Below are 227,118 nucleotides of genomic sequence, written 5' to 3' on the forward strand. Positions count from 1 at the left end.
TTCTTTTTTCTTTTTCAGGATCTACATAGGAAAACGATTGGCGGCTTCAACAACTAGCACGCTGTGACTTCTACTATGGCACAATGCACCCATTCGCGCACGGTCTGACCAATTAGGTCACAGTCCGCCCTCTCCACTGCAATCGTTTGCCTCCTTCCTTCTTCGTCACTGGGGCAATCTTAGGACCCCGCACTGTCTGTCCCTCTGTCTCCATGTTCATCTGTCTTTCTGTCAGTCTGTGCGTGTCGTAGGGCCTGGGGAGCGGATGGATGCCGACCAATGAGTCAGACTGAGGTCACTTTTACTCTCCCGGAGAGTAACACTGATCTCAACCAGCTAGAGTGAAATCAAAGAGGAGAGATTGCTCCGATACAAGAGAAAGGAAAGAGAGAGAGTTTCACTCAGCTCTCACAATAAATCCTTTGTATAGGAGGAGATAAAAACGGTTCGTTGGGAACAGTGTGTTCGGCAAAATGAAAAAAATTATATGTGGTAGCCTTTTTGCCCCAACCTTTGAAAAAGCAAAATGTCTGTCATTTGTCAAAAGTAATGACCCTCTGTACGACTGAGCAGCTAAAAGTGGTACTCGGGGTTTTTGTTCTGCCCTGATGGTGAATCTAATGTAGAGTTTTAGTTGGCTGAGTGAATGTAGGAACGGCTCTGGTTGTGGTTTTTGTCCCATAAACCGATTAAATATTTGACCTCCAACAAAGACAATCTCGATTCCCATTAAACTTCACCCCTCAAAAAACGTAATATGCCTCTTGGGTCTTTTATTTTCTCTTCCAGCCTCATCCAAGCGGCGTTTGTCCTACACATGCTCGTCTCGTTTAATAAATTCAGGAGAAGTGAAACATTTCCAGCCAGCAAAGCACAAAGATTTGCTGAAGTCGGCTTGGACCTGTAACTTACACTGTTGTATTTTTAGGCTTTGGGGTAAGGTTGCCTGGAGATTATTTGTAGGTATTTGTATAAAACAACAAGGAAAGACAACCCACTGTGTTGCTAACTGCCTGCAAATGAACCAAAGCATCTGCTTGAAATTTACTCCCTTTTCCATCTGAGGTAAATCACTGAAAATCACTGTGCTGATTTGTCCTGATAATCACTCTGCTGTAGTTCACTTGTGATTTTTTTCTTTTACTTCCAGAGATGACTCTTACAAAAATGTTATGACATCACGCCAGCTTTTGTTTCTTTCCATCTGCCTTTGTCATACCTTACCTCATATAGGTCTTTCCTCTTCCTTTAAACAAGCTACTCTGACCATTCAACAATTTGATGTTTTATTGCTTTCCCGTAAAAACCAGAGAGCCGTTTCCGCTTAACATCTCGTGAAAATAGCTGGCCTGGATTGTGAACGGTGAGACTGAGAAGCACAGTTTTTCGCTGCGTTGCCTCGGACGTCACAGAGCCCATTTGTTGTCCGGCCTGACCAAGCCCAATGTGTTTATCAGCCATTAGCGGAGTGTTTGATGTGAGGGGTCCTGCTGAGCTCATTAAGCTACTTGTAGACACACCGAGCTGACGATGCAACAACAAGAGCACAAAAGCACCTGGTTCCCATTCACAGACATACTCACCAAGCACACCCCCATGCACACATGCAATACATGCCTAGTTACTAGTGCATGTTTGGGCATCACTTTAACACAACAAAGAACACAAGGAGATACTTTGTCAGCAATGATTACAAGTGCTTACTTGGTGGTTACTAGTGAATAGGTATAATTTATCTTTGTGGTTTACAGATTTTCTTTCAGCTTTACATTTGATCTATTGTATAAACTGGATTAATGCATTGTTTGTATTCAGTTATAGATTTTTCTTTTGCTCACTTTCACTTTACGTCTTGATTACGTTTTTAAGATCACATTTTCGTCAACAAATCTGTCCACCATGGCTTTTAAAAATGAACCAAAAATGAACACAGCGTAACCTTTTCAGATCAAGAAGATCTTTAGTAACTTTAGTATTTTTTTTCTCACCCGACATTAGTAATGTGTCTCGCTTTCTATAGCTTCTGTGCTAGTAGCTAACATTAGCTTATGATACATGTTCTTAAAAGGAAAAGAGGAACAATAAATGCAATGTGAGTTTACTTTACAGATCCTTACAGTAAAAAAAAGAAAAAAGGAACAGACTGAGAAAGTACATGCACTGCCCGGTAAACTTGATAATACTTTGAGGGAAAAAGACTACAAGGAGAGATGATAGCATCCTTAAGCTAACGTTACTAGTTGTTGAAGGGAAAGAGTGAACAGACTGAGAAACTAAATGCATATAGTTATCGGATGTATCTGGGTCTTTTAAAAGGTGAAACAGAACAGATTGATAATATCTAAGAATTGTTATAGTAGCTTACTGTTGCTTGTAAGTTTCAAAGGAGCAGATTTAACGACTGAATGCATCCTCATTCCCACTGATAAGAAGGTAAGAAGTGGCTACAAAACAGAAAAAAAAACATAAAGACCGTTAGAAGAAGGTAGACTTTGAACTGATTTTCTGGCCGCTACCTGTGACCATGGCAACTGTACACAAAGGGTAACACTGTAGACTTGAGGTTTGTTTACTATAACCACACAAAAAACTTTTCCATCAAAAAAAAAAGCTAAAGGAACTAAATCCAAATAATCTGGATGTTCTGTTGGCTTGTTTAGAATTTACTCACTTGTTTCCTGCACTGTCATGGCCGTGTTCCCACATCTTAGCGATTGCTTTGGTGAGAACATAACCGAGTGAAATTACAGGAAAAGCTATGAAAATAGACCAGAATGATCCTTTAAGCTGTGAATGTTAGCCTGTGGATTGTCCCTGATTCAGCCCCCGCCCCTAGAACCATTCATCCTCAGCTTGGGGCAAACAGGCAGTCACAGCTGGGACGGACTGTTGTAAATCATCATGTTCTTACACGGTTATATCCCCTGTTTGCTGTGAACCTCTGTGACTTTTCCTAACAGGGGACTGTGTTAAGATCTGTTTACTCTGTAATGTCCTGTTGAAAAGAAGGGGACATTTAGTACTGTGAACAAACAGCCTTTAAAGTCCCATGTGATTTCCCCCAGTGTTAAGAGCTCCGATAAATGGTGAAAAGGAGTCTGAGAATTTGGTGTTGCAAAAAAAAAAAAAAAAAAAATCCTCTTGTCATGCGTTGTCTCCTGTATCTTTTGGAGGTGGAGGAGACAGAAGCTGAGACACAATGTGGAAGAAATCTGTTCATTTCCTGGGCTGAACTGTAGAGATCAGACATCTGTCTCTCTGGGAAAAGCATTATCTTCCCGCTCCTATACTGCAAGGCAGGAAATATAGAGTCCAGTTTCAAAGGATTTGGATGCAACAAAGAAATTCAGTGAAACTGGCACCAAATCTGTGTTTCAACATTCATACAAGGTCACTTATTCGAAGCCTCCATCTCAAGAAACTTCACTTTACCACATGTGGCCCACTTCCCCCTCGTGAACCGCTTATTATAAGGAATTGTAGATTTTAATTCTACATAACTGAATGACGCACTCCCTCTCGAATATCAGACAAACACACAGCTTACCAAACCAGCACACTCCTACGCTAAGTTTTTCATCCTAGTCTGTGGGTTTTAATAGTTACGCTTAGGCACAATAAATACATTCATCTTTTACATTTGAAATGTGGTTCAATAAATACAGTTTGAAGGGGGAGGATGCCGTGTTTCCTATGATGTGATCTGAAATTCAGATAGATCCCAGCCCGAAACACTGTCTGACAAAGTTATTTATATGTTTGTAACTCTCGGGCCACCTTTACAATTTGACTTTGTAGAACAGATGACCCTGTGTGCTCTCCCACTATGCGCTATTTCCCACCGTATGGCAGACCTTTCCAGCCTAGACACGCTTGCTCTCAATGTGCCAGAACTATGAAGGATTAATGAGAGCACCTGGAGTAAGACTCAATGGAGAACAATGGCGTGCTGTTCGCTCTGTGTAAACAAGCGGCTCAGTATAGTGGAGGTGTGTTTTGTCCTCACATCCTGAAGGAGTTGTTTGATGATGTTTTGTTATAAAGAAGCTTTTCTGAACATGATGAAGGGAGTAAAAATAGTTTTGTTTTTCTTTTCCTTAAAAGTACATTTAAGTTAGAGGAGAAAGAACAAGAACAAAGCTGCTAGTATGCTTCATTAGAACTGCCCGTCAGATAAACAAATAGTTTCTAGATTCCCACTCCAGCTGAACACACACACCTTTCAAACTTCATAACTTTGTCTTGCTGTGTCCAAAAACTTCTGTGACTTTCCAACTCTGACAATCCAACATTAGCACCCACTTCACTGAAGGAACCTCAAGGTTTAAATGTATACTTCTTGCTATCTTGCTATATTTCCGTGGCTTTTAATATGATAAACCATGGCTACCCCCCCGCTACGGTGGTTGCAACACCAGAGTTCACAAAAGATGTGAACATAATACAGTCTGAAAAAGCTCTTACAAAGTCCTTTCTTGTCTTACCTGGCCTCGAAGAGTCTATTGCCATGCAACGAGGCTGGACCAATTACAATGCATGCATCTTATTTGAGCATTTTAGCAAACCTGTTTTCTTAAATAAAATTTAACATTTACAAATTAAAGGTCACATATCATACTCCTATTCAACAAGTTTAAATAAGTCTCTGAGCACCCCAAAACATGTCTGTGAAGTTTCTCGCTCAAAATCCATTCTGATCCTGTATTTTATCATGCCTATAAACCCCTCTAATTCAGCTCAGCTCAGAACAGGCTGTTTCTGTGTCTGTAGCTTTAAAATGTAAATGAGCTGTGTCTGACCACGCGCCTCTCGAAAGTAATGTTGCTTCTGCTTTCTTGAACAGTGACCGATTGTGTTACGGTGAGAAGGCAGACCCAGAGGGCAGAACAATTAGTTGGAGTGTCACCCACCTGGGGGAGGGGTTAGCGCCCTTTGTGATGTCATCTCCAAACATCCTGTTTGAGCACACATTTTCTGAAAAGTGGAGCAGGCAAAAGACTTTGCTCCTGATTGTGGGTTTTGTAGACAGGCTAGGGGCACATATTGACTTTGGCCAATAACACACAACCATTTCTCCCAAAGGGCTGTGGGTGGAAAAATGTACTTGTGTCAATGGTTTAGGAGGGGTCCAGAACATGTTGGCTCAGTCCCAACGGCAGCCTGCACCATCAGGAATAAGTTGGTGACAATGGGTAATATAGATATGAATGCTTTGAATCCTTACAAGACTAGAAAGGTGCAATAGAAATGCAGTCCATTTACCATCGACCAAAGTGTTGTCAGAATTTAAATTTCGGCCAGACAATGGCGCAAGACCAAAAGTTACAGATCATCAAAGTTATCAAAATTCATCGTTAAGGGGACACAGATGTCTGTACCAAAATAAGAGTGAATCCATCTAAAAGTTTCCAGAACTTTTACACAAAACCTCATTCTCATTCATCAGAGGGCCATTAGGGCTGATCCTCTGGGATACAGTTCAAGGCAATCTACAGTTATTGAAATATTTTAGTCAGAAGTGGTGTCCTAACATTACAATCTCTAGAGCTATGCAGCTTACGTGGCTAAAGAAAAGAAGGTCCAAATAACTGGTGGAGGTAGAATTTGAGTTGTTGGTGTGAGAGACAAATAGAACTGCGTGGTCGACTTGGTCTCAAGTATCTACAGTGATAATTTACAGCGCTCCCCATCTACAGTGTAGGTGTAGCTGAGACACGTACTGAGACAGAGTGAGTGAGCATGAACCTATCCAGCTGGTGTGAGTGACTGAAGGAGCAGCTGGATAGTCTGAGAGTGAACTCAAAGTTTACATATGGCAAAACCATCAAACGCAACTTCCATCAGCGGCTTTGTAGGGGCCGTCATGAAGTAGGCTTGCATAATACCGGGAAAATCAGTGAGACACTGAAAACACATTGTTGTTTTCGAAACATTATGTTCCCCCACTGAACTAAGGCTATTCTGAGAAGATCTTTGTGCACCGATCATCAATCTTCTAGCGTGATAGCAATGTTTTTCCAAGAATTCAGGTTTATGTTACATTGTCCACATAGATTTAAAATGAACACAACGTCTGCCCTAATAATAAGGATGCAGGCTCAGTGACACACACACACATTTCGACCTCATCCCAATGCTTTTGGCCTACTGGTACCTATCTAACCTACTTACTACTCAACAGTATTGCCAGCTTCAACATACCAATGCTCGTACATTTTAGCTGAAGGTATTGACAATGCTGATACTATCTAACCTACCACAAGGCCCGTAATGGTCGCCACAACAAAACCGTGAACATAGATGGGCAGCAAGAGCCAACACACGCTCTGGTGTCCACCCTCCTCCTTGCCAGCTCTCACAGCCCATAACACCATAATAATACCCGCATCACTTCTTTGTGCTACTGCATCCTTATGAAAAATCCCAAACAAGCTATCAAACTATTCCTGCTGCCAAAATTACAGAAAAGGTAATAACAGAGAGAAGAGTCTGAGGCAGATGTGAGAAAGAGGACAGGGAAGGCAGAGCCAGGGTGAGAGGCTTGTTTAGGCTGGAGCTCACCCCCGCTGGGTTAGGCTGTATAATAATAACATTACTGAGTGATTTTACGCAGGGATGTGAAGTATTCTGTCAGGTCAGTAGAATTTAAACACAAATTTCATGTTCTTTATGTTTCCTGCAATCTTTGGAAGTAAGACACAATCTCTTTTTTAATGTTTTCAACACAACTCAAACTTATAGTTCAAACAAATAATGACTTTACGCATACATTTGCTTCGAAAACCTCACAGCAAAAGACTCAATTACAATCTATAATTGTGATGAGCAGTGTCTCATTTCTGAAAGAATTCTATTCCATCTCGCTCAGAATAATCTTTTGATTAATTTTGTATCTCTAACATTTTATGTTTAAATTGCACTCATGGCCTCCATACTGATTGAGATGATTCCAGGAAACTCAAAAAATAGATCCACCATGACACACCAATTTGGCTCTAGAGTTTGCAGTCTAAATAAGCTTCAGGATGTGGGTCTGTTTAATAAACCTCTGCTTTGAGTTCAGAGTCACAGTCTGTCTAATTCCCAAAATTCAGGCAATTTAATGCTATAATTTGAGGCTTGGAGTTCGTCCCCTTTATAAGACAGAGTAGAGGTTTTTGATAAATGCTGCAGATTTAATGAGGTGTTGGATGAGACCCCTCTGACTTGCTGACTGGCTGCTGTTACATAACTTCATCAGGTAAGACAGTGCATAGCTTGTAGGACGTCGCATCCCACGGTGTAATGAGCACTTCAGCACACAGCGCAGGAGTGAGGAGACTTATGGTCACCACCGGCTGTGGTTTACCATGTTGTAAAAGTCTGTGTTCATTCCTCCGAAAACAAGGAGACTGAAGCAAGTTGCTGTGAAAGAAGTTTTTGTGAAGAGGAACTTTTATGTGGTGAATGTTGTTGTTGTTGTCTGTGATAATGTAGTTCATTAGTCATAAAAACGGTTTCCTCATACAGTCAATATAAATATTTTTCGATAGCACCAGAAAATGTCCCACTGAAGAGATAAATTATACTTATGTGTGCCCCATAAGTACAGAAGATGAAAAGAGCCGTGCATGAATATTATTAAAACATGTTTTTTCCTCAAGATCACAAATTTATTTTTATGCTATTTCAAAAGAATTGCACAATGATTCCCTGAATTAACTATGCCTGGTGTGATTAGAAAACTAAAGGTTGTTATCTCTTGTTACCTGTGTTTATTAGAACTACTAGGATTGCCACATCTGCAAGCAAAGATGGCATATATACTGTATGTATGTGCCTATGATATATTCCTTTGTGCATTTTTTTATATTTCATATACTTGGAAGCCCAATTACCTTGAGATCACAGGTAATATTTTGAGTTATCACGCAATCCTCTTAAGGACTGCCACAACAGCATACAAAGAGAGTCGGGGAGAAATAGATTCACTGAAGTATCGGCCGATTAAAAATTAGTTTTCTCGCCCTGTGCGATAATTGTGATGTCATATCTGTAAAAAAAAATTGCTGGTGTGAGCCGAGAGCAGCTGAAAACAAGGGAGCGGACAATGCATGCCTTGATTTCTCACAAGACTCGAGTCTTCAGGTTATTAATAAAGCTATAACTCTGTCTCACCTCTGTGAGCATGTCAGATAGCTAAATAATTAGCTTATGAGCTTAAATAATGAACATTCAGTTGTTTTTTTTTATGGAAAGACTTCAAAACATCAGCCACAACCCACAAAAAGTGGATAACATATTTTGGGTCAGGTGATCCTGGATTCATGTTTGCACGCGAAGCGTTAGCCCACCTAGACCGTTAAGCGCTAGCCCACTAGGCTTTAGCCTGCTAAGGGTTAGCCCGCTGCTCAAGGTAACAATTTGTTTACTAGGTGCGCACGGGACTTGTCGCCCTGTAACCTGGTAACCACCCTGGATGGATCATAGAAAACCAGACGATGAAAAGGCAGAAACTGACAGACATGTGACATGCGTTGTTTTATGAAATATCACTAATGATATTCTACTCTCTCCTTCGCTCCTTGTTTTTGCTTGGAAAAGAAAAGAAAATCCCAATAATCAATAACATCAGTCAAAATATTTGTTGCTAAAATATTTGTATGCTTGGATTACAGTTAAACATCTTTTGATTTGCTGTTTATGTACCACATGTTTCCTATCATTTACCTTTAATCACGGTAGTTTTAGCCCAGTTTGTGTTGTTTTCGTTTTTGGTTCAATGGTTTTAAAAAGAGGCTAATTGTCAGACCTCCCTGATGAGAACATAAAGCCCTTTTTGTAATGCTTTATTGCATGAAACCACAGCTTCAGGTCATTGGTAACAGTACATTTTTGTTCTATTTGTGGTTACAGCTATGCTATAATCATTTGTGTCTGCTGGCAACTAGACATGTGGAGAGAAGCAGAGTTACGAGTGTGAATATCAGAGTCTCTGGATACTGTCTTATTGGTATCACGATCAAAAATAGTCAGGGGATGGTGTCAGACACATTAGGGGTTTGGTTTTATCTCCCAGCCAGAGGCAGCCATCACTGTCTGACCTCATCAACCGCACCATGATGTGACTCAAGCCCAGATCCTGCAGCAGACTTTATGTGGTCTGTTGAGCTCTGTACCACAGCTGCAGACCATGAATGGAGGTCTGTGGAGGTTTTTTTGTGATCCAGAACCCACACGCCTGTAAAGACTCATTCTGAAAAACCAATCAGAGGGAAGATAAAACTCTGGGTGTCCTGTTGGAGCCCTGATCACTACACAACAACAGACTGGAGCAGGGTTATAGAGGCTAACCGCAACGAAGCACCTGAGGTAGAAGTATGGAAACTGTGACTCATTTGCCTTGTCTTGTTGCCATAGATGCATGTTTATCCTTTTAAGTAAGACCATCAACTTGGAGCTATTGAGACTCTTCTTTCAATGAACTAACCAAGGATTCAAACGTCTTTATTGCAGAATAAGTATTTTTTCTTTCAATGGTGGTCATTCAGTCATGGAATAAGGCTCAGTTGGCTTCAATAATGAGGCACAAGAGGCAGAGAAAAAGGGAAAAACAAACATCATTAAGACCTGAGCCTTCCGTCTCATCTCACCAAATGTGCCGAGTCGCTTGGTGCCAGACATGCTGACGACCTGAAGGCCATTTGAGCTGGCAGCCTGTCTGAAGCTCTACTTGACGGTTAACGCGGCTTGTTAAGTCGCAAGCTCCGGAGCGCTCATTTCCTGAATTTGACCGGAGGATGGGGGGGTGGGGGGGGGGGAGTAAGGGCATTAGAAAAGGTGTCACATATTATCCCTGGAAGGAAAGTGAAAAAAACACCTTGTGTTTCAGAGAAAGTGTGGAAAAAAAATACTCCAAGTGTGCTCGCAGGAGGCCGGAAACACTTTTTTCTTTCTTCAGAAATTCAAGTCAAGCATGAACGCATGAGTCAAAAATACTCAGGGTTTAAGCTGAGTTGAAACATGATTTTAAACATGGTTCTGAAGCTGCTTGTGTACTGTTAATTTGTGTTGGAGCGTGTGGGAATTGGTAGCAGCATGAAAGAGCCAATGCAAAGAGTTCTCCCAGGTCACTCCTTCTCTGCATGGGGCCGTCTGAGGAAGGTTTTAAAAGCAGGTTCTGGCCCTCATGCTCCTCCCTTAGAAAGACTCCTGCAATCCTCACATTCACACACCATTTCACACACACACACACACACACACACACACTCTTAGACACACATAAACTGACAGCAGCTTCCCTGAGGCTTACCATGATAGTCTTTTCTCACTTCTGATTCAAAAAGAAAGGCAGGAACACGAACGCACCACTCACAGCAGGGGCTGACATACGGGAAACTGCCATTGTGTCACCGACTAACAAGTCACTACGGTGAAAGCGCTGATCTGGGACCAGTTGGAAGGACAAAATGGGTCTTTGGACAGCCCTGATTCTGGCCTGGCAGCTGCTATCAAAACTTTGCTTACACGTGGAAGCCCAGGCATTGGGTAAGTGTTACTTTGAGTGTTTTAATTACCGGTAGCTTTTAATATTAATTATTTACGTTATGGAAAATTTAAAAAACTGCGTCACATTGAGGATGCAACAGCTGTGTTTGTACAAAAATTCGAGGTGAAATTTTAAGGCACACAGAAAGAACGATGTCTTTGATTTTATTCGAATGGTGTATTTTTCTGACTTTCTGGCTGTGATGTAATCCTCCGTTTTTATTATGTGTCAAAAAAGATTTAATGGCTCCACCACCGGGTATTTCAACACACCATGTATGAGTTCAATGCATAATGGATAAAGCAGAGACCGTGAAAGAGAATATCATATGCGGACCCGAAGAACACAGAGGATTAGACATAGTGTGTGATATTCACTGAGGTACGAGTAAAATGCTAAATATCCCCGCCAGTTGTAGAAGAGATGAGGCAGTTAAACCCAAGAAGACAAAGACAATTAATAAAGTAGACAAGAGTTTAAACCCACAATCTTTCTGCTGAAGTGAAGTCACCCTGCTTCTCATACCTCTCCAGCCATATCTGCTTGATTACTCCAGCTCAGAGGGTTCAACTTTCTGGCTCAAAATGAATTTAAACAAAGTCTCAGCTGGGTCACACACATGGGAATAATCAGAGATGATCTGGGCCCAAGATTGAACTTCAAGTTACACATACTCTCTTCCTTCTCTCTCTCTCTCTGACAGTCACACATAAACTTGTTCAAGGTCACGCACAATCCAGAGCTGCAGCAGACTTGCAGAAGTATTGATGTTTGTATTTTATCAGCATCTAACATCCAGTGATGGATGGCATAGCTTTCATGCACCCATTAATCCCTGCAATCTTTTGGCACTATACTCCTGATGTTATGTATAAAACAAGTCCAGATTAATGGGGTTCATCATCTATCATTTCTTTGCAAATGGCTCATTGTCTCCATGACTGTGTTCAAAGGGGAGGGGAGACCAGTTTAAAGCTGCGGTAAGTAAGATTTTAGTAGCACAAAACAGCCATTAGACTTCTGCAATGGGTTATTGATCAATATTAATGTCTCAAGGATGACTTCACCGGGAGTTGAGATTACTGGAATTTGAATTTCACTTGGCAAAAAAGGACTCCCGGTCCAGGGACAAAGCACATATTTAACGCCACTCTAATCGATAATTCTGTAATAACAATGTATCATAAATGTGAAAATGTGAAAGAAGTCATCTGTATTGATGACCCTTAAGAGAGAATTATCTCCTGAACCTGCGTCTCCCCTCAGCTTTATTGAGTTTTATAGCAAGTGTTAACTCATTCTTTAGCAATCAGACCCGCGACATTACTGTTTGGGTTCTCTCTCAAAGCGCCAGTTGCTGTAATGGCTTGTTTGTCTGCTAAAGTCGGCAGCTGCTTTCTATGAGTATTCTGTAATATTCTGATTCTGATACCTAGAGCTGAGAATTTATACTAATACACTAACTCTTCTGATAACAATGTGGTAAAATAAATGAAGCCTAAGTATATTGATGGATACTGCTAACACTGTATTGACATACAATTTTTTTTTTTTAAAGAAGATCCCTGATTTTAACATGTAACTGCCTAAATAGGTGATTTTACAAGTTTTATTATCTCAACATTAAATATGAAAGATTTACTTTAAGGAGAACTGGTGGATTAGTGGTTACTTCATGTACCCCATGTACAGAGGCCTACAGTCCTTAAAACGGTTCAAATCCAACCTGTGGCTCCTTTTCCGCATGTCATTCACCACTGATTTCCGACTATCTACTGTCCTGTCTTTGAATAAAGGCATAAAAAAAGCCCCAAAATTTTACACAGCAAAAGTTGGCTAGCTTGGATAGCTTGGGTAACGTACATCCTCTGCTAGCGTCACAGTGTTGTTGTTTGCTATCAAAGCTACGATCAGCTTCCATAATAAATAGTGACGATGTTTGGGCTACTCTTTAGAAGAATAATTTAAATGTTTAATTAGTTTAGAGAATTCTGGAGTAACAAATTAAAGTGAATCAGTGCATTCACTTGCATGGTGGTAGACACCCAATCTCAACACACTAACTTGCACACATATCACATTGTATAATATCAGGGAAACTCTAGCTTTAAAAGAGTGAAAATTTGACTTAAAGCGTCAGGGGTGTCTGAAAATTACTCCAAATAAAATCTGAATGTCTTTGTAACTGTAATATTTAAATAAAAATCAGTTTCAAAACAATTTCTCTACACTGGCTAACAACTTAATATTACCTATTAAAAACATGTTATAGCTTCCCCTCAACAGCTCCAAGAATAAACACACACACTATTCTAAAACACACTATTATAAATGGTGAAATATAGTGTTCTGCTCTCTGCTTTCCTTTGGCAGGTTACTCATGGTTGTTGCAAAACTGTGCCTTCAGTGCTTATGTTCATTACATGCTGATGTTGATGATGTTATTCCTCCATCATTACTGACGGCTGACTGGGCACCTCTAACCAAAACACTGCAATACATCACAGCGTTCAACAAATGTGAAGAATTTGTAAGCAGTAAAATAAACACTGCTGTGACTTCTGCTCTTCCTAGCGATTTGAAACTGATGTATTTGTTTGCTGGTGTTAAGGAGAGGACAAGACATTGGATTACTTTATGGCTTTCTGCTGAACTAGTTTTATGAAGCTTGAAATTTGAGGTTAATCAAGGGGTGAAATGAGGCACTTTCTCAGGATCTCTGGTGTAAGACGACCCTTACCCCCTCTGAGCCCTCTGTCGAGAAGATTTATGAACAGCAGCAGGACTGTGTGCTTAAGAGCAAGTGTTCATCTTTGTGTGTGTGTGTGTGTGTGTGTGTGTGTGTGTTTATCAGTAACACAAAAAGAATAAAGCATCCATTGAGGTTTATTTCTTCTCTTGCTGTGTGTACATTTTTGGACTTTTGTCAAATTATTGGACCACGTGTCAAAAACACATATATCTGTGTAAGACTCACCGGGAGATCTTGGCATCCATGAGTAAAAAAAAAAAAAAAGAAGACTTTTTGTACTTTTGATTTCCTTTCGAACGCAATCTTGGCGACACCATGTGAAAAGGCCTTTTCACTGGCTTAGTCATATTTAACTGCACACATTTTCAAATCCCCCATGTTATCCTAAAATGCAGCATGTGCCGGACAAAAAAGATGAGGGACCCGTGGCCAGAAGGTAGACATAAAAGAAAAAAAATGGGGGAGATCTCATCTGGGGATCAAGCTTCGCAATCTTGGCTGACAGCGGCCAATTTCTGCAAGCATTTGGGAGCAATTTTGCTCCCTCACGACAGTGGACTGCTTTCAGGCTACTTGTGCATTCATGATGTGAGCAGATGGCAGACTAGAGATTCCCTGCACATCCTCTCGAAGTCTTTCCAGCTCCCAAGTCACTTTATTAAAAAAGAGAATCTAACCGTAAGTGTACGGTGTCTCTCTGGCATATCACTCTCACTAAGGAGCCTGTCAGTAGTTATGTCTAAATTCTGCCTGTATGATCAAACTGTGGGGGGATATTAGAGCTTTATCATCTCAAGAGCTTCATGTTTGTGCCTTCAAATAAATACTAACGCATGCAACTTAAAACTACTGCGTTTGCTTCATTATTGTTGGGATTTTTTTAGCCTAATCTCCCTGCCAAGTTTTGTGCTGCAAGAGCGACAAACACTGGGTCAACGTTGTCATCTTGCACTCGTTAACTCAGTGTGTGTTTACTTTGGGACTGAAGCACATGGCTGCAGGTTGTAAATATTCATCTCTCACCATCCACTCCATTGCTCATGTGCTGTACCATTTCTCATTTTCCCAAATCTATCAACAGTCTATGATCTGCTCACCTCGCCCGATTGCCTGCCAGACCTGCTGCAGGGGGGTCTGGCAGAGCAAGGCGTGAACGAGGCTTTCATCCTCGCCTCCTTCAAGTTGCAGCCCAAGACCGGAACCACCGTGTTTGGCCTGTACAACCCCAGGGACAACAGCAAGTACTTTGAGTTCACCGTGATGGGGAAGCTCAACAGAGGTAGGAGAACATGAAAGGGGCTCTGGCGCAGTTTAAAGCTGCCCTCATCAATATTTCTGTAATAACATTTGATTAAAAGACTGGGTTTAAAAAAAGGGGTCAACATGCATTACCTCCCAAAGAATCCCCCTTCCCCTTAATTAAATGGAGGGGTTTTTTTTTTGGTGTATTTTAGCTCATTGTTTTGATTTCACAGCCTTCAACCTTAAAGTCTTTATTCACTCTCAACACTTTCATAAACTTTAACAACACACAGCTGTTTTAAAGCTTTCACAAACTGTCTTAAAATCCAACCACACTTACGACTTACTTTTAAAATACTGTAAAGACAAACACCTTTTAATTGAACACGTGCGAACATCTCAACGCCTAACCCTCTCTGCAATGGCTTCTGTGTTGTGCTTTCTTCTTGTTTTAATTATTTCCTATAATTTTCTTTTAATTTCCTGTTTTCTGAGCCGGTCAACTCCTCTCAGTGTTAACTATGTAGTCAAATGGGTTCAACATGTTCCACATTCTGTCTTACAGGCTTTATGTGACAATATAAATGTCTCTTTTGAAATAGGTTCCTTGTATGCTTAATTTACTAAAACATTGTTCTCCTTACAAGACTTCAAAAGATGCCAGAGTTAAGGAGTGTCAGTGTGATAAGGACACCTTGCTGAAAAGCCGAGCTAATGTCCAGTGCTTTGAACATTTTACATGTCATTTTTATTGTATTTGGTTGAATGTTTCCTGACATTGCTATTTATCTTAAAGCCCCATTGCACTAAAGTACAGCCCCACAGATCCGTCCGTTAGGCAGACTCTTAGTCTTGTTGTAATTCAGATGAATAAACCTTTTACAGTAAACGCCTCCTCTTAATCCTCTCGCCTCTATTATCTCCTCTTTGCTACCATCTCTTTCTCCTTACTTTCTCTGTCCCCTCAAAGCTGTGTTACGCTACCTGCGGAGTGACAAGAGGATGAGCTCAGTAACCTTCAACAACCTGGTGCTGGCAGACGGCCAACAGCACCGACTGCTGTTCCACCTGAAGGGGCTGCAGCAGCAGGGGCCGGGCGGGGTGGAGCTGCATCTGGACTGCAGGCTGGTGGAGACAGTCAGGGATCTCCCAGCTGCCTTCCAGGGTTTACCAGCAGGCTACGGTACTGTGGAGTTGAAGATCATGCAGGCCAGAGACCAGGTAAACCAACTTAAGAGAGTGTTTGTACAATAACCAGCCTCTCCAGAGAGTCTGGATTGCAGCAATGGATTCAAAATCAACCAAACTCTGTATATTTGGCTCGGCTTTAAGAATTTAACCAATAACCCTTGTTGCCTATTAATTCCAATATGTGTGCCATATATTTTTTTATATTTTCTTTTCTGTATACAAGAGAAACATTTTTGCTATACTGCCAACAGCTACACTGTTCAAAGACGCGCCAGTGTCTCATTTTCAAAAGCGTCTTAATTTGGCAAAGAAATAAAGTCTTTCAGTGATTGGATAAAGAATTCACTTTGAATCACTAAGAATTAATCAAATTCTCAATGCCTTCTTGTAATTATTTGTCCATTCTCTTCCCATGAGGCCTTTGGTTGAGTCAGTAAGCCAATCAGATGCTATGTCCTGATTCTGATTTGTGTCTGTGTCAGCATTAAATTAAATAATGAATGTTGCTGTCTCAATAATGGATACTGATGTTTCCAACTGGCTTAGTCATCCACTTGTTTCCATTCTAACAGGAGAGTTTGGACGAGCTCAAGCTGGTGGTCGGGGACTCATTTGAGAACGTTGCTTCGATACAAGACTGCCATTTCCAACAAAGAGACTCCGTCCAGAGTCTGGGTAAGAGTCCTTCAGTGGAACTAAACACCCACAGGGATAGACAAATGTTTCCAAGGAAAACAATCCTGGCAGTGAGAAAACAACAGTCAGTGTTTGCCAGAGTGACTTGAGAGTATGCTCAGAGAATCCCCCACCTCTGCTTCAGTCATACAAAATAAGGGTTCCTTTCTCTTAGGGGTCAACACGAAGCAGCTGTCCAATCAAATGCTGGAGTTAACGAAGGTGATAAATGAGCTGAAAGACGTCCTCATTCAGCAGGTAACTACCCCTAACGGTCCCTCTGAGGCCTTGCGTCTTCCCTTTCTGACCTCCCTGACAGCTTGCCTGACTGCAAATAAACTTGTCCATGTTTGACCTCTTTCAGGTCAAAGAGACCTCCTTTCTCAGAAACACCATTTCAGAGTGTCAGGCCTGCGGTAAGATTATGTCCATGAGCAGTCACGTCATGCAACAGGAAATGTGATGCTTTACGGCTATTTTAGGTTTAATTGAATGCCCTTTCTTCTGTTATTTAAAGGTCTGGGTGGCACTGAGGTGGTGAAACCAAGGTGTGCCCCAGGTGTGTGTTTCCGTAATGATATGTGTATAGAGACAACGGACGGTGTGGAGTGTGGACCCTGTCCTGATGGATACACTGGGGATGGTTTCAACTGTGATGATGTGGACGAGGTAAGGCTTGCTGTGTGTGTGTGTGTGTGTGTGTGTGTGGATTTGTTCTTCCGTACCTTATCTCTTCTGAAAATCCACATTAGTTAAAGAGAGATAGTGGGGACATTTTTGTGTTATTCTAGGGCTCAAAGTTTGGTAATTGGGTGAAGAATATCGGTATGTTTGAGCTAAAAGTTGGCTTTTATAGATATAATGAGCACGTACTGTTTTATCATCATCTTGTACTCATTAGGCAAAACAGCATGTTAATATTCTGGATTTGGATCTAAATGAAAAACTTGAAACTAACAGCTTGTTAAATCCACCCGAGCCTCCTGTGTAAACAGAGAGGATTGCCTCAAGGGGGTCCTTAAGCTGTCGCAGACACCTTGCATGCGTTTGGCTTTCAAACATGTGGTAAAGAGGTGTGTCTTTACAGTATTTTTTTTCCCCTTCACAATATGGCCCTTTACTAATGTAGCAGTATATAAATTGATTTTGTTGTGGGTCCATTGGCCAACATATGGTCCACTCCTAAATATGATGCCAAAGAGTCAATATACAGCCATTTAATTGGAGGTTGCATAATGTGCAAATTTGTTTATTCCCCAAGAGGTAAGTCTGGGCCTGAGGCTGTTTCTCTCTTGAGAAAAAACTTTGTTATAATTCCACACAGAAATTCTGCCGCTGTGTAGTCAAACCAGTAAACTGGGACTGCCGTTTATATGCTATTTGAATCTTGAATCCAGGTGACAGGAAATACGTTGCCAAGGAGAAGGAATAATATGGATATTCTTTCAGGCCAAGAATCACATCGACTGTGATCTTTACATGCAATGAATTGAAAAAAGGGCCAGGTTGATTTCATCAGACTGTTTTAACAAGATGTTTAGCGTGGGATAGTGATACTGAGTGATACAGGGAGTTCACCAAACTACAGGTGTAAGATTTCACAAGGCTTTTTATCATTAAAAATAAACTCTTGAGATCATAATAAAGGCTCAAAGGGTCCGTGGTACTTCAGAGAAGCTAGAAAAAAATAACAGGGTTTTCTGAACGTGAGCTAAAAGCAAAGGTAAAGTTAAATATGGTTAATGAGGTCCTCATGAGGACAGAAGTACAAAGATGTGTGTTTATGCGTTCACCTGTCTGTCTCTGCCTGTTTGCTGTGACCCCTCTTCTAAGCACTAACCCCTTCAGCATTCTCTCTTTCGCATGAGTAAAAATGTCATCAGGCCTGAAGAGCCTTAAACAGAGACCATGTGCTTTTATCTGCAGTGCCAGTTTAACCCCTGCTTCCCCGGAGTGAAGTGTGTAAACACTGCCCCGGGGTACCGCTGTGACGTCTGTCCGCTGGGCTACACCGGACTGGCAGTGGAGGGTGTCGGCATATTGTTCGCCCAGACCAACAAACAGGTGAGTGGATTAAAAAAAAAACAGAGGACCCACAAACTTCAAACTTAAAGCCCGTGGTTAAACATTAAACTAGGAATGAAATAGTCCATTTTAATATAATAGCCTATAAATGGTGTAATTATTTACTTAAGCATGTAGTATCTACAAGGTTATGAAAAAATTGTTCTGCTGCCTTTTAAACACGATTTATAATAACGCAATAAAAAAACTGTCACAGATTATCTATGATATGTATTTTAGGAGTGGGAATTGCTGTGATATTTACAGTATCTTATGCCATACATGGCCCATAATAACAATACCACGATACAGCGATCTGCAACAATTGATGTGCATGACAATTATATAATGATAAATGATGTTTAATCTATTGATGAATATAAAGTGCCTCTAAAAAGATAAAATGCAGGATTCATGTATTTGGGGTCTGTTTAATTTGGTCACGCTTCATTCTTTAGCCTTTTTCACCACTGTTGGACGTTATCTTGCCATCAACTTCTTCTTAGCTAATTAACTTCCGTTCACATTATCTCCATTCATGTCATGAGCTCCATGTGAGGAATCATGAAGTAGTTGTCAAATCTGGATAATTAGCACCAGCGATTTGATAATAATACCACACAAGCCAGGAGGACAATATATTGCCATATGGATAATTTGTGACCTCTATTACAATGTTATAGTGAAACTTGTGCTTCACTGCAGCATTTTAGTGCTGTAGCTTGTAATATAAGAGCTAGCTTCAAACCATTTTAAACCCAGTGGTTTTCCCCTCTAAAGAGTCACAAAATACAAAACGAAGTTCTGACACCCAATCCATCAATGTATCCATCCATCCACCCATTTGTCTTTCTTTGAACATTTTAAAATAAAATCATGTAAGAGGTCTGTCATGAGAAGAAAGTGTTGGACATATTCACAAATGTTAAATAAGTCTGGCACTCCTGAGTTCATATTCAAATAATGAAAGCCGTTCTCAGAAGCTACAGACAGTGTGACACAGCAGTAGGCTTTAGAAAATAGGCAGCAAGCTCCAACATCAGATTCATACAGCTTGTAGTTTAACTGAATACATGGATGTTTTGCCCGTGATTTAGTAGTCAAACATACCATGTGTACATAATGTGAATAGCCATCCAGCTCATTTTATACTAATGTTTCACATCAGGGCAAGCAGTCTTGGTTGTTTACCAAAATGCCAAAAACAGCAATGAAATCCATTCATGATTTGATAAACCGTTGTGATTTGCCAAACCCAAATCAGGTCAGAAGAAAATCTGTCTGAAGAGGAGGGGAAGGAAACGGATGAGAAATAACATTTTTGTTTTTACAGGGCAATGTTTAGCATCCACATGTTTAATCATTGGCAATTTGTTGTATTTTTTTAAGCTAATCACGTTTTTTTTAGTATTTTCAAAGTAAAAGTTATCAGTAATAGATGGATACATTTAGTATAAAATCTCCCTATACAATGACATGTAGTTGAGGTACAAGTGCCTGGAATATGTAATTTATTATGAAAAACAAGTCTATTTTTTTTTTTTACATAAAATATGGTAACATTGAAATTACAAGAACGAAACTAAGGAAACTTGATATTAAAACTATGAAGATCAAAGATTTAATAATTACATTTTATCATGTTGCCAAATTCAGGTCTGTGACGATGTCGATGAATGCAAAGCACCCAACAACGGAGGCTGCACCGCGAACTCCATCTGTCACAACTCTGTGGTAAGACTGCAGTTAAACCGAACAATTCTGGAAACTACAAAGGGCACGTGTAGGACAATTATTTTATTTATGTGGCTTACAAATCACTGTCCAAAGAAGAACCAGGTGTGTTCATTCCTGCACAGGGCTCTTACCACTGCGGCAGCTGTAAGACAGGTTTCACAGGAGATCAGCTGAAGGGCTGCAAGCCAGAGCTCAGCTGTGGGAACAGCCTGACCAACCCCTGTGATATCAACGCACTGTGTGCTGTAGAGAGGGACGGATCCATCTTTTGTCAGGTAGTTGTTCATACTTTTTACACTCACATGCATTTATCTACAACCCGCATAAAAGAAATATGCCACATAGTCACAACTCCATAAAGTTCGGATATTCTAAAGAGTGTCTTTTGTCTTTTCAGTGTGGAATCGGCTGGGCAGGTAACGGTTACCTGTGTGGAAAAGATACTGACATTGATGGATACCCCGATGATAAACTTAAGTGTAAAGATGCAAGCTGTAAAAAGGTAACAAACATGCATATTGTACGCAAACAGAACTATGCTGTTACAAGCAGGCCCTTTTTTTTTTTTTTTTTTACATCATTTAACGGCAGCATCTCTTTACAGGATAACTGCATCTTTGTTCCTAACTCTGGTCAAGAGGACGCCGACAGGGACGGTAAAGGTGACGCCTGTGACGAAGACGCAGATGGTGATGGCATACTGAACGAGCAGGTTGGTGTAATATATTTTGCATTTGTTGATCACCATCTACAGTATGTTGCAACCAAGAAATGTTAGAGCTTTATTAAGCTATTAAAAATCTCAGAATTTCAAGCCGTATATTGTAATCTCCTTTTGGCAAGTATTCATTCTTGATGAGCAGGTTACTGTTCTTATTTATGCTTTTCTGATATAGTTTTGAAAAAGAAAAGTTAGGTTAGTAAAAAGACAAACTTGTCATTTAGAGAACCATATATGGCTTTTTTTAGCTGACGTAAACAAGAGGATCACAACATGATTTGCCCATCTTAAAATGAAATTATCAAGATTATTCCAGATATAAGTAAAGGCATAGTTTAAAGAAGCAATGTGTAACTCTGACACCTAGTGTTTAAAATGGGTACTGCCGTCCAAATTGAACACATCTAAGAGACCTGTCTCTTCTCGCCCCCCTCCTCCCTAATGGTTGACGTGCGCCAAGTTTGCCATGTGGTAAACACAGAAGCTTCAGTGTTTAGCCACCTCTGGATCGTTGTTCTAACCTCTTTCCATTTTTCAAAAGCATCTCCAATTTTTATCCTAATTTTACCACGTTTCTGGTCGTGGAGCTTGTAAGAGGCTTTTTAGGTCGAGTAGAATCGGTTATATCTGAACCAGTTTCGAATCGAGAAAAAGCTGTATGTAGTCTGTTTCAGGTTAAACTGACATAACCACTCGAACGAAGCAATGCATGTCCCAAATTTAACCTGCAAGGAGGACCAAAGGCTGGCGTTACAAGCATTGCTAACGTTAACCACACTCAGCTAAACGACTTAACATGTTTTACCCACTGACGATGTGATCTCTTGTTTACGATGTTAAATAAATTGTACCCAATTTTGGCTGTTTTGTGAGTGTTTTCCTTCAGACTGGTCAACTAGTCTGAATTTAAATTAGCATTTAACCGAATATGAAATGAACAGCTAGGAAAATCCCTAGTGACAACACTTCAGGAAGCCATTGCATCTGGAAATTCTCCTTAGGTTTTTCAGAGATACACACCAGTATCTCAAAACAACCAAATGTACTAGGTTACAACTCATTTTGTTTTGTTGGACAAAAACACAAATTTAAAGACATGAAAATAGTTTGACACCCAACCTCAAGTTAAAAAAAAACTGGTTTAATACACTTTGGATTTATTATGCAATGAAACCATGATATAATGAGTTAATTATTAAGCTTTGTTTTATGTGCAGGCTGGCTTAACTTTATTTGAGCAATGCCAAGTCCCCTATTTTCAGTCTTTGTTCTGAGCTACGCTAACTGGCTGCTGGCTCCCACTTCATATTTGCTCTTCAGAGAGGAGGGTCATTAAACTTTCTCATTCGACTCCCCTTACGATGTTTCACTAACCCGTTAGAAAATGAATTTATCCTCAGAACAGTTCTCTCTATTGATTGTCATCTAATTGTTTAAGCTTTCTGCTTGCAAGGACATTTGCATAGATACTCCAAAAGATGTATTCACAAGCTTGTTCTGAAGCACAAATACACTCAGAGATATTTATGGCTCTGAACGAGGCCTGTTTGTTCTCTGTGTGACTCAGGACAACTGCTGGTTGAAGCCCAATGTGGATCAGAGGAACAGTGACAAGGACAGCCACGGCGATGCCTGTGATAACTGTCGCATGGTGGAGAACCCTGACCAGAGGGACACCGACAGTGACGGCAAAGGGGACGCCTGCGATGACGACATGGACGGAGACGGTATGGAGAGAAATTACATCATTAACACTGACGTTAGTGCTTATATAACCAGCATCACTGAAGGCATTGACTGTTAGAATTTATTAGTGTGTTCTTTCTTCACATTTCTTACATTGATTAAATAATACATGAAACTCTCTCATGCAGTCATAGTTTACAGTATATTACACATCCCTCTAATCATGTTGTGGCAGTATATCACAGTGTAGTAGTATGGAAGCTTTTAAGGGCTAGCTGAGGCATGAGTAACAGCACTGCAGAAAATAAAGAAATAAGTTGAGGCCAACAGCAGTCTGACCTCAGAGCGAACACAAGCTTTGATCATCCAGCAGCATGATTACACCTCAAAAAAGCCCCACAGGAGAGAAGATAGCTTTTCCTTATCGCTGCCGCTTGACCTTTAAGCATTTGTGGTGCTGCTGCTGCCTCCATGCGATGAATGAAAAAAGCACCTGAACACAAACTGGTGTTCACCACATAGGAAGTACAACAGTGCAACCAAGTGGTGAGTTTACAAATAGCAAGTCAGGTAATAATTCATTCGCTCAAAGTGAGGTTATAACATCTCCATTTATCCAAACACTCCTCAGTGAAACATACTTGACTCAGTGCGAGTGTTTGTCAAGAAAATTATAGAAAGTGAGACAATTTTGCTACTAAAATAAATCATTTTGATTGATTTAACCCATGTTGTCATGATATCACTTTGGCAACAACTGTACTTATATACATAAATATACAGTTACATGGTTTCTTTTGTAAATGTTGGCAGATAATCATTATTTTCATTATGAACAGTCTGAGATTATTCACTCCATTATTATAAAATGAGAGAAAACACTAGTGAAAACTGTCCCATCACCATTTTCTAAAGCTCAACGTGGTATCTCCAAATAATATTAAATATATATCTGACCAAAAGCCACAAAATATAAGATTATTTTACCATCATACAAGAAATACACTTCGTAAAAAAACAGCACAATTAAGAAAATGGAACTGTAAGATATTTGGTACTTCTCAAAACTATTACAGATATTTGAATTTGAAAATAATCACTTTCTGATCTTTAAATTTCTCTTCTATCTCTTGTGTGAGCCACTGATCCAAAATAAATGGAAAGGGATTATACAACAATAGGTAATCTCTATATTCACTGCTGAAAAAGACTCAGTCTGAGTACTAAATAACACTAACAGTCTCCTCCTGCTGATTGGCGAGCAGGCCTCAAGAACTTTCTGGACAACTGCCAGAGGGTCAAAAACAGAGACCAGCTGGACCGGGATGGCGATGGAGTTGGAGATGCCTGCGACAGCTGCCCTGACATCCCCAACCCAAACCAGGTCAGTCCGAGCCAGAGACATGGATCACTGTGGTGAAAATGAATTTAGTAAATTTCCTCAAGGACTGAGCACCTGTGATCACACTGGTCATTCTACTGTTGAACATGCAACAAGTCATTTTTCATTTGGTTTTCTAAACTTCAACCTGAGTCGTGATTTTAGGGAACTCTTTGCTCTCGTTTCAGTCCGATATTGACAATGACCTGGTAGGAGACTCTTGTGACACAAATCAAGACAGGTAAAAACAAGCCATTTTTGAACAATCACCTCCGACTCCTGTGACTATGGCTTTTATTTACATTGCGTAATCGGTTCACTTCCCCTGCAGTGATGGTGACGGCCACCAGGATACCAAAGATAACTGCCCGCACGTAATTAATAGCTCCCAGTTGGACACGGACAAGGACGGAATGGGTGACGAGTGTGATGATGATGATGACAACGATGGGATCCCTGATACCCTGCCACCGGGACCAGACAACTGCAGACTTGTACCAAACACAGACCAGACTGATGACAACGGTGAGTATTAGTTTCAGCAACATAAAACATAAGCAAAGTTTAGATGTAATTTCTCTGTCTGAACACTGGTCCAGTGTGTTTAAATACAGTCCATTATTTTATGCGCATGTCCATATTCTCCCTGCACTGTTCCTGGCTGACCTTTACAAGCAATTCAAGGGCCAAGTGGGGCTTGTAGCTGTTTTTTTGTTGGTTTCAGTGAGACAGTGTTGTAAAATAGAGATCCACCTTTAGGGTGATCCAACAATGTTCTTCTTTTTTGGGCTTCAATAAGTACCACCGCAGAAATGGTCATTTTGACCACATAAAGTTGAAGGTGGAGTCAGTTGAAATGTTCGTTAAACACAAGAGTCAAACTTGGCCCTTCCTCCTGGGCTCCTCGCCACCAGAAGCGCACACCCACTACAGGAATTTAGTACGTTTACTACCTGTAGCTACACTGCAAGCTACCTGACCATAGACCTATTACATTTGTTGTAATGGGAAAGCCTATCATTTAGCACCCTAGCAAAAGTTTTATATATCTTTTTGGAGCTAAAAACTAACCACTAATTGTGTGACCTTTCGGATGTTGTAACTGTAGTTCATAGACTCAAAATGTCCTTATTTCCTCCCTTTTAATAATCCAACTCATAAGACAGATAAAGAACTACATTTTTTGAAATGGCGAAAACGTCATAGCAATTTCTGATTAAAAAACAAACATGGCTTCAGATGAGAAACTTCAGTGCAATCCATCAAAATGCAACCAACAGCCGTGTTCTTTAGTTAAAATGTGAATAGCCCCCTAAGAAAGGCTTTGTTTTCTTTTACACTTTGGCAGCATACTTTGGATGATTTGTATTCAGACATTGCAGCTCTGCAGCTTCTCAAAAGGATGCATCAATTTCCTTTGGAGGTTTGCCTTTATGACATTTTTGTTAAAGCCAGTTTCAAATCTCAAAGTCGTGACGAGGCAGAAAGCACATTGGATTTAAAAAGAATGAAAGGAACGATCGCTTTGCATACTGATGTAACATACCCGTAGTCATGATATAAAAATCAACTGCCTTTAAGACTTTAATTTTAAAAGAGCCTAAATTCTAAATCTGAAGTCTCTGGTGTGTTTCAGATGATGGAGTTGGAGATGTGTGTGAGTCTGACTTTGACCAGGACAAGGTGATTGACAGGATTGACAACTGTCCTGAGAATGCTGAGGTTACCTTGACTGACTTCAGGGCGTATCAGACAGTGGTGCTCGACCCCGAGGGTGACGCTCAAATTGACCCCAACTGGGTTGTTTTGAACCAGGTATGATTATTCACCATATCATCACGTACATTAGCCAAACATCAAAGCAGCAATAGCAGACATAACAATGGATCAAGTGGCACCATAAATTGAGGGAAGAATCATTTGTAGTGATAAAACTGCTGGAAATTATTGTCCGAATCTGTATGCTTGACTTAATAGAGCTTTAAAATGAGTTTCTGCTCAATGTTTAGCTGCCATGCCCCAAACTTTGCTTCAGCCTCATAGCTCTAATAGCATTTGTGCAGGCGGCTGCTTTTACCTAAAAGCTATACACTCATACTCACACTGTACATGACAAAATGTACAAAGTAGCTAACGGCTCAAATATTTCCCTAAGGATTTGGTAGAAACCAAAAACAGAGATAAAATGGGAATGCACTTTCGACTTTGCCAGTTCATTATAAAAAACAATGCCAAAGTAACGGCTCTTCAACTGTAGATGTGTAAAGCCAATGTTTGCTAGCAGTTCAATAAGGGTATCAAAGTACTCCCCTTCTCATTATCTGCTTTATATCTTTCTCAAACAGGGAATGGAAATTGTTCAGACCATGAATAGTGACCCAGGACTCGCTGTTGGTAAGCAAATCACCTTGGTTAAATGTCAGTCACTAATACAAAAAGTTCCCCCAAAAACAGTCTGGACCTAATATGCTAGTAAACAGATAACACTTCCTGTTGTCAGGTTACACTGCTTTCAGCGGAGTGGACTTCGAGGGCACATTTCACGTGAATACAGTCACTGATGACGACTATGCCGGTTTCATCTTCGGCTACCAGGACTCATCATCCTTCTACGTGGTGATGTGGAAGCAGACTGAACAGACTTACTGGCAGGCGACACCGTTCAGAGCTGTTGCCGAGCCTGGCATCCAGCTTAAGGTGAGGAAACAAGTCATGTCAAGTCAATACCAAGCAGCAGATGCATACACATGTATTTCCATATTACTGCCTTTCTGCTGTCCATCTGCTTTCACAACCTACATCCTTCTCTGTCTGTGTTCATCAGGCTGTAAAGTCTAGATCAGGCCCGGGGGAGCACTTGAGAAACTCTCTGTGGCACACAGGCGACACCAACGATCAGGTGCGTCTGCTGTGGAAAGACCCCAGAAATGTAGGCTGGAAGGACAAGGTGTCCTACAGATGGTACCTGCAGCACCGCCCACAGGTTGGATACATCAGGTACGACAAAGCACTTATTATTATTATTATTATTATTATTATTATTATTATTATTATTATTATTATATATTATTGTTAATTTTCTACTTGTCCATGAAATACATGTTTTACATTTTTGGAAGTTGACTTCTTCACTTTCTACTGTAGCTTAGCCTAAAGACTGGAAACAGCTGCACACAGCTAGCATTGCTCTCACTGAAGGTAAAAATCAATAACGTAAAATTTTGGATTTATCAGGCATCATGGTTAACATTACTTTTATAGTAATTCCCTAAATCACAGTTTTTTGCCTCGTGACCTAATTTTTAAAAGAGCTGTTAGTTGTTTCATCTCATTTCCTCTCATTTTGCTAAGCTACACTAAATGGCAGGTACAGGTACATTTTTACTAGAGGTGGGGGAAAAATCGATACAGCAAAGTATCGCGATATTTTGTGGTCTGTGGTCCTCCAAGCAGGCGGCTCGGGTTCAAATCCAGCCTGTGGCTCCTTTCCCGCATGTCACACCCCACTCTCTCTCCCTGATTTCCAACTATATCCACTGTCCTATCTCTCCATTAAAGGCACAAAAAGTCCAAAATATACATCTTTAAAAAAAAATAAAAAAAATACTGCAATTGTACAGTCATCCTGACTCGTCCGTATGTTTATGATCAGCTAAGTTCAATCAGACTGAAATACTAACAGTTCAGATTGTGAGGTGCATGCAGCCTTTTACATGGTCGCAATTCTCAGCATATCGCAAAATGTTTCAAATCGCAACAATATCGTATCGTGACTCAGGTATCGTGATAATATCGTATCGTGACTCAGGTATCGTGATAATATTGTATCGTGACTCAGGTATCATGATAATATTGTATCGTGACTCAGGTATCATGATAATATCGTATCGTGACTCAGGTATCGTGATAATATCGTATCGTGACTCAGGTATCGTGATAATATCGTATCGTGACTCAGGTATCGTGATAATATTGTATCGTGGGGCCTCTGGTGATTCCTACCCCTAATTTTTACCAACATGAGACTCAATCGCCTCATCTCATCTTCTGCTGTGCAAATACATTAAGAGTGCTCTTTCCAAAATGTCACAAGTGGAACACAAAACATAGGTGACATCAATATTAAAACGTCCCTCCTTGTGTTTTGTTCAGGGCACGGTTTTATGAGGGAACTGAACTAGTGGCTGACTCTGGAGTGATAATTGACACAACCATGAGAGGAGGACGACTCGGCGTGTTCTGTTTCTCCCAAGAAAACATCATCTGGTCTAATTTGAAATACCGCTGCAATGGTAAGAAAGGCTTTGATCTAAATCCCACTAATTCATACGTTTTTATCCTTGTAATGACTGTGATGCCACGCAAGGGGACATTTGGCTCATCTTTAGCTACTCTCATCAAGAGTTCATCAACACAAGTACTTTTCATCTTCCTTTTGTATATTCTGAGTCATCATATCTTGTTTTTCTTCCACAGACACAATCCCAGAGGACTTCCAGGAGTTCAGTAATTAGTGCTCTGTCAGCTCACTCTTAAATGGAGACAAGATGATGACACCAGATCTTAAAAGAATGCTGTGTGTATGTGTGTGTGTGTGTGTGTGTGTGTGTGTGTGTGTGTGTGTGTGTGTGTGTGTGTGTGTATGTGTGTGTGTGTGTGTGTGTGTGTGTGTGTGTGTCTGTGTGTGTGAATGCCTGTTTGTGCGTCTGTTTATCTTTGTATTAATGTGTACAGATTCTGTGCAAATATGTCCACAACTTTTGTACTGTATGTGTCTATTATAATGTCTGTGTCGTTTCCCCAAATAATGCAACGCCACATGAAGAGCAACTGACACAAGGGATAACATAAAACATAACATATGGCTAATAATGGACGTGTAATGCTAATTTAGTGACTTTCATTCCGCAGAGTTGTATCACACAAAGCACCTACCTATTCAAATACATCATGATTTTTTTTTTTTTTTCATTAAAATGATTAAAAGAAAAAGCATTTTTCTCCTACATATTGAGGCTTTTTCCTTTAGATAAGTGCCATAAACATGTTCAAACAACTAGAAGAGAAAACAGAACCTGCCTGAAACAACATTTAACTAATGTGTCTACATTCTGATCATGCACAGGCTGTATTTGTTGACAATGACATTGTCATTTGACTCCTTTTTTGGGAGACAATGAAAAGACTGTGCCATGTCTCTAACTGTAGATGATTAACTTAAAACTCATTGTAACCTTGTTTTCTCTCTCCATACCTTGTCCTTTGAATATTGATCGTTTCATATCAGTGTATTCATGAACCAGATCAAAATAAAGGACTTTACAAAGTGGAATTCATGACATTGATTATTCAGGTGAGACTTTTGGGATTCATTTTATTTTTCCTCTAAAATGTTTTGATATGATCATTACATAATCCACTGATTGCTTGAATACTCAAATATCCTTCCTTCCGTGAGAAATTGGCACATTTTCCTTTCACTCATAGGCTGCCCTAGAAAGAAATGCCTGAGCAGGAAATATTTTCCTAATACGCACATTCCTCTACCAGATTAGCTGAGATGAATACAGAGACGTTGGTCTTTGCTCCGGGCATGCTCCTCCGGAAAAAAGACAATGAGGGGTGTTTTTTTGAGGGTGTTTTAAGTGGAGGTTTCGTAACATCATGTAGATGGCTTCATATCTGGATGTTTGATAAAGTACGCACGCTTTCTTTCACTTGAAAGAGTTGTCATTGATCCCCAACGAAGAGAGGTAAGATAAAAACCCTCTTCAATATTTATTCTGTAAGAAGTTGAATGATGCACTTCTAAATGCAAAGACAGATGGTTTAATATACCAACAAGTGTTATTGTATTCGTCAGACATATCACGATGTGACTGGTAGACTCTGTAAGAGCAAAGTATTTATTCCACTTTGTATAAGTATATTAATGAATTAAACAGTCTAAAATTTGACAAAGTCTTAGCTTTAACACATTCTTACAGATTTGTCCTTGCCTCTGCTTTGGCCCTCGTAGTCATTCCTTGTAAATTAAATGTGTTTTATATTTTCATGTATTTTAAGCCTTGAATCCAGTGTTTGCCTGGGTTTTGTAACACTCGACTTGCACAGACAATTATCGACAACACTGTGTGAATAACGAAACTCCCAGGGGCCTCCTTAAAAAGCTCAAAGTAAACAAAACAACAATCGAATGATCCAGATTTTCAAAGCCATAACAATATGACTGTTTAAAGATAACAACATACGGTTTTGAAGTAGCTCTAAACACATGTTAGATGCCAGTTTAAATAAGAGGTTATTCATGGTTTTATACTTGTTCACACCTTCAATCCCCAAAAGTTTCTGCAGAGTTGAGTTCAGTCTCTTTTATTTCAGTTGATTCTTAAGAAGTATTGTCGCACAGAGGAAACGAGGCTACCGACAGATCTGGGAGATCAAGAGGTTCAGCGCTCACTGAACAACATAAACACAGCCAGGCTTTCATGCAGAGAAACTGGGGCTGGGGATGTTGACGGTAACAGTGGGACGCTCTTTGGGAAATCTGCTTTGATCGCTGCTACAAAAAAATAAATGAAAAATAAAGACAGAAATAGAAAATGATGAGGCAAACTGACGTTAGGGTTTAGATTTTTTAGCTCACATTGATGGAATTGTTTCCACCTCAGGGAGCAAAGGGAATCAGGTTCACCTATTGAATTTGTGTGCATTAAGGTTACTTTAATTTAAGAGATAAATAATGTCACTGGCTGTCTCTTCATACCTCCTCTCAATCAATCAATTGTAAAGCTTTTATTTACCATACAGACCACACACAAACAGAACGTGTGACTCATACCTTTGTTAGCAGCATTCAATCTAGCTATCTGCACCTCTCTGACCTTCACTTCCTTCCTTCCTTCACTTCTTACCAGAATGCACAAAGAAATCTATAAAGGTAAGAAACCAAACAGTGGTCCTACATGACCCAGCAACTGGGAGGGCAAGGGTCACAGAGGCTCAGTGCGTTCGACAGACACTTAACACTATGCAATGCCACATGCTGATATGTTATCAGATGTGATTTTCCTATGTTTGTCAAGTTAGCTTAGCATGTCCCCATGCTAACATGTAATAAACACACATCTGATGGGAAGGCTGATAGGTATGTCAGTTTTGCGGGAATTCAGATACAAATCAAATCAACAAAAAAAAACTACTACTTGAAGAAAAAATTAATGGGATGTAGAAGTTGTAAAAAATCCCTTTCATCCTTAAGGGAAGACGTTTAACAAAATAAAATCGCATGGCATCTACACAACATTTAAAGAGACATTTGACTCAAAATCTACCAATACCAGTTGATCACTAAAGATATGAATCAGTGTTTCACCACACATAGACGATACCTTGGCGCGCAGCCACAAATATATTTTCAATCGTTTTTTATTAATTCATTTATAAACTCACTGCCACATGCACAAGAGCGAGAGAGCGAGAGAGACGGCGAGAGATACTGCGAGAGAGCTAGATAAAGAGAGGGGTCCGCTGTCCGTATGTCCCTCCCATAAAGACGCCGACTGAGGTGCAATATTCATATCAAAACTGACGCGTCTACTCCATGGTTTAAATATTTGGATGCTGCCATGCACTCGTAGTTTACGATGATTACTGTGATACACATCAACATCAATGAGCCTCCTCTTGCACAATCACCTGAGCTAATTTTAACTAGTCGTATTTGAAACTGCTGGGTGTCATGTGGATTAGGCCTACCTCACACAGCCCCAAGAAATTCTACCTCAATTCATTTTATATTACTTATGTGTATCCGAGAGTGCAACATGACCATGATGATGATTAAAACGAATTAACAGTTGTTGTTTTAATTATAATTTTTCAGAGCCAAGTGTTAGATTTAGTTAGGCTTTTGTAATTCCCATTATGGAAGTAATCTGCTAACAAGTTACATATTAGTAATTAGGGTGTGAGGAATTTTACACAATTTAACTGAGGTTTCAGACTGATTAAGAAATAATGCCCCTCATGCCTTTGATTATAAATGTTTCAAAATGTAGAAAATGGCATCATTCTTCCATTTTTCTCCAAAGAAGGCCCCACTCTTGTTTGATGTTGCACGCTTGTACAATAAAAGGGACTAACAGGCAGACATCTGGGCCAACTGAATTACACGTGTATCACACTCATCTGTGTCGCTCGTACTGTGATTGTCACTCGTACTGGAGATATTCTGCACACTCAAACAGTTTATATTAAAGCAGGCTACAGGTGGTTTTAGTGAACTGGCCAACAGGTGCAGCACTTCAAAGACTATCAGTTGACTTGCTAAACTTCGACATAACCTGACTTATTTGCAGTAACAGAAGTCTGTTTCTCTCACACATTGAACATCTGTACCGCTTCGTTTCTAAATTGTTACTTCACTTGCTCACCTACAGAAACCCAAGTATATACATAAATTTAGCAAGACTTCATATTAATGGACCTGTAAACTGAATTAATCATGGCATCAAAGACCCCTATGCTGCCCCAAAGCTTCCCCAAAATCTGCCTGTGTGAGACCTAAGGCTCAAATATACTTGCTTTTGAACTACACAACATGCTGCGTTGTGTACGCGTAGGCTGTGTGGCTTTACTCATTCATGACCACAAACAAACCTACCAAACCTTTACAGGTGCCTTTGTACATGAATATATTTCACTATATGACTGAACAAGGTAATATACAAATCAAAAATAAAACACGAGAATGGGGAGAATAGTGTCCATGAACATGTTTGACATTACTACGGCCCTGGCCAAAGGTATGTAGAAATGGTCCCAAACTGACTTAATTACCGTAAAATCCGGTGCAACCAATATACTAGTATAAAATACTGAAACACACACCGTCATTACCGCGGGTGACGCAGCCCCTATCACTGCGACCTGATGCGATTAAAAACCCATCCCCATTCATTGTGTATTGAAAGCTTTTCTCCCTCACGAGGTCATAATCATGCATTTACAGAAAACAGTGGTATATTGTTCTGTAAATAAACCTTGTGGAGTGCACTTTTGATTGAAAGACTCCTATATTAAACTCCTGAAGAGTGACCAGCGGAGTCGGGCCCTTTTTCAAACCAAACCCTACACCCTCCCCCTCTGTGACGTAGTGCACTCCGTCAGAAGTGACACTCTCAGCTGAATGAAGTCCCCTTCATCAAGGTGTAGGGTAGAAATACAGCGGCAGGCTTTGGGAAAAACTTCCCTCTCTCAGGTGGAAACGGGAACTGTGTGTTACCATGGTTACTCAGCGGTATCTTGCAGGAACGGCTTTTTTTTGTAGCTAATGCATTGTGTAAAAATATTTATGTAGCCTAGATTATTCTTATTCTTCTTTAGTTATATTAGTGTAGACTTTTTAAGAAAACTATTAGATTGAGCCTACATTGTTTATTGTAATTTATAATTTCAGCTAAGTTACTGTAATTTCATAGAACAGGGTGTCCTAAATTAATGCAAAGACAAGGATAATATCGTTGAACATCAGAGCAGCAAAAAGTGTATTTTTTTGTTGTTGAACTGAGATTTCACAAAGACATCAGAAGTAGAAAAATAAGAAATAAATATTAACAGCGAAATGTTGTCTGCAACATGATTTAATATTCTTTTGTTTTTGCAACAGTCCCTGTAAATATAAAACACATACATTTGATCCTCGGTAAATTACACATTTGAAGTTGTTAACGTCTGTGTGAGGCTATTAAATGTCTGTCTTAGTCGGAGCAGTGTTTGAACTCACAGGTTGCTTCATCCATGACTACCGGACACATTAGGTGTTGCACGTGATCCGAATGTCGGCATCGGTGGTGCAGACTCGCTGGTGAAGGGTTTTTACGACCCACTACCACTTCCCGCTAATTGGTTTGGGACGGACTTAATAAAGTGGGTAGGGAGAGGGTGTAGTGGCTGGTTTGAAAAAGGGCCTGTGCCTCACGACTTTCCCTGCAGGCTGGGAGAACAACTACCGTACTGTAGCTAGTAGGAGCGCAAACTCCCGAAAGTGAAAACAGACAGAACTAGAAGAGCGACACAGCTGCACAGAAACTGCACGTTGTAGACATCGCTGAACACAATATAAATCGTCACGCAGGAAGACACTTTAAACGTTTTTCTCTCTCTAAGAGACCTTCAAAACAGGGTGCGTCTTATATTCCGGATTTTACGGCAGTTGCCTGTTGAATACTTAATATCTATTTTGCTTAATTTGTTGACAACACCTGACCAATTCTGAAGACAATATGGACAACAACAGCCAGCCTTCACATGATGAAGGTCGAGTTCGCTCCTGTTTCTTCAGCGCTGTTGGGCTGTTCACCGGAGACATGAGACTCTGCAGAGAATGGGTGAAAAGTATGTTTTTTTTTTTCCATCTTCAAAGTCACATGCCCATTGTTATTTAATGAATTATAATGTACCAGTGATTTTGTCAGTCTAAAGTTAACGTTGACAGCCTATCAGAATGAATTCCTTTTCCATATACTGCAGGACAGGTTTTGGTTATCCAACTGACGGACTGGATTTTCCGAGGGGTGGCCCAGGTCATGTTTGTTAACAACCCTCTCAGTGGAGTCCTCATCACATGCAGCCTTTTCCTGCAGAACCCCTGGTGGGCCCTGAATGGTCTTCTGGGGACCCTTATCTCCACTGTATCCGCAATGTTGCTAGGACAAAACAGGTCTGACGGCATCTCCTTATCCTTACTTGACTTAATCAAAGAAAATGAAAACATTTTCCTCCTACTATAAGCCATTATCGCCGCCTCTTCCACTTGTATTCCCTGGGGCTTCACTTTCCTTAGATGTCCAACTGTGCAATTTTCAGTTCGCCTCTCATATAGACTAATTGTGTTTTGCACTCACGTTGACTACATCTGTCACACTCGCATCAGGGAAGCCATATCAGCGGGTTTGCATGGCTACAACGGAACATTGGTCGGCATGCTGATGGCTGTTTTCTCCGCCAAAGAAAGTTGGTACTGGTGGCTGTTACTGCCAAATATGTTTATGTCCATGTTGTGGTAAGTGTTAGCTTCATTTTCATCTAATTGATTAAATGGCACACACTTAGTAAGCGACAAAGGCAACAGCATGTCGCAATTCACAAGTTACGAGCAAATGAACACAACAATTAGTCCATTTTGTTCTGAACTTTTTGGTAGAAAATGACAAACAAAAAAAGACCATTGTGCAGAGCGTCCTTGAGCTACAACATCGGAAAAAATCCAAAGGTTGACTGGTGTGTGCGGCAGTAGCTCAGTCTGTAGGGACTTGGGTTGAGAACCGGAGGGTCGCCGGTTCAAGTCCCAGTGCAGACCAAATATGGACGTTGGTCTGGTAGCTGGAGAGGTGCCAGATCACCTCCTGAGCACTGCCAAGGTGTCCTTGAGCAAGGCACTGAACCCCCTCCCCACCATCAGCTCAGGAGCGCCCACTGTGGGCTGCTCCGTCACTCTGACATCTCTCCATTAGTGCATGTCCATAGCATCCTGTTTCTGCATGTGTGTGTTCATGACTTACAGAGTGTAAAAACAGAAATTTCCCCTTGTGGGGATCAATAAAGTAAATCTTTCTTAAATCTTATATTAAACTAAGCCTGGATGATGGCTTGAGCAAAAAGTAAATATACGTGAACGGTGGAGATAATGCACAACCATACAATTTCTCAGCTTCCCCCTTCCCTTAATTCGAAACAAAAATCAACCCAGGCAGGGTCACAATGTCTACATGTAATGGTCTGCCTTTCCGTCCAATCAACATGCCATTTCCTCTTCCTGTTTACAGCCCGGTGGTCTCCAGTGCCTTGTCCTCAGTCGCCAGCAAATGGGACCTCCCAATATTCACCCTTCCTTTTAATATTTTGGTGTGTCTACACATTGCAGCAACAGGAGCCAATCACCCCTTCTTCCCAGAGGTACGACGCAGCCCTGCTATACATTTAAGAGTGCAGTGGCAAATGAAGCTCACGTCACTGCAATTTCAGGTGGATATCAAGCCAAATCACCTCCATGACTCCATCCAAAGCCTCAATATCTCTCAGGTAGAACAGGAATTGGAAATCTCAACACAATCTAAATCATTATGCTGGCTATATTGCACATATGCTTCCTCCATAACCAATTGTTTGAAACATAAGTCAAATGTAGGCTTTCTATTTGCAGCTCTTCCTGTCAGTGCCAGTCGGTGTTGGCCAGGTGTACGGCTGCGACAGTCCTTGGACAGGAGGGCTCATCCTTCTGGCCCTGCTGCTTTCCTCACCAACTATCTGTTTCCACGCCATGTTGGGCTCAGCTGCTGGCATCCTGTCTGGTATAGAGACTCTCTCATTTGCATAGAGATGTGCATAATTTCTGCTGCGGTTTGAGTGGCAATGTTGGCTCTTTAAATAGAACCATGGCATTGTTGCGAATAACCCACCTCATTTCTCTTTTTTACATAACGCTGTATAGCCTGTGTATGTTGATTTTTTAAGAACCTGACATTTTTGCATTTGTCTCCTTCTAAATAACAAATTCAAATCCTGAGCTCGTCTCTCGTGTGTGGTACAGGACTTGCTCTGGCCGCTCCTCACAAGGACATTTTCTCAGGGTTGTGGGGATATAACAGTGCTCTATCCTGCATTGCCATTGGAGGTGTATTCTATGTCTTAACATGGCAAACCCATCTACTAGCTGTAATATGTGGTGAGATTTACAAACATCATGAACACTATCCTGCTTTACTTAAACTGTTTTTATTAAAAATCCAAAAAAAAATGTTTCTCCCAAGCTCTTTTCTGTGCATTCATGACTGCTGCGACCTCGAACCTGATGTCCATGGTACGTCAGAAACTTTGCCCCGGACTCAAACTCAAAAAACATCATCTGACGACCCAGATGTCCCTCAAATCTTGTGTCACACTCTCCTCTCCTTTGACATCCCCTTTCAGCTCGCATTACCGGCCTGCACGTGGCCTTTCTGCCTGTCAACTCTCATCTTCCTCCTCATTTCCTCTGAGATCCAAGACATCTGCAGACTGCCTCTGTCTGTGGTCTCCTACCCCGAGGAAAATCGGCGCTACCGGAGACAATTAAAGGCCTTGGAGAAAGCTCAGCACTGTCAGCAGAGCAGCAGCCAAAAAGAGGCCCAGCAGAGGGAGAACAGTGGGCCAAATGTCCACTTGGTGGTGGAGATGGGCTGCAGTGAGTGAATCTATGTCTTGCCAGGCTCCTAGTCCTAACCTTTGTGGCAGTTAAATTGTCAGAAATTAAGGAACAATATGGGTATATACATATTTTGGCATTTCCTATCTTGCATAATACTTGTTATATAAAATAGCTGGCATTGCATCGACTAAATGGAATTTATTTTCTTATGCAACACGGCTTGTCATACCAGCAGAGGGCAGCACTATCCAAGAAAAGATTCGCTGTTGTATCATATAAATCTATTAATACTGAGGAAACAACATCAATTTTGAATGCAGGGATACATTTATGTAAACTATCATTGTAAGCAATAATATAAATCATTTTGCATGGAGTCTTGTGATGTAACAGGAAACAGAACTCACTTGAGCTTTAGTGGTTTCTGTGAGATACAGACAATGAGCCTTAGAGGAGATTTTAGGAAGCGCTCCCCCAGCAAAAACACCCTCTTCTCTGCCAGGCATAATCCATCAATGCCTTCTGCGCTCAAATCTGTCCTATTGTTTCCTCTAAAATTTCTTATCTCCATTTTGACTTCTCGCTGTGCCTCTTCCCCAGTTTGACATGCTTTTCTAACCCCCCTTTGTAGCGCCTCTACCTCTTCTTCTTCCTCTTTCTTTATCAGTATTCATCACCTCTTTCTTTGAGCAAACCCTTTCTCCTTTTTCTCTTAAGCGAGCAGATTCTGACCTCTGTGAAAAGAAGCTACTAGGACGTCAGCTCATACAAAAAAAAAACATATACAACCCTGCCTGGGTCTGTCTGCATTTATATTAACATTTGGAAAATAGTGTGTCATTATTGCCATCTGCCTGTCTGGTTATGTGGAGCACAGGCACAAGGCTGCAGTCTAGCCAGTGCTACACATAACAGTCACACTCCCAGACATGTGTGGGTGCTGCAGTACATCGGGGGAGAAGGTGTGAGACGAGGGTAGGGAAAGGAGTTGAAAATGAGACAACTCATCTTCTTGCCTGGTGATAAAATATGACTTGTTATGACAGATTCTTGAAGTGTAATGTGCCTTTTTTGTCTGACAATTCAACCCCAAAAATCCAAATCATTTTTACTTAATAGTCTAAAAGCAGAACAGAGGAAACTCTCCTCAATTCTACATTATTGTTTTCTATTATCAAATCTAACCCGGAGGTTAAAGTGACCGTACACGGTGGGTTCATTCGTTGACCTTTGAAGGACAGGATAAGTGCGGGTAGAGGGATGGTGCGAGCTGAGGTGGTGTCACTTCCCCTGTGTCAGTGCCGTGCGCCCACAGCAGTGTGATTCACCTTCCTAAGTCCACTGCAGGAGGTGCCCACTGTTCCCACAAAACATTAGCAGGGTGGAAAGAGGGATGGGGCTGAACCTTTGAGGGACAAAGCCTTGCCACACAGTCACACAAACCTTCATGCATGCAGAGAAAAAACATGTCCCTGTACAGACTGTTTGTCCACTTCTGTGTCTGTCAGTGAAGAATAGCAAGTCCTATATAACAATATTGGCTGGGGTATTTTATAACCGCTGATGATTATGGATCTGTATCAAGACAAAGATATCAGCAGCACTAACAATGGGGAAAAGGGAAAAGGGAACTGTATTCAGAATGATCCAATGGTGTTGATGTTGATGGATCTGTCATTTATCCACAAAGTTAAAAGAGATGGATCAGATTTGACACAGTGTCATTACATAAAAGGATACTGTTGGCATTGGATTTCTGTTATATATTCCTAAATATGTTTGATCCATTTTGCATAAGCATGACAAATTTGGCTAAGGGCATCAATGGGTTTTTTAGAAAAGATCTGAGGCATTAAGCATACAAATGTACACAAAGGACCATGTTATGTAAGATTCTGTGACTGGTTTGTCAGAGACTCTTACATAACAATGTTAGTAAGAAGCCTAATCTGTTGCAGATTCATGAATGGGTTTATATGGGCTACAATTGGCTATCACCGATCGCCTATTCACCTCCCTCCAACAATCACCATAGATGCTTCAACTTGATACGCTTTCTAACTGTGCATGCTTACATTTGAAGTATTGCATTAAAAGGCTTGAGTGTAATGGCCATGCATATAGAGTAAACCATTGAAATCAGCAGTCAGATGAAACTCAGGCAAGCAATCTGCTACCCTTAAATGTGCTGGTGTTTAGTGGTGGGGGAAAAAAAAGTGCTTTGGGGATTTATTTTAGATTCAGAAGGGAAAAGTTGCCAACAGGAAATGTGCAAAATGTGAAAAACAGCAGATAGACATAGATAATGTAAGTTATAGCTAATATGCACACTTTCAAATCATCGTCAAATGCATACTCTCATACAAAGTGTGCAGAGGCTGGCTGACTTTTAGCAGTTGTCTATGGTTCAGTTCCTCGTCAAACCCTCAATCAATGTCATTGTTAACATGTAAATCATTGGTTAAAGACCTTCCATCCACCTTCCATTGCACAGTATTAGATATCTGTTCATTATATTCTTTGCTTGAATATTACTACTTTATAAACCTGACCTATAGTGTACACACTTTACTGTTAGGTCACAGCTGTACACATAATATGTCACAATTTCTGTAACTCCTATTTCTACCTGCAATGTTGTTCATATTTCAGTGTACTCATAATAAATTCTAACTGAATTTGACCAGTTTTTAATTTGTGTATTGGTTAGATGTTGTACAGTATTTCATTTTGCACCTCTTAACCTCTGTTCAATTAAAATAAAGTCGAACCTAAATGACATTACAGGAGTTTATGTTTCTGCATTTTTTTCCATTCAAATTAAAGAAATCTGATTTTACGGTCTGCTTTTAATGATGTAGATTTGTTGAGTGTAGTTAGTTATTCATTTAATTTACAGCTTATGTAGATAGCTAACGTGTAGAGATTCAAACTGCAGATGTTACAGTTACAGTACAGGTGGAACATAATGTCAACTTTGAGATGGCACTGGAGGAAAGGTCAGAGCATCAGCAATTTTTTTTTGTCTGAAAAAGAATGTCTGGACCAAATGTAGTTAAACATCCAACCCTTCACACAGCAGCAAATGCCATTCACCTGTATCTCAGGATTTATCAACATTACAGGGACATCCGCAGCCAACCGCATTTACCTGCTTATTACAGCCACGTTAAAGGAACTTCAAAATTAACAGCAAAATTAGGAATAATTCCCCTGAATCTCAATATCTCAATTAACGTACCTGTATCACGTGAAGCCCTCCTGTTGCACACCTATCAAAACTTTTTCCTCCTCCTCTTCATCAGGTGCTTGCGGTCCGACATCTTACAAAACGAGCCTCGAATTGTATTTAATTTTCATATTTACCTTGTCACTTTCCTGGCTCTTATAATATTCAGTTCAGTTCATAGTGTGTCCGTCAAACTCGTCAAACTAACTTTTAGTTTAACTTGTTTCCCCGCTTGACCTATGACATCATCTGGACGGATCCACTTACACGGGGTGGGATAGGGGGGTTCAAAAGGTCTGCCTCCCTGCACCTTCTTACAGGTAAGGCAGCCTGTTGACATTGCGGGAATGTAGGCATTTTCAACAGGCAAAAAAAAAAAAGAGCTGAAAACCCATAGAAAAGTACACCGATGACAAGTCATAATTTGTAGATACAGAGTTGGAAATATGAGTGTAAAAAATAATAATATAAGTGATAGTGCCACAATGATTTGATCATAATTCAGTGTCAGTAAAAATCCCACAACAGTGACTGCATATCTTGCAGTTTTGACATTCTATATCATTATTACTAATTTGAACACATTTCTATGACTTTATTTTGATGTCTCTTATAACAATGGCTTATATTACGTAGCTAATCCTATCTAAACTACTTTATAAAAATGAAAACTTTTAAAACCTTCCTTTCCATTTTCAACAATTAATGCCATATGTATGACTTTTATTGTCATGATTTTGACATTCTACCTTAATTTTTCCTCATGATTAAGACTGCCAATAATTTTAGAATTATGTGCATGCCTCTCATGAGGTACACATTATCCGCTCATTTTTTGCTTTTATTGTCAAAAACAGGCTTCTAAAATACAAAATGACAGGCCAAAAGGAAAAACCAACGGGCTGAAATTGCTGCAGATGTCCCTAAAATTCTTTAAGTTTTAAAAGGTGACTTGGAGTGGTCTAGACTGAAGACCCTTGTTCTCTTGAGAAGATGATAACAGACAGGGTCCTCGAGGTCTTTACTGAGGTAATCTGCTTCTTAGTTACGTGCTTATTTCTATATCTTTTACATAAGAGTTGGCAAGCATGTTTGCATTTATTGATTGATGTTTACACAACATCCCTACACATGGTTGAAGTGGTTGAATAATATGGAGATGGATTGCAATAGGGTAGAATACACTAAAGATATGATTGGCTATGTATTACAGCAGACCAAAAAGGAGCCTTTTCCTGTCTCATTTTATTAGCCTATATTTGATTACCAAACACATTTTACTCATACAGCTTAAGTGAGAACAAACAAAACAAAGCTATTACAGATTTTAGTTTCATCTTTTAGCAAAAGAACAAACAACACCACAAAAACACTGAAGGCAACATGTAAGCTCGCCACCTTCCCGCCCCCTGACAGCTTGGTCCTTTAATTAGAGTTATCATCTCTGAGACTGACAGTTAACTTTGTCTGTGTTTCTGTGAGAGCGACACAGCTTGAATGTGTGAACACCTTGTCCATACAGAGTCAGACTGTTCCCGTGGGCAGGAAGAATGCGCGCTGTGTATAAGAGCCTGCTCTGATTCACCCTCTCCTGCTCAATCTGTGAATAGTATGTAAGAGCTTGCGATCTGGCGCATGACGCTCCGGGCTCGACATGTTTCAAACCAAATATGTCTGCTGTTTCCTGTAAGACGAAAGGAGAATCCACAGGAAACTCCATCCCTCATTGGTTGTGCAAAGAAGCACAGCAGAGGAAGTGTTTCCATGTATGTGCACCCTGTGACACTGGTTTCCGCACGGCTCCACTGCCAGCTACACAGTCGATGCTGTGGAGGAATCTGGTACTATGATCTGGAAATAGATATAGTGACTATATAGTGATTTTTCAATGGGAGTAAAAGCAGCTTCTGAACGGATGACTTGCTTGGTTTCATTTTCAAAAAACAGTGACCTTCATGTGGTGATCATTTTTATATGAATATGTGGGTTTGTTGGATATTCCTAGATGTTTTATTAACTCCAAACAAGCACTCATAATGTTACCCTGTTGCCCCTTATGGGTAAGGAAATGCACATGTGATTATTGGGTGGAGGAGGGGGTCAGAAAAGACGGAGGGTTCTCTTTCTGATACCGAAGAGAGAGGTATTTTGTCAGAGACTATTTAACCTTTCAATGTCTGCTTTTTCCTTCCTGTTTCAATGCATGACTAGAAATAGAGCCGTGCTGTTGTATGCCTCCGCAATACAGTCAAGTTGCAGTTTTTAACCGTGACTGTTGCTCTTGCCAGGACAGTGGAAATATATTTTGTGTTGGAATTCTTTAAAAGATCACATTGCTAAGCAGTAGGTCTACATTCATCTATTTTTGGCAGATTTGGATAATCAGGACCGGATTTTGGTATCGGATGTGTTCTGGTACTAATGGTATCATTCTTCAGAATTTCAGCATGCTTTGGCTGTACCCAGAACAGTCTGTGTGTAGAGAAAATGAGGCAGAATGCAATAATCCTTACTTCAATCTAGACACCCATCAATAGTCATTTAACAACAGTTTGTCTTTAATTGATGTCTTTAAATTTGAGAAATAAAAGCAAAAAGATGCAGCTTCTCATTTGTAACTCTAATCCTTCTTCTCAAGTTGCTAGTCGGCAACACAACAATAAAAAAGGATTTCATAGCTGGAAGTCCTGTAACCCTAAATGCTGGCTACACCAGAAGCCCCCCAAAAGTGTTCATCTCTCTTAGAGTCTACATTATTGTTAGATGATGCCTGATTGGTTCTGAGATTGGGCCTAAATTACTGCAGGAGAAGTTGCACCACAATCCACAGGTAGGACATTACCCCAAAGACCCTCTCACTTTCTCATGGGTTTCTGTGAATGACTGAGTGTGTGGCAAAACCACAATGATCAGGTGTGGGAGGTGAGATTGTCAAACAATTGTTTGCATTCTGTGAATGAATCAAACCAGCTGTAAAAAGCTGTAAAAAACATTTAAAAATGTTTCCTTTTGGCATTTCTGAGATTTCACGATCAGGAAGATGGAACTGGCATGACCTTGACCTTTGATCAACAACATCGTATAAGATCATACTTGAGTTTAAGCGGACATCTGTGCCAAATTTCAAGAGGTGTTACAGATCGCTTTTCGTGAACAAGAATGGGACGGGAATGGCAGCAAGAAAAGTGTGGTCCAAAAAAAGTCACAGTTTACTTGACATCAGAGCATAGTAAGAAATATCATCATGTTATCAAATATACGTATGTGGGAAATTGCGTAGAAACATAAAAGGTGAACTATTGAATTATGGCCAAAATCATCCTTTGGGAAATGGTGACCTTTGAAAAAAAAATTGGTTCGTTCAGTCCAAAGGGACATTGGAGCCGCATTTAAAGAAACTCTCTACGGGTAAACTTAAAATATGTTGTTCAGAATGAGACAAACAGATAACCTAAGTTGAAGTCGAAGATAGGTTGATGGGTGGATGCCTGGATGTTTACACCTAAAACCGCTTGGTTCAAGTTTACATGTTTTCTCTTCCAGGAAAAAAAATCGGCATCAGATTTTGATTAATCATTCCAAAGAAGTTGATTTATCCTCGTGTTTTTACATATCTTGATTAATATCTGAAAAATGTTACAGGGAATATGCACATCGTGGTGTTTAAAATCTACATAGAGCACAAACATCTAACAAACTATCAGTATGTTACATAACTTCTATTAGTGCAATAATTCAAGTTGAGAACAACAGCAGACAGGATTGTGTTTATTCTTCATCACATTCATGCATTCATTTATTAGCAATCAGTCAAAAACCGATTATCTGGAATTATCAGCTGACAGGTAGATCATTATTTAAGCTTTATGCAAACGCTGATTCCACCCCTAATGTTTGATTAGTCTCTGGAAAAAGTATTGCATCCCTTCCATTCTTAACTTGAAAACAGAGCTAAATGATAATGGGTAAGGGATTTTATTTCTTCACAGTAAAATAATATATAATAATAATCTGTTATTGCTCTGGTCTATGCTGTAATAGTTGTTGTACAGTCACTGTTGGGAACTTAGAATCACTGTCAAAAAATTTTGATTCCTGTTCTGGCAGCCTGTATCCTTCACTGAGCGCTTCTGAGGTGATATCAGACATTTTCTCCAGAGGAAAATCATTTAACACTTCCCAAACAACACATGATTTTTTTTTTTTTTACACGTTCACTTACATAACTTAAGGGCAAGTTGCCCTCTCCTTCACACAGATGTTTGCTGTTGGTTATAAAGTGGCTCATTTGCATTGCTTTGTAATTACCGTCAGTGGCACAATGTGAAGTTTCTGTGCAGAACTGCAGAGGCGGATGCATTTAAATGAACACCTGCACAGTCTAATGTAGGCAGGAATCATTAAAATAAATACTGCATCTGTAAAGCCTGGTGACCTTTGCTGTGAAAAATCCATTACCAGAACGAACAAGGTAATTTCAGCTTCAGGAGACAAACCACGACACATTTAGAGTGCAGGTCAGTGGCTGTTTAAAAGGTTGGAATTTCTCCTACTTTCTTTTTATACTCTTTTCAGTTTTCACACATTTTCTCCACATCCACTAGTTACTTTTCAAGAGTATGAGTTGATGTGTTATTCCGTGGTGAAAGCAAGTGAGACAATCAGGGATAAGATTCACTATTTCTTTATTATTTTTAATGTCACGATTGTCGGAAAACGAGTAGAGGTGGACCCAAGTGCAGAATGAACTAAAAGCCTTTAATAAACAAAAACTTACTTCCAAGATTCAACAAAAAACACAGGGATCAAAAACAGGGAGCCACAGAGGAGCACGAGCAAAAACAGACATACCAACGAACGCCATTGAAACAACAATGACCTGACACAGGAGGGAAGAAACACAGAGACTAAATAGACAAGGGAGTAATCAAACACAGGTGAGACTAATAACACAGGTGAAGACAATCAGGGCAATCAATGAAGGGAGAAACACTGAGGACAATACAAAATAAATCATGAAACACTAAAGACACACAAGAACTCAAGAGTCAAACAAAACACACTAGAACACAGAGACACACGAGGATAAGAAATGACAAAATAAAACAGAAAACACTGGAGACAAAACTAGGAAACCATGAACACTAGGAAACATTAACACACAAGGGAAACAAGCAACACTGGGATAAAACAGGGAAACTCAAATTCAAAACCAAATCATGACATTTAATGCCTGTTACAGACGGCACCAGGTCCATTTCTGAGAAGACAATAATACCTTGTTTACATTTAGTTCAAGACAGATTTACTCTTTGTTGTATGTTTGAATGTTTAAGACGGCAGGATACGATTTAAGTTCAGACAACATAACTTATGCATGTACGGGACAAGATGAGGCTTATCCATTTCTGTCACTGGGGTCACTAAGATTAACACACACACAAATTCCACCATGTAGCTTCAAAAAAAGTTTCATATTTCATTTCTATGTATTTCACACACATATAGTTATATAGTTGTACATTTCAGGTCACCATTTAAAATAAAAAATATTTTAAGATGATGAAACATACAGCATTGTTAAGATACAATCAGTGCCCCCCCCCCCCCCCCCCCCCCCCCCCCAACCATTTGAGTTGTGATTCCTTACAGGAAACATTTTAAATCCTAGACTTATAATGGTTTCATATTTAATAACTTGTATTTGTAATATGTTTAAAAAGTTACAATTTCAGATGAGTGTCCAACAAGGATTCTGCCTCTTAAAGGAAGTCTTTCCTTGAAACTTTAAATGTTGCTTCGTGCTGTTCTCATGGTGGATTGATGCTGGGTCTTTGTAACTAATATAACAAAGAGCAGGGTTTGGACCTGCTCTTTTTTTGTGTGTCTTGAGATAATATTTGTGATAAATTTGCGCAATACAAATACAGATTGATGGATGGATTGATTGAATAGTTACCAGGGCTATTTTGCATTAAGAGGAGGCTACTTTAGCTTTAAATACTTGAAGTACATCTTCTTGAAAGTCCTTCTGTTTTCACCTGAGTAAGATTTCAAATGCATTACTACTCACATTAATTTGGGCAAAGAGAAAGAGGATATACTGACACCGTTGCTGGTGCTATCTTTAGATGCATTCAACTGTGCAGACTGTGTTATGCAAACACTTATTGATCATTTAAGTCTTCACAGCTCCTTCACATCTCGCAGTTTACATTGGCACTTGGGTGCCACTGCTGAATCATTGCCGAAAATAGCTCTCCTTAAGTGACCCTGTGGATGCATTCAAATAAAAAGAGGTAGTTTAAGTCCATGCATCCTCTCATCCACAGCAGAGTTTTTGTAACCTTAATATTTAAACCTTGTGGGCCCACGTCATGTCCTTAAGATGAACAGACAGTCACTTAAGGGACATGGGCTCCATCACTGCACAAGTGTCTGCCTGGAGGTTGTCTGGGCAGCCAGCTGAATCTTTTTTTTTTTCTAACATGTCTGGTTGTTCTGTTCTGTCTGTCTGTGAAAAAGAAGAAGAAAAAAAAACTCTCTGCTTCTGTGTCGTGACTGTCTGCTTAGCTCTGCCTTCAAGAACTCCGGAAACCTGCCCCGAGATGGAGAAGAAGGCTGCAACATCCGCGTGATCATCGCCGGAGCACCAATGGCCTCGCGCGGAGAACAAGTGAGGACACCGGTATCCCCTGCCGCGCGTGAGGAAATGGGCGGGCCCGGGGAAAGCTCTGTCACGCCGCGTGGGTGGGTGAGCGGATAGTAGAGGAGCTGCAGCGCCGGTATATAAGAGAGAGCAGAGGAGAGCTCAGGCAAGACGGACGAAGAGCCCGGCGCAATATAGCAAAGAGACTTCAGCACCAGCGCGACTGGACAGCGACACTTAGCCCATAACTAAACAACAAACTCGAACTTGAAGCAGCAAACATGGTTCTCATCTGGACTCAATTCGGTGTGAAGCACAAAAATGTCAATGTCAAGTGCAAAGTGCGAGTTATGCACCGAGGTGACAGCTCTGGATCTTCTTCATCAGCGGTAAGTACAAGTTTTATTTCATCTTTTAACCTGATTTTTTATTTTTTATTTTTTATTTTTACAAACGTTTAAATACTAATCGAATAGTCAAAGACATAAAGTTGAATTAATTTTCCAGAATACGTTGTATACAACTAAATACAAATACATGTTTGTTATATAATTAAACTGGCAGACCTGAAGCAGTGTTTATTATTCATTATTGGCTGATTTCTCCAGCTATGTGTTCATTCACATGCAAGATAGGCGCTCAGCCAATCGCTGCAGAGAATCTCAGTCGTTGGGGGAAGTCTTTTTTCCCCCTCTCACGATTCCCCAACACACCACTTCACCCTCTCACATCAGCTTATAAAATGCAATGCATGATCTGCAGCAGCACAGAGATAAGGGTGTTTTCCCAGAGTGTCCCTGCTGGAGGGCTGAATTTGTGCATATTAATAGCAACTGAGCAAAGTGTGAAAAGGATGCCCAGTATATGAACCATGCACTGTATTTCATGTGCTTAAGGGGATTCATATAATTATAGGATTTTAAATTATTCATAAGCAGCCATTTTGCACTGAGGATGTCTATGCAACTTGCTGATGTTAGATTTTTTTGGTGTTTTTTTTTTATGAATGCATACATGAAAAGCAAAAATGTTCTAATGCCTTTTTTGTTCTTTCTTCCAACAGGAAGGTACCAAGTCAGAGCAGGACACGCCCTGCCTGTCAATAAAACCAACAGGCAAAGACTTCTACAAAGTCCTGGGCGTCTCCCCTGATTCCAACGAAGATGAGATCAAGAAGGCCTACAGGAAGATGGCCCTCAAGTTCCACCCCGACAAGAACAGCGACGCCGACGCAGAGGACAAGTTCAAAGAGATTGCAGAGGCCTATGAGATCCTCACTGACCCCAAGAAGAGAAGCATCTACGACCAGTTTGGAGAAGAAGGTGAGAAAATGTTCATTTCAACAAGTTAAACAGCTCAAATAGTTGCTGCCAGAAGGATAATTACTAAAGCAAAGGCTGGTACATTAATTATTCATGTATTCATCAAGGCAAAATAATGATGTGCAGAGGGAGGATCACGACTAAAACACTTTCATTCCTATTAAATCAGCTATGTTTGGCATAAACAGCTGTGAGGCTGATGAATTATTCAGGGAGCAATGAAAGAGTTTTCCTCAAAACTCCTTAGACTGATTTTAATACAACTTTCTAGAAAGAGTGGAATAAAGCAGTTTTTAAAGATGTTGTCTCAACTTGGTTTTCTTTCTCTTTCTCTCTATAGGCCTTAAAAGCAGGATGTCAATGTCAGGCCAAGGCAACGTTTTCCGCAATAACTTCCATGGTGACCCCCATGCCACCTTCTCCTCCTTCTTCCACGGCTCCGACCACTTTGACATCTTCTTCGGCCCAGACGGTGAGGGCGAGGACGATCTCTTCAACCCCTTCAGACGCTTCCCCTTCACCCACGTGGGCGGGTCCGCCGGCTGTGAGGGCGGGCTTAGAAGAGGCCAGCGGCGGCTGCAGGGGCAAGAGGTGGTCCATGACCTGCTGGTGACCCTGGAGGAGGTGATGCAGGGCTGCACCAAGCACGTGAAGATCAACCGGCGCCGCCTCAACCCGGATGGGCGTAGCATGCGATCTGAGGACAAGGTGCTGAACGTGGTGGTGAAGAAAGGCTGGAAGGCGGGGACCAAGATCACATTCCCCAGGGAGGGAGACGAGACGCCAAACAGCACCCCAGCAGACATCACCTTCATCCTCAGGGACAAGGAGCACACACAGTACAAGAGGGAGGGCTCCAACATTGTCTTCACCGCAAAGATCACCCTCAAAGAGGTGAGTTTGATTCATTGACATCAAGGTTAAGGGTCAATTGGGTTTAAGAGTTTGAGCCACAGAGTCCTGACAACATGAATGATTTATTTTGAAACATGGGGCTGCTCTATAAGTAGAAATACTATGTAATTTATCAGCTGCTAACACCAACTCACAAAAAGGCTTGAGTCCAACCACCCCTTTCCATCTTTTACATAACCGCGGAATGATGCATTCACTGTGAAACCGAAGAAAATCGATTTCAGAAAGGCGTCAATAAGACATAGCCAAAAAGAAGCCAAGTATCAGAGGGGGTTTCTGTCTTTGAATGCAGTCCTAGGACAGATTGCAGTGTTCAGTTTGGGGTATAGGAGCCCAGAGTTTTCCATTGGCTAACAGACCCCCACTAACAGAACAGCAGCAGCAGCCTGCCAACACCTCGGTTACCTCATCAGCCCCTGCAGAGGGCGATGGAGCAGGAGCTAAATTTAGCCTCAGCTCCGACTGCCCCCACGAATCACACTTCACTCTCCACCACTATATGTGCTGCAGACTCCTCTGCCTTAACAAGGCAGGCAGAGAGGCAGTTTTTTGGCTCACTATGTCTCTGGCTCTCACTTCAACCAACCCACACACAGATTAGCAGGGCAGCAGTCACAGAGGCTGGCATTTCAAAGAGCTCCTCCATCTTCCTGTGGCTCTTTTCAGTCATTGAAGCACTTCACTCCCACACACATGCAGAAAATAGGCCAGCGATTCTAACATCTGTAACACCGGTTTGTTACACAACACAGAACAATGGCTGTGCTTTTTTAGAGGCAGACGCTCCATATTTATCAGTTATGTAACTTGACACACAAGACCTGGCATTTAATTGATTTTTTTCATTGTTCCAAAGTTGTGCTTCTGCCCAGTCAGACCACTCAGGAGGCATTATGAAACTACTTCTAAATATAACACGTCCACATAAACTAAATTTCTCCTCCTTTTTCTCCCCAGGCTCTCTGCGGCTGCACAGTTAACGTCCCAACAATCGACAACCGAATGATGCCTCTTCCATGCAGCGATGTGATCAAACCCGGTGCGGTGCGGCGGCTCAGGGGGGAAGGTCTACCCCTGCCCAAGAGCCCTTCCCAGCGAGGCGACTTGGTGGTGGAGTTCCAGGTGCTCTTTCCTGACAGGATCCCACCACAGTCCCGTGAGATCATCAAGCACAGCCTAGGCCAGTGCTAGCCCGCTATATCTACTAATGCAGCTTCACCATGCGTGTATGTTGTTATCAATTCACAAACACAGCCTTGCCCAAGGTGCTAAAATCGCAACCACTCACAACCTCTTATTGTGTTTGGATAAGGCAGGCAGCGCTCTGGTGAGTTGTAGCTTATATAGGTGGTGACTCTCAGCAGGCACGATGCACAACTACTACGATGCCGAATGAGAGGAGAGAGGTCAGAACAATGAATGGGGTCTTTGGTATCTGAGGGCGTCCATTGACTCTACAGCCTTTCACTTGAATGAAAAGCTTACATGTACTGTTATACTTGCAACCCTATAGCAGGATATCAGTGTGCTATTCAAGTCTGTATAGACTTCCTTAAACCTGAACGGTATCAAAAAATGTGAAAAAAAACCCTTTTTATTATATATAGTTATATGGTGTTCATATGACTGATCTTTTGCATTGATTTATTACAATAGCAAAATGTACTTGTGTGCAAAGACCTACTTTGTGTACAAAATGCAAACAAATTGTCTCTAAGAGAGATTCATCTGTCAAATGTTCTATTGAATTATTTGAAATGTTTGTATATACTCTGCAGCATTGATGTGCTATTATTACTACCTGATAGAGACATGTTTGAAAGCATGGAAATAAAGAAAGAAAATGAAATTTAACTCGGGATCTTCACTGTTTATTTCAAGCAGAAACATTCATATTTTGCAAAAGATAAGAAGACAAAAGTCTTCAAAAAGAATAAATAAGTGGACTGGGAGTTGAACAAAGATAACTCCCAGTTTGCTTATGGGGTATCTAAAAAGGATCGGTCCAAGCAATGAACCCTGTGGAACTCTTTGACTAACTTTAAACTTAGTGCTGTGCTCTTTGTGCAAACCTTACAATTCGACCACTTAAGTTAAAGTACCCTGTAAAGTAAAATCAGCAATACATCTCCAAGCACGCTAAATATGTTGCAAGAAGATAGCTTTAATCACAAACTGTATAGGTGGAATACAAAAGTAAAGTATAAAAGGTGGACGTTCTCAGTAAACGATGTAAAAATACTACATAAGTCCTCAAATAAGTACTCAAGTAGAGTTCCACCAGCAAAGAAAGATGGACAACATAAAACTATGTGGGTTTACCACATAACTCTAACTATATAAGTGGACTCACGAGTCCTCTTAAAATACAAAAATCCACAGCAAACCATACATGTGAACTATAAGTCCTACATAAACTATATTCAAAAGTCCTCAGCAAACTCTATTAGTGGAATACAAACGTTCAGAAAACCGTATGGACGGACTAACTTGCAAAAATATCGAACATTGCAGTCCAACAAAAAAAAAAAAATCTAACTTCAGAGCATGAAATCATCACTGCAGATAGCTGCAGTGATGCAGAATTCTGGCCACCTACTGCCATCTAGCGGTCATTGCATGCGGTGACTTTTTACACTTAATAAGACGCACCTGTTGATCTGTAATCCACGCTGCTGCCTTTCGACGTCGTCTCACGGCAAGCCTTTGCTTTGCAAACACTGACAGTCTGCAATGATGAAGTCAAGGGTGTTAAAAGAAAACACACTGATTTGGAGACTGTTTACATTGGAGAAGCAGACTGGCATGTTGATTTTGGATGGGGGGGAAATAAGCTACTGTCAAACACATAGGCCTAGTCCACATTGATTGACACAGCAGCCCACCTGTGTATGCAGACACAACGTGAAATCTCAATTGAGATCAGCAATTCTCCAAAAAGCCTTTTTTATATCCTCTATGGGATGAAATGTCGCAGATAAGTCAGACAACAGCAACAGATCTACCTGAGGGTTACCCTGTGACAAACCTAACTTTAGTGGTCCTTTTGCTCATACCCTTTGTGGTCATTTTGCTGCTGCTGAATTGCCTGTTTCTGGGCTACAAGTTTCTGATCCTGTCAAAGAAGAACAGCAGATACATGCGAGAGGACACAGAGCAGATGCTTTTACAGTCCACCCTGCAAAGAGTCAGGAGACTATCCGATTCGGGTTTCCCCCCGCTGCACGACGGGAGGAGAGCGTACATGTCTCTATCGGAGCCCGTCTTGCCACATCCCGTCACCTCATCCCGGGCTTCTTCCAGGGAGAGGGCCAGCAGGCAGGATCACAGGATCCGGCTTCTGAGGCCAGACGGTGCCACCGGTTCAGGGTCCCTGAGGGCGCCGAGCACCATCCGGGCCACTTCCTCCGCGTCTGGGTTCACCCCAAGACTGAACCTGGCCTCTGGCTCAACGCGGACTTGCAGCGTCAGTAAAGCTGGCTGGTGCAAAAGTGCTCCAGTGTTGCCGCAGTCCAGCGGTTCAGAGGCTGAGACCAGAGTGAACCTGGTTCCGCCAAACTCTCCAATGGTGAGTAAGTTAGACATTTTGAAGTTTTTGCTAGTTGGATATCCACTCAGTAACTTCAACAGGAACGGCCGAAAATAACCTAAATATGAGCCACTCTTTAGGCTTACTAACGGATTGTAACAAAGACAAAACTCTAGGCCAGTGATACTGATATAAGATAAAGTCAACCGCATGGCCGGATAAACATATTCTGGGGTCAGAGGGCAAAAATAGTTCTGCTGTCCCAGGGCAACTGTAAGCTTTGCCTGGTACCAAATCCTATTGTATAATGCTGAATAGTCAACAGAAGCAAAACAGTTGTTGTATTTTTAAATGTTAAAGCAAGAATACTGATGATGATTTTCATTTTTTTTTTTGCCTAAATATACACAAATGTGGTGGTCAAAATAGAAATGTTGTATCTTGAAGAGGTATTAACACTTACTCTAGTAAATCTAAAGAAATTACAGTGTGAATTTTCATTAATCATCTCAGCTTTCACTTACGCTCTCTGACATCTCTGTTGCAGAAGTCTCTCCTCACTGTTTTTGGGTCTCCAGAGACCGCAACCTTAATGTCAACCGAAGAACCTAAATCCACTTTGAGGCATAAAGTCAGGTCACAGTCAGTCAATTTGAGGTCTTTCATGTTTTGCTTTGTTCGCAGCAGGAGACAATAAATGGAGGTCACGTTCAACGCAGCAGCACTTACGACAGGCTGACGGGTCTGAGCCCGGGTGTTGCGGTTCACGTGTTTGACAAAGTGGACATGGAGTGCGAGTTCATCAGCGTGCCTTTAGAGACGTCCTGTGTGAACACGTCTGCAGTGGGTCCTGGACTGGACAGCGACTTTGGTGCCAGTGCAGGTAGGTATGCTTCAGTCTGCAGCAGCTGCACTGTAGTCAATGTGGCCGTCATTAACGAATAATGTTTTACTGCTGCAGCAAACTGACAAAATGTAAAAGAAAGAGGGGGAACAGTATGATGGAGCTTGTACATCAGTGTTGATAATTCCACACAGATTTAAGCCAGTGAAGAACTAGGAGGTAGAAGGTAGTTCAACCAGTTTATAGTGACATCTTATTAAGCATTGATAAAAAAAAATGACTGCTTCAAGACTGTAACTTGTATTTTATATATTTTTTTAAAACGAGTTTAGTCTTAGTTTGTGGTTAACAAGGTGAGCCCTAGTTTCAAGTTACACTCCAGCTTATTGTCACTAACAGACTATGTATATTCAATGTATAACTCCTGATTTGGATGTACTTTTTAATGATGAGGCTACTGTAAATCATGTATGCTACTTGTTTGTTGGTAAACACATGAAATGGTACCCAGAATAATCAGGATAACTGATCAAATTGTTCTTACAGCGAGTCAAAACATTTTGTCATCTGTGATATAAATGCATGCTATGCAAAAGTATAAGTCACTCTACAGTATTTCCCTGGAAACGTGTCTACTTTGCATTGTTGGCTGCAAAAGCTTAAAATACTAACAGCTAGGTCAAGTTTAGTTTATTTGAATCAGGGACAGTGTACAAAGAAAACATTAGTCTCAGAAGAGAAGAGGTGCTTTGTAACAGATTTAGCTAACTAGCTTTTTCCATCTGTTGTCCCCTGTGCAGGTGATAGCAAGAATAAAATACTAATCACACATTTCATAAGAGAGAAGAAAGACATAAAGGAACCACTTTCACTCACAGAGCAATTCAAGTCCCACTCTGCTTAGATATTTGATCTTCAGCGTGCAGATCGATTTATGCAAGAGTGATGTGGAAATCCGAATCCTTCAGTTCATACAGTGTTGAATTCAGTTTCACAGGCAGCTTGTCCAGCAGTTAGATATATTTAAATAATCAATTATGTGGTTGTATGTTAATTTGAAGATATTTTAACTAGTCTATTAAATGTAGTGATAAACAGGATTTTTCTTTTTAGGATGTAATGAAGTGTCTCAAGGGGATCTTTGAAACATTCGTGATTTCTTTCCAGGAGTGTCCCTACGGATTCTGTCTGCAGACAGTGACGGCCTGTCTAACGGGGTTCTGGCCTCAGCCTTGGAGTGGGATTATTACGACCCGTGCTACGTCAAACAGAATAATCTACCCAAACACAAACACCACAGACCTGCGATGCACACTAAACAGTACTGGGTGTGAGCCGTCGCAGCTGTCGGTGTTTGAAGTACTTTTAATGTTTATTTTATATCTTATTTATTCAATTTAAATAACATGTATGTTTTATTTTATTGAATGTTAATTTATTTCTTTGTCTCACTGATAATCACTGACCTGACACACTTTAAATTTTTTTTATTATTTTATTATTATTAAAACACTCTGCCACTGACTTTGTTCAATCAGTTAAATATTTGCGATTCCCCCTCACTTTAGTTCTTGTTATATTTGGTATGCACTTCGTCACTCCTGTTGTTGTTAGTCACCGTTATACAAACAGGGATGATGACTCATTCCTTGATTTCATGAACACACATTCACCAGAGTTGTGTCACTGATATTTTTGGTTTTGAATCACGTTGAACAATAAAGATTTATTGAAAGTGTAGAAGTGCTTGATCATACTAAGTTTATCATTTTCAATGGCAGGAAAATATTTGCATGGTTGGATATCAAGACACCTTCAGCCATGTGTTATTCTTCACCAGCAGGGGGCTCTGTGTGGTTGGTGCTAGTGTTCTGATAGTCTTTGCTGTAGACTTCTATAAAGGGTCAGCAGTTACCCAGACTTTTTGCACACTGTGGGATATGAAGAAGGAGTTATAAATAAAAACCAGAAGCAGGAAGCACTGCTGCTCCAGGATGGTATATTAGAGATGTGTGTGGCCAAAGGTTTACAAAAAAGACATTACATGACAACAGGTCCCTCAATCATTACAACCCTCGAAGTGAAACTGAGTATATTATCAGAATTGATTGCTGAGGTATTTAACCGAGGTATGTGATCTGTTGGAACTGCAAATTATATCATGGTGTGTTGGGCCATTGTTGTATACTGTATTTTTCAAAGAAAGTGTCGTGACAGCAGTTCACACACAAGAGGCAATACATTACATTTGTTTCATTACTTTATTCTCTGTAAGGAGATATCTGTACATTTAAGATCCAAGTGCCATTTGAGTTCCTCTTACAGTTCATAGAAAGTTCGACTGACGCTGCACTATGCAAACATGAAAACAACCACACCTAAATAGCTTTACTTTACTCAAAGCTGGAGAGGAAAGTCAACACAATCTGCTTGAGTTTAGCATCAGACGCCTCCGAGATTTTGCCATCAGCCCTGTAATCAAGAAGAGGTTGTTGAAAGCACATAAAAACAGAATATAAGTCCAACTGCTGTTGCTCAGAGGCTTTTAGACGGGAGATGGGACTGATCTTATAACGTTATCAGCTCCGATATTGAAGTAATTTACATATCGGATACACGACTGATTGCGCCGATCCATGTCAATGATCAAGCAATAATATGGTTGGGCACTCAAAAGTACATTTCTTACACTTCACACATTTATTTTGAAAAACCTGACAGCTGTTGCTGCTTCCTGTTTGTATGTCAAGCCAGCATAATGCAATGCTGGGTTTACTACAGCTTTGTGTAGCCTTACACATACTACCAACAATAACAATATTAGTTATGATGTAAAAATATCGGTACATATGTATCAGAAAAAAATCTCTATTTCAGACTCACCTAATAGCAGCCAGCAGGTCTTGGTGCTGGCTCAGGATGTGTTGCAGGAATGCCTTCTCGAACTTTGTGATCTTGCTTGGCTCCATTTTGTCCAGGTGTCCCCTCACACCAGCGTAGATAACCGTTACCTGTTCCTCAATGGCCATGGGACCTAAAGGATGACGGTATAGATTCAAGCAATGCACAAGACAAACTGCAGAGTGGATACAGGTTTTTAAAAAGAAGAATTGTAGACACTCACAGTACTGTCCCTGTTTGAGGAGCTCAGTGAGACGAACACCGCGGTTCAGCAGCTGCTGAGTAGCAGCGTCCAGATCTGAACCGAACTGAGCGAAGGCAGCCACCTCACGGTACTGAGCCAGCTCCAGCTTCATGGTACCAGCGACCTGGTGATGCACACGAGTCAATAAGTCTCAATCAAGTTCATTCACAGTGATAAAAGAGAGCGTGATGGGTGATTATGTGGAAAGCTAACCTGCTTCATGGCCTTGGTCTGGGCAGCAGATCCGACACGTGACACAGACAGACCCACGTTGATGGCTGGACGGATACCTTTGTAGAAGAGCTCGGTCTCCAAGAAGATCTGTTTGAGAAAAGAGGACTTAGTGACGTGCTTAGGATGTTGATTTTTAAATAAAGGAAATCACCTTCCCACCTGTCCGTCTGTGATGGAGATAACGTTGGTGGGAATGTAGGCTGACACGTCTCCAGCCTGCGTCTCGATAACGGGAAGAGCTGTGAGGGAGCCGCCGCCAAAGTTGTCGTTCATCTTGGCAGCTCTCTCCAGCAGACGGGAATGCAAGTAGAAGACATCTCCTGGGTAAGCTTCACGGCCGGGAGGACGACGGAGCAGCAGGGACATCTGACGGTAGGCGACAGCCTGTGTGGGGAGAAAACGAGCTTTGGCTTGAACTGCAAACTTAGTGTAATACAAAAAATGAAGGCTGTAATAAACTCACACTTGTGTTAGTTGGATCAGGATTGGCTGTTTTCGTAATTACTTCCCTGATTTTTCAGCACTACAACAGTCACATGTTTTTGTTTAGGACGCAGGTTAATCAGAAGTAATTCACAGTCTTTCATAAGCACTGGCTTAGCCTGTCTGTATTATATTACATGCACACTACTTTCTTAGCATTACACAAGTCACATCAGCAGCATCTTTTATCTCAATAAAAGAACCCCCTAATTAGCCCGTCTGTTTGTTTGGAGAGTGAGAAACCTCTGCAGATGGTTTGGCTCTCAAGAAATACCTTGTGAAAGATGAACACCTAAGAAGTACTGCATCAAAAACAAGTTGAGCACCTAAAAAAAAAGACATCAAATCATTTTCTTCCCCCCCATCAATAATGTAGCTTAAATATGGATGTGCATGATAAGTCATTAAACGCTGTCACCCTCTTAGCTGGCACCAGAATAACTGGTGGGTATAACTATTCATTGATTTTTTTTTGATGATGTTGGCCCGCTGTGCAGTTTATATGTTGTGTCTAAGCTGTAACACAGCCACCTGCCACCAGTGGGGGCTGTAGCTCCGGTTAATGGGCCAGCTCTCCCCACTCTACTGCCTGTATGGTATCTCGCAGGAGCAGCACAGGTAAACTGGCATATAACAACACAACCAGAGCAAAGTGTAACCACATCTAGTACAGGCATGTGGAAGTTAACCTGCTAAGAGGAAAAATGGCTCATTTTAATTTACGTTTAATCGAGGGGGGAAATAAGTTGCTAAGACCATCCCTGGCTTAAAAAAAAGTACTAGAGTAAATAAGTAAAAGACAGGCAAAATGCAGTTTTGTTTCCTCTCGTCTAATGACTTTCAGGGGAGCCCTATTAAAATTATTTACAGCATTTATATTGTTTGTTAGTGTAATTCTCCTCCAACAATGAAATGATTCAAAAATGACCTGTTTGGAGAGATCGTCGTAGATGATGAGGGCGTGCTTGCCGTTGTCTCGGAAGTATTCTCCCATGGAGCAGCCGGAGTATGGAGCCAGGTACTGCAGCGGCGCAGCGTCGGAGGCGGTGGCAGAGACCACGATGGTGTACTTCATGGCATCAGCGTCGGTCAGCCTCTTCACCAGCTGAGCCACGGTGGATCTCTTCTGGCCGATGGCGACATAGATGCAGTACAGCTTCTTCTTCTCCTCAGTGCCTTCGTTGAAGCGCTTCTGGTTGATGATTGTGTCGATGGCGATGGCGGTTTTGCTGAATGACAAATTCAAAGACTTAGAAACAGATCCGGCTGATGTCAATGTTATGCTTTAGAGCTAAATGATCTCCAGTTTAATTCATGAAAACATTTACTGCATCGCTTTTGAAGGTTACTTTCTATGGAGTGACTTTTTTTCCCTCCCAGGCTTCAAATCATCGATCAGAATGTTTAAAACAACTACAATAACTAAAAAAGCATATAAAACATTGATATCACACTTTAGCAGTTATCATGGTTTCATGCAATATTTATTATTCATCCTACCCCTTGTCAGTTTTTGCACTCCAACTGCAGTAACAGCTTTTCAAAGGCACCAGGAATAACATCAAATGCCACCGTGTTCAACTATTCACTTTGAGCAGAGTCCTCTCACCCAGTCTGTCTGTCCCCGATGATGAGCTCTCGCTGCCCACGACCAATGGGGACCAAACTGTCCACGGCTTTGATGCCGGTCTGCATCGGCTCCCTCACAGAGATGCGGGGGATGATGCCAGGGGCCTTCAGACCCACACGCCTGCGGATCTGGGAGCCGAGAGGGCCCTGTGAGGGATCAAAGAGAACAGGAGTTCGATGAAGCATTTGGCTAATAAGATATTCAATTAAAAAAAGCACAAGACTGTAAAACCCCTTCTACATTACATTACTATGAATACCTCAAGGACAACTCTATGAAATAAGTCATCCAATTACTTAATAGCCAAGACTATTCAATAGTTTGCCTGTAGGAGACTCTTAGAAGGTCAACACTTCAAAAACAAACAGTTTGATTGTGAATATCAGGATTATTTTTTGTAAAACACTTTGTGTTGCACTGAAGGCAGGCAGGACTTCCGCAACAACAAAAACAGTTTACTATTACATTTATTATCATATACCTTTCCATCGATAGCGTTTCCCAGAGCATCGACTACCCGGCCCAGAAGCTCTTCACCGACGGGAACGTCCACGATGGCACCCGTTCTCTTGACAATGTCACCTTCCTTGATCAGCTTGTCGTTACCGAACACCACAACACCAACGTTGTCAGGCTCCAAGTTCAGAGACATGCCCTGGTGAAGAGAAACGGAAAACAAGGATGACGACCATTTCCCCCTCAAGTTTACAAAGTACTCATAACACAGATGCCACCTGTTTACTTCTAATCACCAAGCATACATTTAAATCAACATGAGTATTCTGTACGATATCCTTTTAGAAATCATCAAACTAAAAATAAAATAAGCAGACACATTTATTCTTCTGGCAAAGACTTAAAAAAAATACATTTACAAATGGCCACTACATAGTAGAAGTAAATTACTTTTAGGAGACACTAAGTTGCAATGGCTCTGTCCTGCTTTAATAAAGGGGTCAGGAGATAGAGAGTTTTACAGTATTTCATTTGACAACAATTTATTTAGAGGCAGGTTAATTAAATACAATCACTAGTGTTGGAATATTTTTTTCTCAAACATTTAAGCAGTAGAATTAACCTTTTTTTTTTTAAAGGGTCAGTGTCTATTTTCACATCACCATGCAGCAACATTTGGGTTCTAGTTTACAGCTACTTTTTCCTTTCTTTCTTTTGTTTCCACTGCTTATGTACCTGCTTACTGTTGTGGTAAATAGTTGGGTTTTTTTTAAGTAAATACAGGCACAAACTTTGGATAACATAGAACACTTATAGAGCTTAAGCAACATTTGTTAAGTAAGTTTATGTGTTTGCTGTGAATCTGTACGTCAGATAGTTGTCTATCTGCAATGACAGACTGACCAAAGCTCTGAGTGGAGGGCACTCTGACCAATCAGTCGTCTTAAGTGTTTGAAACTCCTTTTAAACTTCATATGGGGTGATACCTAAAAACTATACTATTCAGAACTTCTTCCAATGGAAAACTAAAAAAAAAAGAACAGTTACACGAAACTTGAGTATGGTCAAGAAGAGCTGCACCAAGCTGTAGAAATGAGTCATCCGATTACCTTCAGGCCAGAGGAGAACTCCACCATCTCCTCGGCTTGGACGTTCCTCAGACCGTACACTCTGGCAATACCGTCACCAATAGACAGCACACGACCAGTCTCCTCCAGGTCGGCAGCGGTGTCTGCGCCCATGATCTTTTCCTCCAGAATAGACGACACCTCGGCTGTGCCTTTAACGCATTCGATTGGTTAATTAATAAATGTCCAGTAATAAACAAGTTTGGAAACCTTGCACGACGACATAACCATTTCACCACACCGACCTGTTTTCTGCAGCCATGGCCGGGCGGTGTGAAGATTCTTGGCTCCTACACAAGCTGCTGCAACATTCTTTGACACCTTTAAGACAACGGGAACAATTACAGAAATCGGTTTCATTGCGGCAAAATAAATCCACAAAAGCAAAAAAAAAAAAAAAAGAATAGGTTTTTATGCATTTGTTTTAAGCACACCAGGTTAAAACAAATTAAATGAAACAGTCCAACATCTCATGGAAGGACGTGTTTATTCAACTGAGTGTTTAATGAGGTGATAGTGTGCAGCAGGTGTTTTTATCACAAACATTACGACATAATAATGCATCGAAGATTTAAAGTAAGAGTAGTAGAAAGTTAGACAAGTTACTAGAACATACAATGGCAAGTCATATCACACTTTCTTGGATGAAATATTAGAACATAAGAGATGCAAACTGAGACCATCTCAATTGTAGAGTTGATAAAAGATATTTCTACATAAATGGCAGTAAATTATCATCTTGAAATTATATTTAGCTGTTCATTAAAAATAAAGGGAAGTTCATCGAGTCTGCAGACAGTCCCTTTTGCAGACAAAAACAGTTACTATTTACAACACTTTAGAAATATTCTAACTCTGTCATCATTTATACATCCACATAATTAAAATGTTAAGCCTTGAAAATCCATTTAGAGGCCAAGGTGCCATGTAATGTGGGAGAAATCTGACCTTCAATGTCAATTACCAGCGTCATTCTTAAACGTTAGCTGAGTCATTGACATGGCATGAACAACACAATAAAGAGTGCATGGATTCATTTAATCGTCCAGACACCCTTGGTAAAGTCTGAAAGAGTAAGTGGGCGGCTTGTCCCTATCTGTGAGCTCAGCTGGAAATGTTATCAGAGGAAACTAGCCATGTGAAGGGCCCAGTGTCCTACGATGCAAAGACGTGCACACGCACAGTGCCGCCGTGGTTTTTTTCTTTTCAACAAGGACTTTAAGTAAAAAGTCAACAACAAAATGTTACATGACGAAAAGAGAAGCTTACAAATCCAGCCCGTCGAGGCAGACTGCGGGCAAGAGCCGCAGCGACGCGAACTGACAGCATGTTGGTATCCTTGTAAGTGTGTCCGGCTGCAGAGCACAGAGAGAAGGATGGCGGACACAGCGACGATATGTAGAAAGGTCACAGTGACCCGGAAGTACTTCAAAATAAACGTCTCTTGTTTTTCCTCTTTTTTTTTTAAATTCATTTGAATTCGTAATGATTATTTTTTAACATATTGTGTTTTCAGTGACAACTATGCTGATGTACTATATATTTCTTTCTTTTTTTATTGATTAAATTTATTTCAGACATATCAAATAAAATCAAACATATCAAAAATACAAAACAAAATGAAAAGCGTGAAAATACAATAAACAAAAAACAATGTTCAAATTATTTCACAAAAAAAGAAAAAGAAAATTACATATATTCAATTGATATGCCTGAAAAGGAGTAGGAAGAAGTATAAAACTTATTTAATCCTACCCCTTTTCCACAGCTCAATAATTAATATTTATTAAATTAAATTCCTGTGTTCCTTATAAGCTCTCTATATATACAATCTATCTATATACAATTTGCTATACTATTATTATTATTTATATATATTTTTTTCTTCTTAAAGCTCTCCCTCATCCCTGTACCTTTTGAAAATCATTGCTTTGTACATGTCATTTCATTGGGCTCATCAATTGTGACACTTTTTAAAAAATAAATATGCAGGAATGACACAACATATATCCAATGCAATAAATATCCTGGGAACCAAAGCAGTATCACTAAATATTTACAGTCTATGTAAATAAACCCTATTCCAACCAAATGTTGTGTTTTTACTTTAAATTAAATGAAAACGAAAAAAGGGAACATTGTGCAGAATGTAGATGAATTGTATCAATGTTTAAGAAAAATGTAGTAACTTCAAAACTTTAATTAACTTCTCACTCATTCATTGCAATTAGAAGTTCCCTTGATCGTGTAGTCCTAAAGAAGGGCAACACAATTTCGTTTTGACACATTCAGTAACTCTCAAGCTTATGGAACTTTATATAAATTAATTTGTTCTTAAATCAACCTATTTATTAAAAAAACCTCATTATTGCCACAAGCAGGTTAATCTTACCATTAAATATTGTAGTTCCAGTACTACCTTTGTATTATCCTAAGTAAAATATAATAATAACAAAAAAAACGTCAATACACATAAGATTCCAGCATTCAGAGTTTTGTGATAAATTATGGTACAGGAGTATTGAAGCAATACATACTTTAAGTATAAATGATAAAAGCATGAAAATAACCTGTTACTGTAGGCCTACAGCATATTATGCTATTACTGTTATTACTGATATATAAACATATTTTAGTGTTATTTGTTTTCAATTTCAACTATTCATAGAACTATCGAACAAAGCATGGGATTGTAAAATAAGATAAGATAAGATAAGATAATCCTTTATTTATCCCACAATGGGGAAATTTACATTGCTACAGCAGCAAAGAGCAAAGATTGCAGACAAAAATTGAACACAGTACAATTTAAATGAAAAAAAAGGAAAATTAAGAATGTACAAAAAATAAATAGATACTAAAAAATAGATTTAAAAAATAATCTATAGGCCTATTGAATGAATTGCTGATAAGGTACAAACTATTTATTTATTTAACATACATTTATCCATATCAACGATGTGTGACAGCTGTCAGATAATTCAGATGAAACAAACTTAGAACTCAGTCTCTTTCAAAGTAGTTGATTACATACCGGTATACTTAGTTAGCCTACTTTCCATTACAAACAGCCCTCTTGCCTTATACATTACTTACTTACTTACTTACTTACTTACTTATACAATACTTATACTGTATTGAAAAATTTCTTTATGTCTTTATTTCGAATGATTAAAAAAATAGATGAAAATGAATAAACAAATGGAAAAAAATCTGTATAAAATAAAATAAAAATGTCAATATAATACACATTTGACTCGGTCGAAAAGGGATAGGAAGAAGCCTAGGCCAAGTCCTACCCCCATTCTTCACCATTAACAAATGCAAAATCCAATAAAATAAACTAAACGGACAATACAAAAAAAATACTCCAATCGAGCTATTAAGAAAAGTTAGTTTTATACTTCTTCCTACTCCTTTTCAGGCATATCAATTGAATATATGTAATTTTCTTTTTCTTTTTTTGTGAAATAATTTGAACATTGTTTTTTGTTTATTGTATTTTCATGCTTTTCATTTTGTTTTGTATTTTTGATATGTTTGATTTTATTTGATATGTCTGAAATAAATTGAATCAATTCAATTCAATTCAAAAATAATAATAAAGTAATATATTGATAATATTGGGGATAATGATAACCCTACCTCTACTTTTGCCCTGTATCTTCATGCTGTAGTATTAAAGTTGGGCCACCGGGGGCGCTAGACCGGGTAAGAAGAGACCGGAAGTGGCGCATGTAGCTTTGTGAGAGACGGACGGCTGATGGAGACATTTTAAAATAAATACATAGCTAGCTGCTAACAGGCTAACAGGGCTCGGGGAAAGGTGCGAGCACACTGCGCCAAAAAACACCTTTCAAGTTTTAAAGAAGTGAAGTGTATTTATCAGTGCGTTGTTTATGCATCGTTACTCAGTAAGACTGCACATTTTTGAAGATGTCGAAAAGTCTGACGGTGGGAAAAGAGAAATATAACTAACGCCTTGGTAAGTTGAAACTAACGCCAGCCGTTTTGAATGCTAAGTTGGCTACAGAGATAACGCGAGCTGATAGCTAGCTTCTGACATTATCCTGCTTGTTACGCCTCTGGGTGGCTAGATACCACTTCCATTTTTAGGATCCTGCGAGGCAGCTGCCCTGCAACGCGAACATTTTTGCATGACTTGTCGTCTTCTTCTCGCCAAGTTTATTGCAGAGTTGTGAGGTTATGAACGAGGTTAGCGCTACTACGCAGCTAAAAGTAGTGTCTGAGTGACGAGCCTGCTTTAGCCCCGGCTAGCTGAAGTTACAACCAACTTAAAGTGTTTAGTCCACGAATAAATGCTCTATATTATAAACACTAATTTTCCTAAAAATAAGCCTCAAATACGTTTCTAGTCAGTGTTTTTATGCAAGGTTAAGAAGGAGGGAAAGGTAGCATGGGGATGCCACTAGTGTAGTGTTTGCAGAGATCTTTTTATTTATCTTAAGAGAATAATATTTATTAATGTCTAGGGCTATATTTTATAATCTTTACCAAGTACATTAAGCCATTGTAACTGCCTTATATTTGATACTAACTCACATTGAAAGTTCACATCCCAGTTGCAAAATCCAGAAGGGCAGCCAAATTTAAAAACGAATCTTATTGTTATGAAATTGCCTTGTGTCAATATGCCCCGTAGGTTAAATGGCTTTCTCAGACTGTCCAATTTAACACTGTAAATTGATGGTAGTGATTTGTCTTTTCTTCTTCTAGGTAAGCTCCTGTCCAGGCACATTGGTCCATGTTTGTTGGACCTTTGGGCTCTGGGCTCAACTAGCATGAAGATGGCTGATTCAGAAAAGGCAGAGGAATTTGTTGATGCCGAGTGCCCCCTAGAGTGCCTTGATGAAGCACAATCAGCCACAGCTTCTGTTCAGGGAGAGCAGGACGAGCACCTGAAAACAGAGACCACCACCAGTACCAGCTCACCGCCAAGGGAAAAGGAGGGAGACAGCCCATTGAATACAGAGGGTGAGCAGAGTCTCCTCTCCATGCCATGCCTGATGAAGGAACTCCGCAGAGACTCGCCAGAGTCCCAGACTGCCTCCACAGGGAGTGACAAGCCTGTATCACGTCATATCTATGAGAGTGACTCCTCAAATCCCTGCATGCTATCCCCCTCATCCAGCGGCCACCTAGCTGACTCAGACACGCTCTCCTCAGGGGAAGAAGGTGCCGCTCCTCCTGCAGGAGAAGATGCCAACATGGAGGCGTCAAATGATCCAGGGCAGGCAGCAGGAAGGCAAGCGTCTGCCACGTCTACAGGGGGGAGGAAGTCCCGGCGATCACGCTCGGAGAGTGAGATGCCTCCTAATGCAATGGCCGCAAAGAAAAACCGCTGCCAGCCCACCACAGCTGCCGCGGGAGGTCAGGAAAAACAAACCAACGGCAAGCTGGGAAAAGTGAAAGGTCACCGGAGCCAGAAACACAAGGAGCGGATGCGTTTGCTGAGGCAAAAACGAGAAGCAGCAGCGCGGAAGAAGTATAACCTGCTGCAGGACAGCAGTACAAGTGACAGCGAGCTCACATGTGACTCCAGCACTAGCTCCTCTGAGGATGACGATGATGACACTTCAGGAGGCAGCAAGACAATCAAGACAGATATTTCAGGTAACATCCAATGTTTTCTGCACATGCTTTTAGAATAGTATCAATGCTACTGTCCAGGGTTACAGTAAAAACAACTTGGTTATCCCATGTTAAGCATTGTATCCGATAATAGAAAAAACATTTAGTGTGTGACAATCAAAATGACTTTATTTAAAAATGGCTTTTCTTTAAATTTAAAAGCAAAAGGACCACATGACAGAGCTTTGCAAACCCTTTTTGTAATAATCAATTAGAAAAAGTCCTTCTTTGTGTTTGTTTTATCAGTGACCTTTTTGTGTTTTTTTTCTCACTCATCATCTGTCCTCATTCACCCTGTCTCTAGATTTTTTAACTCTTCATTTTAGAGGAGTCTATATCCTGTCACTTGTAGTAAAACAATATTTGATTTGTTAGAACTTTATCCCATTGTCTGCATGCTGTGGAGCTCTAGTGGACATTCTTCAACTCATTGAACGACAGATAAACCAAGTTCTGGTAATCTAACCTGAGTTATGTGTTCTCGGTTCAACAAGTGAGCCAGTTATATCCTCTGACATTTTTCCCTAAATAGACAATGGTGTGTGCTGGCAGAAGCTGCAAGACTCATTAAGTGTATTCCGCTTTTCTTTCTTTGCCTGCAGCTTTTGAATATATTCTTTAGGACTATCATACACTTCACTCTGCCCACACAGGAGGCGAGGAAGATTTTAGAAAACTTAACACAGGTGGTTGTATTTTCTATAACGAGTTACGCAGCACCCTTTGAGGAATCTGATAGCGCTGTGTCTCGACTAGAACCTACCGGATTGTTGCATACAGCTTTGACCAAAGATAGCTGCAAACTAAATTCTGGCACATGGTGTCTCTACAGAAGAATAAACATAAACAGTATTGTTGGCACAGCGGCCCTCCTTTTTTCACTAAGTTAATCGTGTCTTTCCTGATCTCTTGTGTGAGTTGAGTTCTCCATAAGTTGTGACTAGCAATTTGTAGCTAAAAGAGGGGATGTCTGCTTCTGCTGTTGGATAAATTACTTTTTAAATTCTTAACAGATCTCTTCACTGTGTTTGAATGTCATGAAAAGAAGCTACATTGGTTCTAGTAGGCAGTATTAATTAAGATATTTATGTTGTTTGTGTTTTTTGATAATTAAGTTTGTTTTGAGAGTGCTACTTGTTTTTCTAGTATTTTTTTTGTTCAGGTGCACTATAAAGGTCTTATACAACGTGCATTCTTTTGGCTTAAACTAAAAGATTTTTGAAGTTGCAGTAGACAGAGTAAGACGTATCTGTAGCCATTTATCATAGTGTATATTTTTTTTGCCACATATGGATGCATTCACCTCCTTGAGCCTCAAGTTACACATTTTCCTAACCACAATCACTCAGCTACCAGAAACATCCAATTTTCTTCTTTAGGGCTCTGTACCACATGAAATGTTTTCAACCATTTTTACATCGTGCACACAGATATGAGTACTACAGCTGCATGATGTAGTCCATCAGCATGTAAACAGTCGATCTGCACGTAACCAAAAACAAACTCATTTTCTCTTTAATGCAAAAGTCCAACTCCAAAGCATGAACGTGCTACTGTATTTTCTTATGGCTTGGCCTCAATGTCTTTAAAGCTGGCTTCAGACGTGCATCGGAGAGATCCAGAGTGGGCGCCCAGATTCATGGGCTGCTGGACAGCGGTACGTGGGACAGAAACGGCATCGGCAGTGTCCTGGAGGAGGCCATGACGCGCTTTGCTGTGATGCAGCGCCAGACTGAGGAGCGCTTCCGCATCTGGATGGAAAAGCTTGCACATCTTGACTCCGACGACTCATCCAAACGTTCAAGTGATGCCCACGAGGGTCAGCAGCAGGGTGGACGCCCATCCCCACCCAGTTCCTATTTGCCATCATCGGAGTCTGCAGAGACTATGGCTGCCTACATGTTGGCACGAGAGAATAACACTCTCACCCCCACTCCCATAAACAACAACATTCTACCTGAAGTGACCACTCAGAATGGAAATCTAGGTGTTCCAGACCCCGGTCTCCTGAATGTTTAGATTACATCTACACCACTCCTCGCTGTTTTGGACTTTAATCTTACCAAGTGTAGAACTAGTTGTAGGGATCATGGAAAAGGGTATTATAGATAATTGTTGTGAGGTCACTAAGCAAATACACCCTAACCAGCAGCTGGGCCGGAGCTGCTCATTTGATCTGGACTCTCTGCAGACTTGAGACTTGGTGCATCTGCTGACACTGAATCACTGTGAGACTCTCTGAATAATTCAACTCACCTGTTTGATTTCTGCTGAATCTGTGACACGGACACAGGCCAAATCTCTATAGACTCTTGAGTCAGGGCTCTTATTCTACTGCTTAATGTATGGCTTGTTAGGTTTTTATGGAGCAGTTGTGCACACATACACACACGTACACTGAGAAGCTGATTACGTCATTCACATAGACTGTGCTTTACAACACCTGGCAGCCATCACAACAGTGATAAAGTGGGGTGCTGCTGCTTAATAGCATGTGCCTTGTCATTCTGACGTCATGCTGGGAATGATAAATAGAGCATCATAGTATTCATCATACTATTTCTTTAAAAAATTAGGTTTCACTATCTACATAGCCCTTCATTTTCCTGAACTATGTTTGCACTTTGCTTAAAAGTGGTTCAGGACTTAAAAAATGTTGGCAACCTTTATTTTGGTGGCATAGCTTTACTAACATCAAAACATTTTAAACATAGATTTGCCTATAAATATAAAGACAAAATGCTTACCACTAAATGTCTTGATTTGAAAATATTTAGATATGTTTTTTAATGTTTGCCTTTCTGTTACATTTGCTGCTATCGCTGCGTTTGTGCAGTAACAAGAAACTAGTGAGGGAGAAGTGACTCCTAATGGTTATTTGTAGTAGCGTATAGATTATGGATTTCAGATATGGCATGGGTTCCAGTGTTGTGGCTATCAGCTACAATGTTCAGAACCTCCAATTTTTACTCGTATAATATTCGTTACTACTTTATTTCGTTACTACTATATTCACTGGTCTGCCGGCTTGGCCTGTGTCTGCAGCTTGACTTTAAACTGAAAAACCCAGGCATCAAACTAACAAATACACCGCGGTGATAACAGCTGTGGTATGGTGCATGGCAATGTTTACTGACTTCCTAAACCTGACTGATCTGAGTGATCATGTGGCCTTCTCTGGTTCAGATCCTATGGTCTTTTGAGGTGGAAACACTCCTCCTCAACCCCTTCCTCAAACTACTTTTACTGATGTGGATGGCTAGTCTCACTACACCGCTAACAACATCCAGACATAATGAAGGATTCATTGGCCTAATCATGTTTCTGATATGAAATACCATAAATATATTTCATATCGTGTAAGGATGTTGAAAAAAGAAGTGTTACATTTTCAGTATGTGTATATGTAGCCCTATGACTGTCAGTTTTACACAACTGAAGGCTGAAAGTTCCCCCACCTGTTTGCATGTGATTATATTAGTATATAGAATGTACAAGGCCAAATTAGTTTCATCAGCAGCATGTGTGCAAGGTGTACCTTTGCTTATGCTGATACATGGTGACTGACCGGACATTTGATCTGTTTAATTGCCTTTTTTGGCCTTCTGTCTTGTTTCAAGTTGTTATATTAATTTGTTTTTGTTTGATTCTGCTTAAATACTAGGGCTGCCCCCTAAAAGTTGATGACTATAATCATAAGTCAAGAAGACTCAGGTTGACTCTTGATTTGTCAGTTGGATCACTGAATCACTCTGCCATATTTCACTGAAAAGTAAAAAAAAAAAAAAAAAAAACAGCACGACGGCCTGTACATTTCAAAAAATCGTTATAGTTCTTAAAGTGCAGGTAAATTATCTAAACACACCTGGTAATTCAAAAAGGTGTAAATACTGAGTAAAGAACTATCGCTCTACAATTCCAAGCTGAGAAGCTTGCAAACATATTCAATGATTGTTCCAGTGGTGTGGTCATTGTTAACAATATACATCACAAATATTAAAGATGGTCTACGTCAGGGACGGACTTAAAGCACTGGAAAGGTAGTCTTCTGGAAATTTTTAAATGTAAGAGAAAGATGCCTCTTACAGGTAAAACATGAGTCTCATCTAGGCTTATACACAAGGTTGGTGTGGTGCATCACAATAAAAAGGATAAATAGTCAAACTTTTTTTTTACCAGCCAAATCAGATTCGACTGACTAAATTCTGAGTGGGGTACAGCCCTTATAATTACTTTGCTCACTGGCCAACTGGCATCAGCGGAGATGCGACATGCAGAAATGCCTTGCAAGTGACAAACACCAATGCTTCATCTTTGCCATTAAACTTTAATTTTGAATCAACTGTTCTGTCGACATGTTAAAGTGAGCCCTCACAATCACACACTGTGTGCATTAGAAATAACACTAAGGACAGTCAATTGTTTACCAAAGAACTATCCTGGTTTACATGAGTCCTTTTCTATCTCTAATACATGGCCTTTAAATCCCTTTCTCTGGTAACCCTGGTACCTTCCTATTGCAGCCCGACCAGCTATTCATAGGCAGCGTTCTGTTATAGTACATGCTGTCCAGACCAACCCTCTCTCACAAACAACACAGTATACACACACATACCCAAAGACACGTCTGGGTAGCTGTGTTAGTGTGTGTCTCTCCCAGGGACTCCTTTTACAGGGTAGAAGAAAGATACATGTTTCAGCTCTTCCACTTCTGTTGTTTTGGCCTTTTTACTTATGTGACAAAATTTATTTGACAGATTAAGATAATTTTGAAGTGTTTTGTAATGATTGTATTCTAGTGTAGTTTTTATGTGAATGGCTGTTATTTTAAAAGCAATAAATGGAGAGAAAAAAAACTGTTGCACAAAGTTTATTGATACAAACACTCTAATATTAGAAAAGACTCACTAGTTAAGCATCCTAAATATTTCTTCAACTGTTCATGTTTTATTGCTGAATGGATGAGCCAAAATGAATGAGCCAAACTGTTGGTATATATCTGGGGCAATAGGGTATGTTTCCATGTTCTTTTTCATATAGGAGCTGCAGCTAGCTGGGCTATGGATTCAAACAGTCCTACTCCTCCCAGGCATGATTTGAATAATAAAGTGTTTTCTTTGTTTCCTGCAGACGGGCCTCCAGTAGTGGGTCACTATGATATTTCAGACACTGATTCTAACCAGGAGAGTATGAGTGTGGAGACAATCCGGCCCACGGTGATAAAGCATGAGCTAAAAACACACAGAGGCCAGGATATGGCAGCTCACTCTGGGTGTATAAGAGCTCTGAGCTCTATCTCAGGTCAGTTACAAACCCGGTAAATCCAAACTGATCATTTCCTCTCAGTGAAGACAGAACATTTAGAGGCATTGGTGTCACCAATAAGCAACGTGCTATGTGGGGAGACGGTCTTAATAATCTCAGCAAGACGCCTTTCTGAAGCCTTCTTCTTGCTACTGGCTTGGTGCTTTAAAAAAAGTCTTATTCCGCCTTCCTTCTTCCAAAACAACAAATTGACCTTTCTGACTGACTAGCTTGCAGTGTCAAAACTCGAATTTAAAGTCCACAATGTTATGTTTTGTCCAATGTGTCACTCCCTGCCATGTCTGCTAGGCTAAGTGTCAGATTCATCATTGTTTTCTTCTTTTCCATGTCAAGGCAGCTGCAGTCTTTATGTGTCAGCGAGGCCTGAAGCTCTCTACTGGTTGGGTGCCCCTCACAATGTGTGACTGTTCCTCTTTTGATTTGTTTCAGGCCACGTGGAGGCAGAGCTGTCGCACAAGGAGGGTTCCATACACAACAAGGGCCAGATTAACATCGCTTCCTCTGACAGTGAAGTGGAAATTGTCGGAGTGCAGGAGAAAGCACGGTAAACACTGTCTTTAGGGGTACTTTCAAAAATATAACTTTTATTGAAAGTGAAATGTCTCCTCCGGTTTAACGAAAAACTGTCTGCTTTCTTTATGAATTTGTTTCTAAATGTAGATGTGCTCATCCATGCGGAGGTGTGATAAAGAGTCTCTCCTCCTGGAAAGACAACTCAGTGGAGCAGTTAAACAGCACAAATCAAGCCCAACTCTGGACTACTGTTTCCCCTCAGCCCAACTGGGTGTCTCCTCCTGAGGTGGTGGACCTCACACTGGATGAGGATGCAGGACACAAATACCTACTTTAAACAAGTTGTACACTGAAGACTCCTTGTTTCTTCCTCTCGGTCCTCCTCATCCCTCTTGCCTTGCCTCCATGTTACGACTGAAATCCTTCCTCTTGTCGCAGCCTCGCCTGTAATCGCTCATGGACTCCTGCTCCAGGGCTTTTTTTTTTTTTTTTATACATACCTTTAAACAATCATGTGTATCAGAGCCATTCTACTGACATGATTACCTGATCTTAGCTTGGATTTAGTTTTAATTAAATGGCACATCACTTCAAGTGCAGGTGGAAAAGTATGTAACAGTGATTTATCTGTTAATGATAGCAATATTTTTCATTTAATACCTCATTTACCCCTTAAAAATGGATGTGAGCAGGCATTTGTTGTTCTGTGTTGCAAGCTCTATGGTGAAAACTTCAAGTTGCTGCTTGAGAGCATGTCAGTATAATGTCGTGGCTGTGGACCTTCTCCACCACAGACTCCAAAAGGCATATTTTCAGACTTGATTTCAAATTTAATTTGTATTCCCCTGCATTTGATACAAAATGGCAGCTGGTACATTTTTTGTTGTACAGGAGACAGTAGATTGATTACAAAGATTGCTTTGTACACATCTACGGTCAATTTTATTTCAGAAGTCTCACCACTGGTTTCACATGTAGGTCAGTCTAGGTTTAAAGCTTTGCTCTTCTATACTGCTCTCCGCATAGGTACAGCCTGTGATCTGTTTCGTCAGGAAAGTCTTCGGTTCATCTTAAAGAAATAGTTTGACAGTAGGGGAAAAGTGCTTATTTGTTTTCATTGTGAAGAGTTGGACTTTGAACCAGTTCTATATCTCTCAATTCAATACAAGGCTCCATAAAGCAGATGGTTAGCTAAGATTAGCAGGCTAGAAAAGGAGGGAGACAGCTAGCCATGCTCTATTCAAAAGCAACAAAATGTACCCAGCAGAACCTCTTGAGCTCACCTATTAACTTGCTGATATCTCCTTTGTTTAATCCATAAAAAATGCAGTGTAAAAAAAACAACAATTTTCTGTTTTTGTGGGGGTTATTTGCTAGAAGTTTTCCTAGTTGTGAAAACGAACTGCTGGTTTAATCGAAACTCTGATGGGAACACACTACAAAATAAGACTCATTTTCAAGACAGCACTTCTGTATTTGAACACGGTGATGTTGGCAATAGGTTTCAATCCAGTTGTTTTAACACTTATTTTTATGTTGGAAACAACAGAGTCTGCGAGAGTCCCGTGGGTAGTAGTTACCAGTGAATGTATGACTGGGTGCACTAATTGTTTGCATGCGTATCCTGAGTGGATGCAAACACCTTTAATCCTCTGGGGACCCCTTTTTAAAACAACTGGGAAAAGGTATTTTCCACTGAATACTGCAAATCAAGATGGCCTGAATGCCTTGAAATGTGCACTACTTTCTTTTAGAATCTTCTAAAGCGTATTCTTTTACCTTGCAGAGCAGTGGGTTTTGCTATCTCAACAGTAAATATTTTAATAATAGATTTGAATTTAGCACACTGAAAAGGAGTAAACGCGGGGTGGCGTTTGTGTCAAGATGTCGGGAAGTTATAGAAAAAGCTTTTACTGTATGAACTGTTCTTTACCCTGATCCTCAGGGCCTGTTTCCTCCTCCCTTCTCTGTGCTCTTATTTCTGTGTTCATACAGTACTGCAGTCATGCTGGTATTTTTTTTTGTTAATCAGTGATCTAACTTCAAACACTGTTTTAAAATGAAACATTTCTTTAATTTCATGAGATACCAACTTGTCTGTCTTCTACAGGATGCTTGACAATTGTAGAGTCCAGTAATTTAACTTCTGCTGGTCACAGAAGGGAAGGGAAAATGTAATCTAAGGAACTAAACCAAAGCCTAAATGGATTTTTTTTTTAATTTTCTTTCCCAATTTTAATATACTTTTCATTTGGAAGTCAGTCTTTGTTACATGAGGGGACAAGAATTCCATTTCAAACTCATGACACGGCTTATATTTTTAGTTTTTTGCTTTGGCCAGTCTTCTCCACTTCATTCAACTACCACTGTGATGTCTTTTACCAGACCACTCCTGCTTGCAAAACCCATTTCGCTTTTGTTCCTTAGGATTTTTATGAATTGTTTGTAAAACTCATGTCCTTAGTGATAGAGGTTTGGTAGAAAACTTGGGCAGTGATGCTCAACTATGGTTGCACATAGCATGTCTGGTCACGTTTTTAACCTCATGTCCGATATTTTCCTCACCACATGTAATTTAGCCTCGCTCTTCTGTTCTTCTGTTTGTTTTGTTTTATTTTACTGTCAGTATTTTAAATTTAAAAAAAAAAAAGGTTGTTTATTTTGTTGCTTCTGCAAGTCCTTGACTTCCTTGAAATTATGTCTGTAGAACAAAAAAAGAAACTATTTTAAAACTAAATAAATAGAGCGTTATTTAATGATCCTCTTGTACAGCTTTTTATTTCTTATTCCGTTTATTTATTGTTCAGGCAGGCTGAGTACTCTTTGGTCTCGTGTGTGACTTTCAGAGCTTTTAGTAGAACCCAATAGATAAAGGATTTTGAGACTGTTACCCATTTGGATTTAAGAGGTGAAAATGTATTGACTGCTGATATGGAAGCCAAATGAGCTAGAATTAAATATGGGACTTTCACCACTATAAATCTGCAAACATACTAAGCTACTTAGAAATCACTACTTGCTTTGCAAACAGAGCTGAGAATATTGCCAACTATAGCGTTTGAGCACAGGTGAACTTTGTGTTGACACATTCTTTTAATTCTTGTTTTCTATATTATGTGTTCTAAAATTACATTTTAATTTTTAACCCCAGTACGAAAACCTTTATGTTGGAATTGATATCTGTGATGGGCTCAAATTTGCAAATAATATCTGCCTACTTAATACACTGGTGGGCCTCTAATGTCAAGTGCCAAGACTAGGAAGAGATAAATTACTACTGAAGATATTTTTTTAATCATTGAAGTTGAATTGATCTTTTTCAGTATACCAGTGTTTCTGAGGTGTGGGGAGTAAAGACAGAGATATTTCTTTTTGTATTTTCTAGCAGTTCGTAGAAGTCAGAGTAGTTATTTGTAAACATTGTTACTTAAATTGTTCTTTAGTAGTTCTCTGTGAACCAAAAAGATAATAATAATAATAATAATAATAATAAAGAGAGCACACTGATACGTGTTTCTGTAGTCTAAAGTCTTCTCCATTAAAAACTACTCTTCTGTGTAAGGGTGAGAATAATCCACATCATACACACAAAACATAATGAGATGTCATATTGTTTTCTTTTTATCTTGTAGTCAAACAGTCTAGACAACTGCCTGGCTGCGAACAATACAATTTCACTCTCACCTTCTAAAGTGACATGTGGGGTTAAAGGTCACCCTGCGTCACCTGCCGCTAGGGGGACATATGGAGTTCACATGAAGAGGACAATGAGGGTGTGGAGCAATTCAGTCTGCGGGGCCCTTCTCTTAAAAACCAAAGCCCTTCAGCTAGCTCTTTTCACCCTTGGGGCAGAACATCAGCTGTATGCTAATTTTTTTTACAGGGCAGTGGAGGCCTCACAGAGCAGCAAGTGTGCTGGCTCACTCTCAAAAGCTGGAAATAAGTATCCTTCCTCTTGCAGATGTCTTTTTAATCTGAATGATGCAGCTTTGGATTCTGTTTTTGTACACGTACTGCTCCAAAGTTTAGTAGAACTAGTGACAGCTCACTTATTAATGGATGCTGCCGGCATTGGCTGAAAGGGACTTTTTTTAACAGCAAAAGTAATGAAAAAAAAAGCAGAATATTCTCTGGTTTAAGCTTTTAAAGTGAGGGGGTTTGCTGTTTTACTTAACAGGTAAAGGTTTCAGATTTTTGCCAAACAAAACAAGACAACACAAGTGTTGCTTTGGGGTGCTTGTGCACATTTATATAAAAGTAATGTTCTGTAATGTTTTCAAATGATTTAATATACACTGTTCGTAGTATGGAGTTAAAGATCATAAGTCTGCTGTTTATGAGGTAAGTGAACCGATTTGACCTCTACTGACAGTAAAGCAGTGTGAAAGGCTCTTTGTGTGACACCGCAGGCTTAAAGCATTACATGGTGGGAATTGGACGACTAGGACATATGGGACTAAGAGTTTTGTGACCCCCTCAGCTCCCCCATGTCCATCTGTTCCTTCACCCTTCAGGCTTAACACTAAAGGCAAAGAGGTTTTGAGGACACAGACTGTATTTGGTATATTTCCTGCTCAGGAAAACTTTTTAAAATACGGAGAAAATGTTTCTAAAGAGTTATGCCACAAATAGGTTAAAATATATCTCAATGATCTGTATTTGGACATAATTCACTTATTGTTGTTGTTTGTTCATTAATTTTTTTACTGAAGAGTGATTGGAAAACTGAGTCCCTAAGTGAAGAAGAATCCAATTAAGAATCCAATTAATTGTTGGTACTGTATGTATTAATGTAATGTGTCACCTTATCCATAATAATTCTTTAACCAATTAGGGCTTTGGTCAAGTGCTAAACAAATAGGCTAAGTATATCTGTCATGTTTATGGATGGGAAATAATACTTTTAGGATATTAAAGTTGAATCTACATTCGCTTTTTCCTCAAGGTAGAGAGTTGTTTGGATGTTTGACCAAATTAGTTTAAATGGGATTGAAGTAGCCCACCTACTCTTGGCTAGTGGATCCAGTCATGGAGGGGGCGGGCTGTCCAAAACACAAGACCTCCTCCCATTGGTGGAGCAGGGTGCCAAAGCCGGAGGGTCCTGATCATAGGATCCAGTGATTGGCTGCTCGGCTCTAAGTGTGAAGGCTGCGCAGCCTGTCCGTTTGAATGTGCTGGGGACTGGAGGGGATCATTTCCATGGACCATCTGTCTCGCTGGCTACCCACACAACAAAGAAGGACCCAGGATGGTGTTGGTACACGTTGGATATCTGGTTCTCCCAGTCTTCGGCTCAGTTAGAAATAGAGGTATGGCTAGCTGTATTTATTTCTTTGTTCTAACTCTAACAAAATTGTCGGCGTCGCTTCTTTTAAATGTCCTCAAATTATGTAAACAGAGCTGACACCTGACCTGCTAGCAAAAACACAAGACAGCCTAATCGCGACAGTCCACCGTAGATAACATAATCAGTCTTACTAGCTTTGTAGCGTCGCGCCAATTTAGCCTTAACCAAAACCCCGTTGCAACGCTGTTACGGCTACATTTAATGTTTTACAAGCCGCCGTACAGATTTATGTTAGGGGCCTCTTTAACAGCACCGAACGAATACAGCTGTCAAATGGCAGCTCCCTCTTTTCTTTTATACTCAGCTGTGCTTAAGCGGCTCGTGGGGTCTGCTTAATCTGTCGCGCGGTGTTTACGTGCGTTAACGGCTATTTTGTGCAGTCACACTGTAACCTAGGTAACGATCTGAAATAGCGACGTTTACTGAGAAAAAAAAAAAAAGAATAATACAATTATCTACCTTGTTTTTTGTTTTTTTTTCCTCCCATTAAAATTTTGCCAAGCAACCGGGCAGCTGAATAAAGCTGCCAAACATAACAAGGGCTGTTGGTCCCTTTGTGTGCAACTTGCATCGTTTTTGTTGTAATGCTGCGCTCATTTTTTTTATTTTTTTTATTTTTTTATTACATTGATATTCGTAAGTGTCAATCAGTGCTTCTCCCTCAAAAAAAAAAATGCACCTCGCTTTAAGAGGTACAGTACCACTAGCAATTACAAACGGGCTTTAAAATGGTGGTATTCTGCCTTAAAATAAACGTCATCAAACCTCAAAATTGCACCACCTTTTTTAGCTGAGCGTTTAAAGCTGAAAAAAATCCCACTTGCTGAATTTGGCAGAAGAATAACATCCTCCTCCATTGCAGCAGGCTATCTGTGTTGATTATGTAATAATAATAATAGTAGTGGTAATAATTTGCACTGTTAAAAACTACATGCAGTAGCACCAATGATTTCATTGTGCTTTTATTTGTGTTCTTTTTTCCTGTTCCATAGTATCGAGGCTGGCTCTACATTCCGCATTTCTCAGACCTTTGTCCCCCTCCATTGTGTAGCTAACGATCATCTGCTGCTGTCTGCCGTAGCCTCTGCCTGTTCTCTGCATCTAGCTGTATTGTGAACCCCTTCTTCCTCATTTCCTCTTTCCATCTGAAGACGACATTGGCATTAAAACCGAGTTCCCACTCATACCGTATCCTTCTGTGTAACAGACTAAAGAATAACACCTTCTGTAGCAAAAACACTCTGTCTTTATTTAAACTGTCATGTTGCTCTTCAGTGAATAACCCATTGTAGCATTAGACTTTACTACAGACTGTCATTGTGATTCTCCCATTCAGTGTGGATAGACTACATTCTGCTGTAAATTTCTGTAAAGTGGATACATTTTGATCCCCCCCCTCTCCTTGATTCGATTACAGCCAGGCTTAATCGAACTCCTCTAATATTTGCCTCCATCCCCTATTTGCAAAAGGTGCATTGTACCAGCATGAGCACTTGTATGATCACCTTCTCTAAACAATCTTAATCAATAATTAAACAATTGGCTAACACTTGCAGAGCTAAACTCACAGTAACCTGTGTGATGCTATGTTTCCCTTTTGATGGTCCACTGCACCTGTTAAAGTGGAGTCCAAACAGCTGCTCATAATCCTATCCATATGTGAAAGCATTTGTTCCTGCTAGCTTAATTGATACTGCACATGGGCAAGACTCTGGTCTATCTCATCTTGCCATTTTAAAAAGTCTAAAACCCCCCTTTCTCAATCCACTACCATGAACAGCCCCCCTCTCAAGTCTTTCCTCAGACACCTCCAGAATGCTATCCATTTTACAGGGATGTGTATATCCTGCACTGCTGTAGAACTCCTTTTAGAATGAAAATGTCTTTTTTATTCTTTGGTTGTGGTTTTTCTACCTTATGTTCTTGTATTAGATCCTAATGCATGGTCATTTTATACTTTTGTTTTTCCACATTGAACAGCAGATTCCAATGTAAACTTTGTGTAGAGTTGTCCCTGCTATACTGAACTGTGCTGTAAGCATACACATCTACTCATTGGATGCTGCTTCTGTTCTGTTAACCCTACAGAGAGCATGGTTGGGCCTTGCCTTTGGTCTTTATTTGCATGATATTATTATTCTTATTATGGTTATATAGGTGATATTACTCTTATTATTACTATTATCACACAGTGCCACACATACTAATATTTTCCAATAAAGACTGTAGTTTTCTTTCTAACCTTCAGTGTGCTTTTTGCTGATTTCCATGTGTTCCTCCTCCTCCTCCTCCTCCTTCCTCCACACTGTGCTGTCACTGAGACGGTCCCCTCACTCTTTTTATGTGCTCTCATTTCTCAGCGGCCTTTGACAGAGTCTCCTGAACTTGCTGCTCGGCTTATGACTAGGGGCAAACACAATTTCTATACATAATAAAAAGAGGACCAAAAAAAAGCATGATTATTCTATAACACGCCGGCATTGAAACTGAATTCCCTCCTAATCCAATCACTTTGGTTTATAGCACAAAAACACAGCCTCACTCACAATCACTCGATGATGTTCATTGGTGTTAGATCAAATCAAACAACATCGGGTCCAATCGATGGCGTCATCTGTCATGGTAACTTTTATTTTCTCTTGATATCAATATAAATGGAAACATGGTGCATTTTCTGTTAAAAACTGTTTACATATAAACCAACCACTAAATGATTGAACAAATTAAGTAATATCACGTTACTTCACCAAGTCATGCAAACAAAAGTCCAATAATATGTTTAACAACCTTCTTTGCAGGACAGTTTTAAAGGGTTTAGTGCAGTCAATGACAATATAAATGGCATGGCAAATTGTTGGCTAATGGTTTTTCAAAAAAATGTCCATATTCTTCTAAGAGGTATTGAGTGCTCTGTACATAATCATTAAAAAGACCCAAACAGTCTATCCTTACTACATATAAATTAACCAGTCCTTATAAAGAAATGTAATATTTGTGGGAAATCCTGTTGTTTATCTTTTTGCTCAGAGTTTGATGAGAAGATCAATACCACTCTCATGTCTCTACCACTAACGTGAAGCCTTTTCCATTAGCTATTATCCCAGTGTAGCATAAAGTCTGTAAACATGGAGAAACTGCTGGCCTGGCTCTGTCTATAACGAAACCTATATCACATCTAATGTTCACTTATTGATCTTATTTGTTTAATTGAATTGAACACAGCAGTGTATGGAAACGTCATTTTGAAGATACTTGTTATTTGCTGGCCTATTCCATTAAGATAAACTCCAGAGAAATAGTCTTTCGTAAAACAAACAGTAGCCATTCCACACGTCTTTGTAGACTAAACAAATGGTAGACAATGTGTTCATTGCTGAGCTTTAGAAGTGCTGCGTGTCACTTTTGGTACCTTCAAATCAGGAGCTTCTTCCCCTCGTTCTAGTGTTTGTTGCTACACTTAACCAGCTGCTGGCTTAAGGCTGATGAATATATGAGTTGTATTGATCTTCTGATCTAACTCTCTGCCAGAACGTCACACTTTCCTCTCAGAGTCTCTTAATATGTAGCATAATAAGAAATCAATTCCGTTCAATCTGCGAAAGGCAGTTATCACATCAGTGTGAGTGTTTCAACTGTGTATCTGCGTAATGTTGGTAACTATTAGCTTCTTTCATCCAGTCATTTCCCCAGTAATGAACTGAACAGACCTTGACTCATTTATACAAATAAACCATTGAATCACAGAAAGAAGCGGCTCGCAGCTTTACTGAAAAGAATTCCTTTAGTCGACTATTTGTGCCTTTTGTAGTTTCAGACAAAAGCTGAAGTAAACCCAGTTCAGCTCATGTCACATTACAGCCGCAAACTAGTCGTTGCAAGTTGCTGGAAGTTTTCTCTAAATAAAGGGTTGACAATGATTATATTAGTATCGATATACTGAACGTTAGTTTATCAGGTATGAGTCTTTTCCAATAAAAGTTCCAAATGTCTACTAACCCCCCACAAAAAATGTGGTTGCTTCTGTTGAAAGTAAAAAAAAAAAAAATATGGGCTACTGGTCAAATCATGCCTACAGGTTCTGTTAAACAATAGTTTTAGAGTTTTAAGCTGCACAAACTTAAAGTCAGGAAATAAAAGAGAGTTATAGTCTGTGACTTCTTGTTCAAGTTCCAGCCACTTGAGCCTAACATGTGTTCACAATGTCTGAAATAGACGTGAGTTATTTATGTGCAGACATAAGGTGTGTCGAAGACGTAGACATGTGTGTTAGCATATTTCTCCACCACCAGCAGCAGCAGCTAAACAGACTTTTAAATAACTCTGCAGCCATAATGCTTATGATGTTTTACAGTAGCTGCACTGGCTTATACCACATTATTTCAGGTGTTTTGTCTTCCATTTAACACCCTACTTTGTCCTAATTTAACCAATGTTTAATATTAAGATTAGTGAGTGTGCAAGCATTTGATGCAGATTTTGATTCCAGGGCTGGTTTCACTCATTGGTCCCTCACTGTGAGAGTGAGTGTGCTAATACGTGAAATCAGCTGGTGAGGTGTTTAAAAAAAATAAAAATAAAAATCGATATATTGCATAAACAAAGCCCACACTGTCACACACATGATGGAAGACCATCACACTAGGCAGAAGACAGGATTATGTTAGAGAGGATATGCAATTGTAAAGCTGCAGCGATGGCAGGGGGGAGGAGGGGAAGAGAGAGAGACAGGTTCGATGTCAGACTGCTGCAGTCGCGGCTGGGCAGGGCTTACAGGCTGTCACTCACACAGGGACGCCATGCCGCAGCCACACCGTGGGGGAGGGGCTGCCTGTGCAGCAGCTCAGGGGTGAAGAGAGGTGGATGAAGCGAGTGCATGTCTGTGTGTGTGTGTGTGTGTGTGTGTGTGTGTGTGTCTATGTGCATGGATGAATGGTGGGGGTCTGTTCTGCACCAATCAGGCATTTTATATCTGTGAGTCAAAGCCGAAGCAGAGATGAAACAATAACACAATCAGGGCTGTTACTGCCAGCAGCACTGCAGTATGTCAAATATTAATGTCAGCGGTTGGAGCTGTGAAAGAGCCCAGAGACAAATAATTTGATATTTACTCAAAGCTTCACACCGAGTCCAGTCTTACCAGGTCACAGGGTTTACACAAATTGATGCACAGCCTTTACCAATCCAAACCAGCAGTCTGCCATTTATGCTCTAATTCCTCGGACACATGTTGTCTCAGATGGCTCGTGGCTCTCAAGGTTCACTGGCTTCCCATGTTCCAAGGCGAAATGTGACATAGCAAATAACAACCAACATATGAATCATTTTTGCAGAAATTAAATAAAAAATGTATCTTTAGATTATCTTATATTTTTGCTTTGTGGGGGAAAGTCCCATGAAAAGATTGATAAAGCAGTCATCTCTTATAAGGCCACATCCAGCAGCCGCTTAGCTAAGTTAAGATTAGCATAAAGACTAATCAGAATCAGAAATACTTTATGTATCGGGGAAGGAAACGACTAGCATAGCTCTGAAGAAACATAACAAATTACCCTTCTGGAACAAACATGTCAATCTTGTGTCAGACTAATCTTTTAGTTTTTAGTTCTTGGGGTGAAAAAACTGCCTAGACTGCTAGTACAGCACTTTTGGAGTCTCCACTGCTAAGCCAGTCTCAAACAAGAAATGATTAGTTTGACATTTAAACTGATTAAAAAAGAAAAGAAAAACGTGTTAATAAGTTCACCTGAGAGGTGGTTGTTTCTGTGTGCTGCTGTCATACATAACCAAGCTAGCCCCTGTTAGCAGTAGACCTATCTGTGTTAAGCTAAGCTAACCAGCTGCTTCAAGAAAAAAAACAAGGTGCACCAATCTTTTCTATACACCGGAGACAAACATATTCCTAAAATGTAGAATTATTCCTCAAAATAAATAAACTGAAATTGTGACTCATGTACTTTTGAATAATGCTCCTTCCTGTGTCTAAAAGCTGCCTGAGTCAGCCTGAAACCGCTTACACAACAGTAGATGAGACAATTATGTCTTCCACTATAAGCACATTTAGAGTGACAGTAAGATGGCAATGTGGCATCTGGTGTGCCACTTGGGGAGATGTGGCACATGCTGGTAGTTCAGTGACATGCCAGTAGTTTAGTGTCATATATGCCATGTGCTGTGGCTGATGGCATGCCACAAGGGGGCCAGTGACATCCTGTCCAGTCACATTCAACTGTCACATCAGTACCACCTTCCACCACCATGATGTACTGTATATATAAATAATAACGTCTTGCTCTATGACATATACAATTACTGGCATATGATACACTTAATGTATTTGCAACAAAGGCATATATACGTGTCTTTCGTCTATTATTCATGTTTATTGAAAGTTTTTTTGTTATCTCCATGATGACAGTAATTTCAATAACATGTCATTGCCCTAGGTCGTAGCTCAAAGCTTATCTCAGCTAACAAGGCTAGCCTAGCCGCCATAGCCAGTCTGAGTAATCCATAACAGAAAAACTACAGGCCTATACAATACATACTGTATATTGTACTTGTGTTGTCGATAAAGACAAAAAGTGTCAACATTTATGAAAGCAAGTGTACATAATAGAGCCAGACCACTGGTATTAATTAACATTATATACGTCATGGTGGTGGGTGGTACGTGTCCCTGGCCCCTCTTGGCATGCCATCGTCAAAGGCACATGGCACTGAACTAATGGTATGTATGCCACTAAACCACGCGCACATAGCGGTGGACGACTGGCATGTCACTGAACTACTGGCAGTTGCACAGGGATCCCCGAGTGGCATGCCTGTTGCCATATTGCGATTTGGCACTGCTGCACATTAAATGGAACTAACAGTATCAAGGCCATTCAAAGGCACAATACTCAGGTATTTTATTATTCGGTCTGTGTCCTGTTAAAGAAAGCTAGAAAGCTGGAATGAGAAGCTGGAATGGGAACTGTTCGTCCTTACCTCACCCTCCCCTCAGCCTTCCCTTTCTCTCAGCTCGGAGTAATTTCTATTGATTGTTTGGTGCAATTCGATACTGAGGTGATTCAGTGGGGCTAGCACACAGTCTCATGTCTCCTCCACCTCTGTTACGAAAGGGAAATGGAGAATGGCGGGGGCTTACAGTCCTTTGAGCCCACCTTAGTTCCTTTTGGTGGTTTTAATGAGAAAACTACAGTTGAATATGCATTTCTTGAAAAAAAAAAAACATTTGACAAAATTTGACAAACTGTGGACCTCAGACAACACTCTGTGTTCTAGATCGTCTTGGAAAAACACCAAAATGTTAGTGACGATCAATCCTTTCTGTAGTGGAAATGGGTGCAATCTGTGTGTGGGTTTTGACAGAGCTCCACAGGGGTCTCGATGTCTGCGTCCTCCATCTGCTGTTTTGTCTGTCTTGTCTTGTCTCTTCCTGTGTCGGGTCTCTCCTATTGTCATGTTCTCTCTGTGTGAATGATTGTTGAATTTATTTGTGTGTGTTTGTGTGGCCGTGAGAAAGCCAGAAGGTGCTTGTTTTTGCCATGATGTGTGTGAAAATGTCCTCATCACTGGTTTGTCTGGGTTTCCATGTGGTGTCTGATTGAATGAAAGCGAGTGCAAGCTTTCTCTGGCTCAATGTTTCTCTCCATTTATTCCCCATAGGAGCACACTTCACCAGGCATCAGCACAGCCATGCTACCTCCTGCCGACACTTTCACCTGGGCGCTCCCCAGGCACCCATCTCAGCAGAGTTCCCCTTGGGAAATGCCGGCCAGCCGCCTCAGACCGGCCTGGCCACCCACCTGCCTCCGGCGCACCACCCGCCGCCTCCCCTCACTGCCCTGCCCGCAGCTCCTCAGTTCCAGGATGTGCCAGGGCCTCCATTCCTACCTCAGGCCTTACACCAGCAATACCTCATCCAGCAGCAGCTTATCGAAGCGCAGCATCGCAGGATCCTCCCTCACTCCAGGTAGAACCAAGACCTGCACGCATATACAGATAAACACAAGAAAAGAACAACCAAACTACAGAGAGAACCTTCTGTATGTGCTGCTAGTCTTAGCCAGGTCTCATGTAATAGAGAACTATGATCTCTGTGACATTCCTGGTTAAGTTAAGGTTTAATAAAAAAAAGTAAACATTACTATTTCTTTTCGTTTCTAGAAGGACCCAGGAGCGCATCCCTCTGAACCCTCACAGACTGCGTTCAGGCTACGACTACTCCCCGCCCCTTCATGTTCCTCAGCCAATGACACAGCAGCAGCGGTACCTGGCCGAAGGCACAGACTGGTGAGTCCCCGTCGGAGATTAACCAGAGTCCCGCGGAGTCCAGAAATGATCCCGTCCTTTCATCACTGCGCCCATCTGTCTGTCCGTCACCTTGCCTTGCACGGGTGACAGTGATGATTTAGTTGCCTGTCTGTCTGCCTGCAGGGATCTCAGTGTCGATGCTGGCCTTCCTCACCATCAGTACCAGCTCCAGCAGCTCCCGCAGCACTATCAGCATTACCTGGCCTCTCCTCGGATGCATCACTTCCCCAGGAACACATCGTCTGCACAAGTGGTATGTTTGACACCCTGCTATTCATATTATTTTATTACTTTTGCTTGTTTACCATTGCTATCTTGACCTAAGCTTTGATGTGATACACTTCTGCCTTTACTTTAAATAGCATTTCACTGGTTTAACTTTGCAGACCTACAACATTAACAGTTGATAGTTATGAAAGCTTCAGAATTGTGGCAGCAGTACAACAGATTTTGGTTTAATTCCTCTTCCTTATAATTTGATCCATACCCACAGAACATCCTAGCCATTAATGGCATGGCAACAGCCGTATGGAAACCTTAATTTGATTTTGTACAACTCTTGTGTCATTTGTAAACAATGTTTCTTCAGTGGATGTGTTTGTTATTGTGAACCACATTTGGAGAGAGACTACTGTTTGAATACTGTGTGAAATCTGTTATTTCAACCCCAACCATGATATTTCCCTGATCCTAACCAACAATGTTTTTGTGCCTGAACCTCACCAATATGAGACTGTTTCACATTGTTTGGTATCGTTTTGGCACCATTAATACTTGGCTATGGTAAGGCACAGAAACTGTTTGGTAGGGGTAACAAGTAGGTCTACAATTATAGGTCCAGTTGGCTAATGGTTTTACAAATGTTGGTGTACCATCTAGTACCCCACAGTATGGTTTGAGATTTGGGTGCAATATGCTAACAGCAGCTGCTAACCTCTCAGGCAGAGAAGAGGAGTGGGCTACAGAGGTCTGGTTACCGCACTTCTTGCAAACTCCATCAATCTTTTTTTTTTTTAAATGTTCTTCGTGCCTTTGCTGGTTTGCAGCTATTTGTGTCACTTTCAGTATTCTAAAAGAATTAGTCTCTAACAATGCACTAAAGCAAAAACCATGCTTGACTTCAGGGTTATGGCTGTAATAAAAGACGCCTTCTTTATTGCTAGGTTGTGCATGAAATCAGAAACTACCCATACCCCCAGCTGCACCTGTTGGCACTGCAAAGTCTGAATCCTTCAAGGCACGCCACCGCTGTGCGAGAAAGTTATGAGGTAAATCTATCTTTAAATACACTTCATACACTTTCCACCCACCCGGTGTCAGAGAACTTGAACCTCCCTCTGTACTGCCTTGTTCTGGAGGCACAAGTTTCCAGTTTTTCAAGCACTTTTAAGACATCCTGTATGAGACATCCTGTATTTGTTTGTTTAAGGTTTGAAATGCAATCTTTATTCGAGGCCCTTTTAGTAGCTGTTCCGTGATCATCGTTATCTTGATTGTATAACACAATGAGTTTTCCTCCAGGAGTTGTTGCAGTTGGAGGACCGGCTTGGGAGTGTCAGTAGAGGAGCTGTTCAGACGACCATAGAGCGGTTCACCTTTCCACACAAATACAAGAAGGTAGGGAACAATGAGACACAGAGACATAAACTGTTGGTTTACTCCCACTGAGCTTCATTTTTTGACCCCGTCTCTTTGTCTCCGTGTAATCCGACCTGCTAACAGAGAAAGCCCCTGCATCTGAAGATTGGAGAGGAGGAGGAGACAGATGTGGATGAGAAGTGTACCATCTGTTTGTCCATGCTGGAGGACGGAGAGGACGTCAGGTTAGAAAGATGCACAACTTTAGAAGTAGTTGACAGTTTGTGAAATGTTCTATCTATCTATCTATCTATCTTTATGCATGTGTATTTAAGGGATGTCAATGCCAACTATTTCACAAATCATTGAGCTAACAGCCGAATCCTCCCTGTTCCTCACATTAGACATAAACTGTCACTACATTTCTTAACTAGTGCCGCTTTAATCTTAATGATTCAGTGTGAAACAGCTGAGACAGCAATATGTAAGTCAATTAGGAGGAGGAATTTCATACTCTCTGACAGAGCGAGTCTAGCTGTTTTCCCCCTGTTTCCAGTCTTTATGCTAAGCTAAGCTAACCAGCAGCTGGGTATAACTTATGTTTTAAAGGACAAACTGGAGGTTGGGATCTATTTTCTGCTTTCTGACTCTCCGTCAGAAAACCCACTGGAGAATGTGCTACTACACATGCATTCAAAGCCAGGTTGGGGGTGAGATTTGGGTGATAAGAGCAGTGCCCAGAGACAGGGAGAGAGTCTCAGTTTACAGCAGATGGAGTCTCAGCTGTCTGGGCGGCTTGGAGGATTGATGACTCAACAGAAGTCGTCTCCACATGCCTGAATGAACAAAATTAACTCCCTGCTGGTTTCAGATGTTCCCTGCAAGCACATAACTGTATCCTCTCGGGGAGATTCATGCAGGCCTATGTGAATCAACACTGACCCTGTGTCTCTGTGTTTCTCTGTCCTCCAGGAGACTACCCTGCATGCACCTCTTCCATCAGGGCTGCGTCGACCAATGGCTGGCCACAAGCAGGAAGTGTCCAATCTGTCGAGTTGACATCGAAACACAGCTGAACCCCGACAGCTGATGAGATTCAACCCCATCCCCCCCCCCCACCCTACCTCCTCCCTGTCAGTCACACTCATGTGGTTCCTGCTTTCTTCCACCTCCTTCCTCCCGCCCCCCCCCCCCCTTGTCGGGTGCTTTTGCCAAATGTCTCCAGACATCATGTGACATCACCACCCCACGTCTTCTGACTCACGCTTTAACTGAGCCAAGCCAGGACAGCCAACTGCAAGAGAGGCCGCAAAGGACTCTCTTTATAATGAAGCACATCCCCTCTGGAGGCAAAAGACACACACAAACACACACATATACTCATGTACACAGGGTTTACTTGTAGCTTGCTGGTTGTAAGTGGGGTGTTGTTGCTGTTGTGGTGTCGTACTGTAGGTAGCCACGGGCTGTGTAGCATGTCCTCAAAGCCATGACTTTATGTCCTGAGAGTGGAAAACGCATAACCCCACACTGAGCTGGCTACTTTCTCTCTTTCTCAATATATAAATATATATACAAATATATATTTCTCTTTTAAAACACTTCAATCAAAGTGAATATTCTGCCACACAAGAAAAACGAAATGCTCTGATGCCATGTTTACCTAAAGATCATTTGTGGTCGTAGTAGAGTAGCAGTAACCAACAAGTGATAACCTGGTGCGCTGTTGCTGCACTAGCTAGCTAAGTGTTTTAATTCTATCATGCAGCTTTGACCTTTTGCAATATATTTACCTTGGGTTGGTGTTGTGTGAGTAGGTCTCTTTCACTGCTGTGGAAGCCAAGCCAAGTGATCGAGTTGTCATATGTGTGTTTTTAAAACTTCAAAATAGGTAGAAGTGTTTTTACCAAAATGCATTTTGTCACAGTGTAGCTTGAGCCTCAAGCAGGTTGTGTGTATGTGTGTGTGTGCTCTGCCCTGCTGTGTGTGTGTGTGTATGTGACTTCAGGAATGTGTTGAACAAATGTGTGTATGTTCAGAAAGTGCAAATGTGAGTGTGTGTGCTACACCTAAAACTTGTGGTAGGTTAACAGCAAGGCCACTGGAGTGCTTATACAACACAAAGCCAAAAAAAAAGGATTAAAAAAAGGAAACCGATGTGCGCTGCAGAGGAAAGTGGGAGGAACATTTAGCTGCCCTTTTACCTGCATCTTCATCTGGCATCTGGCCAGCGGCAGAACTGTGTGCGCCGAAAAAAATGCATGTTTCACTGTTGACTTGGGTGGCTGCTTTGGTAGAGTTTCTGCGAAACAGTACACAGATGGCTTTGCATGACTTAGTTAATCTGAGCTGTGACTATCTTCTTAACACAAACAAAAAAAAATGAGCACGGTGTCAGCGGCTGCTCCACTGACTTGTAGCGTGTGTTCATCCAGTCCCCTTTGGTGGCAGCCCTGGAATCCTCTTTTTGATGTTTACCTTAATGCCTAAAGAACAAGCACATGTGACAATAGTTATATAGGAACAAACAGTTTTTTGGTATTGCATTCGGTTTATATTTAGGTCTAGATTCATGCAGTGTTTTCAGCAGAGACAGGAGCTTACGTATTGATCTTGTGTATTCGTGTGACAGACCTCCCCTCGTGGTTGCTATGCTGGTTGCTATGCTGTATTGCTAGAACATTTAGAACGTGGTGAGACAGAGGCAGCCTCCCTCTCGCAGTGCACACAGACATGAGACGGCGCATCAGGAGGGAAGAAAATCAGGCTGTTAAGATAAGTGGACCCTCTTTCTCACTACTTAAGCTGTGTCCCCAACAAAAGTACTGTTCAAGCCCACAGCAAAGTAAAAAATACTACGTCAAATAATGTTCAAAAAAACCACTAAGTCCTTCTACTTTCTTAAGACCCTGGTCACTGTGCCTGAAGCACATTGCGCATATTTTTAAAGTATCAACCCTTGAAAGGAATTGCTAGACTGGCTAGTGTCCCTTCTGAAAAATAATTCCCTTTAAACCAAGCTACTGGTTTAAGCTACTTTGGACAACAACAAAAAAATATTCCCAGAGACCATTGTTGTCTTTGTTTCTACAGAGATTTAAAGACACTAAAGATTAGGCAAATTAGTCTTCTGCGGTGAGAAAGAGACTTCAAAATGCTGCAAGTTCTTCAGAAACTTTAAATGTTCAGCACTTCAAGTCCCAACTTAAGGTACTGGTTCTTTCAGAAAATCTCACCCCCTACCTTTGACCCTGGTCCCTGCCTTTTTAATACAATGCATATCTTCTGTAGTCTGTAGTGATTGAAAAAAAAAGTTCCTGCAGTGGAAATACATTATTATTTGGACAAATTTGGACCAGGGATTGTTATTCAGGGAATTACAAAGTTGTCTGCATTTCCTCCAGTTTCTGAAGACCCTTGGAAGATTTATCAAATTAATCGGATGAGGTGAGCAACACTTATGCTTCCTGCGAGTACTTCCGATTAGAACTATAACTCACAACTGTTCAGTGCTACAACTCCCTCCTCAAAGTACCAGTACTTTCAGAAAACATAACCCTCTAGAGACACATTTTGGAGAGAAGAATAAAGTTCTTGGAACCCCAAAGGTCCTGTATATTTTAGCCCCTGGGACATTATTTTGACCCTTGTCCCAGTTGAGGAAACAATATGTACCTCCTTAGGTTCCTACTTATTGGGGAAAGTTCTTGAGGTGGAAATGTGGCAAAAGCCTGACCAGTTTTCCTCCTGTTTGAAGACACTCTACTGTTCTTATCAACGAAAGTAAAGGATTGAGCCCTAGAGGACCATTTGGCAAGGATTAGTTCTCCCTGTCTTGTGCACTGCCAGTGTTGATTCTGCCTCCTCCTGTAGTGGAGTCATCTTTGATGAAGTTTTCATAGTTTACACAGGGTGTTGTCAGTTGAAATGCCTTAAGTATTTAACAATCATAATTTATTACTAACTGTAGATATTGTGGGTATGTATTTAATTTTATATAGTTTTCTTTGCGGGATGGGCGACTGAATCATAATTTATTTATTTAGAAATAACAAAAAAAATGGTATGAAAAAAAACTATTACCTCATTTTTGCATTGTTTTAAATGGGAATGCTTTGCATGCAGTTGTACTTTTTGGAACACTAAAGTTAAAGACGCCCTGCTGTTTGATCTCGACAAGCTGGCTGTGCGATGTCTACTGTCAAAGTCTGAGCAACTGAGCCCGCTCTATTTCTCTCTCTCTCTCTCACTCACTCTATTTCTCTCTCTCTCTATCTCTCTCTGTCTGTCTGTCTGTCTCTCTATCTCTCCCATGTGGTGCTGTGAATCTTGGTTACATTCCATTCAATGCAATTTCTCAGATCCCCCATGCTGTGATGTAGTGGACAAACTGCAATGAAGTGATTTTTTTTTATTTTTTTAGTTTGTGTCTTTTTCTTTTTTTTTGCACTCACTTGTTTAACAATGGGAACCCTCTCACTGGCAAAAAGTTAGTTTAGATAATTTTAATATTATCACTAAACACTGTTTTTTTTGTATGCTCTGCTTCTCACAATGCACTATGGGTCTTTACGATCATCAGTGAAGCATGTTCCTTCATTTGAACTCTGTCTGTCTTTGATTTTTGTCTCCCTTGTGTTTCTCTTCTTCTTCTGTTCGACTTAAACATAACAAGTGCCTCGCTTTAAGTGTTAGTAGATATTTTTCCATATTTCTGCAACCATTCAAAAACAATCAGTCCATGAAGCCACCATGCCTTATTGGTTGCGTAATTAATTATGAAGAAGGAGCTAAGGCAACATTTGACAGGAGTGTACAAAAGCCATTATACACGAAATTCAAGCAAAATAGCTGCTGGTTTGTTGTGCTAAAACATTACATCAAGAGAAAAAAAAATAGTTCTTTAAAGAGGCATGTTTGTGGGCTTTACAAATACTACATAAATTCTACTTAATTTATCTCTGTTCTGTTTATCTTTCTTTTTCTTGCTACTCTTTTTTATTCTACCGTCCATCTGTCCTCTCAGAATCGGTCCTGTTTCCTTTCACAGTCTAAAAGGAAGGCAAGGATTTAAAAGCACAACCTTTTCTAAAAATGCATGTTTTCTCAGGTTTCAATATAGTCTCAATGGTTTCATAGTATACGGTGAAAATATATACAAAGAATATAACAGGAAAAAAAAGAAGAATTTTGTTGCTGTTTGAAACTGAAAAACAAAGCTGAAGAGAAAATATCCCAAAAAGTGCCAGTGAAAGGGCTGCCGCCATCCTTGTATGAAAATCTGCTGTTTTAGCTGTGACTGCGCAATGTTTTTCAATATAGGATATTTTATCTGAAAATAGAACTATTTATCATTAATATTAAAGCAATAGCGCATTAATGTGATGAGTGTGTTGATCAAGAAATGGATGAGCATATTATGCGTAAATGTTAGATTCACATGTGGTGGAATTTTGTACTTTATTTATTATTACTAATAATAATGATAATGATTTCAAGAGTTGCATTGCTGAACCCAAACTGTTCTTATTTTATTTTAACTTTATTTCATGGCTTGTATATTATCCTTTTGTATGTGCTCTTTTTGTAATAAATTGGATAAAATGGATTAGTACATGTAGTGCCTTTTTATTCTATTATGTTATGGTGCAAGCTCTCTCCAAAAACTTAATGGGGTTCCAACCTGACCTCTGATGATCAAGCCTTGGTTAGGAGGTAAAATTGAAAAATACTCAACCTCTATTATTCACTTCAACATCAGATGAAAACAGTCTTTAGATGTTATGCATCAACATACCCCAAAATGCTCAGGCAAGAAAACACTGAAAGCAGTTTGCAAATCTTTGGGCAAGGATTTTAAACTGTGCACACGATTTTTCAAACAGTGGGAATGGATTTACAAACGTCTTGATATTTTTTCTTACCTGAGCCTTTCAGGACTTTGAATATTTTTTAAAACTCGCCTTGACTTGTTTTTTAAAGTCTTCAATTTAAAGGGGCAGTAACTGCTTTTGGGCCACTTGAGGGCAGCAGAGAAAGTTGTGCCCCCCCCCCCCCATGAATTGTTGCTTAGGCTAAGCTTACAGTTACCTTTAAACATACAGAACATCAAAAATATTGATTTAAGGTTGTTTGCTGTTTTAAAGAAATGTTCCTTCCTTAACTAGCATGTTGCTAACTGTGGCAGTCTACTGTTTGGCGCTACTGTTAAAAAGTGTTTGTTTTTTTTGCTGAAAAAGCTGTCTCCTATGGAAACAAATTCACTAGTGTCGAAAGTCAACAAAAAAAAATATGGCTAATATTCTACTAAGAGCTACCACAAACTGCAGAGCTAGCTGTTCACTTTAAGTTTATGACCCATTCCACACTCAAAATGTATTTAAACAGATCTTAACATCAATATATCTGATCCGGCATCTTTAAAATAAAGACAGATCTGCTAATATGAATGTTGTTTGGATAGACGAATCAAAAAGTATGACATGTTTCAAAGCTGTAGTTCTGAGTATCACAAAAAAGTTTAATCTTTTATAAAATCTCCATTATAACAAAGCAACTGAGCAAACCGTCCCTGACATATGAAACTTAAAAAGAATGGCACATTCAGCTCCCTGTTCGAAGACGATATTGTCACAGTATTTCTTTGCACGTGTATTTAAATATTAAACTATAATATCATAAAAATTCCTATGAGTGTAAAAATATGTCTCAGCTCCTGAGATATAAAACTTACCAGCGCAGAATCTCTTTGGTTACAACTATAAAGCATGAGCTGAGATCTCTCTGCAGTGGTCGTTTTTATGAATAATACTTCTACTAATATTTCGGGTAAAAGACCCGGACGATCTGCCCGTCTGCCCTGTTAGTGTCCAGCCATTTCCCACAGAGAAAGATGGTGGTGACACCATTGGCTGTATTTGTGACTTCCACGCGATCCAGGAGCCAGCCGGGGTTCAGGCCAGAGTTGTCATGCTCCACACGGACTTTCTGCAGCTCTCCCATATCCAACATTTCCAGAATGAAACGGTCCGTCTGCTCGCGTTCGAAAAGGTTGCGAAACTTCTGCCGCAGCGGCCGACAGCCTGAGTCTCCGTTGGAGCCGTAGATGGTGATGAAAACATTGGCATCCGTACCTGCTCCCTTCTCATCGCCTGTGATGATGATTATCTCATACTTGACGGGCACAAGGCTTCGAGCTTTACTGGCAAAGCTCTCGATGGCCTTCGTGCACTCAAAGGTCAGGAAATCGTCCCTCTTCGGCGAGAGGGGGATGGCGGCATTGCAACCGAAGATGTACCTGGTGAGGTGATAATACAGAATTGAAACGTCACATCTTGATACTAACAAATAATGATTGGAAATAAAAATGAATGATCTCTGCCTTCATCAAATATACACTCTGGCCATTTCCCATAATATCAAACTCAGGGTGCAAAGGTCAAATTCTGTAAAAATGTCATTCCTATTGTGTTTCAAATCATATAAAAGTAACACATCTGTATAACGGTCATAATCTCACCACTTCCTAGTTATCAGAAAATGAAACAAATCTTCTGTTTTTGCAACATTTGATAACTTATTAAGTAAAAAACAGCGACTGTAAGTTAAGTCCGAACAGCTGATGTTAGTATTCAACCAATTGCTTGCTAACATGACTGAAAGCTAGTCATTCAAGGATTTCCTATCATTCATTTTTACGTGGCCAAACAATAATAAAGTTAAGGACGGGTGACATGACAGCTCCCAAAAAGTGAAGCCAAAAAATGTGTAACCTTCACAGGTCACGATCGAGCCAAAATCAAAAATGTACTTAGTTATTTGAGGCCATACAAAGGGGAGTTGACACCACGACTGACAGCTCTGTTGACAAATACAGCTCCTGCAGCGCTGTGTTCGTCAGATGAGTAAAAAAACAAGACTCTAAAACAAGAGCACGTCTGCTTCCAGCTGACACAAATTTGAGCGAATGGAGGGTCAAATATTATTTAGATGTCCCTTTGGATTTTAAATGTTGTCTTTTCAGTTGCTGATATATCAAGAAGCAAAGAAATAATAGCAATTTAGGATTTCCTCTGTTTATATGATTGAAACCTGGAACACAGCAGCAAGTACAACGACGAAAAAACATTTCGTTTTCCACCCTCAGCATGACGTTAGAGAAAAAAAGCCACAGTGTAAATACGGTACATTTGTGTAGCTATGGATCACTGAGCTGTAACAGATGTCTTACTTGTTTCCCAGTTCCCTTTCAGTCACAACGACCTCCTCCACATACCAGAAAACCTCCCCCTTGACTTTCTTTCCATCCTTGGGTGTGTGGCCCAGGCAGATACCAACAATGTCACCCAAGTTCTTGGATGAAAACTCGAACCTGTCGACGTTTCCCCTGGAGAAAAAGAGCGAAAAATCAGCATGTTAGAGCGAGTAGCTTTTCTCTTAAATTAGGCCACATGCTTTAAAATTCATGTCACTGCCAATTTGTTTGGTGTCAGAATGAATTTTCTACTGGATGACGTAATGTCATAACAGTGGATTGCACCACTGCTCTGAGCTCAAGTGCTTGCCGCTGGTAGGATTATCATAATAAGTGTAAAGGTAGAGTAAGAGGGAGAGAAAGCACATTTCTTTAAGCTTCTTCATGCATACAAGTTGCAGCTCATTGAGTTAATCTCACGCACAAGTACCCACCGCAAGAACCTCTTCTTCTTTGAGGAGTTCTCCATTACAAATTCCTTTGATCGGCCCTTCTTCCCCTCCAGTACAATCCATGCGTTTTCTTTGGTTTCAGCTTCAGCAGCGTCTCCAGTTTTTGCACAAATTTCATACTCTTGAAGAGAGAGAACACAGGCCGTTACAGTCAATCTCAGGTGTCTTCATAAAGACAAGTCCTGGCCCTCTTTACTTCCACAAAAATTAAACAGCACACGTTTAAGCACAAGAATGTTATACAATTCTAAATTGAAACCCATTTTTTAATTAAATAATTGGTGTACATTTTCTCTACAATAGCAATTCAATGAATGTCAATTCAGCAAAACCTTCATTGTAGAAGTTTTTTTGGAAATCTGGCTAAGCTGATCATTGTTGCTCCTTATATGATGGGAAAAGGCAGATCATTGTCTGACTTATTTATTGAATCGATTTAATTGTGTCTGTGCTGCACTGCTAAGGGACACACCAGTTCTTCTTCCGTTTATTGTCGACAAGTGTTTGCTGCAGAGACCAGTAGTAGTAAACCACACCAGAAGTGTTCCCAAAGAAATCACAAAGATGATACCATTAAATGACGTTTCGTGATCTGCCTTACTCGTCTTTTCGTTGAGGTCCAAGTAGTCGTTGTTAGCACAGGCCAGTTCTCTCATTATCTGCCCATCATCGTCATTCTTGGCAAGCCAGCGATCACAGGGGAAACGAAATGTTTTGTCTATGATCTCATCCTTTACATCTATATAATCCAGGTGCCACCCTGGAGAAGGACCTGTGTGTAATGGAATCAGAAAAAATAACAGAAAGTAAAAACAGCTCGGTTAAGACAACAGCTGCATACCCTAAGAGGTTTGTTTCTTTTTGCATCTTCTGAGATGAAACACTACAAGAGGAATGTGATATCAGACCCTGGCACTCCAAGCTGGGAGCACAAACTTCAGGCTGACCAACCACTCTGATTTAACTCCACCGAAATTGCATGTCCTAATGTTCCTTGTTCTGTAACCCAGTATCTCCTTAGTGACACTTTACAGACGCGGTTACAGAGTTCAAGTTTAATTCACCCAGTGTGTAGCAATGGCTGACCTGAGTTGTCGTGCCAGACTCGCACTTTAGAGAGCTCTCCCAGGCTGAGGATATCGGCGAAGCGAAATGTGTCGACCTGCTTGCGCTCAAACTTGTTGGACTTGTTGCACTCTTTCAACGCCAGCGTCCCTGTGTCTCCGTTCTCTCCAAAAACAATGATCCATACGTTGGCATCAGTTCCTGCCCCTGAGGAGAGAAGAAGATGAGCCAATTATATAAAAAAAATAAAAAATAAGGAGAGCTGCTTCCCTTGATGTTGTCATTGGATTCACTTTGAAAAACGTACTTTAGCCACAGACTGTCTGTAAGAAATGAAGACACTGTGACATCAACCATTCCTGTGGACTTCTGTATTGAAGCGTGTAGTCTGGTGTTTTTGTTCTTGTTGTTTGGAGTCAAAAATGACCGTACTTTGTCTTTCAATATGCATCGTTCATCATATCCAGGTTGATAGCAGCAATCACAGGTGGCCACAACCCTAAAAAGTTAATTTTTACTCTTTATTGGAACAATTTTACGGCCCAACATTTTTTGCAGTGAAGTTGCCCCCTGCTGGCCTTTAAAAATAAAGCATGTCTAAGAACTCTCAGCATTGGCTTCACTTTTGAACCCACATGGCTACAGCTTACAGTTCAGTTTTGTTCTAATTAATTTCTATTGCAAATCTAGAAGTATTTTATATATCTGACTGAAAGCATGAAATTCATGAAAATTTAAAAACAAAACATTTACTTGGCGTCATCTGTGAACAGTCATGGAGTGTGTTGATTATAAATTATGAAATGCATGCTTTGATGTAGATCTTCTGAACTGCACATTAAGCGCTGGAGGAATGTATTAAATGATTTGTCGAATTAAAACTGAGATTGCAAAGCCCCGAGGACACTCCCCAGCTAACAATAAACCGCATTATGCAAGAGAGTAAAATGAGCATAGAGGAAGCTGCGTCCTCTGACTCAGGCAACAACTCTATGATTCCTCAGTGCTCTATTCTTTCAACGCAGTGAGATAGACACTAAGTGAACGTGTAATAAGCAGTGAGCAAAAAGCCCTCTCAGACTGCAGGATGTTTTCTGTGGCCTACTTTTACACAAGTCGGCACACTGAGCGTGCACTAGCAAAAAATGCATTAGCAACATTAAAGAAACTCCAAGAATTCCTCAAGAGTATATTTCTTTTCATATACCTTCAAATATGCACGTACGGATACCTACATCTCATTCAAATGTTCGTCACACTATACATGAAATTCCCTACATGACATCCCAGAGGAGACCATTACCTTTACGAAGAGTTTCACCTATGTAATGTCAGCGTGTGTGTGTGTGTGTGTGTGTGTTTGTGTGTGTGTGTGTGTGTGTGTGTGTGTGTGTGTGTGTGTGTGTGTGTGTGTGTGTGTGTGTGTGTGTGTGTGTGTGTGTGTCTGTGTCTATCAGCCAGGCTCATTATTCCGTTCAAGGCCTCAGTTGTGCTACATGGCTACATCTTAGCTTCCAGTAACTGCCAAGGGCAGAGAGCAGTACTTTGAAGTCAGCTCAGACTGCTTGCTATGCTATCGTATTGATCAGCAGGGCTGCTGAGCTGCAGAAAAATCCAGCATGAAGAAAAGTGGGAGCCAAGCTGTGAGGAGGCTTCCTGAAGGGGGTTTCTTTCTTTACCATGTTGAGTTGAATATGAATTATTTCACTTTAGCTTCTCCTGGAAACGTAAACGTCTACAGAGGCACAGGTCAAAGGAGGCTAATGAGTTGTGTAACATTTACCTCCAGGTTAGCAATGAGCGTTTCATCGCGATTGTAACCGATTCTAAACGTTAACAAAGTATCGCACTTATTTGGAAGAGTGTGGAGTCAGATTTAAAAGATCCTCAATAAAAAACAGAAACACAGACTTTTCACATCTGAACAGTTTTATTTTCTCAGTTTTTCAAACCTTATAAGCAGAAAATTTGACATTTCTAATTAATGGATTGGAATGCAATATCTAATCATGCACTCATTTTTAACTAACATCATTAGGAACTGATGTGAAAACTGTTTTTTTAATGGGACTAAGTGATATAATATAAATATATTTTATGGGCCACAGACAGCAGCCATCCTTGCACAAGACTTACCTGTACAGTCACTGGTCTTGACCTGGATGATGTAGGTGGTGAGCTCCACCATCACCTCCTCGTCCACCACAGCAGCCATCTCGCAGATCACGGTTCTCTTGGGTCCTCGGGTCCTGGAGAGCCACTCCTCGTAGGTGAACACGGACACCTCCTCCGTGGTCAGGTTACGCGTGATCACCTGGAAGCAGAGCGCTTTCTCTTCATATATATTATGTCGCATCAAATGCCATTCATTATTAATGTCAACTTTCACAGCAAAGCGTAACATTCATCTGAAAGTATGAGACCAGATATCTGTGAATGACCACTTCTTTTAATAGGCTTAAAAATGATGATATGATGGATTCTAAGTTTTTCTTTCATTTTTATGGGAAAACAAAGATTCTTTCATTCCATTATTACAGGAAAGATGCATCTAAAAGTGACACATTACATGTAGTGCTCTTAGCTGTACAGTGGTTATGTATTGTTGTTGTAGATCAGTGGTTCTCAACTGGTCTAGCCCGCGGGACCCACCTACAAATCCTTCTTGAAAACTAGCGACACAAATTGCTGATATTTATCAACCGATCAGAATCATTTAATGAAACATTGTACAGTTTGGACCTCAGATGGTACAAAACAAGTGACAGAACAAAGAAATGGATTTAAACAAATGTGTTTAAAAAGCGCTTCACAGACTTTTTGACTAAATCTTTTCCAGGCACACATTCCTGACCCAATGAAAATGGCTCTGCAACCCACTTATGGGTCCCGAGTCCCGACCCACCAGTTGAGAACCACTGGTGTAGACGTTTTAGTGTATATTTTATGTCGTCTCTTGTCTTCTGCACAGGGACTACATATGTAAATGAGTACATAGCTAACTGTGGTACAGCTAATTGGCTGTACACTTTTTTGGTGCCAACGTCTAAAGCTCATGTTGGCATTAGAGGAAAAATCAATGAGTCACCTGAGTCAGATGGATTCAATCTCTGGGGACAACATAGTCTTACATTACATGTCAATCCATCTGAAATTTATGGAGGAATTTCTTTCTGAATTAAGTGTGGTTTCAAAAGAAGTTCATACCACTAGAGTCAACTCCAGTAGATAAGAATCATTATAAATACATTCTTTGTCACATATTAGCCACACTAATGTAATTCAGGTATGTACACAAACTCTTACTCCTCCCCAGTGTCAGATCATTAGCCCTAGGAGACATTTCATCTCTAGTCAAAGACTCAGTTGCAGTCTGCCCACACTCGTATTAGCTCTCCCCTCTGCATATTTATTGGGGCAGATTACTAAGCTGGCAGTTTGCCCGGTGCACTGTTGTGTCCATTTCCATACAGAGACCCAGCAATCCATAAAGGCAGCACATCTGCTTGTGATGCTGAACACACAAGGCTCTGTGCAGGGTCAAATCAAGGAGATGTTCGCAGCCGCCGAGTCCCAGGCACAAACGGACAAGGCAGGGTATTGTTCCTGACTGCTCTGCTGCTCTGCAGGCATGGTGCCTTTACCAGGGAGGACATTTGCATAGGAAATGTGTTCTGTTTCATCAAAGCGTCAGAGTTTTGTCATGAGACATCAGATTGAATTTTGGAGGTGAGCAGTGATTTTGTCCTCACAGGGTAAGCGGCGGAGAAAAAATACTGGACATTTTTTTTTAAACTATGTACAAAGGTACTCGATTAGTTTGCTGGACCATGCATTACAAACGTGTGCGTTCCACACAAATTGGCACTTAAAGAAAATTGATTGTTAAATACATCCTTTCTACACTGAATGCAGAGACAGATGGGGCTCATTACCCTGTGTTTCAGTGTATGTGTGTGTGTGTGTGTGTGTGTGTGTGTGTGTGTGTGTCTGTGTGATGCAGGCACCAACAGTAGAATGATGATGAGAAAAGTGGGTCAATATGCTCACTCCAGGAACTCTGGGCCCTGCTGTGTATGTGTGTGCGTATGTGTCTGTGTCTTTGTCTGCGGGTGGGTGGATGGATGAATCATTGACCGCTCTCCTGCAGGCATGGATAGATCTGTTTATGTGTGTGTGTGTGTGTGTGTGTGTGTGTGTGTGTGTGTGATATAATAGACTGAATGATCCTGTGTGACCTATAGCATACAAAGGCAGGGTAAAAACACAAACCTGTGACTGCTTTGTATTATTGATTTTGGAAGAAGCGACTAGGTATTGTTCTGCTTTTTATGCTCCTGGTTTTATGTTTTATGGACGAGATCTGCAGTTTGTTCCTGAGAAGCATTTTGGGCCCTGACAAAGTGAGGAAGAGAAACAGTGAATTGTAAGAGGAGTCTACTTGACGCAGTTCCTCTGTTATATATATTTTATTTAACTTTAACACCTCACATAACATGTCTGTTTGATTTGGCTCGAGGTTAGTTCATAGATTTCTCAACGGTTTAGTATCCTTTAGTAAAACTGTTTTAAGTCTTGATGGACAGTTTCAAGAACTAGAAGTTTAGAAGCGCTAGCCACAAACAGAAATTATGATAAGAGGGTCTTCAGAACCCCAGATTTTCCTTCTTTTAATCATAAATGAATATATTATTTTATAAAGCCAGTGGTGTTATCTCCTAAGAGACGCTGATTGTAATCTTGAGAGTTTCCTTTACAAGTGTGCTGACCTTATCCAAGAACCAGTCAGGTCGACTGCCGGAACCATCAATACGAAGCCTCATTTTTCTCAACGGGGCGATGTCATCTATCTCCATGTTGAAAGTGTCCTCCTGACCCCGCTCGAACCTGTCATCCACCAAACAAACAGCCCAGAGTTGTATATAATCTGCAGTTATTGAACAATGTGTTTTATTTGATATTGTTTCTGATTAGCGTGCTCTGTTACCTATCCTCGTTCTTCTGCAGCGGCATCTCCTCCGTGCTGCCGTTTGCTCCAAACACAGACATGAAGATCAGGGTGTCTGTTCCTGCGTGTTGCACGTCTCCTGTTACCACGGTCACCTCATAGATAATCTGCCAAGAGAGCATTTGACATGTTACTTACAATAATGAAACTATTTCTTGAAAGATTTAAAAGCCTGTAACCATCGCTAGCCAAGGCTGTGAATATAACCTGCTGCAGCTATTGAACAACACACATACATTCTTTCATATTTCTAGCAATTGTAAGGGGGACGTGTTGTCTTAAACACCCATAAAGTAATTCAGACTGATATTATTCAAAGTGGGTTTTTACAGTGATACAGTGACATGGAAAATAAACTCTCCTGCACTCTACCCTACTACTGTTCTCACACACCTTGAAGAAGGTTCAGAGGGACCGAAATGTTGTGGTTTGTTTTTTTTAAATCTAGCTCTCTCGAGCAGGAGAAGTGTGGAGGATTTTCTCTTTTCCATGTGTCAGTTCGATTTCCTTTGCACCTACTTCATGAGATAGTTGGATATGTGAACTCAGGCCCGACCGATTTTTGAGGCCGATACTGATATTGTGGGGGGGAAATCAGATACCGATATATCGGCCGATATCTTTCTTAGATCTATGTTCGAACTGTAGAGATACATTATATACGTATAGATACACACACACACACACATTTATTTCGTTTATCCCTCAAATGCAGTTATCAAACACTTGTAGAAAATAAATACAGTATAAGTAAGACTAGATGGTCACTCAACGGGAAAGTAACTGTGCATGTATGTGCATCACCGCTTGACACTCTGGAGAGTGATAATGCTTGTTGTAATCCATATAGCGCCCTCTGCTGGTGACAGAGAACTGCGAGTTTAATACAATGAAACTCAAATGGAATGCTAGTTGTAGAATATATTTAGTAATATCGACACATGTGAGATAAAATTTGCCAATACAGATAGTCACTGGATATGCAAATATCGGCCTATATTATCGGCTGGCTGATTAATCGGTCGAGCTCTAGTGCAAAACACCTCCTTTAACACAGTGACACAAGGAGAGACCATTCAAAAGTAATGAAAGTTACAAATCAAGGAAATGTGAATGAGAAATTGAGATAAGTTTTATACATTTAATTTCATCTTCTAACAGAAACCGATATGCAGATAGGAGACCACTCTGTCTGGTATCACCGGATAATAAAATATCTTGAGGTATAATAGATTTACATTACATATTATTGAACTCCATTAGCCATTTAATTGAGGCGCAACGATGATTCAAACGACTGAAGTCAATTATAATAGAAAGGCTTTATACAGTTGTCAAAGACTTTTTCTCAGTGACAAACCAGGCCAACACCTTTAAAAAACGCCATGGGAAATGATTATACAATATTCTAGACATGTCTAAGAGCAAAAAAAAGTACCTTTGTATCCATTTTAATCAAGACTACATATTCAAAATTACACTTTTAATTGCAGATTAACTCTCCATAGAATATAAATGTAAATATTCATAATTAAATCCATTTAATCTTGATGCAGAGAGGAGGAAGTTACAGAAATCCGTTTTGGTGTCATTGGATGAATTCTTATTTACTTCTTATGTAAATCGGTTTGTTTATGATGGTGTGATATAAATTGATTAATTGTTATATGTCTGTCAACTTGTTTGATTTGACTGTGGTGAACGCTCTCTGCCACACGTTTGTGCTTTGTATTCATTGTCTTACGTTAACATACCTTCTGGGAGATCGAAATGTTCTCTGCATCCAGCACGTTGAACATTCTCGTCGTCAAACCGTCTCCCCGATCTTTGGCAAGCCAGCACTTGCAAGTAAAGATGTATTTGACCCCTTTGGTTGGCACAGCAACAGACAGCTCATCAACCAGCCAGCAGCTCTCAGGAGTGGCACCATCATGGCCGAGCTGCAGGTGGGAAGAGAAACAATCACGTCCAGCAATGGGGGCGTATTTTTTTGTTGTGTGTTCATGAGTGTGTGGGCGCTTGGGAGTGCTCAATCCTCACTGAAACTCCCCCCTACCTCCCTCCCTCACCTCGACCTTTTTGATCTCCCCCACGTCTGAACCGTGGGTCTCGAAGCTCTCCAGAGAGCCGGACTCAAAGCCCTTCCTCCCATCCGGCAGGTCCAGCCACAGTCTCTCTGTCTGGGTGTGATTGGCCCCGATAATGATCACATAAGCCCTGCTGGTGGTGCTCGCATCACGCTCCAGTCCGGTACAGACTGTCATGTGGTACGGTATGACTGTACAGGAAGGAAACGGCACTTATTCATTCATGAGAGCAGCGAGAGATTATGCAGAGATGTTTGAGTCGGAATATTTTATGACGAAAATTCAGAGCAGAGGATGAATCAGGCGTGCAGTGCTGAGGATTCTTGATTTTCTTACTCGGGAGCTCGATTTCTTCCTCCTTTTTCTTTTTGCTCTTTTTGTTCATGTTGCTGTCGACACTTTTCACTGTCAGTGCTGAGTTCTTCTTACCGTTGAGGCCTTCTCTTACTCCCTCATAATCCTGAAAATAGAAAAAACAGATACATGGCATAGTGCACTTTTCCTCTTGGTGGTGTGTTTTTATAATTGTGCAATAAGGGCAATGTGTGTGGGTTGTGTTTCTCATTGGTATAGGCTTCTGTTGAATCCAAACAAATTTCCCTAAGGGGTCAACAAAGTGTAGCGTTTTGTATCGTATCTTATTGTATATAAGATTTATAGAAACACAAAATCTACTTTGAAGAATATATTGTGCAATGATAGTGATTACCATTGATTACCATGGCAGACATCTATTATAAAACTATGTCCTCACTACCAGACTGTGTAATAGCTTCTTCCCCCTCGAGCCGTCAGACTCCTCAACACACAGTGACTGACTTTTGCACTATGTATGAAATGTATGAATGTATACTGTATCAGCTGTAGATCAGTTGATGATGTTCTGCATTTTAAAAAAAAGAAAAAACCTTTGCCACATCGCTTTAACATTGCCACTTTATCTGTTTTAGCCACTTTATCTTGTCTTTATCACTTTATCTTGTTGTTACTGGTTTAATTAACTGCTTCATCAATCCACTTTGCTTTGTTTACTAATTTAACTATTGATAACCACCCTATTGTCATCGCATTTAATCTCATAATCTCTTCATTCTTAATTCTTAATTTTTAGTTGTCAATTGTCTCATGTAGCATCACAGTCCTCGAGGAACATTTTGTCTCACTGTGTACTTTGTACATGTACAGAGAACTTGAACTTGATGTTCTTGTGATTAGGCATACTCAACTTAAAAAAAAAACACACACACACACACATCCCCACATGAGCAGGTAACTGAAGGGTTAACTTGGTACCGATTTTTTTTAACCAAACTCTGAAAACCCCAAATCAGAGAAAGAAATTACTTTATTTGCCAACTATGTGATCACATCAAATAAATGTAACCCTGTTCTTATCTCAGAACACAGTTCAATTAGAACTAAAATAAAGTTACAAAAAAAACAGCAATCCAGCAAAAACAAAAAAAGATTTACAAGAATGAACAAGCTATACAAGCGGGTGAAATCATTATTTACCTGCCTCGCAGTGCAGTAGATTTATGTGCCGAGGATTTGAGGTATTGATTTCCTCGATTTTCTGCTTGAGGTGTTGGAGGTGGGTGGCAAATTATTTTGAACTCCTCAGAGCTTTAAAGTATCACATCCGGAAAACTCAACATTTCTCATTATAGCTCACACAGAGAGATGTTTTTTTCACGAGAGAGATGTTCTGATTAAAACTGTTCTCAGTGAAATCGGTTGCTTTTCAAGTGTTGGCAATGTTTCCAATCAAATGTACCAGTGATCAATCTGAAAACACATGGACATTTGTGTGTTCTCTGTGTCTTTAATCACAGATGTTTCCCACGTTACCTTGACATAGAAGACTCTGCAAATGCGCCGGTCCTCCCTCTTCCTGGACAGCCAACGTTCGCATAAGAAGAGAAAGACCTCCTCTGTGTCCACGTCGAACACCTCCACCTGGTCCAGGTACCAGTCTGCACTCACCATACTGTTATCGTGGCGGATTTTTATTTTGAAAACCTGTCCGAGGTCTACTGCCTCCATGGTGAACTTATCCACCTGTGGGTATCAAACATTGACCATTGGTGAAAGGGTAAAACGTTTTATGACGTTTGAACTTTTTTTGTGTCACTGCAAATCAGTGAAGTGTATGATTTCTTACAGATCCACGCTCAAACTTGTTGCTGTTTGTCTCTGATTTGCTGAGTTTCCTCTCCCCGGTGTCCCCCAGGTCCCCGTAAATCGTGAGGAAGACATTGGCGTCGGTTCCGGCTCCACACACATCACCTGTCATCACTGACACGTTGTATGTGTGAGCTGTTGAGGGGATGATCACAGAAAGACACATAGATCATTGATCTCAGGTAATGGCCGAATATAGAGCTTACAGAAAGTAGTTTTTTGACGCTATTTCATGCCAATGTCAGAACAGAAACTCATTTGGGGATTGTGTCTACATCCCAAACAAATGCTAAGAAATTGAAGAGCAGACAGGACATAATAGGGAGTTAAATCCTGCACAACATTCCTTCATTTTTCTGTTCATGATTGCAGTTGATTGTATTGAATGTCGGCGTGTGTTGACGTACTCTCCAGGGCATCTTCCACCTCGACTTCAGTGACTTTCAGGTTTCCGTCTCGAGAAAGTTTCTCAGTGATGATGTCAGACGGCACCAGCTCTCTCACCGTTTCTCCATCGTCCTCCGATTTGGCGAGCCAGCATTCACAGGGGAAGATGACGGTCTCTGAACCCTACAGAGAGAGGGGACGAGACTAGGGGTTAATTGGTTTGCTGATGCCTAAGAAGAGGTTCAGTGAACACTGTCTCTTCTTGTTTCAGTGTGTGAGATATACACTCACCACATCTATATGTAAAGAGAATATCTCCACCTACTGACCAAATGTAGTGCTTGTTTGTCACCAGCTGATGGGAGCATACTATGCTAAGTCCTCTGCTTCAATTTTTAAAAATGTTTTTATAACCTAAACTGTATATCACGTGTAAGTGTATGGAACTGTTCTTCTGTACATTTTGAAAAAAGCTCAATTAAATTAAAAAAATAACAATTTTGAGGTAATTTATAGCACTTTACTTGTTTACATGTATTCATTGAAATTCAGAAGCAAATATTTTGTTTGTATGTAGGCCTACAGAAAAAAAGTTTTTTTTTTTTTTTTTTTTTTTTAAGAGTTAACAGATCAGGTTTAAATAAACAAAACATTTGATAATTTATCAAATATGATGCAATGTTACAAAAAAAAACAGCTGATACATCATTTTACATGAATGTATCAATGATTAAACATCAATCATGACAACATATTATAGTATTACACAGGCTGGGAACATTCTGTCTTAGTTTAAGTGCTGTAACTTTTTACACTTTAAGAACATTTTACTCATAGTGTTCATGTAAACCTAAGAGATGTTTTCAAAGCAGGTCTTATTCTTTTACTCTTTTACTCTTTTTCCTGCTTGAGTAAAGGACTTGAATGCTTCCTCCACCTCTTTAGTACCTTTCCTTTCCTAAGCAGACGTCTTATTTCCACTCGGTCCAGATGCCAGCCTGGGTTGACCCCGCGGTTGTCATGGCCGATACGGATCTTTTCAATGACATCCCCCACGTCTTCAAGCTGCACAAAAACGTCACTAAATGAATGATGTGTTCAGAAAAATACTAACAGAGCATGTTAAATGCACTAATTCTATTCCTATGTCTATTAATGACTATAAAGTGTTTTTGTACCTCAACAATAAACATGTCCTCAGCTCCTCTCTCAAAGTACATCAGCCTCTCTCTCTTGTTGACGCACAGAGACTTCTGCTGGGTGCAAACTGCATCTCGCCCGTACAGGACAATGAAGACGTCGGCATCAGTGCCGGCTCCAAACACGTCACTCGTGAAGATTTTGATCTCATAGGGAACAACTACAAAACATAAACAAACAAAGAAAAATCAGTGCATCATATACCTTACATTTTGTGTGAGTGTGATGTAGAGATGTTGGAGTTTGATTTACATGGTGTGTAAAGCTCCGTCTGAAGAGGATTTGGAAAAAGGTCCCTGACGATGGCCCCGTCATCCTCCCCTTTATCCAACCAGCGGCCGCACGGGAAACGCAGCTTCTGTCCAAGAGACGGGGCATCGATCTCCACCCAGTCGAGGAACCAGCCTGCCGAGCCGCCTCCTATACATCAACACAAATCATTTTAATCACACAAATTGTTCCATTTGACTGTTTTTGTATTTTTCTCTCGACAGGCATGAGTCTGCTCTTCCGTACCACGGTTGTCGTGTCCCACACGCAGCTTCTTCAGTGGTCCGATGTCCACAGCCTCCACGGTGAACTCATCGATCATCCCCTGCTCAAACTTATTCTTATGAGTCTTTGAAGCCTTCAGGTTTATTATCCCTGCAGATACACACATCACAGATTGACCACCGTATCTAAAAGCATATCCTCAGGAATATAAATGCTTTGAGGTCGAGTTCAGTATAACCTGTGTCGTCCTTGGTGCCGTACAGGATCATAAACACATTCGCATCAGTCCCTGCGTACTTTTTGTCACCAGTTTTTATCCTCATCGTGTATGTTGTTGACATCGCTGAAATACAAAGAAAACAAGAAAAAAATCTTGTTATTGTTCTTTTTAATAATCCAACTGAAGCTTAATGTTTAATTTCAGTTGTCACTTTTTGACTCGGCAGCTATAGTGTTTCTGTTACCTTTCTGTTCCAGACCAAGTGTGGTTTCAGAGTCTTCCTCATCATCATCCCCTTTCTTCATAAAAGCCTCGTCCACAGGAACCAGCTCCCTGGCGAGCTGTCCGTCATCCTCATCAACGGCCAGCCAGCGTTTACAAGGGAAAAAGTATCTACAACAGAATACATTTCTATGTATATTTTTTTTTTTACATTTTTTTAAATTACAAATATCTGTTTTAGTCTCTGTTTAGGACTGCTGAATGTTCCCGGTGTCCAAAAACACTTTGATAAAATAGTTATCTAAATTTAGATGTATCCTACATCACCACAGAGAAGCTGTTTCTGAAACTTAGTACTATTTCACACCACAAGAGGGAGCTATCCTTACATTTTATATGAGGAGGTACTGTCTACTATGAAGGACTATATTCAGCTGTGACATTTTTGTTTGTAGTGGCCGCATAATAGTGTTGAATCTTTCTTACATGTAAATAAATGATTGATTGAATTTCTTTTTTTGTTAGAATTTGTTATATAATTTCAATGATTAGTGTGAAGATTCACTTTTGTGTCTTAAATTAAGTTGAATCCCTTCTCTATCGGACATCATGACTCACGTGCTGTCATCTTTGTTGTCTACAATTTCCACTCTGTCAAGAAACCAGCCGGCACTGGCCTGGCTGTTGTCGTGTCTGATCCTCAGTTTCTTTAGAGCCCCAAGGTCAACCGCTGTGATGTTGAAAATATCCTCCTGCATTGCAAAGGAACACAAAAGAGGTCAAGTGATGCTGCAGGTCTGAGGTCAGCAGTCCATGAAAACCTTTTTACTTATTTATCTGATCTTTATTTAACCTGCAAGGCTCTTTAGATACAACAGAGGATTATCTAGGAAACAGTATCATTGATAACAATCGTGTAGGACACAGCATATCGAACAAATGCATTAGTAACAGTAAGTGCTATTTTTAATGATTTATAGTATCAAGAAAAAAACAAAACAAATCTATCTGATGATATTTTTACCCAAGGCTGCTGCAAGAGAAAGAGAGAGAGACAGCGATGGTCCAAAAGATTCAAAACGATCAGTTTACAGAGGTGATCTATTGCCAATGTATTTGTGCAATTTAGACAAGATGCAGGAGATTGCTTGCAATGTTTGGTAATAAAAATCAATTAATTGCCCAATTTTAGGTGACCACAACTTCTATTACTGTTGCCATGGTAATAAAGCAGGTACCTTTATTGTTTGAAGCTTACTAGTGTCATGTCGAAGTTTTAAATTCTGATATCGCGACAACCCTACTCTGTAGATCGACTTTACCTGTGGTGCACAATCAGGAGCACTTTTTATATTTTGAATTCAATAAAAAAAAAAAACATCTATAATATTTGGCATGTAAAAAGGGCCCAGTTCAGCTCTGGGCTCACTGACAGTACTCAGTGACCCATGAAACAGTGATGTGTTATAGTGTTTAAATCTGGTTAGATCTGGTCAGTTAAGAGCCATAAAGATTGTGTATTATGTGACATTTCAAAATTAAAACATTACATAAAATGATTAGACCTAGGTTTAAGAGTCTACTGAGTAGTCCTCTTAAAATGTCCCCAATGTTTCCAAAAATGTTTCCACAAATGTTTCTTGGTCACCTGTCTTTTGGGGAAACCGAAATGATTCGAATGAAATGATTTGTCCCAAAAAGGAAAAGGGAAATGATGCAATGAAATGTTAGCTAATGTTACTTTCAGGGAGAGAGACTTAACAGGAGACACAGACAGAACTCAGGGAGAGAGAATTGGGAATGACATGCAGGAAAGGAGCAGCAGGTCAGATTCAATCCACTGCTGCCCGCTTCGAGGACAACAGCCTCCGTACATGGGGCGCAGAAACTGACCAGTAGGGTCGCCAGCAACCCACACACTGTCCCCTCAGAGGAATTCTGGGAAATATGCTGATTTGCTGTCTTGCCAGGTGTTAAGTTACACACCATCCTTCTCTGTCTGTTCTAGATAAAGGTACAGCCAGGAGACATTTAGCTAAGCTTGTGAAAACAGGTACCTCCAAAGCTTACTGATCAACATGTTATTACTCTTTTTTTCAATTTGTCCACAAACATGAGATTAAAGCTGTAGTTTAATCCATTCTTTGTGCTAAACTTAGTTAAGCATCTTCAGCACCTGGCCACATTCTAAAACAACGTTGATCTCATTATTGCAATCCACATAAAAAAAATTGCCCATCTAGGACTAACAGAAACAAAGCTTACCTTGCCTTTCTCAAATTTGTTCAGGTTGTTTGACCTCCTGAGCTTGCGTTCTCCTGTGTCGCCAATCTCTCCGTAGATGTTGACGTAAACGTTGGCATCAGTCCCCGCCCCCCACATCGTCCCAGTGAAAACATGGACCTCGTAAGAGTTCACTGAGAAAAAAAAGACAAACAGACACAATGTAAACATGGCAGCTTATGCCATTTGCTTAATTTAACATCACATCAAAATGTCACAATTAAAACAAACCATCTGGTAAATACATATTCATGCTCTACTTACTCTCCAGGTCTTCATTCTCCTCACTCAGAAGCTCCACCACAATCTCCTTGTCCTCCTCATCCTTTGCCAGCCAGCGGTTACAGGGAAAAGTAAAAGTCTCCACCACTTCCTGCAGCTTCTCAACCATCTCCACCTCCTCCTCCTCGTCCTTCTTCTTCTTTTTCTTGTCCTTTTTCTTGTCTTTCTTGGTGTCCTCCTTCTCCTTCTTCACCTCCACCTGCACCATAGCCATTTTCACCCGCTTGATGTCTATCATCTCCAGGAACCAGCCGTCGCCGATGCCCTTCCCGTCATGGAAGATACGTATCTTGTAGACCTTACCGACATCTTGAGCCTCAATCTGGGTTGTAGGTATGAAACATTTGTCAAAACAGGAACTTAAAACCTCCAATCTTAATTGACGTATCATGACTAAGGCTTTATTTGAACCTTGAAGATCTCGGTGGTGCCGCGTTCGAAATTGTTGGAGCGACTCTTGAGAGTGAGAACTTCGGTTTTGCCCTCCTCTCCATAGATCTGACAGTAGATATTTGCGTTGGTGCCACCTGAGCGCATGTCACCCGTGACGACTGTTACTTCATAGTTGATCACTGTTAAAGAGGTGGCATCAGAGTGTTAACACAGAAAGAAAGATTATGTAGAGCAGAGCAATGTTGTGCATGGGACTCTTTATGTGCTTGTTTACACCTGGTATCAAAATGTGTTGGGAGTAACGCATAATTAATTATTTATATGATACCATAACTCTGCTGCTATAGCTAATTGTGTACTTTTCTAAATTGATAACACCATTACAATTGTTAAAAAATATTTAATTATTAAAATTAGTTAAGACATTGTGAGTTGTTTCCTGGTCCCAGGTTGAATTCCAGGTCCTGGAGTTATTTGATGCATGTCCTTCCCCGACTCTCTCTCCCCACATTTCCTATCTCTTGAATTATCATTGCCCTAGTAAAAGTAAGTCTTCATGTGTGAGTGTAAACATCGACTGAGTGATCAGATCTTAATGCATCATCGGTTCACCTTGTGTACATTTACACCTGTACTTGATATGTATCCATGTGTGATCAGATCCCTCAGGATGCAGGTTAAAACCAGGTGCAAACAGGGCCCAAGTTGTTGTTACTTACATTGTTCAATCTCCAAGACCTCGCTGGGATAGATCTCAACTTCCACTTTCCCATCGGCTTCGTCTTTGCAGAGCCAGCGGTCGCTCGGGAACATGTACTGCTTCCCATGAACCGGAACGGATATCTGCACGCTGTCCAGAAACCACCCAGCTCGCAAGCCCTCATTAGTGTGACCAATGAGGAAACGGTTGATCTGTTGGCACAAAAGTAGACGCAAGATTTTAAAAAAATAGAATTATAAGAAATGTCTGAAACATAGACTCTATTTTATTTGACGTGTCAGAAGAACTCGCCCGTCCGATGTCAAATGTGTCGATGGTAAAGATGTCAGTGCGAGCCGTCTCAAAGTAGTTCCTGAGGTCGTTGTCTGAAACTGCCAGTAGCATCTTGTCAGTGTCTCCCTTCTCCCCATACAGCTTGACAAACACCCTGGAGTCCGAGCTGGCCCCATTTACACTGCCCGTCTTGATTGCTATGTGATAGCTGACATCTTGGGAGCAAAGTAATTAGTGGAGTTATTTCATTTATAGAAGCGTTAACAAGATATGTTCTCATTATTTGAGTTGGCTTAACATATTGTTTGTATAATATTTAACGCGCTCACTAAATAGACGCAGCCCATCTCCAGCTGGAACTAACTCGCGGACGATCTGTCCATCGTCCTCATTACGATCCAACCACCTGAGAACACATGGCAACAACCGGATTGAATGCAGCTCAATACATGGGTAAAAATTTGTATTTGTTCATTTATTACTTCCCTTCCAGAGTTCCTCTGAAACATAGGAAATATATCACAATCATACTTGGTGGTTTTAAATGTGTATGTATTGCATGAGCTCTGATTTTGAATTACAAAACATTTAAGATATAACAGAACATATCCAGTAAAAGCAACACAAAAGACTCAAATTACTAATTGTTTTGCACTGGCAGCTAGAAAAAAACAAACAACAAAGACAGGCAGACAGCCGGACAGGAAGAGTCTCCTTCCAGACGTAACACTACACCCCAGCCTTGTGGTTTGGCTCCAATTACTGCCAGAGCTGGCTGAACATTACGCACTTAGTGCCGATTTGTCGAGGCAAACCCATCCATCACCTGCCTAACTGCTTAAACACACCCCACTGAATGTTGTCCAGCTGCCTGATGTTTTGGTGAGACAGGGAGAGTAGAGTAAATATTTAACTCCAAAACTTTCCTATTTAACTTAATATTTCTTTAATATTTTCCTCTTGCCAAGACTGAAAGTGGGGAGAGACATCCTGCCTGACCTGAGTTTTACAGTATACGCATCCCAGGATCTCCAAATTGAACTCATTGAACTCAAATATTTACACAGATCTTAAGTATGATTCAAAATGGATTTACTTTGGACAGATTACGGCTAGATATTTACTCCAGCTAGATATTTTTATGTCTCCAAGCTGCAGTGTTCTATTTAGCATAAACATATGATAGATCTGAAATAACCCTTAAAAAAAAGTATAGTTGTGATCAAACTACTCCTTCATGACATGTGTAAAAATTATTTGCTTGCCTGTCACAGGGGAATTCAATGGCCAGACTCTCAGGCTGGCCGTCCTCTCTCACCATCACCTTATCAAGGAACCAGCCACAGCCTCCGCCGCGTCCATCATGGCCTACACGCACCCTGCGCACCTGGCCCAGGGACACGGCATCGATGAGAAACTCGTCATGCTGAAGGACAAAAAAAAAAAGAAGAGAAAAATCGAATGAACTCCAATAGCCTGCAGTGTGTTTTCCCGAACCATATTAATGTTTGTTCTTTGTATGGTTTGTAATAACGATGCGCTCACGTTGCCCTTTTCAAATTTGTTGACGTTGGTTTTGCTCGTGATCATGAGTCTCTCCCCCGTGTCGCCAAGGTCACCAATGATGTTGAGGAAGACGGTTGCGTCAGTGCCACTGCCGCCGACATTGCCGGTGCAGATTGTTGCGCGATACTTTATCACTGAAAAAGAAAACTGGTTCATCATCGTGTATGTACTTCTTAATGTCAACGTGGAGTTTAGTTCTGCACTTGCTCCCGGTGGAAAAAGAAGCACGCTTGTACTAAGTATCACCTGAACGGATTTGCATGTGTTTTTCTTAGTTTGTTTCTTACAGGGCAGCGGCTCATCGATGACCTTGCTGATAGCTGGAAGCTCTCTGACGATCTCATTGTCGTCTTCGTTGATGTCGAGCCAACGGCCACATTGGAAAGAATATTTCTCCATCGTCAGGGTTTTGAGTAACGTTAACTGCAGAAAACAATGATATTGTGGTTTAAGACATACCATCTTCATCTCTGGTTAATGTATACCTTTAAACACTTATATTCCAAACAATGACAGGGAGAAAGAATTAGTTTCTCTAACACATACTGGGCCACACAAAAAGGCACCATGAGCATAATGTGTAAAGCTAACAATTGATAAAAAAGTTTGATTTCTTTCTCTCAACTCCAGGCCGTTTCTGATCTGATTTTTGAGTCGCACGGCTGATTTTGAAGATGGGCCAAATTGAAGCTGAATCACACGTTTTATGCTGCACAGTGTACAGAGGGACACGACGGCTGATCGGGGCTCAATCAGCTGCTCTCGACCGGTCAGATACATTTCTGGCATGATTGAAATTTTGGTCGTACGACTTCATGCTTTTTGCACAGTGAAGGCAGAGACACAAACCGATTGCCTAACTTCAGCGTTTTTTTTCCCCCAGATTGCACCTGCGCAGTGGAATACAGCGTCTCTGAAAGCAACCTGGCAACAGCAAGGCATGCCTTTTTGATGTGTCATCCCCTCCTATCACAAAAGATATGAACAAAGAGAAACATCGGCAGGAAATAGCTACAGACCTCCCGCAACTTGGGTATGTTTGGTTGCTTGTGTTTGTTGGTGATAATGAGTGTTTGTGAGTGTGAGAGTGTTTTTGACAGTGTTTGTATTTGAGCTGTGCATAAAACTGAAATACAGCTGACTTCAACTTCAACATCAGTGCTGTATCCGGATTCAACAACGACAGTGAGCACTCAGATTGTGTGTGAGCACGTAATAGTGAGCTTTGGTTGAACATCGTAAACAACTCACTCATACAGTTTGAGATGACATTTCCCCCATGACATTTATATAATCCCACGGTGTATGCCTGGTGTTAGTGCGAAGAGAAGACATAATACTGCAGACCTGAAAGCTCACACTGATAGATCTGACAGAGAAAGCAATGGTCTCACTTTCGCTAAATGCCAGCCAGAGAATGGGTTCCTCTTCTCGTGCCAGATGCGCACTTTCAGCAGTTTTCCAATGTCCGGCAATTCAATCTACAGTGAAACCAAAAAATGTAAAAAAAAATGTAAAAAAAAATACATAATAACTTAGTGGGAGAACTTCACAGTGGAAGAAGCTCAGCTGAAAAAAAAGGCCAGGGCTTACCACGAACTGATCAAGCTGGGCCTGTTCAAAACTGTCCGAGTTGTTTTCCAGCTTGATCTCGTCAGACTTGCCCTTCTCTCCATAGATCTGCAGAAACACCTGAGCATCGGTCCCTGCTCCTTTAATGTCCGATGTCCAAATCCACAGGGACCAGGGGTACTCTGGAGGGGAAGAGGAGAAGATTTGATATTGAAGCAGTCTCGTTTTAATCAGAGGCAAACGTGTTTAAAAAAACAGATTCAATCAATCAAAACTAAAATAGAATAACTGTGATTTGCTTTTCGTCTGTTGAGCAGAGATCTGTAGTTTGATGGACTTGCTTTTCTGTTTTTTCTGCCTGAGGGAGACCATCTCGTACAGCTCCCTCTCAATCAGTCCATCTCCTTCGTCCTCGTCCAGCCACTTCCCGCACGGAAATGTCTGCTCAGTTCCCGTGAACGGACAATAAATCACCACCTAGAAGAGGAATGGGTTCTAGATGAGTAAAACACATTTTGAGAATCCTTTTGTAACCATTAACACGGATGTGTAGTACCTTCTCACAATACCATCCAGCACCCACAGCACCGTTGTCGTGGCCGATGGTGACCCTGCTGAGCGGGCTGATCAGTTCACAAATCTCCACGTTGAAAATATCGATGAGGCCACGCTCGAAAGCCCCGCCCTCCAGGAAGACTTTGCCACTGTTCTTTAAGCCTTTGAAGCCGTGCATGACGATGTGGATCTTAGAGTTGGTGCCAGCACCTCTCACATCTCCAGTCATCACTTGTACATTGTAAACAATGCCTGATAGATAAAGGAGAACACGTCGAAAAAAAAAGCTATTTTGAGAATTAGTTCTGAAGGAACGAGATTCAAATTCAAACTGATCGTCTTTTCTTTTCTAGAGGTCAAATTGTCCTTTGTGTTTGTTTTGACTCTTGGTGTTTTGAACAATGTTGTAACTGTTCCCCATAGACTGCTGCTATGCCAGAAGCAACTGGTCAGTGGATCCAGTGATCCATCTGTGATAAAAGACGTCAAAAAGGAATATTATCCTCATTTTGCTGTCTCCTTTTTGGATTATGTCTCATAACACCAAAAACTCAAATGACTCAAATGCAACTGGGCTTTTAAAGGTCATTTATCAGAGGAACGTATTTCTCTCACCCATTGGTTGCAGGGATCCAACCAGCACATCCCGCTGTATTTTACCATCAGCTTCATCCATCGCGAACCAGCGATTTACTGGAAACTCGTAAATTTCTTTGTTCCCCATGTCATCAACAACCACCTAGAGGAAGACATTATGTTTAATGGTCAGTGATTTTATTCAAGTGTGCATATCTGGTACCGATCATGCATACATGAGTGGTTTTCAAGTGCCTTATCTAGAAACCATCCCGCTGATGAGCCTCTGTTGTTGTGGCCGATGGTGATTTTCTTCAGTCGTCCCAGGTTTGGAGCTTCTATCGTAAACTTGTCCTCCGAGCCGCGTTCGAAGTTGTCTTTGTCACTGTCAAGTCGTCGCTCACCTTTAATAAGAAACAAAGGAGTTAGAATGAAAATCAAACCCATTGAAATAACGATGACGCATCATCCCAAACATTACAGATGATGTGCCGCAGATGATTGTACTGTACTGCGCTCTTATCTCAGCATTATCCACCACTACACTATTGTCTCATTAAGTCTTGTACACATTAGTCTTTGATTATTTGTGTTTATCGTTGATATTAAAAGGTTTATTTTTGGGCTTTTTATGCCTTTATTAGAGAGATAGGACAGTGGTATGCGGGAAAGGAGCCAAAGGATTCAGATTAGAACCCGAGGACCACAGCGGCCGTACATGGGTCGCCCGCACTAACCAGTAGGCTACCAGCGCCCCCTTCATTGTTGATATTGATTGTAATATTTTTGTACAGAGCACAGCTCACCAAAGTCACATTCCTTTTGTGTGTTAGCATACCTGGCCAACTACAATGATTCTGATTCTACAGGAACAATAAATATTGAATAATTATTTTCCAGTGGTGGTGAATTAAATATTAGCCACATGTGTCTACCATTCAAAAGAATGATCCATTAGCAGATAGTTTTAAAAATAACTAAATAGCTCTACATTGATAGTTTTTTTCATTTACTAAGAGAAAATGTACAAATGTTTCTCCCTCCATTTCAACAAATGTAAGGATTTGTCATTTTTCTTTTGTTTCTTTCTTTTCTGTTACTGTTTTGGTCTATAAATCAGAAAATGTTAAAAAAGTAATGTCTACCCAGGGTCTGGGAAAAATGAAACGTACATGTATGGCAACATTTCACTGACGTTTTTCATTCAGTTATTAAATCTGAGAGATCATCAACAGAACAATTAGTTATGAAAAGAAATCTTTAGTTGCTGCCTTACCTGTGTCACCGTTCTCTCCAAAGATGTTGAGGAAGACATCGGCATCAGTTCCGCTTCCCTTCATGTCAGCAGTGAACACACTCACTATGTACTTATTTACTGCGAAACACAGAGAAAAAGATGATGATACATCTTTGTGATCATTGCGCATGGAGGGCTTACAGAACAGTACATGCTGTCCATAAGTACTTTTGCAAACCATTTTCTGCCTTTACAAGTCATGCTGTTTTTTAATCAATAGAAAATTGAGTTGGACTTTTTGTCCGTCTTTAGATACTCTACACTGATGTGGATTCCAGTAAAAAAAATATTCAAAACAGTGTGTGTATGCGTCGTGTGGGTGACTGCCATATTGCTAAGACCACTTCCATACAGCGTGTGTGCCCACGTGTGTTTCTCTGAACCCTGGTTTCACCGCGCTCTGCTTGATTGACTGCAGCCAGGTACTGAGACGTCAGATCACATTACAACACATGTGGTGGTTCACCTGTGGATTACACTCAGATACAATCCAATTACAAGCTAACACCGCCAGATATCAGACACCTTTGTGTACAACTGGTCAAACACAAGGTGATAAAATTGTCGAGTTTCTGAAAAAAGTTAATTGTTTTCTTTAATTTTGTCTCAATGGTTGTTAGTTTCCTTGTTCTTTTTTATATTGGCTTTTGGACATTGAAAAATTGAGCCTTTTGATTATTTACTGTTGTTAGACATATTTGGACTTTTAATCGACTGTTGTGTGTTTAACCTTTGCTAAGCCTTGTGTCTGCTCTGTGTTATAAGTTTTCCAGAGTAGCCTACATTTTGGGACGTCCATGGGGTTCATGCTTCCCAGCAGGTCCCTTACAAACAGATTGTCGGCCTCCTCCCGACTCAGCCAGTTGCCGCAGGCGAAATAGAAGCGCAGATGTGGCCGGTTCATGTCGGTCACCACGACCCTGTCCAAGAACCAGCTGGCGTTCATCCCTGTGTTGTCATGCTCGATCCTGGGGAGTCAAACATCAGAGTGTGATATGAAATCACTCTGCAGGTAATCACAAATGAGCTTGAAACAAACACTTGTCACAATGCCTCTGACAAAGACTATTGCTTTTGATCACTGTCATTCAAAATGAATAAAAGGGATAGAATAGTGAAAATGGAATAAAGCAAAAATGGTGACAAGCAAATAGAAAAGGTAGGATTCAAACAAAAGACTTCCTAAAATACTTACTGAGAATGGTAAATGTTTTGGGGGTATTTTACGACACTACTACCAAGTCAGTAATAGAGACTATATATCTGATAAGGTATCCCAGTCTAATGTCAGCAGCAAGCCCCTTAAGACTTCCAGAGCTTCTACTCAGCTGGCTGTCTTATATTTTGCCAGGCTGTATAAAAAAACGTGTTTGTAGAAACTTTAGACACCTTTTTCGTCATGTTTCCTACAAGTTGTGCTTAGACATTTATTATTGCTGCCGCCTACATTTTTAATGTACTTCATATTTATTTTCTAGACTCAACATTTTTTTAAGCAACTGAATCAACTCCTACAACCCTGATTCTTTAAAAGAAAGAGCAAACATCTACTCCATGAGGTGCACAATGTAATCTTTAGATTTTTGTATCCCAAATCCTTTCGGAGAAGTTAATCTTTTACCATGAAAATAGCTTTAAAATTTCCCCAAGAGATATAGATTTGAAAAACTTTACTTTGTTTAGGTTATTTAAAAATGATTATTTATGTCAGTCATGGATTCTCTAGCACAGCTTTTGAGCACAACTTAAGATCCATCTCTATGACAACTGAAAACACTGTCCACTAATGGTATATGGACTTGAGCTTGTATAGCGCTTTTCTAATCTTCTGACTACTGAAAGCGCTTTAACACCTACCCATTCACTTCACATCCATTCACACACTGATAGCAGAGGCTGCTATGTAAAGTGTCCATCAGAAGTAACTAATCCGTTCATACACATCCACACATCGCCGACGAAGCAGCGGGAGCAACTTGGGGTTGAGTGTCTTGCCCAAGGACACATCGCACATGTGGCTGCAGGAGCTGGGGATCGAACCCCTGACCTTCCAGTTGAGAGAAGACCGACTCTACCACTGATCCACAGCCGCCCAACTTATGATGTCATATGGTAAAAAAAAAAAGTTTTAACATGCTGCTAGTGGACCTTAACTTGGAAATTGCACAATATTTGGAGGAAAAAAAACATTGTTCTTTTCCTGAGTCACAGTGCAGCATCTCCACCTCTGCACTCATTGACTTTTAAATGCGCCCTGCTGCATTATTCAACCAATCATGTCTGATGGCTTTGATGTCACTCATCCTCCTTTGGAGTAAGACACAAGACAAGTAACACACAACAACAGATGGGGCTTAGCCCTTTGTCACCAGGGGAAATCCTTTGATAGCTAGCAGCACAGCTGGAAAAAGAGTGAGAAATGTTTCAGTGTGATCCTTTATGTAAGCTGCTCTTATCCTGCATGAGGCATTGTTTAACACAACTAAGATGTTGTGACCTGTAGCTGTGTTTTCTGAGTATCTGCTGCAGTCATGCAAACACCAAAGGTTCATTAAAGTACAGTACCTCAGCTTCTTCAGAGGGCCAATATTGTGTGTTTTGACACGGAAAACATCTGTCTTATTCTTCTCGAATGCAGTTCGACTTCTGTAAAATAAAGTAAATAAAGAAAATGTCAGAATTTGTGAGAAAGATAAAATGTGTGTGTTTATGATAGATATAGATAATTATGTCCTTCTCAATTGTGATAGATGACAGGGGTTATAGAGAAGACAGCCAACTAGACTGAACTCTGGAACAAGCAAGTTACATCTCTTGAATTAATCCAGTTTAGGGTGCCCTGGTGGTCTCATGGCGGTGGTATAATCTGAAACCTTCTAATCCTCAGCCACTTCGACGCCTCCTCCTCTTCATGTACTTCTACCCCTCACAGAGACGAATGAGTTGCCCCACTGCCAAGCACAGCGAATCAGACACCATTTTTTTCCTTAACTGAGAATGCCTGCCTTTGTCTCTGACCCACATCTCCATCTGTTCTCCTTGCCCAACAATACTCAACCCACAGACAATGCCAAGGCTCTTATAATTAAGGTGCATGGTGTCAAAAAAACTGCCAAGAACGAAATTCTCCCTACGCACTCTTGAATACATGGCCATGTTCTGTTTCCTGTTTCTAACATTACCTGTGGGACAATGATGTGGGGAAAACTTGATATGAAAAAAGCAAACCCAATGCAAACTTTGAATTTCATGCAAATCAAATTTGTATTAATTGCAATTAATTTCCAAAGAGTTGCATTTTCCATCTGCCTTAGCAGAAATAGCAGTTCTCCCTTACCTGTATCATGTTTTAAATATTCTTCAGTGTGTACACAATACAGGCAGGACCTAATTTATATCGGAGTAAGGTGAAACTCCTGCCTATGCAGAATGTTTATTATATATGCAAAAGTAGGTCATCAACAGTCATGTATAGTGTTTCCTTAGCATAGCAGTGTTACAGCCACACAGCATGAAGACACTGAATACATGGCATGTTGATGCTCACCGAAGTGGATGAACGAGACCACCACAAGGTGTGTGTGTGTGACGAGGTCCAGCTCACAATAAGATAGTATACCCTATACGCTGCAGCGGTAACCCTATCTGTCAATCAATGTGTGCAGGGATAAAGGGAGCCTGCTGCTGATAAGATCCCGAGAGTCATTCGATCATCCTCAGAAATGACATGGTGGTTTTCTTTCATTTAGCTGTGAATGGAAAAGAAGACCGGCCATGTCACATAGTTCCTCCTTACTCCAGATATTCTTTGTCCGACACTTAATGTGACTGTATAGAGGAGAGATTCCTGCGCCACATGTTGCAACCATCCACCTCTTCTCTCAGTGAACTGTTTGTAAGTTTCAGGGTTGAGATGGTTTTCACTATAAGGGAATTCATTCCTCAGTTCAATGTTGAGCAGGAATGTTCCTCCATACAGTGTAATGTGCAAAATACAACCCAACACAAGGACAGAATTGTCTCCGTCCTTTTTGTATACTGATTGGAAAATACCTCTTTGCTGTGCTGAAAGATCAGAGAGGAATAAAGAAGATTAAAAGTTAACAGCTGACAATGAACTTGAAGTTGTAAACTAGCTAAGTTCAATCAAATTGACACAAAATTGTCTGAAATAATTGTAAAACAAATCAGAGTAGAATGAGTCATTGAGGTTTGAACAGGAGTTCAAGACAACATATCAAGCTGTAGTTCAATGACATCAACATAAACTCTTTCAAACCTACTTGCTTGCCAGATGGATTTTAGGTGAAACGCCAAAGTCTCCAAAAAGGGTCACAAACACATTAGCATCTGTCCCGGCTCCTTTCACATCACCAGTGATAGTGACCACCTCGTACACTGAAAAGAGGGGAGAGCGGAGATTAGAAAGAGAGCGAGGGAGGAACATTTACGCTGTACTGCAATAAAAATGTCCAACATGAAACAATAAGAGCTATTTTATGTTAGAATGGAATCCACCAGAGAGCGCGAGAGGGACCTTCTCATTTGAAAACTGGTTGTCATTACCTGCTCTCATTAATTGTGGCTACCCCCAAGGCTTGGTAGTAGGGCCTCTTCCATTGCTCTATTTTTCTAAAATGTAACCTCCGGTATCACTTCTGTGAATCTTCTTCTGCTGATGGCATCATTTTATTTACCAGTTTCACCCAGCGATGTCTGTTCACTGAATAATGTTAATACTGAATCACAGTCCTCATGTTTGGCCTCACTAGCTTTGTCACTTTTTTCTCTCTTTTATTGCTTTTTTCTGATTTATAAATATGGTTGCCATATATGTTATGTATCATCCTTTTCTATTGCATTTAATTTCATGGCTTTTTAATTGGAACTCCTACTAATCATGTGTACTAAGGCAGTTTCTAAATTGCATGTCTTGACTCTAAAACACTTTGGGTCGATGCCTGTTTTTTTAACGTGTTATATTGTTAAAGTGACTTGACTTGTTAATTATTTTTTATTTATTTTATATTTTTTATTCTGAAGGTAAAGCCTAGAATTAAAGGGCAAATACAAAGTCACATCCTCATGCAGTGTCCAATAATCTATAAACATTAGGTAGCATCATGTTTCCTTCCATGCGTGTTTGCCAGGCAATTCAAGGCAGTGAATCAGCAGCGAATCTATGTCTAGTGTGATACATAAGCCAAGAATCTCTCTCAAGTTTCACAAATGTGTCTCCTCGTCTGACCACTGAGTTGATGGGAAGGTAAACAGGATGAAAACTGAGCAGTCTACCTGAGTCTGTGTCATTTAAGGTGCTTGTGTGAGGACGGCAGTAGAAAAGTGGATACACACATGGTCACTGTTTGTGTTTTTAAGTCTCTGGCAGCTAAGCAATATGGAATTGTTAATGGACGACTTAAATGTCTCATAACAGCTTGAAGGATTTGTATCAAACTTGGTACAAGCATTCCCCCATTCAGCACCACCATCAGGACAAAAATGTACATCATTTGTTGATAGTAAAGAAACTTTGGTCCTTTTAGCCTCATGTGTTACTGTGTTTGGAGCTAATTTGCAAACGTTAGCAACATGAGAAGACTAACATGGGAAAGGAGCTCAGGGTCAGACTCAGATCTGAAGGCACATTTTAAGATTAGAATAAAAGGTAGAAACAAAATGACCTACCCCTGGAATTGTTGAGTCTTTGTCTTTTAAGTCTTACTGTATGTACTGTGACTCACAAGCCTTTTTCACACATGCATTCTGAGAGCCACTTTTTACGTTATGTTTGGTCAAAATGATTTCAAAGAGTCGACCAAGACTCATCTAATTTGTAATTCACAAGAATCCCAACTCAAAGATTCTCCATTTATTTAGGAGAACATTTTAAGTCAAATCTGTAGAGCATCCCGTGTTTGAGTTACAGTGACAGCAGCATTAAATGTTAAGCTGGAGATTAGTCAGTGATTGGCTATTGCCTTTGACACAATAGCTTGGTATATGCAGAGGTAACTCTATAGACCTGATGAAACGCGGTGTGTAAATGTAAACTCCTCTCTCCTTTGGTTGCGTAATAAGTCGTAAGGTAAACCAAAACGTATGGGGCATTCTGAGAGTAACAATGGGGGATAAAGTTGTGTCCTCTCTGAACAGGGGTAGACTGTTAGGGGGCCGGTTGGCAGGTTTCTATGGAACAGATAGCCTACTGGGTGAATGTTATAAAGCATTTGTGTGGACTGTAGGACTTAATATGTACTTTTTTCAAGTCAATCAAGAAATGCATAAAGGGAGTTAGAGTATAGGATAAATCCAATAAAGGAAATGTTAAAGACAAACAGATAGATTACAGATGACTTAAAAAGAAAACCTTCAGTGGAGGAAGTAGAAGGTAGAGACCTGATAAAGAGCAATTTGACCAAACTCAATCCTCCTGGGGACATGGATACCTAATTAACAGTAAGCAGATCTATTAGAACCAGATTAAAGAGAAAGAGAGACACCTGATAAAATCAAATAAACAGTAGCCTGGTAAAACTGAGCCTTGATAATCTCCCTGGAGCTTGGGGAGAACCACTGGAGCCAATGAGGTAAGAAAGCAAGTAAACACCCATGCATCATTGCCATTGATGCTACATAATGATACAAACTGCTCCTTCCAAAGTCTATGATCGGAAGCTAAAAGCATATTTACTTTGATCATTTACTTTATGGTAGTCATTGTCAAGCTGTGAAAATGCTCAGCATTCAGCACTCTCTGTCAGCATAATGGGGGTAAGAAAGTATAAAAAAGCTTTTGAAGTTCAGCTGTTTATGCATTGATCAATGTGAACTTTTTAAATCCGAAACAACTTTGAATACAGTTGAGTGATTCTTTTTTCAAATTGTCCGCTCCGAAGACCTTTCTTCTGGGGAAATCACTTCTAATTTGTTTTTGTTTTGCTAAACAAGTTTTGCTAGAAAATACTTCTAGACACAGACACCTAAGTTTGCAACAAAAGAGATGTTTGGCTTTGAACTTTAAATAGAGCGTATTTTTGGTCCTTTGTGATTTGCTTTGTTTGAGAAACTTTACTGCTAGTACTGCAGTTTGGTGTCTGTTACATCTTCCGTACATATTACCTCAGGAACTAGTCCGACTTTATGCTCTAACACCGGCTCCTTCCTGGGCGTAAAACGTACACCCAGGTGCAACACAAAATAAGGCTTCAATGCAGCTGGTGTACAGGGTATAGCTTTGGCCTTGTGGTTGTCTCGCGCCCACCATGATGTGGACGGCCCTGGTTCGTATCCAACCTTAAGCTCCTGTCCCTCTCTTTCTCTCTCTCTCCCTGATTTCCGACTCTATCCACTGTCCTGTCTCTCAAACAAAGGCATAAAAGTCCATAAATAAAAATGTTAAGTTGGTACCAACTTTGAGCACTAAATCGGTCCTAACGTTACACACAGGCACATGCCTATAGCTCATTCACTGGGCTCCAGCTGAACTCTAGTGTAGCCTGAGACACAAAGTATTATTTAGCCCAAACTTTAATCCTTACCTAAAGAAAAAAAAATAAAGTTTAGGTGCCTGAACTAAACAGACTGTGACTATTTTCAGTCATCGAGGTTATGGCATTACTGAGTTTATTCCAAAGGGCAACTGGATTGTCATCCAAGATATTTCTTCATCTTGGTAAGATCTGAAAAATTGCAAACTTTACACAAAGTATCTATCTATGGTTAAAGCTGCCACGATCATGGTTTGATTTGGGTTCAGGCACCAAAAGCATTTGGTTAAGTTAGTGTAGTAATTTATGCTGATAATATTGTAAATCAGTGTTGAATGTGGCTTGAAGCAGGACTCAGATCCCAGTCTCATTGGTAAGAGTGCTATATTTAACCCATTCCTTGACAACAACCTATTATCTGCCAAGACCGTTAATGCTCTAACTGGTACACAAGAAAGAAGTTAGCATATACTGTGAGTTCTCCACATGCAGGGTCACCATCTAGCATCATCTTTAAGTTAATATTTTTTATAAATGACATCACCTTCTTTGGATGGCAGTTTAACTTTCTAACTTAGCTCCCAGATAACAGTGATGCACAAAAAAACAAGTTTACAAAAAAAATACATTTTAGTTATTTAGGTAGAGAAAAAAAAATCCACAACTTAGCTTTAATTTAAATTGTTCATGTAAATGTTTTATCTATCCCATAAATCACACCCACTGAGGTCTTCTCCTTACTTCTTCTCTTAATCCTGCAGGATCTCATTCCCCTGGTTTAAAATAACCTGATCTGTATTGAAAAGATGACTGGCTCATAAAGAATCATCTGGCTCTTGGCATTACTTCTTGCCCAGGTGGTTCTCCCAGCCCCTGAGTCTGGGCCGGCACCCAGCACCTGTCTGTCCCGGAGCTTCTGTTTGGCTCCATTCATGTAGAACATAACTGAGCTTTCACCAAAGAACAATCACAAAAGGGCTTCCATCCAGGGTGCTAAGTTTTGAGCTAAAGGGTAATGGAGGATACCTGATTTTTCAGTTGGGAAGCAATAGGTGTGCAAATATGTGATGCAACTTACACTTACTTAAACTACAACTCAGTGTTAAAACCTCACCTTTCTTTTTGAAGTACTCATCCTCATATCCATCAGACGAGTCAGTGTGATACCCAAGCAGCTCATTCTGGTAGATCACAGCATAGTCCACCTGCTTATTTTTGGATTTTTTCCCTTTTTTCTTTTTGTCTTCATCACTTTCTGCTGATCCCTTCTTTGCCTTCTTCTTCTTCTTTTTCTTGGAGTCCTCCTCCTCTTCCTGCTCCTCAATCAATGGCTCCTCGTCATCGTCATTGTGCGACTTCTTTTTCTTCTTGCCGTCTTTCGACTTCTTATCCTTGGATCCCATCTCCTCTCCTCCCTCTGGATGCTCTGTGGAGGACTTTTTCTTCTTTTTCTTCTTCTCCTCCTTTGCTCCTTCAGTCACTTCCTCTTTGAGCTTCTCTGATTTCTCCTTTTTGTAATTGGTCTCGGGGTCATTATTGTTCTGCTCACCTTCCTCAGCTTCATTTTCAATCACAGCAACAGCTTCAGCATCACCATCTTGCTTCCTTTTCTTCTTCTTGTCACCCTCGTTTTTCTTTTTCTCTTTCCCTTGGGCCTCCTGATGGTCAGAGTCGTCTGCGATCTTGTGTTTCTTCCGACTCTTCTCTCCTTTTGAGCTGTCCCCACGGGTCACACCTTTGCTCCTCTCCTTTAACTTTGGCTCTGTTTCCTCTACTTCGTCATCAGCTTCTTCGGTTTCTTCTAAAGCTGTGGATTTTTTCTGTTTCGACGGCATCTTTTATTCATCCACTTCCCTGGCCTTTAGTTTCGTAAGTGCTGCCTTGAGTTTCTAATAGTGTAAGACAATTCATTTGACCCTTGGCTTCTGGGAGGTTCTGGGATGTTGAGGTGCAGAACCACCTAGGTGTGTGCAGCTGCAGGTATGCAGACTCAGGACATGCAGATGTACTGATGGCTGCCTGAATGTCTCCTTCCTGGGCAATATATATGGCAATACAACCAAACTCCACACACAACTCATGAAACATTACTGTCATGTCAGCCCCTCACGTGACCCACAGGAGAAAGCCCTGTGAAAAAGGAGCCTTACACAGAGAACTTATCCTCTCTGCCACGGCACTCTTCATTATTCATGGTGTCAGGATCGCTTTACGTGCCGGGGGCGTCTCGCTTTTACCTGCAGTCACACGCACGCAGACAGGTGGACACACGCCTAAACACATAAATACACACATACACAATCTCACCCTTACATTTCCTCTTTGGTTGTCCTAATATAACTTAAGTGTAACTTAGTGTGTGAATCACATTTACATGTCCTCAATGAAAGAAACTCATGAATGCCAACAGATTGACTCTAATCATAGATTTACAATGGATGAGTAAAGATCAATGCAGCAATGATTTATGTCTTTCATGGCAACTTTCTGCCAGCCTCTTGTCGATTGTCCAATGAACTCTCGAGAAGAAGCTTGTCCAGCAGATGGTCAACTTAGCTTAGCATAAAGACAGGAAACTTGTTAGCCTGGTTCTGTCCAATGTAGTTAATATATTTAGAACCACAGAAAATCATTTATATGGCTATTCAGAATGAACTGTCATCTACAAATGCAACTAGATTTAATCTCACCTGCACTACAAGTTTAAGTTTCTGTGAGAGATAAAATCTACCCAAATTACATTTTAACCAGAGCACACTGAGACAAGACTAATCTGTTGATACACAACAGCAATACAAACAATTGATTGCTCACAACAAAATCAGCCACTGAATCAAAACTTCCGTTTCTTGGATATTTAGTTCACAGTGTGGTCATTTTCAAGATAACTTCATGGTAAGACTAGACTCTGTGTCTGTATTGCTTTGATAAACCTTTTGAAAAACACAAAGTCAAATCTGAGACCAGATAAGAAATGTTGAATTGTTTACCAAGCATAGTGTTAAATATGAAATTGAATATTTCTAGCTGTATTTTAACATTAAGAGGTAGCAATAATATCGTTAGACATGCTTTATTCCTCTCTGCTAATTGCAGTGTTATCACGCTGGTGAACATATCTTCACTTGACCATAAGCCAAATCATCCCATTAGCCTTATTGCTGCCACCTGACACCTGATGTTGATATCGAGATGAAGGACAGAGTTTGGTCTTATTGATCTTTCAACGTTAGATTACCCTGCCCTCAGATGAAAGCAATGAGTCAGACCTCATTTGACCCAGTGCAACTAGGAACCAACCCCTACCATGAGAGACTAGATACTACAGTAATAATAATAATAACTTAGATTTATATAGCGCCTTTCATCAAACCCAAGGACGCTTTAAAAAGTACACCATGCTCATCTTTTAAAATACACACATGATAAGATTTTGAAAGAGGATTTGATGTAACAAATGGACTTCATACTTACCTTTTTTTCAAGATGTTGTGTCTTTATACCCAGCAGATCATAAGATTAGGTCAGCAACATTATTTTTTTCCTTTTAAAAGGAATAAATGGTTGCAGAATATATAATGAGACTAACCTAGCCGATCTTTCATGAGTCACACATAGCTTATTAACTCTGTACAGCTATAGCCAAGTCACTAAGTAGTGTATTCTTTATTCATGTGTCTAATATTTTATTAAATGTAAAAGCAGTCTTTGAAATTCTACTATTTCAAGCATTTATTTATTTTAGCCAATACATCCAATTCTATATAAGCTAACATATTCAAGCTAGCAAAACTGGCCTCCAATCACAGTTAGCTTACTTAGCCATATGTGTCAACAATTTATCAATAACTTTTAGCTTATTATTGCAACTAATTTTCCATACAAATGTCTCAAATTATATTTATTTAGCCTACTAGTTTCCAACAACTTAGGTATCTATTTTAATGTTTAACACTTACTTTAGGCTTACCTTATCTGTTTTACCCATTTCTCCATTAGGCTACTTAAACAATGTAGGTTACCTCAGCCAGGTATCAACCTCAGCTATCAGCTTTTTCCCCTGGCTAACTATTTCAATCATTTGATCAATAAGGCCTTTGTATAGCTAATTATCGTTGCTTTTTATTAATGTTGCTTTTAATTTGTTTCGCTACTGTTTCGCCTATTTTAAGTAGTTTATTAAAATGTCCCTATCCCTCTTCCTGCATTGTATCCCATCTCTCCCCCTATCCCTTTCCAAGCCCAGCGCAGTCTAGGCCTGTGAAGGCTGTTTCGTCATGAGCAGGGGATCCAGCCGAAGATTTCTGCCTTTTAATAAAGCAGTTTTTTCTTACCACTGTAACTTTTGCTGCTTTGCTAAAGTGCTCATGATGGATAGGCCGGATCTTTGTAATATAGCAATAAGTAAGGTCTTTTTACCTGCTCTTTTGTAATGTTAACAGACAAAGAGTAAGGTATTTTACCTGCTTTTTGTAAAGTGTCTCAAGATAACACTTGTTATGAGTTGACGCTATACAAATAAAAATTGATTGATTGATTGATTGATTGATTGATTGATTGATTGATTGATTGATTTAATTACACAAAAAGATGCCTAAGCTGCTAATAAACTCAACAGTTGCATCTTAAACATCCCTTTCGATGCACGTAGCAGCCAAATTGGATCTGAACTCGGGCCAGTTGACACTTCCGACTGGGAATTTCCCACTTACGAGATCAACTGGAACGCACCATTAATATTGTTAAGTAAATTGTAAACCTACTCCACAATGCTATAGGCTTTCTCGTACTAACATGTGTTTTCCAAGGTGTAGGATATGTCTATAATCCAACTAAAACTATATTAAAACGTTAACTAGCCGCAATAATACTATTATAATTGATATAGCCTATTTTATTATTTCTCACTATATATTATATTCACCTTTCTTGTGCTTGTCCACAGGGTAGAATTCATAGACCTCAACAGGTGCTGCGTTACTTGATATAATCGGCCATATTCCCAGCCATCTCCTCTGAGACAGTCAGCGAGAGGACACTGACACCGGCCGCTGCTTAATAATTGAGGTGTTGACAGTAGCTTTGCTTAATGAGCTAATTGCAGGGAACAAACCAGAGGTTAACTGGTCTAAAATAAGGCAGCTGAATTAGTATTGTGTGTCCTCTGTGGCTCTCAACATGTGATGGTCAGCACAAAATCAGTGATCATGCATCTCATTCCTTTTTGTGGGAAATACATTATTTATATATTTATGAATGCATTCAGGCACTGCAGGGTGCTTCTATCACTTCTCACTGTTATAGACACCAAAAACAATACGACTAAACATTTAAGTGAGAAAATCTTAACAAGTTTATTTACAAAGACAATAAAGAATGACCAAGTCAGTTAAGAAGCATTGTGTTATATTACCTCCATTCAGTCCACAGACTTTTCCCCTTCATAGTCCATTTTAAATTCACTTGTGTCTGTACAACTATTAAGTGGTCAAGCCAAAATATATTTGGTATTTAAAATTGTTGAACTCATATCTTTTGTGCATTAACACACAAAGAGTTTAGGAAAAGAAAGGGGGAACATTTTATGGGCAATGATGTTCTTCAAATACTGAGGGAATAACAAACATGGCAGGGGAGCATGAAGCCAAGAATGACAAAAAAATAATGGCCTACTTTATAGTCTCTTTTGCAGTGTGCAACAAAATAAACAATAAAAACTCACACAGCTTTCCAGTGCATGAATGCAAACTAAAAATTCACAGTTCAAAGATGGAGGTGAAACAATTCAGTATAGTACTAAAGATGTTGTAACAATTCGAAAATAGGGCAGCAACCATTCTTGCATCTTTAATCATGCATCCAATACAAAATGTACCTCAATGCAGTCATCTTTCTGTGAAAAAGTCAGTGTATGCATCTCCATAAGCACTGTGAACTTCCGTGGAGGCTTAAGTGTAAACATATTTCAGTGATCATTGAAGCAGGCACACACAAAGCCAAGTATAGAGTAAAGTCATGCAGAGCATTACATGTTTATGAATGGACTTTACAGTAAGACTTCACTAATCCAGTAGAGTATAGGCTGAGAACCGCACATAAATTCCTATTCCTTACAGTCTTAAATGTCCTTTGATTCAAGAGACAAACTAAGATTTAGTTTATAACATAATGTATTGTAGGTTCGCAAAACTTATGGGCGTTTTGCATATCATGTAGAGGGGATTGTTATCTCATAAGGCAGCATGGTTTAAGACATGAATGACAAAGAGAGTCTGGGTCGCTAAACATTGCTATATGTTGCTGTACAACTTGGGCGGCCTAGAAAGGGAAAGCGTTTGCTGAGATGCCTTAATTGTAAAATGTTTTTTTCTGGCCTTTGTCTCGTCTCATCTCTTTTCGCACTCAGTTTTTTCCCTAGAAATATTGGAGGGGCATTTCTTAAAAGGAGCAGGAAGAGGGCCACTAAAAACAGGCCATTTCATGAGTATTTTTAAAATATTCACCCAGTGACTCTGGTGAATAAGAAATAGATTACAAAAGTAGACAATTGGATGTTAAATTTTCTTCTTCTTTAGTATTACCTTAATATCAAGGTTTGGTTTTACAGAAACATTAAAAGCTGCCACACCCACAGAGTGTCCAAGATACAGAGAGAAGGGTAATGAGGGAGTCACAAAGTCATCCAGTGCGGCCCATTTCAGAGTAAATATCTGTGCAACGTTGAGTAGAAAACAACACCTCTGTACAGCTGAGCCACTAGAAAACTTCACAGAAACGACGTCACAATGAAGACCACTGTTCACATTAAAAACAAGCATCCTGTGGTAAGAGATTTGGCGATAATAAAGAAGGATTTGATTGGCAAATTGAAAAAAGAAGTGAAGTTGGCAATAAAAGCAGGCAACCTTCAATGTGTCATTAAATTAGTAAGAATAGGAAGTGTACGCTCTGTATGCCAACTCCCTTTTTAAGGACAAAGCAAATAAAAAACTCTCTCATTGGCTGGAAACAGAAAACACAACAGGTAACCAGATTTAAAACAAACAAACTATGATGTATAATGCTGATTTTGTTTTTTTAAACAGAGGAGTGGGGGATCATGTGCATTGCCCTGTGTGTACATGGATGATCCCACGAGTATGCATGTGAATAAAGTTAAAAATTTCATGAGGCATCGCGTGGAACCCCGGTCTTGGCTTGACGTTGTCATAGTAATGGTGAGTGATGAAGATGCCAGAGGGGTTCATGGGAAACGCCCAGAAGCCATAGAGGTGGACTTCCTCGCACATCTCCAAGGCGGCGGTCACGAGCATCAGACCGCTGCTGAGACGTTTGGCCCGGACGCCCTGCACTGCCCAGAAACGCTGCACGTTGAGCAGGTACTGCGGGTGGAAGAAGAACACCCCTCTCTGCGAGTCGAAATCGTCCAGCATGTACTTGACTCTGAAAGATACGTCTGTGTTGCGGGTGTTGTAGAAGGCAGGAAGCACCACCGAAGAGTTCTCGTAGTTCTGAAGAACTTCGTAAAACGGTCGCCGCCATTTCTCCAGCTTCTGAAATCTGCAAAGGAAAACGAAACATGAGATTACGACCGCCACAAGAAAAGAAGACAAAGACAGACTGAGTACAAGAGTGTCAGATATGATTTCACACTCGGACACGTGTTTAAAGTACCTCTCAGTGATAATGCTCGGATTTATCGTCACCAGATCTGTTTTAGTACCAACATCAGCTGTGTACTTCTCATTAATGGGTGGGATGTTGCACCTGCAAAAAAGAAATGCACTAATAAAGTTCTGTTTAAACGTAGCTAGAGAGATTGTTTAGGGCTGCGCATTTGATCAAGGAGTTGGGTATCAGAGAAAACGATACAATTCTGTACTGTTTCTTAAAGGATTCAGGGACATTTACATTCCTACAAACCCTCCCAAAAGCATCACCTAAGTCGGTTTTCTCACGTCCCAGACTTGTGAAGTTATGTTCGCTTTGTTAGCTATAGCTACAGCTCAGGAAATCTGAAATCCAACATTTTTTGTCACTATCTGCAATCAAGGGAAAATAAACTCAAAGAATTTTCTGGCGATCAAATGTGTTGTGTAAAAAAACAGAAGGCTTGATGGATGTGGCAACAGTCAATAAAGGAGCGAGGCGTAGTGTATACCAATTCAGTGCAGTACCATGTAATACTATGGGTGGGAACTATATGTAGAGATTTATATTTATATGGTTATTAAATAATCTTTTGGTTATGTTACTTTCATTCAAAGATTTGTAATAAAATGTCAGGATTTGTTTTAGTTTTGTATTTTTTTTTATTTCAGTGTGTAGAGTTTCCTGGTTTTGATTGTTTCAGAATCAGAAATACTTTTCCCTTGTGTATTTTTATTGTAGTATTTCCAAGTTTAATCTTTGGTGTTTCCTGTTTTATTTTGTAGTTTCATGTTTAGTGTGACTTCCTCTGTATGTCTGTGTTCCCTCCACTATAGTCGCTGTGTTTCCTCCCTTCTGTGTCAGTTCACTGTCAGACTTTCCCTTTGGGCCTGTTTTGATTATCCTTGTCTCTGTTTTTTTTAATTTTGTTCGATTTTTTCTTATACTTTTGATGGATTTTGTTTTTGAACTGGAAAAAGTAAGCTTTTGTGTTTTTGGTCTTTTTGTTAAACAAAGGTTGTTTTTTGTGTAGATATGCAACTGGGTCAACATCCGTGTTTTTTTACACATTGTGACATAATAATTCTAAACCTCTCTTCATTAGAAGATGGATAATTGAACAATCCCAAAGTAATTGCAGCATTATTGTGCAGCCCTGAAACAACAAACACTGAAGGATTATACCCTGTGTACCTAAACACAAAATCAGCTGAGTCAATTTCCTTTCCGCATTTGCTGTTCTTGATGATGCCGCCATTTCCAATTACAGCACATTTCTTGTACTGTGATTTGGAATATGGCATATCCTGAATAAAAAAAAGAACAAAAACATTTTAATGTCAGACTGACTGCATCAAAGGCTACTAAATCAAATAGATCTTACCTCTTGGTTTAGAAGAATGGCCAGTATTGGATAACAAGCAAAAATAATTATATTCAGACGCTGAACTCACATCTGGGAACATCTTGAAGACCTCTGTAGTGATGGGGAGGATACCACTGGTGTCAACCTCGTACCTCAGCTTGGTCCCTGCAGGAGTGTTCCTCTTAGTGGTGAACAGAAAGGAGGGAGCATTACAGCAGCGAGACAGGGACATCCTTCAGGAGGACATTAAGAAGAGAACAGGGTTAGTTCATTTGTAAAATACTTCACGTAACAAGACAGAAACTGAACTCCTGTGTTGTGTGTTCATATCAGCCATTCCTCCTCATTAGGTGTCGTCATATAGTCCAAACTTCTGTATGTTTTCATGTCAATTTCGGAATTCTTCTGATCTCAATAAAACCAACAGAAAAGTAATGGAACAGTAATCCAAATGAGTTTTCCAAAAATGTTTTCATATTTAGATTAAGGTCACAAAATAAATAGAACTGACCTCAAAGACAACATTTTTATTCACCATTTTTATGTACTGTTTGCGAAAAGTAAATGTAGAATTGGGAATCTTACATAGTGATTTTATGTTTGTGGTATATAAGACTCCCTGCCTCATCTCCTAATAAACAAACAGTCATCACCTGTCAGGCATGAGGAAAATACAAAAATCCCTCATATTTAATCATATTTATGGGTGAGTTTCAAGGGAAAAGTGATACAAAAATGTTAAAACTCCTGAGAGGAATGTTTGGTCTGTATCCATGTTAGCATCCCCTGTGGACAAAGCAGTACCTCTTATCTCTTGACTGATTTGTGCCATATATATGGAAGAAGTGCATTTGCACACAAAATCCTAATCCTAATCCTAATCCTGCTTTCTTTTAACGGCCAAATGGATCTCTTATTGAGAATGTTGAAAATCGCTGTTTATGCAACATGCTGTTAATCACTTCATCTGACACGAAGGTCTTGTTGGCTTTTTATAGGTTATAAAGAGGCATCATTATTAATATCAGGTCGTTTCATAACCAGATAAAATGTCCTCACAGAGGCTTAAAGGTATAGTATGCAACATATTAAACATTAATACAGCAGATATATATCAGTGAGAAATGCCTTTCTAAAAAAGAGCGAAGTCAAACTCCCTTTTGGCTTGCTGTGTTCGGCTCTGTGTTCACACAGGAAGGGACGGCCCTTCCTTCAGCTTTCTTATGTTTCATTCACTTGAACCCTTACCTATTCTGACAATTAGACCTGCTACCACATGGGGAAAGAGAGATAGCTCCGCCCACTCACAGACGCTGTTGATAGAGGCATATTTGCGGAGCTTCGTTGCAAGAGAATCTACAGACTTTCCAAACCGAAGATACAACTTTTTGGGGATAAAATACTTCATAAGAAATAAGAACCCGAATCAACCTGGAGCTGCATATCTGAGTGGATATCAGTCATAGAGACGTCTCACTCGGTCGTAACACAGCGGGGTTGAGGAGGGGAAGCGGTGGGTTAACAGGACTGCAGTGTCATGAAGGACTGAAGTGTGACATCTACTGGACATCGTATCTGAAAGTTGCATATTACACCTTTAAGGTGTCTTTTTTAATTGTGTATGGACAAAGCTAATACACAAGTCTTCGTCATGAGATTTAAAAGGTATTTAGATTGACATTGTTCTCTGATGAGACAGAGTAATACTTACTTAAAGTTACTGGCCTCCTCCTTGTTCTGCTCCCACCTACACACCTGCAGGTTTCGCCATCTCTCAAACAGCTCTGATGTTTTCACCCTGGCAGACAGGCAGAGAGACTTGTGGAATAAGGGAGGATACCCATGGCCATGTATTTTCCGATTAAAGTTTCTACAAGGGTAGTAAATTGAAGAAACATTGTAAAAACGACTCAAAAGGACAAGCAAGGGGTCAGAAAATTGCAGTGATTATGACTCTCTTTTGGACTCACTGATGCCACTGGATGTGCACTCTGCAATACAAAGACAGAGGCTTCATTGAGCATGTCTGTAAATAGCTGTCCTTGAACTGACATCTCCTTTGAGATGATTGGAAGATGTGATTTGCTCTGGGAGGCAGGGTGGCACCATTACATTGACTGTCAGGCAGAGTGACATGGGCCGCTCTCTGCGTCAGACTAAGAGGCTCTTGGCTCTCCATTTAGCGAACAAAATCAAGTGTGTGCAGCCTGAGGGACACGCATCAAAAGGTCAGTGGGCAATGTTCACATTCATATACAGTAAATGTGCCTCTAAAACTGCCAATAGCACAACTGGCTCATTGAGGAGTACTGATGTACAGTGATGTTTTTATGGTGCAGCAGCTAATGTGCCAATAAAATAGGAGAGTACAATTCTGTTGTTAAAGAGAATGTCATTTTTGGCAAGATTAAAGCTGTGTTAAGCTTTACTTCAGCTTTTGCAGACTTGAAGTTTAGATCTCACTTATTACATTTGTCTCTGTCACTTGATCACCTCATGATTTTAGACAAATAAAAGGAAATAACTTGTGCTAAAAGCAATCAAATCCATTCAAATTCGCTACATCAATTCAAGTCAATCTCTGGTTGTTTTAGCACAAAGGCTTTTCATCTTTTTTTAGCTGGCCGGTCTTTAGTAATAACATCCTACTATCTTGATAGAAAATGTGTTTATTAAGGTGAAAAACCTTAAAGAACGGTTAATGTTTTGTTCAACTCAGAACAAACATTCTCAAACTGAAATTCTAAACTCAACATAGGGGGGTGTAATATTGCTGATAAAAAGGATGTCATTTATTTTTTGTAACATTTTGTCATACGTGTGCAGCATTGGAGTCCAAGACAAAGTTCCCAAGGGGACATTAAAGTGCACTGTATCGCCTGTCTCGTGTCGTCGCTTGTGACACAGAGTCATTTCCTGCCAATTTCACTCTATAATTGTTTAGTCTCTTGTTATGTGTAATTCATTCTTTAAGTTGAGCCAGCAGCATGGCTCATGCTCATGGCATTGTTGGTCAGTTTGCCCTTGACAGCCTGAAACTACTTTCCCCTTGCCGAATCAATTTCCATAAAATCTTTCACATTAATGGTGCAAAGAGGAAGAATCGGTCTCATTTTTGTGATCATCTGTCTTTTCCTCTGGCGCTAATACGAGGTTGAAATTTGTAGTTTCAAGTGAAATGTCTCAAAAACCTTGAAGATGGATTGCTGTGAAATGTGGTACGCGCATTCATGGACCAATAAAGAAGAATTATAATAACGTTGACCTTTCATCAGGTCAATATTTTGAATTTGTCTTTGCTTCTTTGGACCAAATCCAAATTATTAACATTAAGGATCAGTAATCAGTCTTCAGTAATTTAGCATGCTTACTTGCTAAACTTAAATGGTGATCAAGTTGATCAAATCCCAAAGAAAAAACATGTTTCTTTAAATCAAGTTTGAATCTGTCATTGTGTAAGCATGCATTTAGCTTAAAGCTTGGTGCTGGGCCTAAGTAAAGATTTTCAGAGATGTTAGTCGACTCTAAGCTAACATGTAATGAAGTAATAGACTATTCTGTCTGATCCTAAAACAGAAATCAGGGGATGAATTGTCTCTCTTCTTACCTGATAAGTGCTTGAGGGTTACCTTCGGGGGAAAATGCGTTATTCCACACAGGGTGTTGACAACAAGGGTTAGCTTCATCGTTATGAACACTCACATTGTCAGGACTTTGACGTCCATGATCTCCTGTCTGAGCTCCCTACATGTTGTTGAGTTGTATCCAAAGGAGCCATCATAGTTTTCCAGATACCTGGAGAGACAGACACAGTCATCCTCTGCCTAAACCTCTACACACAGAAGACAATTAACAACATTCACAAGACACAGTAAAGTTAAAAAAAAAAAAACACTATTCTAAAGAGTGTGTAAAGGAAAAAAATCTTAAATTTACTCTTAAATGTCTACAGTGGGACTTTATGAAATACTATAGTATCAGTAAAGCATTGTGTGATGACAGATGACAGAAGTGATGGACTGATTCAAGGCGTCACAAACAGGTTAGTAACAAACTGTTTACTGGACACTTGCACCAGATTCTGTTGCATCTTAGTCTAAACCAATGTCATACTCTATCTGAAAACAGAATACCTCTCATATTTTCACTTATGTAACTTAAATTGATGAAAATGTATGTATATGTCTATATGCTAGTATTCTGTTGTTGACGTGGGTATATGTGTGCTGTGTCTTTAAGGTGTATAGCTTGTTTTATTATACGATAAGCTGGCTAAAGAAGAGTAACACCTGGTGGATATACCAGTACGAGTGTTTGTGCTTTTGTGTGAGCAGTACTATATTTTTACATTTATACAACTTACTTCATACAAATTATACTGGATGTCAGTTGAACTCTCTGCAATAACATGCACTTTAAATAATTACCTCATTATCCAATGTTTTATACATTGTGCACATAAACACATATACAGATGTTCATGCAAACAGGTAACCACAATATGGAGACAATAACCAATAAGACTCTGAACTTGAGTATTTCAAATTTGAGTTCATTTACTTTTATTTAAAACACTTTTTTTTTGTTTTTTAAATGGCAACATTAACCAAATGCACACATAAAGAATGTCGGACTGAATTTTGGCGGATTGGACGAAATGCTTCTGTAAGAAAGGGTTGGAAAGATTCCTGCTTTTTAGAAATGTATATCAAGGTGTGGATAAGTTGCCATTTATTCCTGGGATTTTACTCATCAAGATGCCTTATTTCTTGCAGAAAAACATTGTATTTGCATGCAATCACCTGGCATTCTGGATACATATGTGTAAGGGTTTATGTTTGGGAATGCTCTGTGGGTGGTTAAGAATGGAATTTTTTTTTGTACACGGTGCTGAAATCATGTATAGGGCATGGATACTTTCTGCATGTTTATTTTAATGACTCATTTCTGAACTAGAAGGACATTCATAGAAACTATATGTAACCTTATTTCTAATTGAGTGTTACACTTTAATCAGATGTTTGCAAAATTGAATAAGTATTCTGGATTGGATTTCTGATTTTCAGAGGATTAGAACAAAGATTATAAAATAAATATCTGATTAAAATGTTTCATTAAAAAAGATCTTACGCCTAAAATTCTAAATGCATATAGTGGAAGAATCCTCTTGTGTAATTCAATATAATGACTAAACTAAAAGCTTCGATGTGTAACTTGTAACGGCCTTTGGATTGATTTTTCATCTTGCATGCAAATACAACATTGTTTCAATATGCTGTTTATCTTTTGGCATGAGGCAATAACCAGGCTGTGCAAAGTTTTCAGCCAAATGATTTTGTCTAATTGTCAATAGTCTCACACCCAAGGGGCTTCTCTCTTTTAGCCCAGATCTATAACTTTCCTTTTAGGTTTGGGCACAGGGCCTAGAACTGTCAGCCCCTCTCCTGGGCTGCATCAAATAATTATGTTTTTTTGCAAATACATTTAGCAAGTTAATACTTCTTTAAACTTGTATTAATACTACAATATCTACAGTAGCCATTGCATAAAAAAATACCCCTTATAAGTTGCATCTAAGTCTTGGAAAGCACTTAACGTCACTAATGTATTTTTAAATGTACATGAATCATGATAACGGGAATGTGAAATGATTAAATGTAGTTACAGCAATGTGTTTTACCGAGAGTGTGTTTTTTTTTGTCACATCAGATATCAAATAGACATCAGATAATGTGGCGTTGTGAATGATGGATGAGATTTCAACACATTACCTGTGGCTGAGGAGGTAAATGGAAGCGAGTTAAAAATAAGAAATCATGGTAATAAAAGAACACAACGAGCAATACGATGGAGGGATGCTTCAAAGGAACAAGATGCTGGGATGAAACTGTACAAATAAGGAACAATGATACTGGTTGTCTACATCCACCTGATGATGCAGTGTATTTCTGAGAATTTGTATAATGTATCTGACACTTCAAACGGGGCTTTTCATGCTTGTTTTAGCTAAGATGATGAAACCTTTGCAAGTGTTCTCTGTTCAGTTTCAAAAGCAAGACAGCAAATCACTCAACAAGATGAATTTCATCTCGTAGGGCAGGTTAGGTTAACGGTACACTGCTGGTTCAAAACCAATCCAGGAGAAGAGGGGCTAATGAGAATTTGTAAGGGGGAATTTTCTGGCACGTTCCTGTCTTGTTGTAGAAAGGTACAATTAAGAAGAAAAGGGGGGGGGGGGGTATATCCAGGTCGCAGAGAGAGACAATGCAGATGTGAGAAGGGGAGATAGGGGGGAGCAGAGAGAAGTGTCCACACTATGTACATGGCATACACACAGAGCTGTGCAGAACACATGAGACACAGATTGAGGAGGACAAGGCATTTGGAGATGGGGTGCTGGATGGGACACAGAAGTACAAGGGGAAGCCAGTACATCAGCAGGAGACCGTGGTGTCTATACCAGCTTCTGGAGGGCAGGGGGGGGGGGGGGGGGGGGGGGGTGGAGGAGGGGGATGTAGGGTGTCAGGGGTCGGGGGTCAAGGTGAACGGGATCAGACAACATGCAAGAGCAAATCTGAAAGTGCAACCACCACTGAAAAAATATGAGAGTTTATACCTTTCAAAACTAATGAAAAAACAAAGAGGCATTCCTGGGTTTCTGTGAGAAATACTTTTAAAAAAATGCCTTCAAACTGGCCTACCTTTGAGAGCGTGTTTTTTTCTTCTTAATATCGGCTAGGCAGGGTGTGACTATTATGGAGATCTGTGAATCTGGCTGAAAATTCTGACGGAAACATCTGTCAACATGCAGACAGGTTAAGTTAGATTTTTAAAATGTGAGAGGCAGTCAGTCCTGTGACATTACCAACCCCTGCTAACTTTACTTTTCAAAAGAATCTGCATATTTCAAAGTGAGTAAAGTAAAAACGTGTTGCAGCATGTTTCCCTGAGGTATCAGGTGGGTACATCAGCGGCCCAGTCCACACATGCAGGACTGGGTCGTCACTATAATGGATTTTAAACTTATTTTGTCTTTCATTCTACTATATCACTTTCTCTCTCTCTCTCTCTCTCTCTCTCTCTCTCTCTCTCTCTCTCTCTCTCTTTCTCACACTCTCTTTTGTCAGAGGTGTTATGCAGCAAAAGTACCTTTTCCTTCCATTTCTGGCAGGCTTCACAGCTCCATCATCCGAGAAATTAACGGGACCGGTCCAATTTCCTGTCTCGTCCCCTTTGAGTCGGCTAAACTGTTGCGCACTAGTAAGAAAATGAGTCAGTTTATTTGGGATTTATTGTCCTTGTTGTGCAAAATATCAGACACACATAAAACCACACTCACAAAAGCCTAACTTTCACATCCACACATTTTAAGTTGGACCATCTTTGTGGCTAAGAAAAAACAAGAGTCCCCAAACACAGTAAGAATGAGTTTCCTGTTGATGAGATCATGGTTTGAATGGTTCATTTGTGCTCTTTTTGGCCTGATGCCGCACTCCAGAGCATTATTCAGACAAGAAGACAAGATCGTGTATCCCGTTAATGTAACTCTGAAAGGGGATTTTACACATTATGTTAAGTTTACTGGTCGAGTTTAGTGCTACTTTTCTGTGGAGCTTTGATAAATAACAGAAAAGAATCCCTGTAATGTCACTATATTGGTTATACTGACTTTGACTAATAACTTGTAACAGAAACTTGTCTGTGTCTTATGAAAGATTGTCATTGATGTGTTTTTTTTTTTCCAAGTCGGAGAATTCACAAGTCTTAGCTTCAAATTTTCCTATGCATTTCCAAGAGGAGGCATTTAGGTGCAAGTGGTTCATCACTCTCGCGACATCTTGGTAGATGTAATGCATCCTAAAAAAAGAGGCGCCTTTTTATAGAAATATAGAAATCTGTAAATTCGCTGCTTAGGACGAGGGAAAATGTACTATTAACTCCTCAAACATATATGTCAAATTGTGAAGAAGCATTTTTTTTTTACACTGGATTCTACTTTTTGTCAACAAATTCCATGAAAAGTCCAAAACCGAAAAAATGTCTAACTTTGCCTCCTCATACTTTTACCAGCCTGCCTTTGGCCTAAGTCCAATGGTACTCATGTATTTCATAAATCGAAACAGTTGAACTGTAAAGATTACTCGAAAAAGGGGTCATTTGCATATTTGTAGGGACTATTTTGCACCAGAGATTTTATGCAATGGCTTGTATCTACTGCCCCAGGACTGTTGTGATGGAAGCCATAAGCTATATCAAGGTTTGGCTTCACCAGTTAATTGTTGGTTTGGCGTCTCTTAATGATGTTTCTGGTCAATAACAAATATTTGTGATATAACTTAACTCATCTTTTAAATCAGTAGATTTATCTTCTTGTCAATGGACTTTTTGGATTTCATACATCCAAATACCAAAGGTTGTACAACTCCTCTTTGACTGATTAATATGCAAGTATCCCTGGGTGACTCATTTCACTGAGTGCTCTGTGGGTGCTGAGCTAAATTCAGCAGCTAAACTCAAAGAGCCTCTCCGGGTGCATTATGTGCTGGAGCATTCATCATCGGGGGACTCGTGTGTCAATACTGATCTGCAGGCACATTTTGGCTTCTCTGAGTGCTACTTCAACATCTCAGCAACACTCTGCAAGCGGCTGCTGAACAGAACAACCTCTAAAATGAGAGATGTAAAAGAGGACAGCTGCTACTTCTCACAGAGAAGCTGCCTCAAACCAGCATAATTTAGTCCGTTTTAATCATGACTGAAACAATAGGCCCACTAAAGTTTGACTTCCATTAAAACAATGTGGGTTGACCAATATCCCATAGAATTTTAACAACAACTATATTTCCCCAAGCTGTAGCAAGCAATCAAACTCTAATCAATCCCATGCGACTACTTCTGACTCCAGAGCCTTCAATCCAAGGAGCCCATTTATCTCCATAAACTCAATAGAGAGCGTAATTCAGACAGTAATCTAAGCATTAGTTCAGACACACAGCAGCCACAAAGTTTCTCTCTAGCTCTAATGTGCTCTGATTCTGCCCTTGAGCATCGTTAATGGGACTTGGAAGCAGGAAGGACTACGAGACTTTTTGATTATTGATGTTTGGTTTTTACAGGGGGTGGGGCGCATTGATGCGGATGTACATTTAAATGTCCAGGGGTATTTTGTGTAACTAAAAAACAATAGCTGGTACTTTAACAATGGTAGGTACTTTAATTCCCTGACATTTACAAAAAACATTTGATCTCTTCTTGATCTTTATTCCTGATTCCTTTCTGTAGAGACGTTTAACAGGAAATAACTCGTGTGCGTACAGCAGTCTAAGTTCTTAGACTTATACATTGTTAACAAGATGTGCTGTGTGCAATAATAATAACCTTTATATACCCAAATATCTCAGCCAGGTACAAAAACACCAAAAGCAGAGTCAGGGTTGGACCCAAATGCATAATGCATCAAAAAGATGCACATCTGGTATTAGTTATTTGATTGTCGTAGTTATTGGATTGCTGATGGATAGATTGGAGTATTCCCAGTAAACCCAGTTCTGATAACGTTATAGTCATTAATGTTATTCATCAAGCATTTCTGGGGAAGCTCATCAAAACTTTGAAATACTTTTGCTATTCTTGATTTTATACAACTGTAAATTGATTCATCCTGTTATAATCAAGTTTCTGTTTTGTATTGATGTCTTATACTTTATTGCTTTAAATTTAGCATTTTGGTTTTTTTTTTTAGCCTTGCAGAACTTTATCCTTTGTATTAAATATGTGCACTTGTTTTCCATTTGTTCCTCACACTTTGCATCATAGGCTGGGTTTGTATGAAAGGTGATCTAATAATACATTTGAGCTGAGTTGAATTCCTCTTTGCCTTTGGACTGATTGTCAGGACAAACTAGCAATTCAAAGCTGACATCAGAGATAATTCTCATTTGCAGCCAAATGCAAAGTTGCAAGACTTCTCATTTTTGCATGGTTATTAGCCAACCCACTCCCGCTTGGGGCCTTTGATGCTACTCTTTCCAGCCAAGAATATTTATAGACATCGCTCTCATCAAGTCAAATAGAGTTGAAAGTTAATACGTCTTCCTTCAGAAGTGTGTCACTAATTCAAAAAGCTTTCCTGCCGTTTCATATACTCCAACATCCTATGCAATTTCACCCTAATGTGAGTTAAAACAGCCTGGGAAGTGATTTTTGTGACATTGTAATGTGTCGCCACAGAAACTCAGTGGCCAGGTTTGCCAAGTACAGCAATGCACAACACGATAGATTTGACTTTATGTCCGCCCTTGTACATTTGGAGGAGAGCTCACTTTTTCTCTAGGGTTAACATAAACACAAAGCAAGCTGGTGTAAGATGGATAAAACATTTATACCGCTTCTTCCTACGCTTTCTAAGCACCTAAATGCGTCCTCTGCCAACACTCTGCCAGCATGTTCTCAGGCTTGGATTTAGTGTTGGAAAGCTGCTGGGTGTGGTCGAACCCATTTGGACAACAGCTCCTGCTTGTTTTTGCTGGGGAGACATCATCATAAGATGACGTCATCTCTCTCCTTCTGCCACACACACACACACACACACACACACACACACACACACACACACGCAAACACAGTAATTTATCAGTCTCACTCTCCGATCTCTCTCTCTCTTTCTCCCCCACTTGCACTGAGGTGTGTGTGCAGACAGACTGTAGCAAAATGGCCACCGCTGAGCCCACTGATTTCTGTTTCTGCAGCTTGGTCCCCCCTCACTCTCTCCTAAGCTGAGAGCAAAATGAGGGCACAGGCAAAGAGATAGGTGTGTGTCTGTGAGTGTGCCGGTGTTTGAATTCATGCATCTCTGCCGCAGAGGTCAGGATGCCATGAATCCACATTGAGTTTTTTAATCAGATCAGCCCAGCAGGGTATCAGAGGGAGGGGGTTAGCTGTGGGCAGATTGCAGCACATGTATGTTTGCTCTGAGGTAAGCATATATGTGCTACGTGTAAAATATCTGGAGGTGGGGGTCAAGTTTTCAGATTGTTCCTTTTTTTTTTTTTTGGAAGGATTTGTGAGATTCTTTCAACCACCTAAAGATCAAACACTCCGGCTTCTCAGCATCTGCTCGTCTCACACTGAAATTTGTCTCAGATTGTTTCTAGGAAGGGGATCGGCGATTTAGATCAAAGGGTCTTTGAGGGGGTTAAGATGAGAGCAAAAAGAAGATTTTTAAGACTTCCATGTGAGGGAGATAAATCTTGTTGCAGGGTATTATAAAACACGGCTCTGCAGAGGCTGGGTACACAGAGTGCAGCCTGCTGATATGATTTATTTAACAGGGACCAGTAAGAAATACACATCATCTGTAGCGTGTTTCTCTCTGTAACCACCACCATCATCATCAGCTCTGCCAGCTTTCAGCTGCATTCTGCTAATCTGATGCCTCTGTAAGATGTAGGCTACGACCAGTCAAGAAGGCTGAAAATTAAAAAAAAAAAGAAAGATCTCTGGGAAAAGAAAGGGAAAAAACATTACCATACACAGCTGGAACACTGTGTATGGTATGCATGTGATGCTGCATATTCTAAGAAAATATCAACAAAAATAAATCCAATGGAAACTGTTTCTATGCCACTGGAAAAAAGATGGATGGTTAATTGCTTTTGTTCTTTCCCAGCCATTAAAGCTGGTTTCCCCCCCATGCATCCCGAACATATAGGCTACTGTAGTTAAACCCGACTATTGATCAGTGTATCACTCAGAATCTATTTCTACACATTCAGCCTTTATTTGGGTGCAAAAAGCCTCATACAAATGACTATGAAACATGCTTTTTTTTTTTTTGTTATCCTTACAATGAGTAAAAATCTGTCACAAGGCCTGATTGCCATTTGTCAATTAGGACCCAACAGAGAAAAAACAACGCTTACCTCTTAATGTAGTTTTTCCCATAGAGTATCTGCTGCAATAGAGTGACAAGTCCAAATGCGCAAATAAATATAAAACAAAGAGATCTGTTGCCGAGTATGTCTTTACCCGACGATGGGTCGGCGTATCCCATTTTTCTTCGCAGCATCCAGGGCTGATGGTGACACCCGGTTAGGTGTCTCTCTCCGCTGCATTCAGGACCAGGAGCGCCGCTGGCTTATTGTACCCGCTGGACAGCACATTGTCCATCACCTTCTCTAGGCTAGTTTACTGCTCTCATACCGCAGCATCGACATGTTGGGTGATACAAATCGCATACTCTGACCTTAATTGCAAACCATTAGTGTCCAGGTCCTTCTTTCACAATGCCTTCGCCGTTATTTAGAAAGCGGACGGGGTGGCCTTGCTTCAGGTTCTATATTTCTATGACAATATGTGCGCTCTATATCGGTTAGGAGCAGCCGCTCGATTGTAGCTATATGCAAGCAATGCAGTTTATCCCAAATTACGCGCCCAGATGGGTATTTGTCTGGAAATAATCCCGAAGTGTTCCTCAAATCAGATGGAACAAAGGCTGATCGATGTCAAACGCAATTTCCATTTCTTTTTCGGGTAAGACTACAAGGCTACAAGCTGCGACAAATGAAAAAACACACACATCCACCATGCTTCATCACAAATCTGAGCAAAGCTGCGTGACTGAAATGCGGGAGGAGGAGGAGGAGGGTGCGCCTTTTCTCAGCCAGGCAGCCGGGCGCGCGCCTCGTTTCATTCAGATAGATGCTCCTTACTCAGCCAAAACCCCAAGGTCATGGGCTCCTTTACGAGGATGCACCTGCGCACTGGGCTTAGGCTATATGTAAAAACAACCACTATCTGTTTTTACCAAATATTTTTCGGGAGGGGGATATTCAGAGTCTGCCAGAAAAAATGCATGCACAATTGGAATACACTGCACTGAAATGCGAACTGAGTTGATGCTGCATAAGAGTGATCTTGCAGGATCACAACAGATTTAGCACACGGCATTTGCTTAACAGGGAATTGTGACAAATGTTGGATTGGTACTTAGCAGGTTGTTCACGATTTCATGACATTAAAAAATAGATTAATATTACTGCACAGAAACAAGAATCAAATGTTCTTGGTATTGAATTGAAACGCAGGTTAGTAAATGTGTAACACAAGCACAAGCAATTTCCCTGGAACACATTTAATGTAGGCCTAGAGCCCACAAAAAGGATAACAACCAAAAACAATTGGAATCTTAATCAAAACCACTATAAAATGTGGATTTACTTAATACTCAATTTGTAAGCAAAGGCAATATAACATATTCATTATAGGCCAACTTTTGAAGCAGCTACAAACAACTGCAGAGATCTTGTCTTTACATTATCATTTTAACTGTTCATCTGTTCTGCCACTGACGACAAGCTGCTAAACTGTTTTTCGTTGTTATTACAGCAATGACAATAAAGATATATTCTATTCTAGCAGCTACCTGCTGGGTGTAGCTAACGTTATCTGAAGTCACACCGCCTGTGCACACTAAAAAAAAGAGAAGTAGACGCTCACTTACACTTGCAATGTAGCTTGTTTTGGACAGCCCTCTTCTTGCTGTCATTCTAGCCTAGTCCTGATCAAGGGTTGAATTGCAGTTTTATCTTCCATGTTAGCTTTGAAAACGCTTTAAATTCGCTTTCTGTTGTGTTTGCCACAAACTTCATCCTCTCTTCCTCGTTTCTTATCAATAACAAGAGTAACAGTTCTGAAATCAGATGTTAAGCACAAACTTATTGAATTTCACAGAAATTATTCAACCCTTAATAACCCAGAGTCTAGAAAATGTTTGAAGGATGTATTTTTATGTTGTCCCACACACTCTTGCAACAATTGAATTCCACTAATCCTTAGCTCAAAGCAGCAAAGGTTAACCGACCGCCCATTGTCACTTAAGTAACTTTAAACATTTCTTGAACACTTTTTTAAGACTACATTAGATTCATTTTAAACCTTGACAATGACATTTTGCCAAGGGAATTTTTGATGTCAGACAGCAGCACCTCTGCAGAACAAATTCTTGACAGAAGTCAGTGGATCTGTCTAAGGCTTGTGCTGACAAATGTATCCGTGCTATTGATGTTTGTTTAGTTTGACAGCTGTTTGATGAAGTCATCAAAGTCCATCTGGTGAAGACTGGGTTTGCATTAGTGTCAATTAACCCCTATAAAAAGCAAAAGTGGATGTGAAAATGAGAACCTGAATAATACTCCAGTCATAGCGGTGTCAGACTGTTAGTCATTTATGAAATGTGGGAATGACAATAAAACTGCACCCTTGAAGAATCGTTTTCTGGAATTACATTTTTAATGACTTAGATTGTTCATATAATGTTAGAAGTATCAATTCATCCATGAAACATATGTAGGCTTAAGTCAAACTTAACAGAAAGTATGAATTGATTAAAATATTTGCTTTTCAACAATACATTACTTAATTTTCTTCCATTGGTCGCAGGCTCTACAAACTGATCAAAGAAGCCTGCCCAGACATATGTCTCTACAGCCAAGCCTTCAGGACCAGAGGCCCTTCCAGCCCAGATTGAATATGAATTCCCTCAAGCATGCTCTGGGGCAGCCTTAAGGGCACGTCCCAGTTGCACAAGCATAAGGAAGCCTGCAAGAGAGTTAAATCACTACCCTCAGGACAAAGAATCATCAGGAGGTCCAGAAAAAAGAGTGATCCAGGCACTCAGAGGAAGCCAATATTTGAAATTGTAGTCTCTTGCTTAATGTCACTATACCCTGAGCTAATCATGGCTGTTGAAAACATGCAAGGCAAGATTTACCCACTAGGCACTTGATGAAAAAAAGAAGTGCTTATGGGTCCTACTTACAGCACCCCTACTTTCTGTTTACTGTATTTTTTTCAATTCCCATCAAGTTTACTTTACAAAAGAAACACTGCATTATAATTCAAGCATTCTTAATCTGATTGGAGTTTCCTAAAGGTAATGATAACTGAGCCATCTTGCGAACCAAGCAACACTGAGCTTATTTCACAATTTCACAGTTTTCCACAATTTCCCAGTTTGTTCCACAATTTCCCAGTTTGGGATCAATAAAGTAACTCTATTCTATTCTATTCTAAATGCAGTAAAACAAACAGATTCCTACACTACTGCTATGGCCTCCAGTCTGCTGTGAACTAGTTTATTGTGATTTCATTTAACATATATTTTAAATACGCACCATAAAAGCAAGGTATTAATTCAAATTAAAATAGGATTAAAACTAAATGTGCACAGACAGGAGTAGATGATAATGTAGTTGCCATAACTGTCAAAAACAAATCAATTCCATTGTAACCTTGTCCTCAGTTTCTCCCTTGTACCCTGTCAGCAGGGGGCAGCAACACCATCCAGAGTCGATCAATAATCTGAGTCAATCCATACAGTATTCTGAAGAAGATAGTTTGACCCATATCTGAATTATGTAACTCTCACATTAAACACTATAGGTTACAATCGACCCACTGTCTTCTAAAAGTAGGCTATGTTTAGTCTTGGTTGTAAAACTAATTGCTTTTGTTCTACCGTATATAAGCGAATTAAACAAAAATATATATGTTCAAATAAATTATGTTCAAATGCGTAAAAAAATAGGCATAGACAGGGAAAACCCCACAAACCTCCCCTCTCCTTAAACTTCAATATTTAATTTTAAAAGCAAAAAAAAAAAAAAAAACACGGGGAGAGATTTCTGTGGCACACAGGAAGCAACACGGATGTCATTTTATGCCGCGCAAGCCCCCCTTCCGGTCTCTTTTCCCTTAGCCACCGGACGAAAATGGTAAGCTGCAACGCCGGTGGAGAGAAATCTATGAACATCTGAATAACGTGATGTTCATCTGACGAATAGTGTTGATGTCCCACTACTAAACAAGCCCATTTACCGTTTGTGAGAAACATTTTGGAGATGAAGCGTCATTTTTATGAAGTTATCGTTGGTTCATGTGTGTCCCATCTTGCTTGTATTTGCTACCGCTAGCGTTCGTGAGTGGCGTACAGACTGGGCCCAAGTTAACAACATAACGTGAAATTAACTCTGAATATCGCCGTGTTTGCTCGACAAGTGTCCGTAGTTTAGTACGTTTTATCAGATGAAGTTAAATGTTTGTAAATTGGCTGTCTAGCCGTGTTACAGCCGTGTGTAGTAGCGACCGCGTTTACCTGTAAGTTTACACCGTCAGGATATTTATTTAACAAAAGCGGGCTGTTGTAAACTTTCTACGAGTGGTTTAAGCTGTGAATGCCATCAGAATCTTAAGTTTAAGGCCTTTTATATGACATCTTAAATCTGCAAACCTTGAGGGAGTTTACATTAATAACTAACTTGTCTTGTCTGTGATGTTTTAAACACAAATGTCTGAACAAATGAATTTCTGTGATTTCATTTTCTGTGCTGAGACAAGACTTGAGCGTGGACTTTTTAATGTGAAACCTTTTTAAATGAAGAGTTTTGGGGGGGAGTTGTTTTTCTCAACATTTCTCTCTGTGGTCTCTTCTTAACTCTCAGACGAAGGGAACTTCATCTTTCGGTAAGCGCCGGAACAAGACGCACACCTTGTGCCGTCGTTGTGGGTCCAAGGCCTATCACCTGCAGAAGTCCTCCTGTGGCAAGTGTGGCTACCCTGAGAAGCGCAAGAGAAAGTGTAAGTGACCAAATGATGTGTATGTGTATTAGATCAGCTACTATCCACTTACACACATTCAAATGCATGAAGAGTGGGGCTGTTTTCTCAGAGCAGTTTTTGTGCACAGTAGAACTACTCAAAATGTTGGTATGATGCCTTAAGAAAGTGATATGTTGTAGAAGGCTGTTATAATACCCCTGCCCACCGGATTGTTGATGGATGGCTTGCCTGAACAACCCTTGCTCCCTATCCCTCTTCCTGCATATTATCCCATCTCTCCCCCTATCCCTTTCCAAGCCCGGCGCAGTCTAGGCCTGTGAAGACTGTTTCTGCCTTTTAATAAGGCAGTTTTTTTCTTACCACTGTAACTTTTGCTCCTCTGCTAAAGTGCTCATGATGGATAGGCCCGATCTTTGTAATATAGCAATAAGTAAGGTCTTTTACCTGCTTTTTGTAAAGTGTCTCGAGATAACACTTGAGTTGACGCTATACAAATAAAGATTGATTGATACAACATTTATTCTAATAAGGAGTTGTAGACTTAAATATGAATGTGCTGTAAATTGCTTTTATCATAATTTGTTAAATTGGGCTTTGTCAATATGGCAACAAATTATTCTGGAATAAGTTTTTGTATTGATAAGTGCAGTTTATCGGGATGTATTTTTTTGCTGCGAATGTAAAGATTATCGTAATCATGATGGTAGCTAAAATAAATGATGTGTTTTAATGTTTTTTTTCTTATTCTTCAGACAACTGGAGCGCTAAGGCCAAGAGGAGGAACACCACTGGCACTGGCCGTCTGAGACACCTGAAGGTCGTCTACCGCAGATTCAGGTAAGAGCTGTTGTTAAGCATAGTTAAGATGATCTAGAGGAGCTACTTGTTGTGTTTCTGTGTTTTTTCAATTTCCGACTCTGCATTGCACATTCTGAAAAGTCAGTTTGATTCTAAGACTTTGAAACATATAATGAACTCAAAGCACAGTTAACATGTATGCTTCAAATTAACTTAAAGTTTAATGAGAAGATAAACACACTGATTTAAGTAACATTTGTATCAACTTACAGTACTAACAGTAAGTAGTGGTGACATTCTGCTACAGGGATTGCATATATTCTTGGTACATCATTTTAGCAGCCAAGACTCCGCTAGAATTTGCATATAAATTAATATTCAGGTGGTTATATTGAGTTAATGGTCGAGAGGGTTAAAGACAATCATGAGAATATTATTTACTCACATGGCGTATGGGTATAAACCGTTGTAAATAAATGTTTACAGAAAAGCACATCATAACTGTCATCGCTAAAATGCTTTGATAAATGGAATAAACTCACAACCAAAACCTCTTTACTCAGATGATAAACACTACACTGAAAAGTAAATATCTCTGGCTGAGTGGGCTACACAACTTTAGTTTCTTGCTCCCTCACTTTTCAGTGTAACCAATTTCTTTTGTGGTAATACTTGTCAGTGTTGCTTACCAGTGATGTTGAAAAATAAATGTCTGAACATATGAATTCAATATGATATCAGTTTATTCTCTGAGGTAAGCAGCATTGTAAAACAAGAGAATCACTGAGTGCACAAATGTACCACCGTAATTGGACAATGTTTTAACAAACTATAACTTAATCACTTATAAGCCTAAATGACTTTAGATTCTCCGATCATAACTATTGTCTTCTGTTTTAATGGATCACAGTTGATCTGTGATTAACCAAAAACTCTTAAAAGTGTATTCAGCCCAAATTCTGAAGACGGTCCTAAAGTGCACGCTTCCCATTTGTTGTCTGAATCACTTAACACGCTGCAGGAACAGCAGTAATGTTACACACACACTGTTCAAATCTCTTTCTACATATCTCAGCAAACATGTTATTCACAGAAAACATGTGGTTTTGTTTTTAATGTTGATGTTCTTGGTTTGGATGTAACAAATGTCACTGAAATGATCTTCTTTTAGTAAAGCCTGTGCTCAGATTTTAAAATATATTTGTTTTTTGGCTGCTCCATCAGATCCGTGATCTGATCCAAGCTATCAGATTTGTAGTCTGTTGCACCACTGATACGTTCCCATTGTGTAAACTTCAGTTTAAATCTAGTGTTTCTGCAGTTCATATATTTAACACTTTAAGCATTCAGGTATGTGGCTTTTAGCTCGCTGCTTGGACGCTTCAGTGGAACTTTGCCATCATTGTTATGTCAAGTTACTCTGTCTACTTTGAAAGACCTAATCTGTACAGCTGAATTAATTTAACGGCCTTCCCATGTTGGAGGAGAAATAAATATTTATAGTTCAGATTAATCATGTGCCCACATCTGCTGCTATAATTTAACTTCTGAAACTGGTTGCCTGACCAGTCATACTGACTGCAGTTGATGATGAATTGTGATGCATAACGTTGAGATTTAAATAGTAAACAGAGTTGATCCTCATTAATCTCACCTTTTGTCTTGTCCTTATTGTTTTGTACAGAAATGGTTTCCGGGAAGGCACCACCCCCAAACCCAGACGTGCTGCAGTGGCCGCCTCCAGCTCATCTTAAAGACACATTTCTGGATCAATAAATGTGATGTCAAACAGGACTTTCTGTCTTTGTCTCTTTATATTGAAGCCTTTTTGTCTGCCCAGTGAAACACGGAGGTCATTTTTTTAAAAGACGTTATTCCCGCTTGGATCATTTCTTCAAATCTCTAAATGACCTTCAGATGTTTATCTGATACAAACCTGAAATAAATGTTGTTTTCAGAAAAGTGAGCTGCTGCTGTATTTATGTTGGAGACTGGTAGTTCTATCAATCACTTTACCACACCCAGTGCACCGAAATGAAAACATGAATAAATGTATGGAAATATTCATTTTTATAATTTGAGAAATGATCTCTAAACTGTGATACAGGTGTGAAGATGTTTCACTGTAATTTTCACAGAATTTCCACCAAATGTACAAATTAACTTCATTTAAGTCAGGGCAAGTTTATGCATTACTAGTGATCATTTCAGGAGCTTTACAGAGTCAACAGCATTGAGATGTGAGGCTAAGCCAAATAGAGACATTAAAAACAGGAAAATAAGCATAAATCATTGTTAAATTAAAAGTACAATGGTGTTTCAATACAAAATGGCAAAAGTATATATTTGTAAAAAAAAAAAAAAAAAAAAAAAAAAATTTAAACTTCTCGAAGCAAAAAGATTCTATGGTTATATTTGTGTTTTCTTGGTTGGCATGTGGATGTCATGACCTGTTAATTCGACTAATAGATTTAATGGAGGAAAAAACATGCAGAAAAATAATGCATCAATTCAGGCTTCAGATGTAAAACAAGCGTTCTTGTTTATTAGTAAGTACATGTATTACTGGAATTCATGACAAACTGATATTTTTTGGAACCTTAACATGTATCTAAACATTCACTATTCCTTTAGTCCAATATCAGTACAAACAAAAGTTTTACTGTTTGATTATATTCAGATTAATACAAACATTTTAAAACGGTTCATAGGAAATATCTACTTTATTCAAACAAACAATCTGACTGTCTTCCTTCATGGTCTTGCATATGTATCAGAAAGAAACAGTACATGTTCCTCAAATAATCCAATTAAATGTATCTGATGTTTTTAGAATACATTAATTTCATATGAATCTGTATTTTATGTGTTGCAGGCTAACCTCTTAAAAACGGTCCTGGTGAGACTGGCAATGATCAGAATTTCTCTATCAGTCATGTATTTAACCATGATTGTGTTATGACCAGTGTGTGGACAGGACAGTAGAGGACTCCACCCTGTTAACATGGCTGCACAATGTGGGGGAGGTAATCCTGACGCTGAAAAAAGGCCCTGCAGATCTTACCTGTCAGGATGAACTTCTACCAAAACCACTTGTTTCCACCTAGCGTGCAGCATGAGTCGTGTTTCTGCAGCCATATCCAAACATCCTCAACAACAAAGTCAGAGTAAATATTTAGCTGGGGCCAAACAATAGCGGATGTTTAAGATGATGGCTGGAGGGAGGTCAGTTTACCAATGAGTCAAAAGGTTGAATTTAACGGTTTAAAGATGGAAAACATCTGAGGAAACGGACCAGATGAAAGTGGTTTCATTGTTTGGAAACAGGGTTTTGGACAGTCTACCACATTTAGTCTAAAGTGGAGTAGAGCTCTAATCTGCAGAGGCATGTCTGGAAAGGGACAAAGAAGATGTTGAGGAATTTGTGAAATATCCATGTGCTGGTTCATAGGCAACAAATGCATCACAGAACATTATAAACAGTAGAAAGGCTGCATCAATAAATCCTAAAAGGGGGTTAAATTACCTTCAGGGGCTTTCGGGAAGCTGTTCTCTAATTCATAGTACCTGTCTCCACAAGAGTCAACAAATGTAATCGCTATATCAGTTGTTGGATCTGGCACGTCTCACAGTTTTGGAGGGTGAGTGTGTAGTTTCATTCACAGATAAGCATGCTAGGATTTCACAGCAGCTGGATTTCTCAACATACAAATTTTTGGTGCTGTCGCAAGGTTTCTCCTCTGTGCAGCAAATTCTCTGGAAGAAGGTCTGTCCAAGTGATGTGTGGCTTTCTATTCACACCGTGAAGTTGTAAATTACCAAATTTTAATTACAGCTTATTTGTCTGTCTGGATACGATTGATGTGCATCAGGTTTCACTTGAAAATATTATTTGGATATAGTTTAATTCTTTGGAAATAGATGAACCTAGACAGATATACTAATTTTTAGATGTTATTTATTTTCTACATTAAACAGAAGAAAAAGTGTGTTTGCATTTTCCCTATTCGTTCTATTTCCCAAAGACTGTCTAGCTTACAAAAACCCAAAATGAGTATCGGTATGTTTAAAAAATAACTTAAATTGTTGTAAATACAAAATATGTCCAGTTACCTAAATCGTTCTTATTATGTAATGTGTTCTGTATGAGTTTGAGTGTTTTTGTTGTTGGAACAGGTGCTGCTGCTATTCTTGACCAGTCTCCCTTGAACAAGAGATCTCTGATCACAATGGGACTAACCTGGATAAATAAAGGTTGTTATTTTTATAAAGCAAAACTTACTCATGTACGTGACAAAACCGAGAGAGCTTTGTACTTACTCTCTGATGTACGTCGCTTTGGATAAAAGCGTCTGCTAAGTGAATTGTAGAATTTTGTCCGATTTGTCCACAGGGTGGCGCCAAAATCAACACAAACTGAAGTTCCTCACAGGAGCTTTAATCAGAAAAGACGCTTTACTTTCTAAAAAAATCCAAATAATTATCTTGTTATGTTCAGATATTGAAACAAATTATTGGTATGGCTGTTTCTGGTTTCAACACATACTACTGGTGTGTAAAAAAAAGTGAACACATCACAGCTCACAATTTTACTAAACAGTATGTGAGAGTACAACAACAAAAATTCTAGGGTGAGAGGTCATACCATCCATTACATCTATGAAGTTTTGACAGACAGACCCTCCTTTACTTTGACCTTTTGACCTTTGCGGGGGCTGTTTTTCCAACACTGTAAACTCACTTTGGTCGATTGATAGACGTGAGCGAAGAGAAAAAATCCGAAAAACTCTAAAACCCTGCACTGCTTTGGTTCGAATGTTCTCAAATTTTTTGCATATGTATATAAATACTCATATTGTACATTCATTACAGTAATATGTATATTATACCCAATATATTGCTGTTTTTCATACCAGTATTATTTTTTATGAACAGCAGTGTCCGTTCAACACTTCATCCAGCCTTAAATAAACTGAACTGGATGCATTACCACCAATTTACATGTTTATGGTTACTTTTTATCAGGTTCCAAAATTAATCATCTGCTAATTATCCTTATTATTAATAATAGTAATAGTTGGCTATACATGTTTAACTGCAATGGAAAAAACCAGGAACATATTACTGAGCATGTTAGCATTCCGAGGTTAGCATTAAGCTTGAGCACAGCCTCACAAGCAAAAAATACACTCGAACCGAGTTTTGTTTTTGCATTTTTCCTCTCTTTATGTTTTCATTTACAGTTAGGCAAGTTGTCATGGGTCTTATCGTTTGTTAATCCATTTTAGAGACTGTTTTAATGATCAACATGACCTTTTAAATCGAATCAAAACAACGATGGTAGCCGACTACAGCCCCCTTGACTAGAAGCAGTTTTAGTTCAGTGGGAAAAAGGTTAAGGTGTGTCTGACGACAACATGAACAATGACTTTGTTTATGTGCCAGAAAGCTTTGCCAGCTAGACAGTGACCCAGCATGCACAATACCAGCCGTCATCAATCGCATATTATGTACACCTTCACTGCTGAATAGTACTTTGTTCGTTATGAAACACAAAAAATGACAGACGCATCTTCCCACCTTAAAATGTAAAACTCTTGCCAACTGTGAGAGTTCACCAGCAGGGGGCGACAAAGGCTGAACGACAGGCGAAATACTTAATCCCCTGTCTCACTTTTTCTTCCCCCCTTTGCAGGTAAAGTCGCAGTGCGACGGATCTGCAGCACTCACACTCAGGAGTCAACTGTTGGACTGCTGCTCTGATACTCTCACTCACTCTCTGTCTGTCTGTGTCACCGGCTGGATCTCCTTACAACTCTGTGACTCAGCCCGGAGTCTGGATGTTTACACTTTTCTTACAGTTTTATGAGTTTGGAATGCACATTTCCTGAACTGAGGCTGCTGTAATGAGATGTGAGTATGTCAGATTGCTGCTTGGGTGGCTGCTTTATGTTTTAACCTCCTCTTTTAATACATACATTCATATCAAACTGTTTAATTTCTTTAAGCCTCTGTCCTTGGATCAGTTTGGGCTCTTCTCTTGCTGTTGAGGGAGCCTGCATGTCGGGGAGATGAGGTGTCCTCCAGCATAGGTAGGTGAGGGGTCAGTGGGTTTGGACTGGCTGTTTTAATGCTTGGATTGTAATCGAATTACCTTTCAGTCTGAGCACTTCATGCTTTCATATCAGATGTGGGAAACATATGTTCAAGAGAGTATTGGATGTGCGTGCATGCATGTTTTCTTTATCCCATTCTATTTTATCAGGTCTTCCTTCCAGGTCTTCCTTGTATTTTATCAGGACAAGTTAAGCTGCCAAATGCTTCTAGACATACCCATAATCGCGATAACAAAGGCAGGCCCCAGCAGGCCCCCAGCCGGTGCAAAAACATGACTTCATCAGAAAACTAAAATCTTCAGGGTCATGTTTTACACCTTGTTTTTCTTATCAAGATGATTCAAATCAGGAAAACCCAGTATTCACAAAACTTGGAGCCCCCCTAACAGACTTTTCCTGCGTGACCTGTTGCCACACATATAGCCTGACCTGCAAGACCACCAGCCCCCCACCCCCCTCACACAATACACCACCCTGCCTTCAGGCTGATGCTATCAGCTCGCATACACATGGAAAAAAAAAAAAGACTGCCTTCTTCTTTTCCATCGTATTTTACTTTATTTAGACATTTTTTAATTGTCATAGGTCATTTCTCATGTAAAACACTAACACATATTAACTTAATAGCTTTGATTTAGGTCTACCGCTAACATAAAAAACTTGGTGTCAGATGGGGTTGGTTGTCACATTTTAAATTGATCATCGTCCACACACCCTTCAAGCTCTGAAGGGAAGCTTGGTTAAAATGGGTATTCGTATCTTTCTTTACCTTTCTTAAATATCAAGTTATTAACCATCATTTGTACTCTTACATGTTGTTACAGCCTGCATCATCACATGATTGGTAAGCAACAATGTAATGGGTTAGTTGCCCCCGGAAAAATGTCTCTATAAAAACAAGTTAAAAACATGAATTGAATAGATGTGAGCAATGATTAGCTTATTTGTTTGAAAACACCTAATGAGAGGAAACATTTACAGTGTGACATGGAAGAGCTCGATCACTATGATTCAGATTTTTAGCTTTTATTATAACAATATTTAACAGCAATTTATTATGAATAAAGCAGCGAATGAAATGATTAAAGTCAGGGCAGTGAGATTACAAACCCCATCTGAAACCCTGACAAAGGCTTTATGATAGTAACTCCATGCGACTGAGTGTACGTTTCAAATCAAAGCTATTACCATTCTCTTTTAACATGAGCTCGATAATGAAATGCCAGAACATAGAAACTTCTATGACAAACACAGCACCAACATGGGAAATTACTCTGACTCAGGACATTTACTGACTCTCGTTTGAAGGGAAATACCTCCCTATCAGCTGGGTTTGAACTCAAACTGACCTGTTCAATCAGATAGTGCACATGTAGTTTACATAACAATAAGATGAGGTTACCGGATGTGTTGAGGGTGATGCTAGGAGACGGAGTGGGATAGGGGCTGCGTGGGCAGGGTGCGGCATGTTTTCACTTGTGCATGCAGGCAAGTATATGTTCTCTGTCTCTGAATTGTGTTTAGTCAGAGCCTCGGAGGAGATTTCCTTTAACACGTTTAAGAGTACAGTACACGTAGCTCATGCTTCTCCCTGAACTTTTCTATGATATTATCAACTTGAAATGGGTTTTATGTTTGTTACAAACAGTCCAATCTGATACCCTCTTTGGTTAAAGCTGCACTATGGAGTTTTGGTAGAGAAATGTGAAAGTTGAAGAAAAGTACAGATTCTGTGGCATATGTTCATAACTCTATACACAAACTTGCAAACAGCCGAAACTAGCATGCATGACCTTAGCTTGTTGTATCTTGTCAGTGGATTGGCTAACAACCCCCCTCCCCTCCGCCTCTCTCTTTTTCTGTGCGTTAGAGAACAAAGGCCTTTTCATGCAGCTGACAAGATTATCCACATTTTTTTATTGTTTTCCCCACATGTGATTATTTGATTTATGAAGGCATGTGGTATCTTATTTCAGACTCTGTTAGATCTGGTTGTAAGTTATGAAAAAAAAAAATCTGAGTCAGCAGATAGTTTAAGTTATGGTCTGTGAACCAGCAGATAGTTTAAGTTATGGTCTGTGAACCAGCAGATCGTTTTTTTTGTGTTTTTTTTACGCAGTTCACTGAGAGGACTCTGTTGAGGGAGCACGTGAAAGGAAGAAGCTGTGCACGTTTAGGGGCAGAAGCTGAACAGCAAGTGATGGAAAGCTAGGGAGGTGGGATGTGGAGATTACTGGGAGTGTTGGGAGAGCGCAGGGACAGAGTTTGTGAACGATAGTAAGGGATGATGCAAGCTAAAACCAGTCAGTGGGTTTGAGTTGTGGGAGCCAGAAGGGGCCATGTGGTAGGGTAGGGTGTATCGGCGTTGGCACCACATAGAGCTTGCCTCAACAGAGCTTGGCTTATTAAAGGTGACAACTACAGGAAGGGCCACAAGCTAGGCTATGTTACTCAACAGGAGGGCATAGGGCCATACTTGGGATGAGGTACGTCTTTACTGAGCCCTTATCCCTTCATTAAGGCATAAGTACCTTGTGTTTATTTCAAGAAGATCAACAGTCAATCTTTTTAAAGTACCCTTATCTTGAGTCTGAATTACTTTAAGGAACGTTTTTGCATTTCAGGCAAAAAAAGAATCATGGTTTAACATATTTAGAAATTTGATACTGTCATGCCTGTTAAATCTAAAACTACAACGAGCTTGTGCTGGTAGCAGAAATTTAATGAAACACCATGAATGTTGTTTTGCAGATGTTTTATTATTTTTTTCAAATAAAAGTTGTTCCTGAGTGCTTAAACTGAGACTTCATGTTTGGCTGAAAGACAGATGGTTTTTTTCTTCACACAAAAATTCAGGAGTGGTGATCCAATCTTTTGCTCGCACAGATGTTTTCTTGATGGAACCTCATCAAGTCCATTTCAAACATGCCAAGTGCACATTGTGTACTATCTGCTTTCATTAAATGCGTCTATATGATCTCTCCACCTGAGTTTATGTTATAGTACAGTATGTTCCTCCAGTATCTCACATGAGTTCTTCTTCTTGTGGTCCACAGTGAACCCATGCTGTTATTTCCCCTGCCAGCACTGGGGTGTGTGTGTAAGATACGATGAGGACAAGTACGAGTGTGACTGTACTCGCACCGGATACCACGGAGAAAACTGCACCGTCCGTGAGTCCAATGTGACCACTTCTCATTTCCTCCCTTAGGATTGAACTCTTTAAGAATTTCAAATATTCTGTTATTGCTTTTAAATAAAAATGTAAGGCTTAGCTTGATAAGCTGACCGTTTCATTTTATTAGTTTTGGGAAATTCTGCTACTGAGCGGCGGGCTTTCAGAGTCGGGACTTCTGGTCTAGACCAAAATATGTGGGAAAAACTTACAGAACCAGAACCAGGAACAAATGCCAGAAAGAGGCCAGCTGGTTCAGATCTGCTTCTGCTGATCTGTTTGTTCAACCACCTACATTCTGTGCTCCTCAGTCTGCTTCTCACTAACAGGGAACATTCACACACTGTGGTGCTTAATCAGATGTGATGTGTTTGGCTGACAGTTATGCAGTTACATCATAAACATTTAGGCATTGCTAAGTCTGTGCAGAGAGAAAAAAAAAATGAAGAAGTTGGTGGAGGTTGAAGGAAAAGATAAACAAAAAGAAAACAAATTCATGGCGGTTTTAGGAGTTTAAAGCTGCTGAAAACAAGAATCCAAACACACCTCATCTACACCAACACTTCTGAAAATACTTTTTTTCCCCTCATTCAAATCAGCTTTTCATGTTTTGCTTTTTAATAAAGCATCCGTATAACATATTTTTTTGTTTCTTTCATCAGTAAAACAAATCATCAATTAGATATATTAAATAAATGTTCCCCTTATTTCTGTTTACAGGAGCTTAATAGTATCATTAAGCTTTAGCGCTCTGGCAATCAACTTTACTGTTTTGGCTGAACCCCACTGATCTTATTGTGTAATTTCACATCACAGCTGGCAGCAATTTTAAATGAGAGCATGCTTTACAAACCTACTGTCAACGCCCTTTTCAGCACAAAACAGTATACAGATGAGCTTCTAGGTGTTGGACGTAGTAGATTATTTAGCAGCTACAAAGCTAGATATTTCCTTTAGGATTGGCGAAGACCAAAATCAGAGCTAAAAGAGATTTAATATTGGACCCCACTGGGTCAGAAGCATGACTCCTAATGGTTGCATATTTTGCTCATAAAGTACTGGAGAGTAAAATAAACAACTGTTGCTGACAAAACACCGTATCACTCGTGATCATGTGTCGATGCGGTGTCCACAGTGACACTCCACTTTGCCCAATTGCGGACAAAAACTGTTATTGCAGGTTAAAGGAAATAGTCTGACATTGTGGATTATTTGGTTTTTTTTTTGTTTCGAGTTCACTTATAGCCAGTTAGCTTATCTAAGCATAACAGCATCAATTTGTTGAACACCAATGGAAAGAGGAACTTGACATAAAAACAGACATTTTAGAAGGCAGTTATAGTAAGCTTCTAGGTGGTGATCTTCACACATTTTAAGATTATCTTTGACAAGTATTAAGCCTTTTGAGGACACTTGAATTTTGGGGCCCTGGTTTGTAATCTGGCACAGATCAGACTGAACTCCATTCACTCCATTTAATGAATCGCTGAGCAATTCTGAGAAGTGGGTGGTCAATCAGAACGGGAAACCAGGTCATTCTTGTTGGACCATGATATAATCATTTTGTTATCCTGAGTGATTTTCCACTCTGAATTCCCAGAAGCCTTTTCTTCCATGAACAATACTGGTTTTTCTTTCATGATTCGTTTCCACATAGCTGAGTTTTGGACCAGAGTACGTCTGTTTTTGAAGCCCAGCCCAGATGTGGTCCATTACATACTGACTCATTTCCACTGGCTCTGGGACATCATCAACTACACATTCCTACGGGACGTTCTCATGCGGCTAGTCCTAACAGGTTAAGATTCTGTCATTCTTTTTTTTTTTTTTAAACAGATCAAATATGTGTTTCAAATTCAGTGTATCCAATAACCCTTTCCTTTCTATTTAACAGTTAGAGCCAACTTGATACCCAGCCCTCCAACTTTTAACTCAAAATACAGCTACCTCAGCTGGGAATCCTACTATAATCTGAGCTACTACACTCGAATTCTTCCCCCCGTGCCAGTGGACTGCCCCACACCTGTGGGAGTAAAAGGTTAGTCAAAGTTAAAGCGCCTTGTATCAATATGTTTGTGTTATTAATGGGTCAAGGTCAGATTCAGGATTTCCATTGTCTTGAGAGTAACTACTGATTTGGTTCACTTCCATCTGTCAAAATACCTCTGTTTGAGTGTTTTTAGTGAAAAGCTCTAATAGACCTACTGTACACTACCTGCTTCACACAAAATGCAGTTAAACAAAGCTGATAGTGAAACATGAAACAGATAGTTACTATATTCATTTGTTATTTGGTCAGTTAATCAGATATTATAATATGATTGTCTTGCAAAGTGTCAACCATCGTAGAATACCTGTACCCTGATATTATTATCATTTGCCCTGCAATTCCCACCCCATATATGTAAAAAGACAGTAGGTCGGTAATTATTAACCTGTCAGTACTGCATTATTTAATATATTAATGTCACCATTATTGACAGACCCAACACAATTCTCATTAACAAAGTGATGTAGTGTTAATTTGTAACGACTGTGGGTGGATTTTACCAACACAGCACCCCTGGGTGGGGTTTCCATGGCCCCTTAGAAGACGTTTGAGGCTGGATTGTTCAACTGAGCCCATTTTAGTTAGGCAAAACCAGTAGGTGAATCTGTGTCAGGGGCTTCAGAGCAATATAAATTCCAAATATAAGATTATTATTTTGTATTTTAATGTCTTATTTCTGCTTAATGTCATATTTCTTTTGGATCTTTTTTTTTTGTGTGTTTTTAAATGTCTTCTTTCAAAGTTTCTTTTTATATCATGTGTGAAATACTTAGAATTGCCTTGTTGCTGAAATGTACTTTATAAATGAACTTGTCTTTACCTGCCCTTCACTATTTAACCCACATTTTTGGCAGCGTCAATAAAATGCAATGCTGATCATCACTGTAGCTCAGTGTTGTTGCAGTATAAGTAAAATCTTTCACCCCAGTAACATGCATGCAACTGTTATGACCTTGAATGGTTCAGATGTGCAGTGCGATGTGTTCACTGTATCAGCTCTGTTTTAACAGACACACTCTCTCAGTATTATGACTAGAGGTGTGGTGTATCTCTGTTTTGCCCTGTGCTGTGTTTGACGCTGTGCTGTTTCTGTTCAGGCAAGGCTGGCCTGCCTGACCCTGAGCTGCTAGTTGAGAGGCTGCTCAAGAGGAGAAAGTTTAGACCTGACCCCCAGCGCTCCAACCTCATGTTCGCCTTCTTTGCTCAGCATTTCACGCATCAGTTCTTCAAGACCTACAATCGAATGGGTCTTGGCTTCACTAAGGCTCTAGCGCATGGGGTTAGTCCACTTAGAGTTCTTTCCTAATTTATAATTGTAATGTACTTAATTTAAACAGCACTTTGCTTGCTCATGATTCAAGGAAACAAAACAACAACAATGAATCAAAGTATATAAATCTAATATTAAAACACCTCATTACACTTTTGGCACTATGAGAAATTGTGAAAAATAGATGTAATTCTGAAATAGCCAAAGAGATGAGTTTTGAAAAATGTTTAACTGTATTTAAACCTGCAGGAGACAGAAATTACCTAATTTAAGAGAGTGATCTTCATAAAAAGAATCAAGTCAAGAGAGAAGATTGACTATTTGACATCATGGTTTTGTAACACCTGACCTAAAGACAGCATCTACATTAAAATCAACAGTGGACCAAGAATAGAACCTTGGGGGACCCCCCAATTAAATGGATGTTCAGATGGACATGAATTTGCTAACTTAATAGACCATTCCTCTCATCTTGACATGTTTGATAATACAAAAAAAAACATTTTCAAGCAGCAGATTGTGCACATTTAGTTTCCCTCTGAATTGTTAAACCAAGTTATTTTATAGCTTTAAAAAAAATTCTGAAACTGAAACATTGTCCGCCTGAAACTAGGTGGTGGACACAAGATACTAACTTAAAATGGTTTAACAACTATTAGACCTTATACTCTTGCTAACTAGAAAAATGGTGCCCAGTTTCTCAGACTTCTCAGCAAAATGTTCTCTGTGTTTTCTAATATTAAGAATGGATGTGTTAAGATATATTGCCTTTGTTGTTTGATATATGCATTCAATCATTACATAAATGATGGAGTTGAATTTATCCTAGAATCAGAGCGAAATACTGATGATGAGACTGCATTGTAAAAACTCCAACTGATAGCTGAGCCGTACCTTTATTTTTTCCTCTCACTTTTTAAAAATCTTTTGTCTTGTGATACGTACAGGTGGATGCAGGGCATGTTTATGGAGACGATCTAGAACGTCAGCTCCAGCTCCGGCTTCACAAAGACGGAAAACTCAAGTACCAGGTGAAAGAATCAAAACTATGCGAGAGAAGCATACATGTGCATAGATAAATATCTCCTCAAGTTTTCCAAACAAAAACAAGCCATAAGCCAAATCTCTTGTTTCACTAATTCTGCTGTTTTTTTCCCCAAATCGGAAAAAGATTTGCCAAATGTTATAAAAGTAAATTTACTTTTTAGGGTCTTGCTTTAGGAATATGGAGTACACAGTGAAAAGGCTGGGACAGTTAAATCTTGCATTATGTTGTACTTAATAATAATTTTTTATCGCTTTTACCATCAGTTAATTGACGGCGAGATGTACCCTCCCTCTGTAATTGATGCACCCGTTAGGATGAGCTATCCCCCTGGAACTCCCCCTGAGAAACAGATTGCTATCGGTCAGGAAGTGTATGGACTCCTTCCTGGTTTGGGAATGTTCGCTACACTGTGGCTCAGGGAACATAACCGAGTTTGTGACATCATGAAGGTTGAGCATCCCACCTGGGATGATGAACAGCTTTTCCAGACCACACGCCTCATCATCATTGGTGAGCTGGAAACTCACTCACACTCAAATACAAGAAATAACCTTTTTTGTTTGTGAGGTAAGGTAAAAGTCAGACAAAAACATTAATACAGCCATCATGTATGTAATGTGTATAAAGTCAAGGCTAGGAGTTGATTGGCATCGCTTAGGACAAAGACTGGAAACAAGGGGGAACAGCTTGCTTGGCTCTTTCCAAATGTAGAAAAATCACAAAGCCAGCAACTCAGAAACTCACCAGATAACAGATTATATATTATTTAAGCAGGTTGCATGGCATGCTGTGTCCAAAATCACTTTGTCATTCCCTCTGGAATTACATAAGGTATAATAAGTCTAACACATATTGCAGACAGTAGTGGGTGATTTCTGACACAGTCATAGTGACTAAGCTAGCTGTTTCCCTGGTTGACAATTTCAGAAAAAGAAAACCTAAACTGTCTTACCTGTAGTTTCATACTTAACAGACACAACTAGAGTGGTATCAGTCTTACATCAACACCTAGAAACAAAGCGGATGTTTGGGTACTTGATGTTTTGATTACTAACAGTGTGTGCACAGTGGGTGATTCTATATGAGTTCACTTTGGTTTGAACATGTTCAGCTGTGAATAAGCACCGGGTGGGTGGTTTGATTTTAATGTCTTTGACCTCCCTCTTTGTGTCTCTGCATGTTCCCCTCAGGTGAGACAATAAAAATTGTAATAGAGGAGTACGTGCAGCACCTCAGCGGATACCTGCTGCACCTGAAGTTCGATCCCACTCTGATTTTTAACTCCCAATTCCAGTATGGAAATCGTATCGCTCTGGAATTCAGCCAGCTTTACCACTGGCACCCCTTGATGCCTGACAGCTTTTTAATAAATGGAGATGAACTGACATACCCACAGTTCCTCTTCAACACGTCTGTTCTCACACACTATGGTATAGAGAAGCTGGTGGATGCCTTCTCTCGCCAACCTGCTGGACAGGTAACAAAAATCAGTAGCATTTTAAGTCAGCTCAATAAAGGGCACGGAATCTGAAGTAATGCTGGCTCCTAATCCCTAAAACAAGTTTTTTTTGGCATTCACATGTTGTCTTCCTGTTTTTCATCCTGCAAGTGTTTGGCATGGTTGAACGTTGATAAGTGAGGGGCACTTAGCCAGTTTGTTATCTTTGGTGGGGTTGGTTTAAGTACACTGAATCATACTTTTTAAAAGGAGGAGAAACAATGTAACAGCATGATAGATACGATAAGCTAAACAAAAACAATGACACTGTTGCTTTCAGATTCCTTTACCTGCCACATACAGAAATCTATGCCTAGGATGGAATCAGAAAAGATATTTGCTAACTGCAGTCTTCCCATTGATCGTCACATTATATCTGTCCTACATAAGCATTCACTGTTGGAACGCGATCACAGGAAATCCTATTCAACCTAACAGCCTTTAGACAAATCAAATATGCTCATGTCCTTCTTAAGAAATGTTTAATTTATTGGAGATAATTCAACAGTGACGGAAAAAAAAGTGAAAAAATAACAATTATTTTAATGAAACTTAAAGCTCCTGTAAGGATCATTAAGTTACAGTCTATTTTGGCACCCCTTGTAGACAAATGCATCTTTGCAGATGTTGTTCTGTACATGTGTACTTAGTCCCGTTCAGCCTCTTTTAACAGGCAAATTTATAACTCATCTAGAATCTTTGTGGTGGAAAATGCTGAATGAATGTGTTTCAGCAGCATGTTGTTAATGACTTCGTCTGACACCTACCCTGTGGCAGCAGATTCCGGCATTAAAAATAACAGCATAGAGATTAACTATCTCGTTACTGATGGTCTGGAAGGCTTTTGTAGGTCATAAAGAGGCATCAATATTAATTCCAGTCAGTTTCGTAAAAAACACAAAATTCCTCACAGTAGCTGTAATTCTCGATCAGTTTGTGTATGAATGATGCTGTTGCAATCTTGTGCAGCCTGTATCAAGTCAAAACATGTTTTTACTTTCTATCTCGGAGGTCAAAAAGCTCCAGCCACACTTGTAGTACGAAGATCAATTTTATTAACAAACTATCCATTTAGGTGTAATGTATGAAACCCTTGTTCTCTGACTTCTGTATTCATGTTTTCACATGTTTTGTAAGCAATGTTTTACTAGTTCAAGTATGTATTAGCTATTTTAAGTCTGGATTTGCTTTTTAAACTGTCTAATTAAACCAAATAGCAAACAGATTTTGAAACAACCATCCACATTTTACTTTCAATAACGTCTCTTGTCCTACAGATTGGTGGTGGACATAACATTAATGCTATGGTGACCAAAGTGGCTGTGGGTGCCATAAAGGAGTCCCGCCAGCTCCGCATGCAGCCCTTCAACGAGTACAGGAAGCGCTTTAACCTTAAGCCGTACACATCATTCAAACAATTCACTGGTAAGCAAAACATTTTTGTGTACAGACTACACAGCACAACCTATAAACCATTTGATTTACGAGTTTTACAAGTCCATGAGAGCAGCTGGACATTCTTGGAATAAATGACACCCTCTCCCATTGATGGCATTTTTTTTTTAGTTTGTTCTACAATTCTATCAATGTCTTTACTCTTACTTAATGTTTATCAATTTGAATGAAGAGATTGAATAGTTGAATACTTTTTAAGTTCATATTTACTTCCATATAATAATTCCCCACCACAACAAAATATGTGATACAGCTGACATAGTGGTACTATAAACTAAGGCTACTGCCAGCTATAAACATGCTCATGATAATAAGGCTAACACAATGTTTAGCTGATATAATGCTTGCCTTAGTTAAGAGTATTTTCATACTAACAGTTGCTAAGTTAAAATTTGGACTGAATGTTGCTGTAAGTTCAGAAAGTGTGGGGTCAGAAAAGTCAATACAATTCACTCTGATGGGAAGCTGATTGTCTTAACCTAGTGTCACAGCTGTCCCGCCAATGGTTAATAAGATACGTCCATCCAAACTGCGAATGTGAACCTCACAGTGGTTTTAGAGGAAAAATCAGCTTGTCACAAAAGTTTATTGATACATTTCTGAGAAACATGAATTTGGCTCGGGCAGTACAGGCGTCCCATGTACAGGGGTTACAGTCCTTGTTGTACTGGCCTAATGTTTGAATCCTGTTCCTGTTGCTTTTAAGTGAATGATTGTGCCTATCCTGCCAGTAGATGTTTAGATAAAAGAAAACTTGGACCTACTGCAGATGCTTATTGAAAGGTCAAAACATTGCCAAAGTCATTGAGCTTTATCTTCTGGTCACTATGGACATTAGTACCTAATTCAATGGCAATACACACATAGATTATGGAAATAATTATCCAAATAGACAAAATGTCAACCTTAAAGTTTCACTATACTTACTACATTACTTTTTGCAGATATCGAGGAGATAGCCAGCGAACTTGAAGAGTTCTATGGAGACATTGATGCTCTTGAATTTTATCCTGGTCTGATGCTGGAGACCACACGACAGGGGTCCATATTTGGTGAGAGCATGGTGGAGATGGGTGCCCCTTTCTCTCTTAAAGGCCTCCTGGGAAACCCCATATGTTCTCCTGAATACTGGAAGCCCAGCACCTTTGGAGGTAAAGTGGGGTTCGACATACTGAACTCGGCCACACTGAAGAAGCTGGTATGTCAAAACACCAGGACGTGTCCCTATGTGGCGTTTAGCTTACCAACAGAGGAGCAATCACAAAAAGAAAAGGAGGACACTAAAGTAAGAACTGATGAGCTATGACCTTTAACAGACACTAATGGTTTTTGAAGTTTAAAGAGGCTGCAGATAAACAAAGAATTGTTGAAGATGTTCGTGTGGAGAACATACAGTCAAGTTTGTGTGAACAGCACCGGAGGATCTGGAGAAGAAAAAAAAACTATCTTCAGGAATACACTTACTCTTTGTCTCGCATTTGAACAAATATATCTGGGAACGTTAACATGTCATTTCTGTTTAACAGTCTGTGCCTGATATACCAACCATCAAAATACATGTTCATGCTGTCAAGTAATTAAGGTACGCTCTGTCTGTAGATTTTTTCAAATAAATGATCACATTAACTTTTCTGTAAATTATAGTCCACTCCTTTAAATGGGAAAGAATTAAAATCTTTGTTTTGACAATTCATTGTTCTGTACTTCTCATGATTTGGCATTCCCTCGTTTCTCTGAATTCAGTGTTTCTTTTGACCTGATCTTGAATGAATGGTGCAATATAGACTAGGTAATAGCAGAGTGTAGGTTTGTTAAATTTGATTCACAGCACTGATAAGAAATACATGAAACTGAAGGTACTTTGTAACGTAGAGCATTTAACCAAAATCCACATTTAACCAGCTTTTTCCTTGTAGTTCCTGTAGTGTTTGTCATTAATAAGAGTGGAACTCTATTGTCTATTAAGAATTGTGGTAGATTTTTTTTTTTTAAGTGGTGTGTGGTCATATTAAATAGTTATACTGCCCTCTAGTTGACAAAGTATGAACTGCATGAGAACGCTTCCAGAGCCTCTTTACTACGTCAGTGGGAGAGTGGGATGAACCATGTTGCCTTTAAGTGTTGTCAGTAAAATCTAAACCATCGGAAGATCGCTTCAGACTACTGCCGTCCCGTATCGTGCTTTGAAGTACTTTTTGGATGTACTACATAGACTGTAAATATTGGTGTAATGACGCCTAAATGGATTCGTATAAAATAATATTGTAACATTGTGACATTGTATAACTACGTGTCATTGAATGGCTGTGGTACAGGTAAGATATTTAGGTCGAACCTTAATAGTGTGGGACAATATTTTAATTATCAAAGTTATCATCACCATAACAGATTGAATGTCACTGATAATTCTAATAACTTTTAGACCTTTCTCATGATTTATACAGCACATAATTAAATCAAAATGTCGATTCCCTGTCTGCTAGTGTTTCAAAATTACGATGTTTTTGTGAACCCTGAAGCCGCCGTACTCCCGTAGCTCGCTTACAGCTAAACTGGAGGATTAGCTGGAGGAGGAAATTGTCGGAGTTATCGGGTGATTGTTCTAGATTGCTCCTACGAACAAGGTAAGATCGAGAAACAAAATGGGTAATTTCAGTGGGTAATTGGGTAAGTATTGGGCCCGTTTAAGCTTAAAACTGTTTGGGCTAGCGGATATTTATTAGTTGTCTCCGGAAGTCAGTGCAAATAAGATAGCTCAGCGTGGCTAATGCTAACGTAGCTCATGTTCGTGAACGCTGGCAGGTTCGGTACGGGTCCTACTTTATAAATTGTCTAATTGGATTGTGTTTAGCCTCTTTCTTTCGCGGTTTCCATCCACGAGAAAATTACAGCAGCTGTCTGCTAACATTAACTAACCGGTTCTGACAGTAATGGTGTTGTTTGCAGGACAGGCCTTTACCACTACTGCTCACTTTTGTGATTCAATGGCAGTGCAGGAATATTGTTTCTTTAGACATCAAATATAGTAAAGGAGATGTACACAGTAGTAAGGCATTATTTTATCTTCCTAATTGTTGTCTGACACTGTCTAAAAAATGGGGATGGGGCGAGTTTGTAAGGGGGTCTCCTGCCTTGTCTCTCCAGCTTTCATACGGCTGAATGCATCATTACAAGCCCATGACCTGAAGTTCTGTTTGTTGACACACTTTGTATAAGCCGTGTATGATGTGGATGTCCTATTTTTGACATAAGCCCTTTTTATCCGACCTATGACAGCTTGGGTGCCTTTCAGTCTGGATTACAATGCTCCATTTACCACTCTACAGGACTATTATGAGACAAGACTGATTATCTATTATTATTATTATATCTATGAGGAATTAAAGACAAGGCGAATGGTAGTATTGTTTCTGCCTTTTAATAAGGCAGTTTTTTTCTTACCACTTTAACTTTTGCTGCTTTGCTAAAGTGCTCATGATGGATATGTCTGGTCTTTGTAATATAGCAATAAGTAAGGTCTTTTACCTGCTCTTTTGTAATGTTAAAAGACAATAAGTAAGGTCTTTTACCTGCTCTTTTGTAATGTTAAAAGACAAAGAATAAGGTCTTTTTACCTGCTCTTTTGTAATGTTAAAAGACAAAGAATAAGGTCTTTTACCTGCTCTTTTGTAATGTTAAAAGACAAAGAATAAGGTCTTTTTACCTGCTCTTTTGTAATGTTAAAAGACAATAAGTAAGGTCTTTTTACCTGCTTTTTTGTAATGTTAAAAGACAAAGAATAAGGTCTTTTTACCTGCTTTTTTGTAATGTTAAAAGACAAAGAATAAGGTCTTTTTACCTGCTCTTTTGTAATGTTAAAAGACAATAAGTAAGGTCTTTTTACCTGCTTTTTTGTAATGTTAAAAGACAAAGAATAAGGTCTTTTTACCTGCTTTTTTGTAATGTTAAAAGACAAAGAATAAGGTCTTTTTACCTGCTCTTTTGTAATGTTAAAAGACAATAAGTAAGGTCTTTTTACCTGCTTTTTTGTAATGTTAAAAGACAAAGAATAAGGTCTTTTTACCTGCTCTTTTGTAATGTTAAAAGACAATAAGTAAGGTCTTTTTACCTGCTCTTTTGTAATGTTAAAAGACAATAAGTAAGGTCTTTTTACCTTCTCTTTTGTAACATAACAATGAGTTAGGTCTTCTTACCTGCTCTTTTTAGTTTAGTTTAGTTTAGATGTTTATTGCCATTTGCACAGGTACAGGACAGTACAGGTACATTGGAATTCTTGTGTGTTTCTCCCTGAGTCAGCTTCTACAGAAAAGTTAAAATTATATATAAAATAGAATAGCATTGTAAGAAAAAAAGAGAGTACAAATAGTTGTATTAACAGCTAAGCAAAGATATAATACAAAAAAATAAAAATAACAAGGGGAACACTGTACAATGAAATGAAAATATAAATATGTTTTCTTACTGCACCTGAGGTTATTGCACACATATTTTTCACATTATATAATTGCACTGTTTTTTTTGTTTTTAAGGTTAATATTTTGTAATGTTAAAAAACAAAGAGTAAGGTATTTTACCTGCTTTTTTGTAAAGTGTCTCGAGATAACACTTGTTATGAGTTGACGCTATACAAATAAAAATTGATTGACTGATAGTCTTGTTTCTGTTAACTGCAAGGCATCAGCAAAGTTGTAATCAACTCACCACATAAATACGAGGTTGGTGTGCTTTATTTAACAGTCTCAATTTAACTAGAAAACTACGAGATTACTTAATTTTAAAGTTGCTAAAAAAATCAGTCATTAATCTTCACTCTCTTACAAGAAGAAGAAGAAGAAGAATCTCTATCATTTTTGTATAACATGTTTCTATTTTTACTTCTTGATGACTGCTGACAAAAATCCTTCATCTGGATCAGTTACATTATCCCTAACCCTTTATGGAAGCATTCAGCTTAGTTTTGTTTTTTGGTGCTCTCTTAACATTTATATTTGCTCTTCTCAGGCAAGTCGCTGACATGACGACTCTGGATGACAAGATTTTGGGGGAGAAGCTGCAGTACTACTACAGCAGCAGTGAGGATGAGGGCAGTGAAAACGAGGATGAGGATGGGGAGCGCAAGACCATCAGGGACCCAAACGTCACCGAGCCTGAGATAGATTACAGCGCGGATGGAAGTGCTGTCAACACAGGTACTAATAGAAGAAATGATACACACATTTCTACGTGTAATACCGCAGTGCATACTTTTGTGCGATAATAAATAGTGGGTGATGAGCAGACACGTTTGTATGATAACTGGCACTTCATGTTGTTCTCAGGACCAAAGGGTGTCATTAATGACTGGAGGAAGTACAAGCAGCTGGAGGTGGAGCAGAAACAGGAGCAAAAGAAAGAGATGGAAAGACTAATCAAGAAGCTGTCGATGACCTGCCGCTCTGACCTCGACCAGGAAAAGGACAAAGCCAAACAGAAAGAATTGCAGGACAAAATCCAAGGCAAAGTAAGCAGGATGGGAAACATATTACACACTGTACATGTGAGGAACTCCCGTACCTCAAACTACTTATTCCTCTCACCATCCTAGCACTACCGTATGTGGGTGACTAACACTGTGGCACACTTACTAATGGAACACTTGCTGTGGGAAAAGGCTAAAAACAGACAAGATGTTAAATAAAGACAACCTGATTAACAAAGTAGAATCCTGTCACCATGGTCCTATTCTCATAAACTGTTGAATGGATGAGTTAACTTAGTGACACACTTGATTTCACTTAGCCTTAATGCATCAAATTGATGCACACATCTTGTGTCCTGACAAACAGTTTTATTCTTATAATCAGACTGTTTAAGACCCCAAATCCTAAAGTCCAGATTGAAGCCTTGTAATATCTCAGAAAGTAATAGAAGCCACCCGTAAGACAGTTTTTAAAGTGAAGTGGAAAACTAAAGTTCTCCGTTTCATGAGCGATTCTTTTTTAAATTGTTTCATGCCTCGGAACAGTGACTTCCTCGAGTCTAAGCTGGTTGCATGACAACAGGACCTGGCCAGACAATAATTCAGCCTAAAAAAAACTCTAAAAAAAAGAGAAGAACATATCCGCAGAAGTTTAGTGCCTGTTAGTTGTAGATGTAATTTTACAATGCAGACATTAAAGTTTGCGCTATCTTGCAATCAAAAAAAGCATCCTAAAAAATAATTGGTGTTTTTTTTCTCTTTGCCTCCCTCACAGATGACCATGCAGGAGTACAACATGCTACAGGAAGATCAGGATGATGAAGACTTCCTGCAGCATTACCGTATGCAGCGCATCGAGGAGATGCGACGCCAGCTGTGCCGGGGCAAGCGCTTTGCCCAGGTCTACGAGCTGAACAGCGGCGAAGACTTCCTGGAGGCTTTGGACAACGAGGACAAAAGCACACTGGTCATGATCCACATCTACGAGCCGGAGGTCGCCGGCTGCGAGGCCATGAGAGGAAGCCTCATGTGTCTGGCTCAGGAGTACCCGCTGGTCAAGTTCTGCAGCGTTCGCAGCTCGGCCATCAGCACCAGCGCGCTGTTCAGAGACAGCGCTCTGCCTGCTCTGCTCGTTTACAAAGGAGGGGACTTGATTGGTAACTTCGTGCGGCTAACAGACCAGCTCGGGGAAGATTTCTTTGCTGTGGACGTGGAGGCCCTGCTACAGGAGTACGGCCTGCTGCCAGATAAAGCCCCAATGGTCCAGAAGACGATTCGCAACGGAGCCATCGTACAGAACATTGTTAGCGACGAGGACTCTGACCTGGATATAGACTAAAGCCATTATATTCTTCATGCTTTATATGCTTGGATAATTTGTGTACACAGTCTGCATGGACTATAGATCACTTTTATGTACGTGGATCCCTGTAGTGAAGTCACACTGAGCCAGGAGTTTAAAGATAGTGCTCACACAACAACATACGCACAGGCAGCATTGTCAGTATGCAAATGAAACATCATGATATCAATTTATAGTAAATATGAGTTCTATTTAATCAGAGTAGTCTAGCTGTTATGAATCAAGGACCCGTTGTTATGTAGAATGATATAGATGTTAGCTTACATGTTTATGTTGGAAACTTCTTGAACTATTTATTCATCGTGTGAAAACACATTCCTCTTCTGTGTCTTGTGCATCTTTACTGTATAAAATTTGTTTTGCTATGTAGGATTAAAAACTTTCAACTAAAACTGACTTAAAGCTGATTTTTAACTTTTCTATGTGCTGTAACATTTCAAATACTGAAAAATAAATGTTTGGACTCACTGTTGTATTCTCTATCGATCAGAGTTTTAAAAAGATGAAAGGTTTACGTTGCACCTCTCGATATCTTTAACTTAACACTGGATGTTATGACGGAGACATTTCAAAGGAACAACTAGTAGTAGAAAAAAAACCCGCTGACACCGTCTAGCTCTAAATATTTCCTCAGCTTCACAGACAGTTTGAGCGCCTTTTACCTCATTGTTTTGTTTTCTGTTTGTCTACCTGCTGAGCAGAATTCAGAATCTAAAGCAGCCGAAGAGCCGGATGTCTCCCTCAGGAGTTGGTATGAGACCAACGCAAAGCAAAGCAAAGGTTGATTATCGCTCAGCTATTTGTTGCAGGACAAGAACGGCAATTTTCATCAGTGCTGGAGTTGCTCTGTATTTGCCGTTCATGTGTTTAAAAATGTAAGCCGAACACGTCAACGAGCTTCATGAGATAAACATTTTGTTGATGTTTGTGTGTTGAATATGAACTTTTCATTCAACTGGTCAAAGTTAGCACGACAGAATTTTAATAAACAGCTATTTAAGACGCTCGCCACATATTTTTATTTCACATGTTTTATACATATTTACAGCTTCAGAGCCTCAAGACTTGGCAAATGTTACACAACAGTGTAAATGGCAGTGCTGATTTGTTAATATTAAAATGTGTAGAAAGGTACATTTTAAACCAAGTCACCAAATGTGATTATTTAATTAATTTCCTTTTTCATTACTATCATAGCAACAAAATTGGTTCCTGAGTATACATTTTCACTTGTAAAAAAAAAAATGGCCACCTGGCCACACGAAGCATGCTCAGACTTGTCATCAGGTCTACTCTGCCTCCTCTGTGCTGCACGCCAGCATCCACACGCTCTATTCCAGTTCACTAAATTCCCCAGATGTGATTAGCCCTGCACAGATTGCAGATAGGTCAACTCATCCAATCCTGCCCACTCAATAATCACTCTGAACAGGAAGGGCCGGGGCAGCAGCTGAACTCTGCAACCACGTCGAAACCCGCTGCACCATTACTTTGACTAACAAAGTGCAGTTTGCGACAGCAGCTGAAGACCTCTTCAGCTCTTCGCCAGGCTAATGTAGCCTACAGATAGCTGATGAGCAGCAGCAGGGTGAGGCAGGGTAACATCAGCAGCAGGATGGTAGTCTCATGGAGGGGAGCAGCTGAGCCGTGCAGGTTGTGTTCACAGAAGGCATGTTCCAAGAGGAGATGAGTTTCTGCACTGATGCCTGCAACAAAAACAAAAAAAAGACAATCATATTGTCAATTCATCTCATGCAATTAGCATTTAACCCCCTTGCTGTGTGTGCATCAGATATTAAAACAGCTAGAAGGCTTACTTTGCAGCAAACTGGAATTGACCAAACAGTTGATTATCCCTCTGGTGTTTCTGCAGCCTACATGCTCAAGGAATCAATGCTAGTGGATGCTATGTGCTGCTGTGCCACAAACTTGGAATCCAATGAATTTGCTTCCTGACCTCTATGATTAAAAAAAAAAACAGTTTTAGTCCCGATGCCAGAACGCTCACCATGCTGTGACCACTCGTCCCACAGGTGCTGAACGTCTTCATCATGATGTTCTCGATGTTCATGGTGATCCTGGTCTGTAGGAAAACGCACAGATTGACAATGTCAAAGATAAAAGTCTTTGAAATGCGAATAAATGTCATATTCAATAAGCGAGAAATATGATTCACTATTTAACTACCTTTCATATCAAAGAGAGTTTTCTGCACAGCTTTCCGTTTGCTAAACAGCTGTGTCTGCATCGAGGTTGTCAAAAATAGATTTACACACATTAACTAAGATCGTGATAAAACAATTAGGTCTTCTGGTAAGAAGTGCTTATTATGTTTGGATTTATCTATGAGAACAATTTTGTGGTAAGTTTTGACAGCAATCACTTTCTTAAGTGCGGGTCCTGTGGGCGCTCAGTAGTGGTGAACCACTGGCTTACACCGCTGTCTACATAACTTGCTGCCATTAATCATAGCAAGTCACTTTAAATCACCACTTGTCACCAATGTTTTAATTGTCCTGTATAGTTACCTTTTCTGCTTTATATACCTCATATTTTATTTGTATCTACTTGTCTTTGTGCATTATCTTATCTTATGTGTGGCAGTTATTTTTAGGTTGTATGTGCTGACACTATTATCTATTTGTTTTTCTACAAAAATCTTTTGTCAACAATTAAAAAAAAAAAAGGAAATTGCCAACATACAGATATACAAACTGACTGCAATATCTTGTTAAGGACGAATATTACATGAAAAATATATAATATAGCTTCTGTGGGATAGTTAGTCAGGGCATGTTTAAGTAAATCACTGAGAATCAGCTATGTCTTGAACTCACTGTCTTATCCCCCCATGATCATGTGAATCTACGAGGACAGAAGAAGTAACTCCAAACTTTAGGAAGTTACCTTTGTGGTGATAAGAGATTTTTAAAAAGTAGTGTCAAATATTCATTTATTAGTCAATTTTTTTTTTACAGAGTGTAATTTACTTTTACAAAGTTTTGATGTTTCCATCAGTGGGATTTACTTTTTATCTACTGCATTAGTTCAGGGGGATAATCTTCAAAATTCTGTGAAAATTTCAGTTTTGGGGTAACATTCTGAAATGTACCAAATGTAATGTTTACATTTTTGATAGTTGCTGTAGCAACAACATCAATTACATAAGCCTACAGCTAGTGGGAGAAGTTTTATATGGTTGTGGACCCCAAAAAGTCTCCTTCATGTTCATGCATGTGAGGGCGGATTGAGGTCGAACAGCAAAAGAGAAGATGCCACATGATCACATGACTGACTGAAGGCAGAACGGGCAAAACTAAAAGGATTAAGAGAAAAGACACTAACAGGAAATGAGAGTATAGGGACAGAAATGAAAGGAGAGAAAAACAGCTGTTGTGACCTCAGGGGTCAGACATTGAAAAACCAGATGTTTCATAACACTAATCTGCCTTATATCATGTCATCCCACACTGCAGCAGAGGAAAGATAATACATATCCTGCTTCTGGAGCTTCGATTCTGTGCAAACAGACAGTAATGTCATATTATGCTTTTATCTTTTGAATTCAAGGGTTTATCCATAAACACAAAGCAATTTGTGATGTGAAATTAAACTTAGCATCACATTAAAGCAGTGCTGAAGCAATTCATAACAAGAGAATAATAAGAGTAAATTAAGTTTTTTTTTTCAATGTCATGAGTGGTTGGATATTTTACAGGATATTTCATACATAAAAATGTGTTGAAATTCTTATTTATTTTAACTGTCAATTATTTTACATCATAAAATAGAACTTTTAGTTAATCTAGATGATTCAAGCCTTACACAGAATCACTGTTTTCAATGCTGAACCCATGTATGCTTATATTTTGGACCTTTACATTTCAGAAGTGTTCATTTTTAGCTTTAGCTTACTTTTACATGTTATGTTCTGACGCATATCTGTATTTGTAAAAGAGGTAAAGAGGACTTTGGAGTACCATTGGAGTGATGCAATAGCATCCGTTTGAGTTCCCTGAGGGCCTGGGTGAGGTTCTCCAGCTGGTCATGAAGGTGGATGTTCTCCTCTATCAGAGCATGGATTGTATCCTGTAGTTCAAAGCTTCGACTCTGCAGCACCAGCAGCACCAGGGGCACAAAGAAAAGCACCGGCCTAAGTCCTCTCATAGCGAACCGCTGAGCACAGCCGCTATCACATCCTCACAGAGCAGGCAATGATCCCTCTCATAGGTAAACGTCCCGATCCTGTGAGAGAGGGATGTGCTTCCCTGCAGAAATGATTGCTGCAGAATACTTTATCAGCTTAAAGTCAAGGGGAGGTGACAATAGTTTATTTCTTTCCAAAGCCATGAGTGGAAAGCTGCCAGTGGGCTGCTTTAAAATCTATCAGATGTTTCCACATCAGTGGACACTCTGGATAAAGCAACACAGACCTGGTTTACTCTGGATAATCTCGTTAAACTTGGGGTTAGTATTAACCCTAACCCTTGTTAACTAAATTTTCAAAACAGATGATTTGTAAACAAGTCCAGGTGTATGGTTTTTCAGGATTCTGGATTTATGTAAATAAAAAGAAATATTTGGATTAAAAAATGAGTGCTCATTTGGTACAAATACAAAGAGAAAACAGAAAAACTTCCCCCAGGTCTTAAATTGTTACAGCTCATTTCTGAAGCGTGACATACAGCAGGCATATCAGGACGACAGTCAGAAAGGACAGAAACCAGGTTTTTCCAAATGCAGCGGCATAAAAATATATCCTTGACCTGCAGGAGATTAAGAAGGCAGAAAGAAAATCAACCCAAGCATTGCTTTCATTATATCCTGAATTATTTCCTACATTTCAATTTTACTGAAGCTTCTGGTCTAGAGATTGGTTGGATCAGGAATTTTTTCAACCGAGTGCACAGCAAGCATCATGACAAATAGGTCAGTAAAACTAAATGCACAATTAGTGACCCATTCCTCCCAACAGCCAACTACTTTCAGACTCTGGGATGTTTAATATATGTCAAACACTACTTTTATAACCGACGTCTCACTGCTTACATGTAATTGAGTCTGTTCAATTAGAAATGTACCTAACTGAGTGAACTTTTAATTTGTCATGTGAGGGAATAAAGGCTGGAAGAATGAATCCCTGCTTAAATATGTAATTTTCTCAACTGGACCACAATACTTTAAAAACTTACTTCTCATTTTTATTACCCCGAGTTCATCATACATTGCTCATATTGAGGCTGATTTCAAATGAGTTAATTTCTGCACATATTTGAAAAATGATTTACAATTATTCTGTCAACGCTCGCAACAAACTTCTCAATTAATGATTTCAATCAGACATCTGCAAAATCCTTCTAATTAAACCCTGCACATGCAACCCACAAGAAAGTTATGACTCAGGAGAACGTGCCATTTTTTTTTCCAAACAACAAAATTTTATTTTTGTATCATGTGTATCAGTTTATGCGGTCTTGGCAGCCCTGGTGCGCTTCTTCTTGACCACAACAGGCTTCTGGCTCTTCAGAATGGCGCTGGCACGACGCAGGGCAGCCTGGGAAAAACAAATTAGGACTCAAAATGATTTTCTATACAGCTGTGAAATACCAACTACAAATAAAATAACACCATGTGGTATTTTTTGGCTGTGTATAATCTCAGACGGAGCTCACCATGCGCAGGTCCTTCCTATACTTGTTCTTGCCGATGATGTGCCTCAGGCTGTTGAGGGTGGCGCGAGAGTTCTTGTTGATGGTGATCTTCTCATATGAGGTGGAAGGTTTGTTCTGGCCTGTGCAACAACACAACATAAACATCATTCTAAATCTGACAGTAGCTTGAACAATTCAAAAAGAACTAATAACCTTACATTGCAATAAATCTTTTCATAGCCATCTTAAATGCAGAGCTGAACAGCACCAAAACTGGCATGAGTTATTATTCCTGTCCTTACAGTTCTGTGCATGTTAGAAAACAAAGTGAAAAGGACGAAGGTCAACCTCCGATGTCTATTGAGTTCATTTCTACATTTTCTGGAAATGAGAGCATGAGGAACTCTACTTAAATCTCATTGGAAGTACTTGAACAAAGCATACAAAATACAATTAATGGCTTATTTTTCCTTTAAATAATGTGTTATGCTCGTTCTTAATCAAAAGCTGTTCTGTCTTGTAATTTACTTCTCAACACCATCTTCATTTGAAAGATTTAAGACCTTGCATAAACTTCTGAATTTGCACACAACAACGGATTGTTTTGCAGACACAGGAAAGGATCAATTACCTGCACGCTTTTTCAGGACGACAACGACTCCCTTGCCATCAGCCGCAGGCTTAACACCTACAGTCTTCTTGTGCACCAAACCGTTGAAGCGGAAAGAGTTCCTGGACTTCAGGTTGTTGGGCTCCTGTCACATAAAATACATTGAATTAATAAAGCTACACAAGTAATACAAATTTGAATCATGTTTATTTCGCACCAAGACCATTTACGTCAGGGATGGGCAACTTCGTTCACAGCAAGGGCCACATTCATTTAATCCTCACTGCCAGAGGGCCAAATTGTAGGATACAAAAAACTATTACAGTCAATTATGTCTCAAATTTAACTCAACATATACCAGTGATCAAATATTATTATGGACATATTTCTGGTTTTCATGATTTCATGGCAGATTTTGTCATGTTTCCAATTAATTGATATGTAAAAATTAACCTGAGTGCCACGTTGAGGGTTGATGGGGGCCGAGGGCCGCCAGTTGCCAAGCCCTGATTTACGTTATATCTTGATAGACAGAGGGGCAATTGCTAGCTAAATACTGCTAGTGTTAATTAGTAATACATTATGTATTCCTTGCAGTTTGAAAGCAAAAAAATAAAGTGCAATGTAGAAAATAATGCAGTACGAGTCAGTAAATCTGGGAATTTTGATTGCAACAGCAAGACATGACTAAATGTTCTTGAATGAATGAATGAAACCTTAATTTGCCTTGCACAGAGAGCTAAAAAACACAATACAAACAAACATTTACAGGACAGCACATAATAGATAAAAACACACTAAAGCATCACATGATTCAATGAGGGATTTCAGCAAGTTAAATAAAGTGCAGAGTGCCGAGTTCGTCCTGTATAATCAGCTCTTATTAAGCAGCTGAATACTCGCGGTACAGAGGATGTAAAGCCTCTTTTAGTCCTCATCCTGGGCATTCTGTACCTGCGCCCTGAATTCAAGAGTTCATACTCTGACCAAAGGGGGTGCAGAGGGTCAGCTGTAATCTTGATGGCTAAATTCAGTGTGTACCGGTCTGTCAGGAAAGAAATGCTGTACATTTGCTTCCCAGTTATCTTGCTGCCTAGTTTAACAACCTTGTCCAGTTTGTTCCTATTTTTGTAAAGACAGTGCTCCCCCCAACATTGACTACAAAAAGGTCAGCACACTTTCAATAAAAGTCTTGTAAAATAATTTCAGCATAGTGCTGTCAACATTAACATTTCTTAGTTTCCTCAAAAAATAGATTAGTTATAGATATAGAATTAGTAGAATATTATAGAATAGTTTATTTATTATTATATAATTATTGTGCCAAGAGTCTCATGCAAATGTCTCATTTTATATCAGTATTCATACAGTTCTGGTTAATTTATTCCTGTTGTTTCTTATCCATCATTGCACTACGGTCACTTTATTTATCTAATTTTTACCTTTACAGTTATATTGTTTATATTAGTGCTGTTGTTCCATTATTCACCTTAATAACTTATCATTTAGTATTTGCCTACTTGCACATAGTTCTGTTTACATCTGGTCACTACTGCACATAGTTCTGTATATATATATATATATTTCTCGTTTACTGCACATAGTTCTGTATATATATATATATATATATATATATTTCTCGTTTACTGCACATAGTTCTGTTTACATCTGTTAGTCCGATCACTGTCCACTTATATCTACTCTTTTTATATTTTGTATTTTTAAGTTAAGTTTAAGCTTTAAGTTGTATTTAAATTGACACTTTATATTTAGGTTAAAATGTTTCGTTTACTTGCACTGCTGTTAATTTCCTGCTCTGTGTGCCTTTGAATTGCCCCCCGGGGACAAATAAAGTTTTTTGAATTGAATTGAAGATACTCTGGTACAATTTCAATTTCTGTGTCCTTTATTTATTTTCCGCTGATAAATATATAATGTTTGGCAAAATCTTTTTACAGCAGTTTTACGGCTGAGCACCTTTACCTGTATGTATTACATCCACCTACACTCATTTTGTTACTTAAACCTGATTACAGGTGTGGTACAGCAGCTGAGTACTCACAGTACTGTAGGTCTGTCCGTTCCTCTTGATGAGGAAGCTGGAGCAGTTCCTGATGACCATCCACTGCAAATGGGACGACATGATGAACCTGGACAAAACACAGCCAATTATTACAGACACAGAATGACTAAACTGACTAAATTAAAACTTTAAAGTGGTAAGATGTGAAGTTACAGCCACTGTTTTCAAATGACAAGCGTGAAAATGTTCCTCGCATCTAACTACTGCTAACCATATAATCCTGTTTTCATGTTTTAAATTAAGTTGAGTGAAGCAATTATGCACCAATAATCAAAAATATACTTTGGACACGTGTACTAATATCCTTTACTAACAGAGGTGTTGTCACAATGAAGCAGTTTGCTAAAGTTAGCTCTTAACGGAGGGTACAACATGAGGCCTAGCGTGGTCGACGTGCTCACTAATATATCTTTCAATCATAACATTCACTGACTTTCAATGTCACATATGTACACACAATAATCGACACAACGACAGTGTCTTACTTTTGGTGAATTAACACGAGTAGAAAGACTGAGAAAATACAATTTAATGCAGGGCTAAAAGCTGCCGACGCGACCACGTTACCTTTCGGCGGAGGAAAAGGAATGGCGAGAGCGGAAACCTCTTTACGGAACCTCCGTCACAGATCACTCCGCCCTGATACCTACTGTTTTATTTAAATAAGTCACGGGTTAACTTTGGTTTTGACACAGTAAAAGCCAAAAAGACTCAATTAAATTATATAAAATGTAATTTTATTAATCCTGGCTCTCTATATATTATGGTGAATATTATTTTTGCAGGACTAGTTATCGGTAGGCAGAGCGGAGGAACACGATGACGCGGCTATCGGTATAAGAGGGACGTCATAAAAATGCGCCTCGTGTTTACAGGCAGCCGTCAAAAAAATCTGTTCCCAAACTGCACCTGTTATAACCCTTGATATTTGGGTCTTATTTTAGATTTTTTTTACATGAGTGCATATAGGGGACAAGCACGGAATCTATAAGACAGTCGTTGCATTGGAAACCTTCTTTTTTATCATGCATTTTGTACATTATTTTGTGGACTAAAATGTTATGCCATGAGAAGCTGTGAATCAAGAAGTAGTCAGAGGTTCAAGTCAATAGGTAAAACTGTTGATCATGCAGTTACAGTGTCGTAATAACGTCTGTGTACGGTGAGAAGTCAAACATGGAAGAAAAGGAAGATCTGGAGACACTTGGTGAGAAACTGTATTCTCTGATTTACCCCGAACACAAAGACATTGCTGGAAAACTCACAGGTGAGGTGATGTGCATGAAGCATTTTCTCATAGGCGACTAATTCAAAATGATCAACATTTACCACCATAAACCTTGAGGCCTCTGTGCTCCAGGTATGTTGCTGGAGCTGCCATGTCCTGTCCTGAGTCGGATGCTGCAGGATGAAGCCACGCTGACCAAGGCTGTGGAGAAAGCCCTCAGAGCCCTGCAGCTTGCCCAGGAGCCAAGGTACAGCAATGGACTGAGGGTTTCCACACCTGACACCCTGGCTCAATTCTACCAAATAGTCTGATTTTAGAGCATTCATGATTTGTGGTGTGATTACACCTCATTAATGATGATGGTCTCCATATTATTGATGATGATGATGATGGTTGTGACGATGACTTATAAGATGGTTTCTATACTGATTAGAGCTCTCAAGAACTGTCCTCAATGTTGTGCTTTGCCTCTGGTCACTTCCTGTCAGCACCTGTGTGTCCAATCGGACTCAAAGCTGATCGTTTGCTCTTACTGACATTGTTCCCTTTTTTTCTAGATCCTTGCTTGTGTTGTTCTTACTCTCTGATGGACGTCGCTTTGGAGAAAAGTGAATTGTAGAATTGTAGAGTTTATTAGATTGTAGCTTACTTTGCAGAAAAGTGAGGCAGTATGTCGAGTGAGAGCTTAAACAGATATTTATAACCAAGTCCAGGCCGGTGTTTTTTTTTTTTGTTGAGAAAAACTAACAGCTAGTTGATGTTTGTGTATGTGTGTATGTCACATTCCTAAAAATTGAAAACTCTTGAAAATTGTGAATATGTCTACACCTGTTTGCAGCAACCTAACATGTAAAGACGAGGACGATGTGTCTGCATCCTCTGACTCTTTGGGGGAGCAGCTGTTTGAGCTGGTTGATGTTTACAATACCGGCCACTCACAGAAAATCACAGGTCAGTAACCTCGAATCACTCCTAATTATTGTGCAGTCAGATAAATACAGTGTGAAACAACTGATGGCTGATTTGTATACTTTTCAAATAGCATGTGCTTTTAACAGTTGTTTGCCAAGTTCAAATGAATTAATCTTAATCTTAACAATGTACATTTGCAGAATAATTCCACTAATTGATAGATTGTAAGGAAATGATGGATAATGATCAGAATAATAATATGAAATCCCACCACATTGGAATTGTCTGACTTGTCTTCTAACACCACAGTAAGCTTGATATTTATGGTTGGAATATCTTCTTTTATTTGAAGGATTTAATGAATATAGCTGAGACATTTATGTCCCCCTCTTGATAAGTTTGTATTACTTCGGTGATCCCTTAACTTTTCCTCTAGCCCCATCATCAGATCAAAATTTCAAACTGTGAAATATGCAATCGACAAAACATTCCAATCAGTGTAACCTGTTCTTTATCTTAATGTCGTTGTTTTTTGTTTGTATTTTCATATGAAACTTTATCTGCATTAGACCTGTTCATTTCAGTGTGTTTGCTTGCGACCATTTCAGCAGTGAGCTCAAAGCATTGCTGTGCAAAGTACGGTCACATATTGCTCCCAGCATGGCTGTGGATTATTGTGCTTTTTTTAAAAATCAATTATATGCAAATATGTTTTTGAACTTAACTGAGCTGGTGTGACTCATTAAATGTGGTTTTCTGTTGATCATCCAGGAATGCTTTTGGAGCAGCACAAAGAGGCTGTATTAAACCTTCTTTCAGATCCAAAGCTGCTGGAGGAGCATGTGAACTCTGCCCAAAAGACGCTTCAGGAGTAAGTGTTTGTAAAATCGACCTTTTGTTTGCGTACATAGGGAATCTTTCTTTTCTCTTTCTGTGTCCCGTTCCTTCTCTATGTGCGTCGTCACATATTTAAAGACAAAGTATTCATCCACCTTACAGCTCACTTGTAATTCAAATATGCAGGAGAAAGGAACAAAATAGAACCAATACCAAAATGACATTCCTGCTGCTTCCCTTCAGGCAGAATGTGGAGGAGACAGACATAAGCGACTTGTCGGACACTGATGACACAGAAAAGTTGGGAGAGAAGCTCTTCTCACTGGTGGAGGAGCTGGATCCTCTACATGCAAATGATATCACAGGTATCTTTTTGTTCATTTGGGAATTTTCCGCAAATGTCTCCCATCTTTCCCACCCTATGGTATTGGCTTTTCAGATGTAGCAAATTACTCTTATTTACACATACATATAATGTAAGTTATATTGTGTTCCTAAGCTAATGCATCTATTTATGCAGGTATGCTGCTGGAGATGGACCCAGCTGCTCTCCAACAGCTGCTCGGTGACAACACCATGCTGAAGGTTGCTGTTCAGAAAGCACAAGCAGCACTGGACACATAGGACATGGACTGTCTCTACTTGATCAGAATGACAACGTTTTACACAGAGACTAACACATTAACATGAATGACTTTGATGAATCAAATAAAAATGCTGGTAAAGGTTGACGCATCAATCCAGGACATCATAACCGTACAAAGTCAGCTATTGAATGACCAGCTACATTTGTTTTATACTGATTTTTGACCTGACTGCTGTCGCTTTACTTTTGAATTGACCTTCTGTAAATGTAGAAGAGTCAACTATCTCAAAGTATCTTTTTATACACATGTGCTGTCTAATGACATAATGAATCTGCCTGTTTTTTCTGCTCATCAGATTAATTATTGCTTGTTGAAAATGTGAAAAAAAAATTGTTAGTCTGTAAAATGAGTTGCACAGATAATTATTGCAAACAATCTTGCCACATTTTTTTAAAATTGTGTTTTTGTACTGTACCTACGATGATGTTGAAATATATTTGCTAACAGAAACTATAAAAGATAATATATAAACCAAGAACTAATCATATTTAAGCCAGACTCACTACATTTGTCCAGACATTATTTCTTTCTCCAAGAGGAGACTGGTGATCCACAACACGAGTAACAAGATGATTAATCCAGCTCTTAATCAGGCTTTAATCTGCAAACTTGGTTCATGAGCACATTCTCACCATTAGATCATTGACTAAGAGTTGGGCTTTAAATCAGTAGGACAGTCGGCCTTGAACATGTTCCTGATGTGACTGTGGATAACCGAGTCCTAGTTGTGCCCCTCAAGTAGGTCTACTGACAGTAAGATAACCTTTACTGTTACTTTCATGAAACTGTTCATGATCACAAACGACAACATGTAACTCTCATCACTCTTACTGCTAGTTAGTAAAACCTTGTTGTCCCTCTCAATGCACTGTCACTGCTAGTTAGAAAGCTCATTTGTCTCTCAATTATCTATTGCTAGTTCACCCACTCATATAAATGTCAGTGCTAGAAAGCTAATCGTGGTTCTCTCTCGTCTTAGTTGTCAGCTGACCCTCTCAGTCAGTGCCAGATAGCAAACTTCAGTTAGGCCTTTTCATTTATGTCGACGACGCCACAATGATGATGAAACACACTTTTGAGGCATTTCCAAAAAGTGATATAAAGATTAATTATTTTAAGTTGTGCTGGAGTCATATCCAAACAGAGACCGTAGCCAGAAGCTGACTCGACAAGAAACTGAACTTGTGAAACTTTGCCCACATTTGAGTATTTTTTTTTTCCCCAAATCAAAACAAACAATTTTTTCCAACATACGTAAGAATTTATAGCATGAAGATATTGATACTGAGCTATTTGGCTCAAATGTTGTAGTATAACAAACAGTAGGCAAAACGATGGCGATTTGGCAATAAGACTGTTGGCAAGGTGTCTAAATTTTCTGGTTGAAAATCCAAAATCTTTAGGATTAGCCCACGGATTTATCATTTGTCTGATTTTTAATTGAATTATAGTCACTATTACAAAACACATGACTTACTCTATAGTGAATAAAACCAATAGACATTTCTTTCAAAGTGCTACAGAGCGCAAAAAATAACTTTATTACCATTTTGCTTTCAATGTTTATGTATTCCTGTCAAGAACTTTACAGAGTGCATTCTTACACATTGGGGGAAAACAATTCGTTCTCTGAAACAAAAGGGGACCTTGTAAAATCTTAACCTTCTGTCAACAAAATTACTAAATAATAAACATTTGGGATGACAAATGATTGAAAAAACAAATCAAATCAGTAAATTAGAATGACGTGGAAGTATTAAGTGTACAATTAGCTCTCATCTCACAATTTAGATAGTTTTATTTGTCTGCAGTAGCAAACAAAAATGATAAAGAATATGAATCAACATCATCTCTGGTGGATCATAAATGCATTTCTTCAAAGCTAATCAGAAAAATTAGTTGTTGTTCCACACACACACACACACACAGACACACTTTTATACCTACAGTTCATAAATACAATCAATCTGATATACACATATTTGGATAGATTTATTTTAGTGACATTTAAAATGCAATTTTAATCCCAATTCTTCCTGTTCTGAAAACCACCTGGTTGTCTCACTGATTCCATCACATTTCTCATTGGAGAGTTGAAGCTTTACTTGGACGTAAGACCCTGCTGCATCCTTGAACTCAAAAATTAATGATGGGCAGGCAGGACATCAAGACATTAAATAAATATCTCAAATCAGGGTTATTAAGCCAGTATACGTATCTTACCTGTGTCAACCAACACCCCTCTCTTTAATGGAGGGTGCCTGAAGAAAAGCTAACAACAAAAAAATCACAGCAGACAATGCACATTGACACAATTCATTCTCACACTAAATGCTATCCTGGTCAGAGGACTTCTCTCTCAAGTCGACAGAAGTTCTCTGAAAAGCCGCAAATGCACATAGAAATGAAATGGAAAAAAGACTCCGCTTTCCACGATCCATCACACATACAACCAATCAATCAAACATTTACATTTGGATTTTAGACACACAGAGACACCTAAAACAGGACCTGCGATGATCATTCTGACAACTGTGTCACTTTGAGGGGAAGCTGGACAGCCTTGAGGAGCAACATATTTATTGTTCACTAAATTATGCCTTCAGCAATGTACACTTTTATGTATAAACGCGCCTCGGATAAACCTTTAAATGTTTGTTAAAAGTCATACTACTGTCTGTTTTCTGTATGGATGCAGGAGAAAGCCCTTCAAGAAAACGCTGTTCACCAGTGACAACTACTGAACCAAGAGAACAGATGAAAGGGTGATTAAGCTCTTTGAAGAATAAACATGATGGAGACTGTGATTATGTTCTTCTTAGGTACAGGCAGAAAAGAAAGGTCCTTTAGACGGATTGCAGTTTGTCCATGTGCTTCATTTACTTCCAGGTAGGATATCACTCTATTTAACAAGTCTGTTTACACAATCTCTCTGCAAGATGGCGTTTACTTCAACACTGGGTACTGGCGCTGGCCGCCCAGTCGACTAGAGCGGTGTGCACCTCCTGATGGTGCACTAGTCTGGGAAAACGGAAATAAAAAAAAAACAGGTATGAGCTTTATGAGGCGAAAGGGACAAACAGGAGGTCAAGAAATATTCAAACAGTCTTCACCTGTGCAAACTGTGCGGGGTTATAAAAAGTGACGCCTCCAGTGGGTGCAGCTACCGGGGCAGGATGATTCTGAAAAGAACAAACAAGAGTCACAACAGTGCGTGCAGTGGTTTAATCCACACACTTCTATGGCAGGAGGAAGGGAGGAATGGATTGTAAAAAAAAAAAAAGAAGAATTGGAAACATAATGGCAAAGAGGAGTTGGATCCAACGTGAGGCAGCATTACAAACCACTGTTGCACATATTTCAGTTATCATGCAAGCTATGTGACGTGTTAATAGAGCTGTGAGTCCCCATGACGACAAACAAAGGGGTGTTCCTGTAGCCGTCTACAGCACTTTGAATCATTGCTCAAAGGTAACAAGTGTCCTTTAAATTAAGAAAATGGTTCACTTCTGTTTACAGACATGCTAGCAGCTCTTTGGGGCTGTACAGCTGTGCTTTAAGGTTGATGCTAACACCATCATGCTAACACAGTACAGTGTTGGGAGTGTTCATACCACCGTTACGATCTAAGTGTAGCATGATAGCAAAGCCAGCGTTTGCTATACAACACAAAACACAGCTAGTTTGAAAATATTTCAGTTTGGACCAACATTACAATCCACATTCATGCTGCCAGCATGCTGATAAAGAATTCATTACAGTATCTGATTAGTTTGAATGATGTACTGGGTTTGACTGTAGCAGACACAGAGTTATGTTAGTAATGCTGGAGACAGCAGGCAGGTGCGCAGGCAGACATCCTGGGTTTGATGGGCGGTGAAAGCAGTCAGGTGCAAAATTGTGAAGCATTCTACGAGTGAAGTGTTGATCTAAAGTGGGTGGCAGGCGATGGTGAGAGTGGACCACTTAAGGCTCTGCTAAAAGGTACCTGGTTTAAATGCTGACTCACTTCGCGTGATAAAGAACTCATTGAGCTAGAACGTGAGAGCTAAAGAGAGCAGGAGGGAAATAAACAGAAGACAACAAAAAAAACACAAACCACAAACCCAGATTAATAAACTCTCATGCATTTGATTAGATCTCTTTCCCAATTCAGCAGTTCAAAAAAAAAAAAAAAAAAAAAACAGCTATAGGAAATTATGATGATTGAAAAAAATTAAAAACAGACGGACAGTTTTAGATTATAACAGCAAATGGAAAAGAGGATTTACATTTCATTTAGTGTGCACATTTAGCATGAATATGTACAAAGATTTTAGGTTGACATGCTTGCATTCTATCGGCCTGACATTCAAAACCATCCTACATGATCTTTTATTTTAACAAAGACGTTAACTGCACGCACTGGCTGTTAGGATGTTGAGCTTCATAATGCAGTGATGGCATGATGGTATTAAGGTGGCTGATAGGAATAACGGGTCTTACCTCTCCAGACTGTGAGCCGTCAGGCACAGGAGGACCTTCTGGAGCAGGTGGTAACAACGTCGGGTTGAACATCTGAAGGGACGCAGAGAAGTGCAACAGAGGAGACCGGATGAGTGGAGCTTCGGCTTTAACCTTTCTGTTGACTCGCTGAACTACAGCAAATCTGCCTCTTCTCTCTCTCTCTCTCTCTCTCTCTCTCATCTCTTACAACATTTCCTTTCATATTACCCAGAACATTTTTCCTGCATTCTTCAGAATTTCTATACGGCACACCAATTTGTGCAAGAAATGCACCACTTTATAAGTATGATTATCTGCAGCAACAATTCAAACATCAGACTTTCCTCTGCTGACTGCGGTGTGGCTGTTCTTGTTCTCTTTAGGTAGTTAAAAAGGTTTGTTGTGTTGCCATATGATTTGTAAGTCTTATCAGTGCAAACTTTGCAAATAACCGTTCACGCCTTGTGGGTTTGGGAAAACCCCAACCAGTTTTAATATTTCAGAGATAGATTTAGTTTTAGGGACTAGCTCTTCCGTTTCACTTTCAGCCATGGAGCCTGGTTGTTTGTGAAAAAAATCCAAGACACTACCTACAGTACACTTTGCTAGTTTGTTTTCTGCCTTCCCTACAAACACACAGATAAACCAATCATAGCAATTGGATGAGAGGAAAAACTTTGCGTGCATTTGTGTATGAGCTTTGAAATGCTAAAGATAGAATGTGCTCTGTAGCACGATGCTACGGTCTCTCTGCATGAGCAGATCGTCAGACCTAATATCGTCCTCCTGCACATCCCCATTTTAGGACCACTACTTAAGAAATGAGAAATGTTCTTAAAGAGATTTGATTTACAGATTGATACCACTTTCACACCCGTTTAATAACACCACTAATTAATACACCAATTAAGACACATAGATACCTGTGGAGCAGCGCTGCTGTTTGGTGAATTCTGCTCGTGGTTTCCTCCTTCACTGCCCTCTAAAGGTTGCTGATCGTCAGGAGCTACATCACAGACGTTAAAATATTCCGTTACTTCTACATTGAATCCACTTTTTAATTCCAACAGGGGAAAAAAAAAACATTCGTCATCCTTTCTCACTGTTCTGCTACAAATATAAACTAAGTGCATTTTCCAATCATCCTTTTTGAATCTGTTTTAAAACACGATTCTCACCTGAACTAGGCACAAATAGGTTTGCAGGCATGGGCATTGGTGCCAAAGGAGCAAAGATATCTGCCGGAGCAGGGGCTAATCCAGCTGGTTTTGTTGTTTTACTGGGGTTTAGAACATCCACATATCTACTCCTCGTGCCTGAAAAAGGAAAACACAAAAACATCTGAGTGGCAAGAAAAAGAGACAGTAGGTCTTAACACTGACTGGCTTCAATAGTCTTAACAAATTACTCAAAGTGTTTCCCCCCTCATCTCACCTGCCTTCCTGGAAAACATGTTTACAGGAGGACCACCACCTGGGGGTCCTGCCATGCCTCCAGGGGGGGCAGCAGGCATCTGAGGTATCATGGGGAAACCAGACGGAGGTGGTGGAGGAGGTTTGCTCTACAAGAATACAACACAAACTTTAACATTTGTAGTGGTTGATCTTTTTAGCTTTCAGTTGCTCCGTTTAAACAACAAAATCAATCAAATATCAAAGTGTAGACCAGTTTTACAGACCTCCTCCTCAGGCTCGTTATTGTCCACCCATCTCTGCTTCTGTTCATCCCAAACAATCTGAAAACAAGAACACGTCGCTCTCATCAGTACTGATCCCATGTAGAACACAAGACGGGCCTTTGTGGAAACATTAAATGTTAAAACAAGATCGCCACATGTAACAGCTCAAACTTACAGATTTGTTTTTGTCGTCTGGTAAGTGAGCCTCATTCTTTCCCTTCCCATAGATCCACCTCATCAAGCCACCAAGACCACTCTGTGGAAAAATATTATACAGGTCAGTTGTGTCCGCTGTAGGAATAGAATTGAACTGAATGCTGAGGCGGTAATGTGAACCTTTTTCGGGGAGTCTTTCCTCATCTGTTTCACTTCTTCTTTGCGAGGCTGTTCGGGGATCGAAGGTGGCGGTGGAGAGGCCTGCTTGAAGGAGTTGCTCCGCTCTCTTCCTCCAGAGTGAGTGGAGGATACAGAGTTGTTGCGAGAACGCCGTCCTGAACCCTGTAGGTCGTGAAATGATGGTCAGAATTTTTAATAGTTCTTGCACTTGTTTCCTTGTAACCTTAATATAGTCCTGTTTTGGGTTTTCTAGGGACAGGCTGCACTTCCCTATATTCTGTTTTCTCTATTTTTTTGCTCATTCCTTTTGTGACATGCAAAAATAAGAAAAGCAACACACCATATTCATTGAAGACTGTGAAGTGGTCCTTGATCGCCTTCCTGGACCCTGCAGCACCAAAAAAAGACTAATTTAGTGTCTTACTTTTCAGTAACACAGAGATAAGTCCACTTCGATTGACGGATGATTCCTAGTTTCTCAAAGAGAAAAGGTTAAATGATGTATATTTCATTATTAGACAGTCAGAAACTGACCATGTGAGCCATTTTGTCATAGAAGTCATCCTGAGGTGTGAGAGAGCTTCTTGGTGGAGAGGATGATATTTGTTGACTCATGTGCCCAGGAGAAGGGGGCATGTGCGGAGGCATCTGGAGTGTCGGAGGGTTCATCTGTACAGGCGAATGCTGCACCTGGGGGGGCATGTGTGGTGACATCTGGACCATTTGAGAAGGTGCTGGAGCAGGCTGTTGATGGGGGCCTGGATACATCTCTGTCTGCTCCGGTTGGGGCTGGAAAGGAGGAGGGGCAAAGGTGGGGTCCTGTGGAGGGTATCCTGAGACAGGGAAGTGGCCTGGTTGTCCAGTGGGGGGTACTGGGTAGAACTGGGGAGCTTCATTCTGTGGTACAGGCTGATGGGGGACCATCCCGTCATGGAGGATAGAAGTGTGGGCTGGGGCTAGAGAAAGTGTAGAGATGAGATTTGATTTACTTTGAATCAGACTCATAGCAAAGAGAAGGGATAAAAAAAGACCACAGAAGCATTTTCATACACACACCTGGAGGCATCAGCTGTACTCCCTGTGGTGTAGTTCCAGGAAGTAATGAGCTCATTAATGGGTTGTCAGGGGTGTGGCCATCAAACTCCACAGGTATGTTGTTGTATGGTTCAGGTGGACTGTGCTGGTCCAAGTCAGAGCTGGGGCTGCTGCTGCATTCAAACTGTGTAGGAGTTGTTCTGTCTGTATTGTACAAAATGACCCCGGTCTAAAATAACAAAGACAAGCAGGAAACATTTGTTACATGGGAACAATAACAGAGACGATCACAATATCACAGCAGTGAGTGGAAACTGTATAAACTGTACATTAAAATACGATGTCTGGATTATTCTCTTCCAAATACAACACATGTATTTTAAGGAATACACTGGAAATGCTCAAACCCCCCCCAAAACAGCTTCTTCTTCTTTTTTTTTACTTTAAAACTTGTTTGATACCATGTATTTTAAATCATGTTTTTTTTTTTTTTTTTACATTTGATGCTTTAGAAGTAGGCAAATACCTAAGCTTTTAAACAAAATGATTCAAATCACTGGTACTTTGATTCATATTTACATAATTAGACGTGTGTATGATGGTAGTGAGGAAGTTTAACATTCTGGTATGGTCATGAATACTCTGAATATGAATTGGCACCCTCACACACCTCTACACAAAAACTTCAAACACCTTTCCTCCTCACCTTGATCTGTCCATCCAGCTTTCTTAGGTGAATCAGCCACTCAGGCTCGTTGAACAGCTCCTGCTCAGGTTTCTCCTTCAGTTGAGGATCAAAGAATCTCAGCTTTTCAGACATCTGAAAAAAAATAGTTGCATTTTTTACAATGCAAAACAGGGTACAACTCACAGTACATAGAGGAAAAGAGGAGATTGCATAGGAGTTGTGCTTGTATACCTGTATGATTTGGCTTATGAAAACAGGAGAGAAGTAGGAAGGCTGCATGAGGACGTTCCTAGAGATGACTTCACAGTAGTGGAAGGCCTGAGCACTGAGGCCTGCTTCAGCCAATCGGCATGCATAGATCAACTTGAATACCTAAAAAGAAAAAAGAGAAAAATTATCCTTTTGTATGATAATCCTTAAATGTGGGCTATGCCACATAGGTAGAGGGATTTAAACACATTGCAGTCTATCGTGTGTTTTCTCAACACCTCTAAAAGTTTATCTACTTAGCTGTTGACTAAACACTACAAACACCTACCTGGAAATTGGGCAGTGAGCACGGCAGGGAGCCCAGAGATTGGGCGTACTCGTAAGCTTCAGTCCTTTGGATTGCTTCATTTGTTGCAAATTGATAAAAGGGCATACTGCAATGAACAGAGAGATACGTCGTTATTTTTGGTTGCACTTTCCATACAAACTGTATTGTAAGATCAAATGTCCCTCAAATGTGTGCGTTGGCCTGCCTCTGTGTCTTACCTGTGGTTTGAGCCAATCAGAACCATCTTGGTGCTTTTCTTCGTGAAAACTCCCAGACCAACTTGGGCCATCAAGTAGCAGAAGTGTGCCGCATCGATCAGCCCCTTGGAAGCTGCAACATCACAAAATTAAAATACATTTTTTTTTTAAATTTTAATTTTGCCAAAGTGTAAAAAAACAAAACAAAAAAAAAAACTTTTTTTTTTTTTTTTTAGTTCAGCGCAGGGAGTCTGCCTTCGAGATGCATTCCTACCGAGAGTGTCACCCATGGTGGTGATCGTGCGAGTGTCCAGGTCCAGGGTGTGTGTGAGGTTTGACAGCACCATGGCCAGGTGAGGGCGCCAGTCACCCCACTTCTCCTCTCCGCAGCACTACAGTCAACAAAAACAATGTCAACTCAAATGGAAAAACACAACCTCCTCAGAATATCATAATGTGAAAATAAAGAGTGGCTAAGAGAGAGAACCGGAGCAATCCTTACAGTGGCTGATGCAGGCATCCTTCCTGACATCAGCTGGTACACCGTCTGAAGAGGGTCATTGATGGGCAAACTGTTTGCAAACCTAAACAACAAAGACAAAAACAATAGTGCGTTGGAAAACCTTAAAAAAAGATCACAAAAGTAAAGTTGCAACCAAGTTTATGAGTCACAGCTGATAGGTTACCTTGTCATGACCCGAGCATGCGTCCTGTTGTCCATTTTACTGGCTAACAGCAGGGCATGGCCCCAGAGACCTCCTTTCATAGCGGCTTCCAGTGCATCCTATTATAAAGATAAAGTGGAAGTCATTTTAGATTTCACAAGATACTGGTTTGATTGCTAGTTTACATTTGAAGAGCGTGTTTCTTCACCTTCTTGCGACCAAACAGCAGCAGCTCCCTGAAGCGTTCCGTTTCCTTGCCAACATTCTCTGGGACGGTCAAGAAGGTGTCAGATAGGAGGGACAGCGGTCTGGCACCCGGTTCTTCTTCAGCTCGTTCCAGCGGCTCATTGTTGAAATCAATCAAGTTAGCCTCATTGGGACTTTTACCCGGCAGCCAGACAGAGCGATGCTCTTTCAGCAGGAGATCAGCGATGTCTGTGCCGACCACAGTCTTCAGAAAGCAAACAGACAAAAGAGACTTTTGTTTCAGACACACACATCACGCGTCATATTCAGACATATTCTCAATCGTGACTGCTCAGTCTTACCCCGTTCTGTCTACAGAGCAGCATGATGAAGTCCCAGAGCAGGAGGGCAGAGTCCTTGTCCAGCAGATCATTATCACGTGAGCACTCCAACGACTTGTTCTGGGAGAATTTGATCACATCCACCTTATGGGTCTCCTCTCTAAAGGACAGGATACAAGATGTGAGACGAATCGACAGTAGCTCAACCCAAAGCTAACTTTAACACCTGTTCACTAACAACAAGGCACTAGAATCCAACACAAAACTGTTTTGTTTGCATTTTTTTTAATTATAGATTAGACCAATAACTATTATTTTGCTGACTTTATTAGGCAATTCAGAGCAAGAGTATGCAGGGCAAGATTTAAGATTTCAGCAGGAACCAGAGGGTCTTATGACAGAGAGCCAGAGAGGGGAGAAGAATACTGAAAAGCCTTGGCATTTAAAGGTTAGTAACTCAAAGCTGAAGTAGAAAAAGAGCACAAACACTTACTTCACAAGAGGTCCAGGGAAGGCTCGCAGTTCTACCTGATCTGGGGTGTCCTGCAGCATGGTCTGCAAACACAAACATGCTCTAAATAACACGTCCACTCAAGTTTAAAAAGAGAAAATAACACGTATTTCTGGTTGTATTCATCAGTACATTTTAGCAACATGTGTAACATATTCTCAGGTACATCTAGGTACATGTAGGTACAGCTACATTTTTCCCTCTCAGTTCCTGGTTAAATACACTTTAAAAAAAAAAAAGAGGTTACAGGGTTGTTAGTGCCTTGCTTCCCCTCTCTATTTTTAAGTAATGGTTTCAGATAATTGAGTAATAAATGGTGCATTGTCGGGGGATCTCTTCTTGGGTCATTATCTCTTCTCAAAGGCAGATCATACCACTTACAGGGGCCTGATAAGCAAAGGAAGTAGAAATCTGCTAAATATACTAAGTGCAGCGATGTTGCAGCAGGAAATGTTGAGCATAAATCACGTAACTTCCTGCATTGTGGTGAATGGTTAAGTACCATTTTCCTTTTCAACATCATTTTGTGATTTACTCTTAAACTTTTAGTGTGTCTCTTTAAAGGATAATTAGATGTAGATGTCTATTTGTTCCCGATTTATTGATTTTTTTTTTATGCAACTTACAAACCAGTGGAATTTTAGCTCTCTCTTTCAGAAAGATCTTAGTACTGTAGCATTTCTATGTGAAGCCTTATAAAAAGCATTTAAAGTGGAAAATGTAGTCAGGGCATATTCAAAATTGCATTAAATGCAAAATACTGCTAGACCTACTGTACACAACCCAGATTAACTACAAACATATTGGGACACGCCTGAATTGCCAAGTGTAACAGGCCAGTGGTTTGAGGTTTCAGTTTTCTGTTATGTAGACACTGAAACACTGATGATTATTAATAATGTATGACATCTAATAATAATACAGGCCCATAAACACTCCATGTTTAGATCCTCTCCTGCAGCCTCTCTAGCCCTTCATGAACACAGTAATAATAATCCTACAGTCAGGTGTAGACATACAGTTCAGTCCATTAAAAATGTACCTCCATGTTGTGGATGTCAACGAGCGCAGGCTGCCCAGCTGAAGGGAGATTAGGTAGAACTTGGACTAAATGACCACCAGGTCCAAAGCGGGCACATCGATGGGGTATGGAGAACTTCTCTGGTGTCACAGGACGAGGGGGAGCTTGAGGGGGAAGAAAATAATCTATTAGACAAAAAGCCACAAATGAGTGAACCAACGTTTAACATCCAATATCTCTGGGTGTAGTTAGTTCTTACGTTGCTCAGGGGTGATCCAGGTGCTTTCTGTGGGGTACTCAGAGGGATAGAGGTACTGGCTGTAGTTCTGGGACGCATCAGTCTGGTTCGGGTACTGTCCATAGGAGTAGTCCGCAGCCAGAGTGGATGCTGTTGTGTCATATACTGCAGACACTAAATCAGGCTGGCTTCTGTATACCTGGCTCTGCAGGGTGGGAAGACAAACAGAGATAATTATCAAATAGAAAGACACATAAAAAGCACAGAAGAGACAAAAGACACTGCAAGTTGCATACATTTCCAAGACCAAGTAACAATAGTTTTATCTATAAAATCAAGACTGTTTTCCTGGATTAATATATTCACTGTATATATCTTAAAACTATTCTGCTGGTCATAGAATAGATCGTTCTGAAAGATTCATTCATGCACGAGTGTTAGTGTGATGTTTTGTTTGGTAGCTTTTCTAATAGAGTGAGCTTATTGGGGGGGGGGTCAGCCAGTCACAATTAAAACATGTGATATAGCCGTTAGGGGTTGTCCCACTTTACCACACATAAGCCATGTTTCTACATTAGTGGCAATTACGGGTGCAAACGAGTACTTGGGTACCTGATAAAGGCTGTGCTGAAACGCGTCCGTTGTTGATCCGTACGCTGCTACCCTAACAAAAATATCCCTTTAATTCACCCCTTTATGAATTCACAATGAACAAAAAGTCCCAAACAAGCGAAATATGCAATTTGATCTACGAAAGTTCAGTTCAAATTGTCTTTTTAGTCCACAGAAAAAGAAGGACTTTCACTTTGCGATTACCGCTTCACCCCACATTGCTCCCACATGCACATTGATGTCTGCACGTCCGCTCACCACACTCACTGCTCTAATTATAATAAAGTGTTAAAACGGTCATAACACGTCTGTGTGAAGTTTTATTTGAGGTTTGATGTCTGTTGAAGTAAGAAATTTCATATTTGAACGTTAATACAAAGGCCTATTACTAACAATTATTAAAATCCCAAGATTCAAATGAATCAATAGATACAGTCGGCATCGCGCCATAGTTGGGGGCGGGGCCTCCCACGGGGGAAAAGAATTACAGAAAAAAAAGAACTACAAAACAATTACTCGCTTTAACAAAGGGAAGAGTAATCGATTAGAGAAAATTTAGCATTTCTGCATCCCTAGTGGCAATCCTGAAATTGTCAAGGAATGTTAAGAATGAAGCAGCTGACAACAAGGAGCCGTCATGAGGCAGCTTAAAAGCATAGCTAATAGTAAAGTGAAGATCCTACAGTGGATGTTATAGTGCTGCTTGACAACATGTAGTATCCCTTTGAGCAATAGTTACACCATTTTAAAATACACGGCTTTTACTGTATAGAAGATTCATATGACTCTGATGTGCATAAATACTAATATAGGGGGCTGTTTCCAGTCTTAGATAAGCTATAGATGACTATAGGCAAGAAAATGAAAGAGCATACAGCACAAATGAAAAAAGGTATCTGGGTTGCTCTTCAGATTGGTAGAAATGAACACCCTTAAAATAACCGATGGGAAGAGGGTGAGCTTATTAGAGTGAAGGAATCGAATACTGAAACCCACACCTTTCTTTCCACCTCACCCCTGATGTTTAGTAACACCTCTACAGCTAATAATGTGGTACTCTCAGCACTAGGAGGTGATGAAAATATGGAAAAATATTTTGATTCACCATAACAAGTAAGCATACAGCTGGTGTAACCACAAACAAACACAAGCAGTCATAAAAGGTGCAGTGTATAGTGTTCTGTACAATACTGCAATGCACCGCAATATAAAGCGATTATTAAATCCCTGTATTGTGATACATAGCACCAGATTCTTGTCAACACACAGGCCTACACTGTATGATTCAAATACTTCCAAGAAGCCTTTTATCACATGAGTTACTTTCAACTATGTAAAATCTGAAGAAACCGACTTCAAAGACACAATCTTCAGAACAGTCAAATGTAGGGGAACAACGTTGTCTTTATCTTTTTCAGAAAATCGACAGCCCACCCATTAAGCATAGCAAACGATGCTTCGTAAGCAAACTGAACAGTCATGTAGAGTTTTCTAAAAACCAGTGAAGAAGCATGATAATATCAACAGAAAATATTTGAGAAAAGCTTCACAAGCATTTAGGAAAGCACTTTATCTCGTTATAGTGAGTGAAGACCTGAGATGACAACGAAAACACAGCACCGATTCCCTGCCAAGTTAGTAAGATGGGTGTCTAATGTCTTTGGATGGGGGGGAGAGATGAGGGAACTAGGGAGAGGAGCTGAGTTGTGGTGAGTCACCAGCCGTGGTGTGGGTGCTTAGGGGACGTATTTGTTGCTGTAAACGCAGGTTTCACTTTACAGCAAACACCTTTATTTTGAGTTGTTTGAAGACAAAAAAAACAATCTAAATTCATTCTGTAAAATAGAACTAAAGAGAACCTTTTGTCTGTCTGAAGTCTTGAACTAAAACACAAGGCGCTCAGTCTTGGGCTAAACATTGCAAAAACACCAATGTATACTTTTAAAAAAAAACGCACACTCACCTGTTGTGAGCGTGAGCTGAAGCTGCTCTGTCTGCTGTGGTTACTGTGGGAGCTGTGCACGCTGTGTGCCGACTGCTCGCTGTGGACGCTGCGTCGGTCGAAATCATCCCCGTACATTTCACCACCACGACGACGGTAATCGTCGTCAAAACTTGCATCATAACCAGGATAGTATCGCCACTGATCGTCATAGCCCTCTTTCCTGTGAGAGTTCATTTTTTGTACAGAAAACAGAACAATGTTTTTCATTAGCAACTGGAAAAAAAACAACTGTTATAAAATAGCATTTAGTACATAAAAAGTCAAATGGTAATTGAAAAAACAGGAGGAAAACAATCTGACAAGTGTGAGAGTGTCTATCTCCAGACAAACTACTCTATAACCTTAAAGCTCCTGTGAGGAACTTTTCAGTTTGTGTTGATCTTAGTGCCCCTTAGTCTTCACTCTTATCTCTGAGCTGATCTTATCCTGCACATTTGTAAGCAGTGTTTCCTGACTAAATCTTACTGTGATTTGTTTTAGCAGTGACATCATCACTCATTGACAATCTCTACTGAGAAACATTTTAATAAAGGCCAAATCTGCAGTATAAGATATAAAAAAAAAAAAAAGTTCTTGTTGCTGATGGTTTGTTTTCTTTTATAGGTCTCTCATTGAGACAAAGGCGAGGATTTTTGTGTGTCTCATAAGCAGTTATAAACTTCTCACATGAGCTTTAAACTTCTGTTTTCATTGTATTTTCCATCAGACAGGTTAATCACAGAAACTTCCCATCATAACAGCACAAACGCCTACAACACTATCTTATTCCTCATACAACCAAATGCCCCAAACATGCACTGATGTAATCTACTCTATCTAATCTAATCTAATCTACTTCTGCAATTTAGAGTTTGTAAAATGTTTTTCTCAGCATACCTGGGAGGATACGCCTGTTGATTATAGTAGTCTCTGCCTCTGAAGCTGTTATCATAATTTGCCCAGTAGGCCTGGTCGTAGTATCCTCTGTACCGCGGGTCATACTGTCCATAGTTGTAGCCTTTGCACAGAAAATATGGAGAGGAAAAAATTAGAGAATTTTATCCAAACCACTTTCATACACAGGGCAGATGGGTTTAGTAAACTAGTTTAAAACAAGTTTAAAGAATGTTAAGGGAACAATTCAGCATTCAGGTTTCAACTGTGAGGCTCATACCTGCATAATCATAGTGCTTGGCGTAATCTGCATAATAATCATTGTAGGCACTTTGGTTTGCTCTCTGGTAATCTTCAGGATAGCCTTGCCTAAAGGAGTGAGTAAACAGAAAGTGAGATTCAAAGGTCGAATTCAAGAAAAAAAATATCTGAGTCATTTTTGCAAAACGAAACAAACTGTATTAAGTGTTTAACAACGAAAATAAAAACACCCAGTGTACATGACTGACCGAGATGAGGGCCTGTCAGAGTACTGGCTGGTTCTGGAGTTGGGTCGGTCTGGTTGAGGCTCTCTGTACTGGTAGTTTGGATCACGATAACCTTGGGCCTGCCCCTCATATCTACCATACCAAGGATCAGCTCTGTTCCTGTATTGACCATCCTGAGAGATAAAAGCATCAATGAGAAATATCTGATTAAACATTTACATTACATAGCAGTAGTTACACACCATACATGTATTATCTTCTTGTGCTTTTTGTATTGTAAATCTTTAAATACACATTTTGAAAATATTCATTTAAAACAAGGATTTGCCACATACTTGATAATACTGCTGGGCTCTAGGATCCCCAGGGGGAGGTGGGTACTGGCCAGGAGGATATGGTGCTCTGCTATCAGGGTATTCTCCATAATTACCATAATAGCCACCATACATCTGCCCTGGCCCTGGAGGAGGGGGTCCATAGCCCTGCTGACTGCCTGCAGCTGAAGGCGGTCGAGGCGGCTCTGCAGGGGTAGGCTGAGGAGCTCCTGGAGGTACTGGACCTCGAGGCCCAGGAGGGTTGGCGGCAGCAGGAGGAGGCATATTCCCTGGGGGCGGAGCAGCCCCGTCAGCAGGCCCCTGTGCCGGATTTTGATACTGGCCATGGGAGGGTGGTACCCCACTAACTGGCACAGCAGGAGCATCGTTGTGTGCCTGCAGAGCAACCTGAGAATCGGATCTTTTCGGTGGTTCTGCTGGTGGCGACTGGGTGCTTGCAGCTACTTGGAGGGCTGCTGGTGGTACCTGTGGGGTGGAAGAAGAGGCCTGGGTCTGGACAGGGGCATTCCCTTTCACTCTTACCCCTTGCTGAGCATCTTTGGTGACCTGTAGGTAAAATCCATTACTAGATTGTGGAGACTCATGTAGAGAGGAGGGATGGCCAGTTGCTTGGTTTTGGGGCTGTGATTGGTGCATAGAAAAATCAAGCAGTTCATAATTTGACGGCTGATTATGATTAGAGACAGTAGCAGTCACAAGAGAAGCTGGTGGATTAACTTGGAGAGCAGCTTGGCTGTCCCCACCAACTGATTGGCCCCTGGAAAGAGGAGGGCGGACCGGCTGAGGCTGTGGTGGAGCTGTGAGGTCTGACAGAGTCGCTGCTGTGTTGTCTCGGGTCAGATTGAGCGGGCCTGTGTTAGAGGCTGAAGCGCTAAAGTTTATTGGTCCAGGGAAAAACAGTGGATTCTGATTAGAGGTTAATGAAGGCGGTTGGGAGGTACTGGCACCATGTCCCTGTGCGAGTGATCTCGCAGGTGGGGTAGTTTCCCTAAGGCTACTTTGACTGGCTGTTTGAGCAGCGGTACTGGGGGGAATCACGCTGTAATTGGACACAGGTGGGGCAATCAAAACAGGCTGGCGGAGCGAGTCACACACAAGGAGAGACGCATAGCCAAGATTGCCTTGCGAGTCAGTTGGTTCGGCCTCACTCACCTTTGGTGGGTTCTCTAGGTTCTCTGAGTGTTGCTGTGACGTTGGCTGGACTCTCAGGGAGGGCTGCAAGTCTAGCGGGCCATCCTCTGGAGGTTGTATGACCTCAGCACTTGGCTCACGTAAAGGGGCAAGAACTGTGGGGGCAGCAGGAGCCAAGAGGATGTTAGCGCTCAAGCTGGTAGGATCATTCTGAGCCCACAGAGTAGTGGCAGGGCTTTCACAGGGCCGATTCATCCCAAAAGCACGGGATGAAGGACGGGACTGAGCAGGAACCACTGGGTGTGTATGGGGTGCAGAGCCTGCAGCCACAGCAGGCAGGGGGTGCCCAGGGCTGTAAATATTTTCCATATTGTCAGGTGGCTGCTCCAGGTTGCCAGGTGTAGAATCTGCACCCCCTTCAGCTACCATTTTAGCTTTGTCAACTTCAGGAGGACGCACCCCAACCCCATGTGAGCGCACAGGTTCAAAAGAGCTGTTAGCACTAGCCTGAAAGATACCAGTTGGTTTGGGAGGGCTTGGTGTTGGATGCCACATCTGCTCCAGGGAGCTCTGTCTGGCACCCATATCTCCAGCTGGAGAAGAGTCAATCTGCTCAAAGTAGCCTCCCGTGGCAGCAGACAGGTTAGCTTCATCAGTGAGACGTGGACTTTCCTGCTGAATAAAGGTACCCACGACTCCCTGATGCCGCCGGCCGCTGGTTCCACTCCCATGGCTCATGTTGCTGTAGTTGGACGACACACTGGCCGATCTCATTGGTCTTGTAACAGAATCTGGAGTCTCCAGGTTGGGCCCAGTTTCAAACTGGTCTGCTCCATGGGCTGCAGTAGCAGCAGGGCTAGCAGGGGTGTCACTGGGTAACACTTCCAGGTTTGGGACACACTCCAAATTCTCAACATGGTCATACTGGGACTCAGGAGGCTTCTGGGTTGCATGATTTCCATAATTCAAGTTTGGTAGTTGTGACTGATCTTGCAGAGAAGGTCCTTGGTAATCCAAAGGACCATCTGCATTGCCACTGTAGGCGTGTGGGTTACTGTGATGCTGAAAGGATCCAGGAACACCATTCATTGCCTTATTTCTATCTCCAGCAAGTGTTTCCTCATTTTCTACATCATTGTCTTTGAAGAACATTGAGAGTGCCCCAGACTCCTGAGGGTATGGGAGGGGGGCAGATGCAGAACTAGGCCCAGCATTCGAAGCATGTTGAGATCCGGCAGATTCGGGTCGTGGCTGAGGATGGTTAGGAAGGCTAGTCCCCATTTGGTGGTAGCCTGGATCCTGTGGTGGTTGGTTGAACCATGAGTCCTGGGGGGCAGAAGTCTGACTGAAGTAACTCTGAGTTTGGAAGTGTGAATTATGCTGTTGGGCTGCATTGGGGTCAGGCCATTGAGAACTAGGGGCATTTACAGGATTCTGAGGAGGAGGGGCCTGGGGGTGTCCAGGTTGTGTTGGTGGGGTGGGGGCATTGTGATGTGGTGATGGGGTGTGTGAGGGGTACATCTGGGACTGTGAAGGTAAATTAAAATGTTGTTGTGGAGGATCACTAGTAGGCTGGAAATAGTTCTGAACTGATGGAGGGCGACTCCCATGATCAGGGGCCCACTGGGATGATGAAGTGGTGGGAGGCACTGGCTGGAAGGGCACAGGCTGAGGTGGCTGTCCTGTAAAGTCCTGATTAAAAGGTGTTGGATGTGTTACTGAGGCTGAGGCCCCAGGTAAAGGCTCCGTCCCCATTGATGGTGTCTGTTCAGTTGAATTAAAATAGCTCTGTTCACTGTGTGAGGGTAGATACCCCACATGACTGGGTGCTGGGTAAACACCTGGAGATGCTGTACTGTGAGGGTTGAACAGGGTCACCCCTGGAAGTGAGGATGGTGGGGGACCAGAGATAGCAGCTGAGGCATTCTCCAATGTCAGTGGCTGTGAAGGCAACCCAGAGCCTGCTTGTGAGTACATGGTGTTAGGCGGGGCTTGCATTGGTGGAGGGTTGCTGTTAGGTATTGTCGGGAGACCACCTGCAGCCATAGGGGGAGGAGCTCTAACAAAAGCAAAAGGGTCTGTCATGGGATGAGATGTAGGTGGCATTGTGGCTGCTGCTGCCGGATGCTTATGAGGCCTCGTCCTACGAAACATATTAGGCCCTGAAGGAGGCGGAGGGCCAGAGGCTCCTGGAGGTCCAGTCCGAGGAGGGGGCTGCATGACTGCAGAGCAAGCAGGTCCGAGGACCAGGTCACTCTAGTGGATGTCACTGAAGAGACTGAAGTCAGGCAACGCTGAATAAAGAAAAGAAAAGAGGGAGTGGTTAGGAAAAAGCTAAACATGCCTCTGATGGTCTTCACCACACCTTTATTTGTGATAGACTACGATCCTATCTTACCAAACGTTACAACGTGGCAATTTCTACACGAGCTTTGAGAGTAGCACAAAAATATTTCATAAAGTACTACATTGAGAAGAGCAAAAAAAGACTTCACGTATCAAGCAATCTAAATAGAGTAGTTATATTTTTAAGTTAATTCAAACAACTAAATAAAAAAATATGAACAGCCACAGGTAGCAGATAGGGAATTAGATGTCAAACTAACGAAACATGTCAAATATGGAAAGAAAATACAAATTATAAGTAAAAACAGTTACTTTATATAAAGTATTTGGCTATTTTATTACTGGAAATGTAATCATTCTGAAAAAAATATGTGAGAAACACTATATAGCCATACTAATGACTAGGTGTTTTCAAAGAGTGGACATCACTGAAACAAGTGGAGTTGGAAGAAATGTTTCAAGGGTAATGTGTAGTGCCTGTGTATTGATTTATCTACTTATTTGTTTTTTTAAGGGACGAGAACAGTAAGTCTTTTTTTAGATAAAAGGAACATGGTTAACTCTAAAGAAACAGAAACAAACTGTTTAGAGAGAAACTAAAAAAAAACAAAGGAGTCCTGCAGCTAACTTGAACATATGTGCAACTTAAAAGCTTCTGCTGCATGCATTAGTTAAAAGCGAAACATGCAAAACAAAGAAGCTTAATACCTCTGACTATGCCCTGATGAGATTATTAGAGCCATCAGCTGCAAACACTGAACATATTTCAGGTTGGAGTCCAGAGAAGCTAACACAAACTAAGACTCAGCACTTGAAATCGAAGATCAATAACACAAAGAGCTAACAGGCAAGTAGTCTTGGCCAGGAGAGCTCTAACTCACTAATGCAATCCCGGATCTTCCTGACTTGGCTTAAACAGTCACCAAGACCCCGGATGCTAACGTTAGCACTGCTGACCTGCCAACTAACCCGACAGTCAACAAACCCACAGAGTAAGCTTCTTTAACATATTCGCTGCTGATTACAATTACTCATTGGTATCCCACACTTGCTAGGCTATAATCGATGGCAATTACATGATCTGACACCCATTAAATTAACTGTCAAATGTGAAGCTGCCGACCAGGGAAAGGTGCAGAGTGCCCGGCTCTGCAGCTAACGGTAATGTAGCCCAGCATAACTCTAATATCCAAAGATATCTTGTTGTGCCTGAAACCATGGCAATCTAAATAGTTCCCGAAAATGGATGACTTATTATTTTTTTGATCGATATCAACATTGTCATGGGCAAACACCGAGCAGGTCGTTGACCACTCGTCGAGCGTAATTTAACAGGTTCACTGCCTGGTCAGCTAGCGTTAGCGTCGGTGCTTAGTTAGCACTGCTGGCTAGCCTATGCTAACTACAGGGGTAACAGTTTCCTACCCACCGCAGACATCACATTGAAACTTCTCGAGTAAAACATAGTCAAACGTGGAACATATTTACTCTTACCCCCCCACCCCCACTCCCCCGTCGGTAATATGTAAAGATGTAAATAAATTCTTACAAATCTGCAGTACAGTGAGCCTGACACACCGCCACCATCTTCAGTGAACACATCCTACTAGGCTACGTGTACAAGCAGCGTCACAGGCCAAACAACCTTTACGTCACCACAGGGCGGGGCTTCCTAAAGGTCATTTCTGTGTTGTATATGTAATATTTACAGTCTATGGTTTATATTTATATTTATACTACTACAATTTTAAATATTTTCCTCTTGTGTATTTATTTTAATATCTTGTTGTTTTTATGTGTCGTATATTATTGTATTTTATTTTTATACATATTTCTTTTAAATTCTTATTGGTGTTGCATTAGTCTCTCAATGATAGTCTTTCAATGATTTTATCAATGATTTTATAAACTACTTTTTGTCAATAGCTTTCCTGCACTCTTGTTAAGCACTTTGAACTGCAATTTAATTTGTCTGAAAGGTGCTATGTAAATAAAGTTTGATTGATTGATTGATATCTGAATCATATTTTGTGCATCTAGGAATACATTATTAATTGATTGATTGTTTTTTTTTTCATTCAACAGTAAAGCAAATGATCAGAATCTGTATTCTAACAAGCACCTGAGTGAATTGCAAATGTTCTTGACAGCAGGTGTAAACACTCAGGTGTCCGAAAGATTAAGCAGTGGCGGTTCTAGACCATTTTTACTGAGGGGGCCAAACTGGGGCCAGTTGTTTTGTCAGAGGGGAACATTAAACCCAGCTGAAAAATAGACGAAGTGATCGCTTTCAAAAAGATATACATATTTTGCCAAATGATAGCGCACAACATAAAATACCATGATTCATATTTGTTTCAGAAACAGTATTTAATACTAGATTGTGAGTCCAATTGTTGAGTCAAATACTGTGTGTTATGAGGGGGGGCTCTTCCTTTTGGAGGGGTGGCCACAGGGGGGACCAAGCTCAGAGTTACAGGGACACTGGCTCCTGTAGGCCCCTGTCTAGAACCGCCCATGAGATTAAGGCTGCAAACAAACTGCGAAATAACTCTTGTCTGTCATGTTGGGCCTTTAGAGACACTTAAAAATGGAGAAAATGCAAATGTTGACATGTTAAACTGTATCAGTGACGCTAACTTAAAGGATGGATGTGTGTGTGGTGCTAAGACAATCATATGTTGTGGCCACGTTTTATTTTAGACCTCTCCTTAGACATATTCGGCGGTATTCAAAGGGTTTGATAACAAAACAGAAAACACAGGCAAAATGTTTCTGTCAATAAGCCATAGGCTTTCAAGATCAATAATATGGCTTTCTTATATTCCAGTTCAAAATATAGTGGATATAGGCTAGTATTTTTGTAGTAAATCCTTAAATATAAAGTTAGTCTATATTTATGCACAAAACTGTAAAGATAATGTTCATAAACATAGACTTTAATAAACCTGATAAGAAAAATCCCCTTAGTATACACTTTAGAATATTTCATATAAATCATCTTACATTTTAAAGTCAACATTAATCTCTATCAATCATTCAATCTTCATTTATATATGCAATATACAGAAGAATGTACAAAAACTATATTATGCTACTTATGCAATGCAGTTGTCTCAAAGATGAGACGAAATTCAGGATAGGAAACAACAACATTTTAAGGATTGCAGGCAATATAGACATGACATTCTACCACCACTAGGAGGCACTGTGATTCCATCCCAATCTTACCCACAATTCCACTTACAGTTTTTCCTCAGTCGCTTTGGTACATTTCCCGAATCATCCTCGACATTTGCAAAACAGTAAGTGCATTTCTCAAAACAATTCGTACAAATAGCAAAACACCATGGATTACCTGCAAAAGCCAGTCTCTTGCTCAAAATCCTTAGTTCATCTTTCAAAAGTAAATATCTGTGTCAATGAACATGTCAGTGCCATCAGAATGACAAGTCCTTGTGTCACTGTGTACGGATAAGACAGTCAAATTGCTTAGTCATGTCAATATAACAGTGTACTCTGGAGGGGTGTTCTGATATAAACTATGGCTAAAGTTCTGAAGTTACACCTTAGTGTATGTGAGAGATTGATTGCAAGAGACTGGACAAGATTCACATTTACTGTTTGTACTGTAATTTGTTGACAGACCATGTCATTGCAATACAGAAAGGAAAAGACAAAAAAACAAAAGTAGAAATGTGAACGTAGGACAATCTCCTTAGGGAAAACTGTACATGCAGTGCTGCAGGAATTACAGTGCAGTCTTCCTACACCTCCTGACGTTCCTGTCTGTTGGCCCACAAATTCTCATCCACATCACAACGAATATCTTCTCTTGCGATGCAGCGTGGAAAGAGTCTTTTAGAGTGTCTTATCCAGCCTCTGCTGTGATGTCATCACACGCTGCATCCATGGCAGCCAGAAGGGTCATCTGTGTACGTGGCTGGCGATCGTATACTTTCCATCTCCATGCTGAGAAAAATTCCTCAATGGAGTTAAGGAATGGGGAGTAGGGGGAGAGGAACTCCATCAGCATCCTGTTGTGGGTCTCAAACCATTGCCTGATGATGTTGGAGCGATGGAAACTTTGTCCCAAACTATCACGCACTCAGAGATAGCAGCACCCATGGTTATGTTCCCGCCCCGTTGGCCTGGCACATCAACTGTAGCTCTGTGGCCGATGATATTTCGACCACGCCTTCTGCGTTTCGTTAGGTTGACGCCAGCCTCATCCATGTAGATGAAGTTGTGCGGTGGTTCACTTGCTTCCAGTTCCATTATACGCTATCCAGAAGACACAAAATGAGTTTTATGAATTACATGCATTTTCATTTTGGACAAGATACAGTTACATCAAATGTATACAGCACATATTGCATCTTCTTTGCTACAGCCATAGCAAATGCGTAAAGGTCACACTTACTGTACTGTATATCACTATACGATGTACTGTTTACTGTGAGGTACAGTTACTGCATGCTCATACATGTTTTACCTGTACATACTGGTAGCGCAGCTCCTTCACTCTTTCACCATTTCTTTCAAATGGAACAGTGTACAGCTGCTTCATATTCATTTGGTGTCTTTTCAGCACCCTGTCAACGGTTGAGATGCTGACTGTTTGGATGTTTTCAAAGATGTTGTCGTCCTCTGTAACGGCACTCTTTATCTCCCTTAGTCTTATGGCATTGTCTTCTACAACCATGGTCCAAATAGCCTCCTCCTGTTCAGGTGTGAAAAGGGGCCCTCTGCCACCCCTGTCAAGTTGTCTTGCAGTCCTATGTGGAAAAAAATATAGTAATGCAAAACACAAAATTGAGTAAGATAAAATGTCACTGTATAAAGTATACTTACTGTATATTGTAAAATGCAAGTGGAATACTGTAATATTGTATGAAGCATTACAGAAAGTATACAGTATTACAGTACAGTGCCTATTGTTAGATTACATACTTGTTCTGTCGACGAAAAGTCTGAATGATTGAGGACACAGTTTGGCTGCACCCTTCGACCAGCCTCGGCCATTGTAAGCCCATGATTGAGAACGTGGTCTACAAGTGTGGCTCTTATCTCATCAGGAACGCGCATATGTCCTCGGCCTCTTCTGCCTCTTCCTCTGTTTTGCCTCCCAGCACCTCTGCCACGCAGCCTGATTCCTCTTCTTCTTCTTCTTCTTCTTCTTCTTCTTCTTCTCTCTGGCTGTTGACCCCGTCCAATTCCTTGTCCTTCCATTGTCAAACATTGTATCATTGTGTTGTGCTCCGGCTATATATATACTTGCCAGTTGATGGTTCATGAGATGCATCATTGAGCTATTTCAGAAAACTGGTTGATCATTGGTTGATCTAATGCTTCACACATTTCCCTTCGTTAGAGAAAGTCAAGATTCACCTGGGAGCAATTTACCAATTCAGGACAGATTTAGAAAAAAAGTCTATTGGAAATGTATAGAAATATGCTTGACATATTATGACAACTTGTTCAACCATTTTGCATGTAAAGACTTATGTGATGAACTAATGCCTAAATGTTGTGGGGGGGTCAGACTATTCAACAGAGACCCATTATAATACATTTTGATCAACATGACATAAGCAATTGATAATGTAGGAAACAGCAGAGAATTGTACATAATCATTTGCATGGATGTACCAAAGCATTTGCAACTTGTTCAAATAAATGAGAAACTGCTTTTTTGATGTGCACAAGTGACACAATGATGTGAAGATTGAACAAGTAGTTTTGAGAATTTCAATTCTGATCTGAGAAATGTACCAAAGCGACTGAGAAAAACTGTAAGCGAGCCATGACAATCACGACAATAAAAAAAAAGTATTTTCGTCCATGCTCTGTGTTCAGGTGTAGGATTCATTGTGGATCAGTACTACTGGACTTTAAAAAAATGTGACATGTTTAAGCAAGTTCACAGTTAATTTAAAGATTTGTTTAGGATTATGAATTAACAGACATGTCAGAAGGACTTACAATCTTCTTCAGTGGAACATTTTGAAAAAAAAGTTATTTTGACAAAACAATGAGGTCTGTTTTTAATCACACTGAAAAATGTTAGTGCAGTTACTATTTATCACAACCCATAAAAAGTTTTGCATAATTTGAAAAACAAATCATGCAACCATTATTCCCTCGTCAGGATTAATTCACACGAGAAAAACAGCTGGAAAAATACATCATTCATCTTGATGGACAAAGAAAACTTCACCTTGACAAGTTGTGGTCGAATAGGAGAACCCACACAACTTTTACTGAATGATTCAAACACCTACGATACACGCACATTTACGTCTTGTTTACACACCTCCTGTGCCTCTCCTTCTGCTCAGACTTGTCAACCGAAACCTACCCTCCCACCAGACTGTAATGTGGAGACTACGGGCTGTGGGGCAGGTTGAAACAGACCTTCACATCTACACCTGAAAACCCCTGGCTTGTCCTCTCAAAGCAGGAGAGGTGTGTTGAGTAACTCTGAGCTCCATGTGTGTGTGAAGCCTTGAAGCTGCTGAAACAACTTGTCAGAATGTAGTACAGAGATTCTCATTGTAGAACCAGCAGGTTATGAATTATTACCCATGTTAAAGATCACTCAACAGTTTGTCTCCCCTTTTCTCCCTTCTACAAAGTCAAAGATAATGTACCCTTACCTTGACATTGAAACAATAGATATTTATATGAAAAACACTCATCGATTGTAATAATGCTACATGTTTAAAGAATATGTACTCAAAAGAATTAAGGGGTTAAAACACTGAAATGTAATGTTTAACAGATTTAAAGTCTTTTTCATTAAGGTCAGAGGTGAAGTTCAGCCACAAAACTCAGGATGTTGTGGTGTAGCTGAAATTGAACTGTGTGATTTACACCAGCGTAGAGGATGTACATACACAGTTTGTCAGACCCACCCACCACAGTAAACAACACTCACACATTGAAACCACAAAACCTACTGAATGTGCTCATTTCATATGCTGTCTTCGCCATGCAACAGACAATTTTGCATAAAAAGCTACATTTAAACCTCCTCTTAAAATTTGACTTTGCACTCAGACCTTATAACACTGTGACATAATGGTAATGAAGATATAATGTCCTACATCACCTCCTGAATGTACACAGTGAACGTGACTCCCACAGTGTTTGTCCTCAGAGACTCCATCTACCCTCTCATTAAGGCTACGTTTACGAGGAAAGCCAGCAGAGTGGTTCATGTTTGGTTAACCACTGTCTAAACTCCTGATAAGCCCCTAAATATCAACCTTGTGGTTTGAAATGGCCCAGGGTCTCTGAACAAAGTCCCAGAGAGAATTCATCCCTGCTGAGGCATGTAGACACTGGTAATCAGTGGTCACGTTTGGCAGGTGTGTGATGACTGAGATAGGAGCACCGCAGAGGTTTGTTTTGCACATTTCGCAAAACAATAAAAGGATAATAAATATTTTGGTGTACAATCCCACCTCAGATATCTCTTTCTTTCACACACACACACACACACACCGTTGTGGTTATTAGCATGATAGAAAAGATTGCACAGGCAGGTGTGGGCCTGGTTTGACAAAACAGGATGCAAAGATTAAAATGAGGTTAAAACACCTTCTATCAGAGAATCTTTACATCCTTTTGTAATGAACCAGTGTTTGAATGAGAAATGTACCCCCATTGTGCCGCCACATTATGGTCCAACACTTCTGCAAATTCACTCTATAGAAAACACTATATAATACTGAGTTGCATATGGAAATCTTCAAAATGTTGCCTCCTCAGATTAAATAATTATAATTTAAAAAAACTTACAGTAGAATACTTAAATGCCTCAAAAGTAAAGAAAAATCAACTCTTATGTAGCATGCCATCTGTAACAATGACACTACATATTATGTTTAAGCATTTACTTGTAGTACTTTAAAGCCTGAGCCAACCCAAGTGAAGCTAATTGTTACTTCTTCATAATGTTGGTAAGTTAAATCTGCCAAATGCATTATACTTAGTACATGTGTAATTCATCTACTCATTATCTCCACCACTTATCGTGTTAGGTTTAGGGGGGCCCAGCCCAGCTGTTATCCAGTGAGAGGCAGGGTACAGCCTGGAGAGTTTGCCAGTCAATCACAAAGCTGACATTTAGAGACAGACAAACATTCAAACATAAGGATCTAATTTCAACGAGGAGAAATGTTTTCATGGATATGTCAAATGTAACTGTGGAAAGTGGAAAAAGATATCTACAATTGAACCGTCTAACTTTCTAATCATAATTCTGATTGTATAAAATTAAATGTACCTATTCATCATGCCAGATCTCATTAATGACAGTTAAATGACAGTCATACAGTGTATCTTGGTTATTCACAATTATTTCCTATCTGGAATGTTTTTTTTTCATTTTGGAGATCTGAAATTAAAATTATGACAAAAAAATATAGGATATCTGAATGAGAGTTTTTCCTCGGAAGAATTTTCTTATGTGTATCCAGAGTGTTCATTCTGGATAAGAAGAATAATGTATCTGAAATTGATATCCATGAATGACTAAAGTGATTTAATTTCCCATATGAAAAACGTTGTGGATACATGAAGTGACATTTGTGGGTATGAAGAATGTCACTTTGGATATCTGAAATGCTCCTCTTGAAGAGAAAGAATTGAATGCAGATGCCTGTAATGCATATTGAGACTAACTAGTCTATTAGGCCTAAATGTTAAAACAGCTTGCTATATACCTGCATGTATCCTCACACACAGTATCTAGATTAAAGCAACAAACCACAGAAGTACTGGTATGTCGCTGCTATCCCGCGTACATAGTGATAACATATGCAACAACATGATGGCATCATATTCAACACCATGTTATCCATCAAATAGAATTGTTCGTCATGTACATTCATCTGCAATGTTCTCTGTCTTTGTTCACTGAGACTATTGCTGGGACAAAAGACATGCCATACTACACCATCATGATGCCACCTAATTTTGCCACTTCATCTTAATCAGAATCAGAATCAGAATCGGGTTTTATTGCCAAGTAAATTTACACATACAAGGGATTTGACTTGGTGTATTGGTGCTAAACAATTAACAAGGAAATAACGCAGAATCAGCAACAACTTAAATAATACAGTATAAAAAGATATTACAATATATAAAATAGAATTTAAAAATGCAAAATATAGAATATAAAAAATAAAAAACACAAAATGTACAAAAGGTGCAATGTCGGAGCTGTGCAGTGGACTATGAGAAAAAATCTTACAGTGTATGTAACCTACTCACAGAGTGCACGTAAAGAAAATAAATTTAAAGTCCAGTGGGCGTTAATGTAACGCATAAAGAACAGTTTCAGCATTCGCATTTTTATGTGTCCCATAAATGATTTACAGTCCGTCTTGTGGTAACTAAACACAGCAGTGTGTTCGGAGTAAAAAAGGGGCGGTATAAAGGAGTATAATGTTAGTTAATCTGAGGATGAGCAGAGATGAATGGCCCGCAAGAAGACAATCAGATATCTTGCTTTCAAGCTCTTGAAAAGGCTTCCAGGTGAGGGCGTTGTTGTTCAGGTGATCTATCATGAGATAATTGTGAATTTAGCTGACTTGCTGATAGACACACATGAAAATCACTGGATTTTTTTTTCCTTTCACAGTGTATTTTTTAAGTTTCATGAGAAAGAGACATCTTCCCCTTCTTTAATGGGTTTGTTTATCCGTTGGTGCTTGTATTTGTGTGTCAGTTTGTGTCAAGAATTTAGCACTGAGGGGTACAAGAAAGGACAGATTGGAGGGCACTTATTAGATAACTGTAATGGCCCTATATCATATTCTACCATCAGTGCTGGATGGATGCAATTAGGGCTAATGCAAAATTAGATCTAATTTAGTTTCCATGCAGATTAAAGTGTCAGTTATGAGGAGAGATTGTGGGGGAAAGTTGTGTTTTTACAAGTAAAAGATGGATTGTTTTACAAGTAACAGAGGGAGAGAAGGGGGGGGGGGGTGCAGAGATTGAGATTGGGGAGAGTAGATGTCACATCTGTTCCTGCCACTCCTTAGGCTGCCTGAGAGCATGCGAGCCTGCAGAAGCTCTTACAGTATAGCAAAAGGCTTTGCATAGTGCACTTCATTTATCAATTTCAAAGGGGAAAGAGGCCATAATGGGTCTGAATGCATTTTATTTTGAAGGGGGGAAGATGGAGACTCAGCGGGGTTCAAATCCTGCTCCATCCATCACCAAGTTGTGAGGTGAAATAAATTCTGCATGGTTAGTATTTGGGGATATAAAAACGTCTGTCGTCAGCATGTGGTGTGTTCCGTCTATGTAAATGCATCCAATGAAAGTATCTCCTGAATCTGGGGCTTCCTGTCTGCGGCTTGTGGCCTGCATAGCGCTCCCTTTGCCAAAGAGGGTTTTAAGTTTCTCTCACTGTCTTGTCTTGTGTTGGCCCCCCAGAATGGTGACCACCCCACTTTAATAAGCCATTTCACAGGGGTCAAATCTCCTTTCTCCACGGCGTCAGCTGGGTTCACCCCTACCTCACCCAGACTCCCCCATTGGCATGTGTTCAGCCCAGCGTTGTTTACTGGACAGAGCATTTAGAGGGGTTAGCGTTTCACCGTGGCAGCTGTTGGCACCATGTGCCTCCCCTCGGGCGGCTGGCCGACGGCACGCAGGCCACAATTTCACACACCCTCCAGCATCCCCCTGAGGACCCTGCCCTCCCTCCTCTCGCCCCCTTCGCATGGCCTTGGTTGAAACCAGTAGCCTTGATCAGATATCATATACCAGTTTAATGTGAAGACAAGGTTCTGGCTTTAATTGATTGCACCCGGATGATGCTCAAAGACTGCAGTCGAAGAAGCTTGAGCTTCAAGATGTAAATTCAGTGTCAACAAGGAGCATCTTCTTACTGTGTGTACAGACTTCATTCATCCAAGCATGACAGCTACTACCATGTCTGTCATAAACAGGATTAAGGGCTCCTGGCACTACATTTCCCATGTCACCTCTCTCATTGATTGGCCTGACAACTGTAATGACCACCACGAGTTAAGGAAAAACCCACAAGTATAAGATCTGCACATGACGCCTCCTGTTTTTAGCCATGCTAGCCCCAGAGGGTGTTTCCTGTTTACTGTGACGGTCCGCTGCGTTTGTAGAGTGACCTTGACTGGTAGTGACACAAGCATTTCTTTTTACTGACACGTCTATGAACTATTTCATAATTTTCTGTTTAATTTGGCCCTGATATCTATCCTTCCCAGACAAAGTGTCCTCATGACATAGATGATCCCCTCGACTTTTGCTGTGTGTCGATAAGCAAATGTTAGCACGCTAGCATCCTAAACTTAGAGGTGTTACCATTTAGCTCCCAGCACCAGCTGCTAGACTCAGACATCAAATCTGCCCTATCACTAGCTATGATAATATTAATTTATCGAACTGACGATTATTCATTTGACTTTTTTTTAGCGCAGTATTTTTTTAATAATGTATTACTCATGCATACACATTTCTAATGCTTTTTAAAACCATTTCCTTGCCTATATTAAGTTCATTTAAATACTTTTTTGTTTTAAACATGCCATATAAATTCATGTTATTCAAGAAAAAGCTGGCGGTAAAAAATGGGAATGTTGAGTGGAGAAGTGGAATGTTTTTTTTTTGCATCACATTTAGTTCTGTACATTAGATGTCCCCTTGCTATTCAGATAATAAACCAGTCAGTAGTTTGAGGACGACGGTTTGAAGTTGTCTCCTTCCAGTGGAATCTAAGGTGATGTTCAGGAAACACCCAAACACGAACCAACTTGAAGACATCGTCTGAGATCCTCACATGTTAGTGTCTGTATGCTTGAACTTCTCCATCATGAGTTTATCTGATTGACAGATGGTTGTTTCTGGAGAGACAGGGGATATTGTGAATGCCGGTAATCTCACCCCGCCCCGCCCCAGAGAGCTGAGCGAGTTGGTGAGAGTGTTGTAGAGAAGCAAGGTCAGGGTGACAGTTGTCAGACCACCATCCATACCATTTGGATGGAAAGTGATACCTCAGACAGCTGAGGCTGCTTCTGTCACTCTCGGGGTTAATTTGGAGCGTCTTAACATTCACTTTGCCCAGGACGGATTTGTAATGAACGTGAAACTTGGGGGTGAATGGAAATCTCAGCAGCATCTGTGTCTCCTTACCTCTCCCCCTTTTTCTATCCCACACAACACACACTGAACTCCAGTCATCATCAAGACAGATTCTTGTGGTTGTCTTGTAACCGCGGAGTCATGCGGCGCCCATAACTCTCTCAATCATATTCATAGTGGTGATGTATGTCACCATCCTGCATACATCCCAACCCACACTCTCCCCCCTGGGGTTGGATCATAATGGGAGACCACTGGTGAATGTTTTCCTCCTACACAAAGTCAGGCAGCATATCAGAAGGTCCGTAAAATAAACAGCACGGCATTTGATTCAGCTTTCTTTACACCAAAAAGTTCCTGTCTCAGTATAAGACCTACCATGTTCCATGCACGACTTCAGAGCCTGTGTGGATTCATGGAGGGGAATAAATTGACTGATTTGTGATGCTACACAATATGTTGTGTGCAGTGCATGCACAGTTGAGGATGCTGTTAAGGATGTCTGTGTGATGAGTAAGGTCACATATTGCACTTTTTTAAGTGTCAATGACTGAACAGAAATGTGTATATATTTGTTCAGGGATGCTTGAAAACTTTTGGTAAAGACTAAAATATCTGCACATCTACTTTATAGATGATGATGCAATTTTGTAAGGATATCTGTAGTGTCCAATTTGAAGTCTGTTCGAAGGTCATGGGCTGTACTTCTACTTCTGTTCCACTGTACATGTTTTGATGTGGTAAGCCGTTTGTGTCTGTAGAGGAAGCTGCGCAAAGTTTGATTCATTGATTTATGATATACTTGAAGGCTTGGTAAAAATGTTAAGAAACCTTTAGTTGCCTTTTTCATGACTTTTATATCAGGCCTCTGTGATGTTGTCTTATTAGCATTAAAAGAAAATGTCAAACTAACTGTTGCTTGCATTGAAGCCATTGAAGTAGGGATGAAAGGTTCTACTGAATAATGTGCTATGCTAATTAGTGAATGAAGGCATGGAAACACACTAAGGTGATGGCATGCAAACATGCCATGCTCCTCAAGTAGTCTTTTAATTTATGTTTTTTAAAGCTCCTGTGAGGAACTTTCACTTTGAGGTACCTTTTATCCTGGTCCTGTACATGCTTTTTTAATAGCCAAACATATCTCTCACCCGAATCTTCGCTGTGTAAAATGGAAATAAAGAAGACAAAATAAAGATGCTGTTTTGACATTGTGTTGTAAAATTGCCTCATCACACACCGACCCCATTGCAGAGTTTACAGGCATTAAAAATAAGATAGAAATAATCACTCTTCTAGCTGATTGTCTTTCTATTTTTTTATCAGTTTCATTAACAGAAAAAATCCTTACAGGATTTTATAACGACATAAATTTGCACCAGCAAGACAAAGACAAAGTTCTGCCTTTTGCACACAAAAAGTAGTTTTTTATTCTATTATGTTCTTACAGCCTGTCACAATTATTATCTTAAAACGTATTGTTGCAATTTCAGCTTTAATTTTGTGATTTATCTGTTTTCTGAGGCGGAGATATCGTTCTGGAATCCATTTGTGTCCATTAGTACCAACATTTGTGATATACACAAAGTAAGAGATCATTTTTCACTGTCACCTTTCTTCATATAAGTGTTAGAAGAAAACCAACATTTGGTCTAGACGTGTCAAACTGCACTAAAATCACTTTCAAGTCAAGACTAATATAAAGTCCAGATATTTGTTTGCACAAGTTTTAAGTATTTCCTGCTTTTATGTCTTACTTGTAAAAACATATAAACCACTGTTTGCAAAAAATACACTTAATAAAGTTAACACAAGCATCAGGGGTCAGTCTATGAACCCCATTTGTCTTTGGAGCCACAAGGAGGAAAAATAACAGTGATGGTGGTGGGAGTGGGGGGGGGGGGGGGGGGGGGGGTCTTCTCCTAAAGTCTCTCTCTCCTCTCGCCTCTTGTTTACATTCCTAACCCCCTAACCAGAGCTCCAACGCCTAATCTCATCAGTAAATTCTCCGGCTGAACAAATATCTCCTCTCATGGTGAATATTCTCACCCTTTGTCTTCATGCACAAACACACACGCACACACACACATGCACACACGCACACACACACACACACATGCACACATGCACACACGCACACACACACACATACACAGAACTTCAAGTTATTTTTGTGGCTGTGTCTTGTTTTTGAGCCCTTTGATTTTTTAAACTTCCCTTAACATCTTCTTTCTGCAAAGGACTATAGATGCACGTCAGCAGGAAACCAGTGTGGCGGTCGTATTTTACCTTCTCTTTTTCATTTTCACTATTGTTTTAATTGTCTACCTCTTGTTCCAGCCTATCCGATCTCTCTATTTATCTAAACTGAACTGCACAAGTCAAAACAAATTATGATGCAAAATCCAAGATCAGCGTTGGTGTGATTCTGGGAGTGGTGAGCTCTGCAGGATTATGAGTACTTTATTCCCTTGTTGTAGAATCTGTCTTGTAGGAGAGACACACAAAGACCCACAGGAAGTCTGGGTGGACAGACAGACATGGCAGGTTATGGGTTGCTGAACAGCAAAGCACAAGCCTCCAACTGTGCGCCCCTGACCTGTTCGTGCAGCTATTAAGGATCGGATCAGTGGGTCTGTAAAGACCTACTGTTGCACTGCTCCTGTCCCTGTCCAAAAACAGGGAATGTTCCCTGCTAAAGGCCTTGAACGTCTGCTTAGTGGGGCAGTAAATCTAATTTATGATCTTTTTGGTGATTTTCAGTTTTTTTGTGTTTTGGTGTGTGTGTGTGTGTGTGTGTGTGTGTGTGTGTGTGTGTGTGTGTGTGTGTGTGTGTGTGTGTGTGTGTGTGTTCCCTTGTGATCCTGTTCCTCCAGTTGTCCTTTTTGTCACAAGGTTGTGAATCAGAGCCCATTTCCTGCACCATTCTCACTTCACGCTAGGTGGGGGAGGAACTAAAATAGTGTTGTTTTCTTGTGTGTGTGTATGTGTGTGTGTAGGTAGGTATGTATGGATGTTGTGTGTAAGACAACATGGAGCCAGGTCCCTTCAACGCCCCATTGTCTTTAGCAACTATACTGACACATGCAAAAACATTCATGGAGCTAGTGTTAGATTTTGAGATAGCATATAGGCCTTGTAGGACCAAGAAAAGAATGACATGAAGACCAAACCAAATATATCAGCTAAGTCAGCAGAACTGCAACACATTTAAAGGGACATACATTCACATAAATTCAGATCAAAGTTCACAGGTCCAAAGAAAATGGCTATTGCACTAAAGCCTTTTTCCCGGCTCTAGATGGAGCAAGCCATATAACATCAAATATATTACCTCGAGTGATCTCACTTGAGTCGTTGTCAGTTTGATTTCAATGGTGAGATTGTAAGTATAAAAATGTAACAAGTTAGAAATAAATGTCTCCAATGGATGCCTGCAGCATGCTCCTCATCTCTGCTTATGGCTTCAGGCTACATAACCTACTGCTAGCAATAAAACAGCAGCTACAATCAAAAGATGGCCCCGAGAAGCATGACACAATGGCTGCTAGCTTAACACAGACGCTAGTTTAAAGCCATTACTAGCATATCACAGCTGCCTCTAACTTAACAACGCTTCTACTAGCATACAGCCACTTCTGTCTTAAACAATCTGCTAGTTAGCTAACACTGCCTCCACTGGCTACAACAGGTTAGTAGCATAGTGTAGCTTTTACTGGCTTAACACAGCTGATACTTGCCTAAAATAAAACACAATAAGCTCTAACCTTACGCCCTGCCTATGGGGATTAGATATGCAAAAGATGTTTCAAAGTGCTTGATCTGTGTAACTCCTTTCTCATCACTTTTAGTGTCTGGACATGTTTAACATTAGCATGACTTTCATGCATGTGTGAGGCTTGTCTAAAATGAATGTGACGGCCATCAGAGGAAGTGATAATTGGGACACCTGAGCGCCTCTGTTCTCTGATCCGCAGCCGTTTACTCAGGAGAGAAAACAAACACAGGCTCCACACCAAAAAAAGGGGGGGGGTCAATGCGGCTCTTGATAAAGTGATGGTCTTTCCAATCACTTATCTTAAAATAATCAACAGAGGAGTTGTTTTCCAACAAACAGCAGCCAATTCAGTCCAAGCCCTTCAGTAAATAATGGGTCATAAGATTGGCAGACAAAGGCGTGAAGAACTCTGAGAAACAGCAGATTTAGCACAAAGCCTTTCTTCACTCGGCTGTAGAGGAGGCCTTGTTTGTGTGTGTTAAGTTGATTATTTTATTTGTAAAAAGCAAATTATATAGCACATTTCAGTGACAAGGCAATTCGAAGTGCTTCTCACAAGACATCAAAAGCATCATGGCCAAGGGAAAACAAGATAATGATGATTAAATGAGTATAAAAAAGAAATATGACATTAAGCTAAAAAAAAAAAATTAAAATACAAAATACTATAAATAACCTCAAATTTGGAATGTAATGATGTTATCTGCTCTGTGTGCCTCGTTTTATAGTGATATCTACATGCTGCTGAGCAAACAGCTGCACAGATGTCAAAAAGAATGGGCCAAAGATTTGATCCTTGGGGAATGCCACATATTATATTTCTATGCTGAGATTCATAATTACAAAAGGACCGGAAATAGTCCCTGTCTTGTTAGCAGGAAGCCCACCTACTGTTCCAGTCTGTCAAGCAGTATGTGGTCAACTGTGTCAATAAATATGACTTAAGTTTACACATAGGCCTACTACTGCGCAATCGAACAGAATCAAGGATTTAATGAACAATATTAGATTAAATATGTCGACATCATGGTGCTTCAAATGAAAAAGACATCAAATGTTAGCATAATGGCATACTACAATACAAAATACATTTAAATGATCAAAATAAATGATAAAACATGCATACATTCACAAACACATACGTACATAACACATTTTTATCATACAGCTAACATTTCTAAGCACACCTTTTTTGTAGAATGTCTAATGATACATGAAGTTATTACTGAAAGCTCAGAGTGTTTATCCTAAAAGTTCAAGCCATTTAGCTCAAAGAGATGTTAAATCTCTCCTGCATTTTGTTTGGCCACTAAGATGTTTATCTGATTGAGTAACTCCACATTTCCAGATTGTATTTTTTATGGTTATTTTTGAAAACATCTGGAAAGTTTTTAGGGGATTTAGATTAAGAGACTATTTCGAAATGTTACAAATCAAGAACATGTGCACGGAGGGCTTGTGCTATCCAGCATTAGTTACCCAGAGGATCAACTCTAGAGTCCTGTTTACACATGCACAAAACTCCAGAAAATGTACTGGTGAATACATACTCTTGAACCTGACTTAATCAGGATTTTTTTTCCCTGCCAGCCTCCTGGTTACATTTCTGCAAGAAGTCAGGGTGTGCGGATGAATACTTCTCATTGATATAAAAAGAATAAAAATCACTGTCATCAGGGTCATAAGTGTATCGAACTCAGTCGCTTCGTTTGCCAGCTTGGATTTCCGCAGACAGTCTTGCCCCCTGAAACGCCCTCTCCTTCCACAGGCGGCCTTCGTCGCCACGAGTTCTTTGCCCCCTACTTGGTGTGTCAGGGTCTTAACGTGGAAAACTTCACGCTGTGAGGGACATGTGTGAATAAGCAACTTTGGAAGATTACAGGAGAAGCCTGTCCTGAAATATTCTAGACATTTCTAGTACTTTTCTTCAAAATTTGTATTGTTACTCCCGTCATACCCAAGCTATCTCAGCGAACTTAACAGAAGGTAAGCATGTATAATATCCAACACTGGAAGCAGGAAATTACTATATTTTCTGGACACTAGAACTCTGTATAATGAATTAATTGGATAGTTGCAACTATTTGGGTGGGAACCAAGAAAAAGACCTCCAGCTCTGGTCCGACTGTGAGGTCTGATAGTAGGATGACATCATGTCCTTGTCGAGTAGAGCTCCTTTTTTATCATGACCACTGACCTTGCTCCACTCAGCGCCCACAGAGGGAAGGAAGAGAGTCTGAGTTTAAGGAACAGCAATCTGCGTCTGGTCAGACTCTGGGCGACCCGGGTTCATACTACATTTATATTTAATCTCAAAGAAATCACTCTGTTTTCTTGAACTTTGTGTCGACCTCTCCGGGTTTGGTCTCTATATTAAGCTTTGATGGAGTTTGTTTTCTGAGCTTTGGGTCATCCCCTCTCAAACCTTGTGAATCCATTTCAGAGCATTTTCTCATGGCCCTAAATGTTTCCCCCCTTAAAACAAATACGTTCCTCAAGTTGGAGAAAGTCTCACAGGCAAAAACAGAGGCTCTGATTTCAAGACAGATAAAAGACAGCACGCTTTGCCAGCACTCCTGACAAATCAGCACTTTCTGAGTTTAAAGAGCCGACCACTCCTTACTATGACTGGAGATGAGCGTGTGCCTGACAGATCTGACATTTCTCACGGTGGGGCAGGTGTTTTCCTACTATCACGCTACATGCCCGTGCACATCCTTTTTTATTTCATACATTCAACACCTTCTCTCAACACTTTTCTGTTATGCAATCCATTTGTAGCTGATTGCTTACACTCCCTCCCTTTCTCCCACTGTTCTACCGGTGTTTCCCACACTTCATGCACCTCCAGAGACCGAGCCCCTTTTGGCGTCACTCCATTTGGCAGTCACACCAACAGAAGGACCTGCATGTGCGTAGGCTTCATAACAAAATAATCTTTGCCCTCGGGTGCTGAAACTCTGCAGCTACTCCCTGACAGTTTCAGTCGCCCCAAGAAAGAGAGAAAAGGAATAATAGAAATCTGACACAGACATGCACGCTGTATGTCTGTGCAATATTGCATATGTTGCAACAACTCTGGTAATGTCAAAGCATGCTATGCTTGTGGAAAGGCTTCACCCAAAAGATCACAAGCTGTCATGCGTTTCAGAGATTCTGCAGAACAAGTTATAATGTGCAGCTGACAAGACTGTGAACTGAAGGGTGTTCTTATTTCAAGAACTTAAGATTTAGTGTCTGAAGTCAGAAATGTCCAATTTCACGCAGACATGAGAAGAGTTGGACTCATATCAGGGGCCCAAAGGGGAAGATTCTGCACCAAAAGCAACTGAACTGGGTTCTGCAAATGAACCTTTCAGTAAATGACTGTATGTAGAATAATGTTTTCTTCTTCAAATTAAAACATTTAAAAAGTACAAGTAGGTGTTGTGCAGCACAAAGCCTGCTGTTGTTGCCATTTTGATTTAAATACGCTGCATTTTGATGCCAAACATATCAAGAACCATTTAAGTGTCTCAGCTTGTGGGATTCGAACTAAGACTTTCCAATTTTATACACATGTTTGAAGTTCAAGCTGGGAAAATTGATCATAATTAACAAGTTGTTTTGCTGT

At 40.1% G+C, this 227,118-nt stretch overlaps 16 protein-coding genes and 2 non-coding genes across 32 annotated transcripts in view; 13 read left to right on the forward strand and 5 right to left on the reverse strand.

Moving 5' to 3' along the window:
* The window catches only part of zgc:73226 (uncharacterized protein LOC402792 homolog), a 7,708-nt gene extending 6,661 nt beyond the window's left edge, over positions 1 to 1,047 (forward strand). The window contains exon 6 of the mRNA XM_061061728.1: positions 19 to 1,047. Within this exon, the coding sequence (XP_060917711.1) occupies positions 19 to 67 (49 nt within the window). The 3' untranslated portion in view covers positions 68 to 1,047. The remainder of the gene's footprint in view (positions 1 to 18) is intronic.
* Positions 1,048 to 10,168: 9,121 nt separating this feature from the next.
* Positions 10,169 to 29,309, forward strand: thbs4b (thrombospondin 4b). Of its 2 annotated transcripts, XM_061061093.1 has the most exons (22): positions 10,170 to 10,527; positions 14,362 to 14,559; positions 15,493 to 15,743; positions 16,286 to 16,388; positions 16,564 to 16,646; positions 16,753 to 16,804; positions 16,906 to 17,057; positions 18,315 to 18,452; positions 20,109 to 20,186; positions 20,312 to 20,464; positions 20,587 to 20,691; positions 20,794 to 20,901; positions 22,478 to 22,637; positions 23,862 to 23,980; positions 24,166 to 24,218; positions 24,309 to 24,502; positions 25,614 to 25,792; positions 26,323 to 26,371; positions 26,478 to 26,674; positions 26,802 to 26,974; positions 28,130 to 28,269; positions 28,454 to 29,309. In XM_061061093.1, exons 1-22 carry the CDS (start codon positions 10,449 to 10,451, stop codon positions 28,489 to 28,491), a joined length of 2,802 nt encoding a protein of 933 aa, XP_060917076.1. In that variant the 5' UTR covers positions 10,170 to 10,448; the 3' UTR covers positions 28,492 to 29,309. The 2 variants fall into 2 exon arrangements, with proteins under 2 accessions (XP_060917075.1, XP_060917076.1); XM_061061092.1 differs by having other exon boundaries at positions 10,169 to 10,527; positions 20,587 to 20,901.
* Positions 29,310 to 29,446: 137 nt separating this feature from the next.
* LOC132992020 (urea transporter 1-like) lies at positions 29,447 to 39,947 on the forward strand. Of its 2 annotated transcripts, XM_061061094.1 has the most exons (10): positions 29,447 to 29,730; positions 34,259 to 34,375; positions 34,511 to 34,700; positions 34,914 to 35,042; positions 35,806 to 35,935; positions 36,005 to 36,061; positions 36,183 to 36,330; positions 36,570 to 36,704; positions 36,790 to 36,839; positions 36,950 to 39,947. In XM_061061094.1, exons 2-10 carry the CDS (start codon positions 34,264 to 34,266, stop codon positions 37,208 to 37,210), a joined length of 1,212 nt encoding a protein of 403 aa, XP_060917077.1. In that variant the 5' UTR covers positions 29,447 to 29,730; positions 34,259 to 34,263; the 3' UTR covers positions 37,211 to 39,947. The 2 variants fall into 2 exon arrangements, with proteins under 2 accessions (XP_060917077.1, XP_060917078.1); XM_061061095.1 differs by lacking the exon at positions 29,447 to 29,730 and having other exon boundaries at positions 29,752 to 34,375.
* A 7,238-nt stretch (positions 39,948 to 47,185) lies between these two features.
* zgc:122979 (uncharacterized protein LOC641576 homolog) lies at positions 47,186 to 51,135 on the forward strand. Its single transcript, XM_061061670.1, has 4 exons — positions 47,186 to 47,433; positions 48,108 to 48,366; positions 48,707 to 49,260; positions 50,239 to 51,135. Exons 1-4 carry the CDS (start codon positions 47,326 to 47,328, stop codon positions 50,470 to 50,472), a joined length of 1,155 nt encoding a protein of 384 aa, XP_060917653.1. The 5' UTR covers positions 47,186 to 47,325; the 3' UTR covers positions 50,473 to 51,135.
* A 767-nt stretch (positions 51,136 to 51,902) lies between these two features.
* On the forward strand, positions 51,903 to 55,397 carry hwa (huluwa). 2 transcript variants are annotated; one of them, XM_061061599.1, is made up of 3 exons: positions 51,903 to 52,849; positions 53,498 to 53,693; positions 54,822 to 55,397. In XM_061061599.1, the coding sequence occupies exons 1-3, from the start codon at positions 52,250 to 52,252 to the stop codon at positions 54,986 to 54,988; spliced, it is 963 nt and encodes a 320-aa protein (XP_060917582.1). In that variant the 5' UTR covers positions 51,903 to 52,249; the 3' UTR covers positions 54,989 to 55,397. The 2 variants fall into 2 exon arrangements, with proteins under 2 accessions (XP_060917582.1, XP_060917581.1); XM_061061598.1 differs by having other exon boundaries at positions 51,904 to 52,849; positions 53,495 to 53,693.
* Positions 55,398 to 55,896: 499 nt separating this feature from the next.
* Positions 55,897 to 62,146, reverse strand: atp5fa1 (ATP synthase F1 subunit alpha). Its single transcript, XM_061061597.1, has 11 exons — positions 61,999 to 62,146; positions 60,975 to 61,050; positions 60,712 to 60,881; positions 59,628 to 59,801; positions 59,126 to 59,292; positions 58,445 to 58,745; positions 57,193 to 57,417; positions 57,013 to 57,120; positions 56,779 to 56,923; positions 56,538 to 56,688; positions 55,897 to 56,126 (listed from the first exon to the last, which is right to left on the reverse strand). Exons 1-11 carry the CDS (start codon positions 62,056 to 62,058, stop codon positions 56,048 to 56,050), a joined length of 1,656 nt encoding a protein of 551 aa, XP_060917580.1. The 5' UTR covers positions 62,059 to 62,146; the 3' UTR covers positions 55,897 to 56,047.
* A 2,318-nt stretch (positions 62,147 to 64,464) lies between these two features.
* Positions 64,465 to 74,978, forward strand: ark2n (arkadia (rnf111) N-terminal like PKA signaling regulator 2n). Of its 3 annotated transcripts, XM_061062049.1 has the most exons (5): positions 64,465 to 64,714; positions 65,467 to 66,363; positions 71,512 to 71,682; positions 72,136 to 72,250; positions 72,367 to 74,978. In XM_061062049.1, the coding sequence occupies exons 2-5, from the start codon at positions 65,532 to 65,534 to the stop codon at positions 72,554 to 72,556; spliced, it is 1,308 nt and encodes a 435-aa protein (XP_060918032.1). In that variant the 5' UTR covers positions 64,465 to 64,714; positions 65,467 to 65,531; the 3' UTR covers positions 72,557 to 74,978. The 3 variants fall into 3 exon arrangements, with proteins under 3 accessions (XP_060918032.1, XP_060918033.1, XP_060918034.1); XM_061062051.1 differs by lacking the exon at positions 71,512 to 71,682 and having other exon boundaries at positions 64,468 to 64,714; XM_061062050.1 differs by lacking the exons at positions 71,512 to 71,682; positions 72,136 to 72,250; positions 72,367 to 74,978 and adding an exon at positions 67,973 to 71,505.
* Positions 74,979 to 77,341: 2,363 nt separating this feature from the next.
* On the forward strand, positions 77,342 to 93,068 carry ark2ca (arkadia (RNF111) C-terminal like ring finger ubiquitin ligase 2Ca). 3 transcript variants are annotated; one of them, XM_061060983.1, is made up of 9 exons: positions 77,393 to 77,528; positions 78,559 to 80,188; positions 85,235 to 85,541; positions 85,736 to 85,861; positions 86,006 to 86,135; positions 87,046 to 87,150; positions 87,404 to 87,499; positions 87,605 to 87,705; positions 88,433 to 93,068. In XM_061060983.1, exons 2-9 carry the CDS (start codon positions 80,122 to 80,124, stop codon positions 88,548 to 88,550), a joined length of 1,050 nt encoding a protein of 349 aa, XP_060916966.1. In that variant the 5' UTR covers positions 77,393 to 77,528; positions 78,559 to 80,121; the 3' UTR covers positions 88,551 to 93,068. The 3 variants fall into 3 exon arrangements, with proteins under 3 accessions (XP_060916968.1, XP_060916966.1, XP_060916967.1); XM_061060984.1 differs by having other exon boundaries at positions 87,407 to 87,499; XM_061060985.1 differs by lacking the exon at positions 78,559 to 80,188 and having other exon boundaries at positions 77,342 to 77,528.
* A 775-nt stretch (positions 93,069 to 93,843) lies between these two features.
* LOC132992611 (lipoxygenase homology domain-containing protein 1-like) lies at positions 93,844 to 127,877 on the reverse strand. Its single transcript, XM_061062041.1, has 43 exons — positions 127,778 to 127,877; positions 127,415 to 127,600; positions 127,157 to 127,270; positions 122,836 to 122,950; positions 121,118 to 121,198; positions 119,336 to 119,520; positions 118,532 to 118,630; positions 117,511 to 117,659; positions 117,295 to 117,418; positions 116,681 to 116,931; positions 116,466 to 116,601; positions 116,146 to 116,306; positions 115,947 to 116,033; positions 114,840 to 114,975; positions 114,532 to 114,686; positions 114,252 to 114,412; positions 113,316 to 113,392; positions 113,005 to 113,201; positions 112,712 to 112,904; positions 112,011 to 112,171; positions 111,582 to 111,921; positions 111,300 to 111,451; positions 109,653 to 109,786; positions 109,057 to 109,205; positions 108,831 to 108,935; positions 108,617 to 108,742; positions 108,350 to 108,517; positions 108,076 to 108,257; positions 107,846 to 107,962; positions 106,918 to 107,080; positions 106,491 to 106,645; positions 106,178 to 106,387; positions 104,663 to 104,786; positions 104,309 to 104,517; positions 103,994 to 104,179; positions 102,219 to 102,346; positions 102,001 to 102,118; positions 99,368 to 99,545; positions 97,253 to 97,438; positions 96,768 to 96,938; positions 96,149 to 96,287; positions 95,691 to 95,846; positions 93,844 to 94,757 (listed from the first exon to the last, which is right to left on the reverse strand). The coding sequence occupies exons 1-43, from the start codon at positions 127,875 to 127,877 to the stop codon at positions 94,277 to 94,279; spliced, it is 6,945 nt and encodes a 2,314-aa protein (XP_060918024.1). The 3' UTR covers positions 93,844 to 94,276.
* A 3,494-nt stretch (positions 127,878 to 131,371) lies between these two features.
* st8sia5 (ST8 alpha-N-acetyl-neuraminide alpha-2,8-sialyltransferase 5) lies at positions 131,372 to 147,662 on the reverse strand. Of its 6 annotated transcripts, none has more exons than XM_061061163.1 (9): positions 146,980 to 147,662; positions 142,208 to 142,315; positions 141,760 to 141,855; positions 138,761 to 138,853; positions 136,770 to 136,928; positions 135,147 to 135,291; positions 134,887 to 134,999; positions 133,717 to 133,809; positions 131,372 to 133,602 (listed from the first exon to the last, which is right to left on the reverse strand). In XM_061061163.1, the coding sequence occupies exons 1-9, from the start codon at positions 147,123 to 147,125 to the stop codon at positions 133,140 to 133,142; spliced, it is 1,416 nt and encodes a 471-aa protein (XP_060917146.1). In that variant the 5' UTR covers positions 147,126 to 147,662; the 3' UTR covers positions 131,372 to 133,139. The 6 variants fall into 6 exon arrangements, with proteins under 6 accessions (XP_060917146.1, XP_060917147.1, XP_060917148.1 ...); XM_061061164.1 differs by having other exon boundaries at positions 136,770 to 136,856; positions 146,980 to 147,660; XM_061061165.1 differs by lacking the exon at positions 141,760 to 141,855 and having other exon boundaries at positions 146,980 to 147,660.
* Positions 147,663 to 150,724: 3,062 nt separating this feature from the next.
* On the forward strand, positions 150,725 to 154,267 carry rpl37 (ribosomal protein L37). The gene is made up of 4 exons (XM_061061601.1): positions 150,725 to 150,831; positions 151,558 to 151,693; positions 152,428 to 152,512; positions 154,158 to 154,267. The coding sequence occupies exons 1-4, from the start codon at positions 150,829 to 150,831 to the stop codon at positions 154,225 to 154,227; spliced, it is 294 nt and encodes a 97-aa protein (XP_060917584.1). The 5' UTR covers positions 150,725 to 150,828; the 3' UTR covers positions 154,228 to 154,267.
* On the forward strand, positions 151,377 to 151,455 carry LOC132992734 (small nucleolar RNA SNORD72). The gene has a single exon (XR_009676373.1). It is a non-coding gene; the product is annotated as a small nucleolar RNA SNORD72 (small nucleolar RNA).
* Positions 153,156 to 153,234, forward strand: LOC132992733 (small nucleolar RNA SNORD72). The gene has a single exon (XR_009676372.1). It is a non-coding gene; the product is annotated as a small nucleolar RNA SNORD72 (small nucleolar RNA).
* Positions 154,268 to 158,151: 3,884 nt separating the features above from the next.
* On the forward strand, positions 158,152 to 170,776 carry LOC132992348 (prostaglandin G/H synthase 1-like). The gene is made up of 11 exons (XM_061061596.1): positions 158,152 to 158,386; positions 158,482 to 158,565; positions 161,646 to 161,762; positions 163,422 to 163,562; positions 163,659 to 163,802; positions 164,912 to 165,093; positions 166,032 to 166,115; positions 166,396 to 166,642; positions 167,323 to 167,609; positions 168,908 to 169,055; positions 170,030 to 170,776. Exons 1-11 carry the CDS (start codon positions 158,380 to 158,382, stop codon positions 170,389 to 170,391), a joined length of 1,803 nt encoding a protein of 600 aa, XP_060917579.1. The 5' UTR covers positions 158,152 to 158,379; the 3' UTR covers positions 170,392 to 170,776.
* Positions 170,777 to 171,585: 809 nt separating this feature from the next.
* On the forward strand, positions 171,586 to 176,374 carry pdcl (phosducin-like). Its single transcript, XM_061061600.1, has 4 exons — positions 171,586 to 171,709; positions 174,087 to 174,274; positions 174,404 to 174,585; positions 175,319 to 176,374. Exons 2-4 carry the CDS (start codon positions 174,100 to 174,102, stop codon positions 175,880 to 175,882), a joined length of 921 nt encoding a protein of 306 aa, XP_060917583.1. The 5' UTR covers positions 171,586 to 171,709; positions 174,087 to 174,099; the 3' UTR covers positions 175,883 to 176,374.
* Positions 176,375 to 181,321: 4,947 nt separating this feature from the next.
* On the reverse strand, positions 181,322 to 184,386 carry rpl28 (ribosomal protein L28). The gene is made up of 4 exons (XM_061061704.1): positions 184,230 to 184,386; positions 182,189 to 182,312; positions 181,579 to 181,697; positions 181,322 to 181,460 (listed from the first exon to the last, which is right to left on the reverse strand). Exons 1-4 carry the CDS (start codon positions 184,308 to 184,310, stop codon positions 181,371 to 181,373), a joined length of 414 nt encoding a protein of 137 aa, XP_060917687.1. The 5' UTR covers positions 184,311 to 184,386; the 3' UTR covers positions 181,322 to 181,370.
* A 715-nt stretch (positions 184,387 to 185,101) lies between these two features.
* LOC132992435 (uncharacterized) lies at positions 185,102 to 188,361 on the forward strand. The gene is made up of 6 exons (XM_061061703.1): positions 185,102 to 185,517; positions 185,611 to 185,725; positions 186,317 to 186,429; positions 187,162 to 187,261; positions 187,471 to 187,592; positions 187,748 to 188,361. The coding sequence occupies exons 1-6, from the start codon at positions 185,427 to 185,429 to the stop codon at positions 187,849 to 187,851; spliced, it is 645 nt and encodes a 214-aa protein (XP_060917686.1). The 5' UTR covers positions 185,102 to 185,426; the 3' UTR covers positions 187,852 to 188,361.
* A 1,016-nt stretch (positions 188,362 to 189,377) lies between these two features.
* On the reverse strand, positions 189,378 to 209,208 carry sec16a (SEC16 homolog A, endoplasmic reticulum export factor). 3 transcript variants are annotated; one of them, XM_061061702.1, is made up of 32 exons: positions 209,133 to 209,208; positions 205,259 to 207,531; positions 204,107 to 204,652; positions 203,793 to 203,944; positions 203,564 to 203,652; positions 203,287 to 203,407; positions 202,369 to 202,570; positions 199,815 to 199,998; positions 199,577 to 199,719; positions 198,517 to 198,578; positions 198,045 to 198,183; positions 197,705 to 197,947; positions 197,518 to 197,615; positions 197,334 to 197,415; positions 197,106 to 197,223; positions 196,853 to 196,964; positions 196,635 to 196,740; positions 196,328 to 196,468; positions 196,115 to 196,228; positions 195,430 to 195,637; positions 194,908 to 195,329; positions 194,714 to 194,761; positions 194,374 to 194,535; positions 194,213 to 194,293; positions 194,038 to 194,094; positions 193,794 to 193,920; positions 193,538 to 193,675; positions 193,283 to 193,365; positions 192,360 to 192,431; positions 191,863 to 191,922; positions 190,988 to 191,056; positions 189,378 to 190,895 (listed from the first exon to the last, which is right to left on the reverse strand). In XM_061061702.1, exons 2-32 carry the CDS (start codon positions 207,455 to 207,457, stop codon positions 190,821 to 190,823), a joined length of 6,453 nt encoding a protein of 2,150 aa, XP_060917685.1. In that variant the 5' UTR covers positions 207,458 to 207,531; positions 209,133 to 209,208; the 3' UTR covers positions 189,378 to 190,820. The 3 variants fall into 3 exon arrangements, with proteins under 3 accessions (XP_060917685.1, XP_060917682.1, XP_060917684.1); XM_061061699.1 differs by having other exon boundaries at positions 204,107 to 207,531; XM_061061701.1 differs by lacking the exon at positions 191,863 to 191,922 and having other exon boundaries at positions 204,107 to 207,531.
* Between the last annotated feature and the right edge of the window lie 17,910 nt (positions 209,209 to 227,118).

The sequence above is a fragment of the Labrus mixtus genome, chromosome 17 (genome assembly GCF_963584025.1).
Source record: "Labrus mixtus chromosome 17, fLabMix1.1, whole genome shotgun sequence".
Lineage (NCBI taxonomy): Eukaryota > Metazoa > Chordata > Actinopteri > Labriformes > Labridae > Labrus > Labrus mixtus.

What these genes read in the sequence shown, in the direction of transcription:
- thbs4b (XM_061061092.1), top strand. Translation starts at nt 10,449, where the DNA reads ATGGGTCTTTGGACAGCCCTGATTCTGGCCTGGCAGCTGCTATCAAAA. An exon ending in AGACTCCGTCCAGAGTCTGG is followed by an intron (nt 16,389 to 16,563) that starts GTAAGAGTCCTT and finishes CCTTTCTCTTAG; the next exon opens with GGGTCAACACGAAGCAGCTG. An exon ending in ACATCCCCAACCCAAACCAG is followed by an intron (nt 23,981 to 24,165) that starts GTCAGTCCGAGC and finishes CTCTCGTTTCAG; the next exon opens with TCCGATATTGACAATGACCT.
- LOC132992020 (XM_061061094.1), top strand. Translation starts at nt 34,264, where the DNA reads ATGGACAACAACAGCCAGCCTTCACATGATGAAGGTCGAGTTCGCTCC. An exon ending in AGCTGCTGGCATCCTGTCTG is followed by an intron (nt 36,331 to 36,569) that starts GTATAGAGACTC and finishes TGTGTGGTACAG; the next exon opens with GACTTGCTCTGGCCGCTCCT. An exon ending in TCTACTAGCTGTAATATGTG is followed by an intron (nt 36,705 to 36,789) that starts GTGAGATTTACA and finishes GTTTCTCCCAAG; the next exon opens with CTCTTTTCTGTGCATTCATG.
- zgc:122979 (XM_061061670.1), top strand. Translation starts at nt 47,326, where the DNA reads ATGGTTCTCATCTGGACTCAATTCGGTGTGAAGCACAAAAATGTCAAT. An exon ending in CTGGATCTTCTTCATCAGCG is followed by an intron (nt 47,434 to 48,107) that starts GTAAGTACAAGT and finishes TTCTTCCAACAG; the next exon opens with GAAGGTACCAAGTCAGAGCA. An exon ending in CGACCAGTTTGGAGAAGAAG is followed by an intron (nt 48,367 to 48,706) that starts GTGAGAAAATGT and finishes TTCTCTCTATAG; the next exon opens with GCCTTAAAAGCAGGATGTCA.
- hwa (XM_061061598.1), top strand. Translation starts at nt 52,250, where the DNA reads ATGTCGCAGATAAGTCAGACAACAGCAACAGATCTACCTGAGGGTTAC. An exon ending in TTCCGCCAAACTCTCCAATG is followed by an intron (nt 52,850 to 53,494) that starts GTGAGTAAGTTA and finishes CTTTGTTCGCAG; the next exon opens with CAGGAGACAATAAATGGAGG. An exon ending in CGACTTTGGTGCCAGTGCAG is followed by an intron (nt 53,694 to 54,821) that starts GTAGGTATGCTT and finishes ATTTCTTTCCAG; the next exon opens with GAGTGTCCCTACGGATTCTG.
- atp5fa1 (XM_061061597.1), bottom strand. Translation starts at nt 62,058, where the DNA reads ATGCTGTCAGTTCGCGTCGCTGCGGCTCTTGCCCGCAGTCTGCCTCGA. An exon ending in TGCCTCGACGGGCTGGATTT is followed by an intron (nt 61,051 to 61,998) that starts GTAAGCTTCTCT and finishes GTTGTCTTAAAG; the next exon opens with GTGTCAAAGAATGTTGCAGC. An exon ending in TCTCCATCACAGACGGACAG is followed by an intron (nt 57,121 to 57,192) that starts GTGGGAAGGTGA and finishes TTTCTCAAACAG; the next exon opens with ATCTTCTTGGAGACCGAGCT.
- ark2n (XM_061062049.1), top strand. Translation starts at nt 65,532, where the DNA reads ATGAAGATGGCTGATTCAGAAAAGGCAGAGGAATTTGTTGATGCCGAG. An exon ending in AATCAAGACAGATATTTCAG is followed by an intron (nt 66,364 to 71,511) that starts GTAACATCCAAT and finishes TGTTTCCTGCAG; the next exon opens with ACGGGCCTCCAGTAGTGGGT. An exon ending in GGAGTGCAGGAGAAAGCACG is followed by an intron (nt 72,251 to 72,366) that starts GTAAACACTGTC and finishes TTCTAAATGTAG; the next exon opens with ATGTGCTCATCCATGCGGAG.
- ark2ca (XM_061060983.1), top strand. Translation starts at nt 80,122, where the DNA reads ATGATGTTCATTGGTGTTAGATCAAATCAAACAACATCGGGTCCAATC. An exon ending in TTCCACACAAATACAAGAAG is followed by an intron (nt 87,500 to 87,604) that starts GTAGGGAACAAT and finishes ACCTGCTAACAG; the next exon opens with AGAAAGCCCCTGCATCTGAA. An exon ending in GAGGACGGAGAGGACGTCAG is followed by an intron (nt 87,706 to 88,432) that starts GTTAGAAAGATG and finishes TCTGTCCTCCAG; the next exon opens with GAGACTACCCTGCATGCACC.
- LOC132992611 (XM_061062041.1), bottom strand. Translation starts at nt 127,877, where the DNA reads ATGCCGTCGAAACAGAAAAAATCCACAGCTTTAGAAGAAACCGAAGAA. An exon ending in GGCCCTCTGAAGAAGCTGAG is followed by an intron (nt 119,521 to 121,117) that starts GTACTGTACTTT and finishes TTGACTCCCCAG; the next exon opens with GATCGAGCATGACAACACAG. An exon ending in CTGACTGGTTCTTGGATAAG is followed by an intron (nt 99,546 to 102,000) that starts GTCAGCACACTT and finishes CTCTGCTTCCAG; the next exon opens with GTGATCACGCGTAACCTGAC.
- st8sia5 (XM_061061163.1), bottom strand. Translation starts at nt 147,125, where the DNA reads ATGCTGCGAAGAAAAATGGGATACGCCGACCCATCGTCGGGTAAAGAC. An exon ending in GGGAAAAACTACATTAAGAG is followed by an intron (nt 142,316 to 146,979) that starts GTAAGCGTTGTT and finishes TTTTCTTACTAG; the next exon opens with TGCGCAACAGTTTAGCCGAC. An exon ending in GAGGAGGCCAGTAACTTTAA is followed by an intron (nt 135,292 to 136,769) that starts GTAAGTATTACT and finishes GTCCTCCTGAAG; the next exon opens with GATGTCCCTGTCTCGCTGCT.
- rpl37 (XM_061061601.1), top strand. An exon ending in TGAGAAGCGCAAGAGAAAGT is followed by an intron (nt 151,694 to 152,427) that starts GTAAGTGACCAA and finishes CTTATTCTTCAG; the next exon opens with ACAACTGGAGCGCTAAGGCC. An exon ending in GTCGTCTACCGCAGATTCAG is followed by an intron (nt 152,513 to 154,157) that starts GTAAGAGCTGTT and finishes TGTTTTGTACAG; the next exon opens with AAATGGTTTCCGGGAAGGCA.
- LOC132992348 (XM_061061596.1), top strand. An exon ending in TGAGGTGTCCTCCAGCATAG is followed by an intron (nt 158,566 to 161,645) that starts GTAGGTGAGGGG and finishes TGTGGTCCACAG; the next exon opens with TGAACCCATGCTGTTATTTC. An exon ending in ATCATTCAAACAATTCACTG is followed by an intron (nt 169,056 to 170,029) that starts GTAAGCAAAACA and finishes TACTTTTTGCAG; the next exon opens with ATATCGAGGAGATAGCCAGC.
- pdcl (XM_061061600.1), top strand. Translation starts at nt 174,100, where the DNA reads ATGACGACTCTGGATGACAAGATTTTGGGGGAGAAGCTGCAGTACTAC. An exon ending in TGGAAGTGCTGTCAACACAG is followed by an intron (nt 174,275 to 174,403) that starts GTACTAATAGAA and finishes TGTTGTTCTCAG; the next exon opens with GACCAAAGGGTGTCATTAAT. An exon ending in AGGACAAAATCCAAGGCAAA is followed by an intron (nt 174,586 to 175,318) that starts GTAAGCAGGATG and finishes CCTCCCTCACAG; the next exon opens with ATGACCATGCAGGAGTACAA.
- rpl28 (XM_061061704.1), bottom strand. Translation starts at nt 184,310, where the DNA reads ATGTCGTCCCATTTGCAGTGGATGGTCATCAGGAACTGCTCCAGCTTC. An exon ending in ACGGACAGACCTACAGTACT is followed by an intron (nt 182,313 to 184,229) that starts GTGAGTACTCAG and finishes TTTATGTGACAG; the next exon opens with GAGCCCAACAACCTGAAGTC. An exon ending in CGTCCTGAAAAAGCGTGCAG is followed by an intron (nt 181,698 to 182,188) that starts GTAATTGATCCT and finishes GTTGTTGCACAG; the next exon opens with GCCAGAACAAACCTTCCACC.
- LOC132992435 (XM_061061703.1), top strand. Translation starts at nt 185,427, where the DNA reads ATGGAAGAAAAGGAAGATCTGGAGACACTTGGTGAGAAACTGTATTCT. An exon ending in CCACTCACAGAAAATCACAG is followed by an intron (nt 186,430 to 187,161) that starts GTCAGTAACCTC and finishes TTGATCATCCAG; the next exon opens with GAATGCTTTTGGAGCAGCAC. An exon ending in ACATGCAAATGATATCACAG is followed by an intron (nt 187,593 to 187,747) that starts GTATCTTTTTGT and finishes CTATTTATGCAG; the next exon opens with GTATGCTGCTGGAGATGGAC.
- sec16a (XM_061061699.1), bottom strand. Translation starts at nt 207,457, where the DNA reads ATGCAGCCCCCTCCTCGGACTGGACCTCCAGGAGCCTCTGGCCCTCCG. An exon ending in CTGGATCACCCCTGAGCAAC is followed by an intron (nt 199,720 to 199,814) that starts GTAAGAACTAAC and finishes TTCCCCCTCAAG; the next exon opens with CTCCCCCTCGTCCTGTGACA. An exon ending in ACAGCAGCGCTGCTCCACAG is followed by an intron (nt 192,432 to 193,282) that starts GTATCTATGTGT and finishes GCGTCCCTTCAG; the next exon opens with ATGTTCAACCCGACGTTGTT.